At 44.5% G+C, this 243,793-nt stretch overlaps 4 protein-coding genes, 4 long non-coding RNA genes and 1 other non-coding gene across 12 annotated transcripts; 5 read left to right on the top strand and 4 right to left on the bottom strand.

Annotated features, from left to right (window-relative positions):
* The first annotated feature begins 1,259 nt into the window (after positions 1-1,259).
* On the top strand, positions 1,260-125,449 carry LOC141416743 (uncharacterized). Its single transcript, XR_012441336.1, has 3 exons — positions 1,260-1,420; positions 122,769-122,868; positions 125,082-125,449. It is a non-coding gene; the product is annotated as an uncharacterized lncRNA (long non-coding RNA).
* LOC141416739 (uncharacterized) lies at positions 14,503-24,559 on the bottom strand. The gene is made up of 5 exons (XM_074054029.1): positions 24,387-24,559; positions 19,904-21,865; positions 18,108-18,218; positions 16,329-17,084; positions 14,503-15,349 (listed from the first exon to the last, which is right to left on the bottom strand). Exons 2-5 carry the CDS (start codon positions 19,980-19,982, stop codon positions 14,655-14,657), a joined length of 1,641 nt encoding a protein of 546 aa, XP_073910130.1. The 5' UTR covers positions 19,983-21,865; positions 24,387-24,559; the 3' UTR covers positions 14,503-14,654.
* LOC141416740 (uncharacterized) lies at positions 27,582-72,044 on the bottom strand. Of its 2 annotated transcripts, none has more exons than XR_012441331.1 (4): positions 71,794-72,044; positions 68,825-69,003; positions 43,396-43,510; positions 27,582-27,771 (listed from the first exon to the last, which is right to left on the bottom strand). It is a non-coding gene; the product is annotated as an uncharacterized lncRNA (long non-coding RNA). The 2 variants fall into 2 exon arrangements; XR_012441332.1 differs by having other exon boundaries at positions 68,825-68,999.
* On the top strand, positions 72,139-88,601 carry LOC141416741 (uncharacterized). Of its 2 annotated transcripts, XR_012441334.1 has the most exons (6): positions 72,139-72,478; positions 76,287-76,461; positions 85,653-85,783; positions 86,569-86,707; positions 87,051-87,172; positions 88,275-88,601. It is a non-coding gene; the product is annotated as an uncharacterized lncRNA (long non-coding RNA). The 2 variants fall into 2 exon arrangements; XR_012441333.1 differs by lacking the exon at positions 85,653-85,783.
* On the top strand, positions 106,511-106,615 carry LOC141417021 (U6 spliceosomal RNA). Its single transcript, XR_012441655.1, has one exon. It is a non-coding gene; the product is annotated as a U6 spliceosomal RNA (small nuclear RNA).
* On the top strand, positions 106,624-110,692 carry LOC109698364 (uncharacterized). The gene is made up of 3 exons (XM_020182510.2): positions 106,624-107,051; positions 107,367-107,427; positions 107,799-110,692. The coding sequence occupies exons 1-3, from the start codon at positions 106,916-106,918 to the stop codon at positions 109,525-109,527; spliced, it is 1,926 nt and encodes a 641-aa protein (XP_020038099.2). The 5' UTR covers positions 106,624-106,915; the 3' UTR covers positions 109,528-110,692.
* A 12,916-nt stretch (positions 125,450-138,365) lies between the features above and the next one.
* Positions 138,366-145,666, bottom strand: LOC141416736 (uncharacterized). Its single transcript, XM_074054027.1, has 4 exons — positions 143,774-145,666; positions 141,971-142,081; positions 140,192-140,947; positions 138,366-139,212 (listed from the first exon to the last, which is right to left on the bottom strand). The coding sequence occupies exons 1-4, from the start codon at positions 143,850-143,852 to the stop codon at positions 138,518-138,520; spliced, it is 1,641 nt and encodes a 546-aa protein (XP_073910128.1). The 5' UTR covers positions 143,853-145,666; the 3' UTR covers positions 138,366-138,517.
* A 5,772-nt stretch (positions 145,667-151,438) lies between these two features.
* On the bottom strand, positions 151,439-197,618 carry LOC141416370 (uncharacterized). 2 transcript variants are annotated; one of them, XR_012441113.1, is made up of 4 exons: positions 197,367-197,618; positions 194,407-194,585; positions 168,980-169,094; positions 151,439-151,628 (listed from the first exon to the last, which is right to left on the bottom strand). It is a non-coding gene; the product is annotated as an uncharacterized lncRNA (long non-coding RNA). The 2 variants fall into 2 exon arrangements; XR_012441112.1 differs by having other exon boundaries at positions 194,407-194,581.
* Positions 197,619-227,251: 29,633 nt separating this feature from the next.
* LOC141416735 (uncharacterized) lies at positions 227,252-234,552 on the top strand. The gene is made up of 4 exons (XM_074054026.1): positions 227,252-229,144; positions 230,837-230,947; positions 231,971-232,726; positions 233,706-234,552. Exons 1-4 carry the CDS (start codon positions 229,066-229,068, stop codon positions 234,398-234,400), a joined length of 1,641 nt encoding a protein of 546 aa, XP_073910127.1. The 5' UTR covers positions 227,252-229,065; the 3' UTR covers positions 234,401-234,552.
* The last annotated feature ends 9,241 nt before the right edge of the window (positions 234,553-243,793 follow it).

Here is a 243,793-nt window from a genome sequence, read left to right as displayed (position 1 = left end):
CTCCATTCATTTACTTGCAAGTGAGTCTGTAAGAGTCCCAATATTTGAATGTGGGTCCTGGCCCCACCCTAGTCCTTTTGAAGTTCTGCCTGTGGAGACCCTTCTGCATCCACGCTCATCCACACAGATCACAGGCCATGGATGGTAATGTGGTGAACCTCGTATTGGTTTCAGGAAAGTAGGATATCAAATGGACACCACATTGATCTGTGTGGAGCTCTGCAAAAGAAAGCTCAGGAGACCTGAGCGCTCTGCATTGTAGTCCCAAATGGACTTGGGCATGCTGGGGAAACCAGGAGACAGTTTCATGACTTCTCAATGGAATCATGTAGAATGGGTTTAATGTGGCAATTTTGGGACAATGTGAATAAAATGTTTGCAAAGAGTATGTTAGAGATTCATTGATCTGTCTTTCAGTATGATTCTGGGGAATCATGGAGGCACTCTAGTTCCAAGATGTAACACAATTTCAAACTTTCAAAGAAAGGTGTGTAACAAGTATTTGATTGTTTGTATAAACTCCAAGGATGGAATAGGGTACTCCTGGCCACATGGTGTGCTGGGATCTCTTTGAAAAAATATTTTGGCGGTGCTGGGTTTGAACTCATGGCCTCATGCTTGCTTAGCAGTTTCTTTACTGTTTGGGCCTCTCTGCCAACCCTTTTGTGTTCTAGGTACTCTTTTTTTATTTTGGGGTTGGAATTCTGGCCCTACTCCTTGAGCCTCTCCACAGCCCTTTTATTCTGTGATGGGTTATTTTGAGATAAGGTCTCATGAACTATTTGCATGGACTGGCTATGAAAGGTGAACCTTCTGTTCTGTTCCCTGATTATGTATCTTCACAGCCATGAGGCACTGGGCTCAGGTCTGTGTTAGGTACTTTTGAGATAGGGTCTTCCCATGTGCCTGGGCTGGCTTCAAAATGCAATCTTCATGGTATCTGCTTCATGAGTAGCTCAGATTACAGATTGGGGCTACCAGCACCTAGTTTCTTCACTTTTCATTTTCCTATTTGGAGCCAAGGTCAATTGTTAGGAGCAGACATTTCAAAGGAACAGTAGTGTCTGTCCTGTAATGTTCACTGTTTCCTGAGTACAGCTTTCTTGAGCAAGGTATTTGAAAGAGAATGAACAGGTAACCCTGCTGTACATCCTATATTTATGACTCACAACCCAGTGTGGTGTTCCTATTCTTTTATTGTCCTAATCAATAAATCTTTTCTTCATCTTAGTGACTGTGAAGTACCTGAATATAGAAAGAAAAGTGTGATGACAAAGTCACAGAATGAATGATGGCAGGACAGAATCATGGAGAATTCTGAGGAAGAAGATATCCTGTGTTGTCTCGACATTTCTGCTCTATACATTATGCGTGGTGAATTAGGAACTAGTCACCTTTGAGCCTGTGACTCTGAGTGAAGGTAGGAGTGTTTTGAGTGGGTCAGTTTGTAGCTGTTTCTTGTATATCAATATAAATCCAATACTTTCTATAGATGTCTCCATCATTCGGTCTTGGAATGTAAATTTCATTAGCACCTCAGGTCATCATACTGGTTTGACAGCTTTCTGTCCTGCCAACATCAGACAACATAACTCAGGACTTTAATATGCACGAATTGATAAATATACAATGCTTAATATCCTGCAAAAAAAAAGATTTGTGTTCAGTGTCTTTGTTGGGACATTTCCAGGTATGCCAAGCTATCATACTAGTTTCTCACCAATATAGCACAACTGAAAATCACTGGATGTCCATGGTTCAAGTGGTATATACTTACCTAGTCAGTATGAGGTCAAGTTCAAACCAAAGTACCATCCAAAGACATCAAAAACTGTGTAGAATTGAGTGTGAGTGACAAAACAAGGTCAGGACTTGGACAAAAGCTGATATGGACCAGGGGCATGTCAGCACCACAATCAGGAAGCTGAAGTAGGAGAACTGCCAGTTTCAGGTAAATGAGCTACATGGTGTGTTTTGTGATACTCTGGGATACATAGCAAGATCCTGTATCAAAAACCAAAGTAAAATGGCAATGGTGGATCAGGCCTAAAATCCTAACTACTCAGGAGGTAGAGTTCAGGACATTCACGGTTGGAAGGTATTCCAGGCAAATAGTTCACAAAACACATTTTGGAAATACCCAACACAATACAGGGTGGAGGTGTCGTTAAGAGGTAGAGTTTATGCCTAGCAATCACGGAGCACTTGAGTTCACCAAAGTACCACCAAAATAAAATAAATAAGTAAATAAATAAGAGGCAAATAAGAAAATGTGGGAAAAGTTCTAGAGCCTAGCCTCACTCTAGGTCTTATATATCCTGCACATCAAATGGTATTAGCACAAGCTAAGTTTCTAATAGTATCACATTCATGTGTTCTTGTACATGTGGTTCTTGGACCCACCCTAGTACTTTTTAATTGCTGCCTGTGGAGACCTTCTGCACCCACTCTCATTCGAACACAGGCACAGGTCGTGGTTGGTGATGTGGTGCACCTGCTATTCACCCAAGGAGACTGGGAAATCAAACAGTCCCATGCTGATCTGTAGGGAGCCCTACAGCAGAGTGTCCATCAGTCGGCCAGGAGGCATCAGCACCCTGCTTGGTTGTGACCAAAGCGTCACACAGCTATGCTCCAGAAACCAGTCACCAGTGTCATGACTTCTCAGTATACACGTATAAAATGTTTTCAAATATTAGTGCATTAGCAACTAGCTGATCAGTCACTTCCTATGACTTTGGGGAATCATGTAGGCACCCTCTTTCCAAGAGGGTTACAGTATCTAAAGTTTGAAAGAAAGCGGGAGATAACACAAATTTTATTTTTGTATAGACTCTAAAAGTGGAAAGTGGCATGACTGGCCACCTGTTGTGTACAGGGATTCCATCAAAACTTTTTTTTCATGGATTTTGGGGTGTGGAAAAAGGGCCTCTTGCTTGCTCAACAAGTGCTCTACCACTTGACCCCTCTACCACCCTTTTTGGGGTTAGGTATTTTCAAGATAGGGGCTTACTATTTGCCCTAGCTGGCTTGGAACTGTGATTCTTCTGATCTCTGTTTCCTGAGTAGCTAGGATTATAGGTGTGAGCACCAGTGCCCTGCTACTTCAAGTACCTAATTACCTTCATAGAGTCAAGGTCAAGTGTTATAAGAAAGCATTTCAAAGAACAAACAATATCAGTACTTTAATGATTATGAGGGGTTTTTTTCCAGAGCTGGGGCTTGATCTCAGATCCTCCATCTTTAGCTACTCCACCAGATCTTATTATTGTGATTGATTTTTCAAGACAGTATCTTGCAAACTACTTGTCTGGGATAGTTTTGAACCAGGAATCTCCAGATCTCTGCCTCCTGAGAGGCAAGATTTCAGGTGTGAGCCAGCAGGGACTCACTAGTGTTTACTGTTTTAAGAGTACAGTTTTAAGACAAGTATTAGAAAGAGATATTACCGGAGATAATTACCAGAGGCATATGACCTGGATCCAGAACCCATAGTGGTGTTCCTATTCTCCTATTGCCCTATTGCCATAATCAGTAATTCATTCCTTCATCTAAGTGATTGAAGGGAAAGACTTGAATATAAAGAGAAAGAGCCTGATGATCAAGTCAGGGAATAAAGGTTTGGAGACCAAAATCATGGGATCTTCTCATGAACTGAATAAGATATCCTCTGCTGTCTCCCGCTTCCTGCTCTATACATTATGCCTGGTGTTTTAGGAGTTGGTGACCATTAATGATATGTCTTTGAACTTCACCCAGTTTGTGTTTTTAGAGGGTAACTTTGTGGAATGTTTCTTAAATACTAATAGAAATCCTATATTTTGCATAAATGCCCCCCATCCTTGGCCCTTGAAATGGAGTTTTCAGGAGCCCCCCAGGCTGTATTACTGGTTTGACAGCTTTCTGTCCTGCCAACCTCAGAAAACACACACCTAAAGACAGAAATGTGCAACCAACAGACATATCTACAATAACAAATAACCTTCATTGAAAAATCCAGGGATGTATAGTTTTGTGTGAACATTTCCTGGCATCACATGGACTATTAGTATGTCACCGATAGCTCAACTTAAGAAGAACTGCAGTCTGAGCAGAGGGCAGAGTGCCCTGCTCAATGAAAGAGAACTTGGCTAGCAAGTATGAGCTCGAGTTCAAAGTTTTGGCATCAAAACTGTAGAACTGAGTGTGACTGACCAAACAAATCAACACTTTGACCAAATTTGATATGCAGACAAGGACCTGTCAGCACCATACTCAGGGAAAGGAGGAGGGGGATCACTAGTTTCAGGTACCTGAGATCCCTGTTTTTTTGTGATACCCTGAGCTACAAAGAAAATCCTGTATCAAAAACCAAAGGAGTATGTCAATGGTGGGTTAGGATTAATATCTTAGCTACTGAGGAGGCAGAGTGGAGGACGATCATAGTTGGAGGGAAATCCAGGCAAACAGTTCAGAAAACCCCATCTTGGAAATTCCCAACTGAAAGCAGGGCTGCAGGTGTGGCTCAAGAGGTAGAGTACCTGCCTCGGAAGCATGAGTCCATGAGGTCAAACCCAGAAAATACAAAATGAAATAAATAAAGAAATAAGAGGTAAATAAGAAAGTGCAGACATGTCCTGGAGCTTAAATATCCACTAAAACAAGTAGTATTGGCGCCACCTATGTACCACAAAATGTCACATGCATATTTCTTTTACATGTGCACATGTTTAGAAAAGGAAAAATTGTGAATTCAGGATAAAACTGCAGAAAAGAATATATAAAATGGGGTTACATACCACAGGGGTGTAGATGAAATTCATCACAAGTTTAAGTTTTCCACCAAAATCAATCTGTCAACACATATAATTTTTAATCAACAACCTATAAGCATGTGTGTGTGTGTGTGTGTATGAAATTATACTGGGAACTTCAAATTGTATGAAGGAGAATGGCCATCATTACCTGACACTAATGTACATGATTAAGGTATAATTGTGAAATAATAAATACCTAGAAATAGTTACACACAATAGGCATGAAAGAACCTATGTGGATATATGTATTGTCAGAGTGAATTTATATGTGCACAGACATTTAGGAATAACAGATCCCTTAAGAGGTTTATGGAACAGTCCTCCAGCAACTAATTTTTTTCCTGTGGTACAGGGTTGTGACCTCAGGACCACCACCCTGAGTCAATTCAACAATCATTTTTTGTGATGGGTTTTTTCGAGTTAGCATCTCACAAACTATTTGCCTGGGCTGGATTCCAACTCTGATCCTCCTGATCTATGCCTCCTGAATAGTTCGGATTACAGGCAGGAGCCACCAGAACCTAGCCTCCAGTGACTACTTGACAGCCTGGATAATTATAAATTTGTCTTGTGGATGTACTGTACCAAGCAGCAGAACATATGCAGTATGAACACAGCAGTCAAAATGGCTATCATAGGAAGTTGAGAGGCCAGGTACCAATAGCACACCCTATAATCCCAGGTATTTGAAAGGGTGAGATCTGAGATCCTGTGGATTAAGCTTCCAGACCAGCATTCCCAGGGAGACTGGGAGACCCCACCTCCAAACTATCCATAGGATTGAGGATTGGTGGTGTCACTATAGGTGGAGTATGCCTTCTTTGCAAGCATGAAGCCCTACCACCAAAACACTGTCACCTTACTAACTGCCCCTTTCTGTCCACAATAAGTAGTTGAAAGATAACATGGATATAGCAAGAATGGAGGTCTGGTACGCTGCTGGTGATAATAAATTTTAATACTACAGTTTTGGAAAAGAGATCGAAGGTTCTTCAAAAAACTGAACACTGAACTATCAGATGATCCAAAAATCACAATTCAGGGTATCATCGAAAACAACAGATTTAGAAACCAGACAAGGATGCCCACTATCTCCACTCCTATTCAACATAGTACTGGAATTCCTAGCCAGAGCAATTAGGCAAGAAGAAGGAATAAAAGGAATAAAAATAGGTAAAGAAACTGTCAAAATATCCCTATTTGCAGACGACATGATCCTATAGCTTAAAGACCCAAAAAACTCTACTCAGAAGCTTCTAGACATCATCAATAGCTACAGCAAGGTAGCAGGATATAAAATCAACATAGAAAAATCATCAGCATTTCTATACACTAACAATGAGCAAACTGAGAAAGAATGTATGAAAACAATTCCATTTACAATAGCCTAAAAAAAAATCAAATACCTAGGTGTAAACCTAACAAAAGATGTGAAAGACCTCTACAAGGAAAAATATACATCCTGAAGAAAGAGACTGACGAAGACTACAGAAAGTGGAGAGATCTCCCATGCACATGGATTGGTAGAATCAACATAGAAAAATGTCGATACTCCCAAAAGTAATCTACATGTTTAATGCAATTCCCATCAAAATTCCAATGACATTCATTAAAGAGACTGAAAAATCTACCGTTAAATTTATATGGAAACACAAGAGGCCACGAATAGCCAAGGCAATACTCAGTCAAAAGAACAATGCAGGAGGTATCACAATACCTGACTTCAAACTATATTACAAAGCAATAACGATAAAAACAGCATGGTACTGGCACAAAAACAGACATGAAGACCAGTGGAACAGAATAGAGGACCCAGATATGAAGCCACACAACTATAACCAACTTGTCTTTGACAAAGGAGCTAAAAATATACGATGGAGAAATAGCAGCCTCTTCAACAAAAACTGCTGGGAAAACTGGTTAGCAGTCTGCAAAAAACTGAAAGTAGATCCATGTATATCACCCTATACCAAGATTAACTCAAAATGGATCAAGGATCTTAATATCTGACCACAAACTCTAAAGTTGATACAGGAAAGAGTAGGAAATACTCTGGAGTTAGTAGGTATAGGTAAGAACTTTCTCAACGAAACCCTAGCAGCACAGCAACTAAGAGATAGCATAGATAAATGGGACCTCATAAAACTAAAAAGCTTCTGTTCATCAAAAGAAATGGTCTCTAAACTGAAGAGAACAATCACAGAGTGGGAAAAAATATTTGCCAGCTACACATCAGACAAAGGACTGATAACCAGAATGTATAGGGAACTTAAAAAACTAAATTCTCCCAAACTAATGAACCAATAAAGAAATGGGCAAGTGAACTAAACAGAACTTTCTCAAAAGAAGAAATTCAAATGGCCAAAAAACACATGAAAAAATGCTCACCATCTCTAGCAATAAAGGAAATGCAAATTAAAAGCACGCTAAGATTCCACCTCACACCTGTTAGAATAGCCATCATCAGCAACACCATGAACAACAGGTGTTGGTGAGGATTCGGGGAAAAAGGACCCTCTTACACTGCTGGTGGGAATGTAGACTAGTACAACCGCTATGGAAAAAAATTTGGACGCTTCTTAAAAATCTAAACATTGATCTACCATCCACCATCACAGTCCCTTATAGAACCGCCCATCCTTCTAAAAATTCCCTGTGCAACACTTTGTAGTAAGCATCTCATCTCAAACACATCACTGGCTACCACAGATTTGTTTTCCAAACCTGCAGTCTTGCCTTTTCCCAGAATTTCACAGAACGGAAATCAAACACTGTATATTCTGTGGATTTGTTTCACCCATGTTGTAAATCAATTGATAATTTGTCTCTATTGGTGGATTGGAAGTATTAATTTAATCCATGGTACACATTTTATTTACGAATTAACTTGGTGATGAACACAGAAATCATTTCTAGCTTTTCAGGAGTGATAATAAAACTGCACCACAGCTTTCATGAGAACACAAAACCTTAACTCTCTTGGGTACAGATGTGGGATTGCCGTGTCCTAGGTTAAGGTACGTCTTGCTTTATAAGAAACTGACAAGGTGTTTTCCAAAATGGACAAATTCAGATCAGTCAACATTGCAGGCAATGTTCTGCTGCCCCACATTTCTCTAGCCCTTTTTGAGAACTTGTTTTATTTTGTTTTGTTTATTTGCTTTAGCCACTTTCACAGCAATGCAGTGATAATCTGATGTGTTATAATTTACATTTCTTCAATGACCAAAGACATTGAGCAGATGTTTCATCTGCTTATTCCATCTGTGTATCAACTTCAGGGAAGTATTTGTTCAGCTCTTTGTACTTTTTTAAAAATTGGAGTGTTTTTATTCTTATACTGACCTTAAATTTTTCTTTTTACATTGTAGATCAAACCCGTTATCAGATATAAGATTTGAAAATACTTTCTCTCATTCCATGGTCTGACTTTCTGCTCTCTTAATAGTGTCTGTCAAAGAACAAACGTATATAATTGATAAAAAACAATTTTACCAAGTTATTTTGTGGGTCATGCTTTTTGGTGTAACATGCAAAAACATCAATACAAGGTCATAGAACTCTTTCCTGTAATATTTTACAATGTTACACTTTATGTTTACGTCTATGCATTGACCTGTATCTATCCCTAAAAAGACTATTGTTTCCTCCAAGAAAATGTCCTTTAAATCTCTGTCCAAAAGAACTTTGCTCTATTTGAGTGACTTAAAAATGTCAGTTCAGTGAAGATGGCTGATAATGTTGTCCAGGTCATCTGTATCTTTGCTCATTTGCTATCTGCCTGCTCTGTCACTTGCTGATGGAGACATGCTCTGACATCCAGCCTCCGATTTTAATTTGCCTCTTTCCTTCACAGCAATCAGTTTTGCTTTACATAACTTTGAAATTCTATTGTTGCGTGCATGCACATTTGGTATTAATGAAGTTTTAAAAACTATTCATGCATTTGTCATGTCCCGTTTCAGAGGTGATAACATTCTTGGTTCTGATGTCCAGGTTTTCTGAAACTCATACAGATCATCTAGCTTATTTTCGTCTAAAATGATTTTTAAATAATACATTAAACACATAAAAAAATATACAAACTAAGGAGTACCATGTGAAGTTTTGATACATGTGTGCACTGTGCAATGTTTAAATCAGGTCAAACATTTATCATTTCTTTGTGACATTATTGTCTCTCGTCACCCCACACTGCAACAGCACCCAAGAACTTCTCACTTCTCTCTAACCATAACCTAGTGCCCATCCACCAGTCATCCCCATCTTTCCTTCCTGGCTCTACTTTGCCCCTAGTAGCCAGGAGGATCCCATGAAAGAGACTCTGAGGCAAGGGACCTGCGGTTAGTGGCCATGCAACAGGCATTCTTCTGTGTATTTTCTGCAGGTATAAATCAGGTAAAAGTTATTATTTTAGCAAGATTATAAATCCAGACTCACAGGATTCCACCCTGTGAACATGTCACATTCAAAGTACACTAAAATGGAAACATGTTTTGCCAGTGAACTGAACAAACAGATATAATGCAAATTTTATCTCACCAAAGCTAACTAAAGCCCTGTATGGGATCCTTTAAAAATCAAACTGTTAAATCAAGACTATTCCACTCCTGCCCTTTTCCCCGTCTGGCTCCTTTGACCATGGCTCTGAATGCTTCAAATGTCACCCTTCTCATCGGCACCTCTGTCACAAGCACAGGCCCATGAATTCCTCTTTCAGTGTCCCTGCTGTGTAGTTGAAATGCCAGGTCCCAGTTTTGTTTTATCTTTTCTTTTTTAGTTGACTTGTTTCCTTGTTCTCTTTTTCTTCCTCTGTAATTCTACGGTTCATTGCCCTATATCCTCATTATGTGTTACCACAGTCCAGGCAATAGCTGTCTGAGCTAAAGCAAAAGTAAAAATATGGAGAGAAATTCATGATCTATGAGGAAGCTTACTTATACTAATGGTACATAGGCAATTAAAAGAGCTCATGACTGGTGACGGTAAACAGATACAAATAAAGGTCTGTGAATTAAATGTTGGTGAGATTCACCAGGAAATAAACATGTTTATTGCTTCCCCACCCCCAAAATTAAACTTCAAAGCTAAACTTCAGGCAAGTATTAAAGTGTCATTTTTAAAAATAAGTAACCAATAGAAATGGAGAATTATTTTTTCTCAAGGTACTGGGGTTTGAACTCAGGGCCTTAGAAAGTGCTTAGAACTTGAACCACATCCCAGTCTTTCATGCTTTCAGTGATTTTCAAGATAGAGTCTTTCACTTTTGCCTGGACTGCCCTTTGCCAGTCTCCTATCTTCTCCTGAGTAGCTAGGATTACAGGCCTATAGCATCAAGCCTGGCCCTTAAATTGAGAATTTTTAAATTCTTATTCTTAAATTAGAGATTTTTTTTTTCATTTTTCTTTTATTATTCATATGTGCATACAAGGCTTGGTTCATTTCTCCCCCCTGCCCCCACCCCCTCCCTTACCACCCACTCCACCCCCTCCCGCTCCCCCCCCTCAATACCCAGCAGAAACTATTTTGCCCTTATCTCTAATTTTGCTGTAGAGAGAGTATAAGCAATAATAGGAAGGAACAAGGGGTTTTGCTGGTTGAGATAAGGATAGCTATACAGGGCATTGACTCACATTGATTTCCTGTGCATGGGTGTTACCTTCTAGGTTAATTCTTTTTCATCTAACCTTTTCAAAATTAGAGATTTTTTTTTAAAAAAAATCTAATTTGCTTTAGTCTTTGAAATAAAAAAAAACCTGAGGTAATTAATGATCTGTAAATCTTAAAGTATAAAAAACTAATATAAAAAAATACATGGTCACCTTTGCAAACAAATTCACCCCCACTCTTCTTCCTTAAGTCACCTTTCTTTCCTCCTTTCCCCCACCTTCAACAGTTTTTAATGAGCTATATTGTTCTATGTTCCTGTTTTTCAGTCACTGGGTGACGGGGGTCCTCCCTATGTTGCCCAGGCTTGTCTTGAACTCCTAAGCTACAGTGATTTTTCTACCTCAGCCTCCTGAGTGCCAGTAGGACAGGAGAGTCCCACACCATGCCCAGCTTGTGTGTCTTTCCTATGTATAAGTGCATTTTTCTTTTTAACATTTAAATTATGATTACAAAAATTAATCAGTGGATTATAAATATTTTTCATAATAGGTCAACCTATTTAGCAATATTACTTCTAAACATATAGTTTGATAATATGATATACATATTATGTAGTAAGTATATTATATAAAATGCATGTTCATGTGTGTGAACAGCAAACTCTATTAATAAATAAAAATGTGTCCCTTTTTAAGGGAGAGTCACACAGTGTGTAGCTCAGAAAAAGAAAATGGCTATATCCCAAGAAATACATGAACATACTTTTTTTGCTTTGTGCATGCGTGTTGGAACCTGTTGCTCTTACTTGCCTACCTAATCGTAACTGCCCATGTCTTATCAGCTATCCTTTATTGGTGGAACTTGAGCCAGGCTGTCCCTCTCCTCCCCTCAGTCCATCAACCCTAGCTCCCCTGAAGTCTGAGCAAACACTGAAAGCCCAATGTCCTCACTGAGCTGACCTGAGCAAGACATGTTTCCTGGCAGAATCCTTCCCCACTGCTGCTATGTGCTATTGTCATCCCTTACTTGCCCACATCTTTTCTTTTTTTAAAAAAAATTCCCCAGTCTTTTTTTTTTTTTTTTGGTCATTTATTCACATGTGCATACATTGGGTCATTTCTCCACCCTGCCCCCTTTCACCCCCTTTCCCCCCACTCTCAGTTTCAGGCACGTCCTGTTCTGCCCTTATCGTTGATTTTGTTGAAGAAAAGACATATGCATAGGAAGACAAAGCGGTTTTGCTAGTTAAGGATAGCTATACAGAGAGATTCCTACTATTGCTTTTGTGTACCCATGTGTTACGACCCATGTTGATTCAACTCTAACTGATCTTTACATTGGTTCCTGATCCTCTGCTCATGATAACCTGTCATTTTAAGGTTTCATTTCTATTTAAATGAAAGAAATCACCTTATTAAATCTAATCTGCATCAATTCAGGTACATAATGTGACAAACAACAATTAACTGACTCAGTCTAATAGATGTAAAACAAAACTTTATTGAATGTTTAGTGGAGATATTCAGTTAATTAAGGTAACAGTGGAACAGGATTTTCAAAAAAGAGGAATTGAAACAAGACCAGCCTCTGAGGTTCATGGGCCTTAGAGTTGAGTTCACACTAACGCCCACTACCTCTAGCTCTTCTAACTTCCCAAGCTTTCAGTACAGATGTATCCAGGATGCATAAATGTTCACCCCCAAGTGAAGGAAAACCCAAGTTAAGTATGGATCTCATTTGTCTGGTCTGACTCACTTGCCCTCGCAGATGGGGAAGACGGTGGCACTCTTATCAGAGAGGGAAGGAAAAACTCCTTCACAGATAAAAGCAAAAGCAATAACTACCCACCTCTTGGCCCTATGAGCTTGGGTGCACACTGGTGCACATGGCCTTCTTACACAAATGTGTACAGAGAGAAGAATAGAATACATAGCAAAAATGTTCCAGATAAACATATGTTCCTATACGTGTCCCAGTATCATCATGCAGTTTTAAGCTTTAATGATTTTAGAAGTTGTAAAAACATTTTATGGAGATCATTATTTGAAAGTTTAATTCTTTCAATTTTCTTCTCCTATATGGTTATCAATTTTCATTTTCTTGTTTTGGTCCCTATGATATGAGTGGCAACAGCAAACAAAAATTAAAATTAATCTTTAAAGAACACCAAATTAAGTATGAATCACATGTAAATAATTAAATGTGCAAATATTTTCCAAAATTGGTCTTTTTTACGCTTCTAACATTATTAAGCTTAAAACTACATATGGTTTGGGGAATACCCTTATATACAAGTATTTATCTCAGATGATACATTTGTTTCATGGTCTAGCTTTCCCAGTGTGACTGTGTCAGAGGCGTTTGTGCATTCACACATGAACTGTCTCAGACATGTCAAGGGGTGGGTTTTGGGTTTTTTGTATCCACTACCTTTTCCCTCTCTCAGTAACAAGTCTGTCTTCTGAACAAATAATATACAAATAAGTGTATTAAATGAAGATATGAGGAAAGGTTTGCAATCATTTATAGAAAAAGATGTGTAAAAATACATCAATAGCTTGTTCTACTGGTGATATCTTTAGGAATGAAAAGTTTGTATCCCACTAGGCCAAGTTCCTTCTACCTATACTGTTGCCTTCTCCAAAGGCAACTCTGTAGGTATCTTAGTGTGTCCTGACAACCTAGGAGGTCTTAATAGTAACAGGAAAGTCTCTCCACAAGCCTCCAAAGGTGGTGTGATCCCAGTGATCCTCGGGCTCCACAGGGCTCTTGTGGAAACTTTCTTCAGAGCGGCACCACATTTTCCCAAGGCACTGGGAGCAGCTACAGGAGATCTGATCTATCTATCATCAGACCCGCCTTGCCTTGATGTTTTCTGGCTTCTGAGGGTTGTGCTCCTCTAGGCAGACTACAGCAGTGGGCTGGACGCCATCGTTTGAAATCTTCGGGACACTGTGTCTCTAAGTTTCTGCAAGACAAAAAAGCAGAAAGAATCCTTTAGTGAGGAAAGCACCTTTGCTCTAGGTGGAGGCTGATGCTCAGCTCCCATTACGATTTCCTGCAACACTAGAACACTCAGGACAATTTCCAAGTTCTATTACATGTGAAAGTTTGCCAATTAACTAAAGAAGACATAGTCTCATTTGCTGTGGTATGTATGAACCTAGCTTTGTGCAGTCTTTGCAGCTGTGTGTGTAACTGCACTCTTCTGGTCACTTAGAAAAACATACTTTGTGCTATAACAAAAAGAAACAATAAAATGGGAAACAAGAACATATGAAGTTTCTTGAAAGGATATAAAGGTCCTTCAAGAAATGAAACCTGTTAAAACTTGTCAGAAATGGTCAAAGATGAAGAGAAACCTCTACTCCTTTATTTCTCCTTCCTACTTTGAACTCAACACCTTGGAGGTAGTAACCTTCATTCAAGGTTTCTAGTACACACCATGGACAATTTTCCCTAGGGGAAGGAAAAATGTGATTCAACTAGCTGTGGACATTTGAGTGTTTGAAGCAGGTATGAGAATCACAAAATGGAAATTAGAATCTTAATACAACCCACTGTGCTGCACATAAACCCTCCCTCAGGAACAAAGGCCTGTCTCTGCCTTGTGCTGTCTCTCTCTAAAGGGATCCAGCAGGCCATCAAATAAAACTAGTGGGGGAGTGGCTCTGATGGCCTATGATTTATCCAGGTACTATGGGCCTCCTCTGCTTTGTGGAATTGCTAGACAGGTCCCGGGTCCTCTCCTATCATACGGCATGGGTAGGGTGCATTCTCCTTATTTTGTCATCTCTTAAGCATTCCCATCATGCACATATTCTGAAGAAAATTCTCAGTGATTACGGTGAAGTGTTCTACTACTAGTCCCACCTCTTCTCAGAAGCCCAAATCTCAAGTGTTGGGGGTGTTTCCCTATCCTGGGGGGCTCACCTCTTCTGAAGTCTACCCACAGCAGTTTCCACTCCCAATGAGAGAAGACGTGATGCTGGTGTTAAGAGTTCTGAGGTATGTCTTAGGACATTTTGCTCTTCTACTTGGCATGGACTGCTGTCTTTTCCTTCCTGTGCAGAAAGCAGTGAGTATTAATAAAAAGGGCTCTCTGATCCTACTGGGGGTGTGTAGGTAGTACTGAAGGTGGTAAGTCTGTATGAACAAGTCTGATCATGGCAGTTTGGAGAAGTTCAAGATCTTTCCGTGGAGTCTGGTCTGATTCTGTCATTTAGAGGCCAAAAACAATGCTTATGTTCATATGGATGCGCGCATGTCACAGAGCTTTTCCTTCCTAAGTCTGTCTTTCTTCAAGAAGGTCTTCATCTTCCTCCTCTTCTGCTTCTTCTTCTTCTTGTCCATCAGGCAGGCGAAGGCCTCATGGAAAGCGTGACAGCTGAAGCCCTCCTTGATCCCATGCTCCACGTGATACCGAAGGGTCTCCAAGTTGGGGAAGACCCGACAGCAGGCCATGCACCTGTAGCCACGGTCCAGTGCCACAAGCCACTCAGGTGTTCTGGCCCTGGAACTTTCCTTACACACCACTGGTTCTGGGGGGCTGTGCACCTCCTCCTTTTCCTCTTGGGCTTCATGGTCCAAGCTGAATTCGCTGTCATCCAGGAGTGCAATTGTAGGCACATAAGAGCGGTAGGCTTCTGTGTGGGCCTTCTCAGGAAACATTATCTCTTCTATTCTCATTTTCTTTTGGGGGGGCATCAATCCTTCTGTGTCTGGTAAGACAGCCACACCCCTTTTCATTTGGACACGCATATAGTAAACTTTCATGACTCTATCCCATTCCGTAGGTGCTGAGGATGTACAGGGATGATTATCGAAATACGCGGCAATATAATCTAGTGGAAACGGCAAAGAAGACTCTGGGCCGGTCAAATCTTTTAAAGGCATCCCGTGGGATTCACGAAATGGAGCACCTGGACGTAATTTGTGACTTTCTAGGAGAGAAAAATTGGAAGATCATCATTTTGTGTGGGCATGTAGAATGGAATCGCATATACCTGTGATGTTCCAGCTTCTGTAAGTGATATGAATTAGGTTAGGTACAGCAATAAGGATGTGAATTTATGGTGTGCCGTGTGGAGTTATAGGTGTGTTCTTCTACATATTGGGTTAATGTTTCTGGTACTGGTGAAAGGAGACAGTGATGACTATACGTGTGTGCGCCTTAAGGTTAACATAGCACATATGGCCTTAAGGATGTTTGTTAAACAATGTGATAGTAACACTTAAGTGTAAAGAGAACTTACATGTCAGAGCAAGTGTGTATGTGTTTATGAAGGGTTGAAGTCATGACTGATGAAGGGACAAGTGTTTGAGATGATCTGTGTGTAAAAGTGCTTCCTCTTTAGGGCACCTGAATTTTCGGCAGTTCGGGCTAGTGCTGGGGAGTTAAAATACACTATCTAGCTGAGGGGATATTTTTATGGGATTAGGTGAGAACCAGTGAATCGCCAAATGGTTATATGCAGGAATAAGGACTGTAGGCAGGTGGAAGTTTATTCTTAGGGAATGTCAATAGTGGACAGTAAAGACAGATGGGGAGAGAAGACATGTTTGTGTGAGATAATAAGCAAAAGGAAGGAGTAATGGGCTCTATGAAGGGGCACAGTATGTGATTGTGGGAGCTTGAGTTTGTGCCACTCTGATCACCCCTGCCCCCACTCCATCTCAATACTGTCCACTCCCACCCCCTCAGCTGTCTCAATATTCTCACGGAACTGTGAGAAGAGAAACTGTATCTTGTCCTTGAAGGGCATTACCACTATCCTTTTGTAGAGACCTCAGTTTAACTTAGCCCCTCAGCCCAAACACCCTTTCCCATAGATGAGGGAAGGTGATGTGAATAGTGGATGCATGATCAGCTCAGCTGACCCTCCTGCCCAAACTGAAAACCCATCTTTGCATCTGCCTTACCATCTTTCTCAACAGGAGTGATCTTGTTTCCAGAAGAAATGCCACAGAAATAGACGGAGGCAGAAGAATTCTCGCTTGCCGCTGGATTCCATAGTGGGACTGTGACAGATTTCTTAGGAGGATCCTCTCGAGATTTGGAGACACCACAGAAATAGACCGAGGCAGAGGAACTCTCTCCTGCATCTGGATTCCATGATGGCACCACGACAGGTTTTCTAGCAGCATCGTCTGCAGACTTGAGGATACCACAGAAACAGACTGAGGCAGAAGAACTCTCTCCTGTATCTAGACTCCGTGATGGAACCATGACAGGTTTCCTAGGAGCATCCTCTGCAGACTTGAGGACACCACAGAAGCGGACCGAGGCAGAGGAACTCTCTCCTGTATCTAGACTCCGTGATGGAACCATGACAGGTTTCCTAGCAGCATCGTCTGCAGACTTGAGGACACCACAGAAACAGACTGAGGCAGAAGAACTCTCTCCTGCATCTAGACTCCGTGATGGAACCATGACAGGTTTCCTAGGAGCATCCTCTGCAGACTTGAGGACACCACAGAAGCGGACCGAGGCAGAGGAACTCTCTCCTTCATCTAGACTGCATGATGGGACCACGATAAGTTTCTTAGCACCATCCTCTCGAGAGGTGGAGACACCGCAGAAATAGACTGAGGAGGAGGAGTCCTCTCCTGCAGATGGATCCCATGCTGGGACCGTGACACGTTTCTTAGGACCATCCTCTTGAGACTTGTGAAATTCTGGAGAATGAAACCACACAACAATAACAAAAGAATGGAGAGATGGTATAAACTTGAGTCTGTGACACTCAAAAACAGACATGGTGAGTGGATATTTTGAGACAGTTTTATCACCTGTGGGCTTTCCTCTCACACAAAGTAAGGTGATTTATGCATTCAAAACTCCAAAATAAAAGTAAACACTTGTTAAGTTCTTGGGTGTGGTCGTTCACAGCTGTAAAGCCAGTTATGTAAGAGGCAGAGGCAGGAGGATCATGACTTCAAAGTAACCCAGACAATGTTAGTGAGACTATACCTCAACAACAGAATGGTTGGGGTATAGTTCGAGTGATAGAGTGTGTTCTTAGCATGCATGACACCAGCGTTCAATCCCCAGTATAACAAGCACAAAAAAAGCTGTTAGATCTGTGTGTGCGGTGAATGTCAGTGGGATACGATAGCTTACATAGGATGATTTTGGAGATATATACAGACTATTAAGAACATGAACTCTACTTCAATTATGATATATAATAACTAAAGATTATATATTATTATTATCAACTTAAGTTCCACACGAGAAATTGTGCAAGTAAGGAATATGGAGTAAAAGTTTTAAGAAGAATTATTCTGTGTGGACATATTTATTTTTATACACACAGAGAGGCAGGTGTAGATGTAAATATGAACAGACGATAGCTAACTAACCAGATAGACAGATATATAGATAAAAATAAGGAACTGGGCATGATACTATTAGATGTTCCTATGAAGATGTCACAGATTAGCACAGATTCCTCTTCTGGAAATAAGCCTCCACATTTTTCTTGGATTTCAGAAACCTTCCTATCCGTATCCTTTAGGAGCCTCTGCCTAAATGCATCTGGTGCACTTCTGGGGACAGAGACTCTGGACAGTCCTAGAGAGAAGGGGTTGTTTGTGTCAGTTGCTGACTAAAGGAGCTTGGTCCCAATTTTAGTCTGTCCTTCTGCCTCACTTTTGCACCTGATCCTTCCTCAGCATCACCTCTCCCTTACCCCATACCTTTGTGAATGAGCTTGTCCATGGGAATGCATTCTGACTCCCCTTCTGTCTGTCTGTGGCCTTGGGCCAACCCTGAAGGTCCACACGGTGGAGAGCATCCCTCTAAGATCACTGGAAAAGAGAAAGAAAATCAGATATGTGATTTTTTCTCCATCCAACAAGTGCCATTACAATAATACAAATGGCATCTGTCCTCATGAAAATTATAATCTTAACTGGTGCCTACTATTACCATTTTAAATGTTGAGTAGCATTTGTTGTGACAGTACATGTTATGAGTGACACTGTTTGTACAATGAGTCATTTGTAATGGAGCTATCCCCTTTTGATCTGGATATTTTACTATATTATGAGTAGCAAGCTTCCTGGTAGGTAACTCTGATCATTTCATTAAGTTTTCTGTAGTAGAAATGAGTGAAAGTGATCTGTTAGCAAAGTCTATATATTCCTCTATCTCCTCACGCTCTTCTTTAGCTGATGGGATGTCAATAAACCAGGAGCTCTTTGAGAGCTCTGTATTAACAGTGACAAGATTTCCTTCAGTCCCAGCCCACAAATTATCTCAAGGAGGACACTTGCTGCACTGACTTGATGTATCCTCTGAATTGTTACTAAAGCAACAAATATATTAATCAGTACTCATTACTACAGTCTGGTACACTCTAATGAAGCTGGGGTTTACCAACTTCAAAATCTAATGATTTTGAGAGGCAAATAATCTTATCTGGGATACAGTAAGTGGACAATTACATTAGCTGTTGATATTTATCTTCCCCTAGCCTACTGAAGTGTTTTCTATGTGAATAAGAATCAGTGCGTGCTTTGTATGTTTCATCATTTACATTCAAAAGCATCTTCGAGTATGTTCTAATTTTATTTAAGGTTGATTGAAAACATATCATAGGCCCCCTCTCCAAAGGGACCATCAGAAAATGCACAAGCCCTAGTCGTTGGTAGAAATATTAAGATTATCTTCAGAAATGTAAGCCACTCTCTATAATGTTGTGGCTGGCTCCATTCTGTTCCCCTCCCACCTCTTCAGCAATGGGCCAACCTCACAGGAGTTACTTTTTGCTGTTAATCTCCATGGAAACCATAACTGCTAATGTCTCATTTTTCCAGAAGAGCCACCACGATTAGATGGTTAGTTTCATTTCACAAAGGAGCCCCATATTTACATCTTCACAGTCTTAAACAAGAAGTTAGGTTTTACTCCTGAGTAAATAAATTCTTTCTTTCTTTATACTTACACTCATCTCTATACAGTTTTAAATTTTTTTGAGCCATTGTCTCAATGTTTCTATGAACCAAACACTCCTTTCTTCTTCTCAGGACTTAGCACTACTTGCTAAGTAAAGTTTTACCTCTTGAGCCATGGCCCCAGTGAACCACAGTTTATTCTTCATTAAAAGGAAAAAGTACTATTAGAAAGTTTATAACAACATAATTTCTTTCATCATGCTCTTAAGGCAGAAATCATATGAAAGGAGATGCTTTATATAGAAAATTTTAAAGAAAAATTACTCTACACTAACCATTCACTATGTCTCTGACACAGTAATCTAGAATAACTATGCATAGATAACCTGGGTGCTAAGCCACAGTGCTAAGACATAGGTCCTCTGAAACTTTTTTTTCTCTCAGACTATCTGGGTCCTCAGAAAGACCAGTATATACACATTTGTCTCTGTCCCTTCCTTCTTTAATCTGTTCTTCTCTCCTTTAAATCTTTCTCTCCTCCCCTCCTCCACCACAAACTAGAAATCTTTATGCCTAAAGAACATTCAAGCACATACCTCTTGACTTCTTTGCTCTTCGTAGAGTTTGAGGAGAGGACCTCTTTTCCAGATACTTCCTCTTTTCTTTTGGATTCATGGTTGAACTCTTTGGAGAGTTCCTTGAATCAGGTTATTGAAACTTCACTTCAAGAAAGGTAGTAAAAAACGACAAATAATGAAATTTGAACACAGAGAACAAATCACATGAGAAATGATCTCTTCACCACTGTCCTGACCAGTGCTCAGGACAAAATAACAGTTATCTCTAAGGCCTCAGCAGTGTTCTATGACCTATTGATGACATCACTACAGTCCAAGGACCAGACCATTGCTCACAGCACTGCATGGGGGGGGGGGTAAAACCTGCAGGGGTTGTGAAGCAAAGTGTTATCTTCACTTAATGAATGGGGAAGTGATGAGGAACAGTGACAAGAGAAATCATTTATCCAAATGAAATTAACTTGAAGTTTTTTATCTTGCCTGATAACAAAACTAGAAAATAGATCACACGCACTAAACAGAAGAAACCCCTTTATGTGTCAAGGGGTAGTGCATTACTAAATGTCCCCAACAGTGAGGATGTGGAAGTGCTCAGGTGCAGTAGGCTCACAACCATGCTTGTGCCACAGATGATAACACGTTACATCTTATTAAAAGTGTCTGAATTATGAAGAAACATATGTGAGCTGCATGTTGAAATACAGGAGCAGATTTGAGAATGAATTATAAATCTATACAAGTTGTCTTTATTAGCTTCCCCCTCCTACTGGGAACACACACATGTATCTTCAAAACCAGACCTGCCTTTTGTCACTCTCCTTCATCACTTCCTCATGGTTGGGAGAAGAGAGTACCCTGAGCTTCATAGTGGGCCTTTGTCAGCAATTCTGCTTTTGTCAAGTTTGAAGGTCTCACTCTGAGGGATTATGCTCCAAGTCCAGTCTGCCTTCAGGAAATATCTAGGTCCTAGATAGTTTGAACTCTCAGATGATTTCATTATGCCTCACACCCAGTACAGCATGCACCTCATCTTTTAGGGTTAATATGTGTTTACTCTCAACCTTAGTAGTTATCATTATACCCAAGGCAGGACCTTGCACTCGAAAAGTCTCCTACACCCTCCACTGGCCCTGCTTTTGAATATTCCCATTCATCATGACAACGGCACAATAGGCACATTTATCAAGGAATTCTCAGCTTTGTATGCTACTAGAAAAACTAAAATTAAAAAAAAACCAATATTCTATCAACTGGTAAAGATAAAGGGATCAAATTATTCTAATGGATGAAAAGGATACGGGTGAACTGAGGACTCTTCATGATCTAAAATGAAGTACTGACTTCTACAGCTGTACTGAAGAACAACGACCCAACATTTTATAAAGTAAAATATGCAAATAGCCTATGTCTGTAATTTCACTTTATTAAGGACATTTAGTAGGATGATATTCATTATTTTAAGAGAAGATACAATGCATCTCAGAACAGAACATACTAGCAAAGAATACTTTTGCTTACACTTACATAGGTCATTTCATTTCTTTTCACAACAGAGTAAATACTAGTCACAATGTGTGAAGAGAAAAGGTTATGGAAAAGCCCAGACTACCTAATCCTATGACTAGAGAGTGTGGAAAGGATCTCCTTACTAAAGTAACATGAAGCTGAACTGGACTTGTCTTGGCCTAAGAAAAGCTGCATCCTCTTTTGAGCACTTCCTTCAATATAACAGTGTATAAACTCACTAGCGTCATTCCTAGCAAATAATATATTAATAGAACGGAAAATTCTTAGCTCAATGAGCCACCTGTGGGATTTTTAGTAATACTTAGCTTTTTAACGCTCTTGACCAGCTCAATTTGTAGAGGTTGAAGACTGAACAGTTCTTGCTTGAAGCCAGCTCTCGAGGAAGCTTGAATAACCAACTTCATACCCTATTGTAACATCCAATCTGTACGAATGCTCTCTGTTCAATCAAAACTGTCAAAAAAATGTGCAAGACAGAACATGAAGAAAAAAAAAACAGAAGGAGAAAAGAAGATTGAATTTCCCTTTTCCCTATTTGTCTACCTGGCCTTTGCCTATGACAACTGGTAAGGGATAGAATAAAGGCCAGAAAACAAGCTAAGCAAGAGAAATATGTAAGAACTAACACCCCAAATCCTCTCTCCAGTCCACACCTAAAATCCCACCATGTCTATTTATTGAATGTATTCAATATGACAAAGACCAGTGAAGTTAGTTCCTGTTATGACCTGCCTGCAGTGGGAATTACAAATATAAAGGAAATTGGTTGAAGATAACGGGCTTAGGATAAAAAAGTTTGATGTCAAAACTGTTCTTATTGAAGTTTTGGCAACAAGTTGAACTACATCCCATGTTCTTCATCTTAAAGTTGTGGCAGTCCTATGGAGTTGAGGAACAAATAATACAAACCTGAATACACTTCATGAATGATTGTCAAAACTCAGTAATGCAAGGAAACACTTGATTGTAACTATTTTCATAAAAATTATGGGTATAAAATTGCTGTCTAACTTTTACTGAGGTGTCAGAATTTAGCACGGAAAATATGATAAAAACCAAACTGAATACATTCAAAACACATAATTTAGTTTGAGCAAGTATTCCATGTAGATGTTTCCACATTTGACTTAATTTTAATGGTGAAAGTCATTACATTTGATTTCCTTCCCTTGTTGCCTTTCATAAGCACAAAATTACACGTCTCAATTGCCTTTTGCAGTCTTATCAGGAAAACGCTTCTGGAAACTATTCTTGATATTGGCATTGATGGGAAGTGGGAGTTATAAGTGAATGGGAGAGTGAACAGAGGCTGGTGCAGTAGTGCAAGCCACATGAATAAGAGCAAAGTGCCCCAACTGAATGCCAAGAAGGCTCCAGAATAGACACTGAGGGAAATGGATGTGCACCTACTTCAGCGTACTGAGTCTACATGATACAGGGAAAGCCTAAATCTTCCTGAACGGGAAAAATCTGAAAGCATTTTCTATAGGTGAGAACTAGAAGGAGAGTGCACTCTATACTCTTAATGAAGTGCAGTAAGGACACACAAAGAAATGTGTAGGAAAGCGAGAAGTCAAATTATGCTTATTTACAGACAAACTGAGCTAACGCTTAAAAGACCCTGAATACTCCACCAAAAATCTCTTGGATCTGATAAGAAATGTTGTCAAAGTAGCAGGATACAAAAGAAACATATGACAAAAGAAACTGAGGAAACCCTACAAAAGGCAAAGAACTATGACCTTCACTGTTGGGCAAAATAACAATTGTTAAAATGGATATACTAATAAAAGCAACCTACAGAGACAATGATATGGCCATGAAATTCTACTGTCATGTTTCACAGAAATGGAAAAATCAATTCTAAAGTTCATCTGTGAAGCACAAAAGATAGTGGGTAGTCAAAAGTATCATAAATGATTAAAGCCCTGTTGGTGGTATCAAAATACCTGACTTTAAATTGAACTACAGAGCCACAGTAGCAAAAAGCGATAGATAAGAGAATCTGGCCTTAACAAATACAGAACATGACGATAAATTTGGGTGACCGGAGACAGAGGAGAGGAAGAGGCAGAGATTAGGAGGATCACGTTGCAAAGCAAGCCCAGGCAAGCTGTTTGTGAGAACCTATCTAAAAAAACATTCACAAAAAAAGGGCTGGTAAAGTGGATCAACGTGTAGTCCCTGATTTCAAACCCCAGTAGAGCCAAAAAAAAAAAAAAAACAAAATAAGGAGAAATTTTGTTCTTTGCTTTCTGTCTGGACCCCAAAAGAGTTCTACCGAACTCATGAACGAATACTGGGTATCTAGAGTCACACGGAAAATGAGAGTTTGAAAAACCAATGCATACCACCATACATCAACTGGCATTGCTAGGACAGTGAATTTAAAGCAACTGAAAAACATTCAATTCACTTACGTGGACGTAAACTGGTACACACACTAAAGTTTGGCAGGTGACCACAATTGTAAACTTAGGCCTATCTAATCACCAAGGGGTTCTACTTGTATGTATGCATCCAAGAGAAAATGAAAGCATTATTTCCCACAAAGACAGCACTTGTATGTCAAGAAATGCAAACAAACTAAATGTCAACTTACCAGTGAATGGCTAAACTAAGTGTACTATACTCACAACATGGAATTTCACTCAGTAATAACAAAGAGTAAACAACTAGACACAATGTTACTTCCTACTTCTGCCTTCCCATCAGGAACCTCATGGAATTTCACTCAGTAATAAAAAAGAGTAAACTATACACAATGTTACTTCCTACTTCTGCCTTTCCATCAGGAGCCTGACACCAAGACACAAACTGTTTGGGACAGCAGTGTTAAAAACCTTTGCCCCAAACCACATTTCACCAGGAATGTCAGCAGGAAGTTCAAGAAAATTATGATTTAAACAGCGTGCTTTACTTTCAAAATGCAGTTTTAAACAGCTACTTCAGGGAAAAGGAAAACAAGACCCACCTGTACAACTGAAACTTGTGACTTTTTCTGCAGTTTCCACCTTGCAGCCTTTTCTTCTTGGAGCATCTGCCATCACCTCCATTGAGGTCACTTTCATTGCAGGAAGACAACTACCCTGAAATGGGAAGGATGACATTCATGATGTCGCAGAGAGACTTCCTAACAGGGCTGGAGGGCAATGCGTGTCCATCTATGAGAAGAAAGATCTGTCTTCAAGGTCACGAGCACTTCAGGGAGGCCCTGGCTGGATTCCTGTGATGCATAAATATGCAGGTCTGTTTCCTCCTTACTGAGATTAGGAAGCAAGTAAGCAAAAGCAACCAGAGCAGCGGGAGGCCCACACCCATCCACAGCTCCTGGCCACCTTGAGGAGGACCCCGCAGACTCCTCCAATTGTGGCAGCATCAGGGTGGACCAGCATAGTGCTGACCAGGCAGCCCCCATTCTGTCTGACCTCACAGGAGGCTAAGTACAAAATACACAGAGACCTGCCTTGCTGGGCAAGGTCCTGGTCAGCAAGGGTGGGGTATGTGGACCATCTGATGCCCTACTTTGTGGGAGGAGGTGCTCAGTTCCAGAAATGACCTAGCTCCAGGGGCTTGAGGCTGGGGAGGATCCACGACTGTCAGGCTACTTGTGGAAGAAAGTATGGCTGCAGAACAGGCCCAGGGACACCCTCACTCTTACGCACAGTCACAGTCACTCATGCTCACACTCAAGTTATACACACACAATTACTCACACTCATAGCCACTGACTCACTCTTTCTGTCACACTTACACATATTTACATGCACACATACTCAATTTTGGACTCACCCTTACTGTGTCACACTTTCACACACGGACACATTTACACTCAGCCACTCTCACATTCCCAGTCTCAAACTCCCCCTCACACACTTTCATACACAATCACACACAGTTACTCTCATACTCACAATCACACAAGCTCCCCTTCAGTCACACACACACATTGGCAGATGCACATTTACAATCACACATACTCTCACACACTGTCACACACCAGCAAACACACGCATTTACACTCACACGCTCACCTACATAGTCACACACATTGACAATCGCACATTTACACACTCATGCAAACTCTCGCACTCATGCACCATCCAACACATGCTTACACACTCACTTTTAAGCCACACACAGAGCCACACTTCCACTCATGCTCACTCACCACACACTCACATTTACACTCACACAGTAATTCACAAACGTTAAAGCTCACTCTCACACACTACTACTCAACACACTCAGACATTTACACTCACAGTCACTCTTACATACTATCACACAGAAACACACACATTTAGTCATACACTCTCTCTCCACTCACACTCACTCTTGCATACTGTCAAATGCAAACACACATTACACCCACATTCTCTCTCCCACACTTTCACACACACTCAAACACACACTTTACATCCACTCTCACACTCAGTTACTCACTCTTGCACTCACGGTCACTCTCACACAATCTGTCTCTCACACACACTGACACTCATAGTCACACCTATCGCACTCACAGACTCACTCCCAATCACTGCCACGGGTGGGCACACATGTTCTCTCACACACACGTCCTCAGGCATGCTCTCCCACAGTCAACCACACAGACCCTTCTTCTGTGGGCTAGCAGGAACTGACCTTACAGGATGTCAGCCAACCGAAGGGCACAGGGGCCACAGCTGGCAGACATTTAAACACTCTGTCCTACTCTCCTCCTCAGCTAGGAAGCAAAGAACCCCAGGGAGCTGCCCTTGATCTGATTCTGGACCTCCAGTCAGTATGTCTCCAGAGGACAGAATGCCTCCCTGCCCTACAAGCCCCCTACGCCTCCCCGAGGAAGACTCATAGTACACTAATTAATAAAATTAGAGCTGAAAGAGGGTACTAACCATCAAAACAATGAAAATTAAAGAATAGTAGGGACTACTTTGTAGACTGAGAAAAAGCAAGAAGTCAAATTATGCTTATTTAGAGATGATTTCATCTAACACTTAAAAGATCATGAATACTCAACCAAAATTTTCTTGGATCTGATAAGCAGTGTTGACTAAGTAGCAGGATACAAAAGAAACATCTAATGAAATAAACGGAGGAAACCCTAGAGTATGCAAAGAACTTTGAAATTCGTGGATTGGAAAAAAAGTATTTTGAAAATTGCTATACTAGTAAAAGCATTCTACAGATACAATGACATCATCATGAAATGCCATTGTCATGTTTCACAGAAATGGAAAAATGCAGTCCATATGTGAAGTGCAAAAGAGAGTGGATAGCCAAGGGAGTCGTAAATGGATAAAGCACTGCTGGTGGTATCCAAGTACCTGACTTTAAATTGTACTACAGAGCCACAGTAACAAAAAGGGATAGACATAGAATCTGGACCTTAACCAGATTAAGGACATGAGGGCTCAGCTTGGGGACTGTTTGGGGACAGGAGCCAGGAGGAAGCAGAGATCAGTAGGATCACGGTTGATAGCAACCCCAGGAAAGCAGTCTATGAGATGCTATCTTGAAAAAAAAAAACACCAACATATCCCAAAAAGAGCTGGTCAGTGGTTCAAAGTATGGGCTCTGATCAAACACCAGTATCACCAAAATTATAATGAGAAATTTTGTTCTTGTGTATCTGTCTGGGCCCCAAAAGAGTTCTACCAAATTCATGAACAATAGCCCTGTATCTATAGTATTAAAGGAAACGAAGATTTGAAAAACCAATGCACACCACCACACATCTACTGGAATTGCTACGACAGTGAATGTAAAGCTTAGGTAGACGTAAACCTGTGCACACACTTAACTGTGGCAGGTGATGCCAACTGTAAGCACGCGCCTGTTACATAACCAACAGATACTACTCGTAGGTGTGTACCCAAGAGAAAATGAAAGCAGTATTTCCCGGCAAGTCAGCACCTGTATTGCTCATAAGTGAGAACAAACTAAATGTCCATTTACAAGAGAATGGCTAAGCTAAGTGTAGTATGCCCACACCATGAAATATCACTCAGTAACATAAAGAATAAACAACCAATACACAATGTTCCTTCCTTCTTCTGCATGTCCAGGAGAAACGTGACAGCAAGGCACAACCTGTTGGGAAATCAGTGTTAAAAACCTTTGCCCAAAACCACATTTCACCTGGAATGACAACAGAAAGTGCAGTAAATGATTTAAACTGTGTGCTTTATTTTCAACATGCTGTTTTCAATGGCTGCTTCAGTAAAAAGAAAACATGGCCCACGTGCACAACTGAAAGGCATGACATCTTCTCCACTTAGCACCCCGTTGTCTTTTCTCCTCATAGCTTCTGCAGAAACTTCCATTTACATCACTGTCGTTGCAGGAACATAACCACCCTGAAATGGAAAAAGGACAGCACACTGGTAAATAGGGTTGACATTCAAGATGCTGAGGACAGTCCTGTTTGGAGAGCTGGAGCACAAGGCTCGTCCATCTACTAGAGATGAAAGAGCATTGTTCAAGGTCAATAGTGCTCCAGTGAGGCCATGGTTGTATTTCCATGAGGTACAATCAGGGAGGTGGCCAGACATGTGTCCTCCCTACCGCAGTTAGGAAGCAAACAAAAGCATGCAGAGCAGTGCGAGGCCCTGGAGGAAGAAGGGAGAGCACTGGCAGCCCTTCCCACATCCACAGTTTGCACTCACATTCACTCTCCCACACTGTCACACACTCAAACAGACACACATTTACATACACATACTCAGTAACTCTCTAGAAATCAGGCTTACATTCAAAGTAACACTAACACAATTACACTCACACACTCAATCTCTCACTCTTGCACTCACACTCCCTCTCACACACTCTCTCAATCACTGTCACATGCATACCAACACATTCTCACACACATTCTCAGGCACGCCCTCACATCATCACCAACCCAGCTCCTCCCTCTGTGTGGTGCAGCCATTGGCCTCATAGGAAGTCAGCTGATGCAAGCTCACAGGAGGCACACCTGGCAGTTATTTAAGCCTCGCTGCTCCACAACTAACAAGCACACTACACCTGAGAGCCCCTTGTCCTGATCGTGGACCGCCAGGCAGTAGGTCGACAGAGGACAGAATGCCTCCCTGCCCTACAAGCCTCCCATCTTTCCCCTAGGAAGAGGCAGAATACACTAATTAATAAAATTAGACATAAGATAAGATAAAAATATCAAACCAACAAAACTTAAAGGAACATTAGGGACTACTCTGAAAACTAGTATTCTTAACGTAATGAAATTTAGACCAAATGGATAAATTTCTAAATGCGTGTGACAGGTCAAAATTAAACCAGGATAAAACACACCTACAAATCAGGTACAACAAGCAATGACATTAAAGCACTAATAATCTCCTAAGGAAGACTAGCTGAGTACCAGACAGATTCACTGCTTCATTTTAACAGGCCTTACAAGAAGAACTGACATCAATCTTCCTCATGTTATTCCATAAAATAGAGAAGGAACGCTACTGAACCCATTCTATGAAGCAAATATCATCTTACTACCAAAACCGGCAATGGACATGCATAAATAAAAATGACAGCATGATATTCTTGAAAAACTCTGAAACAGAAATTGTAACTGATTGCTGGCAAAATAAATTCAACCACACAATTAAAAGGTCATACACCAAGATCAAGTTGGTGTCTTTCCATGAACAAAGGATGATTAATCTTGTGCAAATCAGTCCATGTGATACATTGCACACAAAGAGAAAAACAGAAAAAAAATCACACGTATACGTCAACAGATGTAGCCAAAGCCCTGCTGAAAAGTCAATGTCCCTTCATGGGAAAAGCTCTGAAACACCTAGAAATACAAGGAACATAGTCCCGCATAATGAAGGCTTTAAGATAAAGGCAAAGTCAATATCATACTAAATGGGCAAAAACTGAATATGAAACCAAAATCTCTTGGATCTGTTAAGTAGTGTTGACAAAGTAGCGGATACAAAAGAAACATCCAGTAAGAGAAAGTGAGGAAACCCTAGAAAAGGCAAAGAACTATGACCTTTACTGATGGGCAAAATAACTAACAGGAAAATATCCGTAACAGTAAAAGCAATATACAGAGTCAATGACATAACCACAAAAAGTCCTTGTCGTGTTTCACTGAAATTGAAAAATCAATCCTAAAATTCAAATGTGAAGCACAAAAGATAGTGTGTAGCCAATGGAATCGTGAGTGAATAAAGAACTGCTGGTGGTATCTAAATACAGGACTTAAAATATACTAGGAAAGCCACAGTAACAAAAATGGATAGGTAGAGAATCTGGACCTTCACAAAAGTAAGGACATGAGGGTTCAACTGGAGGAAGAAGGGAGTACACCGGCAACCCTTTCCTACACCCACAGCTCCTGGCCACCTAAAGGAAGGCCCAGCAGCCTCCTCCATCAGTGGTGGCATCAGGCTGGACCAGGACAGTGCTGACAGTGCAGATCCCCTCTTGATTTCTGATGTCACAGGAGGCTAAGACCAGGGCATACAGAAGCTCAACCTCCTGAGAGGTTCCTGGCCAACAGGGTGGCATGGGTGGACCTTGTGATGCCCCACTTGTGGGATGATGTGCTCAGCTCCAGATATGGCCTAGCCTCAGTTGCTTGAGGCCGGGGTGATTCACAACTCTTAGGCAACTTGTGGAAGTGAGTATGGCTGCAGGAGTGGCCAAGGAACACCTCACTCTTGCACACTGTCACACACTGTCGATCACACTCACACTCAATTGTACACACACTCTCACATTTACACTCACACTCATGTTCAGTCACTCACTCTCCACCCTACACTAATTCTCCCACTCCCTCTCACACATTATCATAAACATTTAAACACACACGTCTGCACTCATACTCACTCACTCATTCTTGCAATCACACTCACTATTGCAGCCAGACACACTCACACATTTACACTCACTCACTTTCACAGTCACACACATTTGCACTCACACATACTCTAACACTCACACTCTGGCACACTGTCTCACACACACATTACATGCACACACTGACGCTCATGCTCATATTCAGTCACTCACTCTAGAACACCTGTCTCACAGTCCGTCTTGCACACTATCATAACACTCAAGCAAACACATATTTACACTCACACTCACTCTTGATCTGCCCCTGCGGGCACACACACTCAAGCACACTCTGGCACATGGTCACACACAAACATTTAAACCACACTCGTACAAACTCTTCCACTCATGGATATTCTCACACATTTGCACATTACCAATCACACTCAACCTCAGTCATTCACTCTGAAACAGAGGCCAACCCTCACACACTCTTTCACACTCTAACAACACACCCTTACACTCGAACACCGATACGCACCCTCACTCACTCACACTTGTCTGCTAACGCACACATTTATGCTCATACTTTCTCACTCTTGCATACTGACACATGCAAGAGTGCACACACACTCTTCCACACGATCATGCAATCAAATGTACACAAATTTACAAACACACCCATACTCAGTCACTCCCTTGCAATCATGCTCACTCTTGCAGTCACACACACTTTTACCCTCACACTCAGTCACTCCTTTGCACTCACGCTCACTCTCATGCACTGTCACACACAATTACACTCACAGTCACTCCCTCTCGCAACCACACTCTGACTCTCACTGTCAAACTTGTACACACACATTCTCCCACACACACATATTCTCAGGCATGATCTCCCAATAGTGACCCACACTGTACCTCAATCTATGGTCTGGCTCGCACTGACCTCACAGCAAGTCAACCAACCCCAGGGCACAGGTGCCACAGCTGACAGCCGTTTAAACCCCTGTCCTCCCTAGCTAGTGAGCAAAGATCCAAGGGAGCTGCCCTTGACCTGATTCTGGACCTCAGTATGTCTGAAGACAGAATGCCTCCCTGCCTTAAGCCCCCAAACCCTGCCCTAGGCAGAGTCAGGACACACAACTTCATAAAACAAGAAATGCAAGAGGGTTCAAAGCCAGCAAAATTTCAAGGATCATTAGGGACTACTTTGTAAACTGACATTCCAATAGAAACAAAATATAGAAGAAATGGGTGAGTTTCTAAATGCATGTGACATGCAAAAACTGAAACAGGAGGAAACACACCTGCTAACCAGCTCTACCACGAGCAATCACATCAAAGCAATAATAATCTCCCCAGAAAGAAAAGCTGAGTGTCAGACAGGTTCACTATTCAATTTTAAGAGACCTTTAAAGAAGAACTAATACACCCGCAACAATGCACACGCAGGTCTCAACCTCACCTCCTTTCCCCAGTGTCCAAACCTGCCTCCCGCTACTGTGCAGCTCGTATCAGCATGAGGTACCCAGTAGGGCCTTACTCCCTGTGGTGCACACAAATCTGCCCCACGCCCTCTCCTTCCCCATCAAAGACACAGCCCCATCCAACGAGCACCCACACAGGAAGATGTCCTCCTCCAGCCCCTGTGCCCCAAACCAGCGCCTCCACCAAGCTCTCCCTCAAGCTCAGGAGGTTCCCCCCACACCCTTGCTGGACCCTGGCCCATCTCCATGTGCACTCCTGCAAGACCACGCCCCACCCCAATAAGTGCTCCCTCCCCAGGACTCTGCCCCACTCCCACTCATTCCCCAATAGGCCTCCACCTCACCTCTCTTCCTTTATTCAAAGCTGGCTGCCACCACTGCAAGGCTCCCACCAGGGTGAGGCTCCCTCCAGCACACAGGATAGCGCCTCCCCAAAATGCTCCCCACTAAGGACCCACCCCACACACCCTTGTGCTCCCCACGTAAGACACCACCCCATCAGGAAGAGAGCCCGCCCCAGAAAGACTGCGACCATCCCTCTTCCCCAGTGCCCCAAGTCCTTCCCTCACCACAAAGCACCCTCATGGGCACAGGGGGCTCCCCCAACCACCCTCTCAGGACACAGGCACATCCCATGCACACTTGCACAAGACCCCACCCCACCCCCACACTTGATCACTATCTCTGCTCAGGACTACCCCCTCCAGTAATGCCCAGGAAGGTCTCCAGTGTACCTCCCTTCTCCTGTGAGCAAAGCTGTCTGGGAGCACTGCACGACTCTCTCCACAGCTTGCCTTCCAGAAGTGTGAGGTACCCTGCAAGGCACAGGATACCTCTGCCCCCACACTCTCCCAGCTTAGGAAGCCCCCCTCCATGTGCTCCCCATGCAAATAACTGTCCCATCCCAATAGCCCCTCATTGGAACCTTCTTCCAGCCCAAGGCACCTGCACAGGATGTACACCTCCCCCTTCCCATCACCCAAACAGCTCCCTCCACCATGGGGATCCCTCCCTCATGCACACATGAAGCTACCCCTTGCACCATCACAGGACACAGGACCATGCCAAGAGCACTTGTGCAACACCATGCCCACCCCCAAAAGCATTCCCTCGTTAGGAGACTGCCCTCCCTATCAATGCCTGCCCGTGCTCTATGTAAATAACCACCCCATCCCAAGAAGCCCTACACAGAACACCTGTCCACCCTCAAGGAGGCCGGCACAGAATTGAGCCCCTCAGATTTCCCTTGTTCTCCAAACTGGCTCCCTCTAAAGTATGGCTCCCTCACCCACACATGAGGTTCCCCTCTCCCACCTTCTCAGCACATCAAGCCATCCCAAGCAGGAGGCCGCCCCTTCAGAAAGAGAACCCTGGCAGGATTGCACTTGTCCCCCTTGTCCTATGCCACTAACTGATCCCTCCACCAGAAGCCTCCTTCATGGGCACATGAGGCTGCCCCACAAACGCTCAGCGGACACAGGCACATCCCATGCACAGTTGTCCAAGACCCTGCCCCCACCTCTACATGCATTCCCTGCTCAGGAAGCCTTCATCCCCATCAATGCCCAGGAAGGTCTCCCCTGCACCTCTCTTCCCTGTGTCCAAAACTGCCTACCTCTGCTGAGTGTGTCCCACCAGGGTGCGGTTCCCTCCAAGGCCTGACTCCCATCAGTACACAAGATGCCACTGCCCTGAACAGCACTACTGAACTCACAGGACACTGGGCAACACAAGCACACTCATGTAAGGACCTCCCACACACATGCATTTCCTTCTCAGGATGCCCCACCCCCATCAATGCCCTGCCAGGTCTCCACCTCTCCTCTCTTCCCCTGTGCCCACAGCTGCCTCCCACCACTGGATGACTCCCTCAACAGTGAGTCTCTGGCCTGGGTTTGGCCCCTTCCAAGGTTTGGCTCACTCCAGCACACAGGATGTTGCAGGCTGCTGACGAAGGATGCAACCCCACCACCCCAAGTGCTCCCACCAAAAGATGCAGCCCAACCCTCACAGACTCCTAAGCATTATGCCACCCCTCCCCCTTCAGCTGTGACAAGATCTGAGCTAATGTTTAAAAAACACCGAGTACTCCACCAAAAATCTCTTGGGTCTGCAAAGAAATGTTGTCAAAGTAGTAGGATACAAAACAAACATGACAAAAGAAACTGAGGAAATCCTACAAAAGGCAAAGAACTATGACCTTCACTGTTGGACAGAATAACTATTGTTAAAATGGATATAGTAGTAAAAGCAATCTACAGAGACAATGACATTGCCATGAAATTCTACTGTCATGTTTTACAGAAATGGAAAAGTCAATTCTAAAGTTCATCTGTGAAGCACAAAAGACAGTGGGTAATCAAAAGTATCATAAATGATTAAAGCACTGTTGGTGGTATCAAAATACCTGACTTTTAATTGAGTTACAGAGCCACAGTAGCAAAAAGGGACAGATATAGGATCTGGCCTTAATAAAGATACAACATGATGACAAATTTGGGTGACTGGAGACAGGGGAGAGGAAGAGGCAGAGATTAGGAGGATCACATTGCAAAGCAAGCCCAGGCAAGCTGTTTGTGAGAATCTATCTCAAAAAAAATCACAGAGAGATTCCAAGATGGTGACTAGAGGAAGGAAGCAGAAAGTGAGCTTCCTAAAATAAAATCTTGGAGAGATGCTGGAGATACACCTTGCAGGAAAAACCACGGAGAAGAGGCAAAACCCCTATTCTTCCACACCCCAAGCCCACGCATAGCATCCCCACTCCACAGTAAACAGAGAAACCAGGAGGGCTCCCGCGCCGCCAGTCGCCAGCTTCTACTGGCTCGATAGAAGCACTCCACAAGGTGAGCTAAGTGGCATACGGTACTCACACAAACAACCCTGGGCCAGATCATCATAGCCCCCTGGAAAGACTGACCCCCACCCAGAGAAAAAGAGAAAAAAAAAACCAAACTGAATAAAGAACAACAAAAAAAGACATGACACGTAGCAAAGAGGGCGGGGCGCCCTCAGCCTCAGATAGACGTAAATAGAACTGTCTCCAGACCCTTCTTTTTTTTCCTTTTCTCTTCCTTTGATGAGACGACTGAACTACACAACCAAACACTGAAAGACTTATTGAAACTCTGCTGCATTTGAACTTGGGATATTTTCTTGTGTTTTGTTTTTTTGGTTTGTTTTGGTTTTTTGGGTTTTTTTCCCCCTTTGCTGAGATGACAGAACTACTTCTGAGACAATATCTCCAGGATTGGAGGCTGAGGGACTAACACCAAAATTATTAAGACTGAAACTTTATTGCATTAGAACTTGAGAATTTTTTTTAAACCTCTCCTTGTCTCTCTAATGCCTGTTTAGCTTACTGTTGATTAGTACACTATCTCTCCCTGTTTATTGCTTTGAGACTGGTTTCTTTTTTTGTTGTTTGTTTTGTTTTTTTTACTTGGTTGTTTGCTTTTCCCTTTTTCTTTACCTTCTTTGCTTTCCCTCTCCTCTCACCCTTCCATTCCAGGTATCACCATTGTTATTATTATAAGCTAGAAAATACTTAATTGCACACAGTACAGGGACAGTAACAATAGCAAGGGCAAAGATGGGAAGACGGAAAAAAGAGGGAAACCAGTTTCCCCCCAGCAACAAATTAGTACACGAACCAGAGGGAAATGAAGAAAACAGATACTCAGATCCAGACCCAACAAAACAAAGATAAACTATGCCAAAGAACCCAAAGAAGCCCACAAGAACAATCTGAAAGAAGAAATCCTGAAAGTAATCAATGAGAATTTTATAGAGATGATACTGGATATGGTCAACCAAAATGTACAGGAGACACCCAAGAAATTCCAAGACAACAAAAATAGAGAATTTGAGAAAGCACAAGATCCAATAAAAGAAACAACAGAAGCACTGTATAAACACCAAAGTGATACAAAGAACGAAAATAGACACTATTAAAGAGAAAGAGACTCAGGATATGGAAAACCTCAGAGAAAAGAATGAAACAGAAATGCAAAACAAAATGGAAGGCCAATCCAGAATAGAACAAGCAGAAGACAGAATCTTAGAACTTGAAGATGAAATGGTAATTAAAGGAAAAACTGAAGTCTATTAGTTAAACAACTCAAGACCTGTGAACAGAAAATGCAAGAACTCACTGACTCCATCAAAAGACCAAACCTGAGAATCATGGGCATTGAAGAAGGAGAAGAGGTGCAAGCAAAGAGAATGTGTAATATATTCAACAAAATAATAATAACAGAAAATTTCCCAAATTTAGAGAAATCTATGCCCATACAGGTGCACGAGGCCTCCAGAACACCAAAGAGACCTGACCAAAATAGAACTACCCCACGGCATATGATCATTAAAACAACAAGGAAAGAGACTGGAGGAAGAATACTGAAGGCTGTAAGAGAGATTTTTGATGGGTAAACCCATCAAAATCACAGCAGACTTCTCAACAGAAACATTAAAAGCAAGAAGAGCTTGGGGTGAGGTCTTCTGGGCATTGAATGAAAATAACTTCAACCTTAGGATACTCTACCCAGCAAAACTATCATTCAAATAGATGGGGCAATAAAAGTCTTCCATGATAAGCAGAAACAAAAACAGTATGTGACCACAAAGCCACCATTACAAAAGATTCTTCAAGGGATTCTGTACACAGAAAGTGAAACCCAAGATAATCATGAAGGGCAGGCAGTACCAAACTACAGGAAAAGAAAACACAAGAAAGTAGAGAGTAACATTGATTTAGGTACACACATTCAAACCTTCAAACAACTAAGACAACTAAATGACAGGAATCACCACATACCTATCAGTACTAACCCTTAATCTTAATGGATTTAACTCCCCCACCAAAAGGCACCGTTTGACGAACTGGATTAAAAAGGAAGATCCAACAATTTGTTGCTTACAGGAGACCAATCTCACAATAGAAATAAGCATATGCTTAGGATGAAAGGCTGGAAGAAGATTTACTAAGCCAGTGGCCCCCAAATACAGCAGTACTTATACTTATACTTAGCAATACTTATCTGACAAAGAAGACTTCAAACCTACATTGATCAAATGAGATAAAGGACATTCCATACCAATAAAAGGGGAAACAGATCAAAAGGAAATAACAATTATCAATCTATATGCACCCAATGTCAACACACCCAAATTCATCAAACATACCCTGAAGGAACAAAAAGCATATATTAACTCCAACACAGTGGATGTGGGAGACTTTAACACCCCGCTGTCATCAATAGATAAGTCATCCAAACAAAAATTCAATAAAGAAATCCTAGATCTAAACTATACCATAGATCAAATGGGCCTAGTTGATGTCTACAGAACATTTCATCCAACTTCTCCACAATATTCATTCTTCTCAGCAGCCCACAGAACCTTCTCCAAAATAAGATCATATCCGAGGGCACAAAGCAAGCCCCAGCAAATACAAGAAAAAAGAAATTATACCATGCATTCTATCTGAAAACAATGCAATAAAACTAGCACTCAACAACAAAAATGAAGACAAAAAACATGCAAACAACTGGACACTGAATAACTCATTGCCTAATGAACAATGGGTCATTGATGAAATAAAAGAGGAAATTAAAAAGTTCCTGGAAGTCAATGAAAATGAAACACAACCAACCCGAACCTGTGGGAAACAGCAAAGGCAGTCCTGAGAGGAAAGTTTATAGCCATGAGTGCATATATTAAAAAGACTGAGAGATCTCAAATCAATGACCTAATGCTACATCTCAAACTCCTAGAAAAACAAGAACAAGCAAATCCCAAAACAAATAGAAGGAGAGAAATAATACAAATAAGAGCTGAAATCAATGAAATAGAAACCAAAAAAACCATACAAAGAATTAATGAAACAAAAAGCTGGTTCTTTGAAAAAATAAACAAGATAGACAGACCCCTGGCAAACCTGACTAAAATGAGGAGAGAAAAAAACCCAAATTTGTAGAATCAGGAATGCAAAAAGGGAGGGAACAAGAAACACCATGGAAGTCCAGGAAATCATCAGAGACTACTTGGAGAACCTATATTCAAATAAATTCGAAAATCTTAACGAAATGGACAGATTCTAGATACTTATGATCATCCAAAATGGAACCAAGAAGACTTTAATCACCTGAATAGATCTAGAACACAAAATGAAATTGAAGCAGAAATCAAGAGTCTCCCTAAAAAGAAAAGTCCAGGACCTGATGGATTGATTCTCTGCTGAATTCTATTAGACCTTTAAGGAAGAACTGATACCAACCCTCCTTAAACTGTTCCACAAAATAGAAAGGGAAGGAAAACTGTGTAACACATTTTATGAAGCCAGTATTACACTTATCCCAAAACCAGGCAAAGACACCTTCAAAAAGGAGAACTACAGGCCAATCGCCTTAATGAACAGTGATGCAAAAATCCTCAATAAAATGGCAAACCGAATTCAACAACACATCAAAAAATCATTCACCTGTAAACTAGTACAACCACTCTGGAAAAAAATTTGGAGGCTACTTAAAAAGCTAGACATCGATCTACCATTTGATCCAGCAATACCACTCTTGGGGATATACCCAAAAGACTGTTACTCCAGAGGCACCAGCACATCCATGTTTATTGTGGCACTATTCACAATAGCCAAGTTATGGAAACAGCCAAGATGCCCCAGCACTGACGAATGGATTAAGAAAATGTGGTATCTATACACAATGGAATTTTATGCAGCCATGAAGAAGAACGAAATGTTATCATTCGCTGGTAAATGGATGGAACTGGAGAACACCATTCTGAGTGAGGTTAGCCTGGCCCAAAAGACCAAAAATCGTATGTTCTCCCTCATATGTGGACATTAGATCAAGGGCAAACACAACAATGGGATTGGACTTTGAGCACATGATAAAAGCGAGAGCACACAAGGGAGGGGTGAGGATAGGTAAGATATCTAAAAAATTAGCTAGCATTTGTTGCCCTTAATGCAGAGAAACTAAAGCAGATACCTTAGAAGAAACTGAGGCCAACAGGAAAAGGGGACCAGGAACTAGAGAAAAGGTTAGATCAAAAAGAATTAACCTAGAAGGTAACACCCATGCTCAGGAAATCAATGTGAGTCAATGCCCTGTATAGCTATCCTTATCTCAACCAGCAAAAACCCTTGTTCCTACCTATTATTGCTTATACTCTCTCTACAACAAAATTAGAAATAAGGGCAAAATAGTTTCTGCTGGGTATTGAGGAGGTGGGGGGAGGGGGAGGGGGTGTAGTGGGTGGGGGCAGGGGGAGAAATGACCCAAACGTTGTATGCACATATGAATAATAAAAGAAAAACAAATCATTCACCCTGACCAAGTAGGTTTCATTCCAGGAATGCAAGCATGGTTCAACATACAAAAATCAATAACATAATAAACCACATTAACAGAAAAAAGAGAAAAACCACTTGAATATCTCAATAAATGCAGAAAAAGCCTTTGATAAGATCCAACACCATTTCATGATAAAAGCTGTAAGAAAACTAGGAATAGAAGGAAAGTACCTCAACATTATAAAAGCTATATATGACAAACCTACAGCCAGCATTATACTTAACGGTGAAAAGCTGAAACCATTCCCTCTAAAATCAGGAACGAGACAAGGATGCCCACTATCTCCACTCCTATTCACCATAGTACTGGAATTCCTAGCCAGAGCAATTAGGGAAGGAGAAGGAATAAAAGGAATACAGATAGGTAAAAAACTGTCAAAATATCTCTATTCACAAACAATATGATCCTACACCGTAAAGACTCAAAAAACTCTATTCAAAAGCTCCTAGACACCATCAATATCTATAGCAAGGCAGCAGTATATAAAATCAACATAGAAAAATCATTAGCATTTTCATACACTAATAATGAACAAACTGAGAAAGAATGTATGAAAACAATTCCATTTACAATAGCCTGAAAAAAAATCAAATACCTAGGTGTAAACTTAACAAAGGATGTAAATGACCTCTACAAGGAAAACTGAAGAAAGAGACTGAGGAAGACTATAGAACATGGAGTGATCTCCCATGCTCATGGATTGGTAGAATCAACATAGTAAAAATGTCTATACTCCCAAAAGTAATCTACATGTTTAATGCAATTCCAATCAAAATCCCAATGACATTCATCAAAGAGATTGAAAAGTCTACCGTTAAATTTATTTGGAAACACATGAGGCCATGAATAGCCAAGGCAATACTCAGTACAAAGAACAATGCAGGAGGTATCACGATACCTGACTTCAAATTATATTACAAAGCAATAACAATAAAAACAGCATGGTACTGGCACAAAAACAGACATGAAGACCAGTGGAACAGAATAGAGGACCCAGATATGAAGCCACACAACTATAACCAACTTGTCTTTGATAAAGGCGGTAAAAATATATGATAGAGAAAAGACAGCCTCTTCAACAAAAACTGCTGGGAAAACTGGTTAGCAGTCTGCAAAAAACTGAAACTAGATCCATGTATATCACCCTATACCAATATTAACTCAAAATGGATCAAGGATCTTAATATCAGACCCCGAACTCTAAAGCTGGTACAGGAAAGAGTAGGAAATACCTTGGAATTAATAGGTACAGGCAAGAACTTTCTCAATGGAACCCCAGCAGCTCAGCAACTAAGAGATAGCATAGATAAATGGGCCTTCATAAAACTAAAAAGCTTCTGCTCAACAAAAGAAATGGGTCTCTAAACTGAAGACACCACCCAAAGAGTGGGAGAAAACATTTGCCAGCTACACATCAGAAAAAGGACTGATAACCATAATATATAGGGAACTCAAAAACTAAATTCTCCCAAAATTAGTGAACCAATAAAGAAATGGGCAAGTGAACTAAACAGAACTTTCTCAAAAGAAGAAATTCAAATGGCCAAAAAACACATGAAAAAATGCTCACCATCCCTAGCAATAAAGGAAATGCAAATTAAAACCACACTAATATTCCACTTCACCCCCATTAGAGTAGCCATCTTTAGCAACACCACTAACAACAGGTGTTGGTGAGGATGTGGGGAAAAAGAACCCTCTTATACTGCTGGTAGGAATGTAAACTAGTACAACCACTCTGGAAAAAAATTTGGACGCTTCTTAAAAAATCTAAACATTGATCTACCATAGCATCCAGCAATACCACTCTTGGGGATATACCCAAAAGAGTATGACACAGGTTACTCCAGAGGCACCTGCACACCCATGTTTATCGCAGCACTATCCACAATAGCCAAGTTATGGAAACAGCCAAGAAGCCCCACTACTGATGAATGGATTAAGAAAATGTAGTATCTATACACAATGGAATTTTATGCAGCCATGAAGAAGAATGAAATGTTATCATCCGCAGGTAAATGGATGGAACTGGAGAACATCATTCTGAGTGAGGTTAGCCTGGCCCCAAAGACCAAAAGTCCTATGCTCTCCCTCATATGCAGACATTAGATCAAGGGCGAACACAACAAGGGGATTGGACTTTGATCACATGATAAAGTGAGAACACACAAGGAAGGTATGAGGATAGGTAAAACACCCAAAAAACTAGATAGCATTTGTTGCCCTCAACGAAGAGAAACTAAAGCAGATACTTTATTTATTTATTTATTTTTTTCCTTTTTCTTTTATTATTCATATGTGCATACAAGGCTTGGTTCATTTCTCCCCCCTGCCCCCACCCCCTCCCTTACCACCCACTCCGTCCCTTCCCTCTCCCCCCCTCAATACCCAGCAGAAACTATTTTGCCCTTATTTCTAATTTTGTTGTGGAGAGAGTATAAGCAATAATAGGAAGGAACAAGGGTTTTTGCTGGTTGAGATAAGGATAGCTATACAGGGCATTGACTCACATTGATTTCCTGAGCATGGGTGTTACCTTCTAGGTTAATTCTTCTTGAACTAACCTTTTCTCTAGTACCTGTTCCCCTTTTCCTATTGGCCTCAGTTGCTTTTAAGGTATCTGCTTTAGTTTCTCTGCGTTGAGGGCAACAAATGCTAGTTAACTTTTTAGGTGTCTTACCTATCCTCACCCCTCCCTTGTGTGCTCTCGCTTTTATCATGTGCTCAAAGTCCAATCCCATTGTTGTGTTTACCCTTGATCTAATGTCCACATATGAGGGAGAACATACGATTTTTGGTCTTTTGGGCCAGGCTAACCTCACTCAGAATGATGTTCTCCAGTTCCATCCATTTACCAGCGAATGATAACATTTCGTTCTTCTTCATGGCTGCATAGAATTCCATTGTGTATAGATACCACATTTTCTTAATCCATTCGTCAGTGCTGGGGCATCTTGGCTGTTTCCATAACTTGGCTATTGTGAATAGTGCCACAATAAACATGGGTGTGCAGGTGCCTCTGGAGTAACAGTCTTGGGTATATCCCCAAGAGTGGTATTACTGGATCAAATGGTAGATTGATGTCTAGCTTTTTAAGTAGCCTCCAAATTTTTTTCCAGAGTGGTTGTACTAGTCTACATTCCCACCAACAGTGTAAGAGGGTTCCTTTTTGCCCGCATCCTTGCCAACACCTGTTGGTGGTGTTTAAAGCAAATACATTAAAGCAACTGAGGCCAACAGGAGAAGGTGACCAGGAACTACAGAAAAGGTTAGTTTGAGAAGAATTAACTTAGAAGGTAACATACATGTACAGGAAAGCAATGTGAGTCAACTCCCTGTATAGCTGTCCTTATCTCAACTAGCAATAACCCCTGGTCCTTCGTATTATTGCTTATACTCTCTCTTCAACAAAACTAGAGATAAAGGTAAAATAGTTTCTGCCTGGTAGTGAGGGTTGGTGGGGTAAGGGAGGGAGTGTGTAGGGGTAAGGGAAGGGGTGGGGGCAAGGGGAGAGAAATGACCCAAACATTGTATGCACATATGAATATAATAATAAAAGAAAAAAAAATCACAAGAAAGGGCTGGTAAAGTGGTTCAACGTGTAGGCCCTTATTTCAAACCCAAGTAGAGTCAAAAAAAAGAAAAGTGGGAGAAATTTTGTTCTTTGCTTTCTGTCTGGACCCCAAAAGAGTTCTACTGAACTCATGAATGAATGCTGGGTATCTATAGTCACATGGAAAATGAAAGTATGAAAAACCAATGTATACCACCATACACCAACTGGCATTGCTAGGACAGTGAATTTAAAGCAACTGAAAACACTCACTTCCCTTACAGGGACGTAATCTGGTACACACACATAAGTTTGGCAGGTGGTGACAATTATAAACTTGGGCCTATCAAATCACCAAGGGATTCTATTCGTATGTATCCAAGGGAAAATGGAACTATTACTTACCACCAAATCAGCATCTGTATTTCTAAGAAATGCAAACAAACTAAATGTCAACTTACAAGTGAATAGCTAAACTAAGTGTACTATACCCATAACATGGAATTTCACTCAGTAATAAAAAAGAGTAAGCAACTATACACAATGTTCCTTCCTACTTCTGCCTTCCCATCAGGAATGTGACAGTAACACACAAACTGTTTGGGAAAGCAGTGTTAGAAACCTTTGCCCCAAACCACATTTCACCTGGAATGTCAGTAGAAAGTCCAAGAAAGTTATGATTTAAACAGTGTGCTCTACTTTCAAAATGCAGTTTTAAACAGCCACTTCAGGGAAAAGGAAAACAAGACCCACCTGTACAACTGAAACTTGTGACTTTTTCTGCAGTTTCCACCTTGCAGCCTTTTCTTCTTGGAGCATCTGCCATCACTTCCATTGAGGTCACTTTCATTGCAGGAAGACAACTACCCTAAAATTGGAAAGATGACATTCATGATGTCGCAGAGAGAATTCCCAGCAGTTCTGGAGGGCAATGCGTGTCCATCTATGAGAAGAAAGATCCGTCTTTAAGGTCACGAGCACTTCAGGGAGGCCCTGGCTGGATTCCCGTGATGTACAAATAGGCAAGGTTCCCTCCACAGTGTGGCTCCCACAAGTGTTAGGCTTCCTTCAATGCTTGTCTCCCTCCATTGCACAGGATGTCTCACACAAATCCCTGCATAGGACCCCACCCCAACCCTCATGAACTCCCCAGGGAATATAATGCTCCATCACAAAGAGCACCTTTGCAAGACTTCTCCACTCGCTAGGGCACCCACTCCGGATTGCCCTCTGCTCTTTCTTCTGAGCCCCAACTATCTTCCTAGAGGTTCCCTCACACTCACGAGGCTGCCCCTAGCACCCTGGCAGGACACTGACCCATCCGCACAGGAGACCAACCATGATGCCTCCCCATCCCCATGTGCACCCCAGCAACATGCTGCCCCTACACCATCCACTAGGCCAAACCTGACTCTCCCCTCTAGCGTGTTTCCCTCATGCAAACATGACAGTGCATCCCCCACCACAGGACACCCGCACATCCCCAGGTACACCTGCACCGCCCAGCACAGGACCCTCCCTCCTAAAGGACACTGTTCACACATCCTGCCACAGTACAGGAAGCTGCTGCACAGTCCCATCCACATGCCCTCAGCCCACTTCCTCCACCCCCAGCTGCCAGGGCCAAGGGAAGCAGCCAGAGCCCAGCTCCCTCCAGCACACAGAATGCCACTGCTCCTGGGTGCTCCTGTACAGAACCGCCCCTCCCTCTTCCCTGGTGCCCAAAACCATCTTCCAATATGTAGCTGCTCCCTCATGCATACATGATGCTGATCCCCCTTTCCCTCACAACACCAGCCCATCCCCAAGGACACCCAGGCTGGATGCCACCCTTCCCCCTTCCCCTGTGCCAAACCAACAACTCCCTCTAACACGTGGCTCCCTCATGCACACATGAAACTGCCCCCACCCTCGCAGAATACCTGCCCGTATTCATGTGCACCCATGCAGTTCGCTGCCCCACCCCAACGTGTGCCACAGCAGGACTATCCCTACCTCTTCCCAAACAACTTGTTCCCAAAACAACTTAACCCACTTGAGTAGCTCCCTCACTCAAACACAATACTACCCTACTCGGGCTCCCTCCCTCGCAGGACATCTACCCATCCCCATGTGTGCTCCCTCAGAACATTCCCCAACCCCCACATTCGCTGGGCCCTTTCAGCACAGGACACCTTCCTCCTAAAGGACACTGCTGAAATCCCCATCCTCAATACAGGACACCACCCCTTCCCCATATGCACTTCCCCTGCAAGACACTTCCCCACAGTCCAGTCCCCATGCCCTAAGCCCGCTGCTGCCTCCATTCCCAGCTCCTAGTGCCACAGGACACCAACCTCCACATGGCACCCTTGAGTTCAAAGAGCAACACTGCCCCATAGTGCTCCTATACAGGACCTCAACCCACCTCCCTTCCCCTGTGTCCAAACAGGCTCCCTCATGTGCACATGGACTGTCTCCCAACCTTGAAGGACATAGGTCCAAACCCTCATGCACCCATTGAAGACCCTGCCCCACCCCTACAGGTGCTCCCAGCTCGACGGTGCCCCACCTCCACTCATGACCCTGCAGGTTTCCACCTCACCTCTCTTCCCCTGTGCCTACAGCTGGCTGAGACTACTGCTTGGTTCCCTCCAGGGCAAGGCTCTCTCCAAGGTTTGGTTTTCTCCAGGGCACACGAGGCTGCCATTCCCACAAGCTCCCCCCATTGGATGCTGCCCTGACCCCCCAGTTGCTTCCCATGTAAGATGCCACCCCACTCCATGGCTTCCCCTGCGGCCATACCCCACAGACCCATCTCCGTATCCTAAGCCTTCTCCCACTTCCTGATCCCTTCAGTGCACAGGATGTCACTGCCTCCAGCCCACAGGTGTAGGCAGGTCTCAGCCCCACTCCCACATGAGGACCCTGCTCATGACTCTGGTCCAAGCCCACACATTCCCCTGTAGGTCTCCACCTCACCTCTCTTCCAGTGTCCAAAGCTGGCTCCACTACTACAAGGCTCCCACCAGGGCAAGGCTCCCTCCAGCACACAGGATAGCACCTCTCCCACATGTTCCCTGCATAGGACTCCACCCCACTCCCCCATGTGCTCCTCATGTAAGACACCACCCCATCAGAAAGAGAACCCAGGCAGGATTGTGTCCCTCTCCCTTCCCCTGTGCCCCAAATTGCTCCTTTCACCTCTAGACTCCCTCATGGGCACATGAGGCTGCCTCATGTACCCTAGCAGGACACAGGAATATCCCACTCAGGATGCCACCTCACAATTCCATTTCCATGCCCTAACCTGTTCTCTCCATCCCAGACTCCAGAAGCCTGGGGACATCATCTACCACTCTGCACCCTTCAGTGCAGATGCCACCCTTCCCCTTCCCTTGCCCCAAACCATCTCCCTCTACCTATTGATTCCTTAACATGCACATGAGCCTGACCACCCATGACACCAGCCCATCCCTTGCCCAACTCCCACCCATGCTCCCTGCTCATGACAACACCCCATGCCCACCCATGCCTGCTTAGGTCTCCACCTCACCTCTCTTCCCCCGTCCCCAAAGCTGGTTCCCACTACTGCATGGCTCCCTCCACAGGGAGTCTCTCATCTGGCCTTGGCTCCCTCCAAGGCTTGCCTTTCACCAGCGAGGCTCTTTTTCAGCCTTAGCACCCTCCAGTGCATAGGGTGCCTCCACCAACCCCTCTAGTGCTCCACTTAAAACACCACTCCACCTCAACTGCAGCCTGTGCAGGACACCTCCTCAACCTCAGGGACTCTCATGGACGATTGTGCTCCTCCCCTTATTCTGTGTTCCAAACCAGCTCCCTCATCAGAGAGGTTCCCTCATCTCACATGAGTCTGTCCCTGCCTTTGGACACTTGGAGGACACCAGCCCATTCCATGTGGACTCCCGCAAGACCCCGCCCTACACACACTTATGTTTCCTTCTCAGAATGCCGCCCACCCCCAACACTGCGGGCACAGGTCTCCACCTCACCTATCATTACCGGGCATCTCAAACCAGGCTGAGGTTCCCTGCAAGTCCTGACTCCCTGCAGAGTACAGGAATCGGTTCCACCCCCTTTCACCAAAAAAAGATACAGCTCCGTCCCAATGAGCACACACACCTTCCCCTGTGTACCAAACCAGCATCCCTTCCACCGTGTGCTCCCTCAAATTCACTTGAGGATCCCCATGTGCACCTGTGCAATACCATGCCCCACCCTCAAGCACGCTCCACAAGTAACACACTGCACCATCAGAAAAGAGCCCTGGCACGATTGCACCTCTCCCCCTTCCCGTTCTCAAAGCCACTCCCTCCACCAGGAGCCTCCCTCATGGGCATATGAGGCTGCCCCACACACCCTTGCTGGACACAAGCACATCCAGTGCAGAGCTGCCCAAGACCCCGCCCCCGCTCCACATGCATTCCCTGCTCAGGACACCTCCCTCCCCTTCAATGACAAGGAAGGTCTCCCCTGTGTATTTCGTTTCCTGTGTCCAAATCTGGCTCCCTCTATTGAGTGGCTTCCACCAGGGTGAGGATCCCTCCAAGCCTGACTCCCACCAGTGCACAGGATGCCGGCTCAACCCCCCACTCACTCCCCACATAAGACACAGCCCTATCCCAAGGAGCACCCACTCAGGAAGGAGCCCTCACCCTTCCTCTCTGCCCCATACCTGCTCCCTCCACCGCATGCTACCTCAAGAGCACATGAGGTTCCCCTCCCCACCTTCCCTGGACACTGTGCACAGTCCATCCACCATGCCCTAAGCCCGCTGCCTCCACCCCCTGCTCCCAGGGCCTGGGGAGCCAACACCACTCTGCCCCCTTCACTGCACAGAACTCAAGGACACAGGGCAACCCAAGCACACTCATGCAAGATCCCCGCACACACATGCGTTCCCTGCTCAGGGTTCTGCCTCCCCACACATCAATGCCCTGCCAGGTCTCCACCTCACCCCCTTCCCCTGTCCCCAAAGCTGGCTCCCACCACTGCATGGCTCCCTCCACATTGACTCTCTCACCTGGGCCAGGTTTCCTCCAAGGGTTGGCTCCCTCCAGCACACAGGATGCTGCAGTCCCTACAGGTTCCTGACTCAGGAGGATGCCTCGCTCCCCCCAAGTTCTCCCAGCGTAAGATGAAGCCCAACCCTCACATACACCTGCCCATTATGGCGCTCCTCCCCCTTCCCTGGGCCAAAACCAAGTCCCTCTAAACCAGGGCTCTCTCATGCACATGTGAGGTTGCCCCTTCCCAACCTCTCAGAACACCAGCCCATCCTAAGCAGGAAGATGCGCCTTCCTCTTGCCCTGTCCACAAAGACCGCTCCACCTCTCCCATGGCTCCCTCCTGTGAATATGAAGCTGCTCCCCTGCCAAACACCTGCCCATCCCTGTGTGTGTGCATCACTACCCCTGCTGGGCACTGGACAGCTCAGGACACCTCCTTCCTAAAGGACACTGCTCAAATCCCCTTCCTCACTACAGGATGACCCCTCCCACCCACTTCCCATGCAGGACACCACCTCACAGTCCCATCCCCACGCCCTAAGCCTGCTCCCTCCATTTCCCACTCCCAGGGCATGGAAACACCAACCACCACTCTGCCCCCTTCAGTACACAGATGCCACTCCTCCCCCATCTCCTGTGCCCCAAACCAACCTCCTCTTCCTACTGTCCCCCTTTATGCGCATGATACTAACCCACGCAAGGCACCAGCCAATCCTCATGCACACCCATGGAGGATGGGGCACTGACCCACTCTCAAATGTGGACCTTGCTCATGATGCAGCTCAGGCCCACCCATTCCCTACTATGTCCCCACCTCACCTCTCTTCCAGTGTCCACACCTGGCTCTCACTACTGCAAGGCTCCCACCAGGGCAAGGATTCCTCCTGCACACAGGATAGCGCATCCTTCCATGTGCCCCGCTTATGGCACTGCCCCGTCCCAACATACTCCCCATGCAAAAGACCAATCCATCAAAAGTAGGTCTGTGTTGATTTCATCATTCCTCCTTCCTCTGTTCACCAATCTGCTCCCTCCCCCCTCGAGGCTTCATCAAGCTCACATGAGGTTCCCCTCTACACTCCCTGGACCCTGGCCCATCCCCATGTGCACCTGTGCAAGACCATGCCATACCCACATGCGCTCCCTGTTAAGGACCCTGACCAACTCCCACCCATTCCCCACAGGTCTCCACCTCACCTCTCTTCCTTTATTCAAAGCTGGCTTCCACTACCTCAAGGCTCCCACCAGGGTGAGGCTCCCTCCAGCGCACAGGATACCTCCTTCTCTAGAAGCTCCTCACCTAGGATGCTGCCCCACTCCCGTGCAAGGCTTGGCTCCCTCCAAGGCACAGGATGCCACTGACCCCACATGTTGCCCTAGTAGGATGCAGCTCTCATACCCCATGTGCTCCACATTCAAGACACTGCTCCACCCCAAAGCGTGTCTGCACAGGACAGCTCTCCACCCACAAAGGTACTCACGTAGGATTGCACCAATCCCCCTCCCTCTGCACCCCAAATGGCTCCCTCCACCTACAGGCTCACTCATGTGCACATGAGGCTGCTCCACGCACCCTCACAGGACACCGGCCCATCCCACTCACACTTGTCCAAGACCCTGCCCACACCTACATGCATTTCCTGCTAGTGACACAGGGAATTCCCTGCCCAACTCGCCCATTCCCCAGTAGATCTCCACCTCACCTCTCCTCCAGTGTCCAAAGCTGTCTCATTACTGAGAGGCACCCACCAGGGAAGGGCGAGGCTCCATCCAGCACACAACATACAGCCTCCCCCACATGCTTCCAGCATAGGACGCAACCCCGCCCCCCGTAGTTCCCCTCCCCATCAAAAGAGCTTCTGGGCAAGATTGTGCCCTTCCCCCTTCCTCTGTGCAGCAAACCAGCTTCCTCCACTGCCAGGCTTCTTCATTCACCCATGAGGCTGCCCGAAGCACCCTCCCAGGACACTGGCCCTTTGCACATACCCTCAATGAAGACCCTGCCTATCCCCACAGGGGATCCCTTCTCAGGACACCCCCCCAATCAATGCCCAGGCAGGTCTCCACTTCACCTGTTTTCCCCTGTGCCAAAAGATGGCTGAGACTACTGCGTGGCTTCCTAGACAGCAAGGCTTACACCGTGGCTAGGCTCCCTCCAAGGCTTAGGAGGGACGCCACCATCCTCACACACTCCCTGCACTGGATGCTGCCCCACCCTCGCCAACCTCCCCTCTGCACCCCTCAGAGCACTGGATGCCACTGCCCTGAGTACTCCTGAGTACTTCCCCTTCTCCTGTGCCCCAAACCATCTCAGCAACACTCAGATTACATTATCTGTGCATTTGTTTCTGTCACATTAACCCTGGGTTATGCCCGTGATGTTCCCTTAATCATTGTTTTTATATACCCTAATTTATGATTTCTGTGTTCATTGTTATTTTCCTTCCCAGAATGGGATTAGATTTTTGTAGTTTAATACAGATGCCTCTCAAATAAAAAATAATGATTCTGTCTTATTGTTATAGTTCTAGGTATGGATCCTAAGGCCAAACGATGCTAGTCAAGTGCTCTAACAATATGCATCATCCCAGAAATTCACTTACAGTTTTAGCTTTTTTATAATGTGAAATTAATGCAGATTCTGTAGAAACCATACTTAGAATGTCAATCTTTTCTTAGGATATTGATATGTAGTGTGATATTCTTTCATGATGCTCTCCTAATCAGCTGAATGATCATGAAGGGTAATGTTTAATTCTGTGCTCTATAGTGTACTGTATTTGATAATTTACACGAGAGGGAAAAGATTATTAAAATTGCCTGTGTGTTGAATGATCTTGACCAAGTGTAGGCTAATTTATAAGCCATCTCAGTCCTGCTAAGTTACATTAGGCTATGCTAGGAAGATTGATAGGGAGATGAACTCAATGCACTTTCTTATTTTCAGTATAATGACTGAATCATATTAATTCTACAAGTGCATTGTTTACTTTGATATTTTTATAAACGCTTATATCAGGCTTTTATTGTATCTGAAATAACTGCTTGTTCTTTACCTCCTCTACATTTTCATCACCTTCAGTCATCTTCCTCTTCTGTGAACATCTGTCCTCTGTCTACTGGAAACCTTTTTATATGAAAGACAATATATGTCACTTATCTTTCTGTGTCAGGCTAATCTCACTTAACATGATGACCTCCAGTCCCACCCATTTTCCTGTAAATGACACTACTTAATTCTATTTGTGGATGAACATTATAATTCTTTATAGATCTACATATATACATAGATATCACCTTTCCTTTCTCAATTCATGTGTTTGATATCCCGGAAAGTTTTAAAATGGAATAGGTGATGGGTGCACAGCTAATCTTTGAGTGTATTAAAACCATTTAATTGCTCACTTAAAAATCAGTGACTTTGATACATATATAAAAATGAAGGAGGCAAAAGGTATGAGTAATTGAACAATCCCAGTAAAAATATTTCTTGGTTGATTATTATCTCAGTTCTGGTTTTATAGGGGTTTCCAATAAATTATTATTCCCACTTGCAGAAGCACTGTGATCTGTGCTCATCACAAAGAGTTTCACCTAGTGCTTCAAAAGCCATGGAGACTGCCAGAAGGAAAGACTCAGTAGGAAAACTTTAAAAAGGAAAAAAAGTGGCTTCAGAGTCACTTTTTAGGGCATGGAATACTGATCTCCTTTAATAAGTGTGTATATAGTGGAAAAATTATGTCTACCTAGAGTTGAGCACTATCCAAAATAACAGCCATCACTGGACTCTTGGTTCATACCCTCATATGATAAGTGGAAACAATGTATTCCAGGTCTAGAATATGTCAGAAACCCCAATCAACACTGAATGCATGCAAGGGAGCCTTAAATTATATCAATATTCGCTTTTTCCTGTCAATAATGGCCCCCCAACCTTACATTGATCCTCCTACCCAAATCCTGTCACCATGGGCCAACAGATTTCCTGCTTTTGCTAAGAGTCCCCTTCAGGCTGCCTTGTAGTCAAGGAGAAGATACAGCTGGTTTTAAATTTTACCCTGTGCTTGAGAGACTGGACCCTAACGACTCTGGCATGCAGTAGAGATTTCTTGACCAGGCCACCAACTGGTGCCAATGGGTGGACTGGACTCCCCAAGCAGTGTTGGAGGGGAAGAATGGGGTTTGTAGAGTGTGGCGCCACTGCCAGGAACAGGCGGGCCGAGAGGGATTGAGTCACGGTGGTTTCATTCTAGGGATGCAAGGATGGTTCGACATGTTTAAATTTGTAGGTGTAATATAGCATATAAACCATTGAGGACAGTAATCAAAGGATTATCTTTACAGATAAAGAGAAAGCCTTTCACAAAATTAAAAATCTTCTTATAGTGAAAGTTCTAAAGAAGTTAGTAACAGGAGCAATGAACCTCAATATGATAAAGGGCATGTGTGACAAACATGTAGCTCATATTATACTACACGGGGAAAACCTGAAATCATTTCTAGTAATTCAGAAATGAGAAAATAGTCTACTCTTCCAACTCTTGTTCAATGTAGTGTTTGAATTCTTAGCAAGACCAAAAATAAAGAAAGAAATAAACATGACAGAAATAAAAATAAATATATCAAACTATCCATAATTGCAGTTGATATGATCCTTTACTTTAATGACCATAAAGTGTCCACTAGAAGACTTAGATCTGTTAAACACTTCCAGCAAAGTTGCAGGATACAAATCAACATACAAACATTACTAGCTTTTCTTTATACCAATAATGGAACATCCTGTGAATGAAGTTAGGAGACCAACATTTTTCATAACAGCTTCATACACATATATGAAGAAATATAATCAAACTGGTGGAAGACCTCCACAATAAAAAGTAGGAAAAAGAAAGACATTGAAGGAAACATTAAGACATGGAAAGATCTCCCGTGTTTAAAGACTGATAGATTTAATATTCTGAAAATGGCTCCACTAACAAAATCAATCCACTGATTCCAAACTGTCCTCATCAAGATTTCAGTGAAATTCTTCACTGAAGTAGAAAGCCATCTTTAAATTAATAGGGAAGTATGAAGCATCCCTAACAGTCTAAACAACCTTGACTAAAAGGAGCTATACTTCAAGTACCACAATAATCGACTCCACATTATACTACAGAGCTGTAGAGAAAAAATAGCATGGTACTGTCACAAAAACACACATGAAGACCAACAGAGTAGAATAGAAGCCCAATAAATAAACTCATGCAGCTGTAGCTACATGGCTATCAATAAAAGTGTTGAAAAATATGCTGGAGAAAAGAAGATCACTTCAACAAATAGTGTTGGGAAAACTGGATATCCACCTGCAATAGAATAAAACTAGATCCCTGTGTGTCTCCTATACAAAAAGAAAATTCAAAGTGGATCAAACACACTAATGAAGTCTTAAAGCTCTGCAACTTCTACAGAATAAAAACCTAGGGAAATACCTTAGTGTATGGAAGTCACCAATAATTTTCAGAATAAGATTCCAATAGATTAGGAATTAGGAGCAAGAATTCAGAAATGATACTGTAACACAAACAGCAAGGTGTTAGGACAACTGCAGAGGGCAGAGGTGTGCTTTGTCATTCCAATCAGGTTGACAAGAATTACCACCACTTTAAGTCAGGAAAGGGGACACAACCAGCTTTCTGTAACCGCAGGTTCTGCATCCATAGACTCAGCTCATTGCAGATGGATGCTATTTTGTAAATTGCATCTGAAATAAGCCAGATGCAGAAAGATAAGGACTGCATGTGCTTTCTCATATATGGAAGCTAAAATCTCAGTCTGAATGATAACGTGTGAATACGGCAGGTTGGGAAGGTGGATGAAGGGAAGCTGAATTTGATTAGGGTTTACGGAATGCATGTGTTTCATATTCCAATGAATTCCACTAATACATGCTAATGAAAGACAAAATATTCAAAAGATTTGTATTTGTATTGAACAGGTGTGAACATTTTTCTTCTCATTATTCTTGAGGAACCGCAGTATAAAAACTATTTTCATAACAACCACACTGTATTAGTTATTATCAGACACTTAAAGATGTTTGCAAATCTACAGGGGATATGTGTACATTATATGCAAATATTACATAATTTTATATAAATGACCGAGCACTGGAGGACTTTGGCAGAGTAACAACATTCTGGAACAAATCCCCTACAGCTGCTGAGGGATGACTCAGAAAAGGGAATGTTTTTTCTTGGGGTCTGTAATGCAGACATTCTAACAGACCTACTCTATAAAAGACAAGGATTTATGTACAGGGAAATTCATTGTAGCCTTATTCATAGCAATGGAATATGAAGAAAACCCAAATATTCACTATTAGATGATGGTTAAGCAAGATACGGGAGACTGTCAGTTCCTATTAGCTTTCTGGTCTTCCTCCTTGACTGTTCTCTTCCTGTGACATGAGACAGCACTGACCTATCCATTCTGAGAATAATAGCTAAGATGATCTTTTAAAATAGCTAAGAATGACATACTGTCACTCTGTTGCTTAAAATTTTCCAATATCTTCCAATGACCTATAGTATAAAACTCAAACATCAGATCATAAATGCTCAAAGGTCACTCTGTGAACTGACTCCTGCCCCATGTTAAATGTCATCTGTATTCCCCATTCTACCACCCACCCTAATCACACCAACTTGATGTCTTCTATATTATTAGTTCGCACCTGTTATTTTTTTCTGGAATGTATCCCACTTACATACTTCAGCATTGGTTTCTCCTGATCGTTTATGATTCAGCTCAATAAAAGTTTCCTTCTCACCTTTGTAAAGTAGATTTCACACTTCAAACATAATAGCAAAAACCTTTATATTTACTCGGTGCCTGGAACTGTCCAAAGTGTCTTACAAACATTCAATCAATTGATTCTCAAAGTATTTTACACAGTGCAATAGCAATTTCAATTTTTACAAGTGAAAACAGAAGCATGCCATGATTAAGGAATAAAATAAAAGTCACACAGTTAGGAATAATCTTTCTTTCTTCTTTTCTTTTTTGAGACAATGTCTCTTTCTGTAGGCCAGCCTGGCTTGAATATGCAGTTTAGTCCATGCTAGACTCAAATTAATAATCCTCCTTTCCCATCTTTCCAAGTGCTGGGACTACCTGAATGTGCCACTATGCCTGGGTTTAAGTTCCAACACCACCCAGTATCATCAAGCTTGGTACCAACCCTTTAACAATTACTTAATCCATTACACAAATGTTTAACAACTGCCTATTCTGTTTTTGGTTAGGCCGTTGTGGTGTGCTGTTAATGACTCATCCAAGCTCCTGTGAGCTGGTTATCAAATTTTCAGGAATTTGGGGAGCAAGTTTTGTTTTTTAGCATGGCACTCCAAGACAATTGAACCAAATGAACTTGTTGAAAATGAATATATAGTTTTTAAAGGAAATAAAATATCTAAATGCACTCACTTCATAAATATGTTTATGCCACTTGATATTTTGCAACTTGATATGGTTTTCTGATTAGCTGGCATATTGATATATTGTTATTTGTACCCCTAAACCCCTAGGCTCAGCTGACCCTCTTACTTCACCTAAGCAAATAGGTGAGCTAACATATATGCACCGCTGTGATCAGCATTTTGATGTGATTTATCAAAGATCTTTTTGTTTATATATAATATTTGCAAAGGGAGTTTCACTGTGCATTTCCATGTATGTGTACCATGTAACACAGTTAGGATCATTGCCACTATTATTCTCCTTGTATCCCTCCCCACTTTGTAAAATGACCTCGATAAGTTCCAATGTTCCATCTTCATTTTACACAAAGAACGATGACCACAGTGACCCACCTTTACCCTCTTCATTCCCCATTCCTCTCCTACTAGTTCCCTACCCCTAACATGACCTGTTTTACATTCTGTCCTTCATTGTTTAACTGTCTGCTCATTGTTCAAAGGGTGTGCCTTGGTATTTCACCTGCAAATATACTCTACTTTAATCAGTATAACCCCTCTATTATTTTCCTTAGCCTTTCCCCTTTTCCAGTGTTGATCATCAGCTTTCAGAGTATTTTGCTGTGTCTTGTTCCTACACAGATGCAATTTAGTTCAACATTATTCACCCCATCATTCTCTTTTCCTCTCCATCCTGCGCATACTATCCTCAAACAGTCCCACCATTAGAAAAATGTCTCTCCATGTATGTAGTATGATCATGATTGTATCTGTGTATACATTTATCATTGGGATCCATCTTCCATATATGAGAGGAAACGTGGTCCTTATCCTTCTGAACATGGCTTATTTCACTTAACACGACGACCTCCACTTTCATCCACTTACCTATAAACGTCACAATTTCATTCCTCTTGTGGTTAAGAAATATGATATTGCATGTATGTACATATGTATACATTATGAAAATTATACACATATATACAATTTCCATAATTTACTCATCAGTTGAAAGACACCTGGGCTATTTATGTATGTTGAATATTGTCAATAATACTGCTATAAACATGGGTGTGCAAATGCTTTATTGCCGCCTGCATTTCTTCAGATGCATGCTCAAGATTGGTCATGTTAGTTTTATGAGGAATGCCATACTTTTCCATAGTAGTTGTACTAATTTACATTCCCACCCACAGGATGTAAGTGTTCCTTTCTTTCCCCACATCCCACATATTTTCATTCATGTTCTTGAAGAAAATCATACTGTCTGGAGTGAGGTAAAATCTTCATCTGATTTTGATTTACATTTCATTTATAGCCAGTAACGTCGAGCATTTCTTCATCTGTTTTTGGCCATTTGTACTTTTTCCTTTGAAAAATTTCTGTTTAGTTCATTTGCCCATTTTTTCATTGGGACACTGGTTCTTTGGGTGTGTAATTTTTCAGCTCCCAATAAATTTTGTCTGTTAGTCGCTTGTCAGGTAAAGGTTTTCTCCTGTTCTGTGAGCTTCCTCTTCATCCCAGTGACTGCTTTCTTTATTGTGCAGAAGGAAAGATTTAAGTTTTTAAGAAGTCCCATTTGTCAACACTTTTTCTTAATTGCTGAGCTACTGGAGTCTGTTCAGGAGGTTACTGACTATGCCTGTGTGCTCCAGTGTATTCTCTTTTTTTTTTCCTGGAGTGACGTCACTATTCCAGATCTTATCTTAGGATCTATCATCCACTTTGAATTGATACTAGTACAAGAAGAAAGAATAGGATCTAGTTTCAATATTCTGTAGGTGGATATACAGTTATTCCAGAGTCATTCATTGAATAGGCTGTCTTTTCTTCATCATATGTTTTGGGCTTTTTTTTGTCAAAAACCAGATGGATGTAGCTCTGTGAATTTAGGTCTGGGTCTGCTATTCTGTGTTCCATTGGTCTTCAGGTCTGCTTTTGTGTCAGTGCCATGCTGCTTGTATGGCACTGTCATGTAGTTTGAAGTCAGGTATTTTAACACATCAAGAGGTGCACTTTTTGGTCACTACTGCCTTGGCTATCATTGTCTTCCGTGTTTACATACAAACTTTAGGATTGATTTTTCTTTCTCTTTGAGGAAAGTCATTGGAATGTTGATGGGAATTGCCTGGAACATTTTGATTGCTTTTGGTAGTATAGCCATCGTCATGGTATTAATTATGCCAATCCATGAGCTTTCCATCTTCTGATGTCTTCTTCAATTTTTTTCAGTGAATTATAATACTCATTGTGGATTTCTTTCCCTTCCTTTGTTAAATTTATTTGTAAGTCTTTTTCGAGGCTATTGTAAATGAAATAATTTTCCTAAATTCATTTTCAGTCAGTAGGAAGGCTACTGATTTTTATACATTGATTTTGTTCCCTATTTCTCTGAAATTATTTATGATATCTAAGAGCTTTTGGTGGAGGTTTTAGGGTCTTTTAGACATAACGTCCTATCATCTGCAAATGGGGATAATTCAACTTCTTCTTTGCCTTTTAAAGTTCTTTGTATTTCTTCTTTTCATCATGTTGGTTTGGGTAGTAATTTCATGACTTTAGAGGAAATGATTTCAGGTTTTCCCCATGTAATATGATGTTTTAACTATAGGCTTGTTCTATACAGCCTTTTTAATGCTGAGTATATTCCTTCAATTCCTACTTTCTTCAGAGCTTTTATCAAGAAAGAATGTTGAAATTTTTCAAAAGCTTTGTGTATATCTCCTGAAATAACAATGTGATTTTTGTCAGGGTTTCTGTTTATATTCTGTATCACATATTTTTAAGTTCTTGGATTTTTAATCATCCCTGTATCCCCAGAATGAAACTGACTTGATCATGGCTTGTGATCTTTTTGACATTTTGTTGAATCTGGTTTACCAGTACTTGAGAACTTTTGCATGCATGCTTATTAAAAAGATTGGCCTATAATTCTCCTGTTTTGTGTATCCCTGTCAATTTTGCGGACAAATGTAAGACTGGCTTCATAGAATTCATGAGGTCCTGTGTTTTACTTTTGGGAGAGACTCTATGTTCCCCTCACAATTTCATTGCTTGTTTTGTATCTCTTTAGGTGGCTTATACACTTTTGGTTTAAGTTTGGCTGGATAAATGCATCTAAAAATTTATCTGTTTCTTCTAGGTCGAGTTTATTGGATTATAGGTACTCAAAATATTCTCCTCCAGATTATTATTCAAATAATAATCCAGATTTCATTAGTATTTTTCATGATATGTTATTTTTCATCTCTAATTCTGCTAATTTGAATTTTTTCCCTCTCTTTCTATTCAGATTTGATTGGGGCTTAACAATCATATTTATCTTTCTGAAGAAACAACTTCTGTTTCATTGATTCTTTTCCTGCTTTTTTTTTTTTGGTTTTTTTGGTCTCTATTGTACTGATTTTAATCCTTATTTTATTACACAGGTTTTTGAACAAAAAAACGTGAATGATCTCTACAATGAAAATGATAAACCTTTGTACAGTACTATGGAAGAAACAGAATATGCAGAAGAAGGAAGTATCTCCCATTCTCTCAGATTGGCAGAATCAATGAGGTAAAAATGAATGTACTACTAAAAGCAATCTAATGTTCAATGCAACTCTCATCAAAAATCCAATGGCATTCGTCACAGAGTGCACAATCAACCCTAAAGTTCATTTGGAAGCACAAAAACTGTGAATAGCCAAAACAATAGTGAGCTAAAAGAGCAACACTGGAGGTATCACAATACCTGACTTCAAACTGTGTTACAGAGATATGAGAAGAAAAACAGCATGGTATTGGCACAATACCAGACATGAATAGCAGTGGAACATATTAGAAGACCCAGATATGAATCCATGCATCTAGGCCCACATGATTTTTGACAGAGGTGCTCAAACGTATCACGGAATAAAGCAAACCTCTTCAACTAATGTTGCTCGGATAACTGGATATCTACATGCAAAAATCTGGAACAAGTTTCATGTCTTTCACCCTGTACAAGTATAAGTTCAAAATGGATTAAAGACCTTAATTAAAGACCTGAAACCTTGAAGGTACTTCAGGAAAGAAGAGGGAATATACTAGAACTAATGGGCACAGGCGATAATTTCCTAAATAGAACTCAAATGGCTCAGCAGCTAAAGGAAAGATTGACAAATGGGACTATGTGAAACTAAACATCATCAGCCCAATGAAAGAAATGGTCACCAGTTTGAAAAGGCAGCCCACAGAATGGTAAAAATAGCTTTGACATCTGAAAAGTAATTAATAACCAAGATATACAAGGAGCTCAAAAAACAAAACTCTCCAAAATCAATTTATGAATGAACTGAGCATAGATTCTTGATGAATTAGCTAGGCTAACAGCTAAAGTGGCTGGAAGTGTAGCTCATTGGTAGTGGAGTGCTGAATGTGTGATAATTCTTTGGTTTAATACCCACGACCCCCTCCAATAAATATAAATACCACAAGTATTACTCTGCTTAATCACCCAAGTGTATAAACACACAAAAGCAGGCACCTTAAACATTTGGATTTTCATTGATCAAATACATCAGGATGAATCGTGATTTCTACTGCTTGCCAGTTGCTCTTGTCTAATTATCCTCATTGTGACTGGCTTCACATACCTGGGTAAAATTACTAAATATGGATTTGGGAAGAGATAGAAGGTGACAAAATCTTTCTCACTACAGTGTGATGGTGAAAATGTATCATCTTATCACACTAGAGGCTGTTAAAGGAGAATTGCAAGTTTGAGGCCGCCCTGGGATGCAAAAAGACAAACTGTCCCAGCAGAATTAAACCCAAGTCCCAAATGATGTGGGAAAGCCTTAAATTGAATTAATGCCAGGATCAAATCACAGCATTTAAAGAGGGAAAGATGTCATATTACTGACAGCCACCATGTTCCCGATCACCCACAAACCTGAAAGAAAAACCACAGGTCTGTGACTGGTAGAATAGGTGGTTAGGTTAGCTTGGCGGAAAAGAAATGGTGCCAATAGAAACACAGACCATGGCTAGAGATATCAAAGTCTTCATAAGATTTTAAAACCACAAAATTTCCACAGGTATATGGTCATCAACAACAGACACCCTCTACATCTCACATTACTGCCACCTCCAGAATTTTGCTGGTTAGTTTTCTTTTCTTCTTGTTTTTCTTCCTTCTGTCTGACCTTGAGTTACCTTCATAATATGAGGACCATCTGGCATGGTAGACATCGACATGCAGGGTTAAAATTCTTACAAGAGATAGGCTCGAACAGACAGATGCTGACTGCTTAACAGCTAGTGCCATAAACCATTCAGGTGAGCTAGCCTCTCTAAACCCCAAGGCTACCACACAGGTCAGCTTTGCTTGCAGGAATCTGACCATCCCTTGCAAATACACACACACACACACACACACGTTTTTAGCTAAATATGCAGCAGACAGAAATTAGAGAAAGGTCAGGAATGTTAGATCTGTATAATTTAATTTAAAGCATCTAAATTTAGACCCCTGGTTCACTCATTTCCTCTGTTTCCTCTGATCAAGAGGGTTCCTTTTCAAATACAAATCCTTGTTAAACTAGAAATAAGAAATAGTGGAAATTTCTTCCTGCATTATCTTAGAGTACCTGAAAATTATCATAAGTGTATGTGTGAGTCTTGAAGGATACTACAGAAAAGGTTAGATCAAAAAGAATTAACCTAGAAGGTAACACACACGCACAGGAAATCAATGTGAGTCAATGCCCTGTATAGCTATCCTTATCTCAACCAGCAAAACCCCTTGTTCCTTCCTATTATTGCTTATACTCTCTCTTCAACAAAATGAGAAATAAGGGCAAAATAGTTTCTGCTGGGTATTGGGGGGGGGAGAGAGAGGGGTGGAGTGGGTGGTAAGGGAGGGGGTGGGGCTGGGGGAGAAATGACCCAAGCCTTGTATGCACATACGAGTAATAAAACAATAAAAACGTAAGTGTACGTGTGAGTCTTCAAGGACACGCCCCCAGCTTGGAAGCCAATGAATACACAGAAGACACAGGTTTTTCCCCACATTCAAGTTAAGGATTTTATAAAAACATCTTAAAAACAAAAACATATCTGTTTTTCTTATACATGGCTCTTCCATTCCACCTGGTAAAGACCACACCTGTGAGTCTCTTCCCACTTTACCTATAATAAACTCCACTATTTATTTCCCTTACTATATCCATACACATGGATATCCTTTGGCACCTGAAATCCTTCCCATCTGACCATTCTTTGAGTCATGCTCCCTATTCTCTGAGAGTATGAGCACCCTCATTTTGTGACCGGTCACTAAGGTTCATGGAGCCAATGCATAGGATGCCTTGGATAGCCACAGGAGTCTCCCTGGGTGTCCAACCCCTGTGGGAGCGAGTAAGGAAGGAGATTCTTCTACCTTGGTGGACTTTATGTTCTAGCAAAAAGACCAAAAGCAGTATATATGAATTATATGTCAATGACAGAGTTTGATATTCCAGGTCCATCCAAACAAATCTCACCTGGAATTCAGTCTTTAGTTCTTAAAACAAAATGAGACAGATAATATTCAGCTGACAAAACCTTCAACAATCACCTTGGAAGTGGGCATTACTCTGGTTACACAGCTGAAGGATGCATAAAAATAGCTATACAAGTGCTTCAACTGAAGCTAGATAGAGAGATCTGTTCCCTCACATTTCTTGGATGCCCTGTTGATAATCATTCCTGAAATCTGTGGAAACTTACACTCCTTTCCAACTAGCTCTGCAATCTCTTGTGTGCATATGGCAGGAAAATAGCTGGAACACATAGGGAGGGAGAAGTGTGTATCAACACCCACATGGTTTCACGTTACCCACAAAAGGACCTGACCAAATGTGGAATTCCTCATGGTAACCTCAAATATTCTGAAATTCTGGTTTTGATACACCAAAATATGATTCTTCACCTTCAAGGCCTATCTCTTGGAGAATGACAGCAAGACCAAGTCTAGAACTGCGCTTGTTCACCTGAGAAACTAGAATTTGTCTCCCTAGGAATAAAATTAATAAAAGCAAATTACATGCATGGTTATTTAAAGACATTCTGAGTGGAAATTTCTAGGGACTGAAGCTGTGTCTCCATGAAAGACCACTTACTTAACAAGCTCTTGTCCCTGGGTTTAATTCCTGGCCCTCTTAAAAGAAAAATGAAGCTGGAACTGCTGGAGAATGTTTCTAATCCAAGCTACTCAGGAGGAGGAGTCAGGAGATTTCACATTCTAGACCATCCTGGGAAAAGATACAAGATCTTGAACTCTGACTACTCCTGTATTTATCAACTGAGTAGCCTGTATTACAGACACGGTACACCATGCATGGATCCGCTTAAGTTTTGAGTGGTGAAAATGTTAAAAGAATCTAACTCAAAAATGGCAAATACACTAGGCTGATTCTATATCTTGGTATTGTGAAATTCCACAGAGAACATGGATGGGTATATATCTATGTTGTATGTGGAAACTGATTTCTTAAGATATATGCCCAGGAGTGTTACTGCTGACCATTATTGTACATCTATTTTAAGATTTTTGAGAAGCTCCATAATGCTTTCTGCACTGGTATACGTACTGACATTCCTGCCATCAGTGTATGAGGGTTCCTTTTCCCCACAACCTCACTAGCATTTGATGTTATTTCATTTCCTGATGATTGTAATTCTGAGTGTGCCAGGATTAAATCTTGGTGTGATTTTGACTTGCATTTCTTTTATTACTAAAGGTGTTGAGAACTTTTCAAAAATTTATTGGTTTCCCTTTTTGCTTCTTTTGATAATTGTTGGTTCAGACCATTTTCCCACTGATTGATTTATTTCCTTGTTGAATGCATTTTGAACTTACTATATGTTAAATTTATGCGGGACTTACCAGGATTTATATTCAATCCAAGTAAAGAAAACAGTTAACTTTGTTTTTAACAAACTGACACCACCATTAACTTACAATATTGTCTGAGCCTACAGCATACAGGCTCATACTAGAATTGTTGTGGAATTTTTATCTTACATCGATGTTTCAGTAACATGCGCAACTGGAACATCATTTAAAAATGATGTCCCCGTAAAAGTCCTCCTCTACAGTCAGATTACTCAACAGATACATCACCCCAAACTCTTCTGTCCTAGTGTTTTGCAATGACAATTGATGAATTTTTGCCTCTTGTGTTTATTACTCTAACTCCAGGGCCTACATTAATTGCTGGCATGAGGTAGACACTTGGTAAATACTTATTGAACGAATGAATGAAACGTATATTGCTGCCAAAAATAATGAAAGTTGGAGTTGTGCTATTGAGTAATTAGTTAATTAATTGTTTACTTACTTATTAACGACAGTAACTCAGGCTCTGAACTAGTCAGGCAATCCAAAGCTTGAGCCACAGCAAGAGCTGTTTTTGATCTGGGTGTTTTGGCAATCCAGTCTCAATTTTTCATGGTCTTAACCAAACTCAGTCCTCCTATTGTATGGCTCCTGCTGCAGTTGGGATGACAGGTGAATGCCACCAAGTACAGCCACTTGTTGAGACAGGACCTCCTTCTGTTTTTGCCTAGCATGTCTTCCAACCATGATCCACCTTTAGACTTCCATGAGGATGGGAGTTAAAGAAATGAGCAACATGCATCCAGGTGGGGATCTTTACTTCTTTTTTTTTTTTTATTCATATGTGCATACAATGTTTGGGTCATTTCTCCCCCCTCCCCCCACCCCCTCCCTCACCCCCCTCCCCCCCTTCCCTCTCCCCTCCAACCCCCTCCATACCCAGCAGAAACTATCTTGCCCTTATCTCTAATTTTGTTGAAGAGAGAGTATAAGCAATAATAGGAAGGAACAAGGGTTTTTGCTGGTTGAGATAAGGATAGCTATACAGGGAGTTGACTCACATTGATTTCCTGTGTGTGTGTGTTACCTTCTTAAAACAGAATGAGACAGAGGTTTGATGGCTGAAAAAAATCTTCAGTTTTCTTGGAATCTTCAGAATATCAATGAGTATAAACTTCTTTCCCATTGATACAACCATGCAAAAACCCAGACAAGTAACATAGCCTCTTTTTTCTACAGGAAAGCAAATGGGTCACCACAGGATGTAAAGAGGAGGCAGAAAAATACTTGTGAAATGTTAGGCTCAGAACCCTTATGACATGATCTCCCTACAGGGTAAAGGGATAAATGGCAATGACTCCAAATACCTATTCATATATTGTACATTAGGCCACGGAAATGGAAAAAGCACATCTGAGTCACACAAAAAGGAAAAGACAAAAATTTGTTCCTGAATTGGATATTCAACACCATCTTGAGGACAGTGTTGATAGTAAGGCAGATCCAAGGAAAAAATTTTGGCAACAAAATGTAGACGAGTTGGGAGGTGCATCGGAGGCCCAGATTGAAGAGTAGACTGCACAAGAATGTGATCATATACACCGAAGTACTTTTCAGATACATATTTAGGACATTTACAACAATTTTTTTACCCCTGTTGAAAAACTTTACATTATTTTGGATGCCACAGTAGCACATCCCCTAGGCATATATTCAAATGAACCCAAGCCACCACACAGTAGAGATAACTATACACCCATATTCATAGCAGAACTGTGGGTAAACAAGAGGCAGAACACAGAGCCCAACTTCTCCAGCTGCATTCATGACTTCCGCAGGTGCGGTCCATGACACATCAAACTTATCCCAGGGTTTTCCCATGCAAATCCTCCCAAAATGACAGGAGCATGGAGAGGGAATGTCTGCAGTTGGGGCACACCATGCAAAGACAAGTAAGCCAGTCTCAGAAACACAAAGGGCACACGGTTTCACTCACATGCAGAGCAGAGATAAAGCAGATAAACACACAACGAAAACAAATGATGCTGGACCGTCTGCTACGTGAAACAGGTTTGTAAACGTGCAACTGCTCCATGGGCCTCGAAGAAGAAGGAAAAGGAAAAGATGATGATGGGGCTTCAGCAAAATCCAGAAACTTAAGCATTGGGCAGGCCTGAGGATAGGTGGATTTGTATTTCAGAGCTGTTAAAAAATGGGGGGATGACCGGAGAAAGGGACCAAAGGAATCAGACTGAAAACGGGAACAAGAGTAGAAAACCCTTGAGGCATCCACATAAAAAGGAATCAGGAAAGAAGCTACTATAAATGGTGGAAAGGGTGTGTGTGTGTGTGTGTGTGTGTAAAGAGAGCTACTTCTGGCAGAGTGGAGGGTGAAAGAAGGAGACCAAGGTGAGGGATTGTAGCGGATGGACTTTCTATCTTCCCAGGACAGACAAAAGAGGAAACTCTTAGAATTGCTGTCAGACCAGGTGGGTGGTGAGGGAATGGAGGGGGAGAGCCCCTGCGGGTGATCTAAGCAATGTACCCAAGAACGGTATTTGGATTTGGACGACGAATTGCTTCCACCACACTCAAGCGCTGAGAGAATATATCCCCCCTATGAAACGTATACACCAGCAATATTAGCATACTTGGTACACAGCCAACCTTAAGAGTCCAAAGTCTTAGCGTCCTACGGCTCTCCCCGAGGCCAGGGGAAGAGAGTGGGGAGAGGAGGAAGGCAAGCCTGCCCTTCTGTGTTCAGGATCATTTGAGCCTCCTCAAGCCACCACAGTTCCCTTTGCCCACCCAGAGGGCAGGAGTTCTGGACACCCTGTCAGGCGGTTGCTTGGGGACAGGCTTGGCCCGGGTCTCCTCGTGGATCACAAGGGGAACTGTGCCTAAGGCCTCCTTGCAGGCTGGGTCACTAGATCCATGCTGCACAAGGCTCTAGCCCTCTGCTTCCTAGGCTAGAGCCCTGTGGGACGGGGAACGATTTGCTGACCAGGCGGGTCAAAAGAAGTGCCAGGCATGAGCCCACGGGGACCTGCTTGGCTACCAGCAGCCTGGACCCCAACTTTTCCAGCCTCCCTGTTGTCTTCCTCAGCCCCTTTCCACCACGTGCCCAACGTATCCCAGGGCCCTCCCCTGCAACACCTCGCCTTGTCCATCTTGCTTCTCCAGCAGCCCAACCTCAGACACCCCAAGGGACCCTGGAAACTCACCATTGTGAAGTCTTCAGAGGCCGCCTCTGTCTCCATCTGCGACACCATCTCGAACTTGGCAGGCTTGACCCCCCATGCATAAGCTGCCGCTGCCTTCACCACAGCCTCTGCTTGGGCCCACAGTGCAGCTCGCCATCCTTGTTTTAAGCAAGCCAAGGCAGGGATGCTTAGACACTGGCAGCGGTGGGTGGGAGTGATGAACAGCCAAGAAGATGCTAGAGGCGCAGACAGGTGGCACCAGGCGCCAGGGTCCGCTGGGCTACTGGGAATAGCTGGTCACCCTCATGCATCCTGGGTGTGGCTGGATGATCCTCCCCTCGGCCACCCCACCCCCTCCCACTTCCGACCTGTTGGGCATTTCGACGTTTGTGGCAAGGTGCCAGACACTGACAAGGCGCAGCAGCCAGAGTGGCCAGGGTGGCTTGGGAGGTAAGTGAGGACAGTAGGGCTGCAGCCAGGACCTAGGGCTGTGTGGTGGCAGCACTCACACACAGCCATCTCCTTGCTTCTGTACCCCGAGACACTGTCATGCACCCCATACCAACCCCCCCCCCAAATATCTTTCTTCCCCCATCTGGGCAGCACATACCTCATGGAGCGGCTGCGAGCCCTCCTCTCTAGTGCAGACGCACACAAAGGACGCCAGGGCATCACTTCCCCTCTGCCTGCAGGCTGCTCACTTGGCAGGCATGCAGCCTGCCGAACTTCACCTCTTTTACAACTTCCCAACAACACAAACCTCACACAGTATTGACAATGTTCCACTCAACACAGTTAGGAAGTGAATAAACACTAAAACGCTATTTCTTGGACTGTATTTGTGTATGTGTGTGTTGTGTGTGTGTGTGTGTGTGTGTTCTGTCCACACGCATGCTTCCCGATCAACTTGAACGGAAATGGGAAGTGTAATCATGGAATAAATTGGACTCACCTTAATCATGACTAAAGCATTCCAAGGGAAAGAATACAAATTGACTGACAACATCCCTAGGCTCATCCTACAGCCATAAAGGTTGACACGATTCTGCCAAGCAGGCACCCTCGCACAAACTTGGTGGCCCACTGACCTGCTCAAATCATTATGGGAAGCAGGTCGGAGATTTCGCTTCAAGCAAAAGAGAGAAGCGCCAGATGATACAGGGATACGTATAGGGCATGCACCCAAAGGAACCTAGGCCGATATACAATTGACACACCTGCACATCAGTCTTGAGCACAGTGCTATTCCCCAAATCCAAGCTAGGGAAACAACCCCCAAGGCCTCCTACTGAGGAACGGATCAAGAAAACCTGCCGTGCTAGAACACAAAGCAGTTTGATCTCACAGGGAGGAACAACGAACGGGACGTGCTTGGAGAGGGAATGGCTGCAGTTGGGGCACACCACACAGTAGAGATAACTATTCACCCATGTTCATAGCAGCACTGTGGGGAAAGAGGAGGCAGAACACAGAGCCCAACTTCTCCAGCCGCATTCCTGACTACCACAGGTGTGGTCCACCAAACACCAAACTTATCCCAGGGATTTCCCATGCAAATCCTCCCTAAATGATAGGAGCATGGAGAGGGAATGGCTTCAGTTGGGGCACACCACGCGAAGACAAGTAAGCCAGGCTCAGAAACACAAAGGCTGCACAGTTTCACTCACACACAGAGCAGAGATAAAGCAGATAAACACACAAGGAAAACACAAATGATGGAGGATCATCTGCTAGGCGAAACAGGTTTGTAAAAGTAAAACTGCTCCATGGCCCTCGGAGAAGGAGGAAAAGGAAAAGAAGATGATGGGGCTTCAGCAAAACCCAGAAACTTAAGCATTGGGCAGGCCTGAGGATAGGTGGATTTGTATTTCAGAGCTGTTGAAAAATGGGGGGATGACAGGAGAAAGGAGAAAGGGGGAGCAATGGAAGGGATTGAAGGGACCAAAGGAATGAAGACCGAAAACGGGAACAAGAGTAGAAAACCCTTGAAGCATCCACATAAAAAGGAAACAGGAAAGAAGCTACTATAAATGGTGGACAGGGTATGTGTGGGTATGGGGTGTGTGTGTGGTGTGTGTGTGTGTGTGTGTGTGAGGGGAAGGTGTGGGCTACTTATGGGAGGGTGGAGGGTGAAAGGAGGAGACCAAAATGTGGGGTTGTGGTAGATGGACTTCCTATCATCCTAGGATAGACAAAAGAGGAACCTCTTAGGATTGCTTTGAGACGGGGTGGGTGATGAGGGAATGGAGGGGAGAGGCCCTGGGGGTGATCTAAGCAACGTACCCAAGAACCGTATTTGGAATTGCCACGACGAATCGCTTCCACTACACCCAAGCACTCAGAGAACATACCCAGCCTATGAAATGTATACGCCAGCAATATTAGCATACTCGGTACCCAGCCACCCTTAAGAATCCAAAGTCCTAGCATCCCATGGCTCTTCCCAAGGCCAGGTGAAGGGAGTGGGGAGACGAGCCCACGGGGACCTGTTTGGCCACCAGCAGCCTGGAGCCCAACTTTTCCAGCCTCCCTGTTGTCTTCTTCATCCCCTTTCCACCACATGCCCAACATATCCCAGGGCTCTCCCTTGCAACACATTGCCTTGTCCGTCCCACTTCTCCAGCAGCCCAACTGCAGACACCCCAAGGGACCCCGGAAACTCACCATTGTGATGTCTTCAGAGGCCGCCTCCGTCTCCATCTGTGACACCATCTCGAACTCGGCAGGCTTGAACTCCCCATGCAGAAGCCGCCGCTGCAGCCTTCACCACAGCCTCACTTCTTTTCCAACTTTTCAGCCACGCAGATCCTCACACAGCATCGACAATGCTCGATTCAGCCTGGCTGGCAGGAGAATAAACACTGAAACACTCTCTGTTTGTGTGTGTGAGCAGTGTGCACGAGTTTCCTAAGCAAGTCACACAGGATGGAAGCAGCGTCATCATGGAGTAAATCTGGCTCACCTTAATCGTTCTAAACCATTCCAGGGGAGAGAATACAAATGCATTGAGAACATCCCAGGGCCCTTCAAGACAGCCACAGATGTTGACCACGATTCCGCCAAGCAAAAACCCCTTACACACTTGGTGGCAGCGTGACCGCTATAATCATTATGGGAAGCAGGTCCGAGATTTCTCTTCAAGGGAAAGAGAGACGCACCAGATGATACAGGGGTAAGTCCCCTGGGCATGCACCCAACGGAGCCAAAGCACATATACGCTAGACACACCTGCACGCCCATGGTGAGCACAGCGCTAGGCACCAAATCCAAGGTAGGGAAGTGACCCCAGGGTCTCCTACTGAGGAATGGAGCAACAAAATGTGCCACGCTGGAACGCAGAGCAGTTTGAACTCGCCGGGAGGAATACCGAATGACACAGGCTTCGAGAGGAACTGCTGCAATGGGAACACACCCCGTGAAGACAAGCAAGCCAGGCTCAGAAACACAAAGGCCGCATGCTTTCTCTCATGCCAGGAACATAGATCCACCAGATCAACACATGAATGAAAACACACACGATGGTGGACCCTCTCCTACCTGGAACACATTTGTAAAAGTACAATTACTGCAAGGGACTCGGGGAAGGAGGAGAAGGAAAAGAGGTTGATGGAGATTCACCAAAATCTGGAAACATACACCTGGGCAGGCCAAGGAGAGGAGCTGTTGAAAATGGGGGGTTGAGAGGAGAAAGGGGAAAGGGAGAGCGACGGAAGGGTTTGAAGGGACCAAATTAAACAAGACTGACGGTGGGAAACACCTTGAGACATCCACATAAAGAGGAATTAGGAAAGAAGCCGCAATACACAGAGGACAGTATGTGTGTGGGTGGGGGGGGGTGGAGGAAGGTGGGCTTCTCCTGGGAGGGAGGAGGGTGAATGAAGGAGACCAAGGTGAGGTGGTGTGGTGGATGGACTCCATATCCTTGTGTGACAGCCAAAAGAGGAACCTCTTGTGAATGCTCTGAGATGGGGAAGAGGGGGTGAGGGAATGGAAGGGGAGAGGCTCTGGGGGTGATCTAAGCAACGTACCACCCAAGAAGCAGATTTGGAGTTGACACAAGGAATCGCTCCTGCCCCAACCTGTTCCGGGAATATATCCATCCTACAAAACGTACACAGCGACAATATTAGGGTACTCGGTCCCTAGCCACACTTAAAAGAGTCCAAAGTTCTGGCATCCCATGCCTCTTGGCCAGGCCAGGTGAAGGGAGTGGGGAGAGAAGGAAGGCAAGCCTGCCCCTCTGTGTTCAGGATCATTCGCGCCTCCTCAAGCCATCAAAGTTCCCTTTCCCCACACACAGGGTTAGGGGCCTGGACAGCCTGGGAGGTGGCTGCTTGGGGACGGGCTTGGCCCAGGTCTCCTCATGATTCACAAGGGGAGCCATGCCTAAGGCCTCCTTGTAAGCTTGGGACTCTAGGTCCATGCTGCACAAGGCTCTAGCCCTCTGCTTCCTAGGCTAGAGCCCTGTGGGACTGGAAGCGATTTTCTGGCAAGGCGGGTCAAAGCCTATGCCCGGCACTCTCTTGCCCCTGGCCAGGACCTGCATGGGGGCATACCTTGCGAAGACAAGTAAGCCAGGTCCAGAAACCCCCAACCGTCAGATAATAGATCCATCCTATCAAACATATACTGTGAAACTATTAGGTTTCTTGGTCCCTGGCCACTCTCAGAGTCCAAAGTCCTGGCATCCCATGGCTCTCTGACAGGCCCGGTGAGAGTCAGTGGGGAGAGGAGGAAGGCAAGCCTGCCCCTCTGTGTTCAGGATCATGCAAGCCTTCTGAAGCCACCAATGTTCCCTTTGCCCAGCCACAGGTGGCCAGGGCCTCAGCAGTAGGGACCCAGGGCTGTGTGGGCAGAGGATTCACACTGAGGCACTTCCTCAAGTGCGTGAGGCTGACACCCTGAGATCCTCACCACTGGTGGCCCACAGCGCCTTAGCTGTCCTTGGCCTCAGCAGGCCAGGCAAGGGCGCCTGGACACTGGCAGCAATGAGACTGTTGCAGACCCGCTGGTGGCTAGAGGGGGGGACAGGAGGTGCCAGGGGACGCTGGGCTACCAGGTGTGGCTGGCCGCCATCACGCCTCCCTGTTTTGGCTGGTGAATCCCAGCCTAGGCCTCCCAGCCTCCCCCTTGCTACCTGTTGGGCATTCCGCTGAGGCATCGAAGGCGGCGAAGGCGGCCAGGCCGGCGAGAATCGCAATGGAGACGAGAATGGCGAGGGCGGCAGGGTCGGCATAGGCAGCGAGGACAGCGGCAAGGGCGGCAATGGCGGCGAAGGCAGCAAGGTCAGCGAGGGCGTCGAGGGAGGCCAGGGTGGTGAGGGCGGGAGCGGCGACCCAGGGCTGTGTGGTTGCAGAGCTCACACGGAGGCACCTCCTCCCGTGAGTGAGCCTGGCACACTGCACCCCTCGCACCGGGGATCCACAGCGCTCTCGCTGTCCTTGGCCTCAGCAGACCAGGGAGGGGCGCCTGGCCGCTGGCCGCGGCGGGACTGCTGCAGACCCGCTGGCGGCTAAAGGGACAGACAGGCGGCGAATGGGGACGCTGGGCTACTAGGTCTGGCTGGCCGCCCTCGTGCGCCCGTTTTGGCTGGGAAATCCCAGCCTCGGCCTCCCCAGCCTCCCCGTTGCTACCTGTTTGGCGTTTCACAGAAGCGGCGAAGGCTGGGAAGGCGGCAATGGCGGCGTTAACAGCGAAGTCAGCGATGGCGGCGAGAACGGCGAGGGCAGCGGCAGGAGCGGCAAACACCCACAAGGCGGTGAGTGCTGCCGGGAAGGTGAGGGAGTTGGCGGCGGCTGCGGGGCGGCTGCAGGGCGGCAGGGCGGTGGCGGCGGCGGCCCTCCAGAGTTGTGAAGATGCCGAACTCACACGCAGGATCCTTCTCTCTTATGTGACGCTGACGCACTGACGTCACCTGACGCACTGACGTCCCCTGACGTCTACTTACCCGGATCTATGCAGGGCATTCTGCACGAGAGCCGCGGTGAAGGCAGGTTAGTTATCATCTGAGCGTTGTGACCACACAGCCCTGGGTCACTGATTCTGCTGCGCTTGCCGCCCCTCCTTCCCTTGCTTGTCAAAATGCCCTACAGGTTCAGGAGGCTTGGGAGGCAGAGTTTGGATGGAGGGATTCTCCATCCAAACCTAGGGCTACAGAGGGGCGGCCAGCCAGGCATGGTAGCCCAGCTGCCCCTGGGCCTGGAAGCCTCCACATAGGCAGCAGTGGGACTGCTGCAGAGGAAGAGAATCACGGTGCCCAGACGATTATTAACCTGGGTTCACGGTGGCTCTCGTGCACAATGTCCTGCATAGATCCGGGTAAGTAGACTTCAGGGGACATCAGTTCACCAGAGGACGTCAGTGGGTCAGGGTCACTTAGGGAAGGAGGAGCCTGCGTGTGAGCGCAGGGTCCTCACAAGCCTGGATGGCCGCCGCCGCCACTACCACTGCCGCCTCCCTCACCTTCCCGGCAGCAAAAACCGCCTTCTGGGTGTATCCCCGCTCTTACCTCCGACCTCGCTGTTCTCGCCATTCTCACTGCCCTCGCTGTTCTCGCAGTTCTCGCCGTTCTCACTGCCCTCGCTGTTCTCGCAGTTCTCGCCGTTCTCACTGCCCTCGCTGCCATTGTCGCCTTCCCAGCCTTCGCCGCTTCTGTGAAACGCCCAACAGGTAGCAAGGGGGAGGCTGGGGAGGCCGAGGCTGGGATTTCCCAGCTAAAACGGGCGCACGAGAGTGGCCAGCCAGACCTGGTAGCCCAGCGTCCCCGGGCGCCGCCTGTCTGCCCCTCTAGCCCCCCGTGGGTGCAGCAGTCTTATTGCTGCCAGTGTCCAGGCGTCCCTTACCTGGCCTGCTGAGGCCAAGGACAGCTAGGGTGCTGTGGGTCACCAGTGGTGAGGTTTGCAATGTGTCAGCCTTACCCACTTGAGGAAGTGCCTCAGTGTGAATCCTCTGCCCACACAGCTCTGGGTCCCTACTGCTGAGGCCCTGGCCACCTTTACCAGCTGTGCTGCCCTGTTCTCTCTCACCTCTCTTGCCTTAGTTTAGTTGTCCTCCCAACACTTTCTGCCTTCTCCCCTCTTGCTGCCTGCACTGACCATGCTTCCTTTGCCTCCCTGGTGCCCCTTACTTGCCATAGCCACCTTTGCCAACTTTTCCATCCTCGTTGCCATCTCGGTGTTTGGAGAGATAGGTGGACATCAGGGGCACTACAAGCCTTAGGTTCATTGACTGGAAGAAGTGCCTCTGGGTGAGTGCTGCAACCACACAGCTCTGGGTCAACTCTGTGGACACCATGGTCTCTTTCGCCGCCCTTGCAGCCTTTAGAGTATTAGCCGACTTAGAAGCCAAGGCAAAAGCCCAACAGGTAGCCAGCCACTGGGTGGCTGGGAAGGCAAAGAGTGGGGTTGTCCAGCAAAACACTGGCCACTGAAGGAGGCCAGCCCGAATTTCTAGCCAGGCACATGGGTCTGCAGCAATCCAGCAATGCCAGTGTCCAGGCAGCCCTCCCTGGGACAGATGAGCCAAGGACCATGAGGAGCAAGGAGGACACCAAGCAGAGGCCAGGACAACAGCAGCTGTGTGTGGTGGCAGGCCAGCAGCGATGGCGGAAAGAAAGTAACTTCTGCATCTGCACTTGGGGTCGAGTTTGCTGAGTTCGAGGTAGAGTTGGAGATGAAGATGGAGGAATCCTCTGAAGACCGTCTGCACAGTGAGTTTCCAGGATCCCATGGAGTGACTGGAGTTGGGATGCAAAAGAAGCAGGAAGACACCTGGAGAACTAGGAGGGGAACACCATGGGATAAGTTTGGTATGCCTATTCTCCAGGCACACAGAGACAATGGCTGCTGGAAGCCAAGCTGGTCCACGTGGGAAAGTCCTGTCCAGCGAGATGATGGCCCGAGGAGCCGCCTTTGACTCGCAATGGCAGAAAAGAGCTCCCAGTTCCACAGGATCCAGCATAGGAGCCAAAGGGCTAGAAGGTTGTCCAGCATGCACCTACAGCCCCGAGCCTGCAGGAGGCCTTAAGTACAGTTCCTCGTGTGGTCCACAAGGAGACCCAGGACGAGAATATCCCCAACCAGGTACCTCCCAGGATGTCCAGGCCCTTGGCCCTGTGGCTGGGCAGAGGGAACATTGGTGGCTTCAGAAAGCTTGCATGATCCTGAACACAGAGGGGCAGGCTTGCCTTCCTCCCCTCCCCACTGACTTTCACCGGGCCTGTCAGAGAGCCATGGGATGCCAGGACTTTGGACTCTAAGTGTGGCCAGTGATCAAGAAACCTAATAGTATCACAGTATATGTTTGATAGGATGGATCTATTATCTGACGGTTGGGGGTTTCTGGGCCAAACTTATTTGTCTTCAGAAGGTGTGCCCCCGAGCAGGTCCTGGCCAGGGGCAAGAGAGTGCCTGGCATAGGCTTTGACCCGCCTTGCCAGAAAATCGCTCCCAGTCCCAAGGGCTCTAGCCTAGGAAGCAGAAGGCTAGAGCTTTGTGCAGCATGGACCTAGAGTCCCAAGCTTACAAGGAGGCCTTAGGCATGGCTCCCCTTGTGAATCATGAGGAGACCCGGGCCAAGCCCGTCCCCAAGCAGCCGCCTCCCAGGCTGTCCTGGCCCCTGGCCCTATGTGTGGGGAAAGGGAACTTCGGTGGCTTGAGAGGTTCGAATGATCCTGAACACAGAGGGGCAGGCTTGCCTTCCTCCCCTCCCCACTCCCTTCACCTGGCCTGGCCAAGAGGCATGGGATGCCAGGACTTTGGACTTTTTAAAGTGTGGCTAGGGACCGAGTACCCTAATATTGTTGCTGTGTACGTTTTGTAGGATGGATGTATTCTCCGAATGGGTTGGGGCAGGAGCGATTCCTTGTGTCAAGTCCAAATCTGCTTCTTGGGTGGTACATTGCTTAGATCACCCCCAGGGCCTCTCCCCTTCCATTCCCTCACCCCCTCTTCCCCATCTCAGAGCATTCACAAGAGGTTCCTCTTTTGGCTGTCACACAAGGATATGGAGTCCATCCACCACACCCCCTCACCTTGGTCTCCTTCATTCACCCTCCTCCCTCCCAGGAGAAGCCCACCTTCCTCCACCCACCACCCCACCCACCACCCCACCCACACACATACTGTCCTCTGTGTATTGCGGCTTCTTTCCTAATTCCTCTTTATGTGGATGTCTCAAGGTGCTTCCGCTCGTGTTCCCACCGTCAGTCTTGTTTAATTTGGTCCCTTCAAACCCTTCTGTCGCTCTCCCTTTCCCCTTTCTCCTCTCAACCCCGCATTTTCAACAGCTCTCAATACACATCCTCCTCTCCTTGGCCTGCCCAGTTGTAGGTTTCCGGATTTTGGTGAATCTCCATCAACCTCTTTTCCTTTTCCTCCTTCCCCGAGTCCACTGCAGTAGTTGTACTGTTACAAACGTGTTCCAGATAGAAGAGGGTCCGCCATCATGTGTGTTTTGGTTCATGTGTTGATATGCTAGATCTATGTTCCTGGTATGAGAGAAGGTGTATGGCCTTTGTGTTTCTGAGCCTGGCTTGCTTCTCTTCACGGGGTATGTCCCCATTGCAGCAGTTCCCTATCGAAGAAGGTGTCATTCGTTATTCCTCCCAGGGAGATCAAAGTCCTCTGCATTCCAGCGTGGCACATTTTGTTGCTCCATTCCTCAGTAGGAGACCCTGGGGTCATTTCCCTACGTTGAATTTGGTGCCTAGCGCTGTGCTCACCATGGGCGTGCAGGTGTGTCTAGCGTATATGTGCTTTGGCTCCGTTGGGTGCATACCCAGGGGACTTACCCCTGTATCATCTGATGCGTCTCTCTTTCCCTTGAAGAGAACACTCAGCCCTGCTTCCCATAATGATTTTAGTGGTTCGAATTGCCACCAGCTGTGTGCAGGGGTTCCTGCTTGGCGGAATCTTGGCCAGCATCTGTGGCTGGTCTTGAAGGGCCCTGGGATAGTTTCAGTGCATTTGTATTTTCTTCCCTGGAATGATTTAGTCATGATTAAGATGAACCAGATTTATTCCATGATCACGCTGCCTCCATCCTATGTAAGTTGCTAAGGAAGCGTGTGCACACTGGCAACACACGCAAACAGACAAGAGTGTTTCAGTGTTTATTCTCCTACCAGCCAGGCTAAATAGAGCGTTGTTGATGTTGTGTGAGGATTTGCTTGGCTGGGAAGTTGTAAAAGAGGTGAAGCTGTGGTGAAGGCGGCAGCGGCTTCTGCACAGGAGGTCAAGCCTGCCGAGTTCGAGATGGTGTCGCAGATGGAGACGGAGGTGGCCTCTGAAGACATCACAATGGTGAGTTTCTGGGGTCCCTGGGGTGTGTGCGGTTGGGATGCTGGTGAGGCAGGACGGACAAAGCGAGTTGTTGTCGGGGAGGGCCCTGGGATACGTTGGGCACGTGGTGGAAAGGGGCTGAGGAAGACAACAGGGAGGCTGGAAAAGTTGGGCTCCAGGCTGTTGGTGGCCAAGCAGGTCCCCGTGGGCTCATCCTGGCCAGGGGCATGAGAGTGCCCGGCCCAGCATTTGACCCGCCTGGTCAGCAAATCGCTCCCAGTCCCACAGGTCTCTAGCCTAGGAAGCAGAGGGCTATAGCCTTGTGCAGCATGGACCTAGAGAACCCAGCCTGCAAGGAGGCCTTAGGCACAGTTCCCTTTGTGATCCACGAGGAGACCCGGGCCAAGCCTGTCCCTAAGCAGCCACCTGCCAGGGTGTCCAGAACTCCGGCCCTCTGGGTGGGCAAAGGGAACTGTGGTGGCTTGAGGAGGCTCAAATGATCCTGAACACAGAAGGGCAGGCTTGCCTTCCTCCTCTCCCCAATCCTTTCACCTGGCCTCATTGAGAGCAGTGGGATGCTAGGACTTTGGACTCTTAAGGGTGGCTGGATACCAAGTATGGCAATATTGCCGGTGTATACGTTTCCTAGGGTGGATATATTCTTTGAGCGCTTGGGTGTGGTGGAAGGGATTCGTCGTGGCAATTCCAAATATGGTTCTTGGGTACATTGCTTAAATCACCCCCAGGGCCTCTCCCCCTCCATTCCCTCAAAGCAATAGTAAGCCTCTTTTATTTCTCCTGGGATGATGGGAAGTGCATCTACCACAACCCCTCACCTTGGTCTCCTCCTTTCACCCTCCAGCCTCTGAGAATTAGCCCACCTTCCCCTGAAACACACACACACACACACACACACACACACACACACACACACACACACACACACACAAACTGCCTGTATACTATTTATAGTAGCTTCTTTCCTGATTCGTTTTTATGCGGATGCCTGAAAGTTTTTCTACTCTTGTTCCCGTTTTCAGTCTTCATCCCTTTGGTTCCTTCAATCCCTTCCGTTGCTCCCCCTTTCCTCTTTCTCCTGTCATCCCCCCAGTTTTCAGCTGCTCTGAAATACAAATCCACCTGTCCTCAGGCCTGTCCAATGCTTAAGTTTGTGGATTTTGCTGAAACCCCATCATCTTCTTTTCCTTTTCCTCCTTCTCTGAGGCCTATGGAGCAGTTGCACTTTTACAAACCTGTTTTGCCTAGCAGACGATCCACCATCATTTGTGTTTTCCTTGTGTGTTTATCTGCTTTATCTCTGCTCTGTGTGTGAGTGAAACTGTGCAGCCTTTGTGTTTCTGAGCCTGGCTTACTTGTCTTCGCATGGTGTGCCCCAACTGCAACCATTCCCTCTCCATGCTCCTGTCATTTTGGGAGGATTTGCATGTGAAAACCTGGGATAAGTTTGGTGTTTGGTGGGCCACGCCTGCGGAAGTCAGGAATGCGGCTGGAGAAGTTGGGCTCTGTGTTCTGCCTCCTCTTTTCCCACAGTTCTGCTATGAACGTGGGTGTATAGTTATCTCTACTGTGTGGTGTGCCCCAACTGCAGCCATTCCCTCTCCAAGCACGTCCTGTTCATTGTTCCTCCCTGCGAGATCAAACTGCTTTGTGTTCTAGCACGGCAGGTTTTCTTGATCCATTCCTCAGTAGGAGGCCTTGGGGGTTGTTTCCCTAGCTTGGATTTGTTGAATAGCGCTGTGCTCAGCACGGGTGTACAGGTGTGTCGATTGTATATCGGCTTAGGTTCCTTTGGGTGCATGCTCTGGTACGTATCCCTGTATCATCTGGCGCTTCTCTCTTTTGCGTGAAGCAAAATCTCTGCCCTGCTTCCCGTAATGATTTGAGGGGTTTGATGGGCCACTGAGTTTGTGCGAGGGTGCCTGCTTGGCAGAATCATAGCCAGCCTTTATGGCTGTCAGGATGAGCCTAGGGATGTTGTCAGTGAATTTGTATTCTCTCTCCTGGAATGCTTTAGTCACAATTAAGGTGAGTCAGATTTATTCATTGATTGCACTTGCCACTTCCCTTCAAGTTGATTGGGAAGCGTGTGTGTGGACAGAACACACAGACGCACACACAGACACACCTACACATGCACACACACACAGACACAAAAATACAGCCTAAGAAATAGTGTTTTAGTGTTTATTGACTTCCTAACTGTGTTGAGTGGAGCATTGTCGATGCTGTATGAGGATTTGTGTGGTTGGGAAGTCATAAAAGAGGTGAATTTTGGCAGGCTGCATGCCTGCCAGGTGAGCAGCCTGCAGGCGAAGGGGAGGTGGTGCCCCAGCGTGCTTTGTGTGCATCTGTGGTGGAGAGGAGAGCTGGCAGCTGTTCCGTGAGGTATGTGCTGACCAGATGGGGGGAGAAAGATATTGGGGTGAGGGGGTTGATATGGGGTGCATGACAGCGGTTGGGCTGCTGGAGAAGCAGGACGGACAAGGTGAGGTGTTGCCAGGAAGGGCCATAGGATACGTTGGGTACGTGGTGGAAAGGGGCTGAGGAAGACAACAGGGAGGCTGGAAAAGTTGGGCTCCAGGCTGTTGGTGGCCAAGCAGTTCCCTGTGGGCTCATCCTGGCCAGGGGCATGAGAGTGCCCGGCACAGCATTTGACTCGCCTGGTCAGCTAATCACTCCCGGTCCCACAGGGCTCTAGCCTAGGAAGCAGAGGTCTAGAGCCTTGTGCAGCATTGACCTAGAGAACCCAGCCTGCAAGGAGGCCTTAGGCACAGTTCCCCTTGTGATCCATGAGGAGACCCGGGCCAAGCCTGTCCCCAAGCAGCTGCCTGCCAGGGTGTCCAGAACTCCGGCCCTTTGGGTGGGCAAAGGGAACTGTGGTGGCTTGAGGAGGCTCGAATGATCCTGAACACAGAAGGGCAGGCTTGCCTTCCTCCTCTTCCCACTCCCTTCACCTGGCCTTGGGGAGAGCCGTGGGTTGCCAGGACTTTGGACTCTTAAGGGTGGCTGGGTACCGAGTATGCTGATATTGCCAGCGTATACGTTTCAGAGGCTGGGTATATTCTCTGAGCGCTTGGGTGTGGTGGAGGGATTCATCGTGGCAATTCCAAATACGGTTCTTGGGTACCTTGCTTAGATCACCCCCAGGGCCTCTCCCCCTCCATTCCCTCACCACCCACCCCGTCTCAAAGCAATCATAAGAGTTTCCTTTTTGTCTGTCCTAGGAGGATGGGAAGTCCATCTACCACAACCCCTCACCTTGATCTTCTTCTTTCACCCTCCACCCTCCCTGAAGTAGCCCAGCTTCTCCTGACACACATGCAACACACACACACACACACACACACACACACACACACACACACACACACACACACACACAAACACCCTGTCCACCAGTTATAGTAGCTTCTTTCCTGATTCCTTTTTATGCGGATGCCTCAAGGGTTTTCTACTCTTGTTCCTGTTTTCAGTCTTGTTTCCTTTGGTCCCTTCAATCCCTTCCATTGCTCCCCCTTTCCCCTTTCTCCTGTCATCCCCCCATTTTTCAGCTGCTCTGAAATACAAATCCACCTATCCTCAGGCCTGCCCAATGCTTAAGTTTCTGGATTTTGCTGAAGCTCCATCATCTTCTTTTCCTTTTCCTCCTCCAAGGCTCATGGAGCAGTTGTACTTTTACAAACCTGTTTCGTGTAGCAGATGATCCACCATCATTTGTGTTTTCCTTGTGTGTTTATCTGCTTTATCTCTGCTCTGTTTGTGAGTGAAACTGTGCTGCCTTTGTGTTTCTGAGCCTGGCTTACTTGTCTTCGTATGGTGTGCCCCAACTGCAACCATTCCCTCTCCATGCTCCTGTCATTTAGGGAGGATTTGCATGGGAAGAAATCCCTGGGATAAGTTTGGTGTTTGGTGGGCCTGCCTGTGGAAGTCAGGAATGCAGCTGGAGAAGTTGGGCTTTGTGTTCTGCCTCCTGTTACCCACAGTTCTTCTATGAACATGGGTGTATAATTATCTCTACTGTGTGGTTTGCCCCAACTTCAGTCATTCCCTCTCCAAGCACGTCACTTTGGTTGTTCCTCCTTGCGAGATCAAACTGCTTTGCGTTCCAGCATGGCAGGTTTTTTTGATCTGTTCCTCAGTAGGATGCCTTGGGGGTTGTTTCCCTAGCTTGGATTTGGTGAATTGCGCTGTGTGCAGGTGTGTCTTCCATTTCAATTGCCTTTTTCAGTGCCCTTGCAGATTCTTGTCTTCTTTTGGGAGGCACAGCTGTGTCATGTGTTGAGATGTAGGGCAATTTATTGTACAAGACCTAATGTGGGATGGAGACAGAAGTTGCTCGTTTGTGAACGAACATGGAAGGGTGGCCTCAGAGTGCACCTGGGCCACTAATTTTGACAAGGTTTGTGTCCAAAGTTGGGTTTGAGCTATTTCCTGGGGTAGTTGCAAAGCTTGGGAAAGCCGTGGAGGCCCTTCAGCCTGATGTTGAACTGGGAAGGAGTTAGACACTGTGTTGAAAGCAACAGCTTCAGGTTGGGCAGTGAAAGGCTTCTCAGGGACAAAGACAGTAGCCACCAAGGGCTCACGGTGCAGAGGGGCAGGCCCCAGAAAAGTTTCACATACTTCTCCTGCACTGTGTTCTCCATATCTGTGGAATAAGAGAGCTGTTGAGAACTAGGAAGCTTCTATGGTTTCCCTTTCATGGTCCAGAAGGGGTTTGGCCCACTGTCTCGCTTGCTGCCTTTTGAACTCAATATGTTGCTCGGAAAATCCAGGAGGTACTCTGTGGTCATTGGCAGGAAAAATGACCCCTTTTTATCTTTATTTTCCCATAGTTTCATTTCCACTCTTTTGGTGGTCAGTGTCTCCAAACGTTCCTGTACATTTTGTTTTATGAAGGATGGCCCCTCAACCTCTGTGTGCCAGGGTGAGTCGTCTCCTGTGGAGGTTTTCCATGTTCAGGGTGACAGATATTCCTGGCAGTGTTTTTCACATGCCCAGGTAGGAAAAAAGAATGCCTTGGCAGTTGGCCACCACCAGAAGAGGAATGAAATGGGACAGTTGCAGCAGTCAAGGCCTGAGATGTTCCTGACAAGAGATGCCAGATATGAGGTATCTGGAGGGGAGGTCTGGGGGACAGCCCCCATGGGATTCCTTTCAAGTTATACTGGTCTTTTTGAAGTTCTACTGATAGGGGTGAGGCCCGACGCAGGTGGCCCCGAGTCAGAGGAGCCTGGGAAGGCAATGGTGAGGAGGTGTTTGGAGAAGGATTTTCCACACTCTGTCTAGGTGTCTTGTGGTCTGTGGCAGGACCTGTCCTCAAAACTTTCACGGTATCACCGTGTAACAGTTCATGCAAACCCATCTTTGACATGGAGTTTCTCTAGGTAGCTACAGGAGACAGGAGGCACAAGATGTAGCCAGGCTAGGCATGGGTGCACACCTAAATCCCCAAGCCCCTCTACTGCCCAACACATTCACTTCAGAAAGCCCTTTCCCATACCCCAGCACTGTGATCACATGTCACTGCAACCTTGAATCTGTTGCAAGATAACCTTTAGGCCTGGGATCACATCGTAGGTTTCAGTAGGAAGATAGGAACAAAGAAATGACAAATTCCTTACCTTTCCAAAATGAGAGCCAGGTTGTGAGTTTCCTCTCGTTTTCTGAGGCAATGTCTAGTTACTAGAAATGGAGATTAGGTTATGGTGAAAAAAGAGTAAGTTGGGATATTCCATGAGGATAAGTGGAATTTCCCTTAGAGAATCTGGTATTAGACTCTGGATCCCAAACAACAGGGTCCAAGGCCACAGAGAACTGATTATGTTAGCAAGGCACACGGAGGGGCCACCATTTATCATGTATGTGGTGTTCTACTTCCACCATATGCCATTGTCTTCATAACCTCCCTGTGAGGTGAGAATGGATGGGTCATCTCAAAGAGAAAACTCTTTCACTTCAGAAAGTTTGTTCACCTGTCCACTGGTGAACCTGGAGGGCCCACCTTAAAATCAAGACAGTATTGCTACACAACCTCCCATGACACCCACTACCGGGCCAAAACCATCCCCTAGCACATTACTGTTTTGCTATTCACAGAACCTAGGAAGTCTTTTGGGTTCTTACTTCCTTCCCAGGCAACTCCCTCTCGGAGCTTTGTAACTGCCATCCTAGGAGATCTGCTTCTGGTTGGTTAGGACCAGGGAGATCACATCACCAGTGGGAAGGATGTGCCAGCCCTACCTTTCAGGATGGCAGCCTTCATCCTGTTTTTCTTCTGGCCCTGTATCACCTGATGCTAAAAGACAAGAAAGTAAAAGGCTGAGGCATCTCTCTCTGTCTCGTCTCCCTAGACAACTTCAGACATTCCTTGTCTTAGATAATATGACCTTTTCCCTTCCTTTTAATCATAATGTGGGTAAAAATGTTTTCTGTCTGTCTTCTTTAGAAAACCCAAGTCAGATTTCTCTGTGAGCTACACCATGGATTCCCCAGTCACTGTCCCTCTGCTCCAGACCACAGACTTTGTCCCACAGGTGCCTCTAAGTCTCCAGTTGGGGTTGAATCCCTGAGGCCGGAGATCTCTCCATCCTCTACCAGAAGTCTCTGAGGGACTCAGCACAGCCCTCAGAATCAGCCCAACACAGAGGAAAGACCCCTAGACCCCTGCCATGGCAAGGAGACTGGTGAACCAGTTCTCAGGGTATGGTCTTCCCCCAAGATCCCCAACTCTGAGGAGTCCTTTCCTTGGCTCCTGATCTACGGTAACTTCACCCTAGCACCTGGAGCATACCACACATATGGTCTGTGAGCTCATGTACACGACCAAGTGCCCACACCAGCTCTTCCTTGACCTGCCACTGCAGCAGAAGTGTGCTCAAATCAAGTACTTCTTGATTTGGAAAAGTAAAGACAGTACAAAAAAGAGATTCCTTGTTTGTTGGCCTGGTATGCAGGTTTCTTATCTTCCTCGGGGTCTTTTTCCCAGCAGGTGGTGAGAATGGATAACTCTTAAAGCAGAGCATTGATAGGAAGAAGAGTTCCAGTCCACACACTAAGGCAAGGATCATATCCATTGCCTAGATGGTGGTGCTGGGGTTCAGGCACATGTCGCTAATGCTATTCAGAGCAAAGAGAGAATTCTCCATTATCTAAATCGCACTGTTGCTCTCAAGCAACTGAGCTGTGGGAGTTAACCTTTGGGAGTAGGCACTAGGTGACAGGCCTGCATCACAGAGCTGTGGTTTCCTCATCACAAAGGGCTCCTGAGAGGAGGATGTGGTGATGTGAGGAAGAGGCTGCACCACAGCCCCTCCCCCATCCTCAAGCCCAGCACATCCTCTCTACTTTTCTGCAGCCTGATCAACCTGTCAAAGATGAGCATCAGTTCATTTTCTGTTCCCTTCTCCTTGAACCCAGACATCAGCTGCTTCCTGGGAGATCTCTGCTTGGAATCCAGCTCTTTTGTAGCTTTTGTAACACTGACTTGTCTCTGCAATTTTTGTTGTTTCAAATGGTTTTGCACTCTCAAGATCTCTATGTGAACTCCCGATCTCCCAAATAATGTATTAATTCCTTGCATCAACTTAGACATCAAAAATTAATTTCCTTTACATTTATTTATCTTGGTGAATTTTCTTTAAAATTAAAAAAGCCCATTTTTTATTTCATTTTATTATCTTCCGCTGTAGGATCTAAAAAAAACTTAATGCTTTATTCTTAATTCACGTGGCTAAATGTAAAACTTCAAATATACTTTCAGAGTATGCTTTTGAATGTTTCTAGAATGTTGCTGCTAAAATCAATTAAAAATGCAGAAAAAACTTTGAAGCTACACACACACACAGGCACACACACACACACACACACACACACACACAACCTTTGAGTAATCCTCTGTTTTTAAATCTGAGAATGTGCGAGTTCTTGCAATGCAAAAGCACAAAAGCATTCTCATATGTTTAGTAGCATGCTCTGTGCAAACAGCAAATTTTTCAGTCTTTGTTTCTCTGTGAATGTATTTTCCCTTCTCTTTTAAAGGATTTGCTATACAAAGAATTCTTGATTGATATTGGTTTTTTTTTCTTTATTCTCTCTCTGTTTACACAACCTCACTATTCTGCTTCCATCTTTCCGACTGGAGTATGGCTTTTGATCTTGTTGTTTTCCCTGTACGTAAAGAAATGTTTTCCTGTGCTGCTTTTTGGATTTTCTTCACCTATCCCCACTTTGAATGTAATATATCGGGAATGGATGCATTTACTCCAGTTTTACTAGGAGCTGTCATTGAATCTAGTGACCAATGTTTTCCATGAAATTTGGTAAAATTTCAGGCATTATTTCTACAAATATTCTTCTCCTCCCTCCTTTTTGCCTTTATTTCTGAGACTCATTCTCTTCATGATGGAATGCTTGATAATCTAGATGTCCTTTCATTTGCAGATAAATACAGCTTTACCTCTCCAAAATCTGTGTACATTTATTTCCACTTTGTGTCTTAGTCGCTTAGCTTTGGCTTCCTATATGATATTGAAAAAATGATGAGAAGTGAATTTTTTGCCTTGTTTATGAGCTGAACTAGAAAGCTTTGAGTTTCTCTTTATTCAGGGTATTGTTATCTTTCAATGTCTTATAGATGTTAATCAAATTGTGGCTGTTCACCTTTATTACTAGTATATTTTTAACATCATGAATAACTGTTGGAATTTTTCACATGATTTTGCTCTTCATCTACTGACCTGAGCATGTGATTTTTTTTCTTTTTGGCACTACTGACATTTTCAACTGAGGACACTGTCCTTGCTAAGCAAGACCTCTATCACTTGAGCCACACCTCCAACATAAAGTTTTGTTCTATTGACTGTTGTTTTGAGTAGTTTCTCAGTGCTTTATTCGCCTGTCATTCCAGCTCTCAATCCCACTTGGATTTATTATTGGCTATTTTTTGCTAATATTTTGTTGTTTGCTCATAATCTGTGTTCATGACAGAGAATGTCTTGTAGTTTTCTGTTCCTATAATATTTTTGTCAGATTTTGGTTTAGAGTAAAGGTAGCTTAATAAAAGGTTAGGATGTAGTATTTCTCACCTCTCTGCCAAGAGAAAGCAAGCCAAATTATACCTGTATGATTTTGGTCAGATGTCTGAAAGGAAGCTGAGAGTAGACACACTCCTTGAGAATGATCATTTCTTGCAGTGTGCAATGGCTATTGTAAGAAGAGACCCATAAAGGGCTTTGTGGATGGCCTATTCACTAGTCATGGTTACTCGAATTTTTTTTGACAACTGGGCTTTTAATCAAGGCCTTACATCGTAGATGGCTCAGTGGTAAGTGGAAAAATGTTCTCTTCTGGGAAGGTATGTCTGGGATTTGCACTGGGCCAGCAAATGTGGGAATGGCTTTATGAACCAGGGGCACAACTGACTTGATGTCATGTATCCACACACATTAGGCCCTCCATCCTTGGAAATACAGAGATGGATGCTTTGCCTATAGTGCAGTCCCTTGCACAGACCCAGGCAGTAGTCCTGTCCTGTGGGTACATAAGAAGTACTTACAGAAACTGATAAAATAAGATAAAATCTAAAGGGACAGGATTGTCCCTAAATCATAGTGACTTGTTAGTGGCCTCCAACCCAATGGCAGTTCTGCTCTTACATTCAGTCCTAAACTTTGACCTACATATAAGAATAGATACACCAAGGACTGCCAGGTTTATTGTATTAACACTTTGCCTAACAGTGAAGGACATCAATGTGATGTGATTTGTGTAGATGCAGTTGCTGTTTTTTGAATTTAGTTTCTATGGCAATAGAACTAATCAAACCAGCACTGTCTAAGTACTTGAGAAGCTAATGTAATGTACTGGGACCTGAAAAGTATGTACAATGAGCAGGGAACCGATTTTGGAGGTCAGGCTACTATGAATTGGCCCCACACATGTGATGTATTATGAAATGTTTGCCTGCATGTATTTCTCAGACAGGAGAGTAGGCACCTCCCTTGGCCAACTGGACTGAAGTCTTGGAGATATGTTAGTACATGTAAATGCACGTATAACTAGTGGGCCTGCTTCCTATCTGGAGCTGAGAGCTCTGTCTCTTTCCCACAGAGCCCTCATGTCAAAGCTGTGCATCAAGATGCTGTACTGCCAGAGTTGATGCTGGCATTAAATCCAGGATAAGGGACAATTGGGTGGTGGCTCACAGGCTTGTCAGACTGAGGATGTGTCAGCTCTTTCACGACCTAAGGTGAGGAATCTCTACCCTTCCTATTTTTATGCTCATTGTTCCTATGGGATGTGGACTTATGGTCGCAGAAGATGCCTCAAGTGGACTTAAAAAATACTCCAAGTATTTTTGTCTGGTATGCTGTTCTGCCATCAGTTTTAATGGACCCCATTCTACTGGCCAACATGTGTTGGATACTCCATGGCATCAGGCTATAGCTGCTGCTGCCATGGTGTCTAACAGAAAGGGTATCACCAGTGCAGCTGTGCTGCATGGTGCAGATTGACCTTTGCAAGATCCTGATAATCATTTCTTTTCCACACATTTTTGAGTCTTTAACTGTTTTTTTTTCTGTTTTCCATAGAATCTTTGCTATTATCAAGACATTACATGTCACACAGGAGGCAGTATCCTGTTTGCTGGAGGGAGCCTTGCCCTGGTGGGAGCATTGCAGGAGTGGGAGCCAGCTTAGGACACTGAAGAGAGGTAGGTGGAGACGTACTGGTGAATAGGTGGGCTTGGGCATGGAATTCCCTGTGTCATGAGCAGGAAATGCATGTAGGGGTGGGCAGGATCTTAGGCGAGTGTGAGTGGGATGGACCAGTGCACTGTGAGGGTGCATGGAGCAGCCTCATGTGCACATGAGTGAGCCTTGTGGAGGAGGGAGTTGGTTTTGGGTACAGAGGAAGGGGGATTGGTGCAATCCTGCATGGATACCTTTGGGGGTGGAGAGATGCCCTGTGCAGGCACTCTTTGGAATGGTGCAGCATCTTAAATGTGGAGCACATGGGGGTCTGAGAGCTGCATCATACTAGAGGAGCATGTGGGGTCAGTGGCATCCTGTGCCTTGGAGGGAGCCAAGCCTTGCAGGAAGCCTCACCCTGGTGGGAGCCACACTGTGGAAGGAGCCACGTAGTGGTCCTAGTCAGGTTTTGGCACAGAGGAAGAGAGGTGAGCTGGAAACCTGCATGGGCATTGATGGCAAGTGTGCAAGGGATGGGCTGGTGTCCTGGAGAGTGCATGGGACAGCCTCATGTGCACATGAGGGAGCCTTGAGGTGGAGGGAGCAGTTTAGGGCACAGGGGAAGGGGTAGGTTCACAATCCTGCCTGGGTTGTCTTTCTGATGAGGCGGTCTCTTACTTGTGGAACACGTGGGGGTCGGGGGTGGCATCCTAAGCAGGGAGCATGTGGGGGAACAGTCTCCTGTGTGCTGGAGGGAGCTTCCTCCTGGTGGGAGCCTCTCAGTAGTGGGATCCAGCTTTGGACAGTGGAAGAGGTGAGGTGGAGACCTACTGGGGAATGGGTGGGACTGGGGCAGGGTCCTTAGCAGGGAGCACATGTGGGTGGTGCTTGGTCTTGCGCGGGTGCTCGTGGGGATGGGCCAGTGTCCAGGGAGTGTAAGGGGGGAAATCTCGTGTGAGCTTGAGGGAGCCTCGCTGGGGGAGGGAGCAGATTGGGGCACAGGGGAAGGGGAGGGAAATCGGCACAGGAGCACTTTTGATGGGGTGGTCTTTTACATGGGAGTATGTTGGGACGGGGCAGTGCCATAAGCGGGGCACATGGAAGGATGCGCTATCCTGTGTGCAGGAGGAATCCTTGCCCTGGTGGGAGCCTTGCCGTAGTGAGAGCCTGGTGTGGACACTGGAAGAGAGGTGAGTTGGAGACATACAAGGGAATGGGTGGGCCTGAGGCTGCATCATGAACAAGGTCCACAAGTGAGAGTGCGTTGGTATCCTGCACGGATGCACATGAGGATTGGCTTGTGTCTTGGGTTAGTATCATGTGCACATAAGGGGGCCAGTAGGAAGAGGTATTTGGTTTTGGGCACAGGAGAAGGGAGCAAAGTGGCATCCTGTGCAGGAGTGCTCAGGGCAGTGGAATCCTGTGTACAGAAGGGGCCAGAGTGGTGGTTGGTGTCCCCAGGCCCTGGAAGTGGGGACTGCAGGCAGGATTAGGACATGGGGATGGGATTGTAAGGCAGTGGCATGCATGGTAAGCGTCATCCTATGCTGAAGAAGGGGATTAGGGCACTGTCGTTAGGAAGGAGGTGTCCTGTGCTGGCCAGTGCCCAGCGGGGGTGGTGGTGGACACACATAGGGATGGGCAGGTGTTTGGCAGGAGAGCAGCCTCATATTCACAGGAGAGAGCCGTGGGAGAGTGGGAACAGGCTTTGTGGACAGGGCAGGAGGAAGGGGCAACTTCTTGCTTGGGATGGGCTGGTGTTCTGAGAGGATGGGCAGGTGCAGCCTCATATGTGCATGAAGGAACCATGCTTTACAGGAAGTAAGTTTGTCACAGCTGAAGGGGGAGGGGTGGCATAATGCTTAGGAGTCTGTGAGGGTTGGGCTGCATCTTTTGGTGGGAGCACTTGGGGTGGTGGGGTTGCATCCTTCGTCAGCAGCCTGCAACATCCTGTGTGCTGGAGTGAGCCAAACCTTGGAAGGGGCCAAACCCAGGCCAGAGACTCACTGTTGAGGGAGTCATCCAGTGGTGGGAGGCAGTTGTGGGCATAGGGGAAGACAGGAGAGGTGGAGACCTGGCAGGGCATTGATGGGGGGTGGGGCATCCTGAGAAGGAAATGCATGTGTGTGGGAGGTCCTTACATGAGTGTGCTTGTGTTGCCCAGTGTCCTGTGAGTTCAGTAGTGCTGTTCAGGGCAGTGGCATCTTGTGTACTGATGGGAGTCAGGCCTTGGAGGGAACCGCACCCTGGTGGGACACACTCAGCAGAGGTAGGCAGTTTTGGACACAGGGAAGAGAGGTGCAGGGGAGACCTTCCTGGGCATTGATGGGGATGAAGGCTTCCTGAGCAGGGAATGCATGTAGAGGTGGGGGCAGGGTCTTGGACAACTGTGCATGGGATGTGCCTGTGTCCGCTGAGCGTGTGTGGGGCAGCCTCATGTGCCCATGAAGGAGGCTTCTGGTGGAGGGATCAGTTAGTGGCATAGGACAAGGGGGACAAGTGCAATCCTGCCAGGGCTCTCTTTCTGAAGGGGCGGCCTCCTGCTTGGGATGGCTTGATGTGCTGAGAAGGTGGGAGAGGGGAACCTCATGCGTGGGTGAGGGAGCCATACTTTAGAGGGAGCCAGTTTGGAGAACAAGGGAAATCTGAGGGGCTCAATTCTGTGCCGGCCTCCTTGAGGGTGGACAGGTGTTCTATGTAGGGCTTCTTGGGATGGGGTGGTTATTTACATAGAGCACGGGCAGGCATTGATAGGGAGGGCAGTCTCCTAACGAGGGAATGCTTTTGGGGGTGGGCATGGTGTTGCACAAGTGCTCTTGGCATGGTCCTGTGTCCTGTGATGGTGCAAGGGGTAGCTTCATGTGTGCATGAGGGATCCCCATGGTGGAGGGAGCTGTTTGGGTGATGGGAAGGGGGAGGTGTACATCCTGTGCAGGTGCCTTGGGCTGGAAGAAGGTTCCAATGAGGGGCTATTGGGATGGGACAGTTATTTGCATGGGGAGCACATGGAGGGGGGCTTCCTAAGCTGGGAGAGTGTGGGGGCAGAGGTATCCTGTGCCTTGCAGGGTACCTCACACTTCTGGAAGGCAAGCTGTGGAGAGAGTCATGCAGTGCTCCCAGACAGCTTTGCTCACAGGAGAAGGGAGGTACACTGGAGACCTTCCTGGGCATTACTGGAGGGGGTAGTCCTGAGCAGAGATAGTGATCAAGTGTGGGGGTGGGGTGGGGTCTTGTGCAAGTGTGCATGGGATGTGCCTGTGTCCTGAGAGGGTGGTTGGGGGAGCCCCCTGTGCCCATGAGGGTGCTTTGTGGTGAGGGAAGGACTTGGGGCACTGGGGAAGAGGGATGGTCGCAGTCTTTCTGGGGCGGGCTCTCTTCCTGATGGGGTGGTGTCTTACGTGGGGAGCACAAGGGTGTGTGGGGTGGGTCCTTAGTGGGGAGCATTTTGGGGAGGCGCTATCCTGTGTGCTGGAGGGAGCCTCACCCTGGTGGGAGCCTTGCAGTGGTGGCAGCCAGCTTTGAATAAAGGAAGAGAGGTGAGGTGGAGGCCTATTGGGGAATGAGTGGGAGTGGGGCAGAGTCCTGGGGAGGGAGCACTTATTGGGGTGGGGCGTGGTCTTGCAGGAGTGCACATGGAGATGGGCCAGGGTCCAGCAAGGGGGTGGGGGGAACCTCCTGAGCTTGAGGGAGAGCTTGGTGGAGGCGCTGGTTTGGGACACAGAATCACATAACAGAGGAGTGCAAACCTGTGTGAGGTTCTCTGGGGGTGGGGAGGTGTCCTGAGCAGGCTCTAGGTGGCATGGGACAGTGATTTAAGTGGGGAGCACTAGGCGGGGATGGCTGGCATCCTGTGCACTGGAGGGTTCCAAGCGTTGAGAGGAGCCTCACTGGTGAAAGCCAAACCTTGGAGGATGGAGATGTGTACTCTGTGGGGCTTCTTGGGATGGGGTGGTTCCTTACATAGGGAGAGCATGAGTGGACATTGATGGGGAGGGTGGGATCCTGAGCAGGAAGTGAGTTGGGGTGCGTGTGGTCCCGCACAAGTGCTGTTGGTATGGTCCTGTGTCCTGTGGTGGTGCATGGGGCAGCCTCGTGTGAGCATGAGGTAGCCTCATGGTGGAGGGAGCTGTTTGGGGCACAGGAGAAGTGGCAGGGGCACAGTCTACTCAGTTGTCCTTGGACTGGAGAGGTTTCCTGTGAGGGCTATTGGGATGGCGTGGTTGTTTGCATGGGGAGCACTTGGAGAGGGGCTTCCTAAGGTGGGAGAGTGTGGGGGCAACAGCATCCTCTGCCTTGCAGGGAGCCTCCCACTTCTGGGAGGCTCGCTATAGAGGGAGCCATGCAGTACTCGCAGCCAGCTTTGCTCACAGGGAAGAGAGGTGCAGTGGAGACCTTGTGGGCATTGATAGGTGGGGCATAGGGGAAGCAGGAGGGACACAATCCTTCCAGGGCTCTGTTCCTGATGGGGCGGTCTTTTATTTGAGGAGCACATATGGGGGTGGGGAGGTGTCCTAAGAAGGGAGTAAGTGGGGCTGGCGGTATCCTGTGTGCTGGAGGGAGCTCGTCATGATTGGAGCCTGGCAGTAGTGGGAGCCGGCTTTGGACACTGGGAGAGAGGTGAGGTGGAGACCTACTGGGGATTGGGTGGGAGAGTGGTAGCATGTGCTCAGGGAGCACTTGTTGGTGAGGCATGTATTGCACAGATGCTCATGCAGTAGGCCAGTGTCCAGCAAGTGTGAGGGGCAAACCTCATTTAAGCTTGAGGGGGAGCAGGTTGGAGGAAGCTGATTTAGGGAACAGAGAAGGTGGAGGGCGCCTTCCTGCGTGGGTGCTCATTGGGAAGGGCCGTGTCTTTGTTGGTGAAGGGGTGTTGGTGAGGCGGATTCCCATGCACTGCAGGGAGTCAGGCCTTGCAGGGAACATAATCCTGGTTTGAGATCCCCAGTAGTGGGAGCCAGCTTTGGACAGTGGGGAAGAGAGGTGAAGTGGAGACCTGTGCCTGCATTGTTGGGGGATGGTGGCATCCTTAGCAGGAAAGCTACCTGTGGGTGGGGCATGGTCTTTCAGGAGTGCCTGTGCAACGGGCTGGTGTCCTCTGAGGTTCCAAGGGCAGGGACAGCCTCCTGTGAGATGAGGGAGCCATGGGGAACAGGGAGCTTCCTTAAGACACAGAATAAAGGGAGGGGTGCAGTCTTGCATGAGAGTCCCTGGGGTGGTGAGGTCTCCTGAGCAGGCTGCAGTGTTTGAAGTGGGGAGCATTAGGTCAGGTGGGCAGGGGCGTACTGTGCACTGGAGGGTGGTAAGCCTTGAAAGGAGCCTCGCTGGTGAAAGGCAAGCCTTGGAGGGAGCCAAAGACAGGTGAGAGACTCCCTGTGGAGGGAGCCATGCTGTAGTAGGAACCAGCTTTGGGGACAGGGGAAGAGAGGCGAGGTGGAGACCTAAGCAGGCATGGGTGCGAGGGGGGCAGTTTCATGAGCAGGGCACAGGTGGGAGTTGGGGGGCATCCTTCGCAACACCACAAGTGGATGGGCTTTTGTCCTGGGCAGGTCATCCTCGTGTGAGGGAGCCATTAGGTAGAGGGGGATGGTTTTGAGCACAGGGAATGGGGTTGGGGGGGGTCTCCTTCTTTTGAGGGCCTGTTCTGCTGAGATGGTGGGGTAGAGGATCCTCATGTGTGGGTGAGGGAGCTATACATTAGAGGGAGCCAGTCTTGGGAGCAGGAGAATGGGGAGGGGCTCAATCCTGTGCTGTGGCCCTTGAGGGTGGAGAGGTGTTCTGTGAGGGGCTCCCTGGGATGGGGCGGTTATTTCATAGGGAGCATGTGGAGGGGGGGATCTTGCAAGAGTGCTGTCAGAATGGGCCTGTATCCTGCTAGGGTGCCTGGGGCAGCCTCATGTGCCCATGAGGGACACTTGCAGTGGAGGGATTGGTTTAGGGCACAGGGGCAGGGAGAGGGGCACAATCCTGCCTGGGTTCTCATAGTGTGTGACACTATGTAGTGTACAGCATCTCCCTTTCCTGAACTGCGAGTCTATGTGACTGTCAGTCTTATCAGGTGAGCCTGATGAGGTCTCATTCGTGACATCAGGTGTCATGAATTCAGCACGCATCCAGTAACTCTAAGGCAGAAGTTCTTCACTCACAGTGGAGAAATAGAAGCAATCTATAGTAACAACAGAAACTCAGGGACACAGCACAGTGGCCTGTGCAAACTGCAACGTTGGGCCAACCTAGTTAGGACCCTTGTCCTCATTAGAGGGGTGGTGTCTTACAGTGGGAGCACATGGGGGAGTGGGGCAGGGTCCTATGCAGGGAGCATGTTGGGGAGGTGCTATCCTGTGTGCTGGAGGGAGCCTGGCAGTAGTGAGAGCCTTGCAGTAGTGGGAGCCAGCTTTGACTAAAGCAAGAGAGGTGAGGTGGAGACCTATGGGGAATGGGTGGGTATGGGTGTGGGGCGACTTCATGAGCAGGGTATGAGTTTGAGAGCGGGTGACATCCTGCATGGGTGCTCATGGGGATGGGCTGGTGTCTTGGGGAGGTCAGCTTCATGTGCACCTAGGGAGCCACTAGGTAGAGGGAGAAGATTTTGAGCACAGGGGAAGATGTAGGGGTAGCCTCCTGCTTGGGATGGCCTGGTGTGCTGTGAGGGTAGGGTAGGGAACCTCATGTGTGGGTGAAGGAGCCATGCATTAAAGGGAGCCAAATTTGGGCACAGGGGAAGCGGAAGGGCACAATCCTGTACTGCTGCCCTGTGGGTGGAGAGGTATTCTGTGTGGGGCTCCTTGGCAAGGGGCAGTTATTTATGTAGCGGGAGGTGCGCAAAACTGTGCAGGTGCCCTTGGGGTGGAGAGGTTTCCCTTGAGGGGCTATTAGGATGGGGAGGTTATTTAGGTAGGGAGCACATGGGGTGGGCATTGATGGGGAGGGCAGCTTCTTGACATGGGATCCTATGGAGCTCGGGAGGGTCTTCTGAGAGTGTGTGTGGGATGGGTTGGAGTCCTGAGAGGGTGCATATGGAGCATTCCTGCACAAGCGCTCTTTTGATGGGTGGTCCCTGAAGTGGGGAGCACGTTGGGGGTGGGGCGGCGTCCTACTGAGGGAGCATGTCAAGGAGGAGTGATCCACTGTGCTGGAGGGAACCATACACTAGTGGGAGCCTTGCAGTAGTAAAGCCAGCTATGGACACTGAAAGAGAGGTGAGGTGGAGACCTTCTAGGAATGTGTGGTTATGGGGTGGAGTGTTGAGCAGGGTCTACATGTGGGAGTGGGGCTGAGACCTGGTGGGGGTGGGCGGGCAGAGGCTGTGGCATCCTGTGCACTAAAGGGGCAGAGTGGTGGCTCCTGTCCACAGACCCTGGGATCAGGGAGTGGAGGGAGAGGGCTAAGGATATGGGGATGGGACTGTGGGGTGGTGACCTACACAGGAAGCATATGGGGTGGAGCAGCATCTTATGTGGGGAGCCACTGGGGGTATGGGGCATCGTCCAATGCAGGGAGGTTGTGGGTCTGGCAGCTTCGTGTGCCCTGGAGCAAGCCATGCCTTGGAGGGAGCCTTGACCTGGAAGGAGCCAAGCAGTGGTCTGAGCCAGCTGTGGGCACAGGGGAAAAGAGGTGAGGTGGAGACCTGCAGGGGTGGGACAGCGTCTTGAGCTGGGAGCACCTGTCGGGGCGGGGCAGGGTCTTGAGTGGGTGCATGTGGGTTTGGACCCATGTCCTGCAAGGTTGAGAGGCAGCCTCATGTGCACATGTGGGAGCAGGTTTTGGGAGCAGGTTTTGGGAGCAGGTTTGGGGCACAGGAAGGGGCAGTGGGTTGAGGTCCTGTATAGGAGCACTCTGAGGCAGTGTTGCTGTTTGAACTGGAGGGTGCCATGTGGAGGTTGGTGTCCTGGAACTGGGAGCTGGGAGTGGAGGGAGCAGGCTTAGGGCATAGGGACTGGACTGTGGGACAGTGTCCTGCAGGGGAAGCATGTGGGGGGAAGGGGTGGTGTCCTGTACTAATGGGGATTTCAGCAGTAACCTTTAGGAGGGAGGTGTCCTGTGCTGAAGGTGCCCAGCAAAGGTAGGGGTTGGAGAATGTTCTGAGTGAGCACACACGGGGATGGGTTGGTGTCCTGCGAGGGAGGGAGCCCGGGTAGGGTAGTATCATGTTTGAGTGAGGGAGCTACTCAAGTGGGGGAAGTTGTTTTGGGAGCAGGGGACAAGGTAGGGGTAGCATCCTGCTGAGGCATGCGTGAGGGTGGGGCTGCGAACTGCTTGGGCACACACGAATATGGGCTGGTGTTCTGCGAGGGTGGGAGGGTAGTTTCATGTGCACATGGGGGAACATGCTTTAGAGGGAGTTGGTTTGGCACAGGGGAAGGGGGATGGGCGGCATCCAGCTCAGGTGTGCTTGGAGATGGGCTGGTGTTGTGGGGGGAGAAGAAGGTCAGCATCACATGCACTTGTAAGAGCAGCTACATAGCGGAAGATGGTTTGGGGCACCAAGGATAAAGGTGGGGCGGTCCTGTACAGGAGCACCCAGGTGCAGTGGCATTCTGTGTGCTGGAGGGAGCTGAGTGGTGACTGGCTTCCCGTGGCCCTGGCAGCTGGGGGTGGAGGAAGTGGGCTGAGGGCATGTGGATGGGACTGTGCAGCAGCTTCCTGTACTGTGGCAGGATGTGTGAACAGTGTCCTTTAGGAGGGAGCGGTCCTGTGCTGGGCGGTGCCAAGCAGGGGTGGGGTGGGATGATACTCTGTGCTGGTGCGCCTGGGGACCCTGCTAGGGTCAGGGGAAGCATCATGTTCACATGAGGGAGCCATGCTAGAGGAAGGAGTCTGCTTTTGGCATAATGGATGGTGTAGGGCAGCATGTGGCTGGGGCACACTTGGGTATGGAGTGGCTTCTTGGTTGGGCTCCTGTGAGGGGTCAGTGTCCTGAGAGGGTGAATGGAGCATCCTCATGTGCACATGAGGGAGCAGTGTCAAAGTTGGAGGAAGTCAGTTTGCAGCACAAAGGAAGGGGAAGGGGTGCAATCCTCCACAGGGACTTTGGCTGAGGAGAGGTGTCTTCTTGGGCCCTAGTTGGGTTGCAGCTGTTATTTACATGGGGTTGCACATGGGGAAGAGCAGCAGCATCCTATGGCCGGGAGCACGTCCACCTGGTGCTATACTGTGGGCTGGAGGGAGCCTCGCCTTTGTGGGAGTCTAGCCTAGGTGGAAGCCAAACAGTAGTAGAACCAGCTTTCGTCACCTGGGAAGAGAGGTGAGGTGGAGACCTGCATGGGCATTGATTGGGGTGGGGGCGGCATCCTGGAAGGAAATGGGTGTGGGGGGTGGACAGGGTCTTGCACAAGTGTGTGTTGGATGGGCCAGTGTCCTGCAGGTGTGCGTGGGGCAGCCTCACATGTGCATGCGGGAACCTTGCAGTGGAGGGAGCCGTCTGAGGGCAAAGAGGTAGTGAGAGAGGAGCAGTACTGCAGGGGTGGCCTTGGGGTAGAGAGGTGTGCTGTGCAGGCCCTAGTTGGGATGCAGCGGTTATTTACGTGGGGGAGCGCGTGGGAGGGGCAGGCATCCTAGGAAAGGAGTATGTGGGGCAGTGCATCCTATGCCTTGTCGGGAGTCAGGCCTCACAGGGAGCCTCGCAGTTGTGGGAGCCACACTGTGGAGGGAGGCTTGCAGTGGTCCAAGCCAGCTTCAGGCACAGGGGAAGAGAGGGGAGGTGGAGGCCTGCTGGAGCATTCATGGGGAGGGGGTGGACCTGTTGGGAGAGCAGCTACATGTGCACATGAGGGAGCTGGTTTGGAGTGCAGGGGAAGAGGGAGGGTTGATGTCCTGTATAGGAGCACTCTGGAGCAGTGTTCCCCTGTGTTTTGGAGGATGCCTCTTGATGGTTGGTGTCCTGTGGCACTGGGATCTAGGAGTGGAGGGAGCAGGATTAGGGCATGGAGACTGGACTGTGGGACATCTCCTGCATCCTGGTTGCGCTCCTGTGGGGATGGGCCGGAGTTCAGAAGGGTGGGGGACAGTGAGAGCAGTGTCATTTTTTGTGAGGAAGCCTCATAGTGGAGGGAGCTGATACAGGGAAAGTGAGCCGAGTGGCCAGGGTAAGGGTGGGGGGAGTGGCGTCTTGTGTGCTGGAGGGAGTAAAATGGTGGTGGGAGGCTGGGATCGTGCTAGCTGGGGTTGGAGGCGGTGGGGTTTGGGCATGGGGAAGGGACTGTGGTACATCCTGCTTGGGTGAGTGTGGGAGAGCCATGTTGTGGAGGGAGCAGTATTTCAGCATGGGGAAGGGAGTCTGGGGCAGCAACGACAGCAGGAACCAGTGGGGGGAGCCGTGTAGTGGAGGGAACAGACTTGGGAAGGGTACTGGGTTGGCATACTGCGTGGGGGGCACGTGGGAGTGGGTTGGGGTGGGGTGGTGGCATGCACAATGTGGGAGATAGGAGCACTTTTGTGCCTGGGGGAAGGCTGTTGGGACACCATCCTGTGTTGGGAGCTCTTGGAAGGTGAATAACGATCAGTTGTGGTGCACAGCTTTGGTTACCAAAGTATGTGCTGGTGGACATAAGTCAGGGAGGCGTTGTGCTCTCTGGAGAAATACTTGCTGGAGGTCCGGAATCAGGTCAAGGGTAGCTTCCTGGGGAGCTCTGCTCACTAGCTGAGGAGAACAGAAGGTTTAAATAGAAGCCAGGTTTGACTCCTGTGCCCTGGGTTGCCTGACTCTCTGTGAGGTCAATGAATGCCAGACCCCAGTGTGCAGAACTGTGGGTGAGTATGAGAGAGTATGCTTGAGACTGAGTGTGTGAGAGAATGTGTGTGTACATGTGTGATAGTGATTGAGAGTGAGCTTTTCAGTGCAAGAATGACTATGAATGTTAGTGTAAATGTGTGAGTGTGCCAGGGTGAGCATGACTGAGTGTGTGCGTGTAAATGTGAGAATGTGTTTGTGATTGTGCAAGATTGAGCATGTGCCTCCATGGAGCACTGTTAACTTTGAACCGGCTCTTTCTTCTCTTACCTATTGACACGTGTCACTCTCCTGCTCTGCTAGGAGGACTCAACTCAACATTTTGAATGTCATCCTTCTTTACCCATGTGCTGTCCTGTTGCCACTTCAGGGTTGTTGTCGTCTTGCAGCAAAAGTGACCTCAGTGGAAGTTAGTACAGATGCTGTGAGGAGAAAAGGCCACAGGGTGGTGAATGGAGAAAAGGCATGCATTTCAGTTGTCTAGGTGAGGCCTGCTTTCCATTTCCCTGAATCAGCTGTTTAAACTGCATCTTGAAAATAAGGTAAAATGTTTAAAGCATAAGTTTCCTGGAAGTTGTAGTGTCATTGCCGGTGAAATGTGGTTATAGGCAAAGGTTTGTGACACTAAATTTCCCAACAGGTTGTTTCCTGCTGTCATGTTCTTGATGGGCATGCAGAAGTAGGAAGAGGCATTGTATTGGTCATTTATTCTTTTTTGTTACTGAGTGATATTCCACAGTGTGGTTAGACTACCCTAAGTTTCACCATTCACTTGTAAGTTGACATTTGATTTGTTCACATTTTTTGGAAATACAGCTGCTGTCTTTGTGGGCAATAATGCTTTCATTTTCTCGGGTACATTTTTTCCAGTAAAATCTGTTTTTTATGTTATAGGCTTATGTTTACACTTGTCATCACGTGACAAACTAAGTGGGTGTGCCCGTTTACATCCGCCTACCAGAGTGAGTGTGTTGCAGTTGCTTTATATGCTGAATTATGTGCCTTATATGTCTAGGTGTTTCAGGGATTTTATCATAAAGGGATGTTGATGTTTTACAAGGTATTTTTTTGCATCTGTTGAGATGCTCACGTGATTTTTATTCACAATATATCACATAAACTGATTGGCATATATTAAATCATCCTTCCTTCCTGGAAAGAAACCAACTTGTTTATGGTGTACGATGTTTCTGTTGTGTAGTTGAATTTATTTTGCAGCAGTCAGTTATAATTTTTGTATGGGTGTTCATCAAGTATATCGTACCGTTATTTGCTTCTTTTTTCCCTGTCCTTGGCTGGTTTTGGCATTACAGTATTTTAAATGTGACTATAGTAGTACCCCTTTTCCCACATTTTTTTTTTTTGTTTGTTTGTTTTGGTTTTTGTAGTACTGGAGTTTGAACTCAGGGCCTACACCTTTAGCCACTCCATGAGCTCTTTTTTTGTGAAGGGTGTTTTCAAGATAGGATATCATGAACTATTTGCTTGGGCTGGCTTCGAATCTAGATCCTCCTGATCTCTGCCTCCTGAGAAGCTAGGATTGCAAGTGTGAGCCACTGGTACCTGGATACCCAGAGTTTTACTTTTCATGGTTTCAGTTACCTGAAGTCTGAAAGTAACAAATGGAAAATTTCAGAAAGTTTTAATTTGCATACTCGTCTACATACTGTGTTGATATCTCACACTATCTTGCTCTGTCCTGCCTGGGATGTGACTCATCCTTGTGTCCTGCATGTCTATTAGTAACCACCTCACATCATCACAAAAACAAGGGTGAGGATAGTACAATAGGATATTTGAGAAAAAAACCATATTTGTATACTTTTCATTATAGTAATATTGCCACAGTTCTCCTTTCTGCTTACTTATTGTTTGTGGTGCTGGGGATTGTGCATTATAGGCACACTCTCTACCACTGAGCTGTATCCCAGCACAGTTGTCAGTAATACCTTCCTGTGGCTCTCACCACCTCAGCTAGTACTGGGCCCTGGGCCCTAGGTATACTATGTATGTATAGTGGGGGTCCTTGAATATACTCCCTGAAGATAATTGGGGATTCTATATACTTTTACATTTACCAGTGAATATTATACTTTCATAGTGTTTCATTTGCTAATTAGCACCCTTTGTTTCAATTTGAAGTCCTCTATTTTTTATTTATTTTTTTGACAGTACTGTGGTTTGAACGCAGGGCTTCGTGCTTGCTAGGCAGGCGCTCTACCACTTGAGCCATGCCTCCAGCCTGGTCAAAGTTTCTCTTTAGCACTTCTCTTTTTTTTATTTTTTATTTTTTATTTTTATTTTATTATTCATATGTGCATACAAGGCTTAGGTCATTTCTCCCCTCTGCCCCCACCCCCTCCCTTACCACCCACTCCACCCCCTCCCTCTCCCCCCTACCCCCTCAATACCCAGCAGAAACTATTTTGCCCTTATTTCTAATTTTGTTGAAGAGAGAATATAAGCCATAATAGGAAGGAACAAGGGTTTTTGCTAGTTGAGATAAGGATAGCTATACAAGGAGTTGACTCACATTAATTTCCCGTGCGTGTGTGTTACCTTCTAGGTTAATTCTTTTTAATCTCACCTTTTCTCTAGTTCCTGGTCCCCTTTTCCTATTGGCCTCAGTTGCTTTTAAGGTATCTGCTTTAGTTTCTCTGCGTTAAGGGCAACAAATAGCACTTCTCTTAAGGCAAATCCAGTAGTGATGAACTTCCTCAGCCTTTGTTTGTCTGGGAGTCTTTACTGCTCTTACATTTCTGAACCATAGCTTTGCTGAGTAAAGTCTTACCTTTTTTTTTTTTTTGCAGTACTGGGGTTTGAACTCAGGGCCTGATGCATTTGGTAGCAGGTGCTCTACTACTTGAGCCATGCTTCTTGTTCAGAGTAGAGTCTTCTTGATGAACTATTTTTTTCCTTTAGTACTTTGAATATATCATCCCACTCTCTCTTTGCCTACAAGTTTTCTGCTAAGAAATCTACTCATAGTTATAGTAGTGTTGATAACTTTATGAGAAGGGGTGCAGGGTGTGGTGGCACATGCTTGTAATCCCAGTGATTCAGATGCCTAAGGCAGAAAGATCACAAGTTTGATGCCAGCCTGAGCAATTTAGGGATACACCCATCTCAAAATTAAAAAAAAAGTTGGGGATATATCTTAGTAGTAGAGGGCTTCCATGAGACTCTGGGTTCAATCCTTAAAATAGTGATTTAAAAAAAAAAAGGAAAGAAAAACCTTAGTATGCTGTTGGTAGGAATTTAAATCGAAACAGCCATTATGGGTACAGTATGAAGGATTATCAAAAAATTAAAAACAGGATTACCTCATGATTTATCAATCCCACTTATACATATTTATCTAACGGAATTGAAATCAAGATTCTTTTTATTTTTTGGTACCGGAGTTTGAACTCAGAGTCTTATGCTTGCTAGGCAGGGACTTTACCACTTGAGCCACTCTGCCAGCCGTGTTTTGTGTTGTATAGTTTCGATCTCTTTTGTTTAATCCTTTCTTATTTATTTTATTATTGTATTGGAAGGTGCACTGTGACATTTACAAAAGGTCTTAAAATATATCATAGTTGAATTCACCCCCTCCATTGTGTTGGGTATTTTCAAGATAGAGTCTTGAAAACTATTTGTCCAGGACTGGTTTTGAACCATCATCCCCCTGATCTCTGCCTCCCAAATAGCTAGGTTTCATGTGCGAGCCACTGGAACCCTGCTGAAATTAGAATCTTAAAGAGATACTTGCACTCCCGTGTTCATTGCAGCTTCATTCATAGTAACCAACTTATACTAATAACTTGAATACTATGAGTGGGTGAATAGGTAAAGTAAGTGTAGTATATACATATAATGCAGTATTAAAAAAAAGGAAATTCTGACTGGGGAGTGGCTCAAGTGGTAGAGCACCTGCCTAGTAAGCACAAGGCCTTGAGTTCAAACCACAATACTGGAAAAAAAGAGAAGGAAATCCTGCTATTTGAAACACCATGGATGGACCTGGGGGATATTTTGCTCAACAAAATAAGCCAAACAGAAAGACAAATATTGTGCAATCTCGATTGTGTGTATAACCTAAAATAGTTAAATTCATTTCAGAGAGTGGTATTCTAATTTACAGGAGAGGAGGGAAATGAGAAGGAGATGATCATAGGTACAGAGATTCAGTCTTGCAGATCAGTTTTGGAGATCTGTTACACCTCTAGCTGTCAGAACTGTATTTACGGTGAAAACTTCTCAGGTGATCTTACATTATGTTCTCAACACACACATGCATACAGACACTCAAGTAATAGTAACAACAAGGGTGGGAGGAAACATTGAGCATGGCCTTTAACGTGGTAATGGTTACATGGTTGTCTACTTAGCCCCAAACTCATTGAGTTGTTTACATTAAATATGTACAAATTTTGACATATCAGTCATATCTGAATAAAGTTTTTTTTCCCCAGTACTAGGGTTTGAACTTGGGACCTTGAGCTTGGTACAAAATAAAATGTTTTTTAGAATGTGTGTTTATAAATGGGCCTTGGTTTTGATAGTCATATCTCTGTATCATCTTGACTGTTTTTCAGACCTTTATCAGCTCTTTTTTTTTTTTAAATTATTATTTTATTATTCATATGTGCATACAAGGCTTGGGTCATTTCTCCCCCCTGCCCCCACCCCCTCCCTTACCACCCACTCCACCCCCTCCCTCTCCCCCCCACCCCCTCAATACCCAGCAGAAACTATTTTGCCCTTATCTCTAATTTTGTTGTAGAGAGAGTATAAGCCATAATAGGAAGGAACAAGGGTTTTTTATCAGCTCTTTTTCATTACACAGAGTTCTTTTAATCTCATCTGAACTTTCAGTAAATGGATAGATTACACTGGATTACAATGAAAATTTGTCTGTATGTGTGTTTTTCTCAGTATGGAGATTGAACTCAGTCTCTTGCATGCTAGGCAAGAGTTCAGCCCTTTGATTTTGTATTTGAGACAGGGTGTTGCTTTCTTTGTTGTTTCTTTTATGGGCCTGGGGTTTGAACTCTGGGTTTCATGCTTGCAAAGCAGCCACTGTATGGCTTGAACCATGCCTCCATTCTGAGATAGGATCAGGCTGGCCTTGAACTCATGATCTTCTTTCCTATGCCTCCTGAGTGGCTAGGATCACAGGTATGTGCCATTATGGCTGGCCTAAGTTTATTTTATTTTATTTATTTATTGGGGGAAGTGGTGGGGATTGAACCCAAGACCTTGAGTATCCTATGCAAGCATTCAACCACTGAGTTGTACTTCCAGCTCATGAAAAGGTATTTTGAGTGCTTTATTTGTTTCAGACTGTTTCACACATGATAGTATCTGACAGTAAGTGCATGTGGTTTTATCATCCATTTCAATGATTCTGGTGGTTGGGCTTTTTCAGGTTAGTTTTTTCTCTTTTGAAAAACACTGACCCCATCATTTTTGCATACATCTCAAAGTATAAGTACTGCTCAATAAATTCTCTGGATACTGGAGAAAAATCACTGGGCTGTAAACCATAGTCATGTTTAAAAAGGGGATAGAGTGGCTCAAGTGATAGAATAACTGCCTAGTAAGCCTGAGGCCCTGAGTTCAAACCCCACTGATACAAAAAAAAAAAAAGTATCTGCTGACCTTCTTCCACTTGTGGGTAACTATTTCCTTACTTTTAGTGGTCACCAATACTGGAGAGCATCTAATTGCCTGATTTTGGTTCTTTTCATTTATAAGAAATGGGATCTGCCTTACATTTCACTGGGCTATTTCCTCACTATCAAAGATATAGACCTTTTTTACATATATGCTGTATCATTCTTAGTTAAATATATTTTGGGTATTTTCCTATTTTTAAATTAAAAAATCAATTAAAACAATTTTTTTTGAGATGGTGGCTGTTGTGTTGCCAAGACTGACCTCAAACTCCTGGGCTCAAGCAGTCCTTTTGCTCAGTCTCCTAAGTAGTTGAAGTCACAGGCCTATGCCACAACACCAGGCTTTATGTGTTTATTTTTATTTTTTACACTAATCTTGTATTATAACATACTGTGGATAATTTTCTTCTTAGTTTGCTGTTTTTCTTTTAACTTTCTTCATTTTTATGTATTTGAATGTTTCAGTCTCTTCAGTTATGGCTCCCTGTTCTTTTTTGTGTCAAGAGAAAATTGGCCTGGGAATGTAGCTCAGTGGTAAAGCATGTTCTCAGCATGTGTGAGGCCCTGAGTTTGCCTAAGACTTCTAAAATTGTTTTAGTTATATCTTTCACATTTAAATCTACATGAAATTGATTATCGTCTATGGAAATAGGTGTGAAATAATGCAGTTTTCCAATTAGAGAACAATTTCTCCCTTCCCCACGTATTAACGTGTTATTTATAGCTTCTGCTTCACTCTACATTCTTTGCTCTGCCATTAATCAATACATGTAAATGCCAGCCCTTTGAAGACATTTTCCTCCCTTGACTTGCTTATTTCTCTGCTCGTATCATCCTGTTCAGAATATTGTAGTTAGAAAATCCTTCATGTATTTTAGATAAGCTGCCACTTTATTCTTCAATACTTTATTGTTATTCCTATGAGATTTAGAGAAGTAGTTTTTTCTTCTAAAATGTTTGGGAGCTGTGCGTTGGTGGCTCACACCTGTAATCACAAGAGAATCAAAGTATGATGCCAGTCCCAGCAAATAGTTCTGTGAGACCCGCATTTCTAAAATAACAGAGCAAAATGGACTGGAGATGTTGCTCAAGAGGTAGAATGCCTGCTATGCAAACATAAGCAAGCCTTGAGTTCAACATCTTCCCCCTGCCAAAAAAAGAACGTCTGTTTGGGAATTTATTAAATTTTATGAAGATGTAGTTTTGGGGCTAGGAATGTAACTCAGTGGAATAGCACGTGCTTAGTATGTGTGAGGTCTTGGTTTCAATCCCTAGTGCTACACATACACACACACACACACACACACACACACACACACAAAAGATATCATTTGGGAGAGGAGATGTCATGGTGACATTGAGTTCTAAGAATGGTTCCATCTTTCTATTTATTTTATTCTCCTTTAACATTACCCAATAATATTTTTTTCCATTAGAATTGTTAGGTATCTCTCTTTAGTCTTAGTAATTATATGTGGTCTGTAGCAAGGCAGGTGCCAGCTTCCAAATGTCTTCTTGTGTAGTTACATAAAATGGGATAATTTCCTCAAGCAGTAAGTTGTGACATGTATGAAATACCATTTACCAGGAAGCTCATTAAGACTCAGTGTTCAGAGTGCTTCCTGGGGGCTGGTCAAGTTGCACCCTCTGCCTAGCATGTAAAATGATCCAATCAGAAGGAAGACAGGAGCTTAGTACATATCAGATTGGTTGCATAAACAGTTTAGGGGGCCTGCCCACCTTGGGCTGGAGGGTTGGCTCAAGTGGCAGAATACTTGCCTAGCAGTTGCAAAAACCTGAGTTCAGACCCCAGTACCAGCTGGTGGAGTGGCACCTGCCTACCAAGTGTGAGGCCCTCAGTTCAAATCGCAGTACCATCAAAAAAAGGAAAAGAAAAACTTTAGGTACAATGAACCACTATTGTACAACTCTTTTTTGAGGTGCTAGAAATGAAACAATGGAACCCAGGGTCTTACACATGCTAGGCAAGCATTCTGCCACTGAGCTACACCCCCCAGTCCTTACAGCCGCATATCCTTTTTAGTTTTTGCTTAGATGATGCTAGTTCTTCCTCAGCCATTTTTAGCACTTAAGTTGATGAGGTCTCTCTGAAACTATGACTTCACACATATCAGGGAGGGACAAACTTTGTGAGCTGGTACTGCTAAAGATAAGAAAACTCAGGACTACTAATGTTAACTTTCTTCTGAGCACCGGGTAGTAGGACGTTGAGCCAATGCTACAAATCCATTGTACAACAAGGAATTAGGGCTGTGACCTGCACAGGTCATTTTATTCCCTGGACGCACTCACAAGACGAGTGTGGATATTCTGCTGTTACTTTAACAAATAGTTCGACTTTCATCAGAACTGCTGTTTGGGAACTTTTTCTCTGTCCCCTGCATTTGGATGTCAGTAGGTTAATGATCTATTTTGGAGGTCAGCATTTAGAGGAATTAAGTGGCTGGGGAATTCCTGTGCTCACTTGGGCTTTTGTGCACCTCTTGGGACCTGGAAGTGAGAGACATAGGAGATCAGTCTATAGTAGCCAGTTGGGATTAGAGAAAGGAAATTTATGTTCTGTGGAGGACAGCACTGCTGAATTAGTACAGTACTTTAGTGTGTGTGTGTGCATTAAAACCTCATGTATGTCATGGAGTACTCTGTGATAATGGTACATAATAAGGCAAGAAATGAAATTTTTTTCTCACAAGGAATTGCTGGGTTTTTTTTGGCAGTGCAGGGATTTGAACTCCTGGCCTCACACTTGCTATGTAGATGCTCACCTGCTTGAGCCAGTCCACCAGCCCTTTTTTGTGTTGAATATTTTTGAGATAGGATCTTGAGAACTATTTGCCTGGGCTGACTTCGAACCACAGTCCTCCTAACCTCTGCCTCCTGAGTACTTAGGATTTACAGGTGTGAGCCACCAGCACCCAGTAGGAATTGCTGGTTTTAAATTTGTAATGTTTGTGCTCGCTTTGGCAGCACATACACTAAAATTGGAACAATACAGAGAAGATTAGCATGGCCCTGTACAGGGTGACATGCAAATTTGTGAAGCATTCCATGTAAAGAAATAAAATAAAATGGAAAAACTTATCTAATCTACATAGAATTTCTCCAAGATACTGTGTATCCTGTCATTGGAGAATAATAGGACTTGAAGTGATTGTAGTAAAAATGTAGAAATTCCATGTATTCATGGTGGTATTAAATTTATGAGCAAGTGGATATGAACAAGTTCAGAGTTCTGATAACCACATTATAGAATAAATGTTTTGAGGTCACAGAATCATGAGCACTCCATAGGGAACTGAGTGAATATCTCCAGTGCTATCAGTCTTGCCATCCTCCTTTACACATACATATGTGGAATGTTTCAGGACTCAGTGGCCTTTGAGGATGTGGCTGTGAACTTCACTCAGGAGGAGTGGGCTTTGCTAGATCCTTTCCAGAAGAAACTATACAGAGATGTGATGCAGGAGACCTTCACTAACTTGGCTTCCATAGGTAAGAATAAAATTGTTCCCATACTTAGTCAATTAGAGAACCAATATTTCTTATTCATCAGTGAAGTTCCAAGATTTAGAATATGGAAAGGGAATGTTTTGGTAAGTAAACATGGCAAAGTATCAGCTCATCCTGGACCTAGAATCTAAAATTTTTTTCTATAATTTCTAATAATTTTTCATTATCATATTATTGTACTGGGGTACATTGTGACATTTAAAAAAGTTCTTACAGTGTATCATAGTTGAATTCACCCCCTCCATCATTCTATAATTTCTAGTAATTTATAATGATTTGTCTGGATCTGTATTTTAGGGGAAAACTGGGAAGACCAGAACATTGAAGATCGGTACAAAACCCAGGGGAGAAATGTAAGGTGAGTTGTATGCCTCACAAAAGAAATTAATGTCCTATGAGAGAATCTTAGTGTGTTAAAAAAAATACAGTAAACAGCTGAAGGTGTGGCTTAAGCAGTAGAGTACCTTCCTCATAAGCTCAAGGTCCTGAGTTCAAACCCTAATACCTCAAAAAAAAAAAAAAAGACAAAAAGAAGCCACATCATGAATATCACTGTTTCAGTAGTAGCTATGGTTCAACACTCTTACAGAGCATTCATTACATATGTGCTTCCTGAAAAAGTAAAAGTGTAATTCTAACTGCTAAAGATTGTGAAATTTTTAATAATCATTAATAATTATAAAACTGTTTATAAAACAGCCATAATAATGTGATTCTCATTTTTTTCAGAGGTCATATGGGAGAAAAACTCTGTGAAAGAAAAGATGGTCAGTGTCAGGAAACCTTCATCCAGGTTCCAGATCTCAAATGGAACAAGAAAACTCTTCCTAGAGTAAAACCTTACGAATGCAATGTGTGTGGGAGAGTCTACATGTGTCACTCATCTCTTAAAAGGCACATGAAGGCTCATACTGAACCGTATGCATGCCACAAATATGGAGAGAAGTCTTATGAATGTAAGGAATGTGGGAAAACATTCAACTTTAGAAGTTCATTTCGAATACATGAGAGGACTCACACCGGAGAAAAGCCCTATAAATGTAAGCAATGTGGGAAAGCTTTCAGTTGGCCTAGTTCTTTTCAAATACATGAAAGAACTCATACTGGAGAGAAGCCCTATGAATGTAAGGAGTGTGGCAAAGCCTTCATTTATCACACAACCTTTCGAGGACACATGAGAATGCACACAGGAGAGAAACCGTATAAATGTAAAGAATGTGGGAAAACTTTCAGTCATCCCAGTTCATTTCGAAACCATGAAAGAACTCACTCTGGAGAGAAGCCCTATGAATGTAAGCAATGTGGAAAAGCTTTTAGATATTACCAAACTTTTCAAATACATGAAAGGACTCACACAGGAGAAAAGCCCTATCAGTGTAAGCAGTGTGGGAAAGCCCTCAGTTGTCCCACATCCTTTCGAAGTCATGAAAGGATTCACACTGGAGAAAAACCCTATAAATGTAGAAAATGTGGCAAAGCCTTCAGCTTTCCCAGTTCCTTTCGAAAACATGAAAGAATTCATACTGGAGAGAAACCTTATGATTGCAAGGAGTGTGGAAAGGCCTTCATTTCTCTTCCAAGCTATCGGAGACACATGATAATGCACACTGGAAATGGGCCTTATAAATGTAAGGAATGTGGGAAAGCTTTTGATTGTCCCAGTTCATTTCAAATTCATGAGAGGACACACACTGGTGAGAAGCCCTACGAATGTAAGCAGTGTGGGAAAGCCTTCAGTTGCTCCAGTTCCTTCCGAATGCATGAAAGGACTCACACAGGAGAAAAACCCCATGAATGTAAACAATGTGGGAAGGCCTTCAGTTGTTCGAGTTCTGTTCGAATACATGAAAGAACTCACACTGGAGAGAAGCCCTATGAGTGTAAGCAGTGTGGGAAGGCCTTCAGTTGTTCCAGTTCCTTTCGAATGCATGAACGAATTCACACTGGAGAGAAGCCCTATGAATGTAAACAGTGTGGGAAAGCCTTCAGTTTTTCCAGTTCATTTCGAATGCATGAAAGGACTCACACCGGAGAGAAGCCCTATGAATGTAAACAGTGTGGGAAAGCCTTCAGTTGTTCCAGTTCCTTCCGAATGCATGAAAGGACTCACACTGGAGAGAAACCCTACGAATGTAAGCAATGTGGCAAGGCCTTTAGTTGTTCTAGTTCCATTCGAATACATGAAAGGACACATACTGGGGAAAAACCCTATGAATGTAAGCAATGTGGCAAGGCCTTCAGTTGTTCCAGTTCTGTTCGAATGCATGAAAGGACTCACACTGGAGAGAAGCCCTATGAATGTCAGCAATGTCATAAAGCCTTCAGTTGCTCCCGTTCCTTCCGGATTCATGAAAGAACTCACACTGGAGAAAAACCCTATGAATGTCAACAATGTGGTAAAGCCTTCAAGTGTTCCCGTTCCTTTTGGGTACATGGAAGAACTCATAATGGACAGTAACCCTTCTAATGCAAACAACATGGTAAAGCTTTCAGTTGTCCCATTGCCCTTTGAGGATATGGACTTACTGGGAGAAGCCCTGTGAATATAACATGCGGAAAAATGTTTAGTTCTCCTTTTGTGAAAACCAGAAAAAGTTCATACTAGATAGAAACCCTCTGATCATAAGCAATATGGTCACTCTCGTGACACTGAAGCAACTTCAGTGGTCACACAACTTTTTGAGGATACGTAAGAATACACAAAAGAAAAATTCTGTACATGTAAAGAAAGTTGTCCCAGTTTATTTGGAAACAAACTTACTGGGTAGAGCAACTTACTGAAAGCAAGCATTGTGGGAAAGCCTTTCATTGCCTTCATCTTCACAAAACATGTGAGAGGTACATTGATAAAAACCCTATAAAAGTGAAAAGTAGTAGGAAGTTTTCAATTTTGTCAAATACTCATGATATTTACTCCCTCTCATGTGAAACTTCAAACTCATGTGAAGACTGCCACTGCAGAGAGATCCTGCACATGTAGATAATGTGGGGAAGCCTCATGAAAACGAATCCACATTTATTGTTCCAGAAAATTTGCATTATGAAAGACATGTTATAAAACTTATAAACATACTGTGTTTATCAGTTACTCATTTGTAAAATGAGTGGACTATGGATTTCTATTTATTATGTTTGCAGATGAGCAGTGACGTGAGATGATTCTGTAAGCCCTTGCTAAGAAGTAGTATATAATTTTAATAGGTAGTGTTTTTATTAAATCAGTTTCTACAATTTTCTTTTCTTTTTTGAAGTCTGTTGTATTCATGGGTAAAGCAAAGTGTATAATATGAAAGTTCTTAGTACTTTTATACGTTTTCTAAATTGTTAAGGAGCCTTTGAAAAATGACAATTTGGTAATTGTTGAGATTTTTCTTCCTGGCCTTGTGTAGCGGGTACTGGGTCTTCCTTACTCAATACATACTTTCAGTCATTCAGACTGAAAGAAGCTTCTTTAGTGGCAGGGAGCAGAGGAGCATTATTTGTTTCTGAGCTAGTAATTTGTTGTCCTAAAGTTGTGAGTGTGCCAAGTTTATCTTATGGAATATTCTCATTTGAATTATTATTATTTTGATGTCTGTCCCTTGTTAGCATTCTTTCTGACTGGGATTTGGATAATAGACTTTGCATTAAGAAGAGAGACCTATCAGCCAGAGACTGGTGGCTCACAGCTGTAATCCTAGGTACATGGATGGCTGAGATTGGGAGGATTGTAGTTCAAGACTAGCCTGGACAAATAGTTCTCAAGAACCCATCTCAAAAATAACCAGAGCAAAATGGACTGGAGTTGTGGCTCAAACCACAGAAGAGAGCATAATATAATCTATAGTTGGAAATGGTTTTCTGGGATTCTGTTAGGCTAGCATGGATAACATTATTACCTATGTCTTCTAAAATCCAGCCCTTATGGTTCTTGTCAGAATTCACTAATAGTTGGCTTACGTGTGATATATCAGGCAGAAGCGAAGGAGGGTGTTTGTTAGCCTTTATAGCCACCTTTTGTGGAGATAGATGGCTGCATAGGGGCTTCAGGGACACCGCGTCTACCTCATTTTCCTGATGCTTTTCCTGCCAACCAACAGTACAGTCATAGGGCTGGGGATGTAGTGCAGTGACAGAGTTCTTGCCTAGTATGAGAGAGGCCCTGGGTTTGATTCCCCATTACTGCAGAAGAAAAAAAAAGGTAATCAGTCATGCACTATATAACATTTTGGTCATTTTTTTCTTCCCCCATTTTTAATTATTTGGCAGTGCTGGGGTTTGAAATCAGGGCCTCATGCTTCCTAGGCAGGCACCCTACCACTTGTGCCACACCTGCAACCCATACATTTTGGTTTCTTTTTTTTTTTTTTTTTCATTTTTCTTTTATTATTCATATGTGCATACAAGGCTTGGTTTATTTCTCCCCCCTGCCCCCACCCCCTCCCTTACCACCCACTCCACCCCCTCCCGCTCCCCCCCTCAATACCCAGCAGAAACTATTTTGCCCTTATCTCTAATTTTGTTGTAGAGAGAGTGTAAGCAATAATAGGAAAGAACAAGGGGTTTTGCTGGTTGAGATAAGGATAGCTATACAGGGCATTGACTCACATTGATTTCCTGTGTGTGGGTGTTACCTTCTAGGTTAATTCTTTTTGATCTAACCTTTTCTCTAGTTCCTGGTCCCCTTTTCCTATTGGCCTCAGTTGCTTTAGGGTATCTGCTTTAGTTTCTCTGCATTAAGGGCAACAAATGCTAGCTAGTTTTTTAGGTGTCTTACCTATCCTCACCCCTCCCTTGTGTGCTCTCGCTTAACAGTCTGCATATATGATAGTGGTCTCATAAAATTATAATGGACCTTTTGCTTACTGATGTCATAGCCATCATGATGTAGTGCAATGTGTTCATGGTGATGCTGGTATGGACAAATCTGTGCTGCCAGTAAAAAAAAAAGTAAAAAAAAGTAAAAAAGCTTGTATGTAAAAATGGCCCAGTAAGCTAAGGTTAATTTATTGTTGAAGAAAGAAAATGATTTTTTTTGTAAATGTAGTATAGTGTACAATGTTTGTAAAGTCTGCAGTAGCGTGTAGATACGTCCTAGGCCTTCATCTACATCAGTCCTCACGACGCACCCAAAGCAACTGCAAGTTCCATCCAGGTGAGTGCCCTGTAGAAACATACCATTTTTGGAAGTCTTTCTGCAATATTTTTATCTTTTTTCTGCTCACATGTTTAGATACACATACCCCATTGTGCTATAATTGCCTACAGAATTTGGGACAGTGACATGATGTATGAGTTTAGTGCTTAGAAGCAATATGCTATGCCACATGGTCTCGGTGTACAGTAGGCTGTGCCGTCTAGGTTTGTGTGAGCACATTCTACGATGCCTGCATGAAGACAGAAATGCGTAATGATGCATTTCTCAGAACATACCCCGACATTAAGCAGCACACAGCTGTGTTCTCAGAGCCATCGCTGGCTGCTTTACTGCCATGTTTCCAAAGATGTAGCGTTCCACAGAACCTCCACAAAGCCCGCTCCATCATCTGTTGCAGTTTGGGTTTCCTGCAAACTCTAATGTGTCCGTCAGACAATGAATTCAGAATGTTCCCTGATGTACTGACTCACCCTGTCTCCAGATTAAATTCATCTAAGGTCTCACTTTATGTGGTAAATACCTTGTTTTAATACCCCCAGCAACTATGTGTTTGATTCTACTGTGACAGCTCCAGTGGTGCAGTTGTAAAGGACTACAGGGGCGTTTTTTCCTCTCCTGCATTGTTCAGGGAATGCACTGACCCAGTTGGCTGTGTAAGAAGGAGCCCTTTCCTCAAATCAAGCAGACTCTGGGTGTTTCCTGTTACTGTTTTAACGTAGTCTCTCAGTATATTTTGGATTAGGTTTCATTGTATGTGACCTAAGAACTGTCTGCATGTTTTTGTCAAAATCTGTAGATGTTTCCTGGAAATGTTTTGTTTTCAAATAATTTGTATACTATCAATTTGGTATACTATCAAATATTGTTTCTCAGTTCCTGAAGGATATATTAAAATACTCCATTGCAATTATGGATTTTCAGATTGTAAATTTTTTTTTCCTGCATCACTGGGGTTTGAACTCAGGGCCTCACATTTGTTAAGCAGGTGCACTATCATTTGAGCCATGCCCCAACTGTTCTGTTTGTTTGCTTCAGTTAGTATTCAGGTTGGGTGCTGTGTTTTTGCCTGGGGCTGGCTTCAGACCATGTCTTACTTAAGTCCTCCTGCATAGATGGGATGACAGGCATGGGCCACTACAGCCAGCTTATTTGTTGAGATGGGATCTTGTAAACTTTTTGCTTAAACTGACCTCCAACCTCAATCCTCCTGATCTCTGCCTTCTAAGTAACTGGGATTACAGGAATAATAAACCACAGGAAAGCTTCACCCCTGTCTCTCCTGGTCCCCCCACACTTACTTCCTACCTCAGATTTCACTGCTTTTCTTTTTTGGCAGTACTGGCATTGAACTCAGAGTCTTGTGCTCTGCTGCTCTGCTACAACTCTCAGTCATGCTCCCAGCCCTTTTGTTTTGCTTTGGTTTATTTTTCAGGTCTTGTGCTTTTTGTCTGGAGCGAGCCTTAGACCCCTAATCCTCCACTTCTACCTCCCAAGTAGCTGTAACCACAGGCATGCATTACATGCCCAGTTTGTTTCTGAGATAGGGTGTCCCTAACATTTTAGGTCTCAAACCACGATTCTCCTATTGCTGCCTTCTAAGTGTGTGGCCTCCTCAGATTAACTGTAAAATGTATTTTATCCACAGAGCTTCAAAGAAGATATTTCCAAAAAGATTTTTAAAAAAATTTCAGAAAAAAAGATGTCTATCCTTATATTTCATTTGTTAGTAATTCTCATTTTTCTTTTCTTTTCCCCCAGAATGTACATATATGGTAAGGTTCTGGGGTCTGTTCTTTGTTTTCAAGTGGAATTTCAAGGCTTAACCTTGAGAATGTTAGAGAGGAATGAGCTAGAGAAAATCTCTTTCATGTTGTCTGCAGAAAAATGAAGACATTTCCATAAACCAAGCATGATAGTTTAATTGCCAAAGGAAAAAAATTCACATTATTTCCTTTTCTGTGCAGGACAGAGTGTTTGTGACAGTGAGTAACTGCTCTTTCCTGTCTTCTGGTCTGAGACTCGAAGTAAATCATACAGAATAGGGCGTGGTAACAGCTAGAAGAGTTGATTGTGTACTAAATGGTTTATCATGGAAAAATAATGAGATGACATCTTAATTGTCGGAGAGACATAGGTACTTGTGCTTTTAGTTTGCACTATAAAATATAAGCAACTTAAGCCATGCACTGCTTCTCACTCCTATAATCCTAGCTACTCAGGAGGCTGAGATCAGGAGGATGGAGGTTCAAGGCCAGCCTGGACAAATAGTCTGTGAGACCCCATCTCCAAAATAACCAGAGCAGCCCAAATTGGAGGAGTAGGATATAAGCACTCTGCTCATGTCTTGTGCTCAGGAACGCGGGATGGAGCGTCACCCAGCAGCCTGTGCTTCTGGTGGTATCAATGTGTGGATTCGTTCTTGTAGCTGTTAACTGCAAGTGTATCTTGAGTTAGGGGATTTGGGGGGACCATTTAACTTAACTACTGCTAGTTTTGAAATGTCTTTTAAGACTAGCATTGCACAGATGCAGCCATAATGGAAGGCTAGGCGGTGGGGTCACTTATATATCCTATGAAAACTACTTGAATATTTATATGAATTGTTACTCACTTTTCCAACATGTTACTAGAGTGCCTCTCAGCTGCTGAGCAAGCATCTAGAGCTTCTATGACAGAATGGGCTAAAGCTTAGTGTTGTGACCTGTCTGGAAATCAAAAGTAGCTTTTATTTTTATCATTTTTACATTTACTTACGTGTGTATACATTAGTATACATTATTTAGGCCTCCTCCCCCCAACTCCCACTTCCAGCCAGAACCTGTTCCACCCTCTTGTTCTCCAATTCAAAAATATCTTGAAGTAATAAAAAATAACAACCCCCCAACAAATAACCAGAGCAAAATGGACTGGAGGTATGGCTCAAGCAGTAGAGCTCCTGCTTTGCAAGTGGGAAGCTGAGTTTAAACCCCAGTCCCACCAATATATATATAGTATAAAAATCCTGAGATTGGGTGATTTTCCTGGGTTCTTCAAACACTGGGTATTTTCTGCCTTTAAAGTAAGTTAGTGGCTGTGTCTGGATTTCTGAGGCCTGAGGCCAACACTAAGGCTGAGCACCTATGAGGTCGTGGAAGGCCCGGTTGGTTCTTCCTGAAGAGTCCCCCTGCAGGTGTGTCAGGTTGCCCACACCCACCCCTGAGATTTGTGTATTGGATTTGCATGGTTTAACTTACTAAAAATACTACATATGAATATAAATAATGCGATTTTGCAGTCAGTAGACACATCACAAAGGGAACACTGGCGTGATGACAATCAGACTAAGACTTGGAAGGCTTCATACCACACGTCCCACTGGAAGTGATTTTCAAAGGTTGGTTAGTTCCATCTTTGACCAGATGGAGCCAGTGTTGTGAACTACAAGATAAAATACTTGCTCATCTTCAGTTTATAATCGGTGTATGCATCCTTTGCCAATATTTTTTTCCATATTTTTATGCATGTGATGCCATCCTATACATGATACTACAGTGCATACTTAGACTCTTCAAGGGATGGTACTTTGTTTTTGTATTTATGAGACAATATTCAGAGCACTTTTAATTTTACAAAAGAAATTGAATTGGTAATAAGGAGTTTCCATATAGTCCTTTGCCTTTTTTTTTCCAGTACCAAGTTTTGAACTCAGGCCCTGGCACTTGCTAGTGAGGCACTTTATCAAACTTGAGCCACACCCTCAATTCAGTTTCCTTAGTTTTTTTTTTTTAATTTTTAGTGGGATTAGGTTTCGAACTCTAGGCTTTGCTCTTGCAAAGCAGACACTACTGCCAGTTCATTTTGCTCTGGTTATTTTGAGATGGGGATCTCTCAAACTATTTGCTTGGGCTGACTTTAAACCTTAATCCTCCAGATTTTAGCTGTCCAAGTAGCTAGTATCACAGGTGTGAATCACCTGCACCTGGCCTTTGCCCAATTTGTAACAACTTGCTTGTGTGTAGTGCATTTGTGAATCAATAGATTGCACTGGATGTTGGTATGAATGAAGCAGTACATTATCAACTGAAGTCCATACTTTGCATATTGTGTTGTATGGTTTTGTAGGGTTTTTTTTAGTTTTGTAGTTAGACAAATGCATGTCATACCATGCTATCTTACAGAATGAATTTACTGCCCTAAAAATTTCCCGTGTTCCATCTGTTCATTGTGCCACTGTCCAGTGTGCCCCCATCCAAGACAACTTGTCTGGCAACCACTGATCTATTTACTATGTGTAGTTTTGTCTTTTCTAGAATGTTGTGTATGTGGAATTGTGCTGTAAATAAGTCATGTTGCTAGCCATTTTGCTGTAGATATTTTTCAAATAGAGTCTTCCTTTTTTGCCTGGGCCTGGCCTAGACTCCTCCTATTTATGCCTCTTGCAAAGCTGGAGGGACATATGTGTGCCACCATGCTCAGGTTGATTGGTTGAGATAGGGGTCTTGCTAACTTTTGCCTGGGCTGGTCTTGCACTGTGGTCCTCCTGATCTCTCCCACATGGGTAGCTGGGATTATAGGCATGAGCCACTACACCTGGCTTACACCTGATTTCCTTCTATTGCTGAATAATATTCTATTATGTAGATAGCCACAGCTTATTGATTTAGCTACTGAAAGGCATGCCTTGGTTGCTTCTAGTTTTTGAAAATTCTAAGTAAATCTGCTATTAATCTTCCTATGAAGATTATTAAGTCTTCCTAGGAAGACTTGTATGTGAACCTGGGCTTTCAATTCATGTGGGAAAATAGCTGTGTGATTGCTGAACAGTGCAGTAAAACCATGTTTATCTTTGTATGAGTGTTCAAGTCTGTCTTCCAAAGTGGTTATTTTCCACTGACACTAACAATGAAAGTCCTGTGCTGTACATTTAGCTGCCATACTAGGTGTTTGCCACACTAGGACAAATAGTTCACAAGACCCGATCTCCAAAATAACCAGAGCAAAATCGACTGGCGTTGTGGCTTAAGTGGTGGAATACATGCTTTGCAAACAAAAAGCACTGAGTTCAAACTCCAGTCCCCTCCAAAGAGCAAAATTTAAAGATACTGAAGAGGGGCTGGAGGTAAAACTAAAGTGGTTGTGTCAGTACTGCCACAAAGATATTGAAGGTTAACTATCACAGAGTTATAGGACAGTGCCAAATGCTGGTGCTTTTTTTTTGTGGTACTGGGGGCTTGAACTCAGGGCCTACACCTTGAGCCACTCTACTAGACCCAAGAGGGTCTCAAAGACTATCTGCTCAGCTGGCTTTGAACTGAGATCCTCCTGATCTCTGCCTCCTGAGTAGATAGGATTACAGGCATGATCCACTGCGCCCAGCTCAAATGTTGGTGCTTTTAAAGGAATAATGGAATGGAAAGAGTTCTATTAAATTTGATATAAAACCCCTACATTTTAATTATGTATTATATAATTGGAACACATGTATACACAGTCACCCCTCACAAATAATGGGGATACCATATGCGAAATGCATTCTTAGGTGACCCTGACATTGTACAAACATAATAGAGTGACTTATACAAACCTAGTTTATCTACCACACATCTATGTTATATGTTACAGCCACAGTCAGATACGAAGTCTGCTGATAACTACAACATCTTTCTGTGTCATATGACTGTAGGTTACTAAGCTATAGCAATCAGCATGGACCCAGAAAGGAGATGAATAAATAAACCTGCTGAAGACAGACCCTAAAGACTCCTGTATTTGAGACACGTGAATAGCAGAGGCTGCATTGCAGAGAAGTAGAAAAACAGGCTTCCTTTCCAATGAAAATTGCAGGGACAATGTGTCTGTATGACTAAAACACTATACACTATTGTGTCATTCAATAAAACATGTTTAGAGCTAATAAATTTTCCTATTAAAGCAAACTAAGCAAAAAAACCCCAAAACAGTACAGCAAAAAGTTACACCAAACATTATTAAAATATTCATAAATTAGCGTATACTAAAATAAAAATCTCATGCATATGAAAGCATTAAAGCATAAAGAGGGAAGTGACAGTATGAGAAATTAATTGCATTGATATGACAAAATACTTTTTTTTTGGTGGTGCTGGGGTTTGAACTCAGAGCCTTGAGCTTGCTAGGCAGGTGCTCTACCACTTGGACCACTCTCCCAACTGACAAAACACTTTTAATAAGAAAGGAAAAGACAGGACTGGCAGAGTAGTTCAAGCGGTAAGAATGCCTGCCTAGCAAGTGTGAGGCAGGCCCTGAGTTCAAACCCCAGTGCTTCAAAACAAAACAGGAAAAGATACAGAGTCCAGAAGAAAAGTAGGCAAGAGACTTGAACAGGCAATTATGAAATATCTAAGTGTTCAAAAGTCATTAAAAAATCCTTATCTTAGGAATTAGAGAGGTAAACATTAAGTAAACAGTTAAACAGTACTGATGGAGACATGAACACCGAAACAGTCATGAGCAGAAGATGGAGTTTAAGTTGTCATTATCCATTTGGGGAACCTGGCTGTTGTAGAGGCAAGACACTTACCTACCACAGGCGTGGACTTACAAACTAGTGCAGTGTGCCGTGATAACAATGGAGGGTACAGCAGTTTGGTCCAAAGAGTTGAATCCCAGAGCATGGGGTAAGAGGTACATTCAAAAAAACAAGAAAGTGGGGCACATTCTAAAATCCAGCCTCCTCTAGGTCTTCTATGTCTAGTGCAACAAATAATACCAAACACCGCCTAAGTTTCACATAGTGTCACACTCATGTGTTTCTCATGTGGACATGTTTTGAAAAGGAAATACTGTGAAATTAGGATAAAATAAAACTGGACAAAGGCACCTAAAAAACTGAATTACATACCTCAGGTGTGTAGATAAAACTTGTCACAAGTTTAACCTTTTCTCCCCAAATCAATCTAAATGTCAACACACATTATTTTAATTAAAGACATTAAAGCACAATTCTAAAACTCACCTGAGAGTCTGTGTGTGTGTGTGTGTGCATTTGTGAAATTAGCCTGGAAACTACCAAATTGTAAGAGTCGGAGTAGCCCTCATTACCTGCCACTAATGTACATTATAAGGCTATGAGTTTGACATAATAAACATCAAGGAATCACAGTACACACAATATTCATAGATGAGTGTATGTGTATGAGACATTTGTATTGTTAACCTTGTGAAAAATAGTATTAATTGTAAATAGACTAAATAACGCTCCAAAAAAGCATATCCCGTGCCTGAGGGCATAGCACAGTGCTAAGAGTGCATGCCCAGCATTTGCAAGGCCCTGGGCTCAATTCTCACCACCTATAGAACCTACAGGAGGTGCCTGACTCTCCCTCCACCTGTGGACAAGCTAAATAAACAGCAGCTCCCTTTCAAGTCACTCTCAAAGTCATCGATGACTTGGCCGCTGAGGAACCATCCACATTAAATGAGCACGATCCTGTCCTGGCAATGTGCCTAAGGAAGACTCCCAAAGCCAGCACCACTCTGAAGTGAGAAGGACTTTCGGGAACATGAATGTGTCACCCTGCATTCAAAGTGCTCTGTGGGTGGATAGTTTACCTAGCCCTGGGAGAGGACAGCGCTGTGCAAACACAGGTCTCTCCAGATCACAGAACAAAGTGGTCAGTTACATGGTCATGCATACATCCTTCCACATGCCTCTTTCCCTTGGATCAGGGCAGATAAGGGCTTAAAACCCAATTTGCCAGTGCAAGAGATTTCCAGCATAGTTTGCTAACTGTTGAGCAGTATCTAGTCAGCTGCAGGGAGTTGATAGGGCCAAAACCAAAACCACCACAACAAACACCAACAACCCTCTGCCTCCAATCCAAAAGACTTCCGCACTTCCCACTACCTCCCCCAGCTCACCCGACCAACAACTCCAGGTCTACCAGTTCTTCCTGGAAGGAATTTGTCCTTGTCCTGGGTGTCTCAACTATAACACAGTTTAAGAGGCACAGATTGCAGAAAAACAAATGGTTTTAAATGTGTACACCAGCATTTGTATGGGCAGAGAGGGTTTAAGAAGCACAGATCCCTGTGTACTCCAGAGGTATGTGGCTACTTGACAGTGTGTGTTCTTTTTTTTTTTTTATGCATACCCATGGTGGTTGCGGTGGAATTCACAATAGTCATGTTATAGGATCAGCTTAGGTGTGCATCAGTGACTCAAGGGATAAAGAAAATGTGGAATGTATACACAATGGAGTTTTCCCCAGCCATAGGAAGAATGAACAGAACTAGAGATGACTGTGTTAAGTGAAATAAGTCAATCTTGGAAAGACAAGTATACATTTTCTATCATGTGGATCTAAAGGGGGAGGACATGAACACAAAAGAGGGACTATAAGGAATATGATAGTGAAAATGGGGTGGGAAAAGGATAAAGAGAAATAGAGGGACTGAACATGTTCAAAACATATGCATATATAGATGTGTCATAATGAAACCCCTTCTTTTATACAGTTAATATATCCTGGGTTTTAACAAATTTGCCTTGGGGATGTAACGTGCCAAATAGCAGACCACCTGCAGTCTGAGCGCAGCTGTCAGAACAGCTATTATTAGAGAGTTGGGCCAGGTACAATAGACCCATCCCTATAATCACAGCCACTTGAAATGCTGAGCTCAGACATCAGGTGGATTGAGGATCAAGACCAGTCCCGGCATATCCCCTGCAAACCCTACCTCAAAAAACCCACAGAAGTGGAGTGTAGTGACTCAAGGAGTACAGTACCTGATTTGCAAGAATGAAGTCCTGAGTTCAAACACTGCAACCACCTATAAATGAAGACATAGGACACCCTGCATTTGAGAGGACCTGGATATAGCAATAAGGGAGGATGGTACACTGCTGGTGAGAATAAATTTTAATACAACCATTTTTTAAAAAAATAACTGGAAGTTTACTCAAAAAATGAAACCATGAACTGCCAGATGATCCCAAAATCATAATTCTAGGTATGATTCAAAACAATGGATATCAGATATTCAAGAAAGCTGTGGTCTGATTTCCAAGGAAACAATACTGACTGCAGCTAAGATATGAAAACATGTAAAGTGTTTTTTACATGAGTGTATAGCATGAGATTCCTCCCAGCTTCTCGGAGACTTGTCAAAGCCACACCTCAGACTTCTTCACTGGAGGAGTTCCGGGAGCTGCTATTCATTAGAAATGGCAAGGGACCAGACACAAGGCAACTGTGGGCACCTGGAGACAGTCAATCTGTAAATTCTGTAGCTCTGAACCAGTAGAGACTCCAGAGTCATTCTGATGTGGAGCCTGTGCAGGGGGAGACAGAGGAGAAGCAAAAAAATAAATAAATTTTAAACACGGGGTCAAGTGATTTTTCTCTGCCTTCTACACAGGTGAAACATTCAAAAACAAAAATGTTAATCATCCTTTTGAAAATTCTTGTCTGCACACCTAAAAAACTAGCTAGCATTTGTTGCCCTTAACACAGAGAAACTAAAGCAGATACCTTAAAGCAACTGAGGCCAATAGGAAAAGGGGACCAGGAACTAGAGAAAAGGTTAGATCAAAAAGAATTAACCTAGAAGGTAACACCCACACACAGGAAATCAATGTGAGTCAATGCCCTGTATAGCTATCCTTATCTCAACCAGCAAAACCCCTTGTTCCTTCCTATTATTGCTTATACTCTCTCTACAACAAAATTAGAGATAAGGGCAAAATAGTTTCTGCTGGGTATTGAGGGGGGGAGCGGGAGGGGGTGGAGTGGGTGGTAAGGGAGGGGGTGGGGGTAGGGGGGAGAAATGAACCAAGCCTTGTATGCACATATGAATAATAAAAGAAAAATGAAAAAAAAAAAAAGAAAATTCTTGTCTGCAGTATTTAGAGGAAAAATGATGAAATTCTACAGCAGCTATACCATGAGGCAAATACTATAATGCTGTTGGAAGGGGAAGTTGGTTTAGGGGACTGCGGACTGGAAGGAGGAATTTTAGGAATTTATTGGCACACTGAATATGAGCTGGATAGGTGGTGGGGGTTCTGGGTGGATTTAACAGACAGCTTTCCACATATTTGGGAAGCTGGGGATAAAACAGGTGGGTCCATCAGGAGGAAGGCAGCTTGGGGAGTGCGTGGGCCACAGTTCCTACCATTGCCACACACCCACACACCTCTACAACATCTGGGGTGAGGGAGCAGTGGGGATAGGCAGCAGGAGGTGGCAAGAACTCTACCACTTGAGTTAGCCCCCCTGCCCTCCACGTGGACATAAAGTGATTTTCCAGGTGTGCCCTATCTGTGGCATACTGATATGATTCCAAGGCATTCCTGGAAATGTTCCCATGAAGACATAGCTCATTTGTTGGCTGATATTCATCATTGTCTATAAACAAAAACTTACCTGGGTAAAACACACCTTCTGAGGTACAAAGTCATATCCTTAAAGATCACTGACACACAAAACACATGCATAGTATACAGAGCAGGAAGCATGAAACAGCACAGTTTATATTTTTCAATTCATTACAAGTCCCCATGATTCTGATCTCCAAACATTTTTCCATGACTTTGTCAACAGGGTCTTTCCCTCTACTTTCACGTATTTGTCCATAGACACTGAGATGAAGAAATGAATTATTGATAAGAGCAACAGCAGATCAGGAGCAACCCTCTGGATGGTGAGTCCTGCCACAATCCTGGCATTTGTATTTGTCTTAAATCTGTACTCATAAAACAGTAAATATTAGGGGACTGACCCTACTTTTCCTTTTAAATGTCTGCTCATCACATTGACCTTGGCTCCTATCAGGATAATTAAGTATTAGAAGAAGCCAGTCACTGAAGCAAGACCTGTATTCTTGCTATAGTGAAGGCAGACATCAGGAGGATTGCAATTCAAAGTCAGGGGGACAAATAGTAAGATCCTGTCTCGAAAATAACTAACCCGAGGAGAAATTATAGAGTACCAGTGTGGGACCCCTATGGGATCTGTTCCTGGGCTTGATTCTCTGAATTACTCACAGTAGAGACTCCAACAGAATCGGCCTTCCTTTACTACCACTGCCAAACTTGCACAAATGCAGAATGTCAGATCATACATTATTTTCACGTTACTCTACTCAGAAGGAATCTGCATGTTGCTGCTGCTCTTACATACCTGTCCAAAGTACCCCATGTACAAATCAGCTGCATGCTCTTCCAGAAATTATCCAAGACTTACTGGACAGTCTTTTCATGAGGATTGAGGTTTATACTCAAAAGGATATAAAACTATTTCACAAGTTCATTGACAGCTGTGGCCTCATTCTCCCATAGTCCAAGGGAGAAGCAATCTTAAAATAGGAAATATCAATTCTTATAGCAGTGTAGGCTTTCAATGCTAGAGAAATTTCATGTCACTCAACACTATTGTCATCTAGTTGCAGCAGAGAAAATCTACGTGCCCCCTAAAAAGCTGTATGAGCTTCTGAAGGCTGTCATTTAATAGCACACATTGATTTTTCTCATCATTTCAGAACATCAAGGTTTGGACAGAATGGTTTCTCCTGAGATCTCTCCATGGCTTCTCGGTTGTTATCTTGTTGTCTCTGTTCTCATGCTTTTCTGTAACTGTTGATGTTCTTTATCTTTCCTGTTATAGGGAAAGATGATGTTTTCCAGCTCCATTCATTTACTTGCAAGTGAGTCTGTAAGAGTCCCAATATTTGAATGTGGGTCCTGGCCCCACCCTAGTCCTTTTGAAGTTCTGCCTGTGGAGACCCTTCTGCATCCACGCTCATCCACACAGATCACAGGCCATGGATGGTAATGTGGTGAACCTCGTATTGGTTTCAGGAAAGTAGGATATCAAATGGACACCACATTGATCTGTGTGGAGCTCTGCAAAAGAAAGCTCAGGAGACCTGAGCGCTCTGCATTGTAGTCCCAAATGGACTTGGGCATGCTGGGGAAACCAGGAGACAGTTTCATGACTTCTCAATGGAATCATGTAGAATGGGTTTAATGTGGCAATTTTGGGACAATGTGAATAAAATGTTTGCAAAGAGTATGTTAGAGATTCATTGATCTGTCTTTCAGTATGATTCTGGGGAATCATGGAGGCACTCTAGTTCCAAGATGTAACACAATTTCAAACTTTCAAAGAAAGGTGTGTAACAAGTATTTGATTGTTTGTATAAACTCCAAGGATGGAATAGGGTACTCCTGGCCACATGGTGTGCTGGGATCTCTTTGAAAAAATATTTTGGCGGTGCTGGGTTTGAACTCATGGCCTCATGCTTGCTTAGCAGTTTCTTTACTGTTTGGGCCTCTCTGCCAACCCTTTTGTGTTCTAGGTACTCTTTTTTTATTTTGGGGTTGGAATTCTGGCCCTACTCCTTGAGCCTCTCCACAGCCCTTTTATTCTGTGATGGGTTATTTTGAGATAAGGTCTCATGAACTATTTGCATGGACTGGCTATGAAAGGTGAACCTTCTGTTCTGTTCCCTGATTATGTATCTTCACAGCCATGAGGCACTGGGCTCAGGTCTGTGTTAGGTACTTTTGAGATAGGGTCTTCCCATGTGCCTGGGCTGGCTTCAAAATGCAATCTTCATGGTATCTGCTTCATGAGTAGCTCAGATTACAGATTGGGGCTACCAGCACCTAGTTTCTTCACTTTTCATTTTCCTATTTGGAGCCAAGGTCAATTGTTAGGAGCAGACATTTCAAAGGAACAGTAGTGTCTGTCCTGTAATGTTCACTGTTTCCTGAGTACAGCTTTCTTGAGCAAGGTATTTGAAAGAGAATGAACAGGTAACCCTGCTGTACATCCTATATTTATGACTCACAACCCAGTGTGGTGTTCCTATTCTTTTATTGTCCTAATCAATAAATCTTTTCTTCATCTTAGTGACTGTGAAGTACCTGAATATAGAAAGAAAAGTGTGATGACAAAGTCACAGAATGAATGATGGCAGGACAGAATCATGGAGAATTCTGAGGAAGAAGATATCCTGTGTTGTCTCGACATTTCTGCTCTATACATTATGCATGGTGAATTAGGAACTAGTCACCTTTGAGCCTGTGACTCTGAGTGAAGGTAGGAGTGTTTTGAGTGGGTCAGTTTGTAGCTGTTTCTTGTATATCAATATAAATCCAATACTTTCTATAGATGTCTCCATCATTCGGTCTTGGAATGTAAATTTCATTAGCACCTCAGGTCATCATACTGGTTTGACAGCTTTCTGTCCTGCCAACATCAGACAACATAACTCAGGACTTTAATATGCACGAATTGATAAATATACAATGCTTAATATCCTGCAAAAAAAAGATTTGTGTTCAGTGTCTTTGTTGGGACATTTCCAGGTATGCCAAGCTATCATACTAGTTTCTCACCAATATAGCACAACTGAAAATCACTGGATGTCCATGGTTCAAGTGGTATATACTTACCTAGTCAGTATGAGGTCAAGTTCAAACCAAAGTACCATCCAAAGACATCAAAAACTGTGTAGAATTGAGTGTGAGTGACAAAACAAGGTCAGGACTTGGACAAAAGCTGATATGGACCAGGGGCATGTCAGCACCACAATCAGGAAGCTGAAGTAGGAGAACTGCCAGTTTCAGGTAAATGAGCTACATGGTGTGTTTTGTGATACTCTGGGATACATAGCAAGATCCTGTATCAAAAACCAAAGTAAAATGGCAATGGTGGATCAGGCCTAAAATCCTAACTACTCAGGAGGTAGAGTTCAGGACATTCACGGTTGGAAGGTATTCCAGGCAAATAGTTCACAAAACACATTTTGGAAATACCCAACACAATACAGGGTGGAGGTGTCGTTAAGAGGTAGAGTTTATGCCTAGCAATCACGGAGCACTTGAGTTCACCAAAGTACCACCAAAATAAAATAAATAAGTAAATAAATAAGAGGCAAATAAGAAAATGTGGGAAAAGTTCTAGAGCCTAGCCTCACTCTAGGTCTTATATATCCTGCACATCAAATGGTATTAGCACAAGCTAAGTTTCTAATAGTATCACATTCATGTGTTCTTGTACATGTGGTTCTTGGACCCACCCTAGTACTTTTTAATTGCTGCCTGTGGAGACCTTCTGCACCCACTCTCATTCGAACACAGGCACAGGTCGTGGTTGGTGATGTGGTGCACCTGCTATTCACCCAAGGAGACTGGGAAATCAAACAGTCCCATGCTGATCTGTAGGGAGCCCTACAGCAGAGTGTCCATCAGTCGGCCAGGAGGCATCAGCACCCTGCTTGGTTGTGACCAAAGCGTCACACAGCTATGCTCCAGAAACCAGTCACCAGTGTCATGACTTCTCAGTATACACGTATAAAATGTTTTCAAATATTAGTGCATTAGCAACTAGCTGATCAGTCACTTCCTATGACTTTGGGGAATCATGTAGGCACCCTCTTTCCAAGAGGGTTACAGTATCTAAAGTTTGAAAGAAAGCGGGAGATAACACAAATTTTATTTTTGTATAGACTCTAAAAGTGGAAAGTGGCATGACTGGCTACCTGTTGTGTACAGGGATTCCATCAAAACTTTTTTTTCATGGATTTTGGGGTGTGGAAAAAGGGCCTCTTGCTTGCTCAACAAGTGCTCTACCACTTGACCCCTCTACCACCCTTTTTGGGGTTAGGTATTTTCAAGATAGGGGCTTACTATTTGCCCTAGCTGGCTTGGAACTGTGATTCTTCTGATCTCTGCTTCCTGAGTAGCTAGGATTATAGGTGTGAGCACCAGTGCCCTGCTACTTCAAGTACCTAATTACCTTCATAGAGTCAAGGTCAAGTGTTATAAGAAAGCATTTCAAAGAACAAACAATATCAGTACTTTAATGATTATGAGGGTTTTTTTTCCAGAGCTGGGGCTTGATCTCAGATCCTCCATCTTTAGCTACTCCACCAGATCTTATTATTGTGATTGATTTTTCAAGACAGTATCTTGCAAACTACTTGTCTGGGATAGTTTTGAACCAGGAATCTCCAGATCTCTGCCTCCTGAGAGGCAAGATTTCAGGTGTGAGCCAGCAGGGACTCACTAGTGTTTACTGTTTTAAGAGTACAGTTTTAAGACAAGTATTAGAAAGAGATATTACCGGAGATAATTACCAGAGGCATATGACCTGGATCCAGAACCCATAGTGGTGTTCCTATTCTCCTATTGCCCTATTGCCATAATCAGTAATTCATTCCTTCATCTAAGTGATTGAAGGGAAAGACTTGAATATAAAGAGAAAGAGCCTGATGATCAAGTCAGGGAATAAAGGTTTGGAGACCAAAATCATGGGATCTTCTCATGAACTGAATAAGATATCCTCTGCTGTCTCCCGCTTCCTGCTCTATACATTATGCCTGGTGTTTTAGGAGTTGGTGACCATTAATGATATGTCTTTGAACTTCACCCAGTTTGTGTTTTTAGAGGGTAACTTTGTGGAATGTTTCTTAAATACTAATAGAAATCCTATATTTTGCATAAATGCCCCCCATCCTTGGCCCTTGAAATGGAGTTTTCAGGAGCCCCCCAGGCTGTATTACTGGTTTGACAGCTTTCTGTCCTGCCAACCTCAGAAAACACACACCTAAAGACAGAAATGTGCAACCAACAGACATATCTACAATAACAAATAACCTTCATTGAAAAATCCAGGGATGTATAGTTTTGTGTGAACATTTCCTGGCATCACATGGACTATTAGTATGTCACCGATAGCTCAACTTAAGAAGAACTGCAGTCTGAGCAGAGGGCAGAGTGCCCTGCTCAATGAAAGAGAACTTGGCTAGCAAGTATGAGCTCGAGTTCAAAGTTTTGGCATCAAAACTGTAGAACTGAGTGTGACTGACCAAACAAATCAACGCTTTGACCAAATTTGATATGCAGACAAGGACCTGTCAGCACCATACTCAGGGAAAGGAGGAGGGGGATCACTAGTTTCAGGTACCTGAGATCCCTGTTTTTTTGTGATACCCTGAGCTACAAAGAAAATCCTGTATCAAAAACCAAAGGAGTATGTCAATGGTGGGTTAGGATTAATATCTTAGCTACTGAGGAGGCAGAGTGGAGGACGATCATAGTTGGAGGGAAATCCAGGCAAACAGTTCAGAAAACCCCATCTTGGAAATTCCCAACTGAAAGCAGGGCTGCAGGTGTGGCTCAAGAGGTAGAGTACCTGCCTCGGAAGCATGAGTCCATGAGGTCAAACCCAGAAAATACAAAATGAAATAAATAAAGAAATAAGAGGTAAATAAGAAAGTGCAGACATGTCCTGGAGCTTAAATATCCACTAAAACAAGTAGTATTGGCGCCACCTATGTACCACAAAATGTCACATGCATATTTCTTTTACATGTGCACATGTTTAGAAAAGGAAAAATTGTGAATTCAGGATAAAACTGCAGAAAAGAATATATAAAATGGGGTTACATACCACAGGGGTGTAGATGAAATTCATCACAAGTTTAAGTTTTCCACCAAAATCAATCTGTCAACACATATAATTTTTAATCAACAACCTATAAGCATGTGTGTGTGTGTGTGTGTGTGTGTGTGTGTGTATGAAATTATACTGGGAACTTCAAATTGTATGAAGGAGAATGGCCATCATTACCTGACACTAATGTACATGATTAAGGTATAATTGTGAAATAATAAATACCTAGAAATAGTTACCCACAATAGGCATGAAAGAACCTATGTGGATATATGTATTGTCAGAGTGAATTTATATGTGCACAGACATTTAGGAATAACAGATCCCTTAAGAGGTTTATGGAACAGTCCTCCAGCAACTAATTTTTTTCCTGTGGTACAGGGTTGTGACCTCAGGACCACCACCCTGAGTCAATTCAACAATCATTTTTTGTGATGGGTTTTTTCGAGTTAGCATCTCACAAACTATTTGCCTGGGCTGGATTCCAACTCTGATCCTCCTGATCTATGCCTCCTGAATAGTTCGGATTACAGGCAGGAGCCACCAGAACCTAGCCTCCAGTGACTACTTGACAGCCTGGATAATTATAAATTTCTCTTGGGGATGTACTGTACCAAGCAGCAGAACATATGCAGTATGAACACAGCAGTCAAAATGGCTATCATAGGAAGTTGAGAGGCCAGGTACCAATAGCACACCCTATAATCCCAGGTATTTGAAAGGGTGAGATCTGAGATCCTGTGGATTAAGCTTCCAGACCAGCATTCCCAGGGAGACTGGGAGACCCCACCTCCAAACTATCCATAGGATTGAGGATTGGTGGTGTCACTATAGGTGGAGTATGCCTTCTTTGCAAGCATGAAGCCCTACCACCAAAACACTGTCACCTTACTAACTGCCCCTTTCTGTCCACAATAAGTAGTTGAAAGATAACATGGATATAGCAAGAATGGAGGTCTGGTACGCTGCTGGTGATAATAAATTTTAATACTACAGTTTTGGAAAAGAGATCGAAGGTTCTTCAAAAAACTGAACACTGAACTATCAGATGATCCAAAAATCACAATTCAGGGTATTCATCGAAAACAACAGATTTAGAAACCAGACAAGGATGCCCACTATCTCCACTCCTATTCAACATAGTACTGGAATTCCTAGCCAGAGCAATTAGGCAAGAAGAAGGAATAAAAGGAATAAAAATAGGTAAAGAAACTGTCAAAATATCCCTATTTGCAGACGACATGATCCTATAGCTTAAAGACCCAAAAAACTCTACTCAGAAGCTTCTAGACATCATCAATAGCTACAGCAAGGTAGCAGGATATAAAATCAACATAGAAAAATCATCAGCATTTCTATACACTAACAATGAGCAAACTGAGAAAGAATGTATGAAAACAATTCCATTTACAATAGCCTAAAAAAAAATCAAATACCTAGGTGTAAACCTAACAAAAGATGTGAAAGACCTCTACAAGGAAAAATATACATCCTGAAGAAAGAGACTGACGAAGACTACAGAAAGTGGAGAGATCTCCCATGCACATGGATTGGTAGAATCAACATAGAAAAATGTCGATACTCCCAAAAGTAATCTACATGTTTAATGCAATTCCCATCAAAATTCCAATGACATTCATTAAAGAGACTGAAAAATCTACCGTTAAATTTATATGGAAACACAAGAGGCCACGAATAGCCAAGGCAATACTCAGTCAAAAGAACAATGCAGGAGGTATCACAATACCTGACTTCAAACTATATTACAAAGCAATAACGATAAAAACAGCATGGTACTGGCACAAAAACAGACATGAAGACCAGTGGAACAGAATAGAGGACCCAGATATGAAGCCACACAACTATAACCAACTTGTCTTTGACAAAGGAGCTAAAAATATACGATGGAGAAATAGCAGCCTCTTCAACAAAAACTGCTGGGAAAACTGGTTAGCAGTCTGCAAAAAACTGAAAGTAGATCCATGTATATCACCCTATACCAAGATTAACTCAAAATGGATCAAGGATCTTAATATCTGACCACAAACTCTAAAGTTGATACAGGAAAGAGTAGGAAATACTCTGGAGTTAGTAGGTATAGGTAAGAACTTTCTCAACGAAACCCTAGCAGCACAGCAACTAAGAGATAGCATAGATAAATGGGACCTCATAAAACTAAAAAGCTTCTGTTCATCAAAAGAAATGGTCTCTAAACTGAAGAGAACAATCACAGAGTGGGAAAAAATATTTGCCAGCTACACATCAGACAAAGGACTGATAACCAGAATGTATAGGGAACTTAAAAAACTAAATTCTCCCAAACTAATGAACCAATAAAGAAATGGGCAAGTGAACTAAACAGAACTTTCTCAAAAGAAGAAATTCAAATGGCCAAAAAACACATGAAAAAATGCTCACCATCTCTAGCAATAAAGGAAATGCAAATTAAAAGCACGCTAAGATTCCACCTCACACCTGTTAGAATAGCCATCATCAGCAACACCATGAACAACAGGTGTTGGTGAGGATTCGGGGAAAAAGGACCCTCTTACACTGCTGGTGGGAATGTAAACTAGTACAACCGCTATGGAAAAAAATTTGGACGCTTCTTAAAAATCTAAACATTGATCTACCATCCACCATCACAGTCCCTTATAGAACCGCCCATCCTTCTAAAAATTCCCTGTGCAACACTTTGTAGTAAGCATCTCATCTCAAACACATCACTGGCTACCACAGATTTGTTTTCCAAACCTGCAGTCTTGCCTTTTCCCAGAATTTCACAGAACGGAAATCAAACACTGTATATTCTGTGGATTTGTTTCACCCATGTTGTAAATCAATTGATAATTTGTCTCTATTGGTGGATTGGAAGTATTAATTTAATCCATGGTACACATTTTATTTACGAATTAACTTGGTGATGAACACAGAAATCATTTCTAGCTTTTCAGGAGTGATAATAAAACTGCACCACAGCTTTCATGAGAACACAAAACCTTAACTCTCTTGGGTACAGATGTGGGATTGCCGTGTCCTAGGTTAAGGTACGTCTTGCTTTATAAGAAACTGACAAGGTGTTTTCCAAAATGGACAAATTCAGATCAGTCAACATTGCAGGCAATGTTCTGCTGCCCCACATTTCTCTAGCCCTTTTTGAAAACTTGTTTTATTTTGTTTTGTTTATTTGCTTTAGCCACTTTCACAGCAATGCAGTGATAATCTGATGTGTTATAATTTACATTTCTTCAATGACCAAAGACATTGAGCAGATGTTTCATCTGCTTATTCCATCTGTGTATCAACTTCAGGGAAGTATTTGTTCAGCTCTTTGTACTTTTTTAAAAATTGGAGTGTTTTTATTCTTATACTGACCTTAAATTTTTCTTTTTACATTGTAGATCAAACCCGTTATCAGATATAAGATTTGAAAATACTTTCTCTCATTCCATGGTCTGACTTCCTGCTCTCTTAATAGTGTCTGTCAAAGAACAAACGTATATAATTGATAAAAAACAATTTTACCAAGTTATTTTGTGGGTCATGCTTTTTGGTGTAACATGCAAAAACATCAATACAAGGTCATAGAACTCTTTCCTGTAATATTTTACAATGTTACACTTTATGTTTACGTCTATGCATTGACCTGTATCTATCCCTAAAAAGACTATTGTTTCCTCCAAGAAAATGTCCTTTAAATCTCTGTCCAAAAGAACTTTGCCCTATTTGAGTGACTTAAAAATGTCAGTTCAGTGAAGATGGCTGATAATGTTGTCCAGGTCATCTGTATCTTTGCTCATTTGCTATCTGCCTGCTCTGTCACTTGCTGATGGAGACATGCTCTGACATCCAGCCTCCGATTTTAATTTGCCTCTTTCCTTCACAGCAATCAGTTTTGCTTTACATAACTTTGAAATTCTATTGTTGCGTGCATGCACATTTGGTATTAATGAAGTTTTAAAAACTATTCATGCATTTGTCATGTCCCGTTTCAGAGGTGATAACATTCTTGGTTCTGATGTCCAGGTTTTCTGAAACTCATACAGATCATCTAGCTTATTTTCGTCTAAAATGATTTTTAAATAATACATTAAACACATAAAAAAATATACAAACTAAGGAGTACCATGTGAAGTTTTGATACATGTGTGCACTGTGCAATGTTTAAATCAGGTCAAACATTTATCATTTCTTTGTGACATTATTGTCTCTCGTCACCCCACACTGCAACAGCACCCAAGAACTTCTCACTTCTCTCTAACCATAACCTAGTGCCCATCCACCAGTCATCCCCATCTTTCCTTCCTGGCTCTACTTTGCCCCTAGTAGCCAGGAGGATCCCATGAAAGAGACTCTGAGGCAAGGGACCTGCGGTTAGTGGCCATGCAACAGGCATTCTTCTGTGTATTTTCTGCAGGTATAAATCAGGTAAAAATTATTATTTTAGCAAGATTATAAATCCAGACTCACAGGATTCCACCCTGTGAACATGTCACGTTCAAAGTACACTAAAATGGAAACATGTTTTGCCAGTGAACTGAACAAACAGATATAATGCAAATTTTATCTCACCAAAGCTAACTAAAGCCCTGTATGGGATCCTTTAAAAATCAAACTGTTAAATCAAGACTATTCCACTCCTGCCCTTTTCCCCGTCTGGCTCCTTTGACCATGGCTCTGAATGCTTCAAATGTCACCCTTCTCATCGGCACCTCTGTCACAAGCACAGGCCCATGAATTCCTCTTTCAGTGTCCCTGCTGTGTAGTTGAAATGCCAGGTCCCAGTTTTGTTTTATCTTTTCTTTTTTTGTTGACTTGTTTCCTTGTTCTCTTTTTCTTCCTCTGTAATTCTACGGTTCATTGCCCTATATCCTCATTATGTGTTACCACAGTCCAGGCAATAGCTGTCTGAGCTAAAGCAAAAGTAAAAATATGGAGAGAAATTCATGATCTATGAGGAAGCTTACTTATACTAATGGTACATAGGCAATTAAAAGAGCTCATGACTGGTGACGGTAAACAGATACAAATAAAGGTCTGTGAATTAAATGTTGGTGAGATTCACCAGGAAATAAACATGTTTATTGCTTCTCCACCCCCAAAATTAAACTTCAAAGCTAAACTTCAGGCAAGTATTTAAGTGTCATTTTTAAAAATAAGTTCCCAATAGAAATGGAGAATTATTTTTTCTCAAGGTACTGGGGTTTGAACTCAGGGCCTTAGAAAGTGCTTAGAACTTGAACCACATCCCAGTCTTTCATGCTTTCAGTGATTTTCAAGATAGAGTCTTTCACTTTTGCCTGGACTGCCCTTTGCCAGTCTCCTATCTTCTCCTGAGTAGCTAGGATTACAGGCCTATAGCATCAAGCCTGGCCCTTAAATTGAGAATTTTTAAATTCTTATTCTTAAATTAGAGATTTTTTTTTTCATTTTTCTTTTATTATTCATATGTGCATACAAGGCTTGGTTCATTTCTCCCCCCTGCCCCCACCCCCTCCCTTACCACCCACTCCACCCCCTCCCGCTCCCCCCCCTCAATACCCAGCAGAAACTATTTTGCCCTTATCTCTAATTTTGTTGTAGAGAGAGTATAAGCAATAATAGGAAGGAACAAGGGGTTTTGCTGGTTGAGATAAGGATAGCTATACAGGGCATTGACTCACATTGATTTCCTGTGCATGGGTGTTACCTTCTAGGTTAATTCTTTTTCATCTAACCTTTTCAAAATTAGAGATTTTTTTTAAAAAAAATCTAATTTGCTTTAGTCTTTGAAATAAAAAAAAAACCTGAGGTAATTAATGATCTGTAAATCTTAAAGTATAAAAAACTAATATAAAAAAATACATGGTCACCTTTGCAAACAAATTCACCCCCACTCTTCTTCCTTAAGTCACCTTTCTTTCCTCCTTTCCCCCACCTTCAACAGTTTTTAATGAGCTATATTGTTCTATGTTCCTGTTTTTCAGTCACTGGGTGACGGGGGTCCTCCCTATGTTGCCCAGGCTTGTCTTGAACTCCTAAGCTACAGTGATTTTTCTACCTCAGCCTCCTGAGTGCCAGTAGGACAGGAGAGTCCCACACCATGCCCAGCTTGTGTGTCTTTCCTATGTATAAGTGCATTTTTCTTTTTAACATTTAAATTATGATTACAAAAATTAATCAGTGGATTATAAATATTTTTCATAATAGGTCAACCTATTTAGCAATATTACTTCTAAACATATAGTTTGATAATATGATATACATATTATGTAGTAAGTATATTATATAAAATGCATGTTCATGTGTGTGAACAGCAAACTCTATTAATAAATAAAAATGTGTCCCTTTTTAAGGGAGAGTCACACAGTGTGTAGCTCAGAAAAAGAAAATGGCTATATCCCAAGAAATACATGAACATACTTTTTTTGCTTTGTGCATGCGTGTTGGAACCTGTTGCTCTTACTTGCCTACCTAATCGTAACTGCCCATGTCTTATCAGCTATCCTTTATTGGTGGAACTTGAGCCAGGCTGTCCCTCTCCTCCCCTCAGTCCATCAACCCTAGCTCCCCTGAAGTCTGAGCAAACACTGAAAGCCCAATGTCCTCACTGAGCTGACCTGAGCAAGACATGTTTCCTGGCAGAATCCTTCCCCACTGCTGCTATGTGCTATTGTCATCCCTTACTTGCCCACATCTTTTCTTTTTTAAAAAAAAATTCCCCAGTCTTTTTTTTTTTTTTTGGTCATTTATTCACATGTGCATACATTGGGTCATTTCTCCACCCTGCCCCCTTTCACCCCCTTTCCCCCCACTCTCAGTTTCAGGCACGTCCTGTTCTGCCCTTATCGTTGATTTTGTTGAAGAAAAGACATATGCATAGGAAGACAAAGCGGTTTTGCTAGTTAAGGATAGCTATACAGAGAGATTCCTACTATTGCTTTTGTGTACCCATGTGTTACGACCCATGTTGATTCAACTCTAACTGATCTTTACATTGGTTCCTGATCCTCTGCTCATGATAACCTGTCATTTTAAGGTTTCATTTCTATTTAAATGAAAGAAATCACCTTATTAAATCTAATCTGCATCAATTCAGGTACATAATGTGACAAACAACAATTAACTGACTCAGTCTAATAGATGTAAAACAAAACTTTATTGAATGTTTAGTGGAGATATTCAGTTAATTAAGGTAACAGTGGAACAGGATTTTCAAAAAAGAGGAATTGAAACAAGACCAGCCTCTGAGGTTCATGGGCCTTAGAGTTGAGTTCACACTAACGCCCACTACCTCTAGCTCTTCTAACTTCCCAAGCTTTCAGTACAGATGTATCCAGGATGCATAAATGTTCACCCCCAAGTGAAGGAAAACCCAAGTTAAGTATGGATCTCATTTGTCTGGTCTGACTCACTTGCCCTTGCAGATGGGGAAGACGGTGGCACTCTTATCAGAGAGGGAAGGAAAAACTCCTTCACAGATAAAAGCAAAAGCAATAACTACCCACCTCTTGGCCCTATGAGCTTGGGTGCACACTGGTGCACATGGCCTTCTTACACAAATGTGTACAGAGAGAAGAATAGAATACATAGCAAAAATGTTCCAGATAAACATATGTTTCTATACGTGTCCCAGTATCATCATGCAGTTTTAAGCTTTAATGATTTTAGAAGTTGTAAAAACATTTTATGGAGATCATTATTTGAAAGTTTAATTCTTTCAATTTTCTTCTCCTATATGGTTATCAATTTTCATTTTCTTGTTTTGGTCCCTATGATATGAGTGGCAACAGCAAACAAAAATTAAAATTAATCTTTAAAGAACACCAAATTAAGTATGAATCACATGTAAATAATTAAATGTGCAAATATTTTCCAAAATTGGTCTTTTTTACGCTTCTAACATTATTAAGCTTAAAACTACATATGGTTTGGGGAATACCCTTATATACAAGTATTTATCTCAGATGATACATTTGTTTCATGGTCTAGCTTTCCCAGTGTGACTGTGTCAGAGGCGTTTGTGCATTCACACATGAACTGTCTCAGACATGTCAAGGGGTGGGTTTTGGGTTTTTTGTATCCACTACCTTTTCCCTCTCTCAGTAACAAGTCTGTCTTCTGAACAAATAATATACAAATAAGTGTATTAAATGAAGATATGAGGAAAGGTTTGCAATCACTTATAGAAAAAGATGTGTAAAAATACATCAATAGCTTGTTCTACTGGTGATATCTTTAGGAATGAAAAGTTTGTATCCCACTAGGCCAAGTTCCTTCTACCTATACTGTTGCCTTCTCCAAAGGCAACCCTGTAGGTATCTTAGTGTGTCCTGACAACCTAGGAGGTCTTAATAGTAACAGGAAAGTCTCTCCACAAGCCTCCAAAGGTGGTGTGATCCCAGTGATCCTCGGGCTCCACAGGGCTCTTGTGGAAACTTTCTTCAGAGCGGCACCACATTTTCCCAAGGCACTGGGAGCAGCTACAGGAGATCTGATCTATCTATCATCAGACCCGCCTTGCCTTGATGTTTTCTGGCTTCTGAGGGTTGTGCTCCTCTAGGCAGACTACAGCAGTGGGCTGGACGCCATCGTTTGAAATCTTCGGGACACTGTGTCTCTAAGTTTCTGCAAGACAAAAAAGCAGAAAGAATCCTTTAGTGAGGAAAGCACCTTTGCTCTAGGTGGAGGCTGATGCTCAGCTCCCATTACGATTTCCTGCAACACTAGAACACTCAGGACAATTTCCAAGTTCTATTACATGTGAAAGTTTGCCAATTAACTAAAGAAGACATAGTCTCATTTGCTGTGGTATGTATGAACCTAGCTTTGTGCAGTCTTTGCAGCTGTGTGTGTAACTGCACTCTTCTGGTCACTTAGAAAAACATACTTTGTGCTATAACAAAAAGAAACAATAAAATGGGAAACAAGAACATATGAAGTTTCTTGAAAGGATAGAAAGGTCCTTCAAGAAATGAAACCTGTTAAAACTTGTCAGAAATGGTCAAAGATGAAGAGAAACCTCTACTCCTTTATTTCTCCTTCCTACTTTGAACTCAACACCTTGGAGGTAGTAACCTTCATTCAAGGTTTCTAGTACACACCATGGACAATTTTCCCTAGGGGAAGGAAAAGTGTGATTCAACTAGCTGTGGACATTTGAGTGTTTGAAGCAGGTATGAGAATCACAAAATGGAAATTAGAATCTTAATACAACCCACTGTGCTGCACATAAACCCTCCCTCAGGGACAAAGGCCTGTCTCTGCCTTGTGCTGTCTCTCTCTAAAGGGATCCAGCAGGCCATCAAATAAAACTAGTGGGGGAGTGGCTCTGATGGCCTATGATTTATCCAGGTACTATGGGCCTCCTCTGCTTTGTGGAATTGCTAGACAGGTCCCGGGTCCTCTCCTATCATACGGCATGGGTAGGGTGCATTCTCCTTATTTTGTCATCTCTTAAGCATTCCCATCATGCACATATTCTGAAGAAAATTCTCAGTGATTACGGTGAAGTGTTCTACTACTAGTCCCACCTCTTCTCAGAAGCCCAAATCTCAAGTGTTGGGGGTGTTTCCCTATCCTGGGGGGCTCACCTCTTCTGAAGTCTACCCACAGCAGTTTCCACTCCCAATGAGAGAAGACGTGATGCTGGTGTTAAGAGTTCTGAGGTATGTCTTAGGACATTTTGCTCTTCTACTTGGCATGGACTGCTGTCTTTTCCTTCCTGTGCAGAAAGCAGTGAGTATTAATAAAAAGGGCTCTCTGATCCTACTGGGGGTGTGTAGGTAGTACTGAAGGTGGTAAGTCTGTATGAACAAGTCTGATCATGGCAGTTTGGAGAAGTTCAAGATCTTTCCGTGGAGTCTGGTCTGATTCTGTCATTTAGAGGCCAAAAACAATGCTTATGTTCATATGGATGCGCGCATGTCACAGAGCTTTTCCTTCCTAAGTCTGTCTTTCTTCAAGAAGGTCTTCATCTTCCTCCTTTTCTGCCTCTTCTTCTTCTTGTCCATCAGGCAGGCGAAGGCCTCATGGAAAGCGTGACAGCTGAAGCCCTCCTTGATCCCATGCTCCACGTGATACCGAAGGGTCTCCAAGTTGGGGAAGACCCGACAGCAGGCCATGCACCTGTAGCCACGGTCCAGTGCCACAAGCCACTCAGGTGTTCTGGCCCTGGAACTTTCCTTACACACCACTGGTTCTGGGGGGCTGTGCACCTCCTCCTTTTCCTCTTGGGCTTCATGGTCCAAGCTGAATTCGCTGTCATCCAGGAGTGCAATTGTAGGCACATAAGAGCGGTAGGCTTCTGTGTGGGCCTTCTCAGGAAACATTATCTCTTCTATTCTCATTTTCTTTTGGGGGGGCATCAATCCTTCTGTGTCTGGTAAGACAGCCACGCCCCTTTTCATTTGGACACGCATATAGTAAACTTTCATGACTCTATCCCATTCCGTAGGTGCTGAGGATGTACAGGGATGATTATCGAAATACGCGGCAATATAATCTAGTGGAAACGGCAAAGAAGACTCTGGGCCGGTCAAATCTTTTAAAGGCATCCCGTGGGATTCACGAAATGGAGCACCTGGACGTAATTTGTGACTTTCTAGGAGAGAAAAATTGGAAGATCATCATTTTGTGTGGGCATGTAGAATGGAATCGCATATACCTGTGATGTTCCAGCTTCTGTAAGTGATATGAATTAGGTTAGGTACAGCAATAAGGATGTGAATTTATGGTGTGCCGTGTGGAGTTATAGGTGTGTTCTTCTACATATTGGGTTAATGTTTCTGGTACTGGTGAAAGGAGACAGTGATGACTATACGTGTGTGCGCCTTAAGGTTAACATAGCACATATGGCCTTAAGGATGTTTGTTAAACAATGTGATAGTAACACTTAAGTGTAAAGAGAACTTACATGTCAGAGCAAGTGTGTATGTGTTTATGAAGGGTTGAAGTCATGACTGATGAAGGGACAAGTGTTTGAGATGATCTGTGTGTAAAAGTGCTTCCTCTTTAGGGCACCTGAATTTTCGGCAGTTCGGGCTAGTGCTGGGGAGTTAAAATACACTATCTAGCTGAGGGGATATTTTTATGGGATTAGGTGAGAACCAGTGAATCGCCAAATGGTTATATGCAGGAATAAGGACTGTAGGCAGGTGGAAGTTTATTCTTAGGGAATGTCAATAGTGGACAGTAAAGACAGATGGGGAGAGAAGACATGTTTGTGTGAGATAATAAGCAAAAGGAAGGAGTAATGGGCTCTATGAAGGGGCACAGTATGTGATTGTGGGAGCTTGAGTTTGTGCCACTCTGATCACCCCTGCCCCCACTCCATCTCAATACTGTCCACTCCCACCCCCTCAGCTGTCTCAATATTCTCACGGAACTGTGAGAAGAGAAACTGTATCTTGTCCTTGAAGGGCATTACCACTATCCTTTTGTAGAGACCTCAGTTTAACTTAGCCCCTCAGCCCAAACACCCTTTCCCATAGATGAGGGAAGGTGATGTGAATAGTGGATGCATGATCAGCTCAGCTGACCCTCCTGCCCAAACTGAAAACCCATCTTTGCATCTGCCTTACCATCCTTCTCAACAGGAGTGATCTTGTTTCCAGAAGAAATGCCACAGAAATAGACGGAGGCAGAAGAATTCTCGCTTGCCGCTGGATTCCATAGTGGGACTGTGACAGATTTCTTAGGAGGATCCTCTCGAGATTTGGAGACACCACAGAAATAGACCGAGGCAGAGGAACTCTCTCCTGCATCTGGATTCCATGATGGCACCACGACAGGTTTTCTAGCAGCATCGCCTGCAGACTTGAGGATACCACAGAAACAGACTGAGGCAGAAGAACTCTCTCCTGTATCTAGACTCCGTGATGGAACCATGACAGGTTTCCTAGGAGCATCCTCTGCAGACTTGAGGACACCACAGAAGCGGACCGAGGCAGAGGAACTCTCTCCTGTATCTAGACTCCGTGATGGAACCATGACAGGTTTCCTAGCAGCATCGTCTGCAGACTTGAGGACACCACAGAAACAGACTGAGGCAGAAGAACTCTCTCCTGCATCTAGACTCCGTGATGGAACCATGACAGGTTTCCTAGGAGCATCCTCTGCAGACTTGAGGACACCACAGAAGCGGACCGAGGCAGAGGAACTCTCTCCTTCATCTAGACTGCATGATGGGACCACGATAAGTTTCTTAGCACCATCCTCTCGAGAGGTGGAGACACCGCAGAAATAGACTGAGGAGGAGGAGTCCTCTCCTGCAGATGGATCCCATGCTGGGACCGTGACACGTTTCTTAGGACCATCCTCTTGAGACTTGTGAAATTCTGGAGAATGAAACCACACAACAATAACAAAAGAATGGAGAGATGGTATAAACTTGAGTCTGTGACACTCAAAAACAGACATGGTGAGTGGATATTTTGAGACAGTTTTATCACCTGTGGGCTTTCCTCTCACACAAAGTAAGGTGATTTATGCATTCAAAACTCCAAAATAAAAGTAAACACTTGTTAAGTTCTTGGGTGTGGTCGTTCACAGCTGTAAAGCCAGTTATGTAAGAGGCAGAGGCAGGAGGATCATGACTTCAACGTAACCCAGACAATGTTAGTGAGACTATACCTCAACAACAGAATGGTTGGGGTATAGTTCGAGTGATAGAGTGTGTTCTTAGCATGCATGACACCAGCGTTCAATCCCCAGTATAACAAGCACAAAAAAAGCTGTTAGATCTGTGTGTGCGGTGAATGTCAGTGGGATACGATAGCTTACATAGGATGATTTTGGAGATATATACAGACTATTAAGAACATGAACTCTACTTCAATTATGATATATAATAACTAAAGATTATATATTATTATTATCAACTTAAGTTCCACACGAGAAATTGTGCAAGTAAGGAATATGGAGTAAAAGTTTGAAGAAGAATTATTCTGTGTGGACATATTTATTTTTATACACACAGAGAGGCAGGTGTAGATGTAAATATGAACAGACGATAGCTAACTAACCAGATAGACAGATATATAGATAAAAATAAGGAACTGGGCATGATACTATTAGATGTTCCTATGAAGATGTCACAGATTAGCACAGATTCCTCTTCTGGAAATAAGCCTCCACATTTTTCTTGGATTTCAGAAACCTTCCTATCCGTATCCTTTAGGAGCCTCTGCCTAAATGCATCTGGTGCACTTCTGGGGACAGAGACTCTGGACAGTCCTAGAGAGAAGGGGTTGTTTGTGTCAGTTGCTGACTAAAGGAGCTTGGTCCCAATTTTAGTCTGTCCTTCTGCCTCACTTTTGCACCTGATCCTTCCTCAGCATCACCTCTCCCTTACCCCATACCTTTGTGAATGAGCTTGTCCATGGGAATGCATTCTGACTCCCCTTCTGTCTGTCTGTGGCCTTGGGCCAACCCTGAAGGTCCACACGGTGGAGAGCATCCCTCTAAGATCACTGGAAAAGAGAAAGAAAATCAGATATGTGATTTTTTCTCCATCCAACAAGTGCCATTACAATAATACAAATGGCATCTGTCCTCATGAAAATTATAATCTTAACTGGTGCCTACTATTACCATTTTAAATGTTGAGTAGCATTTGTTGTGACAGTACATGTTATGAGTGACACTGTTTGTACAATGAGTCATTTGTAATGGAGCTATCCCCTTTTGATCTGGATATTTTACTATATTATGAGTAGCAAGCTTCCTGGTAGGTAACTCTGATCATTTCATTAAGTTTTCTGTAGTAGAAATGAGTGAAAGTGATCTGTTAGCAAAGTCTATATATTCCTCTATCTCCTCACGCTCTTCTTTAGCTGATGGGATGTCAATAAACCAGGAGCTCTTTGAGAGCTCTGTATTAACAGTGACAAGATTTCCTTCAGTCCCAGCCCACAAATTATCTCAAGGAGGACACTTGCCGCACTGACTTGATGTATCCTCTGAATTGTTACTAAAGCAACAAGTATATTAATCAGTACTCATTACTACAGGCTGGTACACTCTAATGAAGCTGGGGTTTACCAACTTCAAAATCTAATGATTTTGAGAGGCAAATAATCTTATCTGGGATACAGTAAGTGGACAATTACATTAACTGTTGATATTTATCTTCCCCTAGCCTACTGAAGTGTTTTCTATGTGAATAAGAATCAGTGCGTGCTTTCTATGTTTCATCATTTACATTCAAAAGCATCTTCGAGTATGTTCTAATTTTATTTAAGGTTGATTGAAGACAATATCATAGGCCCCCTCTCCAAAAGGACCATCAGAAAATGCACAAGCCCCAGTCGTTGGTAGAAATATTAAGATTATCTTCAGAAATGTAAGCCACTCTCTATAATGTTGCGGCTGGCTCCATTCTGTTCCCCTCCCACCTCTTCAGCAACGGGCCAACCTCACAGGAGTTACTTTTTGCTGTTAATCTCCATGGAAACCATAACTGCTAATGTCTCATTTTTCCAAAAGAGCCACCACGATTAGATGGTTAGTTTCATTTCACAAAGGAGCCCCATATTTACATCTTCACAGTCTTAAACAAGAAGTTAGGTTTTACTCCTGAGTAAATAAATTCTTTCTTTCTTTATACTTACACTCATCTCTATACAGTTTTAAATTTTTTTGAGCCATTGTCTCAATGTTTCTATGAACCAAACACTCCTTTCTTCTTCTCAGGACTTAGCACTACTTGCTAAGTAAAGTTTTACCTCTTGAGCCATGGCCCCAGTGAACCACAGTTTAAGTTTATTCTTCATTAAAAGGAAAAAGTACTATTAGAAAGTTTATAACAACATAATTTCTTTCATCATGCTCTTAAGGCAGAAATCATATGAAAGGAGATGCTTTATATAGAAAATTTTAAAGAAAAATTACTCTACACTAACCATTCACTATGTCTCTGACACAGTAATCTAGAATAACTATGCATAGATAACATGGGCGCTAAGCCACAGTGCTAAGACATAGGTCCTCTGAAACTTTTTTTTCTCTCAGACTATCTGGGTCCTCAGAAAGACCAGTATATACACATTTGTCTCTGTCCCTTCCTTCTTTAATCTGTTCTTCTCTCTTTTAAATCTTTCTCTCCTCCCCTCCTCCACCACAAACTAGAAATCTTTATGCCTAAAGAACATTCAAGCACATACCTCTTGACTTCTTTGCTCTTCGTAGAGTTTGAGGAGAGGACCTCTTTTCCAGATACTTCCTCTTTTCTTTTGGATTCATGGTTGAACTCTTTGGAGAGTTCCTTGAATCAGGTTATTGAAACTTCACTTCAAGAAAGGTAGTAAAAAACGACAAATAATGAAATTTGAACACAGAGAACAAATCACATGAGAAATGATCTCTTCACCACTGTCCTGACCAGTGCTCAGGACAAAATAACAGTTATCTCTAAGGCCTCAGCAGTGTTCTATGACCTATTGATGACATCACTACAGTCCAAGGACCAGACCATTGCTCACAGCACTGCATGGGCGGGGGGGTAAAACCTGCAGGGGTTGTGAAGCAAAGTGTTATCTTCACTTAATGAATAGGGAAGTGATGAGGAACAGTGACAAGAGAAATCATTTATCCAAATGAAATTAACTTGAAGTTTTTTATCTTGCCTGATAACAAAACTAGAAAATAGATCACACGCACTAAACAGAAGAAACCCCTTTATGTGTCAAGGGGTAGTGCATTACTAAATGTCCCCAACAGTGAGGATGTGGAAGTGCTCAGGTGCAGTAGGCTCACAACCATGCTTGTGCCACAGATGATAACACGTTACATCTTATTAAAAGTGTCTGAATTATGAAGAAACATATGTGAGCTGCATGTTGAAATACAGGAGCAGATTTGAGAATGAATTATAAATCTATACAAGTTGTCTTTATTAGCTTCCCCCTCCTACTGGGAACACACACATGTATCTTCAAAACCACACCTGCCTTTTGTCACTCTCCTTCATCACTTCCTCATGGTTGGGAGAAGAGAGTACCCTGAGCTTCATAGTGGGCCTTTGTCAGCAATTCTGCTTTTGTCAAGTTTGAAGGTCTCACTCTGAGGGATTATGCTCCAAGTCCAGTCTGCCTTCAGGAAATATCTAGGTCCTAGATAGTTTGAACTCTCAGATGATTTCATCATGCCTCACACCCAGTACAGCATGCACCTCATCTTTTAGGGTTAATATGTGTTTACTCTCAACCTTAGTAGTTATCATTATACCCAAGGCAGGACCTTGCACTCAAAAAGTCTCCTACACCCTCCACTGGCCCTGCTTTTGAATATTCCCATTCATCATGACAACGGCACAATAGGCACATTTATCAAGGAATTCTCAGCTTTGTATGCTACTAGAAAAACTAAAATTTAAAAAAAAACGATATTCTATCAACTGGTAAAGATAAAGGGATCAAATTATTCTAATGGATGAAAAGGATACGGGTGAACTGAGGACTCTTCATGATCTAAAATGAAGTACTGACTTCTACAGCTGTACTGAAGAACAACGACCCAACATTTTATAAAGTAAAATATGCAAATAGCCTATGTCTGTAATCTCACTTTATTAAGGACATTTAGTAGGATGATATTCATTATTTTAGGAGAAGATACAATGCATCTCAGAACGGAACATACTAGCAAAGAATACTTTTGCTTACACTTACATAGGTCATTTCATTTCTTTTCACAACAGAGTAAATACTAGTCACAATGTGTGAAGAGAAAAGGTTATGGAAAAGCCCAGACTACCTAATCCTATGACTAGAGAGTGTGGAAAGGATCTCCTTACTAAAGTAACATGAAGCTGAACTGGACTTGTCTTGGCCTAGGAAAAGCTGCATCCTCTTTTGAGCACTTCCTTCAATATAACAGTGTATAAACTCACTAGCGTCATTCCTAGCAAATAATATATTAATAGAACGGAAAATTCTTAGCTCAATGAGCCACCTGTGGGATTTTTAGTAATACTTAGCTTTTTAACGCTCTTGACCAGCTCAATTTGTAGAGGTTGAAGACTGAACAGTTCTTGCTTGAAGCCAGCTCTCGAGGAAGCTTGAATAACCATTTGTAACATCCAATCTGTACGAATGCTCTCTGTTCAATCAAAACTGTCAAAAAAATGTGCAAGACAGAACATGAAGAAAAAAAAAACAGAAGGAGAAAAGAAGATTGAATTTCCCTTTTCCCTATTTGTCTACCTGGCCTTTGCCTATGACAACTGGTAAGGGATAGAATAAAGGCCAGAGAACAAGCTAAGCAAGAGAAATATGTAAGAACTAACACCCCAAATCCTCTCTCCAGTCCACACCTAAAATCCCACCATGTCTATTTATTGAATGTATTCAATATGACAAAGACCAGTGAAGTTAGTTCCTGTTATGACCTGCCTGCAGTGGGAATTACAAATATAAAGGAAATTGGTTGAAGATAACGGGCTTAGGATAAAAAAGTTTGATGTCAAAACTGTTCTTATTGAAGTTTTGGCAACAAGTTGAACTACATCCCATGTTCTTCATCTTAAAGTTGTGGCAGTCCTATGGAGTTGAGGAACAAATAATACAAACCTGAATACACTTCATGAATGACTGTCAAAACTCAGTAATGCAAGGAAACACTTGATTGTAACTATTTTCATAAAAATTATGGGTATAAAATTGCTGTCTAACTTTTACTGAGGTGTCAGAATTTAGCACGGAAAATATGATAAAAACCAAACTGAATACATTCAAAACACATAATTTAGTTTGAGCAAGTATTCCATGTAGATGTTTCCACATTTGACTTAATTTTAATGGTGAAAGTCATTACATTTGATTTCCTTCCCTTGTTGCCTTTCATAAGCACAAAATTACACGTCTCAATTGCCTTTTGCAGTCTTATCAGGAAAACGCTTCTGGAAACTATTCTTGATATTGGCATTGATGGGAAGTGGGAGTTATAAGTGAATGGGAGAGTGAACAGAGGCTGGTGCAGTAGTGCAAGCCACATGAATAAGAGCAAAGTGCCCCAACTGAATGCCAAGAAGGCTCCAGAATAGACACTGAGGGAAATGGATGTGCACCTACTTCAGCGTACTGAGTCTACATGATACAGGGAAAGCCTAAATCTTCCTGAACGGGAAAAATCTGAAAGCATTTTCTATAGGTGAGAACTAGAAGGAGAGTGCACTCTATACTCTTAATGAAGTGCAGTAAGGACACACAAAGAAATGTGTAGGAAAGCGAGAAGTCAAATTATGCTTATTTACAGACAAACTGAGCTAACGCTTAAAAGACCCTGAATACTCCACCAAAAATCTCTTGGATCTGATAAGAAATGTTGTCAAAGTAGCAGGATACAAAAGAAACATATGACAAAAGAAACTGAGGAAACCCTACAAAAGGCAAAGAACTATGACCTTCACTGTTGGGCAAAATAACAATTGTTAAAATGGATATACTAATAAAAGCAACCTACAGAGACAATGATATGGCCATGAAATTCTACTGTCATGTTTCACAGAAATGGAAAAATCAATTCTAAAGTTCATCTGTGAAGCACAAAAGATAGTGGGTAGTCAAAAGTATCATAAATGATTAAAGCCCTGTTGGTGGTATCAAAATACCTGACTTTAAATTGAACTACAGAGCCACAGTAGCAAAAAGCGATAGATAAGAGAATCTGGCCTTAACAAATACAGAACATGACGATAAATTTGGGTGACCGGAGACAGAGGAGAGGAAGAGGCAGAGATTAGGAGGATCACGTTGCAAAGCAAGCCCAGGCAAGCTGTTTGTGAGAACCTATCTAAAAAAACATTCACAAAAAAAGGGCTGGTAAAGTGGATCAACGTGTAGTCCCTGATTTCAAACCCCAGTAGAGCCAAAAAAAAAAAAAAACAAAATAAGGAGAAATTTTGTTCTTTGCTTTCTGTCTGGACCCCAAAAGAGTTCTACCGAACTCATGAACGAATACTGGGTATCTAGAGTCACACGGAAAATGAGAGTTTGAAAAACCAATGCATACCACCATACATCAACTGGCATTGCTAGGACAGTGAATTTAAAGCAACTGAAAAACATTCAATTCACTTACGTGGACGTAAACTGGTACACACACTAAAGTTTGGCAGGTGACCACAATTGTAAACTTAGGCCTATCTAATCACCAAGGGGTTCTACTTGTATGTATGCATCCAAGAGAAAATGAAAGCATTATTTCCCACAAAGACAGCACTTGTATGTCAAGAAATGCAAACAAACTAAATGTCAACTTACAAGTGAATGGCTAAACTAAGTGTACTATACTCACAACATGGAATTTCACTCAGTAATAACAAAGAGTAAACAACTAGACACAATGTTACTTCCTACTTCTGCCTTCCCATCAGGAACCTCATGGAATTTCACTCAGTAATAAAAAAGAGTAAACTATACACAATGTTACTTCCTACTTCTGCCTTTCCATCAGGAGCCTGACACCAAGACACAAACTGTTTGGGACAGCAGTGTTAAAAACCTTTGCCCCAAACCACATTTCACCAGGAATGTCAGCAGGAAGTTCAAGAAAATTATGATTTAAACAGCGTGCTTTACTTTCAAAATGCAGTTTTAAACAGCTACTTCAGGGAAAAGGAAAACAAGACCCACCTGTACAACTGAAACTTGTGACTTTTTCTGCAGTTTCCACCTTGCAGCCTTTTCTTCTTGGAGCATCTGCCATCACCTCCATTGAGGTCACTTTCATTGCAGGAAGACAACTACCCTGAAATGGGAAGGATGACATTCATGATGTCGCAGAGAGACTTCCTAACAGGGCTGGAGGGCAATGCGTGTCCATCTATGAGAAGAAAGATCTGTCTTCAAGGTCACCAGCACTTCAGGGAGGCCCTGGCTGGATTCCTGTGATGCATAAATACGCAGGTCTGTTTCCTCCTTACTGAGATTAGGAAGCAAGTAAGCAAAAGCAACCAGAGCAGCGGGAGGCCCACACCCATCCACAGCTCCTGGCCACCTTGAGGAGGACCCCGCAGACTCCTCCAATTGTGGCAGCATCAGGGTGGACCAGCATAGTGCTGACCAGGCAGCCCCCATTCTGTCTGACCTCACAGGAGGCTAAGTACAAAATACACAGAGACCTGCCTTGCTGGGCAAGGTCCTGGTCAGCAAGGGTGGGGTATGTGGACCATCTGATGCCCTACTTTGTGGGAGGAGGTGCTCAGTTCCAGAAATGACCTAGCTCCAGGGGCTTGAGGCTGGGGAGGATCCACGACTGTCAGGCTACTTGTGGAAGAAAGTATGGCTGCAGAACAGGCCCAGGGACACCCTCACTCTTACGCACAGTCACAGTCACTCATGCTCACACTCAAGTTATACACACACAATTACTCACACTCATAGCCACTGACTCACTCTTTCTGTCACACTTACACATATTTACATGCACACATACTCAATTTTGGACTCACCCTTACTGTGTCACACTTTCACACACGGACACATTTACACTCAGCCACTCTCACATTCCCAGTCTCAAACTCCCCCTCACACACTTTCATACACAATCACACACAGTTACTCTCATACTCACAATCACACAAGCTCCCCTTCAGTCACACACACACATTGGCAGATGCACATTTACAATCACACATACTCTCACACACTGTCACACACCAGCAAACACACGCATTTACACTCACACGCTCACCTACATAGTCACACACATTGACAATCGCACATTTACACACTCATGCAAACTCTCGCACTCATGCACCATCCAACACATGCTTACACACTCACTTTTAAGCCACACACAGAGCCACACTTCCACTCATGCTCACTCACCACACACTCACATTTACACTCACACAGTAATTCACAAACGTTAAAGCTCACTCTCACACACTACTACTCAACACACTCAGACATTTACACTCACAGTCACTCTTACATACTATCACACAGAAACACACACATTTAGTCATACACTCTCTCTCCACTCACACTCACTCTTGCATACTGTCAAATGCAAACACACATTACACCCACATTCTCTCTCCCACACTTTCACACACACTCAAACACACACTTTACATCCACTCTCACACTCAGTTACTCACTCTTGCACTCACGGTCACTCTCACACAATCTGTCTCTCACACACACTGACACTCATAGTCACACCTATCGCACTCACAGACTCACTCCCAATCACTGCCACGGGTGGGCACACATGTTCTCTCACACACACGTCCTCAGGCATGCTCTCCCACAGTCAACCACACAGACCCTTCTTCTGTGGGCTAGCAGGAACTGACCTTACAGGATGTCAGCCAACCGAAGGGCACAGGGGCCACAGCTGGCAGACATTTAAACACTCTGTCCTACTCTCCTCCTCAGCTAGGAAGCAAAGAACCCCAGGGAGCTGCCCTTGATCTGATTCTGGACCTCCAGTCAGTATGTCTCCAGAGGACAGAATGCCTCCCTGCCCTACAAGCCCCCTACGCCTCCCCGAGGAAGACTCATAGTACACTAATTAATAAAATTAGAGCTGAAAGAGGGTACTAACCATCAAAACAATGAAAATTAAAGAATAGTAGGGACTACTTTGTAGACTGAGAAAAAGCAAGAAGTCAAATTATGCTTATTTAGAGATGATTTCATCTAACACTTAAAAGATCATGAATACTCAACCAAAATTTTCTTGGATCTGATAAGCAGTGTTGACTAAGTAGCAGGATACAAAAGAAACATCTAATGAAATAAACGGAGGAAACCCTAGAGTATGCAAAGAACTTTGAAATTCGTGGATTGGAAAAAAAGTATTTTGAAAATTGCTATACTAGTAAAAGCATTCTACAGATACAATGACATCATCATGAAATGCCATTGTCATGTTTCACAGAAATGGAAAAATGCAGTCCATATGTGAAGTGCAAAAGAGAGTGGATAGCCAAGGGAGTCGTAAATGGATAAAGCACTGCTGGTGGTATCCAAGTACCTGACTTTAAATTGTACTACAGAGCCACAGTAACAAAAAGGGATAGACATAGAATCTGGACCTTAACCAGATTAAGGACATGAGGGCTCAGCTTGGGGACTGTTTGGGGACAGGAGCCAGGAGGAAGCAGAGATCAGTAGGATCACGGTTGATAGCAACCCCAGGAAAGCAGTCTATGAGATGCTATCTTGAAAAAAAAGAACACCAACATATCCCCAAAAGAGCTGGTCAGTGGTTCAAAGTATGGGCTCTGATCAAACACCAGTATCACCAAAATTATAATGAGAAATTTTGTTCTTGTGTATCTGTCTGGGCCCCAAAAGAGTTCTACCAAATTCATGAACAATAGCCCTGTATCTATAGTATTAAAGGAAACGAAAATTTGAAAAACCAATGCACACCACCACACATCTACTGGAATTGCTACGACAGTGAATGTAAAGCTTAGGTAGACGTAAACCTGTGCACACACTTAACTGTGGCAGGTGATGCCAACTGTAAGCACGCGCCTGTTACATAACCAACAGATACTACTCGTAGGTGTGTACCCAAGAGAAAATGAAAGCAGTATTTCCCGGCAAGTCAGCACCTGTATTGCTCCTAAGTGAGAACAAACTAAATGTCCATTTACAAGAGAATGGCTAAGCTAAGTGTAGTATGCCCACACCATGAAATATCACTCAGTAACATAAAGAATAAACAACCAATACACAATGTTCCTTCCTTCTTCTGCATGTCCAGGAGAAACGTGACAGCAAGGCACAACCTGTTGGGAAATCAGTGTTAAAAACCTTTGCCCAAAACCACATTTCACCTGGAATGACAACAGAAAGTGCAGTAAATGATTTAAACTGTGTGCTTTATTTTCAACATGCTGTTTTCAATGGCTGCTTCAGTAAAAAGAAAACATGGCCCACGTGCACAACTGAAAGGCATGACATCTTCTCCACTTAGCACCCCGTTGTCTTTTCTCCTCATAGCTTCTGCAGAAACTTCCATTTACATCACTGTCGTTGCAGGAACATAACCACCCTGAAATGGAAAAAGGACAGCACACTGGTAAATAGGGTTGACATTCAAGATGCTGAGGACAGTCCTGTTTGGAGAGCTGGAGCACAAGGCTCGTCCATCTACTAGAGATGAAAGAGCATTGTTCAAGGTCAATAGTGCTCCAGTGAGGCCATGGTTGTATTTCCATGAGGTACAATCAGGGAGGTGGCCAGACATGTGTCCTCCCTACCGCAGTTAGGAAGCAAACAAAAGCATGCAGAGCAGTGCGAGGCCCTGGAGGAAGAAGGGAGAGCACTGGCAGCCCTTCCCACATCCACAGTTTGCACTCACATTCACTCTCCCACACTGTCACACACTCAAACAGACACACATTTACATACACATACTCAGTAACTCTCTAGAAATCAGGCTTACATTCAAAGTAACACTAACACAATTACACTCACACACTCAATCTCTCACTCTTGCACTCACACTCCCTCTCACACACTCTCTCAATCACTGTCACATGCATACCAACACATTCTCACACACATTCTCAGGCACGCCCTCACATCATCACCAACCCAGCTCCTCCCTCTGTGTGGTGCAGCCATTGGCCTCATAGGAAGTCAGCTGATGCAAGCTCACAGGAGGCACACCTGGCAGTTATTTAAGCCTCGCTGCTCCACAACTAACAAGCACACTACACCTGAGAGCCCCTTGTCCTGATCGTGGACCGCCAGGCAATAGGTCGACAGAGGACAGAATGCCTCCCTGCCCTACAAGCCTCCCATCTTTCCCCTAGGAAGAGGCAGAATACACTAATTAATAAAATTAGACATAAGATAAGATAAAAATATCAAACCAACAAAACTTAAAGGAACATTAGGGACTACTCTGAAAACTAGTATTCTTAACGTAATGAAATTTAGACCAAATGGATAAATTTCTAAATGCGTGTGACAGGTCAAAATTAAACCAGGATAAAACACACCTACAAATCAGGTACAACAAGCAATGACATTAAAGCACTAATAATCTCCTAAGGAAGACTAGCTGAGTACCAGACAGATTCACTGCTTCATTTTAACAGGCCTTACAAGAAGAACTGACATCAATCTTCCTCATGTTATTCCATAAAATAGAGAAGGAACGCTACTGAACCCATTCTATGAAGCAAATATCATCTTACTACCAAAACCGGCAATGGACATGCATAAATAAAAATGACAGCATGATATTCTTGAAAAACTCTGAAACAGAAATTGTAACTGATTGCTGGCAAAATAAATTCAACCACACAATTAAAAGGTCATACACCAAGATCAAGTTGGTGTCTTTCCATGAACAAAGGATGATTAATCTTGTGCAAATCAGTCCATGTGATACATTGCACACAAAGAGAAAAACAGAAAAAAAATCACACGTATACGTCAACAGATGTAGCCAAAGCCCTGCTGAAAAGTCAATGTCCCTTCATGGGAAAAGCTCTGAAACACCTAGAAATACAAGGAACATAGTCCCGCATAATGAAGGCTTTAAGATAAAGGCAAAGTCAATATCATACTAAATGGGCAAAAACTGAATATGAAACCAAAATCTCTTGGATCTGTTAAGTAGTGTTGACAAAGTAGCGGATACAAAAGAAACATCCAGTAAGAGAAAGTGAGGAAACCCTAGAAAAGGCAAAGAACTATGACCTTTACTGATGGGCAAAATAACTAACAGGAAAATATCCGTAACAGTAAAAGCAATATACAGAGTCAATGACATAACCACAAAAAGTCCTTGTCGTGTTTCACTGAAATTGAAAAATCAATCCTAAAATTCAAATGTGAAGCACAAAAGATAGTGTGTAGCCAATGGAATCGTGAGTGAATAAAGAACTGCTGGTGGTATCTAAATACAGGACTTAAAATATACTAGGAAAGCCACAGTAACAAAAATGGATAGGTAGAGAATCTGGACCTTCACAAAAGTAAGGACATGAGGGTTCAACTGGAGGAAGAAGGGAGTACACCGGCAACCCTTTCCTACACCCACAGCTCCTGGCCACCTAAAGGAAGGCCCAGCAGCCTCCTCCATCAGTGGTGGCATCAGGCTGGACCAGGACAGTGCTGACAGTGCAGATCCCCTCTTGATTTCTGATGTCACAGGAGGCTAAGACCAGGGCATACAGAAGCTCAACCTCCTGAGAGGTTCCTGGCCAACAGGGTGGCATGGGTGGACCTTGTGATGCCCCACTTGTGGGATGATGTGCTCAGCTCCAGATATGGCCTAGCCTCAGTTGCTTGAGGCCGGGGTGATTCACAACTCTTAGGCAACTTGTGGAAGTGAGTATGGCTGCAGGAGTGGCCAAGGAACACCTCACTCTTGCACACTGTCACACACTGTCGATCACACTCACACTCAATTGTACACACACTCTCACATTTACACTCACACTCATGTTCAGTCACTCACTCTCCACCCTACACTAATTCTCCCACTCCCTCTCACACATTATCATAAACATTTAAACACACACGTCTGCACTCATACTCACTCATTCTTGCAATCACACTCACTATTGCAGCCAGACACACTCACACATTTACACTCACTCACTTTCACAGTCACACACATTTGCACTCACACATACTCTAACACTCACACTCTGGCACAGTATCTCACACACACATTACATGCACACACTGACGCTCATGCTCATATTCAGTCACTCACTCTAGAACACCTGTCTCACAGTCCGTCTTGCACACTATCATAACACTCAAGCAAACACATATTTACACTCACACTCACTCTTGATCTGCCCCTGCGGGCACACACACTCAAGCACACTCTGGCACATGGTCACACACAAACATTTAAACCACACTCGTACAAACTCTTCCACTCATGGATATTCTCACACATTTGCACATTACCAATCACACTCAACCTCAGTCATTCACTCTGAAACAGAGGCCAACCCTCACACACTCTTTCACACTCTAACAACACACCCTTACACTCGAACACCGATACGCACCCTCACTCACTCACACTTGTCTGCTAACGCACACATTTATGCTCATACTTTCTCACTCTTGCATACTGACACATGCAAGAGTGCACACACACTCTTCCACATGATCATGCAATCAAATGTACACAAATTTACAAACACACCCATACTCAGTCACTCCCTTGCAATCATGCTCACTCTTGCAGTCACACACACTTTTACCCTCACACTCAGTCACTCCTTTGCACTCACGCTCACTCTCATGCACTGTCACACACAATTACACTCACAGTCACTCCCTCTCGCAACCACACTCTGACTCTCACTGTCAAACTTGTACACACACATTCTCCCACACACACATATTCTCAGGCATGATCTCCCAATAGTGACCCACACTGTACCTCAATCTATGGTCTGGCTCGCACTGACCTCACAGCAAGTCAACCAACCCCAGGGCACAGGTGCCACAGCTGACAGCCGTTTAAACCCCTGTCCTCCCTAGCTAGTGAGCAAAGATCCAAGGGAGCTGCCCTTGACCTGATTCTGGACCTCAGTATGTCTGAAGACAGAATGCCTCCCTGCCTTAAGCCCCCAAACCCTGCCCTAGGCAGAGTCAGGACACACAACTTCATAAAACAAGAAATGCAAGAGGGTTCAAAGCCAGCAAAATTTCAAGGATCATTAGGGACTACTTTGTAAACTGACATTCCAATAGAAACAAAATATAGAAGAAATGGGTGAGTTTCTAAATGCATGTGACATGCAAAAACTGAAACAGGAGGAAACACACCTGCTAACCAGCTCTACCACGAGCAATCACATCAAAGCAATAATAATCTCCCCAGAAAGAAAAGCTGAGTGTCAGACAGGTTCACTATTCAATTTTAAGAGACCTTTAAAGAAGAACTAATACACCCGCAACAATGCACACGCAGGTCTCAACCTCACCTCCTTTCCCCAGTGTCCAAACCTGCCTCCCGCTACTGTGCAGCTCGTATCAGCATGAGGTACCCAGTAGGGCCTTACTCCCTGTGGTGCACACAAATCTGCCCCACGCCCTCTCCTTCCCCATCAAAGACACAGCCCCATCCAACGAGCACCCACACAGGAAGATGTCCTCCTCCAGCCCCTGTGCCCCAAACCAGCGCCTCCACCAAGCTCTCCCTCAAGCTCAGGAGGTTCCCCCCACACCCTTGCTGGACCCTGGCCCATCTCCATGTGCACTCCTGCAAGACCACGCCCCACCCCAATAAGTGCTCCCTCCCCAGGACTCTGCCCCACTCCCACTCATTCCCCAATAGGCCTCCACCTCACCTCTCTTCCTTTATTCAAAGCTGGCTGCCACCACTGCAAGGCTCCCACCAGGGTGAGGCTCCCTCCAGCACACAGGATAGCGCCTCCCCAAAATGCTCCCCACTAAGGACCCACCCCACACACCCTTGTGCTCCCCACGTAAGACACCACCCCATCAGGAAGAGAGCCCGCCCCAGAAAGACTGCGACCATCCCTCTTCCCCAGTGCCCCAAGTCCTTCCCTCACCACAAAGCACCCTCATGGGCACAGGGGGCTCCCCCAACCACCCTCTCAGGACACAGGCACATCCCATGCACACTTGCACAAGACCCCACCCCACCCCCACACTTGATCACTATCTCTGCTCAGGACTACCCCCTCCAGTAATGCCCAGGAAGGTCTCCAGTGTACCTCCCTTCTCCTGTGAGCAAAGCTGTCTGGGAGCACTGCACGACTCTCTCCACAGCTTGCCTTCCAGAAGTGTGAGGTACCCTGCAAGGCACAGGATACCTCTGCCCCCACACTCTCCCAGCTTAGGAAGCCCCCCTCCATGTGCTCCCCATGCAAATAACTGTCCCATCCCAATAGCCCCTCATTGGAACCTTCTTCCAGCCCAAGGCACCTGCACAGGATGCACACCTCCCCCTTCCCATCACCCAAACAGCTCCCTCCACCATGGGGATCCCTCCCTCATGCACACATGAAGCTACCCCTTGCACCATCACAGGACACAGGACCATGCCAAGAGCACTTGTGCAACACCATGCCCACCCCCAAAAGCATTCCCTCGTTAGGAGACTGCCCTCCCTATCAATGCCTGCCCGTGCTCTATGTAAATAACCACCCCATCCCAAGAAGCCCTACACAGAACACCTGTCCACCCTCAAGGAGGCCGGCACAGAATTGAGCCCCTCAGATTTCCCTTGTTCTCCAAACTGGCTCCCTCTAAAGTATGGCTCCACTGTATAAACACCAAAGTGAAAGAGAGAACACAATGAATAAATGGATAAATGAACTCAGGACAAAAATAGACAACAATAAAGAAGAAAACAGCCAGGATATGGAAAACCTCAGAAAAAAGAACGAAACAGAACTGCAAAACAAAACGGAAGGCCAATCCAGCAGAATAGAACAAACAGAAGACAGAATCTCAGAACTTGAAGATGAAATGGTAATTAAAGGAAAAACTGAAGAACTACTAATTAAACAACTCAAGACCTGTGAAAAGAAAATGCAAGAACTCACTGACTCCATCAAAAGACCAAACTTGAGAATCATGGGCATCGAAGAAGGAGAAGAGGTGCAAGCGAAGGGAATGCGTAATATATTCAACAAAATAATAACGGAAAATTTCCCAAATCTAGAGAAAGATATTCCCATACAAATGCAAGAGGCCTCCAGGACACCAAACAGACCAGATCAAAATAGAACTACTCCACGACATATCATCATTAAAACAACAAGTTCAGAAACTAAGGAAAGAATATTGAAGGCTGCAAGAGAGAAAAAACAAGTAACATACAAAGGTAAACCCATCAAAATCACAGCAGACTTCTCAACAGAAACATTAAAAGCAAGAAGAGCGTGGGGTGAGATCTTCCGGGCACTGAATGAAAATAACTTCAACCCCAGGATACTCTACCCAGCAAAGCTATCATTCAAAATAGATGGAGCAATAAAAGTCTTCCATGATAAGCAGAAACTAAAACAATATGTGACCACAAAGCCACCATTACAAAAGATTCTGCAAGGGATCCTGCACACAGAAAGTGACACCCAACTTAACCATGAAAAGGCAGGCAGCACCAAACCACAGGATAAGAAAAAGCAAGACAGTAGAGACTAACATCAAGTTAGGTACACACAATCAAACCTTCAAACAACTAAGATAACTAAATGGCAGGAATCACCACATACCTATCAGTACTAACACTTAATGTTAATGGACTTAATTCACCCATCAAAAGACACCGTTTGACAAAATGGATTAAAAAAGAAGATCCAACAATTTGTTGCTTACAGGAGACTCATCTCACCGACAGAAATAAGCATATGCTTAGGATGAAAGGCTGGAAGAAGATTTACCAAGCCAATGGCCCCCGAAAACAAGCAGGAGTAGCAATACTTATCTCTGACAAAGAAGACTTCAAACCTACATTGATCAAACGAGATAAAGAAGGACATTCCATACTAATAAAAGGGGAAATAGACCAAAAGGAAATAATAATCATCAATCTGTATGCACCCAATTTCATCAAACATACCCTGAAAGACCTAAAAGCATATATAAACGCTAACACAGTGGTTGTGGGAGACTTTAACACTCCATTATCATCAATAGATAGGTCATCCAAACAAAAACTCAATAAAGAAATCCAAGATCTAAAATATGCAATAGATCAAGTGGACCTAGTAGATGTCTACAGAACATTTCATCCAACCTCTACACAATATACATTCTTCTCAGCAGCCCATGGAACCTTCTCCAAAATAGATCATATCCTAGGGCACAAAGCAAGCCTCAGCAAATATAAGAAAATAGAAATTATACTGTGCATACTATCTGACCACAATGCAGTAAAAGTAGAACTCAACAACAAAAGTAAAGACAAAAAACATGCAAACAGCTGGAAACTAAATAACTCATTACTTAATGAAGAATGGATCATCGATGCAATAAAGTATGGCTCCCTCACCCACGCATGAGGTTCCCCTCTCCCACCTTCTCAGCACATCAAGCCATCCCAAGCAGGAGGCCGCCCCTTCAGAAAGAGAGCCCTGGCAGGATTGCACTTGTCCCCCTTGTCCTATGCCACTAACTGATCCCTCCACCAGAAGCCTCCTTCATGGGCACATGAGGCTGCCCCACACACGCTCAGCGGACACAGGCACATCCCATGCACAGTTGTCCAAGACCCTGCCCCCACCTCTACATGCATTCCCTGCTCAGGAAGCCTTCATCCCCATCAATGCCCAGGAAGGTCTCCCCTGCACCTCTCTTCCCTGTGTCCAAAACTGCCTACCTCTGCTGAGTGTGTCCCACCAGGGTGCGGTTCCCTCCAAGGCCTGACTCCCATCAGTACACAAGATGCCACTGCCCTGAACAGCACTACAAACTCACAGGACACCGGGCAACACAAGCACACTCATGTAAGGACCTCCCACACACATGCATTTCCTTCTCAGGATGCCCCACCCCCATCAATGCCCTGCCAGGTCTCCACCTCTCCTGTCTTCCCCTGTGCCCACAGCTGCCTCCCACCACTGGATGACTCCCTCAACAGTGAGTCTCTGGCCTGGGTTTGGCCCCTTCCAAGGTTTGGCTCACTCCAGCACACAGGATGTTGCAGGCTGCTGACGAAGGATGCAACCCCACCACCCCAAGTGCTCCCACCAAAAGATGCAGCCCAACCCTCACAGACTCCTAAGCATTATGCCACCCCTCCCCCTTCAGCTGTGACAAGATCTGAGCTAATGTTTAAAAAACACCGAGTACTCCACCAAAAATCTCTTGGGTCTGCAAAGAAATGTTGTCAAAGTAGTAGGATACAAAACAAACATGACAAAAGAAACTGAGGAAATCCTACAAAAGGCAAAGAACTATGACCTTCACTGTTGGACAGAATAACTATTGTTAAAATGGATATAGTAGTAAAAGCAATCTACAGAGACAATGACATTGCCATGAAATTCTACTGTCATGTTTTACAGAAATGGAAAAGTCAATTCTAAAGTTCATCTGTGAAGCACAAAAGACAGTGGGTAATCAAAAGTATCATAAATGATTAAAGCACTGTTGGTGGTATCAAAATACCTGACTTTTAATTGAGTTACAGAGCCACAGTAGCAAAAAGGGACAGATATAGGATCTGGCCTTAATAAAGATACAACATGATGACAAATTTGGGTGACTGGAGACAGGGGAGAGGAAGAGGCAGAGATTAGGAGGATCACATTGCAAAGCAAGCCCAGGCAAGCTGTTTGTGAGAATCTATCTCAAAAAAAAATCACAGAGAGATTCCAAGATGGTGACTAGAGGAAGGAAGCAGAAAGTGAGCTTCCTAAAATAAAATCTTGGAGAGATGCTGGAGATACACCTTGCAGGAAAAACCACGGAGAAGAGGCAAAACCCCTATTCTTCCACACCCCAAGCCCACGCATAGCATCCCCACTCCACAGTAAACAGAGAAACCAGGAGGGCTCCCGCGCCGCCAGTCGCCAGCTTCTACTGGCTCGATAGAAGCACTCCACAAGGTGAGCTAAGTGGCATACGGTACTCACACAAACAACCCTGGGCCAGATCATCATAGCCCCCTGGAAAGACTGACCCCCACCCAGAGAAAAAGAGAAAAAAAAAACCAAACTGAATAAAGAACAACAAAAAAAGACATGACACGTAGCAAAGAGGGTGGGGCGCCCTCAGCCTCAGATAGACGTAAATAGAACTGTCTCCAGACCCTTCTTTTTTTTCCTTTTCTCTTCCTTTGATGAGACGACTGAACTACACAACCAAACACTGAAAGACTTATTGAAACTCTGCTGCATTTGAACTTGGGATATTTTCTTGTGTTTTGTTTTTTTGATTTGTTTTGGTTTGTTGGGTTTTTTTCCCCCTTTGCTGAGATGACAGAACTACTTCTGAGACAATATCTCCAGGATTGGAGGCTGAGGGACTAACACCAAAATTATTAAGACTGAAACTTTATTGCATTAGAACTTGAGAATTTTTTTTAAACCTCTCCTTGTCTCTCTAATGCCTGTTTAGCTTACTGTTGATTAGTACACTATCTCTCCCTGTTTATTGCTTTGAGACTGGTTTCTTTTTTTGTTGTTTGTTTTGTTTTTTTTACTTGGTTGTTTGCTTTTCCCTTTTTCTTTACCTTCTTTGCTTTCCCTCTCCTCTCACCCTTCCATTCCAGGTATCACCATTGTTATTATTATAAGCTAGAAAATACTTAATTGCACACAGTACAGGGACAGTAACAATAGCAAGGGCAAAGATGGGAAGACGGAAAAAAGAGGGAAACCAGTTTCCCCCCAGCAACAAATTAGTACACGAACCAGAGGGAAATGAAGAAAACAGATACTCAGATCCAGACCCAACAAAACAAAGATAAACTATGCCAAAGAACCCAAAGAAGCCCACAAGAACAATCTGAAAGAAGAAATCCTGAAAGTAATCAATGAGAATTTTATAGAGATGATACTGGATATGGTCAACCAAAATGTACAGGAGACACCCAAGAAATTCCAAGACAACAAAAATAGAGAATTTGAGAAAGCACAAGATCCAATAAAAGAAACAACAGAAGCACTGTATAAACACCAAAGTGATACAAAGAACGAAAATAGACACTATTAAAGAGAAAGAGACTCAGGATATGGAAAACCTCAGAGAAAAGAATGAAACAGAAATGCAAAACAAAATGGAAGGCCAATCCAGAATAGAACAAGCAGAAGACAGAATCTTAGAACTTGAAGATGAAATGGTAATTAAAGGAAAAACTGAAGTCTATTAGTTAAACAACTCAAGACCTGTGAACAGAAAATGCAAGAACTCACTGACTCCATCAAAAGACCAAACCTGAGAATCATGGGCATTGAAGAAGGAGAAGAGGTGCAAGCAAAGAGAATGTGTAATATATTCAACAAAATAATAATAACAGAAAATTTCCCAAATTTAGAGAAATCTATGCCCATACAGGTGCACGAGGCCTCCAGAACACCAAAGAGACCTGACCAAAATAGAACTACCCCACGGCATATGATCATTAAAACAACAAGGAAAGAGACTGGAGGAAGAATACTGAAGGCTGTAAGAGAGATTTTTGATGGGTAAACCCATCAAAATCACAGCAGACTTCTCAACAGAAACATTAAAAGCAAGAAGAGCTTGGGGTGAGGTCTTCTGGGCATTGAATGAAAATAACTTCAACCTTAGGATACTCTACCCAGCAAAACTATCATTCAAATAGATGGGGCAATAAAAGTCTTCCATGATAAGCAGAAACAAAAACAGTATGTGACCACAAAGCCACCATTACAAAAGATTCTTCAAGGGATTCTGTACACAGAAAGTGAAACCCAAGATAATCATGAAGGGCAGGCAGTACCAAACTACAGGAAAAGAAAACACAAGAAAGTAGAGAGTAACATTGATTTAGGTACACACATTCAAACCTTCAAACAACTAAGACAACTAAATGACAGGAATCACCACATACCTATCAGTACTAACCCTTAATCTTAATGGATTTAACTCCCCCACCAAAAGGCACCGTTTGACGAACTGGATTAAAAAGGAAGATCCAACAATTTGTTGCTTACAGGAGACCAATCTCACAATAGAAATAAGCATATGCTTAGGATGAAAGGCTGGAAGAAGATTTACTAAGCCAGTGGCCCCCAAATACAGCAGTACTTATACTTATACTTAGCAATACTTATCTGACAAAGAAGACTTCAAACCTACATTGATCAAATGAGATAAAGGACATTCCATACCAATAAAAGGGGAAACAGATCAAAAGGAAATAACAATTATCAATCTATATGCACCCAATGTCAACACACCCAAATTCATCAAACATACCCTGAAGGAACAAAAAGCATATATTAACTCCAACACAGTGGATGTGGGAGACTTTAACACCCCGCTGTCATCAATAGATAAGTCATCCAAACAAAAATTCAATAAAGAAATCCTAGATCTAAACTATACCATAGATCAAATGGGCCTAGTTGATGTCTACAGAACATTTCATCCAACTTCTCCACAATATTCATTCTTCTCAGCAGCCCACAGAACCTTCTCCAAAATAAGATCATATCCGAGGGCACAAAGCAAGCCCCAGCAAATACAAGAAAAAAGAAATTATACCATGCATTCTATCTGAAAACAATGCAATAAAACTAGCACTCAACAACAAAAATGAAGACAAAAAACATGCAAACAACTGGACACTGAATAACTCATTGCCTAATGAACAATGGGTCATTGATGAAATAAAAGAGGAAATTAAAAAGTTCCTGGAAGTCAATGAAAATGAAACACAACCAACCCGAACCTGTGGGAAACAGCAAAGGCAGTCCTGAGAGGAAAGTTTATAGCCATGAGTGCATATATTAAAAAGACTGAGAGATCTCAAATCAATGACCTAATGCTACATCTCAAACTCCTAGAAAAACAAGAACAAGCAAATCCCAAAACAAATAGAAGGAGAGAAATAATACAAATAAGAGCTGAAATCAATGAAATAGAAACCAAAAAAACCATACAAAGAATTAATGAAACAAAAAGCTGGTTCTTTGAAAAAATAAACAAGATAGACAGACCCCTGGCAAACCTGACTAAAATGAGGAGAGAAAAAAACCCAAATTTGTAGAATCAGGAATGCAAAAAGGGAGGGAACAAGAAACACCATGGAAGTCCAGGAAATCATCAGAGACTACTTGGAGAACCTATATTCAAATAAATTCGAAAATCTTAACGAAATGGACAGATTCTAGATACTTATGATCATCCAAAATGGAACCAAGAAGACTTTAATCACCTGAATAGATCTAGAACACAAAATGAAATTGAAGCAGAAATCAAGAGTCTCCCTAAAAAGAAAAGTCCAGGACCTGATGGATTGATTCTCTGCTGAATTCTATTAGACCTTTAAGGAAGAACTGATACCAACCCTCCTTAAACTGTTCCACAAAATAGAAAGGGAAGGAAAACTGTGTAACACATTTTATGAAGCCAGTATTACACTTATCCCAAAACCAGGCAAAGACACCTTCAAAAAGGAGAACTACAGGCCAATCGCCTTAATGAACAGTGATGCAAAAATCCTCAATAAAATGGCAAACCGAATTCAACAACACATCAAAAAATCATTCACCTGTAAACTAGTACAACCACTCTGGAAAAAAATTTGGAGGCTACTTAAAAAGCTAGACATCGATCTACCATTTGATCCAGCAATACCACTCTTGGGGATATACCCAAAAGACTGTTACTCCAGAGGCACCAGCACATCCATGTTTATTGTGGCACTATTCACAATAGCCAAGTTATGGAAACAGCCAAGATGCCCCAGCACTGACGAATGGATTAAGAAAATGTGGTATCTATACACAATGGAATTTTATGCAGCCATGAAGAAGAACGAAATGTTATCATTCGCTGGTAAATGGATGGAACTGGAGAACACCATTCTGAGTGAGGTTAGCCTGGCCCAAAAGACCAAAAATCGTATGTTCTCCCTCATATGTGGACATTAGATCAAGGGCAAACACAACAATGGGATTGGACTTTGAGCACATGATAAAAGCGAGAGCACACAAGGGAGGGGTGAGGATAGGTAAGATATCTAAAAAATTAGCTAGCATTTGTTGCCCTTAATGCAGAGAAACTAAAGCAGATACCTTAGAAGAAACTGAGGCCAACAGGAAAAGGGGACCAGGAACTAGAGAAAAGGTTAGATCAAAAAGAATTAACCTAGAAGGTAACACCCATGCTCAGGAAATCAATGTGAGTCAATGCCCTGTATAGCTATCCTTATCTCAACCAGCAAAAACCCTTGTTCCTACCTATTATTGCTTATACTCTCTCTACAACAAAATTAGAAATAAGGGCAAAATAGTTTCTGCTGGGTATTGAGGAGGTGGGGGGAGGGGGAGGGGGTGTAGTGGGTGGGGGCAGGGGGAGAAATGACCCAAACGTTGTATGCACATATGAATAATAAAAGAAAAACAAATCATTCACCCTGACCAAGTAGGTTTCATTCCAGGAATGCAAGCATGGTTCAACATACAAAAATCAATAACATAATAAACCACATTAACAGAAAAAAGAGAAAAACCACTTGAATATCTCAATAAATGCAGAAAAAGCCTTTGATAAGATCCAACACCATTTCATGATAAAAGCTGTAAGAAAACTAGGAATAGAAGGAAAGTACCTCAACATTATAAAAGCTATATATGACAAACCTACAGCCAGCATTATACTTAACGGTGAAAAGCTGAAACCATTCCCTCTAAAATCAGGAACGAGACAAGGATGCCCACTATCTCCACTCCTATTCACCATAGTACTGGAATTCCTAGCCAGAGCAATTAGGGAAGGAGAAGGAATAAAAGGAATACAGATAGGTAAAAAACTGTCAAAATATCTCTATTCACAAACAATATGATCCTACACCGTAAAGACTCAAAAAACTCTATTCAAAAGCTCCTAGACACCATCAATATCTATAGCAAGGCAGCAGTATATAAAATCAACATAGAAAAATCATTAGCATTTTCATACACTAATAATGAACAAACTGAGAAAGAATGTATGAAAACAATTCCATTTACAATAGCCTGAAAAAAAATCAAATACCTAGGTGTAAACTTAACAAAGGATGTAAATGACCTCTACAAGGAAAACTGAAGAAAGAGACTGAGGAAGACTATAGAACATGGAGTGATCTCCCATGCTCATGGATTGGTAGAATCAACATAGTAAAAATGTCTATACTCCCAAAAGTAATCTACATGTTTAATGCAATTCCAATCAAAATCCCAATGACATTCATCAAAGAGATTGAAAAGTCTACCGTTAAATTTATTTGGAAACACATGAGGCCATGAATAGCCAAGGCAATACTCAGTACAAAGAACAATGCAGGAGGTATCACGATACCTGACTTCAAATTATATTACAAAGCAATAACAATAAAAACAGCATGGTACTGGCACAAAAACAGACATGAAGACCAGTGGAACAGAATAGAGGACCCAGATATGAAGCCACACAACTATAACCAACTTGTCTTTGATAAAGGCGGTAAAAATATATGATAGAGAAAAGACAGCCTCTTCAACAAAAACTGCTGGGAAAACTGGTTAGCAGTCTGCAAAAAACTGAAACTAGATCCATGTATATCACCCTATACCAATATTAACTCAAAATGGATCAAGGATCTTAATATCAGACCCCGAACTCTAAAGCTGGTACAGGAAAGAGTAGGAAATACCTTGGAATTAATAGGTACAGGCAAGAACTTTCTCAATGGAACCCCAGCAGCTCAGCAACTAAGAGATAGCATAGATAAATGGGCCTTCATAAAACTAAAAAGCTTCTGCTCAACAAAAGAAATGGGTCTCTAAACTGAAGACACCACCCAAAGAGTGGGAGAAAACATTTGCCAGCTACACATCAGAAAAAGGACTGATAACCATAATATATAGGGAACTCAAAAACTAAATTCTCCCAAAATTAGTGAACCAATAAAGAAATGGGCAAGTGAACTAAACAGAACTTTCTCAAAAGAAGAAATTCAAATGGCCAAAAAACACATGAAAAAATGCTCACCATCCCTAGCAATAAAGGAAATGCAAATTAAAACCACACTAATATTCCACTTCACCCCCATTAGAGTAGCCATCTTTAGCAACACCACTAACAACAGGTGTTGGTGAGGATGTGGGGAAAAAGAACCCTCTTATACTGCTGGTAGGAATGTAAACTAGTACAACCACTCTGGAAAAAAATTTGGACGCTTCTTAAAAAATCTAAACATTGATCTACCATAGCATCCAGCAATACCACTCTTGGGGATATACCCAAAAGAGTATGACACAGGTTACTCCAGAGGCACCTGCACACCCATGTTTATCGCAGCACTATCCACAATAGCCAAGTTATGGAAACAGCCAAGAAGCCCCACTACTGATGAATGGATTAAGAAAATGTAGTATCTATACACAATGGAATTTTATGCAGCCATGAAGAAGAATGAAATGTTATCATCCGCAGGTAAATGGATGGAACTGGAGAACATCATTCTGAGTGAGGTTAGCCTGGCCCCAAAGACCAAAAGTCCTATGCTCTCCCTCATATGCAGACATTAGATCAAGGGCGAACACAACAAGGGGATTGGACTTTGATCACATGATAAAGTGAGAACACACAAGGAAGGTATGAGGATAGGTAAAACACCCAAAAAACTAGATAGCATTTGTTGCCCTCAACGAAGAGAAACTAAAGCAGATACTTTATTTATTTATTTATTTTTTTCCTTTTTCTTTTATTATTCATATGTGCATACAAGGCTTGGTTCATTTCTCCCCCCTGCCCCCACCCCCTCCCTTACCACCCACTCCGTCCCTTCCCTCTCCCCCCCTCAATACCCAGCAGAAACTATTTTGCCCTTATTTCTAATTTTGTTGTGGAGAGAGTATAAGCAATAATAGGAAGGAACAAGGGTTTTTGCTGGTTGAGATAAGGATAGCTATACAGGGCATTGACTCACATTGATTTCCTGAGCATGGGTGTTACCTTCTAGGTTAATTCTTCTTGAACTAACCTTTTCTCTAGTACCTGTTCCCCTTTTCCTATTGGCCTCAGTTGCTTTTAAGGTATCTGCTTTAGTTTCTCTGCGTTGAGGGCAACAAATGCTAGTTAACTTTTTAGGTGTCTTACCTATCCTCACCCCTCCCTTGTGTGCTCTCGCTTTTATCATGTGCTCAAAGTCCAATCCCATTGTTGTGTTTACCCTTGATCTAATGTCCACATATGAGGGAGAACATACGATTTTTGGTCTTTTGGGCCAGGCTAACCTCACTCAGAATGATGTTCTCCAGTTCCATCCATTTACCAGCGAATGATAACATTTCGTTCTTCTTCATGGCTGCATAGAATTCCATTGTGTATAGATACCACATTTTCTTAATCCATTCGTCAGTGCTGGGGCATCTTGGCTGTTTCCATAACTTGGCTATTGTGAATAGTGCCACAATAAACATGGGTGTGCAGGTGCCTCTGGAGTAACAGTCTTGGGTATATCCCCAAGAGTGGTATTACTGGATCAAATGGTAGATTGATGTCTAGCTTTTTAAGTAGCCTCCAAATTTTTTTCCAGAGTGGTTGTACTAGTCTACATTCCCACCAACAGTGTAAGAGGGTTCCTTTTTGCCCGCATCCTTGCCAACACCTGTTGGTGGTGTTTAAAGCAAATACATTAAAGCAACTGAGGCCAACAGGAGAAGGTGACCAGGAACTACAGAAAAGGTTAGTTTGAGAAGAATTAACTTAGAAGGTAACATACATGTACAGGAAAGCAATGTGAGTCAACTCCCTGTATAGCTGTCCTTATCTCAACTAGCAATAACCCCTGGTCCTTCGTATTATTGCTTATACTCTCTCTTCAACAAAACTAGAGATAAAGGTAAAATAGTTTCTGCCTGGTAGTGAGGGTTGGTGGGGTAAGGGAGGGAGTGTGTAGGGGTAAGGGAAGGGGTGGGGGCAAGGGGAGAGAAATGACCCAAACATTGTATGCACATATGAATATAATAATAAAAGAAAAAAAAATCACAAGAAAGGGCTGGTAAAGTGGTTCAACGTGTAGGCCCTTATTTCAAACCCAAGTAGAGTCAAAAAAAAGAAAAGTGGGAGAAATTTTGTTCTTTGCTTTCTGTCTGGACCCCAAAAGAGTTCTACTGAACTCATGAATGAATGCTGGGTATCTATAGTCACATGGAAAATGAAAGTATGAAAAACCAATGTATACCACCATACACCAACTGGCATTGCTAGGACAGTGAATTTAAAGCAACTGAAAACACTCACTTCCCTTACAGGGACGTAATCTGGTACACACACATAAGTTTGGCAGGTGGTGACAATTATAAACTTGGGCCTATCAAATCACCAAGGGATTCTATTCGTATGTATCCAAGGGAAAATGGAACTATTACTTACCACCAAATCAGCATCTGTATTTCTAAGAAATGCAAACAAACTAAATGTCAACTTACAAGTGAATAGCTAAACTAAGTGTACTATACCCATAACATGGAATTTCACTCAGTAATAAAAAAGAGTAAGCAACTATACACAATGTTCCTTCCTACTTCTGCCTTCCCATCAGGAATGTGACAGTAACACACAAACTGTTTGGGAAAGCAGTGTTAGAAACCTTTGCCCCAAACCACATTTCACCTGGAATGTCAGTAGAAAGTCCAAGAAAGTTATGATTTAAACAGTGTGCTCTACTTTCAAAATGCAGTTTTAAACAGCCACTTCAGGGAAAAGGAAAACAAGACCCACCTGTACAACTGAAACTTGTGACTTTTTCTGCAGTTTCCACCTTGCAGCCTTTTCTTCTTGGAGCATCTGCCATCACTTCCATTGAGGTCACTTTCATTGCAGGAAGACAACTACCCTAAAATTGGAAAGATGACATTCATGATGTCGCAGAGAGAATTCCCAGCAGTTCTGGAGGGCAATGCGTGTCCATCTATGAGAAGAAAGATCCGTCTTTAAGGTCACGAGCACTTCAGGGAGGCCCTGGCTGGATTCCCGTGATGTACAAATAGGCAAGGTTCCCTCCACAGTGTGGCTCCCACAAGTGTTAGGCTTCCTTCAATGCTTGTCTCCCTCCATTGCACAGGATGTCTCACACAAATCCCTGCATAGGACCCCACCCCAACCCTCATGAACTCCCCAGGGAATATAATGCTCCATCACAAAGAGCACCTTTGCAAGACTTCTCCACTCGCTAGGGCACCCACTCCGGATTGCCCTCTGCTCTTTCTTCTGAGCCCCAACTATCTTCCTAGAGGTTCCCTCACACTCACGAGGCTGCCCCTAGCACCCTGGCAGGACACTGACCCATCCGCACAGGAGACCAACCATGATGCCTCCCCATCCCCATGTGCACCCCAGCAACATGCTGCCCCTACACCATCCACTAGGCCAAACCTGACTCTCCCCTCTAGCGTGTTTCCCTCATGCAAACATGACAGTGCATCCCCCACCACAGGACACCCGCACATCCCCAGGTACACCTGTACCGCCCAGCACAGGACCCTCCCTCCTAAAGGACACTGTTCACACATCCTGCCACAGTACAGGAAGCTGCTGCACAGTCCCATCCACATGCCCTCAGCCCACTTCCTCCACCCCCAGCTGCCAGGGCCAAGGGAAGCAGCCAGAGCCCAGCTCCCTCCAGCACACAGAATGCCACTGCTCCTGGGTGCTCCTGTACAGAACCGCCCCTCCCTCTTCCCTGGTGCCCAAAACCATCTTCCAATATGTAGCTGCTCCCTCATGCATACATGATGCTGATCCCCCTTTCCCTCACAACACCAGCCCATCCCCAAGGACACCCAGGCTGGATGCCACCCTTCCCCCTTCCCCTGTGCCAAACCAACAACTCCCTCTAACACGTGGCTCCCTCATGCACACATGAAACTGCCCCCACCCTCGCAGAATACCTGCCCGTATTCATGTGCACCCATGCAGTTCGCTGCCCCACCCCAACGTGTGCCACAGCAGGACTATCCCTACCTCTTCCCAAACAACTTGTTCCCAAAACAACTTAACCCACTTGAGTAGCTCCCTCACTCAAACACAATACTACCCTACTCGGGCTCCCTCCCTCGCAGGACATCTACCCATCCCCATGTGTGCTCCCTCAGAACATTCCCCAACCCCCACATTCGCTGGGCCCTTTCAGCACAGGACACCTTCCTCCTAAAGGACACTGCTGAAATCCCCATCCTCAATACAGGACACCACCCCTTCCCCATATGCACTTCCCCTGCAAGACACTTCCCCACAGTCCAGTCCCCATGCCCTAAGCCCGCTGCTGCCTCCATTCCCAGCTCCTAGTGCCACAGGACACCAACCTCCACATGGCACCCTTGAGTTCAAAGAGCAACACTGCCCCATAGTGCTCCTATACAGGACCTCAACCCACCTCCCTTCCCCTGTGTCCAAACAGGCTCCCTCATGTGCACATGGACTGTCTCCCAACCTTGAAGGACATAGGTCCAAACCCTCATGCACCCATTGAAGACCCTGCCCCACCCCTACAGGTGCTCCCAGCTCGACGGTGCCCCACCTCCACTCATGACCCTGCAGGTTTCCACCTCACCTCTCTTCCCCTGTGCCTACAGCTGGCTGAGACTACTGCTTGGTTCCCTCCAGGGCAAGGCTCTCTCCAAGGTTTGGTTTTCTCCAGGGCACACGAGGCTGCCATTCCCACAAGCTCCCCCCATTGGATGCTGCCCTGACCCCCCAGTTGCTTCCCATGTAAGATGCCACCCCACTCCATGGCTTCCCCTGCGGCCATACCCCACAGACCCATCTCCGTATCCTAAGCCTTCTCCCACTTCCTGATCCCTTCAGTGCACAGGATGTCACTGCCTCCAGCCCACAGGTGTAGGCAGGTCTCAGCCCCACTCCCACATGAGGACCCTGCTCATGACTCTGGTCCAAGCCCACACATTCCCCATAGGTCTCCACCTCACCTCTCTTCCAGTGTCCAAAGCTGGCTCCACTACTACAAGGCTCCCACCAGGGCAAGGCTCCCTCCAGCACACAGGATAGCACCTCTCCCACATGTTCCCTGCATAGGACTCCACCCCACTCCCCCATGTGCTCCTCATGTAAGACACCACCCCATCAGAAAGAGAACCCAGGCAGGATTGTGTCCCTCTCCCTTCCCCTGTGCCCCAAATTGCTCCTTTCACCTCTAGACTCCCTCATGGGCACATGAGGCTGCCTCATGTACCCTAGCAGGACACAGGAATATCCCACTCAGGATGCCACCTCACAATTCCATTTCCATGCCCTAACCTGTTCTCTCCATCCCAGACTCCAGAAGCCTGGGGACATCATCTACCACTCTGCACCCTTCAGTGCAGATGCCACCCTTCCCCTTCCCTTGCCCCAAACCATCTCCCTCTACCTATTGATTCCTTAACATGCACATGAGCCTGACCACCCATGACACCAGCCCATCCCTTGCCCAACTCCCACCCATGCTCCCTGCTCATGACAACACCCCATGCCCACCCATGCCTGCTTAGGTCTCCACCTCACCTCTCTTCCCCCGTCCCCAAAGCTGGTTCCCACTACTGCATGGCTCCCTCCACAGGGAGTCTCTCATCTGGCCTTGGCTCCCTCCAAGGCTTGCCTTTCACCAGCGAGGCTCTTTTTCAGCCTTAGCACCCTCCAGTGCATAGGGTGCCTCCACCAACCCCTCTAGTGCTCCACTTAAAACACCACTCCACCTCAACTGCAGCCTGTGCAGGACACCTCCTCAACCTCAGGGACTCTCATGGACGATTGTGCTCCTCCCCTTATTCTGTGTTCCAAACCAGCTCCCTCATCAGAGAGGTTCCCTCATCTCACATGAGTCTGTCCCTGCCTTTGGACACTTGGAGGACACCAGCCCATTCCATGTGGACTCCCGCAAGACCCCGCCCTACACACACTTATGTTTCCTTCTCAGAATGCCGCCCACCCCCAACACTGCGGGCACAGGTCTCCACCTCACCTATCATTACCGGGCATCTCAAACCAGGCTGAGGTTCCCTGCAAGTCCTGACTCCCTGCAGAGTACAGGAATCGGTTCCACCCCCTTTCACCAAAAAAAGATACAGCTCCGTCCCAATGAGCACACACACCTTCCCCTGTGTACCAAACCAGCATCCCTTCCACCGTGTGCTCCCTCAAATTCACTTGAGGATCCCCATGTGCACCTGTGCAATACCATGCCCCACCCTCAAGCACGCTCCACAAGTAACACACTGCACCATCAGAAAAGAGCCCTGGCACGATTGCACCTCTCCCCCTTCCCGTTCTCAAAGCCACTCCCTCCACCAGGAGCCTCCCTCATGGGCATATGAGGCTGCCCCACACACCCTTGCTGGACACAAGCACATCCAGTGCAGAGCTGCCCAAGACCCCGCCCCCGCTCCACATGCATTCCCTGCTCAGGACACCTCCCTCCCCTTCAATGACAAGGAAGGTCTCCCCTGTGTATTTCGTTTCCTGTGTCCAAATCTGGCTCCCTCTATTGAGTGGCTTCCACCAGGGTGAGGATCCCTCCAAGCCTGACTCCCACCAGTGCACAGGATGCCGGCTCAACCCCCCACTCACTCCCCACATAAGACACAGCCCTATCCCAAGGAGCACCCACTCAGGAAGGAGCCCTCACCCTTCCTCTCTGCCCCATACCTGCTCCCTCCACCGCATGCTACCTCAAGAGCACATGAGGTTCCCCTCCCCACCTTCCCTGGACACTGTGCACAGTCCATCCACCATGCCCTAAGCCCGCTGCCTCCACCCCCTGCTCCCAGGGCCTGGGGAGCCAACACCACTCTGCCCCCTTCACTGCACAGAACTCAAGGACACAGGGCAACCCAAGCACACTCATGCAAGATCCCCGCACACACATGCGTTCCCTGCTCAGGGTTCTGCCTCCCCACACATCAATGCCCTGCCAGGTCTCCACCTCACCCCCTTCCCCTGTCCCCAAAGCTGGCTCCCACCACTGCATGGCTCCCTCCACATTGACTCTCTCACCTGGGCCAGGTTTCCTCCAAGGGTTGGCTCCCTCCAGCACACAGGATGCTGCAGTCCCTACAGGTTCCTGACTCAGGAGGATGCCTCGCTCCCCCCAAGTTCTCCCAGCGTAAGATGAAGCCCAACCCTCACATACACCTGCCCATTATGGCGCTCCTCCCCCTTCCCTGGGCCAAAACCAAGTCCCTCTAAACCAGGGCTCTCTCATGCACATGTGAGGTTGCCCCTTCCCAACCTCTCAGAACACCAGCCCATCCTAAGCAGGAAGATGCGCCTTCCTCTTGCCCTGTCCACAAAGACCGCTCCACCTCTCCCATGGCTCCCTCCTGTGAATATGAAGCTGCTCCCCTGCCAAACACCTGCCCATCCCTGTGTGTGTGCATCACTACCCCTGCTGGGCACTGGACAGCTCAGGACACCTCCTTCCTAAAGGACACTGCTCAAATCCCCTTCCTCACTACAGGATGACCCCTCCCACCCACTTCCCATGCAGGACACCACCTCACAGTCCCATCCCCACGCCCTAAGCCTGCTCCCTCCATTTCCCACTCCCAGGGCATGGAAACACCAACCACCACTCTGCCCCCTTCAGTACACAGATGCCACTCCTCCCCCATCTCCTGTGCCCCAAACCAACCTCCTCTTCCTACTGTCCCCCTTTATGCGCATGATACTAACCCACGCAAGGCACCAGCCAATCCTCATGCACACCCATGGAGGATGGGGCACTGACCCACTCTCAAATGTGGACCTTGCTCATGATGCAGCTCAGGCCCACCCATTCCCTACTATGTCCCCACCTCACCTCTCTTCCAGTGTCCACACCTGGCTCTCACTACTGCAAGGCTCCCACCAGGGCAAGGATTCCTCCTGCACACAGGATAGCGCATCCTTCCATGTGCCCCGCTTATGGCACTGCCCCGTCCCAATATACTCCCCATGCAAAAGACCAATCCATCAAAAGTAGGTCTGTGTTGATTTCATCATTCCTCCTTCCTCTGTTCACCAATCTGCTCCCTCCCCCCTCGAGGCTTCATCAAGCTCACATGAGGTTCCCCTCTACACTCCCTGGACCCTGGCCCATCCCCATGTGCACCTGTGCAAGACCATGCCATACCCACATGCGCTCCCTGCTAAGGACCCTGACCAACTCCCACCCATTCCCCACAGGTCTCCACCTCACCTCTCTTCCTTTATTCAAAGCTGGCTTCCACTACCTCAAGGCTCCCACCAGGGTGAGGCTCCCTCCAGCGCACAGGATACCTCCTTCTCTAGAAGCTCCTCACCTAGGATGCTGCCCCACTCCCGTGCAAGGCTTGGCTCCCTCCAAGGCACAGGATGCCACTGACCCCACATGTTGCCCTAGTAGGATGCAGCTCTCATACCCCATGTGCTCCACATTCAAGACACTGCTCCACCCCAAAGCGTGTCTGCACAGGACAGCTCTCCACCCACAAAGGTACTCACGTAGGATTGCACCAATCCCCCTCCCTCTGTACCCAAAATGGCTCCCTCCACCTACAGGCTCACTCATGTGCACATGAGGCTGCTCCACGCACCCTCACAGGACACCGGCCCATCCCACTCACACTTGTCCAAGACCCTGCCCACCCCTACATGCATTTCCTGCTAGTGACACAGGGAATTCCCTGCCCAATTCGCCCATTCCCCAGTAGATCTCCACCTCACCTCTCCTCCAGTGTCCAAAGCTGTCTCATTACTGAGAGGCACCCACCAGGGAAGGGCGAGGCTCCATCCAGCACACAACATACAGCCTCCCCCACATGCTTCCAGCATAGGACGCAACCCCGCCCCCCGTAGTTCCCCTCCCCATCAAAAGAGCTTCTGGGCAAGATTGTGCCCTTCCCCCTTCCTCTGTGCAGCAAACCAGCTTCCTCCACTGCCAGGCTTCTTCATTCACCCATGAGGCTGCCCGAAGCACCCTCCCAGGACACTGGCCCTTTGCACATACCCTCAATGAAGACCCTGCCTATCCCCACAGGGGATCCCTTCTCAGGACACCCCCCCAATCAATGCCCAGGCAGGTCTCCACTTCACCTGTTTTCCCCTGTGCCAAAAGATGGCTGAGACTACTGCGTGGCTTCCTAGACAGCAAGGCTTACACCGTGGCTAGGCTCCCTCCAAGGCTTAGGAGGGACGCCACCATCCTCACACACTCCCTGCACTGGATGCTGCCCCACCCTCGCCAACCTCCCCTCTGCACCCCTCAGAGCACTGGATGCCACTGCCCTGAGTACTCCTGAGTACTTCCCCTTCTCCTGTGCCCCAAACCATCTCAGCAACACTCAGATTACATTATCTGTGCATTTGTTTCTGTCACATTAACCCTGGGTTATGCCCGTGATGTTCCCTTAATCATTGTTTTTATATACCCTAATTTATGATTTCTGTGTTCATTGTTATTTTCCTTCCCAGAATGGGATTAGATTTTTGTAGTTTAATACAGATGCCTCTCAAATAAAAAATAATGATTCTGTCTTATTGTTATAGTTCTAGGTATGGATCCTAAGGCCAAACGATGCTAGTCAAGTGCTCTAACAATATGCATCATCCCAGAAATTCACTTACAGTTTTAGCTTTTTTATAATGTGAAATTAATGCAGATTCTGTAGAAACCATACTTAGAATGTCAATCTTTTCTTAGGATATTGATATGTAGTGTGATATTCTTTCATGATGCTCTCCTAATCAGCTGAATGATCATGAAGGGTAATGTTTAATTCTGTGCTCTATAGTGTACTGTATTTGATAATTTACACGAGGGAAAAGATTATTAAAATTGCCTGTGTGTTGAATGATCTTGACCAAGTGTAGGCTAATTTATAAGCCATCTCAGTCCTGCTAAGTTACATTAGGCTATGCTAGGAAGATTGATAGGGAGATGAACTCAATGCACTTTCTTATTTTCAGTATAATGACTGAATCATATTAATTCTACAAGTGCATTGTTTACTTTGATATTTTTATAAACGCTTATATCAGGCTTTTATTGTATCTGAAATAACTGCTTGTTCTTTACCTCCTCTACATTTTCATCACCTTCAGTCATCTTCCTCTTCTGTGAACATCTGTCCTCTGTCTACTGGAAACCTTTTTATATGAAAGACAATATATGTCACTTATCTTTCTGTGTCAGGCTAATCTCACTTAACATGATGACCTCCAGTCCCACCCATTTTCCTGTAAATGACACTACTTAATTCTATTTGTGGATGAACATTATAATTCTTTATAGATCTACATATATACATAGATATCACCTTTCCTTTCTCAATTCATGTGTTTGATATCCCGGAAAGTTTTAAAATGGAATAGGTGATGGGTGCACAGCTAATCTTTGAGTGTATTAAAACCATTTAATTGCTCACTTAAAAATCAGTGACTTTGATACATATATAAAAATGAAGGAGGCAAAAGGTATGAGTAATTGAACAATCCCAGTAAAAATATTTCTTGGTTGATTATTATCTCAGTTCTGGTTTTATAGGGGTTTCCAATAAATTATTATTCCCACTTGCAGAAGCACTGTGATCTGTGCTCATCACAAAGAGTTTCACCTAGTGCTTCAAAAGCCATGGAGACTGCCAGAAGGAAAGACTCAGTAGGAAAACTTTAAAAAGGAAAAAAAGTGGCTTCAGAGTCACTTTTTAGGGCATGGAATACTGATCTCCTTTAATAAGTGTGTATATAGTGGAAAAATTATGTCTACCTAGAGTTGAGCACTATCCAAAATAACAGCCATCACTGGACTCTTGGTTCATACCCTCATATGATAAGTGGAAACAATGTATTCCAGGTCTAGAATATGTCAGAAACCCCAATCAACACTGAATGCATGCAAGGGAGCCTTAAATTATATCAATATTCGCTTTTTCCTGTCAATAATGGCCCCCCAACCTTACATTGATCCTCCTACCCAAATCCTGTCACCATGGGCCAACAGATTTCCTGCTTTTGCTAAGAGTCCCCTTCAGGCTGCCTTGTAGTCAAGGAGAAGATACAGCTGGTTTTAAATTTTACCCTGTGCTTGAGAGACTGGACCCTAACGACTCTGGCATGCAGTAGAGATTTCTTGACCAGGCCACCAACTGGTGCCAATGGGTGGACTGGACTCCCCAAGCAGTGTTGGAGGGGAAGAATGGGGTTTGTAGAGTGTGGCGCCACTGCCAGGAACAGGCGGGCCGAGAGGGATTGAGTCACGGTGGTTTCATTCTAGGGATGCAAGGATGGTTCGACATGTTTAAATTTGTAGGTGTAATATAGCATATAAACCATTGAGGACAGTAATCAAAGGATTATCTTTACAGATAAAGAGAAAGCCTTTCACAAAATTAAAAATCTTCTTATAGTGAAAGTTCTAAAGAAGTTAGTAACAGGAGCAATGAACCTCAATATGATAAAGGGCATGTGTGACAAACATGTAGCTCATATTATACTACACGGGGAAAACCTGAAATCATTTCTAGTAATTCAGAAATGAGAAAATAGTCTACTCTTCCAACTCTTGTTCAATGTAGTGTTTGAATTCTTAGCAAGACCAAAAATAAAGAAAGAAATAAACATGACAGAAATAAAAATAAATATATCAAACTATCCATAATTGCAGTTGATATGATCCTTTACTTTAATGACCATAAAGTGTCCACTAGAAGACTTAGATCTGTTAAACACTTCCAGCAAAGTTGCAGGATACAAATCAACATACAAACATTACTAGCTTTTCTTTATACCAATAATGGAACATCCTGTGAATGAAGTTAGGAGACCAACATTTTTCATAACAGCTTCATACACATATATGAAGAAATATAATCAAACTGGTGGAAGACCTCCACAATAAAAAGTAGGAAAAAGAAAGACATTGAAGGAAACATTAAGACATGGAAAGATCTCCCGTGTTTAAAGACTGATAGATTTAATATTCTGAAAATGGCTCCACTAACAAAATCAATCCACTGATTCCAAACTGTCCTCATCAAGATTTCAGTGAAATTCTTCACTGAAGTAGAAAGCCATCTTTAAATTAATAGGGAAGTATGAAGCATCCCTAACAGTCTAAACAACCTTGACTAAAAGGAGCTATACTTCAAGTACCACAATAATCGACTCCACATTATACTACAGAGCTGTAGAGAAAAAATAGCATGGTACTGTCACAAAAACACACATGAAGACCAACAGAGTAGAATAGAAGCCCAATAAATAAACTCATGCAGCTGTAGCTACATGGCTATCAATAAAAGTGTTGAAAAATATGCTGGAGAAAAGAAGATCACTTCAACAAATAGTGTTGGGAAAACTGGATATCCACCTGCAATAGAATAAAACTAGATCCCTGTGTGTCTCCTATACAAAAAGAAAATTCAAAGTGGATCAAACACACTAATGAAGTCTTAAAGCTCTGCAACTTCTACAGAATAAAAACCTAGGGAAATACCTTAGTGTATGGAAGTCACCAATAATTTTCAGAATAAGATTCCAATAGATTAGGAATTAGGAGCAAGAATTCAGAAATGATACTGTAACACAAACAGCAAGGTGTTAGGACAACTGCAGAGGGCAGAGGTGTGCTTTGTCATTCCAATCAGGTTGACAAGAATTACCACCACTTTAAGTCAGGAAAGGGGACACAACCAGCTTTCTGTAACCGCAGGTTCTGCATCCATAGACTCAGCTCATTGCAGATGGATGCTATTTTGTAAATTGCATCTGAAATAAGCCAGATGCAGAAAGATAAGGACTGCATGTGCTTTCTCATACATGGAAGCTAAAATCTCAGTCTGAATGATAACGTGTGAATACGGCAGGTTGGGAAGGTGGATGAAGGGAAGCTGAATTTGATTAGGGTTTACGGAATGCATGTGTTTCATATTCCAATGAATTCCACTAATACATGCTAATGAAAGACAAAATATTCAAAAGATTTGTATTTGTATTGAACAGGTGTGAACATTTTTCTTCTCATTATTCTTGAGGAACCGCAGTATAAAAACTATTTCCATAACAACCACACTGTATTAGTTATTATCAGACACTTAAAGATGTTTGCAAATCTACAGGGGATATGTGTACATTATATGCAAATATTACATAATTTTATATAAATGACCGAGCACTGGAGGACTTTGGCAGAGTAACAACATTCTGGAACAAATCCCCTACAGCTGCTGAGGGATGACTCAGAAAAGGGAATGTTTTTTCTTGGGGTCTGTAATGCAGACATTCTAACAGACCTACTCTATAAAAGACAAGGATTTATGTACAGGGAAATTCATTGTAGCCTTATTCATAGCAATGGAATATGAAGAAAACCCAAATATTCACTATTAGATGATGGTTAAGCAAGATACGGGAGACTGTCAGTTCCTATTAGCTTTCTGGTCTTCCTCCTTGACTGTTCTCTTCCTGTGACATGAGACAGCACTGACCTATCCATTCTGAGAATAATAGCTAAGATGATCTTTTAAAATAGCTAAGAATGACATACTGTCACTCTGTTGCTTAAAATTTTCCAATATCTTCCAATGACCTATAGTATAAAACTCAAACATCAGATCATAAATGCTCAAAGGTCACTCTGTGAACTGACTCCTGCCCCATGTTAAATGTCATCTGTATTCCCCATTCTACCACCCACCCTAATCACACCAACTTGATGTCTTCTATATTATTAGTTCGCACCTGTTATTTTTTTCTGGAATGTATCCCACTTACATACTTCAGCATTGGTTTCTCCTGATCGTTTATGATTCAGCTCAATAAAAGTTTCCTTCTCACCTTTGTAAAGTAGATTTCACACTTCAAACATAATAGCAAAAACCTTTATATTTACTCGGTGCCTGGAACTGTCCAAAGTGTCTTACAAACATTCAATCAATTGATTCTCAAAGTATTTTACACAGTGCAATAGCAATTTCAATTTTTACAAGTGAAAACAGAAGCATGCCATGATTAAGGAATAAAATAAAAGTCACACAGTTAGGAATAATCTTTCTTTCTTCTTTTCTTTTTTGAGACAATGTCTCTTTCTGTAGGCCAGCCTGGCTTGAATATGCAGTTTAGTCCATGCTAGACTCAAATTAATAATCCTCCTTTCCCATCTTTCCAAGTGCTGGGACTACCTGAATGTGCCACTATGCCTGGGTTTAAGTTCCAACACCACCCAGTATCATCAAGCTTGGTACCAACCCTTTAACAATTACTTAATCCATTACACAAATGTTTAACAACTGCCTATTCTGTTTTTGGTTAGGCCGTTGTGGTGTGCTGTTAATGACTCATCCAAGCTCCTGTGAGCTGGTTATCAAATTTTCAGGAATTTGGGGAGCAAGTTTTGTTTTTTAGCATGGCACTCCAAGACAATTGAACCAAATGAACTTGTTGAAAATGAATAGTTTTTAAAGGAAATAAAATATCTAAATGCACTCACTTCATAAATATGTTTATGCCACTTGATATTTTACAACTTGATATGGTTTTCTGATTAGCTGGCATATTGATATATTGTTATTTGTACCCCTAAACCCCTAGGCTCAGCTGACCCTCTTACTTCACCTAAGCAAATAGGTGAGCTAACATATATGCACCGCTGTGATCAGCATTTTGATGTGATTTATCAAAGATCTTTTTGTTTATATATAATATTTGCAAAGGGAGTTTCACTGTGCATTTCCATGTATGTGTACCATGTAACACAGTTAGGATCATTGCCACTATTATTCTCCTTGTATCCCTCCCCACTTTGTAAAATGACCTCGATAAGTTCCAATGTTCCATCTTCATTTTACACAAAGAACGATGACCACAGTGACCCACCTTTACCCTCTTCATTCCCCATTCCTCTCCTACTAGTTCCCTACCCCTAACATGACCTGTTTTACATTCTGTCCTTCATTGTTTAACTGTCTGCTCATTGTTCAAAGGGTGTGCCTTGGTATTTCACCTGCAAATATACTCTACTTTAATCAGTATAACCCCTCTATTATTTTCCTTAGCCTTTCCCCTTTTCCAGTGTTGATCATCAGCTTTCAGAGTATTTTGCTGTGTCTTGTTCCTACACAGATGCAATTTAGTTCAACATTATTCACCCCATCATTCTCTTTTCCTCTCCATCCTGCGCATACTATCCTCAAACAGTCCCACCATTAGAAAAATGTCTCTCCATGTATGTAGTATGATCATGATTGTATCTGTGTATACATTTATCATTGGGATCCATCTTCCATATATGAGAGGAAACGTGGTCCTTATCTTTCTGAACATGGCTTATTTCACTTAACACGACGACCTCCACTTTCATCCACTTACCTATAAACGTCACAATTTCATTCCTCTTGTGGTTAAGAAATATGATATTGCATGTATGTACATATGTATACATTATGAAAATTATACACATATATACAATTTCCATAATTTACTCATCAGTTGAAAGACACCTGGGCTATTTATGTATGTTGAATATTGTCAATAATACTGCTATAAACATGGGTGTGCAAATGCTTTATTGCCGCCTGCATTTCTTCAGATGCATGCTCAAGATTGGTCATGTTAGTTTTATGAGGAATGCCATACTTTTCCATAGTAGTTGTACTAATTTACATTCCCACCCACAGGATGTAAGTGTTCCTTTCTTTCCCCACATCCCACATATTTTCATTCATGTTCTTGAAGAAAATCATACTGTCTGGAGTGAGGTAAAATCTTCATCTGATTTTGATTTACATTTCATTTATAGCCAGTAACGTCGAGCATTTCTTCATCTGTTTTTGGCCATTTGTACTTTTTCCTTTGAAAAATTTCTGTTTAGTTCATTTGCCCATTTTTTCATTGGGACACTGGTTCTTTGGGTGTGTAATTTTTCAGCTCCCAATAAATTTTGTCTGTTAGTCTCTTGTCAGGTAAAGGTTTTCTCCTGTTCTGTGAGCTTCCTCTTCATCCCAGTGACTGCTTTCTTTATTGTGCAGAAGGAAAGATTTAAGTTTTTAAGAAGTCCCATTTGTCAACACTTTTTCTTAATTGCTGAGCTACTGGAGTCTGTTCAGGAGGTTACTGACTATGCCTGTGTGCTCCAGTGTATTCTCTTTTTTTTTTCCTGGAGTGACGTCACTATTCCAGATCTTATCTTAGGATCTATCATCCACTTTGAATTGATACTAGTACAAGAAGAAAGAATAGGATCTAGTTTCAATATTCTGTAGGTGGATATACAGTTATTCCAGAGTCATTCATTGAATAGGCTGTCTTTTCTTCATCATATGTTTTGGGCTTTTTTTGTCAAAAACCAGATGGATGTAGCTCTGTGAATTTAGGTCTGGGTCTGCTATTCTGTGTTCCATTGGTCTTCAGGTCTGCTTTTGTGTCAGTGCCATGCTGCTTGTATGGCACTGTCATGTAGTTTGAAGTCAGGTATTTTAACACATCAAGAGGTGCACTTTTTGGTCACTACTGCCTTGGCTATCATTGTCTTCCGTGTTTACATACAAACTTTAGGATTGATTTTTCTTTCTCTTTGAGGAAAGTCATTGGAATGTTGATGGGAATTGCCTGGAACATTTTGATTGCTTTTGGTAGTATAGCCATCTTCATGGTATTAATTATGCCAATTCATGAGCTTTCCATCTTCTGATGTCTTCTTCAATTTTTTTCAGTGAATTATAATACTCATTGTGGATTTCTTTCCCTTCCTTTGTTAAATTTATTTGTAAGTCTTTTTCGAGGCTATTGTAAATGAAATAATTTTCCTAAATTCATTTTCAGTCAGTAGGAAGGCTACTGATTTTTATACATTGATTTTGTTCCCTATTTCTCTGAAATTATTTATGATATCTAAGAGTTTTTGGTGGAGGTTTTAGGGTCTTTTAGACATAACGTCCTATCATCTGCAAATGGGGATAATTCAACTTCTTCTTTGCCTTTTAAAGTTCTTTGTATTTCTTCTTTTCATCATGTTGGTTTGGGTAGTAATTTCATGACTTTAGAGGAAATGATTTCAGGTTTTCCCCATGTAATATGATGTTTTAACTATAGGCTTGTTCTATACAGCCTTTTTAATGCTGAGTATATTCCTTCAATTCCTACTTTCTTCAGAGCTTTTATCAAGAAAGAATGTTGAAATTTTTCAAAAGCTTTGTGTATATCTCCTGAAATAACAATGTGATTTTTGTCAGGGTTTCTGTTTATATTCTGTATCACATATTTTTAAGTTCTTGGATTTTTAATCATCCCTGTATCCCCAGAATGAAACTGACTTGATCATGGCTTGTGATCTTTTTGACATTTTGTTGAATCTGGTTTACCAGTACTTGAGAACTTTTGCATGCATGCTTATTAAAAAGATTGGCCTATAATTCTCCTGTTTTGTGTATCCCTGTCAATTTTGCGGACAAATGTAAGACTGGCTTCATAGAATTCATGAGGTCCTGTGTTTTACTTTTGGGAGAGACTCTATGTTCCCCTCACAATTTCATTGCTTGTTTTGTATCTCTTTAGGTGGCTTATACACTTTTGGTTTAAGTTTGGCTGGATAAATGCATCTAAAAATTTATCTGTTTCTTCTAGGTCGAGTTTATTGGATTATAGGTACTCAAAATATTCTCCTCCAGATTATTATTCAAATAATAATCCAGATTTCATTAGTATTTTTCATGATATGTTATTTTTCATCTCTAATTCTGCTAATTTGAATTTTTTCCCTCTCTTTCTATTCAGATTTGATTGGGGCTTAACAATCATATTTATCTTTCTGAAGAAACAACTTCTGTTTCATTGATTCTTTTCCTGCTTTTTTTTTTTTTGGTTTTTTTGGTCTCTATTGTACTGATTTTAATCCTTATTTTATTACACAGGTTTTTGAACAAAAAAACGTGAATGATCTCTACAATGAAAATGATAAACCTTTGTACAGTACTATGGAAGAAACAGAATATGCAGAAGAAGGAAGTATCTCCCATTCTCTCAGATTGGCAGAATCAATGAGGTAAAAATGAATGTACTACTAAAAGCAATCTAATGTTCAATGCAACTCTCATCAAAAATCCAATGGCATTCGTCACAGAGTGCACAATCAACCCTAAAGTTCATTTGGAAGCACAAAAACTGTGAATAGCCAAAACAATAGTGAGCTAAAAGAGCAACACTGGAGGTATCACAATACCTGACTTCAAACTGTGTTACAGAGATATGAGAAGAAAAACAGCATGGTATTGGCACAATACCAGACATGAATAGCAGTGGAACATATTAGAAGACCCAGATATGAATCCATGCATCTAGGCCCACATGATTTTTGACAGAGGTGCTCAAACGTATCACGGAATAAAGCAAACCTCTTCAACTAATGTTGCTCGGATAACTGGATATCTACATGCAAAAATCTGGAACAAGTTTCATGTCTTTCACCCTGTACAAGTATAAGTTCAAAATGGATTAAAGACCTTAATTAAAGACCTGAAACCTTGAAGGTACTTCAGGAAAGAAGAGGGAATATACTAGAACTAATGGGCACAGGCGATAATTTCCTAAATAGAACTCAAATGGCTCAGCAGCTAAAGGAAAGATTGACAAATGGGACTATGTGAAACTAAACATCATCAGCCCAATGAAAGAAATGGTCACCAGTTTGAAAAGGCAGCCCACAGAGTGGTAAAAATAGCTTTGACATCTGAAAAGTAATTAATAACCAAGATATACAAGGAGCTCAAAAAACAAAACTCTCCAAAATCAATTTATGAATGAACTGAGCATAGATTCTTGATGAATTAGCTAGGCTAACAGCTAAAGTGGCTGGAAGTGTAGCTCATTGGTAGTGGAGTGCTGAATGTGTGATAATTCTTTGGTTTAATACCCACGACCCCCTCCAATAAATATAAATACCACAAGTATTACTCTGCTTAATCACCCAAGTGTATAAACACACAAAAGCAGGCACCTTAAACATTTGGATTTTCATTGATCAAATACATCAGGATGAATCGTGATTTCTACTGCTTGCCAGTTGCTCTTGTCTAATTATCCTCATTGTGACTGGTTTCACATACCTGGGTAAAATTACTAAATATGGATTTGGGAAAAGATAGAAGGTGACAAAATCTTTCTCACTACAGTGTGATGGTGAAAATGTATCATCTTATCACACTAGAGGCTGTTAAAGGAGAATTGCAAGTTTGAGGCCGCCCTGGGATGCAAAAAGACAAACTGTCCCAGCAGAATTAAACCCAAGTCCCAAATGATGTGGGAAAGCCTTAAATTGAATTAATGCCAGGATCAAATCACAGCATTTAAAGAGGGAAAGATGTCATATTACTGACAGCCACCATGTTCCCGATCACCCACAAACCTGAAAGAAAAACCACAGGTCTGTGACTGGTAGAATAGGTGGTTAGGTTAGCTTGGCGGAAAAGAAATGGTGCCAATAGAAACACAGACCATGGCTAGAGATATCAAAGTCTTCATAAGATTTTAAAACCACAAAATTTCCACAGGTATATGGTCATCAACAACAGACACCCTCTACATCTCACATTACTGCCACCTCCAGAATTTTGCTGGTTAGTTTTCTTTTCTTCTTGTTTTTCTTCCTTCTGTCTGACCTTGAGTTACCTTCATAATATGAGGACCATCTGGCATGGTAGACATCGACATGCAGGGTTAAAATTCTTACAAGAGATAGGCTCGAACAGACAGATGCTGACTGCTTAACAGCTAGTGCCATAAACCATTCAGGTGAGCTAGCCTCTTTAAACCCCAAGGCTACCACACAGGTCAGCTTTGCTTGCAGGAATCTGACCATCCCTTGCAAATACACACACACACACACACACACACGTTTTTAGCTAAATATGCAGCAGACAGAAATTAGAGAAAGGTCAGGAATGTTAGATCTGTATAATTTAATTTAAAGCATCTAAATTTAGACCCCTGGTTCACTCATTTCCTCTGTTTCCTCTGATCAAGAGGGTTCCTTTTCAAATACAAATCCTTGTTAAACTAGAAATAAGAAATAGTGGAAATTTCTTCCTGCATTATCTTAGAGTACCTGAAAATTATCATAAGTGTATGTGTGAGTCTTGAAGGATACTACAGAAAAGGTTAGATCAAAAAGAATTAACCTAGAAGGTAACGCACACGCACAGGAAATCAATGTGAGTCAATGCCCTGTATAGCTATCCTTATCTCAACCAGCAAAACCCCTTGTTCCTTCCTATTATTGCTTATACTCTCTCTTCAACAAAATGAGAAATAAGGGCAAAATAGTTTCTGCTGGGTATTGGGGCGGGGAGAGAGAGGGGTGGAGTGGGTGGTAAGGGAGGGGGTGGGGCTGGGGGAGAAATGACCCAAGCCTTGTATGCACATACGAGTAATAAAACAATAAAAACGTAAGTGTACGTGTGAGTCTTCAAGGACACGCCCCCAGCTTGGAAGCCAATGAATACACAGAAGACACAGGTTTTTCCCCACATCCAAGTTAAGGATTTTATAAAAACATCTTAAAAACAAAAACATATCTGTTTTTCTTATACATGGCTCTTCCATTCCACCTGGTAAAGACCACACCTGTGAGTCTCTTCCCACTTTACCTATAATAAACTCCACTATTTATTTCCCTTACTATATCCATACACATGGATATCCTTTGGCACCTGAAATCCTTCCCATCTGACCATTCTTTGAGTCATGCTCGCTATTCTCTGAGAGTATGAGCACCCTCATTTTGTGACCGGTCACTAAGGTTCATGGAGCCAATGCATAGGATGCCTTGGATAGCCACAGGAGTCTCCCTGGGTGTCCAACCCCTGTGGGAGCGAGTAAGGAAGGAGATTCTTCTACCTTGGTGGACTTTATGTTCTAGCAAAAAGACCAAAAGCAGTATATATGAATTATATGTCAATGACACAGTTTGATATTCCAGGTCCATCCAAACAAATCTCACCTGGAATTCAGTCTTTAGTTCTTAAAACAAAATGAGACAGATAATATTCAGCTGACAAAACCTTCAACAATCACCTTGGAAGTGGGCATTACTCTGGTTACACAGCTGAAGGATGCATAAAAATAGCTATACAAGTGCTTCAACTGAAGCTAGATAGAGAGATCTGTTCCCTCACATTTCTTGGATGCCCTGTTGATAATCATTCCTGAAATCTGTGGAAACTTACACTCCTTTCCAACTAGCTCTGCAATCTCTTGTGTGCATATGGCAGGAAAATAGCTGGAACACATAGGGAGGGAGAAGTGTGTATCAACACCCACATGGTTTCACGTTACCCACAAAAGGACCTGACCAAATGTGGAATTCCTCATGGTAACCTCAAATATTCTGAAATTCTGGTTTTGATACACCAAAATATGATTCTTCACCTTCAAGGCCTATCTCTTGGAGAATGACAGCAAGACCAAGTCTAGAACTGTGCTTGTTCACCTGAGAAACTAGAATTTGTCTCCCTGGGAATAAAATTAATAAAAGCAAATTACATGCATGGTTATTTAAAGACATTCTGAGTGGAAATTTCTAGGGACTGAAGCTGTGTCTCCATGAAAGACCACTTACTTAACAAGCTCTTGTCCCTGGGTTTAATTCCTGGCCCTCTTAAAAGAAAAATGAAGCTGGAACTGCTGGAGAATGTTTCTAATCCAAGCTACTCAGGAGGAGGAGTCAGGAGATTTCACATTCTAGACCATCCTGGGAAAAGATACAAGATCTTGAACTCTGACTACTCCTGTATTTATCAACTGAGTAGCCTGTATTACAGACACGGTACACCATGCATGGATCCGCTTAAGTTTTGAGTGGTGAAAATGTTAAAAGAATCTAACTCAAAAATGGCAAATACACTAGGCTGATTCTATATCTTGGTATTGTGAAATTCCACAGAGAACATGGATGGGTATATATCTATGTTGTATGTGGAAACTGATTTCTTAAGATATATGCCCAGGAGTGTTACTGCTGACCATTATTGTACATCTATTTTAAGATTTTTGAGAAGCTCCATAATGCTTTCTGCACTGGTATACGTACTGACATTCCTGCCATCAGTGTATGAGGGTTCCTTTTCCCCACAACCTCACTAGCATTTGATGTTATTTCATTTCCTGATGATTGTAATTCTGAGTGTGCCAGGATTAAATCTTGGTGTGATTTTGACTTGCATTTCTTTTATTACTAAAGGTGTTGAGAACTTTTCAAAAATTTATTGGTTTCCCTTTTTGCTTCTTTTGATAATTGTTGGTTCAGACCATTTTCCCACTGATTGATTTATTTCCTTGTTGAATGCATTTTGAACTTACTATATGTTAAATTTATGCGGGACTTACCAGGATTTATATTCAATCCAAGTAAAGAAAACAGTTAACTTTGTTTTTAACAAACTGACACCACCATTAACTTACAATATTGTCTGAGCCTACAGCATACAGGCTCATACTAGAATTGTTGTGGAATTTTTATCTTACATCGATGTTTCAGTAACATGCGCAACTGGAACATCATTTAAAAATGATGTCCCCGTAAAAGTCCTCCTCTACAGTCAGATTACTCAACAGATACATCACCCCAAACTCTTCTGTCCTAGTGTTTTGCAATGACAATTGATGAATTTTTGCCTCTTGTGTTTATTACTCTAACTCCAGGGCCTACATTAATTGCTGGCATGAGGTAGACACTTGGTAAATACTTATTGAACGAATGAATGAAACGTATATTGCTGCCAAAAATAATGAAAGTTGGAGTTGTGCTATTGAGTAATTAGTTAATTAATTGTTTACTTACTTATTAACGACAGTAACTCAGGCTCTGAACTAGTCAGGCAATCCAAAGCTTGAGCCACAGCAAGAGCTGTTTTTGATCTGGGTGTTTTGGCAATCCAGTCTCAATTTTTCATGGTCTTAACCAAACTCAGTCCTCCTATTGTATGGCTCCTGCTGCAGTTGGGATGACAGGTGAATGCCACCAAGTACAGCCACTTGTTGAGACAGGACCTCCTTCTGTTTTTGCCTAGCATGTCTTCCAACCATGATCCACCTTTAGACTTCCATGAGGATGGGAGTTAAAGAAATGAGCAACATGCATCCAGGTGGGGATCTTTACTTCTTTTTTTTTTTTTTTTATTCATATGTGCATACAATGTTTGGGTCATTTCTCCCCCCTCCCCCCACCCCCTCCCTCACCCCCCTCCCCCCTTCCCTCTCCCCTCCAACCCCCTCCATACCCAGCAGAAACTATCTTGCCCTTATCTCTAATTTTGTTGAAGAGAGAGTATAAGCAATAATAGGAAGGAACAAGGGTTTTTGCTGGTTGAGATAAGGATAGCTATACAGGGAGTTGACTCACATTTATTTCCTGTGTGTGTGTGTTACCTTCTTAAAACAGAATGAGACAGAGGTTTGATGGCTGAAAAAAATCTTCAGTTTTCTTGGAATCTTCAGAATCTCAATGAGTATAAACTTCTTTCCCATTGATACAACCATGCAAAAACCCAGACAAGTAACATAGCCTCTTTTTTCTACAGGAAAGCAAATGGGTCACCACAGGATGTAAAGAGGAGGCAGAAAAATACTTGTGAAATGTTAGGCTCAGAACCCTTATGACATGATCTCCCTACAGGGTAAAGGGATAAATGGCAATGACTCCAAATACCTATTCATATATTGTACATTAGGCCACGGAAATGGAAAAAGCACATCTGAGTCACACAAAAAGGAAAAGACAAAAATTTGTTCCTGAATTGGATATTCAACACCATCTTGAGGACAGTGTTGATAGTAAGGCAGATCCAAGGAAAAAATTTTGGCAACAAAATGTAGACGAGTTGGGAGGTGCATCGGAGGCCCAGATTGAAGAGTAGACTGCACAAGAATGTGATCATATACACCGAAGTACTTTTCAGATACATATTTAGGACATTTACAACAATTTTTTTACCCCTGTTGAAAAACTTTACATTATTTTGGATGCCACAGTAGCACATCCCCTAGGCATATATTCAAATGAACCCAAGCCACCACACAGTAGAGATAACTATACACCCATATTCATAGCAGAACTGTGGGTAAACAAGAGGCAGAACACAGAGCCCAACTTCTCCAGCTGCATTCATGACTTCCGCAGGTGCGGTCCATGACACATCAAACTTATCCCAGGGTTTTCCCATGCAAATCCTCCCAAAATGACAGGAGCATGGAGAGGGAATGTCTGCAGTTGGGGCACACCATGCAAAGACAAGTAAGCCAGTCTCAGAAACACAAAGGGCACACGGTTTCACTCACATGCAGAGCAGAGATAAAGCAGATAAACACACAACGAAAACAAATGATGCTGGACCGTCTGCTACGTGAAACAGGTTTGTAAACGTGCAACTGCTCCATGGGCCTCGAAGAAGAAGGAAAAGGAAAAGATGATGATGGGGCTTCAGCAAAATCCAGAAACTTAAGCATTGGGCAGGCCTGAGGATAGGTGGATTTGTATTTCAGAGCTGTTAAAAAATGGGGGGATGACCGGAGAAAGGGACCAAAGGAATCAGACTGAAAACGGGAACAAGAGTAGAAAACCCTTGAGGCATCCACATAAAAAGGAATCAGGAAAGAAGCTACTATAAATGGTGGAAAGGGTGTGTGTGTGTGTGTGTGTGTGTAAAGAGAGCTACTTCTGGCAGAGTGGAGGGTGAAAGAAGGAGACCAAGGTGAGGGATTGTAGCGGATGGACTTTCTATCTTCCCAGGACAGACAAAAGAGGAAACTCTTAGAATTGCTGTCAGACCAGGTGGGTGGTGAGGGAATGGAGGGGGAGAGCCCCTGCGGGTGATCTAAGCAATGTACCCAAGAACGGTATTTGGATTTGGACGACGAATTGCTTCCACCACACTCAAGCGCTGAGAGAATATATCCCCCCTATGAAACGTATACACCAGCAATATTAGCATACTTGGTACCCAGCCAACCTTAAGAGTCCAAAGTCTTAGCGTCCTACGGCTCTCCCCGAGGCCAGGGGAAGAGAGTGGGGAGAGGAGGAAGGCAAGCCTGCCCTTCTGTGTTCAGGATCATTTGAGCCTCCTCAAGCCACCACAGTTCCCTTTGCCCACCCAGAGGGCCGGAGTTCTGGACACCCTGTCAGGCGGTTGCTTGGGGACAGGCTTGGCCCGGGTCTCCTCGTGGATCACAAGGGGAACTGTGCCTAAGGCCTCCTTGCAGGCTGGGTCACTAGATCCATGCTGCACAAGGCTCTAGCCCTCTGCTTCCTAGGCTAGAGCCCTGTGGGACGGGGAACGATTTGCTGACCAGGCGGGTCAAAAGAAGTGCCAGGCATGAGCCCACGGGGACCTGCTTGGCTACCAGCAGCCTGGACCCCAACTTTTCCAGCCTCCCTGTTGTCTTCCTCAGCCCCTTTCCACCACGTGCCCAACGTATCCCAGGGCCCTCCCCTGCAACACCTCGCCTTGTCCATCTTGCTTCTCCAGCAGCCCAACCTCAGATACCCCAAGGGACCCTGGAAACTCACCATTGTGAAGTCTTCAGAGGCCGCCTCTGTCTCCATCTGCGACACCATCTCGAACTTGGCAGGCTTGACCCCCCATGCATAAGCTGCCGCTGCCTTCACCACAGCCTCTGCTTGGGCCCACAGTGCAGCTCGCCATCCTTGTTTTAAGCAAGCCAAGGCAGGGATGCTTAGACACTGGCAGCGGTGGGTGGGAGTGATGAACAGCCAAGAAGATGCTAGAGGCGCAGACAGGTGGCACCAGGCGCCAGGGTCCGCTGGGCTACTGGGAATAGCTGGTCACCCTCATGCATCCTGGGTGTGGCTGGATGATCCTCCCCTCGGCCACCCCACCCCCTCCCACTTCCGACCTGTTGGGCATTTCGACGTTTGTGGCAAGGTGCCAGACACTGACAAGGCGCAGAAGCCAGAGTGGCCAGGGTGGCTTGGGAGGTAAGTGAGGACAGTAGGGCTGCAGCCAGGACCTAGGGCTGTGTGGTGGCAGCACTCACACACAGCCATCTCCTTGCTTCTGTACCCCGAGACACTGTCATGCACCCCATACCAACCCCCCCCCCCAAATATCTTTCTTCCCCCATCTGGGCAGCACATACCTCATGGAGCGGCTGCGAGCCCTCCTCTCTAGTGCAGACGCACACAAAGGACGCCAGGGCATCACTTCCCCTCTGCCTGCAGGCTGCTCACTTGGCAGGCATGCAGCCTGCCGAACTTCACCTCTTTTACAACTTCCCAACAACACAAACCTCACACAGTATTGACAATGTTCCACTCAACACAGTTAGGAAGTGAATAAACACTAAAACGCTATTTCTTGGACTGTATTTGTGTATGTGTGTGTTGTGTGTGTGTGTGTGTGTGTGTTCTGTCCACACACATGCTTCCCGATCAACTTGAACGGAAATGGGAAGTGTAATCATGGAATAAATCGGACTCACCTTAATCATGACTAAAGCATTCCAAGGGAAAGAATACAAATTGACTGACAACATCCCTAGGCTCATCCTACAGCCATAAAGGTTGACACAATTCTGCCAAGCAGGCACCCTCGCACAAACTCGGTGGCCCATTGACCTGCTCAAATCATTACGGGAAGCAGGTCGGAGATTTCGCTTCAAGCAAAAGAGAGAAGCGCCAGATGATACAGGGATACGTATAGGGCATGCACCCAAAGGAACCTAGGCCGATATACAATTGACACACCTGCACATCAGTCTTGAGCACAGTGCTATTCCCCAAATCCAAGCTAGGGAAACAACCCCCAAGGCCTCCTACTGAGGAACGGATCAAGAAAACCTGCCGTGCTAGAACACAAAGCAGTTTGATCTCACAGGGAGGAACAACGAACGGGACGTGCTTGGAGAGGGAATGGCTGCAGTTGGGGCACACCACACAGTAGAGATAACTATTCACCCATGTTCATAGCAGCACTGTGGGGAAAGAGGAGGCAGAACACAGAGCCCAACTTCTCCAGCCGCATTCCTGACTACCACAGGTGTGGTCCACCAAACACCAAACTTATCCCAGGGATTTCCCATGCAAATCCTCCCTAAATGATAGGAGCATGGAGAGGGAATGGCTTCAGTTGGGGCACACCACGCGAAGACAAGTAAGCCAGGCTCAGAAACACAAAGGCTGCACAGTTTCACTCACACACAGAGCAGAGATAAAGCAGATAAACACACAAGGAAAACACAAATGATGGAGGATCATCTGCTAGGCGAAACAGGTTTGTAAAAGTAAAACTGCTCCATGGCCCTCGGAGAAGGAGGAAAAGGAAAAGAAGATGATGGGGCTTCAGCAAAACCCAGAAACTTAAGCATTGGGCAGGCCTGAGGATAGGTGGATTTGTATTTCAGAGCTGTTGAAAAATGGGGGGATGACAGGAGAAAGGGGAAAGGGGGAGCAATGGAAGGGATTGAAGGGACCAAAGGAATGAAGACCGAAAACGGGAACAAGAGTAGAAAACCCTTGAAGCATCCACATAAAAAGGAAACAGGAAAGAAGCTACTATAAATGGTGGACAGGGTGTGTGTGGGTATGGGGTGTGTGTGTGGTGTGTGTGTGTGTGTGTGTGTGAGGGGAAGGTGTGGGCTACTTATGGGAGGGTGGAGGGTGAAAGGAGGAGACCAAAATGTGGGGTTGTGGTAGATGGACTTCCTATCATCCTAGGATAGACAAAAGAGGAACCTCTTAGGATTGCTTTGAGACGGGGTGGGTGATGAGGGAATGGAGGGGAGAGGCCCTGGGGGTGATCTAAGCAACGTACCCAAGAACCGTATTTGGAATTGCCACGACGAATCGCTTCCACTACACCCAAGCACTCAGAGAACATACCCAGCCTATGAAATGTATACGCCAGCAATATTAGCATACTCGGTACCCAGCCACCCTTAAGAATCCAAAGTCCTAGCATCCCATGGCTCTTCCCAAGGCCAGGTGAAGGGAGTGGGGAGACGAGCCCACGGGGACCTGTTTGGCCACCAGCAGCCTGGAGCCCAACTTTTCCAGCCTCCCTGTTGTCTTCTTCATCCCCTTTCCACCACATGCCCAACATATCCCAGGGCTCTCCCTTGCAACACATTGCCTTGTCCGTCCCACTTCTCCAGCAGCCCAACTGCAGACACCCCAAGGGACCCCGGAAACTCACCATTGTGATGTCTTCAGAGGCCGCCTGCGTCTCCATCTGTGACACCATCTCGAACTCGGCAGGCTTGAACTCCCCATGCAGAAGCCGCCGCTGCAGCCTTCACCACAGCCTCACTTCTTTTCCAACTTTTCAGCCACGCAGATCCTCACACAGCATCGACAATGCTCGATTCAGCCTGGCTGGCAGGAGAATAAACACTGAAACACTCTCTGTTTGTGTGTGTGAGCAGTGTGCACGAGTTTCCTAAGCAAGTTACACAGGATGGAAGCAGCGTCATCATGGAGTAAATCTGGCTCACCTTAATCGTTCTAAACCATTCCAGGGGAGAGAATACAAATGCATTGAGAACATCCCAGGGCCCTTCAAGACAGCCACAGATGTTGACCACGATTCCGCCAAGCAAAAACCCCTTACACACTTGGTGGCAGCGTGACCGCTATAATCATTATGGGAAGCAGGTCCGAGATTTCTCTTCAAGGGAAAGAGAGACGCACCAGATGATACAGGGGTAAGTCCCCTGGGCATGCACCCAACGGAGCCAAAGCACATATACGCTAGACACACCTGCACGCCCATGGTGAGCACAGCGCTAGGCACCAAATCCAAGGTAGGGAAGTGACCCCAGGGTCTCCTACTGAGGAATGGAGCAACAAAATGTGCCACGCTGGAACGCAGAGCAGTTTGAACTCGCCGGGAGGAATACCGAATGACACAGGCTTCGAGAGGAACTGCTGCAATGGGAACACACCCCGTGAAGACAAGCAAGCCAGGCTCAGAAACACAAAGGCCGCATGCTTTCTCTCATGCCAGGAACATAGATCCAGCAGATCAACACATGAATGAAAACACACACGATGGTGGACCCTCTCCTACCTGGAACACATTTGTAAAAGTACAATTACTGCAAGGGACTCGGGGAAGGAGGAGAAGGAAAAGAGGTTGATGGAGATTCACCAAAATCTGGAAACATACACCTGGGCAGGCCAAGGAGAGGAGCTGTTGAAAATGGGGGGTTGAGAGGAGAAAGGGGAAAGGGAGAGCGACGGAAGGGTTTGAAGGGACCAAATTAAACAAGACTGACGGTGGGAAACACCTTGAGACATCCACATAAAGAGGAATTAGGAAAGAAGCCGCAATACACAGAGGACAGTATGTGTGTGGGTGGGGAGGGGTGGAGGAAGGTGGGCTTCTCCTGGGAGGGAGGAGGGTGAATGAAGGAGACCAAGGTGAGGGGGTGTGGTGGATGGACTCCATATCCTTGTGTGACAGCCAAAAGAGGAACCTCTTGTGAATGCTCTGAGATGGGGAAGAGGGGGTGAGGGAATGGAAGGGGAGAGGCTCTGGGGGTGATCTAAGCAACGTACCACCCAAGAAGCAGATTTGGAGTTGACACAAGGAATCGCTCCTGCCCCAACCTGTTCCGGGAATATATCCATCCTACAAAACGTACACAGCGACAATATTAGGGTACTCGGTCCCTAGCCACACTTAAAAGAGTCCAAAGTTCTGGCATCCCATGCCTCTTGGCCAGGCCAGGTGAAGGGAGTGGGGAGAGAAGGAAGGCAAGCCTGCCCCTCTGTGTTCAGGGTCATTCGCGCCTCCTCAAGCCATCAAAGTTCCCTTTCCCCACACACAGGGTTAGGGGCCTGGACAGCCTGGGAGGTGGCTGCTTGGGGACGGGCTTGGCCCAGGTCTCCTCATGATTCACAAGGGGAGCCATGCCTAAGGCCTCCTTGTAAGCTTGGGACTCTAGGTCCATGCTGCACAAGGCTCTAGCCCTCTGCTTCCTAGGCTAGAGCCCTGTGGGACTAGAAGCGATTTTCTGGCAAGGCGGGTCAAAGCCTATGCCCGGCACTCTCTTGCCCCTGGCCAGGACCTGCATGGGGGCATACCTTGCGAAGACAAGTAAGCCAGGTCCAGAAACCCCCAACCGTCAGATAATAGATCCATCCTATCAAACATATACTGTGAAACTATTAGGTTTCTTGGTCCCTGGCCACTCTCAGAGTCCAAAGTCCTGGCATCCCATGGCTCTCTGACAGGCCCGGTGAGAGTCAGTGGGGAGAGGAGGAAGGCAAGCCTGCCCCTCTGTGTTCAGGATCATGCAAGCCTTCTGAAGCCACCAATGTTCCCTTTGCCCAGCCACAGGTGGCCAGGGCCTCAGCAGTAGGGACCCAGGGCTGTGTGGGCAGAGGATTCACACTGAGGCACTTCCTCAAGTGCGTGAGGCTGACACCCTGAGATCCTCACCACTGGTGGCCCACAGCGCCTTAGCTGTCCTTGGCCTCAGCAGGCCAGGCAAGGGCGCCTGGACACTGGCAGCAATGAGACTGTTGCAGACCCGCTGGTGGCTAGAGGGGGGGACAGGAGGCGCCAGGGGACGCTGGGCTACCAGGTGTGGCTGGCCGCCATCACGCCTCCCTGTTTTGGCTGGTGAATCCCAGCCTAGGCCTCCCAGCCTCCCCCTTGCTACCTGTTGGGCATTCCGCTGAGGCATCGAAGGCGGCCAGGCCGGCGAGAATCGCAATGGAGACGAGAATGGCGAGGGCGGCAGGGTCGGCATAGGCAGCGAGGACAGCGGCAAGGGCGGCAATGGCGGCGAAGGCAGCAAGGTCAGCGAGGGCGTCGAGGGAGGCCAGGGTGGTGAGGGCGGGAGCCGCGACCCAGGGCTGTGTGGTTGCAGAGCTCACACGGAGGCACCTCCTCCCGTGAGTGAGCCTGGCACACTGCACCCCTCGCACCGGGGATCCACAGCGCTCTCGCTGTCCTTGGCCTCAGCAGACCAGGGAGGGGCGCCTGGCCGCTGGCCGCGGCGGGACTGCTGCAGACCCGCTGGCGGCTAAAGGGACAGACAGGCGGCGAACGGGGACGCTGGGCTACTAGGTCTGGCTGGCCGCCCTCGTGCACCCGTTTTGGCTGGGAAATCCCAGCCTCGGCCTCCCCAGCCTCCCCGTTGCTACCTGTTTGGCGTTTCACAGAAGCGGCGAAGGCTGGGAAGGCGGCAATGGCGGCGTTAACAGCGAAGTCAGCGATGGCGGCGAGAACGGCGAGGGCAGCGGCAGGAGCGGCAAACACCCACAAGGCGGTGAGTGCTGCCGGGAAGGTGAGGGAGTTGGCGGCGGCTGCGGGGCGGCTGCAGGGCGGCAGGGCGGTGGCGGCGGCGGCCCTCCAGAGTTGTGAAGATGCCGAACTCACACGCAGGATCCTTCTCTCTTATGTGACGCTGACGCACTGACGTCACCTGACGCACTGACGTCCCCTGACGTCTACTTACCCGGATCTATGCAGGGCATTCTGAACGAGAGCCGCGGTGAAGGCAGGTTAGTTATCATCTGAGCGTTGTGACCACACAGCCCTGGGTCACTGATTCTGCTGCGCTTGCCGCCCCTCCTTCCCTTGCTTGTCAAAATGCCCTACAGGTTCAGGAGGCTTGCGAGGCAGAATTTGGATGGAGGGATTCTCCATCCAAACCTAGGGCTACAGAGGGGCGGCCAGCCAGGCATGGTAGCCCAGCTGCCCCTGGGCCTGGAAGCCTCCACATAGGCAGCAGTGGGACTGCTGCAGAGGAAGAGAATCACGGTGCCCAGACGATTATTAACCTGGGTTCACGGTGGCTCTCGTGCACAATGTCCTGCATAGATCCGGGTAAGTAGACTTCAGGGGACATCAGTTCACCAGAGGACGTCAGTGGGTCAGGGTCACTTAGGGAAGGAGGAGCCTGCGTGTGAGCGCAGGGTCCTCACAAGCCTGGATGGCCGCCGCCGCCACTACCACTGCCGCCTCCCTCACCTTCCCGGCAGCAAAAACCGCCTTCTGGGTGTTTCCCCGCTCTTACCTCCGACCTCGCTGTTCTCGCCATTCTCACTGCCCTCGCTGTTCTCGCAGTTCTCGCCGTTCTCACTGCCCTCGCTGTTCTCGCAGTTCTCGCCGTTCTCACTGCCCTCGCTGCCATTGTCGCCTTCCCAGCCTTCGCCGCTTCTGTGAAACGCCCAACAGGTAGCAAGGGGGAGGCTGGGGAGGCCGAGGCTGGGATTTCCCAGCTAAAACGGGCGCACGAGAGTGGCCAGCCAGACCTGGTAGCCCAGCGTCCCCGGGCGCCGCCTGTCTGCCCCTCTAGCCCCCCGTGGGTGCAGCAGTCTTATTGCTGCCAGTGTCCAGGCGTCCCTTACCTGGCCTGCTGAGGCCAAGGACAGCTAGGGTGCTGTGGGTCACCAGTGGTGAGGTTTGCAATGTGTCAGCCTTACCCACTTGAGGAAGTGCCTCAGTGTGAATCCTCTGCCCACACAGCTCTGGGTCCCTACTGCTGAGGCCCTGGCCACCTTTACCAGCTGTGCTGCCCTGTTCTCTCTCACCTCTCTTGCCTTAGTTTAGTTGTCCTCCCAACACTTTCTGCCTTCTCCCCTCTTGCTGCCTGCACTGACCATGCTTCCTTTGCCTCCCTGGTGCCCCTTACTTGCCATAGCCACCTTTGCCAACTTTTCCATCCTCGTTGCCATCTCGGTGTTTGGAGAGATAGGTGGACATCAGGGGCACTACAAGCCTTAGGTTCATTGACTGGAAGAAGTGCCTCTGGGTGAGTGCTGCAACCACACAGCTCTGGGTCAACTCTGTGGACACCATGGTCTCTTTCGCCGCCCTTGCAGCCTTTAGAGTATTAGCCGACTTAGAAGCCAAGGCAAAAGCCCAACAGGTAGCCAGGCACTGGGTTGCTGGGAAGGCAAAGAGTGGGGTTGTCCAGCAAAACACTGGCCACTGAAGGAGGCCAGCCCGAATTTCTAGCCAGGCACATGGGTCTGCAGCAATCCAGCAATGCCAGTGTCCAGGCAGCCCTCCCTGGGACAGATGAGCCAAGGACCATGAGGAGCAAGGAGGACACCAAGCAGGGGCCAGGACAACAGCAGCTGTGTGTGGTGGCAGGCCAGCAGCGATGGCGGAAAGAAAGTAACTTCTGCATCTGCACTTGGGGTCGAGTTTGCTGAGTTCGAGGTAGAGTTGGAGATGAAGATGGAGGAATCCTCTGAAGACCGTCTGCACAGTGAGTTTCCAGGATCCCATGGAGTGACTGGAGTTGGGATGCAAAAGAAGCAGGAAGACACCTGGAGAACTAGGAGGGGAACACCATGGGATAAGTTTGGTATGCCTATTCTCCAGGCACACAGAGACAATGGCTGCTGGAAGCCAAGCTGGTCCACGTGGGAAAGTCCTGTCCAGCGAGATGATGGCCCGAGGAGCCGCCTTTGACTCGCAATGGCAGAAAAGAGCTCCCAGTTCCACAGGATCCAGCATAGGAGCCAAAGGGCTAGAAGGTTGTCCAGCATGCACCTACAGCCCCGAGCCTGCAGGAGGCCTTAAGTACAGTTCCTCGTGTGGTCCACAAGGAGACCCAGGACGAGAATATCCCCAACCAGGTACCTCCCAGGATGTCCAGGCCCTTGGCCCTGTGGCTGGGCAGAGGGAACATTGGTGGCTTCAGAAAGCTTGCATGATCCTGAACACAGAGGGGCAGGCTTGCCTTCCTCCCCTCCCCACTGACTTTCACCGGGCCTGTCAGAGAGCCATGGGATGCCAGGACTTTGGACTCTAAGTGAGGCCAGTGATCAAGAAACTAATAGTATCACAGTATATGTTTGATAGGATGGATCTATTATCTGACGGTTGGGGGTTTCTGGGCCAAACTTATTTGTCTTCAGAAGGTGTGCCCCCGAGCAGGTCCTGGCCAGGGGCAAGAGAGTGCCTGGCATAGGCTTTGACCCGCCTTGCCAGAAAATCGCTCCCAGTCCCAAGGGCTCTAGCCTAGGAAGCAGAAGGCTAGAGCTTTGTGCAGCATGGACCTAGAGTCCCAAGCTTACAAGGAGGCCTTAGGCATGGTTCCCCTTGTGAATCATGAGGAGACCCGGGCCAAGCCCGTCCCCAAGCAGCCGCCTCCCAGGCTGTCCTGGCCCCTGGCCCTATGTGTGGGGAAAGGGAACTTCGGTGGCTTGAGAGGTTCGAATGATCCTGAACACAGAGGGGCAGGCTTGCCTTCCTCCCCTCCCCACTCCCTTCACCTGGCCTGGCCAAGAGGCATGGGATGCCAGGACTTTGGACTTTTTAAAGTGTGGCTAGGGACCGAGTACCCTAATATTGTCGCTGTGTACGTTTTGTAGGATGGATGTATTCTCCGAATGGGTTGGGGCAGGAGCGATTCCTTGTGTCAAGTCCAAATCTGCTTCTTGGGTGGTACATTGCTTAGATCACCCCCAGAGCCTCTCCCCTTCCATTCCCTCACCCCCTCTTCCCCATCTCAGAGCATTCACAAGAGGTTCCTCTTTTGGTTGACACACAAGGATATGGAGTCCATCCACCACACCCCCTCACCTTGGTCTCCTTCATTCACCCTCCTCCCTCCCAGGAGAAGCCCACCTTCCTCCACCCACCACCCCACCCACACACATACTGTCCTCTGTGTATTGCGGCTTCTTTCCTAATTCCTCTTTATGTGGATGTCTCAAGGTGTTTCCGCTCGTGTTCCCACCGTCAGTCTTGTTTAATTTGGTCCCTTCAAACCCTTCCGTCGCTCTCCCTTTCCCCTTTCTCCTCTCAACCCCGCATTTTCAACAGCTCTCAATACACATCCTCCTCTCCTTGGCCTGCCCAGTTGTAGGTTTCCGGATTTTGGTGAATCTCCATCAACCTCTTTTCCTTTTCCTCCTTCCCCGAGTCCACTGCAGTAGTTGTACTGTTACAAACGTGTTCCAGATAGAAGAGGGTCCGCCATCATGTGTGTTTTGGTTCATGTGTTGATATGCTAGATCTATGTTCCTGGTATGAGAGAAGGTGTATGGCCTTTGTGTTTCTGAGCCTGGCTTGCTTCTCTTCACGGGGTATGTCCCCATTGCAGCAGTTCCCTGTCGAAGAAGGTGTCATTCGTTATTCCTCCCAGGGAGATCAAAGTCCTCTGCATTCCAGCGTGGCACATTTTGTTGCTCCATTCCTCAGTAGGAGACCCTGGGGTCATTTCCCTACGTTGAATTTGGTGCCTAGCGCTGTGCTCACCATGGGCGTGCAGGTGTGTCTAGCGTATATGTGCTTTGGCTCCGTTGGGTGCATACCCAGGGGACTTACCCCTGTATCATCTGATGCGTCTCTCTTTCCCTTGAAGAGAACACTCAGCCCTGCTTCCCATAATGATTTTAGTGGTTCGAATTGCCACCAGCTGTGTGCAGGGGTTCCTGCTTGGCGGAATCTTGGCCAGCATCTGTGGCTGGTCTTGAAGGGCCCTGGGATAGTCTCAGTGCATTTGTATTTTCTTCCCTGGAATGATTTAGTCATGATTAAGATGAACCAGATTTATTCCATGATCACGCTGCCTCCATCCTATGTAAGTTGCTAAGGAAGCGTGTGCACACTGGCAACACACGCAAACAGACAAGAGTGTTTCAGTGTTTATTCTCCTACCAGCCAGGCTAAATAGAGCGTTGTTGATGTTGTGTGAGGATTTGCTTGGCTGGGAAGTTGTAAAAGAGGTGAAGCTGTGGTGAAGGCGGCAGCGGCTTCTGCACAGGAGGTCAAGCCTGCCGAGTTCGAGATGGTGTCGCAGATGGAGACGGAGGTGGCCTCTGAAGACATCACAATGGTGAGTTTCCGGGGTCCCTGGGGTGTGTGCGGTTGGGATGCTGGTGAGGCGGGACGGACAAGGCGAGTTGTTGTCGGGGAGGGCCCTGGGATACGTTGGGCACGTGGTGGAAAGGGGCTGAGGAAGACAACAGGGAGGCTGGAAAAGTTGGGCTCCAGGCTGTTGGTGGCCAAGCAGGTCCCCGTGGGCTCATCCTGGCCAGGGGCATGAGAGTGCCCGGCCCAGCATTTGACCCGCCTGGTCAGCAAATCGCTCCCAGTCCCACAGGTCTCTAGCCTAGGAAGCAGAGGGCTATAGCCTTGTGCAGCATGGACCTAGAGAACCCAGCCTGCAAGGAGGCCTTAGGCACAGTTCCCTTTGTGATCCACGAGGAGACCCGGGCCAAGCCTGTCCCTAAGCAGCCACCTGCCAGGGTGTCCAGAACTCCGGCCCTCTGGGTGGGCAAAGGGAACTGTGGTGGCTTGAGGAGGCTCAAATGATCCTGAACACAGAAGGGCAGGCTTGCCTTCCTCCTCTCCCCACTCCTTTCACCTGGCCTCATTGAGAGCAGTGGGATGCTAGGACTTTGGACTCTTAAGGGTGGCTGGATACCAAGTATGGCAATATTGCCGGTGTATACGTTTCCTAGGGTGGATATATTCTTTGAGCGCTTGGGTGTGGTGGAAGGGATTCGTCGTGGCAATTCCAAGTTCTTGGGTACATTGCTTAAATCACCCCCAGGGCCTCTCCCCCTCCATTCCCTCAAAGCAATAGTAAGCCTCTTTTATTTCTCCTGGGATGATGGGAAGTGCATCTACCACAACCCCTCACCTTGGTCTCCTCCTTTCACCCTCCAGCCTCCGAGAATTAGTCCACCTTCCCCTGAAACACACACACACACACACACACACACACACACACACACACACACACACAAACTGCCTGTATACTATTTATAGTAGCTTCTTTCCTGATTCGTTTTTATGCGGATGCCTGAAAGTTTTTCTACTCTTGTTCCCGTTTTCAGTCTTCATCCCTTTGGTTCCTTCAATCCCTTCCGTTGCTCCCCTTTTCCTCTTTCTCCTGTCATCCCCCCAGTTTTCAGCTGCTCTGAAATACAAATCCACCTGTCCTCAGGCCTGTCCAATGCTTAAGTTTGTGGATTTTGCTGAAACCCCATCATCTTCTTTTCCTTTTCCTCCTTCTCTGAGGCCTATGGAGCAGTTGCACTTTTACAAACCTGTTTTGCCTAGCAGACGATCCACCATCATTTGTGTTTTCCTTGTGTGTTTATCTGCTTTATCTCTGCTCTGTGTGTGAGTGAAACTGTGCAGCCTTTGTGTTTCTGAGCCTGGCTTACTTGTCTTCGCATGGTGTGCCCCAACTGCAACCATTCCCTCTCCATGCTCCTGTCATTTTGGGAGGATTTGCATGTGAAAACCTGGGATAAGTTTGGTGTTTGGTGGGCCACGCCTGCAGAAGTCAGGAATGTGGCTGGAGAAGTTGGGCTCTGTGTTCTGCCTCCTCTTTCCCCACAGTTCTGCTATGAACGTGGGTGTATAGTTATCTCTACTGTGTGGTGTGCCCCAACTGCAGCCATTCCCTCTCCAAGCACGTCCTGTTCATTGTTCCTCCCTGCGAGATCAAACTGCTTTGTGTTCTAGCACGGCAGGTTTTCTTGATCCATTCCTCAGTAGGAGGCCTTGGGGGTTGTTTCCCTAGCTTGGATTTGTTGAATAGCGCTGTGCTCAGCACGGGTGTACAGGTGTGTCGATTGTATATCTGCTTAGGTTCCTTTGGGTGCATGCTCTGGTACGTATCCCTGTATCATCTGGCGCTTCTCTCTTTTGCTTGAAGCAAAATCTCTGCCCTGCTTCCCGTAATGATTTGAGGGGTTTGATGGGCCACTGAGTTTGTGCGAGGGTGCCTGCTTGGCAGAATCATAGCCAGCCTTTATGGCTGTCAGGATGAGCCTAGGGATGTTGTCAGTGAATTTGTATTCTCTCTCCTGGAATGCTTTAGTCACAATTAAGGTGAGTCAGATTTATTCATTGATTGCACTTGCCACTTCCCTTCAAGTTGATTGGGAAGCGTGTGTGTGGACAGAAAACACAGACGCACACACAGACACACCCACACATGCACACACACACAGACACAAAAATACAGCCTAAGAAATAGTGTTTTAGTGTTTATTGACTTCCTAACTGTGTTGAGTGGAGCATTGTCGATGCTGTATGAGGATTTGTGTGGTTGGGAAGTCATAAAAGAGGTGAATTTTGGCAGGCTGCATGCCTGCCAGGTGAGCAGCCTGCAGGCGAAGGGGAGGTGGTGCCCCAGCGTGCTTTGTGTGCATCTGTGCTGGAGAGGAGAGCTGGCAGCTGTTCCGTGAGGTATGTGCTGACCAGATGGGGGGAGAAAGATATTGGGGCGAGGGGGTTGATATGGGGTGCATGACAGCGGTTGGGCTGCTGGAGAAGCAGGACGGACAAGGTGAGGTGTTGCCAGGAAGGGCCATAGGATACGTTGGGTACGTGGTGGAAAGGGGCTGAGGAAGACAACAGGGAGGCTGGAAAAGTTGGGCTCCAGGCTGTTGGTGGCCAAGCAGTTCCCTGTGGGCTCATCCTGGCCAGGGGCATGAGAGTGCCCGGCACAGCATTTGACTCGCCTGGTCAGCTAATCACTCCCGGTCCCACAGGGCTCTAGCCTAGGAAGCAGAGGTCTAGAGCCTTGTGCAGCATTGACCTAGAGAACCCAGCCTGCAAGGAGGCCTTAGGCACAGTTCCCCTTGTGATCCATGAGGAGACCCGGGCCAAGCCTGTCCCCAAGTAGCTGCCTGCCAGGGTGTCCAGAACTCCGGCCCTTTGGGTGGGCAAAGGGAACTGTGGTGGCTTGAGGAGGCTCGAATGATCCTGAACACAGAAGGGCAGGCTTGCCTTCCTCCTCTTCCCACTCCCTTCACCTGGCCTTGGGGAGAGCCGTGGGTTGCCAGGACTTTGGACTCTTAAGGGTGGCTGGGTACCGAGTATGCTGATATTGCCAGCGTATACGTTTCAGAGGCTGGGTATATTCTCTGAGCGCTTGGGTGTGGTGGAGGGATTCATCGTGGCAATTCCAAATACGGTTCTTGGGTACCTTGCTTAGATCACCCCCAGGGCCTCTCCCCCTCCATTCCCTCACCACCCACCCCGTCTCAAAGCAATCATAAGAGTTTCCTTTTTGTCTGTCCTAGGAGGATGGGAAGTCCATCTACCACAACCCCTCACCTTGATCTTCTTCTTTCACCCTCCACCCTCCCTGAAGTAGCCCAGCTTCTCCTGACACACATGCAACACACACACACACACACACACACACACACACAAACACCCTGTCCACCAGTTATAGTAGCTTCTTTCCTGATTCCTTTTTATGCGGATGCCTCAAGGGTTTTCTACTCTTGTTCCTGTTTTCAGTCTTGTTTCCTTTGGTCCCTTCAATCCCTTCCATTGCTCCCCCTTTCCCCTTTCTCCTGTCATCCCCCCATTTTTCAGCTGCTCTGAAATACAAATCCACCTATCCTCAGGCCTGCCCAATGCTTAAGTTTCTGGATTTTGCTGAAGCTCCATCATCTTCTTTTCCTTTTCCTCCTCCAAGGCTCATGGAGCAGTTGTACTTTTACAAACCTGTTTCGTGTAGCAGATGATCCACCATCATTTGTGTTTTCCTTGTGTGTTTATCTGCTTTATCTCTGCTCTGTTTGTGAGTGAAACTGTGCTGCCTTTGTGTTTCTGAGCCTGGCTTACTTGTCTTCGTATGGTGTGCCCCAACTGCAACCATTCCCTCTCCATGCTCCTGTCATTTAGGGAGGATTTGCATGGGAAGAAATCCCTGGGATAAGTTTGGTGTTTGGTGGGCCTGCCTGTGGAAGTCAGGAATGCAGCTGGAGAAGTTGGGCTTTGTGTTCTGCCTCCTGTTACCCACAGTTCTTCTATGAACATGGGTGTATAATTATCTCTACTGTGTGGTTTGCCCCAACTTCAGTCATTCCCTCTCCAAGCACGTCACTTTGGTTGTTCCTCCTTGCGAGATCAAACTGCTTTGCGTTCCAGCATGGCAGGTTTTTTTGATCTGTTCCTCAGTAGGATGCCTTGGGGGTTGTTTCCCTAGCTTGGATTTGGTGAATAGCGCTGTGTGCAGGTGTGTCTTCCATTTCAATTGCCTTTTTCAGTGCCCTTGCAGATTCTTGTCTTCTTTTGGGAGGCACAGCTGTGTCATGTGTTGAGATGTAGGGCAATTTATTGTACAAGACCTAATGTGGGATGGAGACAGAAGTTGCTCGTTTGTGAACGAACATGGAAGGGTGGCCTCAGAGTGCACCTGGGCCACTAATTTTGACAAGGTTTGTGTCCAAAGTTGGGTTTGAGCTATTTCCTGGGGTAGTTGCAAAGCTTGGGAAAGCCGTGGAGGCCCTTCAGCCTGATGTTGAACTGGGAAGGAGTTAGACACTGTGTTGAAAGCAACAGCTTCAGGTTGGGCAGTGAAAGGCTTCTCAGGGACAAAGACAGTAGCCACCAAGGGCTCACGGTGCAGAGGGGCAGGCCCCAGAAAAGTTTCACATACTTCTCCTGCACTGTGTTCTCCATATTGTGGAATAAGAGAGCTGTTGAGAACTAGGAAGCTTCTATGGTTTCCCTTTCATGGTCCAGAAGGGGTTTGGCCCACTGTCTCGCTTGCTGCCTTTTGAACTCAATATGTTGCTCGGAAAATCCAGGAGGTACTCTGTGGTCATTGGCAGGAAAAATGACCCCTTTTTATCTTTATTTTCCCATAGTTTCATTTCCACTCTTTTGGTGGTCAGTGTCTCCAAACGTTCCTGTACATTTTGTTTTATGAAGGATGGCCCCTCAACCTCTGTGTGCCAGGGTGAGTCGTCTCCTGTGGAGGTTTTCCATGTTCAGGGTGACAGATATTCCTGGCAGTGTTTTTCACATGCCCAGGTAGGAAAAAAGAATGCCTTGGCAGTTGGCCACCACCAGAAGAGGAATGAAATGGGACAGTTGCAGCAGTCAAGGCCTGAGATGTTCCTGACAAGAGATGCCAGATATGAGGTATCTGGAGGGGAGGTCTGGGGGACAGCCCCCATGGGATTCCTTTCAAGTTATACTGGTCTTTTTGAAGTTCTACTGATAGGGGTGAGGCCCGACGCAGGTGGCCCCGAGTCAGAGGAGCCTGGGAAGGCAATGGTGAGGAGGTGTTTGGAGAAGGATTTTCCACACTCTGTCTAGGTGTCTTGTGGTCTGTGGCAGGACCTGTCCTCAAAACTTTCACGGTATCACCGTGTAACAGTTCATGCAAACCCATCTTTGACATGGAGTTTCTCTAGGTAGCTACAGGAGACAGGAGGCACAAGATGTAGCCAGGCTAGGCATGGGTGCACACCTAAATCCCCAAGCCCCTCTACTGCCCAACACATTCACTTCAGAAAGCCCTTTCCCATACCCCAGCACTGTGATCACATGTCACTGCAACCTTGAATCTGTTGCAAGATAACCTTTAGGCCTGGGATCACATCGTAGGTTTCAGTAGGAAGATAGGAACAAAGAAATGACAAATTCCTTACCTTTCCAAAATGAGAGCCAGGTTGTGAGTTTCCTCTCGTTTTCTGAGGCAATGTCTAGTTACTAGAAATGGAGATTAGGTTATGGTGAAAAAAGAGTAAGTTGGGATATTCCATGAGGATAAGTGGAATTTCCCTTAGAGAATCTGGTATTAGACTCTGGATCCCAAACAACAGGGTCCAAGGCCACAGAGAACTGATTATGTTAGCAAGGCACACGGAGGGGCCACCATTTATCATGTATGTGGTGTTCTACTTCCACCATATGCCATTGTCTTCATAACCTCCCTGTGAGGTGAGAATGGATGGGTCATCTCAAAGAGAAAACTCTTTCACTTCAGAAAGTTTGTTCACCTGTCCACTGGTGAACCTGGAGGGCCCACCTTAAAATCAAGACAGTATTGCTACACAACCTCCCATGACACCCACTACCGGGCCAAAACCATCCCCTAGCACATTACTGTTTTGCTATTCACAGAACCTAGGAAGTCTTTTGGGTTCTTACTTCCTTCCCAGGCAACTCCCTCTCGGAGCTTTGTAACTGCCATCCTAGGAGATCTGCTTCTGGTTGGTTAGGACCAGGGAGATCACATCACCAGTGGGAAGGATGTGCCAGCCCTACCTTTCAGGATGGCAGCCTTCATCCTGTTTTTCTTCTGGCCCTGTATCACCTGATGCTAAAAGACAAGAAAGTAAAAGGCTGAGGCATCTCTCTCTGTCTCGTCTCCCTAGACAACTTCAGACATTCCTTGTCTTAGATAATATGACCTTTTCCCTTCCTTTTAATCATAATGTGGGTAAAAATGTTTTCTGTCTGTCTTCTTTAGAAAACCCAAGTCAGATTTCTCTGTGAGCTACACCATGGATTCCCCAGTCACTGTCCCTCTGCTCCAGACCACAGACTTTGTCCCACAGGTGCCTCTAAGTCTCCAGTTGGGGTTGAATCCCTGAGGCCGGAGATCTCTCCATCCTCTACCAGAAGTCTCTGAGGGACTCAGCACAGCCCTCAGAATCAGCCCAACACAGAGGAAAGACCCCTAGACCCCTGCCATGGCAAGGAGACTGGTGAACCAGTTCTCAGGGTATGGTCTTCCCCCAAGATCCCCAACTCTGAGGAGTCCTTTCCTTGGCTCCTGATCTACGGTAACTTCACCCTAGCACCTGGAGCATACCACACATATGGTCTGTGAGCTCATGTACACGACCAAGTGCCCACACCAGCTCTTCCTTGACCTGCCACTGCAGCAGAAGTGTGCTCAAATCAAGTACTTCTTGATTTGGAAAAGTAAAGACAGTACAAAAAAGAGATTCCTTGTTTGTTGGCCTGGTATGCAGGTTTCTTATCTTCCTCGGGGTCTTTTTCCCAGCAGGTGGTGAGAATGGATAACTCTTAAAGCAGAGCATTGATAGGAAGAAGAGTTCCAGTCCACACACTAAGGCAAGGATCATATCCATTGCCTAGATGGTGGTGCTGGGGTTCAGGCACATGTCGCTAATGCTATTCAGAGCAAAGAGAGAATTCTCCATTATCTAAATCGCACTGTTGCTCTCAAGCAACTGAGCTGTGGGAGTTAACCTTTGGGAGTAGGCACTAGGTGACAGGCCTGCATCACAGAGCTGTGGTTTCCTCATCACAAAGGGCTCCTGAGAGGAGGATGTGGTGATGTGAGGAAGAGGCTGCACCACAGCCCCTCCCCCATCCTCAAGCCCAGCACATCCTCTCTACTTTTCTGCAGCCTGATCAACCTGTCAAAGATGAGCATCAGTTCATTTTCTGTTCCCTTCTCCTTGAACCCAGACATCAGCTGCTTCCTGGGAGATCTCTGCTTGGAATCCAGCTCTTTTGTAGCTTTTGTAACACTGACTTGTCTCTGCAATTTTTGTTGTTTCAAATGGTTTTGCACTCTCAAGATCTCTATGTGAACTCCCGATCTCCCAAATAATGTATTAATTCCTTGCATCAACTTAGACATCAAAAATTAATTTCCTTTACATTTATTTATCTTGGTGAATTTTCTTTAAAATTAAAAAAGCCCATTTTTTATTTCATTTTATTATCTTCCGCTGTAGGATCTAAAAAAAACTTAATGCTTTATTCTTAATTCACGTGGCTAAATGTAAAACTTCAAATATACTTTCAGAGTATGCTTTTGAATGTTTCTAGAATGTTGCTGCTAAAATCAATTAAAAATGCAGAAAAAACTTTGAAGCTACACACACACACAGGCACACACACACACACACACACACACACACACAACCTTTGAGTAATCCTCTGTTTTTAAATCTGAGAATGTGCGAGTTCTTGCAATGCAAAAGCACAAAAGCATTCTCATATGTTTAGTAGCATGCTCTGTGCAAACAGCAAATTTTTCAGTCTTTGTTTCTCTGTGAATGTATTTTCCCTTCTCTTTTAAAGGATTTGCTATACAAAGAATTCTTGATTGATATTGGTTTTTTTTTCTTTATTCTCTCTCTGTTTACACAACCTCACTATTCTGCTTCCATCTTTCCGACTGGAGTATGGCTTTTGATCTTGTTGTTTTCCCTGTACGTAAAGAAATGTTTTCCTGTGCTGCTTTTTGGATTTTCTTCACCTATCCCCACTTTGAATGTAATATATCGGGAATGGATGCATTTACTCCAGTTTTACTAGGAGCTGTCATTGAATCTAGTGACCAATGTTTTCCATGAAATTTGGTAAAATTTCAGGCATTATTTCTACAAATATTCTTCTCCTCCCTCCTTTTTGCCTTTATTTCTGAGACTCATTCTCTTCATGATGGAATGCTTGATAATCTAGATGTCCTTTCATTTGCAGATAAATACAGCTTTACCTCTCCAAAATCTGTGTACATTTATTTCCACTTTGTGTCTTAGTCGCTTAGCTTTGGCTTCCTATATGATATTGAAAAAATGATGAGAAGTGAATTTTTTGCCTTGTTTATGAGCTGAACTAGAAAGCTTTGAGTTTCTCTTTATTCAGGGTATTGTTATCTTTCAATGTCTTATAGATGTTAATCAAATTGTGGCTGTTCACCTTTATTACTAGTATATTTTTAACATCATGAATAACTGTTGGAATTTTTCACATGATTTTGCTCTTCATCTACTGACCTGAGCATGTGATTTTTTTTCTTTTTGGCACTACTGACATTTTCAACTGAGGACACTGTCCTTGCTAAGCAAGACCTCTATCACTTGAGCCACACCTCCAACATAAAGTTTTGTTCTATTGACTGTTGTTTTGAGTAGTTTCTCAGTGCTTTATTCGCCTGTCATTCCAGCTCTCAATCCCACTTGGATTTATTATTGGCTATTTTTTGCTAATATTTTGTTGTTTGCTCATAATCTGTGTTCATGACAGAGAATGTCTTGTAGTTTTCTGTTCCTATAATATTTTTGTCAGATTTTGGTTTAGAGTAAAGGTAGCTTAATAAAAGGTTAGGATGTAGTATTTCTCACCTCTCTGCCAAGAGAAAGCAAGCCAAATTATACCTGTATGATTTTGGTCAGATGTCTGAAAGGAAGCTGAGAGTAGACACACTCCTTGAGAATGATCATTTCTTGCAGTGTGCAATGGCTATTGTAAGAAGAGACCCATAAAGGGCTTTGTGGATGGCCTATTCACTAGTCATGGTTACTCGAATTTTTTTTGACAACTGGGCTTTTAATCAAGGCCTTACATCGTAGATGGCTCAGTGGTAAGTGGAAAAATGTTCTCTTCTGGGAAGGTATGTCTGGGATTTGCACTGGGCCAGCAAATGTGGGAATGGCTTTATGAACCAGGGGCACAACTGACTTGATGTCATGTATCCACACACATTAGGCCCTCCATCCTTGGAAATACAGAGATGGATGCTTTGCCTATAGTGCAGTCCCTTGCACAGACCCAGGCAGTAGTCCTGTCCTGTGGGTACATAAGAAGTACTTACAGAAACTGATAAAATAAGATAAAATCTAAAGGGACAGGATTGTCCCTAAATCATAGTGACTTGTTAGTGGCCTCCAACCCAATGGCAGTTCTGCTCTTACATTCAGTCCTAAACTTTGACCTACATATAAGAATAGATACACCAAGGACTGCCAGGTTTATTGTATTAACACTTTGCCTAACAGTGAAGGACATCAATGTGATGTGATTTGTGTAGATGCAGTTGCTGTTTTTTGAATTTAGTTTCTATGGCAATAGAACTAATCAAACCAGCACTGTCTAAGTACTTGAGAAGCTAATGTAATGTACTGGGACCTGAAAAGTATGTACAATGAGCAGGGAACCGATTTTGGAGGTCAGGCTACTATGAATTGGCCCCACACATGTGATGTATTATGAAATGTTTGCCTGCATGTATTTCTCAGACAGGAGAGTAGGCACCTCCCTTGGCCAACTGGACTGAAGTCTTGGAGATATGTTAGTACATGTAAATGCACGTATAACTAGTGGGCCTGCTTCCTATCTGGAGCTGAGAGCTCTGTCTCTTTCCCACAGAGCCCTCATGTCAAAGCTGTGCATCAAGATGCTGTACTGCCAGAGTTGATGCTGGCATTAAATCCAGGATAAGGGACAATTGGGTGGTGGCTCACAGGCTTGTCAGACTGAGGATGTGTCAGCTCTTTCACGACCTAAGGTGAGGAATCTCTACCCTTCCTATTTTTATGCTCATTGTTCCTATGGGATGTGGACTTATGGTCGCAGAAGATGCCTCAAGTGGACTTAAAAAATACTCCAAGTATTTTTGTCTGGTATGCTGTTCTGCCATCAGTTTTAATGGACCCCATTCTACTGGCCAACATGTGTTGGATACTCCATGGCATCAGGCTATAGCTGCTGCTGCCATGGTGTCTAACAGAAAGGGTATCACCAGTGCAGCTGTGCTGCATGGTGCAGATTGACCTTTGCAAGATCCTGATAATCATTTCTTTTCCACACATTTTTGAGTCTTTAACTGTTTTTTTTTCTGTTTTCCATAGAATCTTTGCTATTATCAAGACATTACATGTCACACAGGAGGCAGTATCCTGTTTGCTGGAGGGAGCCTTGCCCTGGTGGGAGCATTGCAGGAGTGGGAGCCAGCTTAGGACACTGAAGAGAGGTAGGTGGAGACGTACTGGTGAATAGGTGGGCTTGGGCATGGAATTCCCTGTGTCATGAGCAGGAAATGCATGTAGGGGTGGGCAGGATCTTAGGCGAGTGTGAGTGGGATGGACCAGTGCACTGTGAGGGTGCATGGAGCAGCCTCATGTGCACATGAGTGAGCCTTGTGGAGGAGGGAGTTGGTTTTGGGTACAGAGGAAGGGGGATTGGTGCAATCCTGCATGGATACCTTTGGGGGTGGAGAGATGCCCTGTGCAGGCACTCTTTGGAATGGTGCAGCATCTTAAATGTGGAGCACATGGGGGTCTGAGAGCTGCATCATACTAGAGGAGCATGTGGGGTCAGTGGCATCCTGTGCCTTGGAGGGAGCCAAGCCTTGCAGGAAGCCTCACCCTGGTGGGAGCCACACTGTGGAAGGAGCCACGTAGTGGTCCTAGTCAGGTTTTGGCACAGAGGAAGAGAGGTGAGCTGGAAACCTGCATGGGCATTGATGGCAAGTGTGCAAGGGATGGGCTGGTGTCCTGGAGAGTGCATGGGACAGCCTCATGTGCACATGAGGGAGCCTTGAGGTGGAGGGAGCAGTTTAGGGCACAGGGGAAGGGGTAGGTTCACAATCCTGCCTGGGTTGTCTTTCTGATGAGGCGGTCTCTTACTTGTGGAACACGTGGGGGTCGGGGGTGGCATCCTAAGCAGGGAGCATGTGGGGGAACAGTCTCCTGTGTGCTGGAGGGAGCTTCCTCCTGGTGGGAGCCTCTCAGTAGTGGGATCCAGCTTTGGACAGTGGAAGAGGTGAGGTGGAGACCTACTGGGGAATGGGTGGGACTGGGGCAGGGTCCTTAGCAGGGAGCACATGTGGGTGGTGCTTGGTCTTGCGCGGGTGCTCGTGGGGATGGGCCAGTGTCCAGGGAGTGTAAGGGGGGAAATCTCGTGTGAGCTTGAGGGAGCCTCGCTGGGGGAGGGAGCAGATTGGGGCACAGGGGAAGGGGAGGGAAATCGGCACAGGAGCACTTTTGATGGGGTGGTCTTTTACATGGGAGTATGTTGGGACGGGGCAGTGCCATAAGCGGGGCACATGGAAGGATGCGCTATCCTGTGTGCAGGAGGAATCCTTGCCCTGGTGGGAGCCTTGCCGTAGTGAGAGCCTGGTGTGGACACTGGAAGAGAGGTGAGTTGGAGACATACAAGGGAATGGGTGGGCCTGAGGCTGCATCATGAACAAGGTCCACAAGTGAGAGTGCGTTGGTATCCTGCACGGATGCACATGAGGATTGGCTTGTGTCTTGGGTTAGTATCATGTGCACATAAGGGGGCCAGTAGGAAGAGGTATTTGGTTTTGGGCACAGGAGAAGGGAGCAAAGTGGCATCCTGTGCAGGAGTGCTCAGGGCAGTGGAATCCTGTGTACAGAAGGGGCCAGAGTGGTGGTTGGTGTCCCCAGGCCCTGGAAGTGGGGACTGCAGGCAGGATTAGGACATGGGGATGGGATTGTAAGGCAGTGGCATGCATGGTAAGCGTCATCCTATGCTGAAGAAGGGGATTAGGGCACTGTCGTTAGGAAGGAGGTGTCCTGTGCTGGCCAGTGCCCAGCGGGGGTGGTGGTGGACACACATAGGGATGGGCAGGTGTTTGGCAGGAGAGCAGCCTCATATTCACAGGAGAGAGCCGTGGGAGAGTGGGAACAGGCTTTGTGGACAGGGCAGGAGGAAGGGGCAACTTCTTGCTTGGGATGGGCTGGTGTTCTGAGAGGATGGGCAGGTGCAGCCTCATATGTGCATGAAGGAACCATGCTTTACAGGAAGTAAGTTTGTCACAGCTGAAGGGGGAGGGGTGGCATAATGCTTAGGAGTCTGTGAGGGTTGGGCTGCATCTTTTGGTGGGAGCACTTGGGGTGGTGGGGTTGCATCCTTCGTCAGCAGCCTGCAACATCCTGTGTGCTGGAGTGAGCCAAACCTTGGAAGGGGCCAAACCCAGGCCAGAGACTCACTGTTGAGGGAGTCATCCAGTGGTGGGAGGCAGTTGTGGGCATAGGGGAAGACAGGAGAGGTGGAGACCTGGCAGGGCATTGATGGGGGGTGGGGCATCCTGAGAAGGAAATGCATGTGTGTGGGAGGTCCTTACATGAGTGTGCTTGTGTTGCCCAGTGTCCTGTGAGTTCAGTAGTGCTGTTCAGGGCAGTGGCATCTTGTGTACTGATGGGAGTCAGGCCTTGGAGGGAACCGCACCCTGGTGGGACACACTCAGCAGAGGTAGGCAGTTTTGGACACAGGGAAGAGAGGTGCAGGGGAGACCTTCCTGGGCATTGATGGGGATGAAGGCTTCCTGAGCAGGGAATGCATGTAGAGGTGGGGGCAGGGTCTTGGACAACTGTGCATGGGATGTGCCTGTGTCCGCTGAGCGTTTGTGGGGCAGCCTCATGTGCCCATGAAGGAGGCTTCTGGTGGAGGGATCAGTTAGTGGCATAGGACAAGGGGGACAAGTGCAATCCTGCCAGGGCTCTCTTTCTGAAGGGGCGGCCTCCTGCTTGGGATGGCTTGATGTGCTGAGAAGGTGGGAGAGGGGAACCTCATGCGTGGGTGAGGGAGCCATACTTTAGAGGGAGCCAGTTTGGAGAACAAGGGAAATCTGAGGGGCTCAATTCTGTGCCGGCCTCCTTGAGGGTGGACAGGTGTTCTATGTAGGGCTTCTTGGGATGGGGTGGTTATTTACATAGAGCACGGGCAGGCATTGATAGGGAGGGCAGTCTCCTAACGAGGGAATGCTTTTGGGGGTGGGCATGGTGTTGCACAAGTGCTCTTGGCATGGTCCTGTGTCCTGTGATGGTGCAAGGGGTAGCTTCATGTGTGCATGAGGGATCCCCATGGTGGAGGGAGCTGTTTGGGTGATGGGAAGGGGGAGGTGTACATCCTGTGCAGGTGCCTTGGGCTGGAAGAAGGTTCCAATGAGGGGCTATTGGGATGGGACAGTTATTTGCATGGGGAGCACATGGAGGGGGGCTTCCTAAGCTGGGAGAGTGTGGGGGCAGAGGTATCCTGTGCCTTGCAGGGTACCTCACACTTCTGGAAGGCAAGCTGTGGAGAGAGTCATGCAGTGCTCCCAGACAGCTTTGCTCACAGGAGAAGGGAGGTACACTGGAGACCTTCCTGGGCATTACTGGAGGGGGTAGTCCTGAGCAGAGATAGTGATCAAGTGTGGGGGTGGGGTGGGGTCTTGTGCAAGTGTGCATGGGATGTGCCTGTGTCCTGAGAGGGTGGTTGGGGGAGCCCCCTGTGCCCATGAGGGTGCTTTGTGGTGAGGGAAGGACTTGGGGCACTGGGGAAGAGGGATGGTCGCAGTCTTTCTGGGGCGGGCTCTCTTCCTGATGGGGTGGTGTCTTACGTGGGGAGCACAAGGGTGTGTGGGGTGGGTCCTTAGTGGGGAGCATTTTGGGGAGGCGCTATCCTGTGTGCTGGAGGGAGCCTCACCCTGGTGGGAGCCTTGCAGTGGTGGCAGCCAGCTTTGAATAAAGGAAGAGAGGTGAGGTGGAGGCCTATTGGGGAATGAGTGGGAGTGGGGCAGAGTCCTGGGGAGGGAGCACTTATTGGGGTGGGGCGTGGTCTTGCAGGAGTGCACATGGAGATGGGCCAGGGTCCAGCAAGGGGGTGGGGGGAACCTCCTGAGCTTGAGGGAGAGCTTGGTGGAGGCGCTGGTTTGGGACACAGAATCACATAACAGAGGAGTGCAAACCTGTGTGAGGTTCTCTGGGGGTGGGGAGGTGTCCTGAGCAGGCTCTAGGTGGCATGGGACAGTGATTTAAGTGGGGAGCACTAGGCGGGGATGGCTGGCATCCTGTGCACTGGAGGGTTCCAAGCGTTGAGAGGAGCCTCACTGGTGAAAGCCAAACCTTGGAGGATGGAGATGTGTACTCTGTGGGGCTTCTTGGGATGGGGTGGTTCCTTACATAGGGAGAGCATGAGTGGACATTGATGGGGAGGGTGGGATCCTGAGCAGGAAGTGAGTTGGGGTGCGTGTGGTCCCGCACAAGTGCTGTTGGTATGGTCCTGTGTCCTGTGGTGGTGCATGGGGCAGCCTCGTGTGAGCATGAGGTAGCCTCATGGTGGAGGGAGCTGTTTGGGGCACAGGAGAAGTGGCAGGGGCACAGTCTACTCAGTTGTCCTTGGACTGGAGAGGTTTCCTGTGAGGGCTATTGGGATGGCGTGGTTGTTTGCATGGGGAGCACTTGGAGAGGGGCTTCCTAAGGTGGGAGAGTGTGGGGGCAACAGCATCCTCTGCCTTGCAGGGAGCCTCCCACTTCTGGGAGGCTCGCTATAGAGGGAGCCATGCAGTACTCGCAGCCAGCTTTGCTCACAGGGAAGAGAGGTGCAGTGGAGACCTTGTGGGCATTGATAGGTGGGGCATAGGGGAAGCAGGAGGGACACAATCCTTCCAGGGCTCTGTTCCTGATGGGGCGGTCTTTTATTTGAGGAGCACATATGGGGGTGGGGAGGTGTCCTAAGAAGGGAGTAAGTGGGGCTGGCGGTATCCTGTGTGCTGGAGGGAGCTCGTCATGATTGGAGCCTGGCAGTAGTGGGAGCCGGCTTTGGACACTGGGAGAGAGGTGAGGTGGAGACCTACTGGGGATTGGGTGGGAGAGTGGTAGCATGTGCTCAGGGAGCACTTGTTGGTGAGGCATGTATTGCACAGATGCTCATGCAGTAGGCCAGTGTCCAGCAAGTTTGAGGGGCAAACCTCATTTAAGCTTGAGGGCGAGCAGGTTGGAGGAAGCTGATTTAGGGAACAGAGAAGGTGGAGGGCGCCTTCCTGTGTGGGTGCTCATTGGGATGGGCCGTGTCTTTGTTGGTGAAGGGGTGTTGGTGACGCGGATTCCCATGCACTGCAGGGAGTCAGGCCTTGCAGGGAACATAACCCTGGTTTGAGATCCCCAGTAGTGGGAGCCAGCTTTGGACAGTGGGGAAGAGAGGTGAAGTGGAGACCTGTGCCTGCATTGTTGGGGGATGGTGGCATCCTTAGCAGGAAAGCTACCTGTGGGTGGGGCATGGTCTTGCGGGAGTGCCTGTGCAACGGGCTGGTGTCCTCTAAGGTTCCAAGGGCAGGGACAGCCTCCTGTGAGATGAGGGAGCCATGGGGAACAGGGAGCTTCTTTAAGACACAGAATAAAGGGAGGGGTGCAGTCTTGCATGAGAGTCCCTGGGGGTGGGGAGGTCTCCTGAGCAGGCTGCAGTGTTTGAAGTGGGGAGCATTAGGTCAGGTGGGCAGGGGCGTACTGTGCACTGGAGGGTGGTAAGCCTTGAAAGGAGCCTCGCTGGTGAAAGGCAAGCCTTGGAGGGAGCCAAAGACAGGTGAGAGACTCCCTGTGGAGGGAGCCATGCTGTGGTAGGAACCAGCTTTGGGGACAGGGGAAGAGAGGCGAGGTGGAGACCTAAGCAGGCATGGGTGCGAGGGGGGCAGTTTCATGAGCAGGGCACAGGTGGGAGTTGGGGGGCATCCTTCGCAACACCACAAGTGGATGGGCTTTTGTCCTGGGCAGGTCAGCCTCATGTGAGGGAGCCATTAGGTAGAGGGGGATGGTTTTGAGCACAGGGAATGGGGTTGGGGGGGTCTCCTTCTTTTGAGGGCCTGTTCTGCTGAGATGGTGGGGTAGAGGATCCTCATGTGTGGGTGAGGGAGCTATACATTAGAGGGAGCCAGTCTTGGGAGCAGGAGAATGGGGAGGGGCTCAATCCTGTGCTGTGGCCCTTGAGGGTGGAGAGGTGTTCTGTGAGGGGCTCCCTGGGATGGGGCGGTTATTTCATAGGGAGCATGTGGAGGGGGGGATCTTGCAAGAGTGCTGTCAGGATGGGCCTGTATCCTGCTAGGGTGCCTGGGGCAGCCTCATGTGCCCATGAGGGACACTTGCAGTGGAGGGATTGGTTTAGGGCACAGGGGTAGGGAGAGGGGCACAATCCTGCCTGGGTTCTCATAGTGTGTGACACTATGTAGTGTACAGCATCTCCCTTTCCTGAACTGCGAGTCTATGTGACTGTCAGTCTTATCAGGTGAGCCTGATGAGGTCTCATTCGTGACATCAGGTGTCATGAATTCAGCACGCATCCAGTAACTCTAAGGCAGAAGTTATTCACTCACAGTGGAGAAATAGAAGCAATCTATAGTAACAACAGAAACTCAGGGACACAGCACAGTGGCCTGTGCAAACTGCAACGTTGAGCCAACCTAGTTGGGACCCTTGTCCTCATTAGAGGGGTGGTGTCTTAGAATGGGAGCACATGGGGGAGTGGGGCAGGGTCCTATGCAGGGAGCATGTCAGGGAGGTGCTGGGGCATGCGTGAGGGTGGGGCTGCGAACTGCTTGGGCACACACGAATATGGGCAGGTGTTCTGCGAGGGTGGGAGGGTAGTTTCATGTGCACATGGGGGAACATGCTTTAGAGGGAGTTGGTTTGGCCCAGGGGAAGGGGGATGGGCGGCATCCAGCTCAGGTGTGCTTGGAGATGGGCTGGTGTTGTGGGGGGAGAAGAAGGTCAGCATCACATGCACTTGTAAGAGCAGCTACATAGCGGAAGATGGTTTGGGGCACCAAGGATATAGGTGGGGCGGTCCTGTACAGGAGCACCCAGGGGCAGTGGCATTCTGTGTGCTGGAGGGAGCTGAGTGGTGACTGGCTTCCCGTGGCCCTGGCAGCTGGGGGTGGAGGAAGTGGGCTGAGGGCATGTGGATGGGACTGTGCAGCAGCTTCCTGTACTGTGGCAGGATGTGTGAACAGTGTCCTTTAGGAGGGAGCGGTCCTGTGCTGGGCGGTGCCAAGCAGGGGTGGGGTGGGATGATACTCTGTGCTGGTGCGCCTGGGGACCCTGCTAGGGTCAGGGGAAGCATCATGTTCACATGAGGGAGCCATGCTAGAGGAAGGAGTCTGCTTTTGGCATAATGGATGGTGTAGGGCAGCATGTGGCTGGGGCACACTGGGTATGGAGTGGCTTCTTGGTTGGGCTCCTGTGAGGGGTCAGTGTCCTGAGAGGGTGAATGGAGCATCCTCATGTGCACATGAGGGAGCAGTGTCAAAGTTGGAGGAAGTCAGTTTGCAGCACAAAGGAAGGGGAAGGGGTGCAATCCTCCACAGGGACTTTGGCTGAGGAGAGGTGTCTTCTTGGGCCCTAGTTGGGTTGCAGCTGTTATTTACATGGGGTTGCACATGGGGAAGAGCAGCAGCATCCTATGGCCGGGAGCACGTCCACCTGGTGCTATACTGTGGGCTGGAGGGAGCCTCGCCTTTGTGGGAGTCTAGCCTAGGTGGAAGCCAAACAGTAGTAGAACCAGCTTTCGTCACCTGGGAAGAGAGGTGAGGTGGAGACCTGCATGGGCATTGATTGGGGTGGGGGCGGTATCCTGGAAGGAAATGGGTGTGGGGGTGGACAGGGTCTTGCACAAGTGTCCTGCAGGTGTGCGTGGGGCAGCCTCACATGTGCATGCGGGAACCTTGCAGTGGAGGGAGCCGTCTGAGGGCAAAGAGGTAGTGAGAGAGGAGCAGTACTGCAGGGGTGGCCTTGAGGGTAGAGAGGTGTGCTGTGCAGGCCCTAGTTGGGATGCAGCGGTTATTTACGTGGGGGAGCACGTGGGAGGGGTAGGCATCCTAGGAAAGGGGTATGTGGGGCAGTGCATCCTATGCCTTGTCGGGAGTCAGGCCTCACAGGGAGCCTCGCAGTTGTGGGAGCCACACACTGTGGAGGGAGGCTTGCAGTGGTCCAAGCCAGCTTCAGGCACAGGGGAAGACAGGGGAGGTGGAGGCCTGCTGGAGCATTCATGGGGAGGGGGTGGACCTGTTGGGAGAGCAGCTACATGTGCACATGAGGGAGCTGGTTTGGAGCACAGGGGAAGAGGGAGGGTTGATGTCCTGTATAGGAGCACTCTGGAGCAGTGTTCCCCTGTGTTTTGGAGGATGCCTCTTGATGGTTGGTGTCCTGTGGCACTGGGATCTAGGAGTGGAGGGAGCAGGCCTAGGGCATGGGGACTGGACTGTGGGACAGTCTCCTGCATCCTGGTTGTGCTCCTGTGGGGATGGGCCGGAGTTCAGAAGGGTGGGGGACAGTGAGAGCAGTGTCATTTTTTGTGAGGAAGCCTCATAGTGGAGGGAGCTGATACAGGGAAAGTGAGCCGAGTGGCCAGGGTAAGGGTGGGGGGAGTGGCGTCTTGTGTGCTGGAGGGAGTAAAATGGTGGTGGGAGGCTGGGATCGTGCTAGCTGGGGTTGGAGGTGGTGGGCTTTGGGCATGGGGAAGGGACTGTGGTACATCCTGCTTGGGTGAGTGTGGGAGAGCCATGTTGTGGAGGGAGCAGTATTTCAGCATGGGGAAGGGAGTCTGGGGCAGCAACTACAGCAGGAACCAGTGGGGGGAGCCGTGTAGTGGAGGGAACAGACTTGGGAAGGGTACTGGGTTGGCATACTGCGTGGGGGGCACGTGGGAGTGGGTTGGGGTGAAGTGGTGGCATGCACAATGTGGGAGATAGGAGCACTTTTGTGCCTGGGGGAAGGCGGTTGGGACACCATCCTGTGTTGGGAGCTCTTGGAAGGTGAATAACGATCAGTTGTGGTACACAGCTTTGGTTACCAAAGTATGTGCTGGTGGACATAAGTCAGGGAGGCGTTGTGCTCTCTGGAGAAATACTTGCTGGAGGTCCGGAATCAGGTCAAGGGTAGCTTCCTGGGGAGCTCTGCTCACTAGCTGAGGAGAACAGAAGGTTTAAATAGAAGCCAGGTTTGACTCCTGTGCCCTGGGTTGCCTGACTCTCTGTGAGGTCAAATGAATGCCAGACCCCAGTGTGCAGAACTGTGGGTGAGTATGAGAGAGTATGCTTGAGACTGAGTGTGTGAGAGAATGTGTGTGTACATGTGTGATAGTGATTGAGAGTGAGCTTTTCAGTGCAAGAATGACTATGAATGTTAGTGTAAATGTGTGAGTGTGCCAGGGTGAGCATGACTGAGTATGTGCGTGTAAATGTGAGAATGTGTTTGTGATTGTGCAAGATTGAGCATGTGCCTCCATGGCGCACTGTTAACTTTGAACCGGCTCTTTCTTCTCTTACCTATTGACACGTGTCACTCTCCTGCTCTGCTAGGAGGACTCAACTCAACATTTTGATTGTCATCCTTCTTTACCCATGTGCTGTCCTGTTGCCACTTCAGGGTTGTTGTCGTCTTGCAGCAAAAGTGACCTCAGTGGAAGTTAGTACAGATGCTGTGAGGAGAAAAGGCCACAGGGTGGTGAATGGAGAAAAGGCATGCATTTCAGTTGTCTAGGTGAGGCCTGCTTTCCATTTCCCTGAATCAGCTGTTTAAACTGCATCTTGAAAATAAGGTAAAATGTTTAAAGCATAAGTTTCCTGGAAGTTGTAGTGTCATTGCCGGTGAAATGTGGTTATAGGCAAAGGTTTGTGACACTAAATTTCCCAACAGGTTGTTTCCTGCTGTCATGTTCTTGATGGGCATGCAGAAGTAGGAAAAGGCATTGTATTGGTCATTTATTCTTTTTTATTACTGAGTGATATTCCACAGTGTGGTTAGACTACCCTAAGTTTCACCATTCGCTTGTAAGTTGACATTTGATTTGTTCACATTTTTTGGAAATACAGCTGCTGTCTTTGTGGGCAATAATGCTTTCATTTTCTCGGGTACATTTTTTCCAGTAAAATCTGTTTTTTATGTTATAGGCTTATGTTTACACTTGTCATCACGTGACAAACTAAGTGGGTGTGCCCGTTTACATCCACCTAAGCAGAGTGAGTGTGTTGCAGTTGCTTTATATGCTGAAATATGTGCCTTATATGTCTAGGTGTTTCAGGGATTTTATCATAAAGGGATGTTGATGTTTTACAAGGTATTTTTTTGCATCTGTTGAGATGCTCACGTGATTTTTATTCACAATATATCACATAAACTGATTGGCATATATTAAATCATCCTTCCTTCCTGGAAAGAAACCAACTTGTTTATGGTGTACGATGTTTCTGTTGTGTAGTTGAATTTATTTTGCAGCAGTCAGTTATAATTTTTGTATGGGTGTTCATCAAGTATATCGTACCGTTATTTGCTTCTTTTTTCCCTGTCCTTGGCTGGTTTTGGCATTAAGGTAACACTTGTTCATAAAATGGGTGTAGTAGCATTCCTTGTCTTTGTGTTTTATGGAATAAGTTGAGGACCCTTGGTATTAGTTCTTCTTTAAAGGTCTCTTAAAATTGAATAGTGAACCTGTCTGACACTCAGCTTTTCTTTCTGGGGAGATTATTATTGCTTTGATGTGATTGCTCATGGTAGAGCTGGTTAGCAGGTGTGTTTCCTCCTGTTTCAGTTTTTGCATGTCACATGCATTTAGAAACTCACCCATTTCTTCTATATTTTGTTTCTATTGGAATGTCAGTTTACAAAGTAGTCCCTAATGATCCTTGAAATTTTGCTGGCTTTGAACCCTCTTGCATTTCTTGTTTTATGAAGTTGTGTGTCCTGACTCTGCCTAGGGCAGGGTTTGGGGGCTTAAGGCAGGGAGGCATTCTGTCTTCAGACATACTGGCTGAGGTCCAGAATCAGGTCAAGGGCAGCTCGCTTGGGTCCTTTGCTCACTAGCTAGGGAGGACAGGGGTTTAAATGGCTGTCAGCTGTGGCACCTGTGCCCTGGGGTTGGTTGACTTGCTGTGAGGTCAGTGCGAGCCAGACCACAGATTGAGGTACAGTGTGGGTCACTATTGGGAGATCATGCCTGAGAATATGTGTGTGTGGGAGAATGTGGGTGTACAAGTTTGACAGTGAGAGTGAGAGTGTGGTTGCGAGAGGGAGTGACTATGAGTGTGAGTGTAATTGTGTGTGACAGTGTATGAGAGTGAGCGTGAGTGCAAAGGAGTGACTGAGTGTGAGGGTAAAAGTGTGTGTGACTGCAAGAGTGAGCATGATTGCATGGGAGTGACTGAGTATGGGTGTGTTTGTAAATTTGTGTACATTTGCTTGTGTGATCGTGTGGAAGAGTGAATGTGAGTGTAAGTGTGTGCACTCTTGCATGTGTCAGTATGCAAGAGTGAGAAAGTATGAGCATAAATGTGTGTGTTAGTAGACAAGTGTGAATGAGTGAGGGTGCATATCGGTGTGCTAGTGTAAGGGTGTGTTGTTAGAGTGTGGAAGAGTGTGTGAGGGTCGGCCTCTGTTTCAGGGTGAATGACTGAGGTTGTGTGTGATTGGTAATGTGCAAATGTGCGAGAATATCCATGAGTGGAAGAGTTTGTACGAGTGTGGTTTAAATGTTTGTGTGTGACCATATGCCAGAGCATGCTTGAGTGTGTGTGCCCGCAGGGGCAGATCAAGAGTGAGTGAGATTGTAAATATGTGTTTGCTTGAGTGTTATGATAGTGTGCAAGACGGACTGTAAGACAGGTGTTCTAGAGTGAGTGACTGAATATGAGCATGAGCGTCAGTGTGTGCATGTAATGTGTGTGTGAGACAATGTGCCAGAGTGTGAGTGTTAGAGTATGTGTGAGTGCAAATGTGTGTGACTGTCAAAGTGAGTGAGTGTAAATGTGTGAGTGTGTCTGGCTGCAGTAGTGGATGGGGGCTGCCTGGTCAGCACTATGCTGGTCCAGCCTGATGCTGCCACAATTGGGAAGGAGCTGTGGATGGGTGTGGGCCTCCTGCTGCTCTGGTTGCTTTTGCTTACTTGCTTCCTAATCGCAGTAAGGTGGAAACAGACCCGCATATTTATGCATCACAGGAATCTAGCCAGGGCCTCCCTGAAGTGCTCGTGACCTTAAAGACGGATCTTTCTTCTCATAGATGGACACGCATTGCCCTCCAGCCCTGCTAGGAAGTCTCTCTGCGACATCATGAATGTCATCCTTCCCATTTCAGGGTGGTTGTCTTCCTGCAATGAAAGTGACCTCAATGGAGGTGATGGCAGATGCTCCAAGAAGAAAAGGCTGCAAGGTGGAAACTGCAGAAAAAGTCACAAGTTTCAGTTGTACAGGTGGGTCTTGTTTTCCTTTTCCCTGAAGTAGCTGTTTAAAACTGCGTTTTGAAAGTAAAGCACACTGTTTAAATCATAATTTTCTTGAACTTCCTGCTGACATTCCTGGTGAAATGTGGTTTGGGGCAAAGGTTTTTAACACTGCTGTCCCAAACAGTTTGTGTCTTGGTGTCACGTTCCTGATGGAAAGGCAGAAGTAGGAAGTAACATTGTGTATAGTTTACTCTTTTTTTATTACTGAGTGAAATTCCATGAGGTTCCTGATGGGAAGGCAGAAGTAGGAAGTAACATTGTGTCTAGTTGTTTACTCTTTGTTATTACTGAGTGAAATTCCATGTTGTGAGTATAGTACACTTAGTTTAGCCATTCACTTGTAAGTTGACATTTAGTTTGTTTGCATTTCTTGACATACAAGTGCTGTCTTTGTGGGATGTAATGCTTTCATTTTCTCTTGGATGCATACATACAAGTAGAACCCCTTGGTGATTAGATAGGCCTAAATTCACAATTGTCATCACCTGCCAAACTTTAGTGTGTGTACCAGTTTACGTCCACGTAAGTGAATTGAATGTTTTTCAGTTGCTTTAAATTCACTGTCCTAGCAATGCCAGTTGATGTATGGTGGTATGCATTGGTTTTTCAAACTCTCATTTTCCGTGTGACTCTAGATACCCAGTATTTGTTCATGAGTTCGGTAGAACTCTTTTGGGGTCCAGACAGAAAGCAAAGAACAAAATTTCTCCTTATTTTGTGTTTTTTTTGGCTCTACTGGGGTTTGAAATCAGGGACTACACGTTGATCCACTTTACCAGCCCTTTTTTTGTGATTGTTTTTTTAGATAGGTTCTCACAAACAGCTTGCTGGGCTTGCTTTGCAACGTGATCCTCCTAATCTCTGCCTCTTCCTCTCCTCTGTCTCTGGTCACCCAAATTTATCGTCATGTTCTATATTTGTTAAGGCCAGATTCTCTATCTATCGCTTTTTGCTACTGTGGCTCTGTAGTTCAATTTAAAGTCAGGTATTTTTATACCACCAACAGTGCTTTAATCATTTATGATACTTTTGACTACCCACTATCTTTTGTGCTTCACAGATGAACTTTAGAAGTGATTTTTCCATTTCTGTGAAACATGACAATAGAATTTCATGGCCATATCATTGTCTCTGTAGATTGCTTTTATTAGTATATCCATTTTAACAATTGTTATTTTGCCCAACAGTGAAGGTAATAGTTCTTTGCCTTTTGTAGGGTTTCCTCAGTTTCTTTTGTCATATGTTTCTTTTGTATCCTGCTACTTTGACATCATTTCTTATCAGATCCAAGAGATTTTTGGTGGAGTATTCAGGGTCTTTTAAGCGTTAGCTCAGATCATCTGTAAATAAGCATAATTTGACTTCTCGCTTTCCTACACATTTCTTTGTGTGTCCTTACTGCACTTCATTAAGAGTATAGAGAGTGCACTCTCCTTCTAGTTCTCACCTATAGAAAATGCTTTCAGATTTTTCCCATTCAGGAAGATTTAGGCTTTCCCTGTACCATGTAGACTCAGTACGCTGAAGTAGGTGCACATCCATTTCCCTCAGTGTCTATTCTGGAGCCTTCTTGGCATCAGTTGGGGCACTTTGCTCTTATTCATGTGGCTTGCACTACTGCACCAGCCTCTGTTCACTCTCCCATTCACTTATAACTCCCACTTCCCATCAATGCCAATATCAAGAATAGTTTCCAGAAGCGTTTTCCTGATAAGACTGCAAAAGTCAATTGAGACGTGTAATTTTGTGCGTATGAAAGGCAACAAGGGAAGGAAATCAAATGTAATGACTTTCACCATTAAAATTAAGTCAAATGTGGAAACATCTACATGGAATACTTGCTCAAACTAAATTATGTGTTTTGAATGTATTCAGTTTGGTTTTTATCATATTTTCCGTGCTAAATTCTGACACCTCAGTAAAAGTTAGACAGCAATTTTATACCCATAATTTTTATGAAAATAGTTACAATCAAGTGTTTCCTTGCATTACTGAGTTTTGACAATCATTCATGAAGTATATTCAGGTTTGTATTATTTGTTCCTCAACTCCATAGGACTGCCACAACTTTAAGATGAAGAACATGGGATGTAGTTCAACTTGTTGCCAAAACTTCAATAAGAACAGTTTTGACATCAAACTTTTTTATCCTAAGCCCGTTATCTTCAACCAATTTCCTTTATATTTGTAATTCCCACTGCAGGCAGGTCATAACAGGAACTAACTTCACTGGTCTTTGTCATATTGAATACATTCAATAAATAGACATGGTGGGATTTTAGGTGTGGACTGGAGAGAGGATTTGGGGTGTTAGTTCTTACATATTTCTCTTGCTTAGCTTGTTCTCTGGCCTTTATTCTATCCCTTACCAGTTGTCATAGGCAAAGGCCAGGTAGACAAATAGGGAAAAGGGAAATTCAATCTTCTTTTCTCCTTCTGTTTTTTTTTTCTTCATGTTCTGTCTTGCACATTTTTTTGACAGTTTTGATTGAACAGAGAGCATTCGTACAGATTGGATGTTACAAATGGTTATTCAAGCTTCCTCGAGAGCTGGCTTCAAGCAAGAACTGTTCAGTCTTCAACCTCTACAAATTGAGCTGGTCAAGAGCGTTAAAAAGCTAAGTATTACTAAAAATCCCACAGGTGGCTCATTGAGCTAAGAATTTTCCGTTCTATTAATATATTATTTGCTAGGAATGACGCTAGTGAGTTTATACACTGTTATATTGAAGGAAGTGCTCAAAAGAGGATGCAGCTTTTCCTAGGCCAAGACAAGTCCAGTTCAGCTTCATGTTACTTTAGTAAGGAGATCCTTTCCACACTCTCTAGTCATAGGATTAGGTAGTCTGGGCTTTTCCATAACCTTTTCTCTTCACACATTGTGACTAGTATTTACTCTGTTGTGAAAAGAAATGAAATGACCTATGTAAGTGTAAGCAAAAGTATTCTTTGCTAGTATGTTCCGTTCTGAGATGCATTGTATCTTCTCCTAAAATAATGAATATCATCCTACTAAATGTCCTTAATAAAGTGAGATTACAGACATAGGCTATTTGCATATTTTACTTTATAAAATGTTGGGTCGTTGTTCTTCAGTACAGCTGTAGAAGTCAGTACTTCATTTTAGATCATGAAGAGTCCTCAGTTCACCCGTATCCTTTTCATCCATTAGAATAATTTGATCCCTTTATCTTTACCAGTTGATAGAATATCGTTTTTTTTTAAATTTTAGTTTTTCTAGTAGCATACAAAGCTGAGAATTCCTTGATAAATGTGCCTATTGTGCCGTTGTCATGATGAATGGGAATATTCAAAAGCAGGGCCAGTGGAGGGTGTAGGAGACTTTTTGAGTGCAAGGTCCTGCCTTGGGTATAATGATAACTACTAAGGTTGAGAGTAAACACATATTAACCCTAAAAGATGAGGTGCATGCTGTACTGGGTGTGAGGCATGATGAAATCATCTGAGAGTTCAAACTATCTAGGACCTAGATATTTCCTGAAGGCAGACTGGACTTGGAGCATAATCCCTCAGAGTGAGACCTTCAAACTTGACAAAAGCAGAATTGCTGACAAAGGCCCACTATGAAGCTCAGGGTACTCTCTTCTCCCAACCATGAGGAAGTGATGAAGGAGAGTGACAAAAGGCAGGTGTGGTTTTGAAGATACATGTGTGTGTTCCCAGTAGGAGGGGGAAGCTAATAAAGACAACTTGTATAGATTTATAATTCATTCTCAAATCTGCTCCTGTATTTCAACATGCAGCTCACATATGTTTCTTCATAATTCAGACACTTTTAATAAGATGTAACGTGTTATCATCTGTGGCACAAGCATGGTTGTGAGCCTACTGCACCTGAGCACTTCCACATCCTCACTGTTGGGGACATTTAGTAATGCACTACCCCTTGACACATAAAGGGGTTTCTTCTGTTTAGTGCGTGTGATCTATTTTCTAGTTTTGTTATCAGGCAAGATAAAAAACTTCAAGTTAATTTCATTTGGATAAATGATTTCTCTTGTCACTGTTCCTCATCACTTCCCTATTCATTAAGTGAAGATAACACTTTGCTTCACAACCCCTGCAGGTTTTACCCCCCCGCCCATGCAGTGCTGTGAGCAATGGTCTGGTCCTTGGACTGTAGTGATGTCATCAATAGGTCATAGAACACTGCTGAGGCCTTAGAGATAACTGTTATTTTGTCCTGAGCACTGGTCAGGACAGTGGTGAAGAGATCATTTCTCATGTGATTTGTTCTCTGTGTTCAAATTTCATTATTTGTCGTTTTTTACTACCTTTCTTGAAGTGAAGTTTCAATAACCTGATTCAAGGAACTCTCCAAAGAGTTCAACCATGAATCCAAAAGAAAAGAGGAAGTATCTGGAAAAGAGGTCCTCTCCTCAAACTCTACGAAGAGCAAAGAAGTCAAGAGGTATGTGCTTGAATGTTCTTTAGGCATAAAGATTTCTAGTTTGTGGTGGAGGAGGGGAGGAGAGAAAGATTTAAAAGAGAGAAGAACAGATTAAAGAAGGAAGGGACAGAGACAAATGTGTATATACTGGTCTTTCTGAGGACCCAGATAGTCTGAGAGAAAAAAAAGTTTCAGAGGACCTATGTCTTAGCACTGTGGCTTAGCGCCCATGTTATCTATGCATAGTTATTCTAGATTACTGTGTCAGAGACATAGTGAATGGTTAGTGTAGAGTAATTTTTCTTTAAAATTTTCTATATAAAGCATCTCCTTTCATATGATTTCTGCCTTAAGAGCATGATGAAAGAAATTATGTTGTTATAAACTTTCTAATAGTACTTTTTCCTTTTAATGAAGAATAAACTTAAACTGTGGTTCACTGGGGCCATGGCTCAAGAGGTAAAACTTTACTTAGCAAGTAGTGCTAAGTCCTGAGAAGAAGAAAGGAGTGTTTGGTTCATAGAAACATTGAGACAATGGCTCAAAAAAATTTAAAACTGTATAGAGATGAGTGTAAGTATAAAGAAAGAAAGAATTTATTTACTCAGGAGTAAAACCTAACTTCTTGTTTAAGACTGTGAAGATGTAAATATGGGGCTCCTTTGTGAAATGAAACTAACCATCTAATCGTGGTGGCTCTTCTGGAAAAATGAGACATTAGCAGTTATGGTTTCCATGGAGATTAACAGCAAAAAGTAACTCCTGTGAGGTTGGCCCGTTGCTGAAGAGGTGGGAGGGGAACAGAATGGAGCCAGCCGCAACATTATAGAGAGTGGCTTACATTTCTGAAGATAATCTTAATATTTCTACCAACGACTGGGGCTTGTGCATTTTCTGATGGTCCTTTTGGAGAGGGGGCCTATGATATTGTTTTCAATCAACCTTAAATAAAATTAGAACATACTCGAAGATGCTTTTGAATGTAAATGATGAAACATAGAAAGCACGCACTGATTCTTATTCACATAGAAAACACTTCAGTAGGCTAGGGGAAGATAAATATCAACAGTTAATGTAATTGTCCACTTACTGTATCCCAGATAAGATTATTTGCCTCTCAAAATCATTAGATTTTGAAGTTGGTAAACCCCAGCTTCATTAGAGTGTACCAGCCTGTAGTAATGAGTACTGATTAATATACTTGTTGCTTTAGTAACAATTCAGAGGATACATCAAGTCAGTGCGGCAAGTGTCCTCCTTGAGATAATTTGTGGGCTGGGACTGAAGGAAATCTTGTCACTGTTAATACAGAGCTCTCAAAGAGCTCCTGGTTTATTGACATCCCATCAGCTAAAGAAGAGCGTGAGGAGATAGAGGAATATATAGACTTTGCTAACAGATCACTTTCACTCATTTCTACTACAGAAAACTTAATGAAATGATCAGAGTTACCTACCAGGAAGCTTGCTACTCATAATATAGTAAAATATCCAGATCAAAAGGGGATAGCTCCATTACAAATGACTCATTGTACAAACAGTGTCACTCATAACATGTACTGTCACAACAAATGCTACTCAACATTTAAAATGGTAATAGTAGGCACCAGTTAAGATTATAATTTTCATGAGGACAGATGCCATTTGTATTATTGTAATGGCACTTGTTGGATGGAGAAAAAATCACATATCTGATTTTCTTTCTCTTTTCCAGTGATCTTAGAGGGATGCTCTCCACCGTGTGGACCTTCAGGGTTGGCCCAAGGCCACAGACAGACAGAAGGGGAGTCAGAATGCATTCCCATGGACAAGCTCATTCACAAAGGTATGGGGTAAGGGAGAGGTGATGCTGAGGAAGGATCAGGTGCAAAAGTGAGGCAGAAGGACAGACTAAAATTGGGACCAAGCTCCTTTAGTCAGCAACTGACACAAACAACCCCTTCTCTCTAGGACTGTCCAGAGTCTCTGTCCCCAGAAGTGCACCAGATGCATTTAGGCAGAGGCTCCTAAAGGATACGGATAGGAAGGTTTCTGAAATCCAAGAAAAATGTGGAGGCTTATTTCCAGAAGAGGAATCTGTGCTAATCTGTGACATCTTCATAGGAACATCTAATAGTATCATGCCCAGTTCCTTATTTTTATCTATATATCTGTCTATCTGGTTAGTTAGCTATCGTCTGTTCATATTTACATCTACACCTGCCTCTCTGTGTGTATAAAAATAAATATGTCCACACAGAATAATTCTTCTTCAAACTTTTACTCCATATTCCTTACTTGCACAATTTCTCGTGTGGAACTTAAGTTGATAATAATAATATATAATCTTTAGTTATTATATATCATAATTGAAGTAGAGTTCATGTTCTTAATAGTCTGTATATATCTCCAAAATCATCCTATGTAAGCTATCGTATCCCACTGACATTCACCGCACACACAGATCTAACAGCTTTTTTTGTGCTTGTTATACTGGGGATTGAACGCTGGTGTCATGCATGCTAAGAACACACTCTATCACTCGAACTATACCCCAACCATTCTGTTGTTGAGGTATAGTCTCACTAACATTGTCTGGGTTACGTTGAAGTCATGATCCTCCTGCCTCTGCCTCTTACATAACTGGCTTTACAGCTGTGAACGACCACACCCAAGAACTTAACAAGTGTTTACTTTTATTTTGGAGTTTTGAATGCATAAATCACCTTACTTTGTGTGAGAGGAAAGCCCACAGGTGATAAAACTGTCTCAAAATATCCACTCACCATGTCTGTTTTTGAGTGTCACAGACTCAAGTTTATACCATCTCTCCATTCTTTTGTTATTGTTGTGTGGTTTCATTCTCCAGAATTTCACAAGTCTCAAGAGGATGGTCCTAAGAAACGTGTCACGGTCCCAGCATGGGATCCATCTGCAGGAGAGGACTCCTCCTCCTCAGTCTATTTCTGCGGTGTCTCCACCTCTCGAGAGGATGGTGCTAAGAAACTTATCGTGGTCCCATCATGCAGTCTAGATGAAGGAGAGAGTTCCTCTGCCTCGGTCCGCTTCTGTGGTGTCCTCAAGTCTGCAGAGGATGCTCCTAGGAAACCTGTCATGGTTCCATCACGGAGTCTAGATGCAGGAGAGAGTTCTTCTGCCTCAGTCTGTTTCTGTGGTGTCCTCAAGTCTGCAGACGATGCTGCTAGGAAACCTGTCATGGTTCCATCACGGAGTCTAGATACAGGAGAGAGTTCCTCTGCCTCGGTCCGCTTCTGTGGTGTCCTCAAGTCTGCAGAGGATGCTCCTAGGAAACCTGTCATGGTTCCATCACGGAGTCTAGATACAGGAGAGAGTTCTTCTGCCTCAGTCTGTTTCTGTGGTATCCTCAAGTCTGCAGGCGATGCTGCTAGAAAACCTGTCGTGGTGCCATCATGGAATCCAGATGCAGGAGAGAGTTCCTCTGCCTCGGTCTATTTCTGTGGTGTCTCCAAATCTCGAGAGGATCCTCCTAAGAAATCTGTCACAGTCCCACTATGGAATCCAGCGGCAAGCGAGAATTCTTCTGCCTCCGTCTATTTCTGTGGCATTTCTTCTGGAAACAAGATCACTCCTGTTGAGAAGGATGGTAAGGCAGATGCAAAGATGGGTTTTCAGTTTGGGCAGGAGGGTCAGCTGAGCTGATCATGCATCCACTATTCACATCACCTTCCCTCATCTATGGGAAAGGGTGTTTGGGCTGAGGGGCTAAGTTAAACTGAGGTCTCTACAAAAGGATAGTGGTAATGCCCTTCAAGGACAAGATACAGTTTCTCTTCTCACAGTTCCGTGAGAATATTGAGACAGCTGAGGGGGTGGGAGTGGACAGTATTGAGATGGAGTGGGGGCAGGGGTGATCAGAGTGGCACAAACTCAAGCTCCCACAATCACATACTGTGCCCCTTCATAGAGCCCATTACTCCTTCCTTTTGCTTATTATCTCACACAAACATGTCTTCTCTCCCCATCTGTCTTTACTGTCCACTATTGACATTCCCTAAGAATAAACTTCCACCTGCCTACAGTCCTTATTCCTGCATATAACCATTTGGCGATTCACTGGTTCTCACCTAATCCCATAAAAATATCCCCTCAGCTAGATAGTGTATTTTAACTCCCCAGCACTAGCCCGAACTGCCGAAAATTCAGGTGCCCTAAAGAGGAAGCACTTTTACACACAGATCATCTCAAACACTTGTCCCTTCATCAGTCATGACTTCAACCCTTCATAAACACATACACACTTGCTCTGACATGTAAGTTCTCTTTACACTTAAGTGTTACTATCACATTGTTTAACAAACATCCTTAAGGCCATATGTGCTATGTTAACCTTAAGGCGCACACACGTATAGTCATCACTGTCTCCTTTCACCAGTACCAGAAACATTAACCCAATATGTAGAAGAACACACCTATAACTCCACACGGCACACCATAAATTCACATCCTTATTGCTGTACCTAACCTAATTCATATCACTTACAGAAGCTGGAACATCACAGGTATATGCGATTCCATTCTACATGCCCACACAAAATGATGATCTTCCAATTTTTCTCTCCTAGAAAGTCACAAATTACGTCCAGGTGCTCCATTTCGTGAATCCCACGGGATGCCTTTAAAAGATTTGACCGGCCCAGAGTCTTCTTTGCCGTTTCCACTAGATTATATTGCCGCGTATTTCGATAATCATCCCTGTACATCCTCAGCACCTACGGAATGGGATAGAGTCATGAAAGTTTACTATATGCGTGTCCAAATGAAAAGGGGTGTGGCTGTCTTACCAGACACAGAAGGATTGATGCCCCCCCAAAAGAAAATGAGAATAGAAGAGATAATGTTTCCTGAGAAGGCCCACACAGAAGCCTACCGCTCTTATGTGCCTACAATTGCACTCCTGGATGACAGCGAATTCAGCTTGGACCATGAAGCCCAAGAGGAAAAGGAGGAGGTGCACAGCCCCCCAGAACCAGTGGTGTGTAAGGAAAGTTCCAGGGCCAGAACACCTGAGTGGCTTGTGGCACTGGACCGTGGCTACAGGTGCATGGCCTGCTGTCGGGTCTTCCCCAACTTGGAGACCCTTCGGTATCACGTGGAGCATGGGATCAAGGAGGGCTTCAGCTGTCACGCTTTCCATGAGGCCTTCGCCTGCCTGATGGACAAGAAGAAGAAGAGGCAGAAAAGGAGGAAGATGAAGACCTTCTTGAAGAAAGACAGACTTAGGAAGGAAAAGCTCTGTGACATGCGCGCATCCATATGAACATAAGCATTGTTTTTGGCCTCTAAATGACAGAATCAGACCAGACTCCACGGAAAGATCTTGAACTTCTCCAAACTGCCATGATCAGACTTGTTCATACAGACTTACCACCTTCAGTACTACCTACACACCCCCAGTAGGATCAGAGAGCCCTTTTTATTAATACTCACTGCTTTCTGCACAGGAAGGAAAAGACAGCAGTCCATGCCAAGTAGAAGAGCAAAATGTCCTAAGACATACCTCAGAACTCTTAACACCAGCATCACGTCTTCTCTCATTGGGAGTGGAAACTGCTGTGGGTAGACTTCAGAAGAGGTGAGCCCCCCAGGATAGGGAAACACCCCCAACACTTGAGATTTGGGCTTCTGAGAAGAGGTGGGACTAGTAGTAGAACACTTCACCGTAATCACTGAGAATTTTCTTCAGAATATGTGCATGATGGGAATGCTTAAGAGATGACAAAATAAGGAGAATGCACCCTACCCATGCCGTATGATAGGAGAGGACCCGGGACCTGTCTAGCAATTCCACAAAGCAGAGGAGGCCCATAGTACCTGGATAAATCATAGGCCATCAGAGCCACTCCCCCACTAGTTTTATTTGATGGCCTGCTGGATCCCTTTAGAGAGAGACAGCACAAGGCAGAGACAGGCCTTTGTCCCTGAGGAAGGGTTTATGTGCAGCACAGTGGGTTGTATTAAGATTCTAATTTCCATTTTGTGATTCTCATACCTGCTTCAAACACTCAAATGTCCACAGCTAGTTGAATCACATTTTTCCTTCCCCTAGGGAAAATTGTCCATGGTGTGTACTAGAAACCTTGAATGAAGGTTACTACCTCCAAGGTGTTGAGTTCAAAGTAGAAAGGAGAAATAAAGGAGTAGAGGTTTCTCTTCATCTTTGACCATTTCTGACAAGTTTTAACAGGTTTCATTTCTTGAAGGACCTTTCTATCCTTTCAAGAAACTTCATATGTTCTTGTTTCCCATTTTATTGTTTCTTTTTGTTATAGCACAAAGTATGTTTTTCTAAGTGACCAGAAGAGTGCAGTTACACACACAGCTGCAAAGACTGCACAAAGCTAGGTTCATACATACCACAGCAAATGAGACTATGTCTTCTTTAGTTAATTGGCAAACTTTCACATGTAATAGAACTTGGAAATTGTCCTGAGTGTTCTAGTGTTGCAGGAAATCGTAATGGGAGCTGAGCATCAGCCTCCACCTAGAGCAAAGGTGCTTTCCTCACTAAAGGATTCTTTCTGCTTTTTTGTCTTGCAGAAACTTAGAGACACAGTGTCCCGAAGATTTCAAACGATGGCGTCCAGCCCACTGCTGTAGTCTGCCTAGAGGAGCACAACCCTCAGAAGCCAGAAAACATCAAGGCAAGGCGGGTCTGATGATAGATAGATCAGATCTCCTGTAGCTGCTCCCAGTGCCTTGGGAAAATGTGGTGCCGCTCTGAAGAAAGTTTCCACAAGAGCCCTGTGGAGCCCGAGGATCACTGGGATCACACCACCTTTGGAGGCTTGTGGAGAGACTTTCCTGTTACTATTAAGACCTCCTAGGTTGTCAGGACACACTAAGATACCTACAGGGTTGCCTTTGGAGAAGGCAACAGTATAGGTAGAAGGAACTTGGCCTAGTGGGATACAAACTTTTCATTCCTAAAGATATCACCAGTAGAACAAGCTATTGATGTATTTTTACACATCTTTTTCTATAAATGATTGCAAACCTTTCCTCATATCTTCATTTAATACACTTATTTGTATATTATTTGTTCAGAAGACAGACTTGTTACTGAGAGAAGGAAAAGGTAGTGGATACAAAAAACCCAAAACCCACCCCTTGACATGTCTGAGACAGTTCATGTGTGAATGCACAAACGCCTCTGACACAGTCACACTGGGAAAGCTAGACCATGAAACAAATGTATCATCTGAGATAAATACTTGTATATAAGGGTATTCCCCAAACCATATGTAGTTTTAAGCTTAATAATGTTAGAAGCGTAAAAAGACCAATTTTGGAAAATATTTGCACATTTAATTATTTACATGTGATTCATACTTAATTTGGTGTTCTTTAAAGATTAATTTTAATTTTTGTTTGCTGTTGCCACTCATATCATAGGGACCAAAACAAGAAAATGAAAATTGATAACCATATAGGAGAAGAAAATTGAAAGAATTAAACTTTCAAATAATGATCTCCATAAAATGTTTTTACAACTTCTAAAATCATTAAAGCTTAAAACTGCATGATGATACTGGGACACGTATAGGAACATATGTTTATCTGGAACATTTTTGCTATGTATTCTATTCTTCTCTCTGTACACATTTGTGTAAGAAGGCCATGTGCACCAGTGTGCACCCAAGCTCATAGGGCCAAGAGGTGGGTAGTTATTGCTTTTGTTTTTATCTGTGAAGGAGTTTTTCCTTCCCTCTCTGATAAGAGTGCCACCGTCTTCCCCATCTGCGAGGACAAGTGAGTCAGACCAGACAAATGAGATCCATACTTAACTTGGGTTTTCCTTCACTTGGGGGTGAACATTTATGCATCCTGGATACATCTGTACTGAAAGCTTGGGAAGTTAGAAGAGCTAGAGGTAGTGGGCGTTAGTGTGAACTCAACTCTAAGGCCCATGAACCTCAGAGGCTGGTCTTGTTTCAATTCCTCTTTTTTGAAAATCCTGTTCCACTGTTACCTTAATTAACTGAATATCTCCACTAAACATTCAATAAAGTTTTGTTTTACATCTATTAGACTGAGTCAGTTAATTGTTGTTTGTCACATTATGTACCTGAATTGATGCAGATTAGATTTAATAAGGTGATTTCTTTCATTTAAATAGAAATGAAACCTTAAAATGACAGGTTATCATGAGCAGAGGATCAGGAACCAATGTAAAGATCAGTTAGAGTTGATTCAACATGGGTCGTAACACATGGGTACACAAAAGCAATAGTAGGAATCTCTCTGTTTAGCTATTCTTAACTAGCAAAACCGCTTTGTCTTCCTTATTATGCATATGTCTTTTCTTCAACAAAATGATAAGGGCAGAACAGGACGTGCCTGAAACTGAGAGTGGGGGGAAAGGGGGGTGAAGGGGGCAGGGTGGAGAAATGACCCAATGTATGCACATGTGAATAAATGACCAAAAAAAAAAAAGACTGGGGAATTTTTTTTAAAAAAGAAAAGGTGTGGGCAAGTAAGGGATGACAATAGCACATAGCAGCAGTGGGGAAGGATTCTGCCAGGAAACATGTCTTGCTCAGGTCAGCTCAGTGAGGACATTGGGCTTTCAGTGTTTGCTCAGACTTCAGGGGAGCTAGGGTTGATGGACTGAGGGGAGGAGAGGGACAGCCTGGCTCAAGTTCCACCAATAAAGGATAGCTGATAAGACATGGGCAGTTACGATTAGGTAGGCAAGTAAGAGCAACAGGTTCCAACACGCATGCACAAAGCAAAAAAAGTATGTTCATGTATTTCTTGGGATATAGCCATTTTCTTTTTCTGAGCTACACACTGTGTGACTCTCCCTTAAAAAGGGACACATTTTTATTTATTAATAGAGTTTGCTGTTCACACACATGAACATGCATTTTATATAATATACTTACTACATAATATGTATATCATATTATCAAACTATATGTTTAGAAGTAATATTGCTAAATAGGTTGACCTATTATGAAAAATATTTATAATCCACTGATTAATTTTTGTAATCATAATTTAAATGTTAAAAAGAAAAATGCACTTACACATAGGAAAGACACACAAGCTGGGCATGGTGTGGGACTCTTCTGTCCTACTGGCACTCAGGAGGCTGAGGTAGAAAAATCACTGTAGCTTAGGAGTTCAAGACAAGCCTGGGCAACATAGGGAGGACCCCCGTCACCCAGTGACTGAAAAAACAGGAACATAGAACAATATAGCTCATTAAAAACTGTTGAAGGTGGGGGAAAGGAGGAAAGAAAGGTGACTTAAGGAAGAAGAGTGGGGGTGAATTTGTTTGCAAAGGTGACCACGTATTTTTTTATATTAGTTTTTTATACTTTAAGATTTACAGATCATTAATTACCTCAGGTTTTTTTTTATTTCAAAGACTAAAGCAAATTAGATTTTTTTTAAAAAAAATCTCTAATTTTGAAAAGGTTAGATGAAAAAGAATTAACCTAGAAGGTAACACCCATGCACAGGAAATCAATGTGAGTCAATGCCCTGTATAGCTATCCTTATCTCAACCAGCAAAACCCCTTGTTCTTTCCTATTATTGCTTATACTCTCTCTACAACAAAATTAGAGATAAGGGCAAAATAGTTTCTGCTGGGTATTGAGGGGGGGGGAGCGGGAGGGGGTGGAGTGGGTGGTAAGGGAGGGGGTGGGGGCAGGGGGGAGAAATGAACCAAGCCTTGTATGCACATATGAATAATAAAAGAAAAATGAAAAAAAAAATCTCTAATTTAAGAATAAGAATTTAAAAATTCTCAATTTAAGGGCCAGGCTTGATGCTATAGGCCTGTAATCCTAGCTTCTCAGGAGAAGATAGGAGACTGGCAAAGGGCAGTCCAGGCAAAAGTGAAAGACTCTATCTTGAAAATCACTGAAAGCATGAAAGACTGGGATGTGGCTCAAGTTCTAAGCACTTTCTAAGGCCCTGAGTTCAAATCCCAGTACCTTGAGAAAAAATAACTCTCCATTTCTATTGGTTACTTATTTTTAAAAATGACACTTAAATACTTTAATTGGATAATGCCTGACGTTTAGCTTTGAAGTTTAATTTTGGGGGTGGGGAAGCAATAAACATGTTTATTTCCTGGTGAATCTCACCAACATTTAATTCACAGACCTTTATTTGTATCTGTTTACCGTCACCAGTCATGAGCTCTTTTAATTGCCTATGTACCATTAGTATAAGTAAGCTTCCTCATAGATCATGAATTTCTCTCCATATTTTTACTTTTGCTTTAGCTCAGACAGCTATTGCCTGGACTGTGGTAACACATAATGAGGATATAGGGCAATGAACCGTAGAATTACAGAGGAAGAAAAAGAGAACAAGGAAACAAGTCAACAAAAAAAAAAAGAAAAGATAAAACAAAACTGGGACCTGGCATTTGAACTACACAGCAGGGACAATGAAAGAGGAATTCATGGGCCTGTGCTTGTGACAGAGGTGCTGATGAGAAGGGTGACATTTGAAGCATTCAGAGTCATGGTCAAAGGAGCCAGACGGGGAAAAGGGCAGGAGTGGAATAGTCTTGATTTAACAGTTTGATTTTTAAAGGATCCCATACAGGGCTTTAGTTAGCTTTGGTGAGATAAAATTTGCATTATATCTGTTTGTTCAGTTCACTGGCAAAACATGTTTCCATTTTAGTGTACTTTGAACGTGACATGTTCACAGGGTGGAATCCTGTGAGTCTGGATTTATAATCATGCTAAAATAATAATTTTTACCTGATTTATACCTGCAGAAAATATACAGAAGAATGCCTGTTGCATGGCCACTAACTGCAGGTCCCTTGCCTCAGAGTCTCTTTCATGGGATCCTCCTGGCTACTAGGGGCAAAGTAGAGCCAGGAAGGAAAGATGGGGATGGCTGGTGGATGGGCACTAGGTTATGGTTAGAGAGAAGTGAGAAGTTCTTGGGTGCTGTTGCTGTGTGGGGTGACGAGAGACAATAATGTCACAAAGAAATGATAAATGTTTGACCTGATTTAAACATTGCACAGTGCACACATGTATCAAAACTTCACATGGTACTCCTTAGTTTGTATATTTTTTATGTGTTTAATGTATTATTTAAAAATCATTTTAGACGAAAATAAGCTAGATGATCTGTATGAGTTTCAGAAAACCTGGACATCAGAACCAAGAATGTTATCACCTCTGAAACGGGACATGACAAATGCATGAATAGTTTTTAAAACTTCATTAATACCAAATGTGCATGCACGCAACAATAGAATTTCAAAGTTATGTAAAGCAAAACTGATTGCTGTGAAGGAAAGAGGCAAATTAAAATCGGAGGCTGGATGTCAGAGCATGTCTCCATCAGCAAGTGACAGAGCAGGCAGATAGCAAATGAGCAAAGATACAGATGACCTGGACAACATTATCAGCCATCTTCACTGAACTGACATTTTTAAGTCACTCAAATAGAGCAAAGTTCTTTTGGACAGAGATTTAAAGGACATTTTCCTGGAGGAAACAATTTAAAAAGAAAAATTTAAGGTCAGTATAAGAATAAAAACACTCCAATTTTTAAAAAAGTACAAAGAGCTGAACAAATACTTCCCTGAAGTTGATACACAGATGGAATAAGCAGATGAAACATCTGCTCAATGTCTTTGGTCATTGAAGAAATGTAAATTATAACACATCAGATTATCACTGCATTGCTGTGAAAGTGGCTAAAGCAAATAAACAAAACAAAATAAAACAAGTTCTCAAAAAGGGCTAGAGAAATGTGGGGCAGCAGAACATTGCCTGCAATGTTGACTGATCTGAATTTGTCCATTTTGGAAAACACCTTGTCAGTTTCTTATAAAGCAAGACGTACCTTAACCTAGGACACGGCAATCCCACATCTGTACCCAAGAGAGTTAAGGTTTTGTGTTCTCATGAAAGCTGTGGTGCAGTTTTATTATCACTCCTGAAAAGCTAGAAATGATTTCTGTGTTCATCACCAAGTTAATTCGTAAATAAAATGTGTACCATGGATTAAATTAATACTTCCAATCCACCAATAGAGACAAATTATCAATTGATTTACAACATGGGTGAAACAAATCCACAGAATATACAGTGTTTGATTTCCGTTCTGTGAAATTCTGGGAAAAGGCAAGACTGCAGGTTTGGAAAACAAATCTGTGGTAGCCAGTGATGTGTTTGAGATGAGATGCTTACTACAAAGTGTTGCACAGGGAATTTTTAGAAGGATGGGCGGTTCTATAAGGGACTGTGATGGTGGATGGTAGATCAATGTTTAGATTTTTAAGAAGCGTCCAAATTTTTTTCCATAGCGGTTGTACTAGTCTACATTCCCACCAGCAGTGTAAGAGGGTCCTTTTTCCCCGAATCCTCACCAACACCTGTTGTTCATGGTGTTGCTGATGATGGCTATTCTAACAGGTGTGAGGTGGAATCTTAGCGTGCTTTTAATTTGCATTTCCTTTATTGCTAGAGATGGTGAGCATTTTTTCATGTGTTTTTTGGCCATTTGAATTTCTTCTTTTGAGAAAGTTCTGTTTAGTTCACTTGCCCATTTCTTTATTGGTTCATTAGTTTGGGAGAATTTAGTTTTTTAAGTTCCCTATACATTCTGGTTATCAGTCCTTTGTCTGATGTGTAGCTGGCAAATATTTTTTCCCACTCTGTGATTGTTCTCTTCAGTTTAGAGACCATTTCTTTTGATGAACAGAAGCTTTTTAGTTTTATGAGGTCCCATTTATCTATGCTATCTCTTAGTTGCTGTGCTGCTAGGGTTTCGTTGAGAAAGTTCTTACCTATACCTACTAACTCCAGAGTATTTCCTACTCTTTCCTGTATCAACTTTAGAGTTTGTGGTCAGATATTAAGATCCTTGATCCATTTTGAGTTAATCTTGGTATAGGGTGATATACATGGATCTACTTTCAGTTTTTTGCAGACTGCTAACCAGTTTTCCCAGCAGTTTTTGTTGAAGAGGCTGCTATTTCTCCATCGTATATTTTTAGCTCCTTTGTCAAAGACAAGTTGGTTATAGTTGTGTGGCTTCATATCTGGGTCCTCTATTCTGTTCCACTGGTCTTCATGTCTGTTTTTGTGCCAGTACCATGCTGTTTTTATCGTTATTGCTTTGTAATATAGTTTGAAGTCAGGTATTGTGATACCTCCTGCATTGTTCTTTTGACTGAGTATTGCCTTGGCTATTCGTGGCCTCTTGTGTTTCCATATAAATTTAACGGTAGATTTTTCAGTCTCTTTAATGAATGTCATTGGAATTTTGATGGGAATTGCATTAAACATGTAGATTACTTTTGGGAGTATCGACATTTTTCTATGTTGATTCTACCAATCCATGTGCATGGGAGATCTCTCCACTTTCTGTAGTCTTCGTCAGTCTCTTTCTTCAGGATGTATATTTTTCCTTGTAGAGGTCTTTCACATCTTTTGTTAGGTTTACACCTAGGTATTTGATTTTTTTTAGGCTATTGTAAATGGAATTGTTTTCATACATTCTTTCTCAGTTTGCTCATTGTTAGTGTATAGAAATGCTGATGATTTTTCTATGTTGATTTTATATCCTGCTACCTTGCTGTAGCTATTGATGATGTCTAGAAGCTTCTGAGTAGTTTTTTGGGTCTTTAAGCTATAGGATCATGTCGTCTGCAAATAGGGATATTTTGACAGTTTCTTTACCTATTTTTATTCCTTTTATTCCTTCTTCTTGCCTGATTGCTCTGGCTAGGAATTCCAGTACTATGTTGAATAGGAGTGGAGATAGTGGGCATCCTTGTCTGGTTTCTAAATCTGTTGTTTTCGATGAATACCCTGAATTGTGATTTTTGGATCATCTGATAGTTCAGTGTTCAGTTTTTTGAAGAACCTTCGATCTCTTTTCCAAAACTGTAGTATTAAAATTTATTATCACCAGCAGCGTACCAGACCTCCATTCTTGCTATATCCATGTTATCTTTCAACTACTTATTGTGGACAGAAAGGGGCAGTTAGTAAGGTGACAGTGTTTTGGTGGTAGGGCTTCATGCTTGCAAAGAAGGCATACTCCACCTATAGTGACACCACCAATCCTCAATCCTATGGATAGTTTGGAGGTGGGGTCTCCCAGTCTCCCTGGGAATGCTGGTCTGGAAGCTTAATCCACAGGATCTCAGATCTCACCCTTTCAAATACCTGGGATTATAGGGTGTGCTATTGGTACCTGGCCTCTCAACTTCCTATGATAGCCATTTTGACTGCTGTGTTCATACTGCATATGTTCTGCTGCTTGGTACAGTACATCCCCAAGAGAAATTTATAATTATCCAGGCTGTCAAGTAGTCACTGGAGGCTAGGTTCTGGTGGCTCCTGCCTGTAATCCGAACTATTCAGGAGGCATAGATCAGGAGGATCAGAGTTGGAATCCAGCCCAGGCAAATAGTTTGTGAGATGCTAACTCGAAAAAACCCATCACAAAAAATGATTGTTGAATTGACTCAGGGTGGTGGTCCTGAGGTCACAACCCTGTACCACAGGAAAAAAATTAGTTGCTGGAGGACTGTTCCATAAACCTCTTAAGGGATCTGTTATTCCTAAATGTCTGTGCACATATAAATTCACTCTGACAATACATATATCCACATAGGTTCTTTCATGCCTATTGTGTGTAACTATTTCT

The sequence above is a fragment of the Castor canadensis genome, chromosome 14, assembly GCF_047511655.1.
Source record: "Castor canadensis chromosome 14, mCasCan1.hap1v2, whole genome shotgun sequence".
NCBI classification, from domain to species: domain Eukaryota; kingdom Metazoa; phylum Chordata; class Mammalia; order Rodentia; family Castoridae; genus Castor; species Castor canadensis.
Note: the sequence above shows the minus strand (reverse complement) of the source record. Positions and strands in the feature narration are given on the sequence as shown.

What these genes read in the sequence shown, in the direction of transcription:
- LOC109698364 (XM_020182510.2), top strand. Translation starts at nt 106,916, where the DNA reads ATGTTTCAGGACTCAGTGGCCTTTGAGGATGTGGCTGTGAACTTCACT. An exon ending in CACTAACTTGGCTTCCATAG is followed by an intron (nt 107,052 to 107,366) that starts GTAAGAATAAAA and finishes TCTGTATTTTAG; the next exon opens with GGGAAAACTGGGAAGACCAG. An exon ending in ACCCAGGGGAGAAATGTAAG is followed by an intron (nt 107,428 to 107,798) that starts GTGAGTTGTATG and finishes CATTTTTTTCAG; the next exon opens with AGGTCATATGGGAGAAAAAC.
- LOC141416736 (XM_074054027.1), bottom strand. Translation starts at nt 143,852, where the DNA reads ATGAATCCAAAAGAAAAGAGGAAGTATCTGGAAAAGAGGTCCTCTCCT. An exon ending in AAGAGCAAAGAAGTCAAGAG is followed by an intron (nt 142,082 to 143,773) that starts GTATGTGCTTGA and finishes TCTCTTTTCCAG; the next exon opens with TGATCTTAGAGGGATGCTCT. An exon ending in GGACAAGCTCATTCACAAAG is followed by an intron (nt 140,948 to 141,970) that starts GTATGGGGTAAG and finishes TTCATTCTCCAG; the next exon opens with AATTTCACAAGTCTCAAGAG.
- LOC141416739 (XM_074054029.1), bottom strand. Translation starts at nt 19,982, where the DNA reads ATGAATCCAAAAGAAAAGAGGAAGTATCTGGAAAAGAGGTCCTCTCCT. An exon ending in AAGAGCAAAGAAGTCAAGAG is followed by an intron (nt 18,219 to 19,903) that starts GTATGTGCTTGA and finishes TCTCTTTTCCAG; the next exon opens with TGATCTTAGAGGGATGCTCT. An exon ending in CACTCCTGTTGAGAAAGATG is followed by an intron (nt 15,350 to 16,328) that starts GTAAGGCAGATG and finishes TTTCTCTCCTAG; the next exon opens with AAAGTCACAAATTACGTCCA.
- LOC141416735 (XM_074054026.1), top strand. Translation starts at nt 229,066, where the DNA reads ATGAATCCAAAAGAAAAGAGGAAGTATCTGGAAAAGAGGTCCTCTCCT. An exon ending in AAGAGCAAAGAAGTCAAGAG is followed by an intron (nt 229,145 to 230,836) that starts GTATGTGCTTGA and finishes TCTCTTTTCCAG; the next exon opens with TGATCTTAGAGGGATGCTCT. An exon ending in CACTCCTGTTGAGAAGGATG is followed by an intron (nt 232,727 to 233,705) that starts GTAAGGCAGATG and finishes TTTCTCTCCTAG; the next exon opens with AAAGTCACAAATTACGTCCA.